The sequence below is a fragment of the Micropterus salmoides genome, unplaced genomic scaffold, assembly GCF_014851395.1.
Source record: "Micropterus salmoides isolate LMB-PRFRI ecotype aquatic unplaced genomic scaffold, ASM1485139v1 Ms_hic_scaffold_4, whole genome shotgun sequence".
Taxonomy (NCBI): Eukaryota; Metazoa; Chordata; class Actinopteri; order Centrarchiformes; family Centrarchidae; genus Micropterus; species Micropterus salmoides.
Genome location: NW_024043372.1, coordinates 19,560,724 through 19,849,081, shown reverse-complemented (window position 1 = coordinate 19,849,081; position 288,358 = coordinate 19,560,724). Strand labels below are relative to the sequence as shown.

The 288,358-nt window shown below is 39.0% G+C and overlaps 13 protein-coding genes and 1 long non-coding RNA gene across 29 annotated transcripts in view; 10 read left to right on the top strand and 4 right to left on the bottom strand.

Annotated features, from left to right (window-relative positions):
- Positions 1–8,520, top strand: part of rrp9 (ribosomal RNA processing 9, U3 small nucleolar RNA binding protein) — a 9,305-nt gene extending 785 nt beyond the window's left edge. The window contains exons 4-15 of one of the 2 annotated variants that reach the window (XM_038697087.1): positions 1–40; positions 1,227–1,268; positions 1,356–1,482; positions 1,576–1,700; positions 4,435–4,527; positions 4,628–4,728; positions 4,823–4,957; positions 6,209–6,271; positions 6,402–6,547; positions 6,803–6,882; positions 7,019–7,092; positions 8,368–8,520. The exon at positions 1–40 is cut by the window's left edge and continues 28 nt beyond it. In XM_038697087.1, coding sequence (XP_038553015.1) covers positions 1–40; positions 1,227–1,268; positions 1,356–1,482; positions 1,576–1,700; positions 4,435–4,527; positions 4,628–4,728; positions 4,823–4,957; positions 6,209–6,271; positions 6,402–6,547; positions 6,803–6,882; positions 7,019–7,092; positions 8,368–8,470 — 1,129 coding nt within the window. In that variant the 3' untranslated portion in view covers positions 8,471–8,520. Of the gene's footprint in view, positions 41–1,226; positions 1,269–1,355; positions 1,483–1,575; positions 1,701–4,434; positions 4,528–4,627; positions 4,729–4,822; positions 4,958–6,208; positions 6,272–6,401; positions 6,560–6,802; positions 6,883–7,018; positions 7,093–8,367 lie in introns of both variants that reach the window. The other variant, XM_038697086.1, reaches the window with a different exon arrangement.
- Positions 8,521–10,190: 1,670 nt separating this feature from the next.
- Positions 10,191–40,218, bottom strand: grm2b (glutamate receptor, metabotropic 2b). The gene is made up of 6 exons (XM_038695422.1): positions 39,447–40,218; positions 34,422–35,049; positions 17,184–18,021; positions 15,505–16,568; positions 12,188–12,380; positions 10,191–10,867 (listed from the first exon to the last, which is right to left on the bottom strand). The coding sequence occupies exons 2-6, from the start codon at positions 34,929–34,931 to the stop codon at positions 10,794–10,796; spliced, it is 2,679 nt and encodes an 892-aa protein (XP_038551350.1). The 5' UTR covers positions 34,932–35,049; positions 39,447–40,218; the 3' UTR covers positions 10,191–10,793.
- Positions 40,219–42,170: 1,952 nt separating this feature from the next.
- LOC119886458 (testis-expressed protein 264 homolog) lies at positions 42,171–78,974 on the bottom strand. The gene is made up of 4 exons (XM_038697219.1): positions 78,539–78,974; positions 71,413–71,634; positions 53,768–53,933; positions 42,171–45,054 (listed from the first exon to the last, which is right to left on the bottom strand). Exons 1-4 carry the CDS (start codon positions 78,791–78,793, stop codon positions 44,768–44,770), a joined length of 930 nt encoding a protein of 309 aa, XP_038553147.1. The 5' UTR covers positions 78,794–78,974; the 3' UTR covers positions 42,171–44,767.
- A 504-nt stretch (positions 78,975–79,478) lies between these two features.
- gpx1a (glutathione peroxidase 1a) lies at positions 79,479–80,782 on the top strand. The gene is made up of 2 exons (XM_038697220.1): positions 79,479–79,806; positions 80,190–80,782. Exons 1-2 carry the CDS (start codon positions 79,582–79,584, stop codon positions 80,538–80,540), a joined length of 576 nt encoding a protein of 191 aa, XP_038553148.1. The 5' UTR covers positions 79,479–79,581; the 3' UTR covers positions 80,541–80,782.
- Positions 80,783–82,918: 2,136 nt separating this feature from the next.
- On the top strand, positions 82,919–84,294 carry brk1 (BRICK1 subunit of SCAR/WAVE actin nucleating complex). Its single transcript, XM_038697218.1, has 3 exons — positions 82,919–83,079; positions 83,612–83,694; positions 83,795–84,294. Exons 1-3 carry the CDS (start codon positions 82,962–82,964, stop codon positions 83,819–83,821), a joined length of 228 nt encoding a protein of 75 aa, XP_038553146.1. The 5' UTR covers positions 82,919–82,961; the 3' UTR covers positions 83,822–84,294.
- A 783-nt stretch (positions 84,295–85,077) lies between these two features.
- rbm5 (RNA binding motif protein 5) lies at positions 85,078–93,522 on the top strand. 3 transcript variants are annotated; one of them, XM_038697216.1, is made up of 25 exons: positions 85,078–85,234; positions 85,512–85,554; positions 86,207–86,384; positions 86,478–86,639; positions 86,795–86,864; positions 87,288–87,361; positions 88,058–88,141; positions 88,438–88,498; positions 88,858–88,923; positions 89,027–89,187; positions 89,359–89,456; positions 89,581–89,668; positions 89,759–89,827; positions 89,967–90,033; positions 90,261–90,361; positions 90,460–90,613; positions 91,149–91,240; positions 91,327–91,506; positions 91,636–91,776; positions 91,868–91,951; positions 92,082–92,267; positions 92,377–92,451; positions 92,546–92,637; positions 92,748–92,877; positions 93,024–93,522. In XM_038697216.1, the coding sequence occupies exons 2-25, from the start codon at positions 85,538–85,540 to the stop codon at positions 93,147–93,149; spliced, it is 2,556 nt and encodes an 851-aa protein (XP_038553144.1). In that variant the 5' UTR covers positions 85,078–85,234; positions 85,512–85,537; the 3' UTR covers positions 93,150–93,522. The 3 variants fall into 3 exon arrangements, with proteins under 3 accessions (XP_038553144.1, XP_038553143.1, XP_038553145.1); XM_038697215.1 differs by having other exon boundaries at positions 91,865–91,951; XM_038697217.1 differs by lacking the exons at positions 85,078–85,234; positions 85,512–85,554; positions 86,207–86,384; positions 86,478–86,639; positions 86,795–86,864 and having other exon boundaries at positions 86,961–87,361; positions 91,865–91,951.
- A 6,347-nt stretch (positions 93,523–99,869) lies between these two features.
- Positions 99,870–128,705, top strand: slc38a3b (solute carrier family 38 member 3b). 2 transcript variants are annotated; one of them, XM_038697476.1, is made up of 17 exons: positions 99,872–100,286; positions 112,102–112,237; positions 112,616–112,636; positions 112,799–112,880; positions 112,983–113,098; positions 115,156–115,229; positions 115,817–115,909; positions 117,007–117,088; positions 120,446–120,528; positions 121,220–121,278; positions 121,578–121,751; positions 121,902–121,981; positions 122,070–122,170; positions 123,071–123,195; positions 123,304–123,448; positions 125,476–125,579; positions 125,703–128,705. In XM_038697476.1, exons 2-17 carry the CDS (start codon positions 112,131–112,133, stop codon positions 125,805–125,807), a joined length of 1,551 nt encoding a protein of 516 aa, XP_038553404.1. In that variant the 5' UTR covers positions 99,872–100,286; positions 112,102–112,130; the 3' UTR covers positions 125,808–128,705. The 2 variants fall into 2 exon arrangements, with proteins under 2 accessions (XP_038553405.1, XP_038553404.1); XM_038697477.1 differs by lacking the exon at positions 112,616–112,636 and having other exon boundaries at positions 99,870–100,286.
- Positions 120,452–123,405, bottom strand: LOC119886625. The gene is made up of 2 exons (XR_005441525.1): positions 123,276–123,405; positions 120,452–120,748 (listed from the first exon to the last, which is right to left on the bottom strand). It is a non-coding gene; the product is annotated as an uncharacterized LOC119886625 (long non-coding RNA).
- Positions 128,706–130,178: 1,473 nt separating the features above from the next.
- On the top strand, positions 130,179–187,325 carry gnai2b (guanine nucleotide binding protein (G protein), alpha inhibiting activity polypeptide 2b). 2 transcript variants are annotated; one of them, XM_038697479.1, is made up of 9 exons: positions 130,179–130,296; positions 169,626–169,668; positions 171,307–171,448; positions 176,446–176,606; positions 179,626–179,754; positions 181,653–181,782; positions 182,266–182,419; positions 182,577–182,769; positions 184,419–187,325. In XM_038697479.1, the coding sequence occupies exons 1-8, from the start codon at positions 130,179–130,181 to the stop codon at positions 182,765–182,767; spliced, it is 1,068 nt and encodes a 355-aa protein (XP_038553407.1). In that variant the 3' UTR covers positions 182,768–182,769; positions 184,419–187,325. The 2 variants fall into 2 exon arrangements, with proteins under 2 accessions (XP_038553407.1, XP_038553408.1); XM_038697480.1 differs by lacking the exons at positions 130,179–130,296; positions 184,419–187,325 and adding an exon at positions 151,250–151,524 and having other exon boundaries at positions 182,577–182,767.
- A 1,422-nt stretch (positions 187,326–188,747) lies between these two features.
- inka1b (inka box actin regulator 1b) lies at positions 188,748–191,257 on the top strand. Its single transcript, XM_038695767.1, has 2 exons — positions 188,748–188,858; positions 190,202–191,257. Exon 2 carries the CDS (start codon positions 190,242–190,244, stop codon positions 191,130–191,132), a length of 891 nt encoding a protein of 296 aa, XP_038551695.1. The 5' UTR covers positions 188,748–188,858; positions 190,202–190,241; the 3' UTR covers positions 191,133–191,257.
- A 756-nt stretch (positions 191,258–192,013) lies between these two features.
- On the bottom strand, positions 192,014–227,384 carry uba7 (ubiquitin-like modifier activating enzyme 7). Its single transcript, XM_038695766.1, has 24 exons — positions 227,146–227,384; positions 226,885–227,053; positions 225,267–225,401; positions 225,027–225,133; positions 224,848–224,938; positions 224,347–224,479; positions 224,049–224,146; positions 223,807–223,956; positions 223,466–223,630; positions 223,190–223,294; positions 222,997–223,077; positions 222,361–222,516; positions 221,648–221,813; positions 221,312–221,508; positions 220,507–220,571; positions 218,853–219,063; positions 216,741–216,815; positions 215,354–215,555; positions 215,171–215,262; positions 212,676–212,768; positions 210,886–211,077; positions 195,890–195,991; positions 194,428–194,510; positions 192,014–193,150 (listed from the first exon to the last, which is right to left on the bottom strand). Exons 1-24 carry the CDS (start codon positions 227,190–227,192, stop codon positions 193,018–193,020), a joined length of 3,048 nt encoding a protein of 1,015 aa, XP_038551694.1. The 5' UTR covers positions 227,193–227,384; the 3' UTR covers positions 192,014–193,017.
- A 2,971-nt stretch (positions 227,385–230,355) lies between these two features.
- LOC119885638 (macrophage-stimulating protein receptor-like) lies at positions 230,356–242,900 on the top strand. Of its 3 annotated transcripts, none has more exons than XM_038695764.1 (21): positions 230,356–230,512; positions 231,308–232,591; positions 233,974–234,150; positions 234,398–234,517; positions 234,901–235,071; positions 235,192–235,358; positions 236,192–236,324; positions 236,447–236,583; positions 236,712–236,885; positions 237,011–237,110; positions 237,362–237,589; positions 237,762–237,908; positions 238,015–238,177; positions 238,384–238,473; positions 239,094–239,279; positions 239,378–239,455; positions 239,549–239,730; positions 239,837–239,946; positions 240,792–240,957; positions 241,045–241,181; positions 241,377–242,900. In XM_038695764.1, exons 2-21 carry the CDS (start codon positions 231,392–231,394, stop codon positions 241,606–241,608), a joined length of 4,098 nt encoding a protein of 1,365 aa, XP_038551692.1. In that variant the 5' UTR covers positions 230,356–230,512; positions 231,308–231,391; the 3' UTR covers positions 241,609–242,900. The 3 variants fall into 3 exon arrangements, with proteins under 3 accessions (XP_038551692.1, XP_038551691.1, XP_038551690.1); XM_038695763.1 differs by having other exon boundaries at positions 239,073–239,279; XM_038695762.1 differs by having other exon boundaries at positions 239,070–239,279.
- A 16,338-nt stretch (positions 242,901–259,238) lies between these two features.
- LOC119885735 (caM kinase-like vesicle-associated protein) lies at positions 259,239–272,233 on the top strand. The gene is made up of 11 exons (XM_038695947.1): positions 259,239–259,650; positions 267,320–267,458; positions 267,546–267,677; positions 268,800–268,874; positions 269,041–269,179; positions 269,296–269,416; positions 269,501–269,576; positions 269,691–269,827; positions 269,913–269,991; positions 270,113–270,200; positions 270,732–272,233. The coding sequence occupies exons 2-11, from the start codon at positions 267,364–267,366 to the stop codon at positions 271,044–271,046; spliced, it is 1,257 nt and encodes a 418-aa protein (XP_038551875.1). The 5' UTR covers positions 259,239–259,650; positions 267,320–267,363; the 3' UTR covers positions 271,047–272,233.
- Positions 272,234–273,034: 801 nt separating this feature from the next.
- On the top strand, positions 273,035–287,322 carry LOC119885733 (RNA-binding protein 6). Of its 9 annotated transcripts, none has more exons than XM_038695942.1 (23): positions 273,035–273,174; positions 273,846–273,913; positions 274,224–275,760; positions 275,867–275,956; positions 276,065–276,134; positions 277,043–277,116; positions 280,714–280,788; positions 281,925–282,216; positions 282,342–282,499; positions 282,637–282,737; positions 282,832–282,895; positions 283,005–283,074; positions 283,151–283,209; positions 283,290–283,410; positions 283,827–283,924; positions 285,053–285,397; positions 285,477–285,626; positions 285,729–285,794; positions 285,939–286,166; positions 286,251–286,325; positions 286,416–286,510; positions 286,619–286,670; positions 286,758–287,322. In XM_038695942.1, exons 2-23 carry the CDS (start codon positions 273,867–273,869, stop codon positions 286,851–286,853), a joined length of 3,963 nt encoding a protein of 1,320 aa, XP_038551870.1. In that variant the 5' UTR covers positions 273,035–273,174; positions 273,846–273,866; the 3' UTR covers positions 286,854–287,322. The 9 variants fall into 9 exon arrangements, with proteins under 9 accessions (XP_038551870.1, XP_038551873.1, XP_038551869.1 ...); XM_038695945.1 differs by having other exon boundaries at positions 283,002–283,074; positions 283,193–283,209; XM_038695941.1 differs by having other exon boundaries at positions 283,002–283,074.
- The last annotated feature ends 1,036 nt before the right edge of the window (positions 287,323–288,358 follow it).

The window sequence follows — 288,358 nt, the reverse complement described above, 5'->3', positions numbered from 1 at the left end:
TGAGACTGATCTGATTGCTGGAAGACTTGAAGAAGAAGTGGTAAGAATGTCTTCTGTGTTAATGGGTTTAATTTCCCGCTGGGGACACGAGACGTTACACACTCAACCATCCCTGTACTTTTACAGATTACTTTTGTGACAGTGTAGCTTCAGTTTGATCATTAAATCACTCCTATACCTATACAATGTCTTCGTGCAGCTACAATATACCAGATGAGTGGACCTCTGAGCAGATGAAATGTTTAAATGCTCATCTGGGTTGCATTTATTTATTGGTGTTTGTTGCAGTATGTCTATGTACACCCTGCTCTGCGATTGCACATGTAAGGGCTGCCTTTCTCTCTGTGTGGTGAAGATTCAATTCAAGTCACTTCAATTTTATTTATATAGTGCCAAATCACAACAACAGTTATCTCACAGCGCTTTTCATAAAAGAGCAGGTCTAGACCATACTCTATGATGCTATTTACAGAAGCCCAACAGTTCCCACCAAGAGCAAGCACTAGGCGACAGAGGCAAGGAAAAACTTCCTTTTAAGAGGCAGAAACCTCGAGCAAGATTGGTGGGGCTATTTACAGCCTGCAGACACTACTTATGTTTGAAAAAAGTACTGCCACTTGTGATGGGGAATCTAAGCTGTCTGATGCAGTGTTGTATTTAATACAATAAAACAATGTATGTATGAGTGGATTAAATCTGATACCTTGAAGAAACGGTCAGAATAAAGCAGGATTTACTGATTTCATTATTGTTATTTGATCAGTTAAGCCTCTATTATAAAATGGATAACTTTTAAACAGTCTACAGCTCTGTTTTAAAATACTGAGGCAGATTGGCAAGGATATCCGATATTCAAAACCAATGCACAACTCCTTTTGATGCGAGTGTGATGTAACAAGGCCTCGTTCAGGTTGGTCATGGGATTTTTTTTATTTATTGTTTTGGCATGGTGAGGCGAGGTATCGCAACATTTTGCTGCAGTACTTTTCCTTTTGAAGGGCCTGTGTAGTCTGCTTCGAATGTAACATCAGTAACTGCGACCTCAGCAGGTTTTTTTTCGGCAAAAACAAAACCCATTTTAAGTTGTTTCACAGTGAATATTTTCTAACCAAACCCATGTCCTTGATCTTAGACATAGGTATTCTTTTTGGATTTAATATGCTAGATGTATTGCCATATGCTGGTCAGTGTTGTTGATCCTGCTCTGTATGTCATTTTCCCCTCAGCTTGAACAAAAAGGAAAGCTTCAGCGACTTATTGCCAAAGATGTAAGTACGGGAATTTCCGATATCCTAGGGGGGAAGCTGTTTATGAACGGACTGACTTTTATTACATTTTCAATCTGTCTTTTTTAGCTCATGCCACCGGATGCTTCAGAGATCAGAGTGTTAAAGGGACACAAACTTCCAATTACCTGTCTGGTCATCACCTTCGATGACAAGTACATCTTTTCTGCTGCCAAAGACTGCTCTATCATTAAATGTTAGTGTAAAATAAAACGCTGAAATATGGATAAATATGAAAGTAATGGTCAGACTTGGCAGACTCAGTTCAGTGTTTTTCTTATGTCTTCAGGGGATGTTGAGAGTGGCAAGAAACTGCACACAATACCTGGTGGAAGGAAAGGTACAGAGGATCGGCATATTGGACATACAGCCCATATCCTGTGCATGGCCATATCGTCAGATGGAAAATACTTGGTGAGTAGTGCACTCTAAGCATAGCCTGCTTTGGCCAAATTTGGAAAACTAGCAGATTCATATCAGATCAGCTTTATTTATATAGCACATTCAAAAATAACAGGAGTTGACCCAAAGTGCTTTCCAAGAAAACAATATACACAAAACCAAGTATAAAGGAACAAAATAACAAAGAATATATACCATTGTGTATCCAGCTACACAATAAAACACTAGTACACTTATACACATCAATAAAGAGAATACAATTTAAAATCAATTCTGTTTTACCAGTAACCAATGCAAGTGAAACAAGACCGGAGTAATGTATTGTCTTTTCTTTGTTCCAGTTAAACATGTAGCAGCTGTATTTTGAACCATTTGTAGTCAGGATAGTGTTGAATGGTTCAACCCCATATACAGGGAATTACAGTAGTCCAGCCGTGAGTAGGGCTGGGCGACATGCCCAAAAAGTCATATCCCGGTACTGTTAGGTCAGAATTCCGGTATAAAATATATATCGGTATTTTCTGCTAAGCGGGCTGTGGGGGGGGGGACGTCAGCGTTCCTCATTTCTTTTGCCGTTTTTCCAGTACCAGCTCAGCTCAGCTCAACTCGCCTCAACTCTACTCGGCTCGGTTTCGCCGTCTTCCGTTTTCCAGTAGCCTATCAAAATAAAACCAACGTGGCAGCTAACGAATAACTTCTGACTGGTGTGTTCACTGTCGGTTTACCTGGTCTGCTCTTGTAAAATATCGACAGTGTCACAACTGGTAACGTAAGCACCGTTTTTCTCTGATAAATACTACAATGTGTTGCCTAAACTGCGTGGCCTGCCAAAGTAAAGTGTATGTGTGGGGAAACACTGAATGAATATGTTTTTCTTTTTACAAGCCAGGGGTCTCATTTATAAAAGTTGCGTACGTACAAAACAGGGCTGGAAATGTGCGTACGGCACTTCCCAAGCAAAGGTTGTGATCTATAAAAAAACAAACTTGACGGGAAAATGTGTGGTCCTGTAAGTAAACTCAGAACCATGCATACGCACATAAAGGTGAGAAATGAGAAACGGCGACTCACATGGCAGAAGGATGAAACGGTTTGAAATGAATAGGCCTGCTATTGTGTAAAATAAATCAAAATATTAGGCCTACCTCTAAGTATTACAGCCTAAAAGCCTTTCTGAATAAACAAACACCCGTTTGATTGACTTTCCCTGAAGTGGGCAAATTTAAGATCATTTACAGTGCACAAAAGATCCAGATTTAGGATAATAAACACAAGAGCTATCAAGGAGATATCTGTTTCTGCAAAAGAACGTCTCATATGTTGTACAGTGTAATCAGGAATCATTAATTAATACTTGCATGCAGTGCAGTTTATTCTCATAAATAAGGTGAACAGGAGGATAAATTACATTTAAATTGATGCCGTTTTCAATGTGTCAGTCGAACAAATATGAGAGCATAGTTTCATATATTATCAGATGTTAGTTGCCTTATCGAGCCAAAAGCTGTGCGCCAGCGTGTGGATGTGATGCGCTGCTTGTAAGAACACATTATGGAAATATAACACTATTTTATGTCATTTACAACAAGTCATATTTCTCATCAGCAGCCTCGTTAAGTGAGTGGACTATTTGAACATTTATTTAGGCTACACAAACACAAGCGGAATCTCTTTTCAAACAGGGGAATCCAAATTAGTACCTGGGTCATCCCGTCTGTGTGTCCCCCTCCAGCCAGTGACGTCACTACTCAGGAGGGATGCCCCTTCCTGCAGATCGGTAATAAAGGGGTGGAGCTCCGGTGCCCCCTTTCCTTGAGTCCACAAGTGTGAACAGCCCTGTTTTGTATGTACGCACCGTTTGTAAAAGAGACCCCTGGTCTTTAAAAGTGTTGACCAACACTGTCTCCCTCCATCTTGTTAGAGACTTTGTGAGTAAACGCCTGTGACGCAGACGCAGAGGGACGGGCGGGGCTGCGCGGTGAGGGGGAGAGAGAGGAGTTAACTCTTGCGAGAATTTACAGAAACATTGATTAACTCAACATCAAACTATATCGGTATAAATGGTATTGTCTAATTTCATATCTCTTTTGAAATTATATCGGTATACCGCCCAGCCTTAGCCGTGAGGTGATAAGCGCATGTATAAGTGTTTCCAGGTCTCAATGGGATAGAATTGGCTTCAATTTGGCTATGGTTCTGAGCTGATAAAAACGTCCCTTCACGACACAACTGATTTGTTTGTTAAAATTCAAAGAAGTATCCATACAAACACCTAGATTCTTAACTACATTGTGCAAGGTTGTCGTCAGAGGACCAATTGCATAAGCTAGTTACAGAGCTCGGAGGGCCAAATAGAATTACCTCAGTTTTGTTTTTATTAAGTTGAAGGAAGCTCCTCGCCATCCAGCCTTTGATATCATTCAGACAGTTTAAGAGGTTCTTCAGAGAGTGGCTGCTGTCAGGTGCAACTTGTATGAAGAACTGTGTGTCATCCGTGAAACAATGATACAAAATATTGTACTTCTCAAAAATAATACCAAGGAAGCATGTTAAGTAAAAATAAAAGAGGGCCTAAAATCGAGCCTTGAGGGATGCCGCATTTAATAGCAGTGGGTGAAGATGAACAATATCCTCTTCTAACAGTAAAATTTATTTCTCTCAGGTAGGAGGTAAACCATTGTAACACAGTGCCCTGTAGACCAACTTTTTCACTGTAACAGAAGCCTCTTTCTCAACATCTTTTTAGGCCACTGGAGACATGAACAAACTGATCATGATCTGGGAGGCAGAAACATGTAAACATCTCTATAAATTCACAGGACACAAAGGCCCTGTGTCGGTATGTTCTCCCTCTTTCTGTCTCACTTGGATGTAATAAGAATTTACCATAGCTCTGAGGTCCTCCCCATGATTCATATCAAATGTCTCTTTCTACTTAGGGTCTTTCATTCAGGAAGGGAACTCATGATCTGTACAGTGCCTCTCATGATCGCTCAGTGAAGGTGTGGAATGTGGACGAGAATGCATATGTGGAAACTCTGTGAGTAACTAATCACAAAACAATTAATCTCCCTGCCAAACGCTTGCATTTGTCTTGAATGTATGAATTTAACTGTGATTGGGATTTGCTGTAGCTTTGGGCATCAGGACGCCATCACAGGACTGGACTGCCTGACCCGTGAGCGCTGTGTGACTGCAGGAGGAAGGGACCGCTCGGTGAGGGTGTGGAAAATAGCCGAGGAATCTCAGCTGGTGTTCCACGGCCACGAGTGAGTCTCCTTCTGTCTTTCCTCTGGCGTTTCTGTGACACTAATTAATTTAATTATTTAATTAATTAATGGGTAGGAAAAATATTGTTTTTGTTATTATTACTATTGTTAACATCATTCATTTTGGGTTGATTAAACTTTGCAAGCATGATAACTCAATCATGACTGGACCAAAATAGTCAGGTGACACGAATTTGGAAGACAATTAAATAGGTGTATCATGTAATATTAACAAGATATAGGCCTACACAACTTTAACTTGTTTTGTTTCCTACATATTTACTTGGGCGGGCAGCAAAGTATATTTGGCACCCATTTTAGCATTTTGCATAGAGATGTTATCTGGTATTATGTTGCAAGACATAATACTAGACATGACATGATGGAATTTTTTCAAGCATTGAGTGACAGTGAACACACCAGTGCAGATCTAATTCAGTGTCACGTTGGTTTCGATCCATATGCGGAGCACCTGCTCCTGTGAAAACGGAATTACAGTTGAGTTTATTAAATGCAACGTACTGCGGATGGAGAAACTCAGCAGAGCAGAGAGACAGAAAGAGGCGGGGCAAGCTGTTGTGTATGTAGTGAGAGACCAGAGGTGTGGGTGTGTGGAAATGAGAAATGAAGAGAGAGGGAGCAGATTCAAGTAGTGAATAAACACTATATTAAGGTGAAGAATATAATTGAAATAATGAGATGATCTACCAGAAATCCAAATACTTTACTGAACTGTCCATGTCCGTGGTTCTGTCCCACGGAACTGCGACACATGCCTGTGGACGATTGTGTCACATATTCGGTCTCTGTCTCAGAATTGTTGCATCCCTATATTTTATGGTAGAAATGTTACATAATGTTGCTTGAAACTTGGGTGGCAAGCTAGCCAACAAAGCTATACAGCAACTTTCAGTGTTATATAGTGCAGCACTAGGTGATCTGGACCTGGAGTGACAATGACAGAGACTGACTAACTGCCGTTATTTTAAGATAACGTTAGTACATAATGTTGCTTCAAACTGCTACAGAACTGTAACAGTAGCGGTTGTTACTAGCAACAGACTGCTCAACTGAAACTAACCAAAGATTTATAAATAATCCTACAACTTATGGATATTTTCATTTGATCCTCCAAAATTCATGGCAGAATGTGATTTTGGTAGAAAACTGTTGATTCTGTCTCTGATATTCATCTATACGTCATGCGGATTCTGTGAGCTTATAGAAAGGTTAACGTCTCTCTTCCTACAGGGGCTCAATTGATTGTATCCAGCTCATAAATGAGGAGCATATGATAACAGGAGCTGACGATGGGTAAGACAGTTGCAGCTATTACAGTCACATCGTCTCGGTCACAGTTTTTGTTCCAGGATCTAATCGTGCTAACTGATTCATTCGTGTTTCTCTTCCGTACCGTTTTCTCAATTTTTCCGAACGACCTCAGCTCCGTGTCTCTTTGGAGTGTCAACAAGAAGAAGCCTCTCAGCACGGTGAAGCAGGCTCACGGTTGCCATGGTGATGCAGGGCTGGAGCAGCCCCATTGGGTCGCTTCGGTAGCAGCGCTTCAGAACTCAGATACTGTTGCCTCAGGTGCCTCTGGCTGTGAGAGTCCTCCTTACCAGCTTTTTAATTACACACAGAGACACACACACACTTTATTATGTGCAAATTAAACAATTTCACAGTGATCTCGTATGAATGCAAATTTAATCAAAATAATTAATACACCTGACACAATCCTAGACACTCAGTGTGGTAGAACAGTTGAAGCAATTCTGTATCTAAGCTGCATTTAAGATGTTCTGTTGTGATATCAAGTTCTTTAACAATGGTTCTTCTGTACAGGTTCACACAACTCACAGGTGCAGCTGTGGAAGTGTGGCCAGTATTACCGTGGACTGCAGCCTCTATTCAGTGTACCAGTGGTAAGCTTTTACTCCCTACTGTCTTTTTAGAAAAGGTCACATTTACATAAGAATTACACACATTATTTTTTACGGATACCTGTATGGCCGTCTCAAAATATCGTGCGTTGTCTCTTCCTTCTGCTTTCTCTCCCAGTCCGGTTTTGTCAACAGTCTTAAGTTTTCGAGCTCCGGTCAGTTCTTGGTGGCAGGAGTTGGACAGGAGCACAGGTAACTGAATTAATGATCATGTTTCCATAGAAACTGTCTGTGGAGTTCATGTCACTACTAAATGTCAGTGCAGGTTCATGAATGGAGAAATGAATGTCCACTAGATGGAGGTGTTAATTCATCTGTCAGCTTTTGTCAGGTGAAAATACACTTTTCCCTTTTTTCCAGTGCAGCCTCACTTGTTTCCAGTTTTCTTGAAAGAAGTGATAGTATCATGAGATCAGTAGATTAAGAGATAAGATTATATTTTATTTTTTAATTTAGACGAATACCAGAAAAAGGACATGTAATGATGGATGTTTGTTAGTTATGGTTTACAGTAGATAATTTAAAAACCTGCCACATGCCTGAAAAATAAATTAAACTGCAGAGGCTGTTGTTGCTTTTGACTGCATCTTAAAGAAAGATCTGGATGCCTCCATATTTGAACCAACCAATAAACTTTAGCAACAAAGCGCTCCAACAGTTTATGGTAATTGGTAAGGTAATAGATTGTCGCTCACTGGAATAAAAATAATTAACTCCACTGAATTCCATATAAACAAACATTGTTCTCTAATGAAGAGACTGTACAGACCCAGACCAGTAGGTGGCGGAATAGAGAGATACACATATGGTCAGCTCACCTTACTCGGAATATAACTGTTATTTCACATTTGTTAGTGAGCTTAAGGACAGACCAGCTTGGGACACATATATAGAAAGCCGACCTTTAATTGGAGTTCAAAACACTGAAAAAAGTTGTTGGAATCTGATTTGCAGATTTCAGTAGTTCTGAGGGTTGTTCGGTTGTCTGAAGTTATTAAAAGCGCTCAATTACAATCACAGTTGACTCTGAACATAACCTAGGCCAAAGTGACTACAGTCAGCACCTTTTTGTATTTAAAAGGACTTCCAACATGTCTCATCAGGCCAGACTGGTGGCTGCATCCAAGCAACAGTTCAGTACAATTTCTGTCATTGGATCAGTTTGTAATTTTATTATCCCACACACTTTAATATTGCCTTGTATTTGCTTTGATTCTGATTTAAGATGTTAACCACCAAGGTTTAGTTAGATAAGGTTGACCATAAAACTGTTGTTGGATCAGTGTAAAACATAATTGTAATGGCATAATCTAAAAACAGAAAATAAGAATGGATCATAAAACATAATTTTTCTTTTTCTTCAGTTTCAGTTTTTATTTTATTTATTTATTTTTTAAATTCTATCAGGATGATGTAAGTGTGTTTTTTATGCATTAGCTCTGGTTCTAAGTTTGTGTTTTTCTGCAGGTTGGGCCGATGGTGGAGAATAAAAGAGGCCAAGAATGGGATCTATATTATTCCTCTTAAAAGGAAATGTCCCAATCCAGAGGAAGCCAAGATGACGGAATAGTGGATTGTTAAGTGTCTTTTCTTTTGTAAATTAAAGAGTTAAATACAGCCTGTGCATCTTGTTTTTGTTTATCATCATCTTGAGTAAAAAAAACTGCAAAATTAAAAACTGCCCGGAGTGATTTGTTTATACAAGTGTTTGCTCCAAGTGTCTTTTGTGATTTTTGTTTTTGCGGAAGCTTTAACAGCAGCTTTAGCGAAGGAATCAGCAGTGTGGGCAAGGTGGGCTGTGTCTGCATTTGGCCAGAAGTGAGAAAAGGCTGCATCGTAGGAGTCGATGCATCCTACCCAAGCTAACAACACTCTTAACCATGTTATGATCTTATGAAATTTGTGTTTCTTTAATTATTTGTACTAAATGAGGGGGGGTCTGTTGAAGGTTTCTCTGTGTCTGCTGGGAGAAGTTATCACTTTTTTTAAAATCATGCTTAAGAAGCAAGACTAAGCTTAGGCTTCACCCAGGCCCACATCGTCATGGAAACTGCTTCTATTTAGGTTATTGTCAGCCTGTCCGAGCCGAACATAACATTGCTGTTAGCTCTACAGGGGAATTGCTTAACTGTGTTGGACCTACTGGATCTTTTAAATCTTGCAAAATATCATTGACAAACGAATATTAATATTTGCATATCAGGTAGTCTACATGATTTGAATGTAGCTATCGGTAGATCAAGTTTACAGTAGTGCGAGTGTGCTGAAATCCTTTAATAACATTTCCTTAGTATTCCTGCAGGTGTCTTCTTTGGCAGAAGTGTTACTTTTCGCTGGTACATAATTGTGTTCGTTTTGTCATCCATGGAGTCATCAAACTCCCTCCCTCCTAACATTTATGAATGTCAGGAGGGAATACCATTTCTACCATATTACTACTTTTACAGTTTTATATCTTTATACATACATTCACAGGAGAAATTATGCTGATTTCTGAATGAATTGGTCATAAAATGTGATTTGATCTTCACATTCACAACAATAGACAAACACAGTCTGCTTAAACGAATACCACACAAACAATTACATGTTTTTGTTTTTATTAAACACACCGTGTAAACATTCACAGTGCAGGGTGGAAATTGTATGTGAACCCTTGGATTTACTGGTTTATCCTCCTTTGGTAGCAATAACCTCAACCAAATGTTTCCTGTCGTAGCAGAGCAGACCTGAACAACAGTCAAGAATAATTTTAGACCGTTCCTCTTCACGAAATCGTTTCAGTTCAGCAATATTCTTGGGATGTCTGGTGTGAATTATGGGCTGCATGTTTACTTACATATGCATTTAACCCATACCAACAGACCAGGCAGACAGCAAGCGGGTTGTTTATAGATGGTTATTGCAATTTAATATCAGGAAACTCCAATCAGTATAAAACATTAAAATCCAGCTTGGGTGAAAACATTTTATCGGCACTGTACATGTATAATTACACATACTCAACTAGTAGTTACAGCAATAGTTAATAGCTTAAAGATGTGAGCACCAAATACAAAACACTTGGTATTAGAGCAGAAGTGAAAATCATGCTGCACCTGTTTGTCCCTTTTTTAACTCTTTATAAAATTACAGGAAAGCAATTTAATAAGTTGATTAAACTAAAATAACAGACATTTTAAAGTAAGTTCATTTGGATTTGAGGATCAAACCCTTTGTGCAAAAAGCCCGTTGTTATGCATTTATTTTGTATTTTGTCAAGAACTGCAAGTATGAACCCAAACACGGCGGTATTTAATCTTTTAATAATAAAAAACATTTTATTTACATAAATTACAGGAAAGCACGCACTGTTATACCAGTCTACATTAACACATGTCCTTTATATTGTCTAGTTGTCTACTTTTCATTACGTTCACTATGGTTAGTCACATATTTTGTTTTAACAGAAGGGATAAATTTATTTCATAGCAGTTTTTTTTTGTCAATGTCTACAACATTTGGATATATTCACAGCACTGTAAGGACAAGATAAAAACAGCCTTTTGTTTTGTATTACACTATTGCTTCACAAGCACCCAAATGACAACAAGACTCTTAAGGACAAGGCACGGTGCATTTAATCACATCTACAGTATCTGTAAACTGAGGAGATCACAGCATATTAAATCTATACAAAAAGGCTTTACAATTGATACATACTGCTCGCTGTAGGAACATCATTTAGCTTTCACAGTTAAGAGTTACCCTTGCCACTGTCAGCCAGTCTACCCACACAGAGTTATCTCTCTGCAGCATGTTGGATGGCATGGGGGCTCCGTCACACACAGCCCTGTTTAATGGAGGGATGAGTGATGATGGGATGGTCTCTTGTGCTTAGAGAGGAACCTTTTTCACAAAGACGACGTTGTGGAGTCCACCACCTCACGGCCGTTACAAACTGCTGGCACGTAATTAGAGGCTGACCCTGGGAGAGTAAAAACAGCGATGTTAGCCAGGCAACAAGTTTTTCCACTGCTAGGAAACAAAACTGTAAACCAGAGAGAAAAGCTGGGAGCAAAACTGTGGAAATGGCAAGTCATGGGCTCTACAAGTCTGGGCTGGTTAGGGTCAGTTTCTTTCTCAGTAACAAAAATGTTGGTTTACATGTTTATGAGAAGCTCTCAGCTGTGGTGGAAAGTAACCTGTAACTACATTTACTCAAGGAATGTATTATTACACTTAAGTACAACTTTGTTACATTATACTTTTTATTACAAATTCACTGTATTGGACAGCTACTTCCCTTTTTAAGACTCCACATATAAAACACACGATCAGGTTATAACATTTGAAATTAAACTTCTCACCAGTATATAATGCAGTTACAATTAGCTCCACCTTGAATAGCTACAACAGTAAGTCTGCATAGTGAAAATAATCCAGTATAATATAAAACAATAATAACAGCTGTACTCTTTTTGGATAACAAATACTCCTGTACTTTTACTTACGTAAGATTTTAAATGCAGGACTTTTACTTGTAACTGAGCATTTTTACACTGTTGTATTTTTGACTTTTACTTAAGTAAGCGCTGTGAATACTTCCTCCACCTCCGGATCTCACTCATCACATCAAACATTCATTTCAGATGACTAAAATGTTTTATGTCCAGTTGAAGAAGTGAACAGTTAAACAAGTGTTAAGTGTCCATATGTGAGGCCCTGGGATGAGAACAGTTTGCAAATGCACAGTTGTAGTTTGGACGAAATGTTGTTTGAGCTGTCTTGGCTCTGAAAAAAAGGAACTTTACTTGTCTGTGTTCATTTGCAAAGTTTGTGCTGTGAATGAGTTGTCTGTTTATTAATGAGCTTAAGATAAGACTTGCTCTTATCCAAATGAAAAGAAACATAATGACTGGATTTTAATTGCTTAGTCACACTAATGCAAAACCAGAGAAAACAAAAAAGCTGAAAGAACTTGCAATCTTTTCTTATTTTCATTCTCAGGTTTCTCTGCCCTGGGTCATTAAATAATATGTAAAAACCTACAAAACAAGTGCAACATGTAGCAATACTGTACAGCATTTTACAAAGCTCAAAATATTGCGTCACTGCAGTTCTCTTGATTGTACTTTTATTACCTAGGATTCTTACATACGTCCTACATAGATAAGTATTGCTATGATCAAAATGTGTGATAATTCCAGTCAAAAACATTCCTTAACACAGACGTCTTTGTGCTGGTGTATGTATGTAAAGCCTACTGGACAGAGCAATGAGTACCAGATATGTTGGACACTTCTACCTTTAGAGTAGCTGGAGCTGGGAGCGGAGGCAGAAGCAGAAACTGTTGCACTGAAGCGGTTGGCTGTGACTCTGAGTGAGGCCACATTTTTCTGGGGCTGAAACAGGATGATGTGAATCTTGGGGGCGAAGAGGCAGCCGAGGACCACCGAGCCACTCAGACTGACGGAGATACACATGGTGGTGGTCTGCACCTGTGAGGAAAGGAGGAGAGAGAGAGAGAGAGAGAGTGGGACAGTGGGTGGGTCATGATGAATATATCAGTTTGCACTCCTTTTGTCTTCAAAAGGACTAATGAAGTTTGTTCAAAGGCCACCTGGCTACAGCACACCTTATACACACACCCACACAGACACCTATTACTTTACTACAGTCTTTGATCCAATCAACTCACTCACTGTTTTATTCGTTTCCTGCTCTGGTCACTCCCAAATCTTTAATCCAATCAGTGCAATTCCCTCTCGCCCCTTTATGCTGGTTTCCTCCAAATCATTGAACCAGTCTCTTCATTTCCCTCCGTTCCAAAAACTCAATCCCGAACCAATCACAACCTCGCTGTCAATACTGTATATGCAATATGCTCTTCATCGTCTTTCAGCTCACAAAACACCTCCCCTCCTCCTTCTCCTCCTCTCACCTTACCTGCCATAACAGCACCAATTATCTTCACGTTCCTTCCATCGTTCCTACCACATCCTACTCACTTAATTATAACACATAAGCATCCTTTATTACAAATACATAAATGAATAATCAGTATTATCTTGTTGGCCTCTCCTTGTGAAACGTTGTGGGATATGTCGTAGCTGTAACTTTGATTGGTTTCTTGTTTTTACATGACTGAAACTTGGTCAAAACACATTTAAAAAATGTACAATCATCAAATATTTTTAAATGTTCCTTTGTTTAATAATGAATCTGGATGATTATAGGTCAGATCATGTGATTTAACTGTATTTAGTCACAAAAACACAAACAGAAATCTCTTCGTTTAATATTCTAGTATTATTAGCCACATTTCCATTTTCAATTGTGTGTGTGTGTGTGTGTGTGTGTGTGTGTGTGTGTGTGTGTGTGTGTGTGTGTGTGTGTGTGTGTGTGTGTGTGTAAAGTTGTCAATTATGAATGTTAGCAATTCTAATTGTGCATCTGCGTGTGCATAGAGACCAGGGCAAGAAGAAGAACCTGGAATAAGCACAGCTGGCTGTCCTGGAAAGTCAGGGCCTTGTTAGTCATATTTCAGCTGCTAATGTGAGCTGACTGCTGGGGTCATCTTCATGTGCACCATCTCTTCCCACCCCACTGGTTACCCCTGCAGTCCAGGAACTTCTATTTGCAGAACCACAGCATGAAGTGAAATCCTTCCCAAACACACCGCACAACAACAACACTGCAGAAATATGAGAAGTCCTCACTCATTTAAGCTTTAGACCACAGACATAACTGGTGAAAATGCCGCCAAGACATTGGTACTAGTACTTCACTTGTCTCCAGCTACTTACCTTTTTCAGCATAAAGATGTCTTTTTAGTAGCTATTTCCAATTAATTTAGCTCTACAAATAATTATGAAGCACCAATAGGATGTGTCACTGTGTTAAACATGCTGTTCTTCTTGCTTCTTTCTTGCCTTCTTGCTTTAAAACTAACAGCAAAGAGAATGAGATTACAATTTTACAGTTTTTTTAATGCTGTCTTTTAAAATCTTTTATCATATTTATATGATTGATTATATTTATATTGATGGATATCTTTGCAGTTTGTCAACTGATATTTGTATTTTAATTTGGATATAACATTAATTTAATAATAATTTTTACTTTTATGATTCAGTATGTGAATTTATGACAATTATCTTAAAAAGATAAATGTATAATTAATCAGTGCACATTACCTCAGGCATTGACTATATCTATAGAGATAATGAGGACTTTTGATCCAATTAGAAGAATGAAATGTACAGGTGAACGTGAAATAATTCACATGTAAATGTTTCTGGAAATAAGAGAATGACCAACAGTGAAACCTTGAGTTCATCATGATTCACTGGGCAGCAAGGCTAGTCTCTCATTAGAATATTTCTGTGCTATCCAACCCTAATTTGGAATGTGGCAACTGAACCACCGGCAATTATTATTGGTGTCACAGAACCAAAGCATCAAGGTCTCTGTTGCAGTGCCAAACCACTCATTCTTTCAATTACTCTCTGTGCTGCCTCTTCAGTATAAAGCCTTATATTCTACAATGTTCAGCCGGTCTAATATATCCCACTGGGGATCACGAAAGGTAAAGGTTTTTGGTTCACGGTGCCAGAGAGGCTGATCACCACAGACATGAAAAGCCTAAGGTACATGATGATAGAAAGCTTGTGTGATCCTAGACCTCCCCCCATCTGTTTGCACAACAAAGGCCTTGTTGCACACCCTGACCAAATGCTGTAGCAGCACCCTTGAGTCTGCCCAGGGCAACAGCACTCAAAATTTACATGGCCTGTCAGTGTTATGCCTGTTATTTTGTCTTATTTGTCTTACTTCACACTGCATAGAGAAATACATGAATTTGTCCTTGCAGCTATAAATATTCTACTTGGGAAAAATAGTATGAATACTCAAATGTTTGGCCTGTTGCATCTTTCAGACAAGCCCAGTAATAGTTTTGCATATTCAGCCCATGTATTATTGTCATTTGTGTGATGCAGGGTAAATGCAGCCTTTAGCCATTTGTGTAAAGGCTAATAGCTGCAAAATGTTATCCCCTTGTGACAACTCTGCAGCAGATATGTCATATTTCCACTAATTATCAGGTAGGCGATTCCACTAAATGAGCCAGCACTCCCTGCTTACAATTATTTTTACCACAGGTCATAACACTGCCTAGTGAGTTATCTATATAGTGCCAGTTGTGATTGAGTCTTAGTATCTAATACCACTAACTGTAATAAATCTCCAGAATTCATCTTTTGCTCCTGAAATGCATCATTAAGCATTTACTAGCCCCGATTCAATAAATCAGTTTGACTGTCATTAATTATTTCTATCTGTATATTCCTGCCTGATCTGTCTCCTGAGTCTTTGTTCTTGTCTTGAAATATCCTTCAACCCACATGAAAGAAAGCTTGCTCTTTCATGGGTCTGGGTGACGGTGATCAAATGGAATCGGAAAGTGACACCTTCTTCTTTAGCAATGATGAACACACTAGGGATAGTCATTTATAGACTAAGTTTACATTATTCCACAACAGTGGACTTGAGAAGTTTCTAGAAATATAGATTATAAACACTCAACTGACTTTATAAAAAAACATTTTCATAGATAGTTACCCTGTAGTCACTGGCAGTGACATAGAAGATGGGCTGGAAAGCGAGCCAGATGATGCACGTGGTGTACATGGTGAACCCAATGAACTTGGCCTCATTGAAATTTTCAGGGCACTTTCGCGTCTTGAAAGCGTAGACAGTGCAGAGGATGATGAGGATGCAGTTGTAGGTGAGTGACATGAGCATGCTGGAGTCCCTGCTGTTGCATTTGAGGGTGACCACGTCTCTCCTCTCCGGGCTCACCTCCTTCCGAACCCCTGGCACCTCCACCAGCAGCCAGGTAAGAGCCACTAGTAGCTGGCAGGAGATAAGAGCACCGCAGATAGCTACCTGGGAGGCGGGGCTGATGAAGCGCGGCCGCTGGGCTCCATCCTTCACCCCGCTGAAGATCCGAGCGATGCGGTTGGTCTTGGTTAGAAGAGCTGAGTAACACACTGCGAACGAGGTGCCCAGACCTAGTCGGCGTAGGGTGCAAACAGCAGTGGAAGGCTTGGCAATGTAGATAAACGTCATGAGGTAGCACATTAGCACTCCCAGCAAGAGGATGTAAGAGAGTTCACGTCCACTTGCTTTAACCACAGGTGTCTCATTGTGCTTAAAGAACAGGGCAACTACTGATAGAGTACATAGTATACCAAGGCAGGAGATGGAAACAGGCCCAATAGCCCAGGCATCCTCCCACCGGATGTATTCTTCAGGCAGATCATAGCAGCCAGTCAAATTGGCCAGGGGCCACTGACCGAAGGTGCAGTCAGCACAGGTGAACTCATCCTGCAGGTACTGATAGGGCTGACAGGGAATACAGATCCAGCAGCACACGTCTCCAGGCTGCATGCTCTTCACCTCATTCTTCCTGCAGGGGTCGCTACACTGGGAGGTTGGTGGTACGTGGCCATGCCAGGGCACCAGGGTGGTGTTCAGGGTAAGGTTCTGGTCCCAGTAGCCAACCTTCCTGTAGACGAACTTCTCCTCTTCTTTGTGATAATGAAAGATGTTGTAGCGGCTGATGCTGTCACCAAAAGAGTCAAAGCGAACCATGTTTTCAGTGTCAGCAGGTCTGAACGGAGCTGGTAGGAGGCAAAAATAAAGAAATGTAGACTTAAAGCTACTGTAAAGGATTTTTAAGTCAAGGATGATAGAAAATTAAAAGACTCATTGTAACAACATAAAATTCCATGTATTACCACTGTATCCCATCCTTCACCCAGCTGAAGGATGGGAAATAGTAGTAATAACACTAATAGTACTGTGCATTCATCTAGTATTTTCATAAAAATTGATGCATACAATTAATAAAGTGCTCTTAATACTCAACACACAGTTTTTCTGCCATTTAAGCTAATCAAAATGTGAGTATTCATTCATCCAACACATATCCAGTATTCTCAGAATAGTACCTTCTAGATAGGGTCCCCTCCCACTGATTCCTCCAAGCTAATTCATGATTTATTTTTGCTAATTGAATAATTACAAATCCCTTTTTAGTGCGGCAGAGGAAATAATTTGAAGTCTTAATCCAGTGCCATGCTTATTTGCAACCCCCGTTTGCTTTACATTAAAACCTTCAGATCCCATTGTCAGCTATTTAAAAACAATTTCACATGAAAAAAGGAACATTTAACACAAGTGTTCTTGTTAGCGTGAAACATTTTGTCTGTGTTTGCTTTCATTGCTGTGCCTACCTTCAAACTTGGTCTTCAAGATAAACTCCTTGTAGAACCTTTTGCCGTTACCTGGTTTCATGGCATCACAGACTTTGGATGTATTGGAGCATACAGCTTGCCTCATGTTGTGCAGAGCATAGGCCATGGCATAGACTGCGTTTACCACAAACATGATCTTGGACTCCTGCTCAAACGTTCCATCTCGTAGGCTGTGTTCACTACAGCCAGGTTCCTGGAGACTACAGCCAAACCGGTGCTCCCAGAACTCTTTGAACCACGGGTTCCTTGTGTTGGTGTATGGGTTCAGCTTGGTGAAATAGTCTTCAAATTCTCTAATTGGGTAGGAGGCCAGCTCAATGGTGAAAGCATTGTCTGCTGCAGTTTCGCTGCCTCTCACCACACTCTCTTGAGCTCCCCATCCATCACTGGCCACCCAGATGAATGTTGCATTCATGCGAGCAGCAGCCACCAGCAGCTCACGGGCATCTTCACTGCGGGTAAACAAGACGACCACCTTGGCATTGGACTTCTGCTGCAGAGAGCGGATCACATTATCATAGCTCTGGCGGTTCATGGAGCGGCTCACCTTGGCTGAAGTGGCGATGCAGATTTGGCGAGTGCGGGCCTCCTGCTGGAAGGCATCAATGCCAGTCTCACCATAGTCGCCCTCTGATGCTACTGTAGACACGTAGGTCCAGTTGAAGAAACGCAGGATCTCAGCCATAGCCTTAGCCTGGTAGAAGTCAGGGGGCACAGTGCGGGCGAAGTAGTCATAGCGGGTCTTATCGCTGAGCTTTGAACTGGTAGAGGCATAGCTGATCTGAGGGATCTGGAACAATCGCAGAAGGTTGGCCACCTGGAAAAAGAAGGGATATATTTCATTGGGTATATTAAGCTTAATTTCATACTTGCATAATCTTTATCAATATATTTTTTAATTATTGTTTTATATATATTTATTACCCCTTTATTGGATATAGTTTCAATGGCAATGGAGTGACACGAACCATGGTGTGCATCTTAGATTGCTCAGAATGCCTGGGGAAACTTTTATTTAGTGAGGGGAAACCTTTATTTGATAAGTTATATTTTGGGAATTTATAGCAGTAGTTGCTGCGGGTTAGTTTACAACTTGCATGGGACAATGTCAGTCACAGGTAATCATTATTGGTGATAATAGTTTGCTTGTGTGGATTCTTGGCATTGGCATTTCAAAACAGCCGTATTGCTTCTCTAAAATGTGATTTTTGGCTCCTTGGGGGCAGTGGATACAAGCCGGTGAACACAAAATTAATATAGTATCTTTACCTTTTAAGTTAACATGGCAAACTTTTTCACATACAGTTGCCTATTTATACATCTAGCAGACAGAGACAACGTTAGCACTGATTCGTCATTTTTTGGCCACCTGGTAAAATCACTCTCCTTTAAGCTCACTGTTTTGGTCCCTACCAAAACAGTGAGCTAAAATACATTCTAATGTTCCGTAGAGCTGAGGGGAACTGAGTTGGGTGATTATTATCCGTGACTTTGTTACAATGAGCAACCCCAATTACATTACACATAAACGTATTATCCATTTTTATTCTAAAAATGTTGACTTTAGCCACCTTAACAGATCTAGATTGATCCATTTGCAGATTCTTGAGGAGATGGCAAACATTCAGATTGCTCACTGTTACAACATTCTTATGGTTTAAATGGCACTAGAGTGAACAAAATGCTGCAATGCTGCATTTTAAACCTCTGAAGTGTTTTTCAGCATCTTTTAACTTGTAGATATCCATGGTCTGTAGTTAAAGGGCAGAGCTGATGTCTGATGTGCTTCTGCTCTGTGGCGGAGACTGGCAGTGGAAACAACGACAATTCAATGCTCCTCTATCTTAAACTGTTTACTCTGTCAGGGATCCACATCACCAGCAGCTGGTGCCACACATCCCTTCACAGATAGTGCCAGATATCAACAGCAACAATGGCCCAGAGATAAGATTTGTATCGGTGTGTTTTGTTGCTTTCTCGAGTTAAAACCATTCTGTCAAGTCATTCAAGTCTCATGACAGATTCTGTCAGATGTTATGATGCCCACCTAACCCAGACAAATATATTGATTTCCTTGTGGAGATGATAGTTTTGTGGTGCTGAGTTGGATGATATTCTTTGACTGGGAACTTAGCAAGGCATCCATGTTGGACACAAGCCTGCTGAAATGATTGTGTCAGAGTCATAACATTTATCATGGCAATTATTTTCCCACACAGCATTACAGAGGTGAGAGCTGGTGAAAACTTGTCATTTTGCGGGATTCCTCATGAGACACAGTGGTGATTAGTAAATACCCATGAGCTTCAATATGACTACCTCCTCCCTCAGGCATCATTGTATGCCTGGAGGCTTCCCAAACAATGGCATCCCAGTGGATTCAATTGGAACCTTCCACACTCACACTAAGTCCCATTAAAAGTACTATTCTCTGTTACAGCTCACTCATTCCAACCCACGAGAACTTAAACAGAGCTATCAATCGTTATGTGCACTAGAATTCTGCATGTGGTGTAAACCCTGAACACGTTACTCAACGATCTTTTCGTAGTCCTGCTAGTGGCATAGCTCTAGGGATGGCAATGTCAACCTGACAGTCAGTTGGTCCATAACTTTGGTCCAGACTGACATAACTAAAAAACTAATTACTAGATTTTCATAAAATTTGGTACATGGATTAATGTCACAAAGTAACTTTGGTGCTGCCCTGATCCTCTTTCATCTAGTCTTACCATCAAGTCATTTTTCTTGATTTACAACCAAACTAATAATTCCGATCAGCCTCAGCTGTGTGTTAAAGCCCCCCTCCAGTGTATTTTGACATTTCTATGATATTTCATATTTTTCATATTTTCTTACAATGTTGATTACCCACATAGTTCGCCAAACATTTTTTGACAAATAGCTTAATTTTGTGCTCAAAGTTGTAAACGTTGCTTAGTTGTTAAAACGGGGTGGTGACATATGACAGTAGTGTATATGTGTACATAACACAGACTGTATATAAAAAGGTACATACACATACAGTAGTGACATGTAGTTCCATAAGTCATACGTCATTCTCCAAGCTTGCGCAGCGCACTGTCATGCCTCGTTAAGTCAGAGCATCAAACCTATAAACATCGTTGTGAGCTAGCTAACCAATTTATCATGTAATTTACTTAGAACTTACAGTAATGTCTCTCTGTGTCTGATTGTTGGTTTGTCTTTCTAGTTTAGTTAACTAAGTTGTAGTTAGCCAGGTGTAGTTAGCTAGCAGTTATTGCAGAAAGTTAGCTAACAGAGGGTCTTCATTTTATTTTCCTCCTCCTGGTTTAGTTTGCTGTTCATTGTCATTATGGCATTTGTGCGTGCGGTGTTGGAGGACAGATGACAGAAAACATGTCGCACTTTCACCTGCCACCGTCTTATATACAGTCTGCAACATGTATTTTACTGACGGCCGTTTTACCAGTGCGTCAGCGGAGGAAATGGTATCAGAAGTCTTTACATACAGTTCAACAGAGTAATAGAAATAGAAACAATTAGGCCTTCGTAATGAAAAAATAAAAAATTAAAACCTTAATCTAAGATGGTGAACATGGTAAACATAATACCTGCTAAAAATCAGCATGTTAACATTGTCATTGTGAGCATTTTAGCATGCTGAAGTTAGCATTGAGCTCAAAGAACCACTGAACCTACAATGTAAGTACAACCTCAGGAAGCCACTAGCATGACTATAAGCTCTTTTTCTAGTTTATTGTTTACTTCCATTTAAGAGTTTTCTTGCATTACACTTTCTGAGTGCACAATTCTCTCCTCCAGACACCTTTTCATTGCTATGGCCAGCCTTAATATAAAGTGAAGCTTTTGTAAACATACATTACTGGACTCAGAAAACCAGAGGAGACTACACACTGTTTGGCCTCAGAAATTACTGACATTAACCCTAATCTGCGGGTAGCCATGTGCTTAACCTCCTTTAGCTAAAACACCCCAAAGACAAGAGCCACCATAAAATACTGGCACACTATAAAGTCTTGAGGGGATGGATGGAGTAAATATGATGTATTTAGACAAGCACACTGCACTCAGCAGTAGTCCTCTCCACCGTTTGTAGCAGAATATAGGGCAGAGGTCTCAACAAATTACCCACTGAGAGACGTGATTTCCATTGCTCATGTATGGGGAAATGACTGACTGTATCCCTGCATGTTCTGATTCATTTATGTTCCCTAGGATATATATATAGTATTTTGCATGCAGCAGGCTAACATACACTCACCTAAAGGATTATTAGGAACACCTGTTCAATTTCTCATTAATGCAATTATCTAATCAACCAATCACATGGCAGTTGCTTCAATGCATTTAGGGGTGTGGTCCTGGTCAAGACAATCTCCTGAACTCCAAACTGAATGTCAGAATGGGAAAGAAAGGTGATTTAAGCAATTTCGAGCGTGGCATGGTTGTTGGTGCCAGACGGGACAGTCTGAGTATTTCACAATCTGCTCAGTTACTGGGATTTTCACGCACAACCATTTCTAGGGTTTACAAAGAATGGTGTGAAAAGGGAAAAACATCCAGTATGCGGCAGTCCTGTGGGCGAAAATGCCTTGTTGATGCTAGAGGTCAGAGGAGAATGGGCCGACTGATTCAAGCTGATAGAAGAGCAACTTTTACTGAAATAACCACTCGTTACAACCGAGGTATGCAGCAAAGCATTTGTGAAGCCGCAACACGCACAACCTTGAGGCGGATGGGCTACAACAGCAGAAGACCCCACCGGGTACCACTCATCTCCACTACAAATAGGAAAAAGAGGCTACAATTTGCAAGAGCTCACCAAAATTGGACAGTTGAAGACTGGAAAAATGTTGCCTGGTCTGATGAGTCTCGATTTCTGTTGAGACATTCAGATGGTAGAGTCAGATTTTGGCGTAAACAGAATGAGAACATGGATCCATCATGCCTTGTTACCACTGTGCAGGCTGGTGGTGGTGGTGTAATGGTGTGGGGGATGTTTTCTTGGCACACTTTAGGCCCCTTAGTGCCAATTGGGCATCGTTTAAATGCCACGGCCTACCTGAGCGTTGTTTCTGACCATGTCCATCCCTTTATGGCCACCATGTACCCATCCTCTGATGGCTACTTCCAGCAGGATAATGCACCATGTCACAAAGCTCGAGTCATTTCAAATTGGTTTCTTGAACATGACAATGAGTTCACTGTACTAAAATGGCCCCCGCAGTCACCAGATCTCAACCCAATAGAGCATCTTTGGGATGTGGTGGAACGGGAGCTTCGTGCCCTGGATGTGCATCCCACAAATCTCCATCAACTGCAAGATGCTATCCTATCAATATGGGCCAACATTTCTAAAGAATGCTTTCAGCACCTTGTTGAATCAATGCCACGTAGAATTAAGGCAGTTCTGAAGGCGAAAGGGGGTAAAACACAGTATTAGTATGGTGTTCCTAATATTCCTTTAGGTGAGTGTATAAGCAGCCACACTGAGTCAGTCAGTCACACTTGCATTGTAATAAGGTAGTTTCCTCTTGCAGGGTTTTCAGACAGGCAGTTGGCCTTCATCAGTAGATTCTTGGAGAAGCTTGACAGCGCACCTTTCAGGACGGCACTGGAGTGTGTGACAGTAACCGTCTGTTCGTCCTCATGCGGTACTTCTCACTCTCTCCATCAACAAGTCAGATAAGAACACAGCCACAGTACTGGCTCAGGGGTATCGGACTGTAAATTTTCTCCCATTGCATGAGACTCCACAAACTCCAAACTTGCATTTCATTTCTTAATTAAGTGGTAATAGATGGTACAGTTTGCAAGGAGCTTTGCCAACACCGACTAACACTAATTTATTTCGATGAACCTTAATCATGACCAATACATAGCTATAACTCTTTCCCCATCCCTAGTATAGACACAAACCACTTTAGTTTGTTTGGATCACAACTGCACTAATCTGAGGCATCAATTAGGTGCTCTTCAAAATCTAAAAGTTCCCAAATGTGATATAGCTAGGGCCACAGTCTCTAAAACATAATACGATCCACAGTTTACATAAACAGTACTCCCTACTCCCTGCTCCCTGCACAGGGAATGTCGGTTATGGGAACTTCCATCGAAAAAATTCTTCCATTCAGAACACCCTGCAACATCATCAAAGCACATGTCAGTTCCACCGTTACCGTGTTACCCTGGTAACGTAAATACCTCGGATACCCGCTGCTACTGTGGACATTTACTAAAATTAAATATTGAATATACATTTAAAAAACTGATACAATTATAAAACTTATATTTCCATAACTTCTTCTATTTATATTCTATTAAAATGTATGTTATTTGTGAATGAATGTGATTGGATTAATTTACAAGAAATGCGGCGTCATTCTTAAAAATATTCATATGAGCATTGTTGTTTTTAGGCAACCTAACCTCTGAAATTATCATATAAATAATGATAACATTAGTTACAACGAAAATAATTACAGATATACAAACTCTGTGGTCTGCTCTATTTTTTGCCGCTCCTATGAGGCGCAAAGGCTTATGGGTAATCTTTCTTGTCAACTTCCTGCGAAGTGATGAACCGTTGTTCCCTTCTTCCCTACACAGTTCACAGTACCCTTTGAAGTGAACATGTTGTGCTCCCTGCAGTTTGGAATCTTACCTAAAATGGCTGAATACCCTATGCAGTCCACTTAGCAGGGAACTACAGGACGATCGGAACGCACCCATAGTCACACCTCAGCCTCCCTGTATGAGGTGGCCTGATTAAATTTTAAGGCACCCTCTTGAATATATTTTCATATCAGCTATGTCAAGTTTTTACAATAACTACTCTTTTAAGATGTAGAAATCTGAAGTTTGCCCATTTCTTGTGTGAGGACAAACAATTGCAGCATTTGCAAATCATTGCATGAATTAGATGAATGACCTCATTAGCATTACAGGTTATTTCTAATATATCATTGTAATTATGGCAGCACATTCTGCAGTTAAGGTTTTGTTTTCATTTTATTATTTAGCAGGTTCATTAGTGAAACAGTGATTGTATTCTTTGTGTCCTTAAGTAGATATTATGGATGCCTCCTTCACTCCAGTGTTCCTTTAAACCCAAACTGTGGAGTCTACAGTCTTGTCCAGTCTCTTGGCAGTATAGCAGGCAGTAATATGCTCTGTTATACACACAGTGCAGTGGTTGTATAATTTTTTATACATAGATTAATACTACTGTACAAATCACCATATGCCAAGAAAAATAATTTTTGTCCCAAATATTCAGGTAAGTAGGTTTTTACCGACGTGTAAATGAATGGAATAGTTATAATGTATTATTTTATTTATATTGTCATATTATTCATTTTTGATATTACATTAATGTAATTTCAGACAGGCGGCAGTCATTCACAGTAGATGAAAATGAAATTGCTGTATTTCTGAATGCAAGTCCACTGCCTTTTTTAAATTCAATTTGGTACTTTTTATTCATATCTCGCACTGCACTGTAACTGCCCTGTAATTTTTATTCTCCTGTTTAATCTGTCTTTTATATTTTAAATTATATTCACCTTCAATTTTATTTTATTAGTTTGAATCCTATTTATTTTTCTTGTTATACTGACTTGCATTTCTTTTATATCTTGTATGTCTAATGGAAAGCTCTTTCAATTTCCTTGTTGTTGAAAGGTACATAAATAAACTTCCCTTGCCTGAGATCTATAGTTAAACAACCCCTCATGTCAAAAATGTGTTCTGTTTATTGTTCCTTCAATTGGATATTTGACTGTCACTATGCAGAATGATGGGAGTTTGACTCAAGAAGGCTGTTTTCATATTCACCTGATGGAGCGATAAAGTTACTCTGTCCTCACGTTAAATCTCAGTTTAAGATGTGCGAGCATGAGCATGATTTGTCACATTAGATTGAAAACCAATCATAGTCCAGTTTGTAACTGTTGTAGACTTTTCAGTGAAGTGGGAGACATCTTGTAATCCAGCAGTTTAACTCTTGAAATTAATAGAAGTTGAACATTCATAGATTCAGATTTTTCATTAAGGGAGATGAAGTAGATGTAGTTTGTTTGTGGAGAAGTCATATCAGAAACACATAATTATTCAAAGCTGAGTATTTTTAAATGTATGTCTGAAGTGGATCTTTAAATAAAGAAATCCATTTATATCAGCCAGAAAATATTTTGGAGGATATAATTTATAGGTCCATTAGCTTTCCCCCTCACTTATAGCCCCAGTTTTACTCTTCCCTATGTTCCCATTGTGACACAAGCTTAAAACAAATGTATTACGGGCCATGAACAATATATAACATACTCAATGTTTACAGCTTGCAGTGTTTACAGCTACAGCAAACAAATAAATACAGTATATTTGTGTCGCTCCTCAGATGTAGACTTATGAATCCATAAGCTCTACTGAGTTAGATGTGATGTATAAGATGTATTGAGGGACGATATGAGACAGCTGGAACACTGGCAGTCTCTTACTCATGTGTCTGTCATGATTTCTTTCAACATGAAAAGTCCATCTGTATGTCCCTAAGGTACCTACCAAGCTGAGCCCTACAGTAGATACAGTAGATGACATGAGTGCGATTTTAGGATGTATAGTGCACCAGTCCAGCCATTTACCACAGTTACAGAAACACATCTTATGTATAATGGATATAATGCACGTCTACTACTTTGGTATAATGCATTTGAATTGTATTAGTGGAATGTGACTGTTGCAATTAATAGCAAAACACTGGATATAAAAATAAATCCCATATCAGTGTGAATCATAGTGGTGTTACATCCAATGTAATGTGCACGTGTAATGACATGCAAGCTACCATTCACCAAAACTGTGAGCTAGTATGAGTTTATAGATGTTATTGATTAATCTGGTTGCTTAGGACAAATTTATTCAACACCGCTGTTAATGTCTGATGCATATACAAAGTTTAAATGATTTAATCATTTGTTTGTTATCTAAACATAATGTTTCTCCCCAGTGTAGTACTTTCAAAATGTCCTCTAACAGTAACACAGATTTTGTACAAACAGTAGCCCAAATTATTCGTGCCTAGTTTGCATCTGGTCCAGTCTGTGAATAATCTAGTTAAATTTCTAAAGATGAGAATTTATTCCTGTTGAAGGGAAATCACACAAAAACACAAGAATGGATGGGGGTGGTAGTAAAAACGCAGATAAAACGCTGGAATCAGTATGTTGTAATTCTATGACAGCATGTTGATTCCATTCATTTGAAAATGATAGCTGGCTTATCTGGAATAAGATATAAGAATATGGTTGTCAAAGGCAATAACAGATTTGCATTATTGTAATGTTTGTAACTGGCAACATTTTGATACAAACATTCACTGAGAGGAAACAGCATCAAGGCATAATCATGCCATGGGCGATGGTGGAGAGATGGCTGAAACAGCAGAATATCAGTGTGACTGAACTGACCATGCAACTTCAAAGGCATACATCTTGAACTAAAGACTTTCTGTACTCATCCACTTGCATCTAGTTTGCTCTCTTAAAGACCATTTGCGGCAAACCCAAGCACCAAGTATGAAGTTCTTCAGTATGATTGCAGTGCCTCTCTCCATCAAAGGCTGATTCTACCAAATTGGAAATTGGATCAAAAGCACACACCTCTGATGCATTTGCTCGTTTGCATTTGTTTTTGCCCACTGGTCTCTCACATCCAAGTTCACCTTAGCATTTTCTTGTTTATACAAAGAAAGTAAAGTTGAAAAGCGCTGTGAGATAACTGTTGTTGTGATTTGGCGCTATATAAATAAAACTGAATTGAATTGAATTAAAGGAAAATCATAGCAATAGCAATGTAAAGCCTGCAATAGCCCATGCCATTTCATCATATATGTGCTGGATCAGCTACCCAGCTGATAAGGATTATTTTTTATTTAAAGCAGCTTTGTTGGATCTTGCCAATCTAAGTTTTAGACAGAGTGTACAGTAAATTGATGCAATTTTATGAGAAGATAGGAAGACAAATGTTCCCCCATTCATTTTATATTAATTCATTCAACTTTTATTTTAACTTGGAAATACACTGAGGTCGACACCTCGTATACAAAATATTTATAAATCATAAATTATATACACTGTTTTATATAAACCATATGGTTTATATAAAACAGTGTATATAATTTATGATTTGTCCTCAGCTAACTCCGTCAAGTGCCCCCCTAGAGCATATGAGAGAGAGAGAATGACTACATCTCCTTGATTCTACATCGTGTTCAATTCGCATGTTGATATACCAACAGGTATCATTTTAATATACATGTAATAAAAAAAATACTGGATGTTTAAATGAATAGTTCAGCATTTTGGAAAATCCTCTTGTTTGCTTTCTTTCTGGAAATTAGAGCAGATGATCAAAAGCACTCTCATGTCTGTGTGTTAAGTCTGGAGTTAGCGCTGAGAGCTTAGCTTAGTATAAAGACTGGAACCAGGGGGAAGCAACTAGCTTGGCTCTACCCAAAACTAGTTGGGTAAGTGTTTTATTTCTTTAATCCGTACACACAATGTAACCTGACTGCGCCCAGCCAATCTAACTCAAATACTGTAGTTGTTTATTTCTCAAAATGGCAATCATCAATTGATATAAAAGTGATGCAGACTGGAGAGAGAGAACCGGGAATTAATTAACGTATCTGGCATGTCGCAAAAATGTTCACTGACTGATCTGCTAGTTGTGACTACAGCATTATTAAACTTTTTTATGATTATATTTATGCACTCACAGCACTTGGTTATGGTTAGGTAAAGAGTATGGCCTTGGTTTGATACAGAAAAGGTCTGCAGTGAACTCAACATGACACAACATGTTTATTAACATTTAAGCTAAACCACAATCTCCCCTTATTTCAACCAAAGTGCTTAGACCAAATCACAGATAGGACAACTCAAGTACATAAATGTGGTGCTTCATTGACTCAAAAAGATTTGATCACATTTGCTACCACAACACAGTACCAGAACAGGTTTACATGGTTTTATTTTCAGAAAACAGCACTTTGCTGCCACTCCTCTTTTCACCCTGTGTGTTGAAGTCTTCATTTTAGCTATGAAGTGATGCATCTTGCCACGACATGATCTTTGTTGGGAATTGCACATGCGCAGTTCCTAGTTACTATTAGCCAATCACAAGCAGAGTAGGGAGGGTCCCGAGAAGCCAGTAAACATGACTTTGGTTCAGCTGTACGTGTTCCCCTTACCAACTTAGCAACATGGACTGGAGCAAGAGTTTCAAAGTGGTGAGTTATCATTAACAAATGTATCTTTCATCCATAAAGTTTTAACTGAGCTCTGTCTCTACATCACAGTTTCAGGCAGTTCAGAGCAGAGTTTTCTGTGGGAGATGGGAACTCCTTTGGGCTGGACTTTGGGCTTTTTCACTTTGCAAACCTATTACATGCACAAAAAAGGTATATAACTAAATAAAGTGGAGGGAAAAATCATTATACCACCTCTTTAATATCTTGTAGCTGCAGCTATATAAGTGCTAAGAATGCAGCAGCAGAAAGAAATGTGTGTTGATCTGCTTGCATGCACTATTTCACTAGGAGACAACTCTTCACATTAAACTTACATATTTCCTCCCACCAGCAAAACAATGCTCACCACAAGAGCGACCTTTCGAACCACTCTCAAGTACAAGGATACATCTGTGAAAAATGTTGCTCTTTATAATCTGCTTAGCTTAAATCTTTGAAGTATCACTTCTAGCTTCTAGCACTTATGAAATAAACCTGCTAAGTCCAGTCGTTTTTACCATTATTGAGACAGGAGTGCAGCGATGCTGTCACACAGTCTTAAGCACTAATAACAGCCACAGGTTCTGAGCAAAGACTGGTAATTTATTCCTGTGATACCGTGTGAAAAAAACCCAGCTCTAAGACAGACAAGATGAAGGGAAGTGCGTCTGGAAATCGATGGGCTTGCGATATTATTGACCATGTGGGTCCTGACTCTAACCAGCCTTCCAGTCATTACAATGTTTCCCTTCACTTTGAATGACATTCTGATGTGCTAATTAGGGAGCTGAGCTGTTTTCTCTGAATGTGCTGAAACTTACAGTTCAAAAATAACATTCTCTAGGAGAGGAGAGGTGGGGGGACTCAGCTACAATATCACATGATAAACAAGACCCTTTTGAAGTTAACCAAAGCAGGATTGTTTTTTTCACCCAATGCATTCTGTGAACACGGAAACACAATAAAGACAGAGCCCTCTCCAGTTCCTCTGCACGACACATGAACAGACTTAATAAACCACTGCAAACCAAAAATATTAAACATCAATATGTGGCAGGACAGATATGAACTCTTATGACCACAAATTATTGTGGACCTTCCCGGCGGCTTCAGCAGTGGTAAGGCAGAGTTTGTCTAATGGTCCTAAAGGATTTAGAGGGTGTTTTTGGAGCTACATTGTAGGATATTGAATTTTAGGATACTCAAGAACACACTCATCACACAGAATACTTTTTCCCCCTTATTTGTGTGGCTGTGTGTTAAATTATTTAAGGATATGCAACAGTTTCAGTATGGATTTGTGCTAAAAATTATTTGCAGAAACTCAATGTTGAAGACAAAAGTTTTAGTTATGCCTGCAAGCAGATTTAATCTTTTTCCATTGTGTGACTGTGAAAGTGTAGTGGCATGTGAATTTGAAGATACAAATCTTTTTTTAATGTTATTTTTGCAGAAAACGTGTGGGAATAGTTCAGAATGATTTCATTGTTCTTACTTTCATTATGCTTCTATGTGGATAAAGCTGGGTTAAATTCACAAGTGTAAAACGTGTAGGCTGTATGAATTGAGTCACCGCTCATGGTCGATTCTATACAGCTAACATCCCAGATGGCAATAAAGACTATTTTCAAAAATGAAACAGCGAGAAGACATAACAAGGACAACAACATACACCAGGATGAGTAAGAAGATGATAAAAGCCTCCAGAATATCGTTGAGCTAATTATGAAATAATCCTTTTGAGGCTGAGGAGAAACTGGCGCGTCTCCCACCATCTTTCCCACATCTCGTCCTTGGCCCCTGTCACAGGCGTTGTCAGCCTCCTCTCCACACGCAGGTGGACACATCCCTGCCAGCCAATGGAGATGCACCCCACAGATGGGAAAAGCAGCTCCTCTCAAAGTTCCCTGGGACCGTCCCTGGCACTTGTCCTCCTCAGTTTTATAAGGCTCTTCATCTCCACAAAAGTGCTTCTCTGGGACTGTGTAAATCATTGACCTCTCAGAAAGAATCCCACCATGGGCTTCTCGGCACTCTCACGGCTTGATTCATTACAGCGCTCAGGAACTGAAGGGGCTAACAAAGAGAGTGTTGAGCATAGTGACAGTAGAGGTATGTATTCAAATTCATACAAAAACATTCAAAAGCTGTGAGTTCCTTTTTGAATCTTTGCGACTGTGTGGTCGCTGAACACTCATTCACAGGGACACACGCACACAGTCCTTTTCATGCTTCTTGAAAACATGCTGTTCTTTTGTCAAAGCATCCTCAACATTACAGGAGGAGAGGATCTATTTTATCCACTTCTTTCTAAGCGAAGACTGCCAGTGTTTAAGGGGCTTTAAATGATTCCAACATGGTAAAGTGGACATCCCAAGTCCAGTCTGTCTGACTATTTGTCTACAAATGTAATCTCCATTCAACTTTAACATTCTGACATGAGACATTCATCACTGCAGACTCCTGGCAAATTTCTCTTGGGTTGGATTGTATTCTGATCTTGTTTCAGCAGACATTAACAAGGGAATAACTCTAGACTGCAGCCCTCAACTTATTCAAGCAATCAGTGTTTCCCATATAGGTACTACTTGCTGTGTGGAGAGAAAACTGATTATGAAGTCTGTACATTCATTTAGACAAGAAACTGAAATGTATGTCGAGTTCAAAATGAATTGTTTTAATAGTATTGTGGGGGAATTCACTTATTTGTTTTCTTTCCGAGAGTTAGTTGAGAAGATCAATACCACTTTCATATATATCTGCTATAGCTACAGCCAGGAGATAGTTAGCTTATTCCAGAACATAACAACTCAACGGGTTGCTTTTACCCTTCAGCTGTTTGTATGGATTAAACAAACGAGTTAAAACATGTGAAGTAGTGACCTTTAGAGGGGCTGATAAGCATTTTTTAGACAGAGCCAGGTTTGCTGTTTACCAATCTATGGTTTTTCCAGTCTATGCTAACCAACTACAGGCTTCATATATAACGGACAGACCCGAGAGCAGTATCCGTCATCTCATCTAACTGTCTAAGAATTTCCAAAAATAAAAAGAGCAATATGATTGAATAGGATGAAAGAAATGTGAATGTTTAAGGGAAACAGGACATAGATGTTGTGGGTTTAAGTTACAGTAAATGAGGAACTAAAAAGTTATAGCACACTGCAACTTAAAAAGAACATTAGAGAACATTTCACAACAACTGATTATCGAGAATTAACTGTCTGATTAGTAACAAGTATTTCAGCGTTAGTATGACACAAGGAAATTGCAAGTAGGTTGGTAAATTTATTTTGTCACAATATAACAGGTTACAGAGTGAAATTAAGTTTGTAACTCCCTTCTGCTATGTAGCAGACAATATAAATTAATATAGAAGCAATTACACAAATGGTAAACGGAAATAAACTATATTCAATGGAGCAGTGCTGAGGATGAATTTGAGAATACACTTGTGTGGAAATTTCCACATATGTGGTATGTCATACTGTATGTGTAATTGTAGCATGCAGCACATGTGTTTATTAGCTTTGGTCTTTTCAGTACAGGGATGTCTTTCCAATTGCAGCAGTTTGCCAAAATAAACAATTTTGATGTTTTTAAAGAGGGTTATTGTGGAAGAAAGAATTGTCTAGATGTGGGGTAGACTAAGAGGTGTTATTTAAGTGCTGTTAAAACACAAAGCTGGTAATCCTCATTGCTTCACAAACATTTTGTTTTGAAAATGCACAATGTGAACAAGCCACTCTGAAATGTCCCACAATGTGACAACAGGAGAAAATAAGTTAAGCGTTACCAATCAATCACAATAGCAGTTTCATTAGAGCTGAGTGTGGAGCACTGGAAACCAAACACATTTTTGTGAAAAACCTACAGTGGAACAAAATGTCACCATTATACTTTATAAACATAACAGTTGATACCAAATCATACAAATTTGTCACAAAAATAAGAAGATACCAAAACACCTAAAACATAAAAAAATATAATATTTAGCTTTAGCTATTCATATGTTTTATGCAGAATATGGTGTTTTTGCAATATCTAGTAAATCAGCACCCTGACATCTTTTCAGTTAAGATGTAATAATGTGTTTGTGGATAGTGAATGTCCATTAATTATAATAGTAAATAACTAGTCAACCAATCACCACAGACAAGCATAAAAAACACAGTACCATTAAAATGTGACCTGCCATCATGAGGTCTCTGTGACTAAAGCATTAGGTACTGCCATGCATGACACTGCAGATAAAAGTTATCTTTATGCATAGCATAGTTTATTGTTCCTACAAATAAAAGATGGAACTTAATCTGTGTGTGTGTGTGTGTGTGTGTGTGATAAATGTTTTGTGAACTGAAGTTAATGGAATGTGTAACCAAATTATACCTACCCAACACCCAGTGCGTCATGGTAATTATGGCGTGTGAGGGCAATCAGAATTAATTAATTATGCTCAGATGCATTGCCTCTGGCAACCTTTCAAACGCGTGTGAAAGGTCAGTTTTCTTTGCAAGGAGTAAATTAAGTTGCTGACAAAGTGATGGATGTCTCTGTGAATGTTGATGCTTCAAATACAGTCTTCCCAGGTAGATTCTTATTCCAGCCAACGCAAAATCTCTCCCGCTGAAGGCTCAGTCCTCCAGCTTGGTAAAAGCGGAGAAGCCGGGCCTTTTCAGTCATTATCTGTACTTGTGGAAGTGAGTGTGAGGTGTAAGTAAGTGAGTCTTTATGCAGATTCAAGTTTGCAAGTTTATCCATCCCCAAGTATTAGAGTGACTTACTGAATGAATGAATGATTGCAATGGTTTAATGAATTAGGTGTGGGTTTGAGTATGGATGATTTAAAAGTGCTTATTGTTGCAAAATTTACACTTAAAATTAACTAACTAAATTACTTGATTACAAAAACATAACCACAAAAATGCAATTACAATGTAAGCTGAAACCAAATCAAAACATAGAAATCCCAACCTTATTGGTAGACATGAACATTGAGTATTGGACGATTCTGCCAAACCTTGGATTACATTCATTGCTCACAACATTTTAAGTCTTGCTTTCTGAAAAATCTGTGGGTCACAACTAATCAAAGGTGAGATAAAGGTTGTGGTTATGGCAACAAAAACAAGTGGGTAATGTTAGGAATTAATCATGTTTAGAGATCTACTCACCCATCCACCAACACTATTTAAAATAAAGGCCACGTAGTTTCTTAAATTAGTACTGATGTAAAATGTGAGGTGAACAATCATTAGCATTTTTTTTACTTCTTTCAATCTGTGCTGCTTGCAAAACCTGATTTCTGATTCATTGTTCCTTAGTACCATACAGTGCAGTTAAAAGATTTGGAAACGCCTGCCACAAAAGTTTGATTCAGCACAGTCAGATGATATTTTTGATATTTTTGAATGGCCTTTCATACTTTTAGTTTGCAGAAAGTCTCCTTTTTCCTTCCTTTTAGATGTTATTTTGTATGAAGGGTTTGCAAAAATGATTAGATTTTGTGCACAAAATGCTGTACTATGATTCAACAAGACTGGCAGTTGAAAGGGCAGAAAGAGACAAAGATACGTCAGAGCAACAGTTAAAAAAAATGGAAGCCTAGCATCAAAATCTGTGTAGATTTATTAGACATAGATTCCTGTTTCAGTGTCAAATGCATAATAATGCATAATTTTAAAACTTAACTCCTTATTAACCTCTGCGTAATTTGAGATCTTCCGGCAGGAGTCTTCTGTCTCTCCACAATAACCCTCTTTAAAAAAAAGACCGTGATTCCAAACTTTTGAACGAACATTAGGATGCATGTAATCTTGTATTATGTTATAGTGGTGTTGCATGTGTTGCTGTTTTCTGTAAATGCAAACTAATGCAACCAAAACACTGAGCTTGGGAGATTCATGATTTTGCTCATTTACCTGAATGGAAACATCACTATAGGATCCTCCAATGACCCCCGAGATGGCCAGTGGAACCTCGTTTTGGATAGGTCTGGAGCCGTCTGGGCAGATGAAGCCTGGATCATGCACCTTGGTGAGGGAGGCCCTGACGAAATCTAAAGACTGCTCCAGAGCGTATGTGTCCTTCGAGCAGGTGTCCAGGATGTGGGCCCCCAGCTGGAGTCCGGGAAGGATGCGATCGCTGGAGTTAATCTCATCAAGTGCCAACAGCATGGCTTCCAGTCTCTGGATCCCTCTCTCCTCATTGATCTTGCCACAGTCCTCCATCCCATCACCTTTGTGGTGCACGGGGAACAGGCCTCCAATCACCAGGTCCCCGTCCAACACGATCTCACGTTTGGTCGGCGGCGGTAATCTGGAGATGCTGGGCAGGACTCCTAGTACCAGCATCTCCAGCAGGAGCATATGGAGAATCCAATTATGGGCAGAATTGGCCAACGACCTGGGGCAGAGCACTACACTCAGCATGGCAGGATCAGGTAGCAGGGTTCAGCTGGTTGAAGTAGAAAGGGGCAGAGGTTCACAGGGCCTGGAGGCAGATCATTTTCAAGTCTTCTCTCAGTGGGTGCATCATGTTTGATATTTCCTTAGTGAATGAAAGAAAAGACCAATTATGGGAAGAAAATACAATTTAACTAATGAGAAATTAAACAGAGCTGAGTAATAACATGAACATATTCCTCAAAATGTGCATTATTGACACCCACTGGCACTGACAGCTTATATTTTTGCCGTTTTGTTACTGATTTTAATACAATTAGTCTCTTTCAGCTTTTTGCCCACAGGGTTATTCAAAGATAAGACGCAATCACATAGGCTACTGCTTTATAGCTTAGTGTGACTGTTTCATATCTAAGACAGTTTATATCTAAACTTTCTCTTGCAAGTGGTTCTTTACAGTTTTCTTATCGATTTTTGCCTGAACCTCTTTTTTCCCCCTCGCCCTAATGCGATCTATAGAAATATTACAGACAAATAATGCTATTATTGGACAGTCTAAACCCGAGACTGCACTGCCAGATGGCTGAAATCAGGCTACGAGTATTATGAGTGACTTTCTCATGTGAAACATAAGTAGAGATTGTTTCAGCGAGGCTCTGTGGGATTCCAGCGTGAAATATAATCACGGCAGTTTTATCTAAAAGACAAACCGCTGCGAGTTACGCGTTACCGTTGCAGAGTGACCACATCAAATATTTATAGATATTTAAGGCACCCTCTCAAGTGAAGTGTAAAAAGCTTACAACTGAGATATCACATAGATGGTGGTTCTCCTCAATGGCTAGGGTTGCCATGGAAACATGGTTGGGGGAAAAAATAAGGGTTGGACTGTAGGGAAGTGGGCAGCGAGACATGTATGCTAATCTAGATTCCTATCATGTTGAGGTTACAGGTTTAGGTCTCACCAGGAGTTGTTATGATGTCTGATTAGGGAGGTGGGCCGGTTCAATCAAAGCGCTGTCAGAGAGAGGGAACCAATCCTGTTTCTTTCAGTCATTCCTCACATTCATCAAACACATACACAAGATCAGCAAACAGATCGATTCAAGCAGCCTTTACATAGAGACGGTGGACTTTTAATAACTCATACCATGTCTTTACAGGTATATTATCAACGTGTCATATCAGCAGTATTAGTCAGAATATTTGAAAGTCAGAGGGATGCACAAATGGAGCATAGAATCAACAGAAATTGTCTGTGTGTCTGTTCAGATAGTTCAAGTTCAGATTTTAGAGGAGTCACGCTGGTAAACCCGCAGAGCTTGGCTGTCGTTTGGACTATTCGATGTGCTGCCGCTCCCCTCTCCATTAACAAGCCGTGGGGAGCTTATTAGTGACTTCTCCTATTCTGTGACATTCTGTTGTTAATGACATTGTAACATCACACAAAAATGTGCCACTTGTAGACCCACATGTATTATCAGTTCTAATAATAGTTGATCCCTTAACAGTCCTTTTATTCGATGTGAATGTGTCACGTTTCCTGTGCTAACAGGGGCAGAAAAGCCCGCACTGTGGAGTATGCAAGGGTAGGTTACAAAAACACCAGCTCCTGCATATACACCCAGATAAGTTGAGCGTGTGTGTAAGCATGCTTTTGCAGGGACATTTGACGAATATCCTGTGACATCCCAGGAGCAGTGTGAGCCACAAACAACCGAGAACATGAGGAGGAAAAAGTGTAATAAATTTCCCCCCAGATAAATATTACACCAGGTTGTGGGGAAACCTCATAGTACACTGATGAATTCACTACCCTCTATCCAGTGAAGAGGGGTTAAATGTAGTAATGTGTGAAGTCACAATGTAAAATCTCTCTCAGACCCGCTGTGTGTCCCGGACATTAGGTGGAGGTGTTTGGTTTTGCAGTGACACATTTGCCCTATAAGAACCAAGGTGAGAAAGTAACTTGAAGAGTTCAGCATTAAGAGGCTAATTGCTCCACTGTGCTGTCTGTTGGAGCAGATGGGGGCTTTCTAGTTGCAAAGACTGGGTCACAGTGTGAATTAATGGCGCAATAAGGAACAGCCAATTAGGCAGACCTATGCAAACTAGGCCAAAGTGAGGCTGGAGGTCCAGAAGAACCTCTCAAAACCTTTAAAAAGTGCAAATAAATGCTGAGTCTGAAGTGGACATGAAGTACAACTATCAAAAACACATTTCCTACCAATATTTGAAACACGTATTAAGCGGGAGCTGTATTACCAGCTTGCATGAGCGTTAAATCTCACCCTCAACTGAGTTGTAAAGTAGCTCCTATCAGGACTCGATCACATCATTAAAGCTATCTTGATGTAGAAACGGCTGTCACGCTCACACTCAGCAGCTGTGAGAGTCACTCGCTCCCCAGATGTCTGAGTGGAATATTCCCTCTGAAAGGCGAGTTCAAAAAGAAAAGGCAATGTGCTTTACCCTGCTTTGAACCATCAGCTAATGCATTACTGCTCCTGCCCAGGACAGAGAGGATTTCGCCAACATTAGCATAAAGATGCTTTGAGAACACCATTCTTTATTGTCTTATCCAAATATAGCTAATGCGTAATGCATGATTCACTGCAGAGTCGCTTTCAGAAATTATGGAGAATGGCATGCACAAATGTACTATGTACCTGTATCTATGGAGAAATACAATGCTATTCATGTCTGGAAAATGAGCTGAAGAGATGGGTTGGGGTTGAAGGACTAATCACCTGTTTGTTATGTTGTAAAAACTCACACTGATCATGCAAAATAAATCTATTTGATGTGTAATTTAATGATGTTATTATTCTTGATCATTTCAACATCACCTCAAGCGTTTAGACGTTGCTATCACTGCAATACTTGAGCGTACATGACATGACATTTAATTTAGTTTCTATAATCCACACGGATCATTAAGCCTGTTGAGTAATAACAGCCCAAACACAGCGCTCATCCCATGAGATTTATTTAAAATACTGCTTTCCGATGTTCACGTGACCTACACTGATAGGCTGATCACTTACCTTTTTGCAACATTTGTGCTCATAATTTTTAGAAAAAATACCCAAGCTGGATTATGGACAAAGTGTCATCCTTTTCTCAAGTGAAAGCCAGGTAAATGTTTTCTTCATTTAATATGATACAGCAGAAAAACATTTTCTCATATTATCCTGGAAAACAGAGCTGTTCAGTCAAACCACACAAGACACATGATGATCTTCTAAATGACTGCTCAAAGCAAAAGACATATATTTTACGGCTAATGCTTTTGTTTTAACCTTTATTTTACCAGGCACGTAAGTTAAGAACCAATTCTTATATACAATAACAGCCTGGGAAATACAAAAAGAAGGGGGAAAACGCAGCCGCCACAGCTCCACTAATGATTTCCATCATTATATCAACTCCAGTGAGGACAGTTTATCCCTCCACCTGGATTTGTCAGCTGAAGGAATTAGGATGCCTCTGTGGTGGCCAGCAGCCAGCTGATTGTGAATTTGAACATAGATCAAGTGCATCTTTCAAAATAGCACCGGGAAAATCTGGTTGTCAGCCTGTTTAGCTCTAAAAAACAACAACAAAAACAAAACAACAGATGATTTAATGTGCTAATACCTCACCTGGAAATTCACAATAAAACATCATCTGTCTGAATGACTGAGACTGATAGATAAATATGAGAATGAAACTCTCTACAACAGATTGTTTATTGACTGTCTAATAATAAAACGATACTGTAATAACATTCATGGAGACCTGGTAGTGGATTACAGCAACCAATCTATCGTACATTTGAGAGAAATCCCGCTGCTACATCACATCCTGTCTGATCAATTGACAACAATGTGATGACATGCGATCTGTCCAATGCCAAATTGTTTCGGGTTTTTTATGTTTTGCACCGAGCAAGCTTACTGTCGTAAATCCTGAAAACTGTAAAAAAAAAAAAAAAATATATATATATATATATATAATATAAAAGAATAATATCCACAGCAGGACGGAGTGCTCGTTCAGGGCTCTGTCTGGAAACCAAAGCTCTGATTGGTTTGAGAAAAGCAAGTGCTCTAGAAATTTTTAGTTGAGACAATTGTAACGATTCTCTCGCGTCAAGCGGTTAACAACTTTGCGTATTTATCCCATTCATGCCAGTATAGCCTACACACTCAGGTGTTAGATGGTGTAGTGACAAAGTAGACAGATCAAGTTCGGCCGCTGTTTCAATTTGCTCTGGGATCTATTCACTGGTGATGTTGTGCCACGTGAGATTTAAGTGCAATAAAGACACAGGAAATTGTTTGTATTCTACTAAACTGATCATTATGATGGATGTAGTGGTGGTTACGTTGAGGTTGTGGGATAGCCTATGATCAAACATGGCTAAAAGCAGTTGCAAAGGCACATGAAACAGAAACATGCGGAGACAAAGTAATTTCTATGACAGACTACGTGTGGGGAAAACATAGGTTATTAAACATACGTTGTTAAAATCAAAGTTATTAAGAGATCCTTTCTTACCTGGTTGTTGCAGTAGATGTATCTTGACGGATGTACCTGCAGGTCTCTTTTCCACAAGCCCGTGCGCCAATAAACAGACACCGCGAGGAGCTTCATGTGACAAGCGGAGTCCAGATGTTGCTCACTTTGTGCGCGTTTGCCAGGCAGCGGTTTGGATCTGTCCTTGGTTCTGAAGTGTTGTTCACAGGGGCAAGTGTGGCAAACTCCTATCGGTGCTCTCCAACTTGTGCCTGCCACCCACCGTGTGTGTACGCCTACAGACCGGAGCAAAATAGCCTACCGCCCAATAGTGCTCATATGTCCAGCTGCATCGACAGCAATGATGCTCGAAGGATTCTCCTATATGTTACTGCCGGCTGCACTGAGACGCAAGTGAATCTAAATTCAGTTGTAATTACACCTCTCTTTTTTTGCATCGCATTGCATTTCCTATTTATAGTCTCTTGGAAAGTTAATCGAATCGACTTCAAAATAAGAGCTGTCGAGAAATCCTGCTGTAGCACTGTCGGATCACACACATGCAGCCGCTCCGTGCTGCTCCACAGACATAATGAGTGCAACGAGTCGACGCTGCGCTCTCGCCTCTCAGAAACCTGACTGCACTTCATAAAGCGGTTGCTTGCCAGCCAGCGAAGTGAGTTACAGCACCTAAACAGGAGCGACCCAAAAATAATGAAACCTATTTTATACCTGTTTTCAACTTATCACAGGTCTATTTTTATTTATTTTACAATGACTCATCCATTGCATTTCCCGTGGAACTGAGCTGATAACCCCACCACCACCGCCACAAAAGGGGAACTCTTTCCGGAGACTGTACAAGGCGCCGCAGCTCTTCAGCTAAATTAAGAAAGATGAGAAATGAGCACCAGGTTTTTGGTTTGTTTCACTCTATGAAGGCCGGCCAGCTCCTCATTCACCTCCATCTCATTAAAACTGAATACAGAAACACTCCAGATGAGTGGCATAGCACTTCCCAAACTAAAGAGGCACATTGCACAGTTTGTTTTCCACTGAAAAGGTGACACAAACACACACACACACACACACACACACGAATGAACTCATAAATACAAAAGAGCTCATATCATTTAATCTGCAGTTTGGAGATATAACAAAGACATTAAAGTTGAATTACATAGAGAAAAGACATAATTCATCCTCTTAAGTTCTGTTGTTACAAATAACTTTGTATTTATACAAACATAATATATAGCAATTGCTTTTGAAATTCTTCAGCCAAAACAAATAACCCTTACTGTCAGCCTATTAACTATTTAAAATAAGTTTAGCCAGCAGTGGAAAATGAAGTCTCACCGGTAGTTGAGGTTAACTCTATACCTTCACACTGCTATCTACATCCTGTTCTGTAGAAAATCATTTTGCAGGGACACCATTTCATGCAATAAACTTTGCACTTTGCACTATTTTTGCACTATTTGTACTAACTTTGCACTATTTTCCCCACCCAAAACAATATTACATTTGCAACATTCCAGATTTATAATTTTTGATTAGTGCATTAAAAGGTCTGCTGCACCGGTTTGGTTTTTGTGTTTCAGTTACAATAACATCTGCAAAATATCCAGACAGCAACATAAAGTTAATTCCGTATGGATTTATTGCTCACCCATGTCTGTCACCTTCACACGCTTAAGCCCCCCCACCATCCCTCTCCTCTCACCCACACATACAAAACACATCTCACTGTTTCATTTCCGGACTAACAATAGCTACTTTGCAGTTAGGGGTTGGGAAAAGAAGAACTTTTTTTGTGTACAGTGGCAATTAAAATGACGAGCGGGTCCTGGTTGTTGCATAATTCCCTCAGCTAACACAAAGGGACCAATTTCCTCCTGAAATAGAATTTTAGTTTAGGTTACAATAGTAGGGGGCATGTGGGTGGAATGCAGAGTTTAGATAGGAACATGGCAATTAATGTCGAGTGAAATTATAGAGGACAGAAACAAAGCATTTCTAGCCAGTGGTCAGTACTTCATCAGTCTGACTGCTGCTGCTCTCTTTATGGTTTTCTGATAATTCAGTGTTAATGAATGATGAGTAAACAATCAGTCAAAAATCCACAATTTAGTTTCTGTCTGTGGTGTCTCTGTGTTTTATTGATCTTTACAAGTATGGAAACATGTGGTCTTGTGACAAAATAAATGATAACTTTAACTGAAAAGTGTCTATAGTACAGAGAGGAAATCTCTTCTGATCAGTGTGTCGCAACTTCAAGGCACCCAGCTATTAAAGGGTCAGTTCAACCAAGTCACAAAAAGCATATTTTCTCACTCACTACCTGTAAATCTATCTCAATATCTATAGCCCTGCAGAAAGTGTTTGTTTAAATTGAGGTTTGAGATATCCGTCTGTAAAAATTCTGCTGCCATTGGAATTTGGTTTGTGGTGTTCAAAACCCAGAAAGGTTTACAGCTTTTATTGGAATTATAGGGCTTTCAACCTGATAATCTCTGTTTTTAATTTCTTCTAACTGTCCACACTGAGTAAATTCATACTACTACTAGTTAATTTTTCTTGTCGTTTGTTTGTGTTAAACTGGGTGAAAGCTTAATGGCCCAAGACCATCCTGTCAGTGGAAGGTCACAGCTTCAACTTCTCATCCCAAGAATTCTGTTTTATTATTTATTTTCATACTATAGACCATTATTTTTATTGGATATGACAACATTTTACACACTTAAAAAATCCTGGGAACTGAGCTTAGTCAGAAACCACTTTATTTGGAGGTTAAACAGAAAGTGTGTGTAACACACACTGTAACACTTGTAATAGCTGTAATAACACGTCATTGCACTGGAAAGCTGATAAAGAAATAAAAAAACTAAAAATAGATGCACAATCAGTCAATTTTACCATTTGCCTTTGATGTTTTCCCCCTCTAAATAAGTTTGCCTAACCTTTAAATGCCCATAGAAATAAAATAATATCCCTACCAGCTCCAAAGGCACGGCCAGCCCTGAGTATTTATCCACCTAGCCTCTGAGATCATTACTCTGTCACACCAATTCTGCCATACTTAAGTTTGTTAGATTCCCAACCTATGTGCAATAAACAATGTAGCCTACAAATAATTCACAGATCAGCATGGAGTCAGCAGGTTAGTACCACATGTGTATAAAGAGGGGGGCACACACTGCTTCCTGAGAGGTTTTATAATTACAAACACAGAAAGCATCTCAGAGCTTCACTCTTACTCTTAAAGCTCATCCATCTCATTTAAATTTATTCTGGGATTTTAACCCCATCTTTAGAGTAGCATCAGCATTTAGATTAGAAATGTAAACACCCACTATACATCAACTTATTTGTAGAACATTTATTAGGTAAAAGCTCAGCATTGAGGTACCTCCAATTTAGAGTAAATTAATGAATGAGTGACAATGTAACAGGATCGCTTGTTTTTGTTTTTTTTTACACCCATAGAGTGTACAGTAGTTTAACGAGCGATCACCAAAGCTCTGTAATGAACTGTTAGGCAGTATGGAGATCTTCCTAAGTATCTGTAATGGCTGTGAACTTTTTTTTTTTCAACCTTGGCTAGATTAAAGGACAAGCAAAAACCTTTCTCTATAGGTATTACTAATTTCTGTCAAAGTGAAAACAGTCACCTGGAGAATCTTAAATAAACACATTTTAACTCAGAATTTTAGCTCACTGTGATCTCTTGTTTGCTGGAAGATAAAGGATATGGATATGACTGGACATACATTATAAGCTGTGGGTCATCAGGTGGTCTTCCACGCTGCAGCTGCCATATTTATATCAGAGGGAGAATAACAAAGGGAGAAAAACAGAAATTAGCCTGTGCAAAGAGACAGCAGATGGTAGAAAGGTTGAGAAACAACAGAACAGGATGGCTAAACAGAAAAGGAAGGAGCTAGGGAGTGAATGTGTGAGGATAATTTGAGGATGCTAGAAGCCAAATGTAGAATGATAGTAAATGCAAGGTAAAGTCATAGAGCTTTGCTTTCAGTAATAGAGAAATGAATATTAATAGTCAGCCCACTTGTCTTGTCATCTTTTTCCTTGACTGATCATGGCAGCAGGCTGCACACTCACCATAATTATGTCCTCAATCTCAGAGGTGATCGGGAGGACCACAGGAAGAAGGCAATTATGTTATTCACACTTTTCCTTTTGGAAATTAAGTCAATTTTACATCAAAACATGCGCATCAGCAACAATGCTATGTCATCACAATACACATAAAAGTTTTTATAAGGCACACAAATATTCAAACACAAAAAATAAACAGAAAACTTTATGACGACTTCTGTGTGTGCTTATAGTAATTTCAATGTCGTCAGTTATTAATTAATTAAATGAAGGCCCTTTGTAAACTAGTCAGTATAGGTATCTGGGAAATGAACAGAATTCTCTGTATGTTCCTCCAACAAATAAAAAAACTTGCTGGAAATGCAAGTAATGGTTATCTTAAGTACACCAAACAGGAGATATCAAATACTGGTAGACACTCAAGTAAAATGCCTTGCTAACAAATACTCAGTTCAGTCATCTTGTGTGATTTTGACAATCATCACTTCTATAAAAAAAAAAGTTTCAAGAAACTCAGGCTACCTGAATGCATTCTGCAGATTTCAAGTGGATCGTTTTCTGTCAATAAAATAAAGCAGATTTGTAATACTTTTACTAAAGAATAAGACTGGTTACATTCTAGATTTTTCATATTATCAACAGATCCAATAACCAACATTAACAGTTACCTGTGTATCCAAAGCCAATATTCTTTTGCACCATAGACCTCCTTTGTTGTCTAATAACTATAAAAATGTTCCTAAATTATGATAGGCACTGCTGTTTGTACAGGGTGGATCCTGCAAACACTGTCCCGCTGCTGTAAATACTCATTAGAGTACTAAATATGGATTAATCCATGTCTAAAAGTATTCTGCGACAAATGCCGTATGTACTCATGCTTGGATAAGAAATGCTAAAAACTACAGCCCAGCTGTTTTAGGAAATTATTTCACATTTTCTTTTAAATTACACAATATATCTATAGTTTTTAAAAACGAACATCTTCTATAAGAAAGAACTGGCTTTCAGAGTAGGGAAGTCTGAAAGTATTGAGAATCGGACTAACACATTTTTGGTTTTGGTCTTTTTATGCTGTTCACAATAACAAAAACATAGAATATCACCTGCCCTATCCTTTAATATTTCCCTTTTTGGACATGAACACACAGTAAGCCATGCTTTTAAAATCTGCACTTCCCAACCTCATCAATTTCAGTCCTTTATTCTCTCATCTTCACCTTATATGTCTCAGTGAACTTTTACTCTTCTTCCCCGACGACACCCCACCACTCCTGAGAGGGAGCCTCCAGGCTCTTCTGGTTGGAGTCTCCATGAAGCCCCTCTTCTCTCTCTGCCTGCTCTCCATCAGTCTGCTCCCAGTCCAGCTCTTTAAATGAGGTTCCCCTGGAGCTTCTCCCTCTGTAGTCTTTATCCCCTTGATCATGGATAGGCACAGAGTGGACCGAGGATGCTGCCAGGGACGTCTCTCTGCTGTCTGACAGGAGAACCCCACTACCTGAGCTGTATTCACTGTTCGAGTCTGCACCTAGAGCAGCGATAAAACAAAAGGAGGGAATGAACAGATGGTGAGAGGACTTCTATAAACAAACACCACATGAGAAAAGCTAGGCTGCCCAAAAACCCAGTGCTGGGATTCAACCAAAATCTGCATGATGGTATTTGAGCTGCACTGACTTAAGTCCAGAATAATTATTATCTCTTCCATAAATTCTGCTTAACTTTACCAGACTCATAAATTATTTAGAAATTATATGCATGGAGGAAAATGTATCTATAAAGGAAATGTTGCCAGTATACCATGCTACATATAATGTGAACTAATGTGCTTTAGAAAGATTGTAATAGTTCAAGGCCATAAAACAAGACTAGCGACAACAGCCACACTAGCAGCTAACATGCTAACATGCTGACAAAGACAACGTTACCATGCTTTTATATTTACCAGGTATAATGTTTACCATGTTCATGTTTAGTTTAGCATGTTAGCTTACAAACCGTTGAGAATTAGCTCTGAACTAATCTAAGTACAGCTGAGGCTGGATGGGAATGTCATTATGCAAGTATTAAAGTACTGAATATATTGAAATTAAGACCTGATGATGGTACTCAATGAAAAGTCAGGGGAACAACAAAATGATTACAATTCTTCCAGAGGAAGATTCCATCCATTCACTAGTGAATGGATGGAATTAATTGGTCTCAAAACCACAAATGTTAACCTCAAGTTGGCGCTAGAGGAAAATTCAGAGGATCACCAAATCCAAATTTTGTGCTAATTCATCTAGTAATTGTTGCGATATTTCACAGGAGTCAAAACTTTGACCTGTTTATGGCGCTAGATTAAAATTCACAAAATTCACAAAAACTGAGAATTCATCCTCTAGGCAACAATAATATATATACCAAAACTGATATAGTAGCAATCCATCCAACAGTGACTGTCTGTACATAATGTCATGGCAATCTATCCAATCATTGTTGACATCTTTAGATATATAGTTTGAACCCAATGTGGTGGACTGACAGACCAACAGGCTCAGACAGCCCAATGTTGCCATCCATAAATAAAGGTAGGGCAAAATAAAAATAACCATTGTCCTTAAGAGATATTAAACCTTAATGGAGACTTTTCTGTCAGTTTTGATGTATAACTTCCAGGTTATTTACTGGACTATATTTTTTAATGGTAAACAAAACCCCAAAACTATGAAACTGGAGGATTCATAAGGGAACATGGAGAGCATGTTTCTTTAAACGTAATGCAAGCCTGTGGTTTCATTTTCCTTACATTTATTAGGCTAACCCTTTTTTTTTATTCAGCCAGTTCTTTTGCATATTGCACATTCAGTTTGATTTAGGGGGATTAATAAACAAGGAACCAGAAAATCTGACATCTGAGCGGAGGTAATAAACTGTATCTTGCTTGTCACACATTTTCCTGGTTCTAAACTATGGGATGAGCAACACCTTGTCAGAATTTAAAATAGGCACTGAAATGCTGATAATTAGAAACTCCTGTAATCTAAACGTCTTCTGCTCTTTAATTGGACAGGTTCATACAAGCAGCCTAACCACTTGACTCCTCAGTGTTCTTTCAGTTTGCTCCTTGCAGGTTAATAAGATCAATTTCATACTTGTGTGTGCCAGTCTGTTGACATTTTGTCTTTGTGTGGCTGTGAGTGTTTCTAAGTAATTTCCTTTCTCTTTATACCAAGTCAGCCTTTCATTAACTGCAGACCTTACAATGATCCACACAGAAGGCAAGAACTAACCTTTCATATGAAACAAGCTGATCATCATGTAACAGGTGATAAATACATTATAATATGTGGCAAATTATCAGAGGTAACATAGGTTTGTGCAGTTAACAGAATGACAGGTTGACAACTGTAAGTGCATTTCAATTGAGGAAGAATTTTAACCAAAAAGTATGAAGCTTTCAGTAAAAACTATATCATAACATCACAAGTTATCAGTGTTCAAAGTCACCAATTATCAATCAACAAATGTCAATAAATCTGTGACATGCTCTTGAGCACGACAACATTTTTTCATTCCTCATTAAACTTCAAAGTAAGAAAACACTTTGAAAGTCACACGTTCTCAAGTTAAGAGACTTCCAATACTACAAGCAAAATACAAAAGAAGGAAATGGTGTTACATAGCAAGACGCAAATAGTACAGAACATTAATTACCCTGAAAATACTTGAGTATAAAACATGTAATCAGAAGCAACATAAAATACCTAAAGGCTCTCATGTTGTTGTGTCACACTTCTCCAAAATATGGTATTAAAACAGGAGACAGAGAGAGAGCTATATTGCAGTGTCAGTTCATGTTGACACAGAAAATGAGACTGGGGCCAGGATCGAGCACAGCAGTTTGAACAAGAAGTGAACCATGAGAATTTAAACTAATTACATATAACTTGCACAGCGGATTGAATTATTAATTATTCATTCCAGATAATAAGGTAGTATACAAAGGCCTAAGATGACTTTTTAACCTGGTGGAAAAGAAGTTGTATACAGTCCCCTCCAAAAGTATTGGAACAGTAAGGCAAATTCCTTTGTTTTTGTTGTTCACTGACGACATTTGGATTTAAGATCAAAAGATGAGTATGAGACAAGAGTTCAGAATTTCAGCTTTTATTTCCTGGTATTCACATCTAGATGTGTTAAACAACTTTGGACATATCACTGTTTGTTTTAGACCACAGCATTCTTAAGTAATGGAAAAAGTAATCTTAAAGTAAATAACATTTAATATTTGGTAGCATAACCCTTGCTTGCATTCTTCATTTGTGATGCTATTCCAGGCTTTTACTGCAGCTTCTTTCAGTTGTTGTTTGTTTCGGGGTGTTTCTCCCTTCAGTCTCCTCTTAAGGAGATGAAATGCATGCTCTACTGGGTTAAGGTCAGGTGATTGACTTGGCTAGTCTAAAACCTTCCACTTTTTCCCCCTGATGAAGTCCTTTATTTTGTTGGCAGTGTGCTTTGGGTCATTGTCCTGCTGCATGATAAACTTCCTCCTGATTAGTTTCAATGCATTTCTCCGTAAATTGGCAGACAAAATGTTTCTGTACACTTCAGAATTCATTCTGCTGCTACCATCATCAGTTACATCACCAATAAATATATTATTAAATAGAAAATTAAAAAATATTGATGAGCATGGCCAACCTATGACATTTCCTCCACCATGCTTCACAGATGAGCTTGTATGCTTCGGATCATAAGTAGTTCCTTTCTTTCTCCACACTTTGGCCTTTCCATCACTTTGGTAGAGATTAATCTTGGTCTCATTAGTCCATAAGATCGTGTTCCAGATCTTCTGCGGCTCATCTCTGTACTTACAAATTTCAATCTGGCCTTCAGATTCTTCCTGCTGATGAGTGGTTTGCATCTTGTGGTGTGGCCTCTATATTTCTGCTGTCTGAGTCTTCTTCCAACAGTGGATTGTGATACCTTCACCCCTGCACTGTGGAGGTCGTTGGTGATGTCACTTACTGATGTTTTGGGGCGTTTCTTCACAGCTCTCACAATATTTCTCAAATACTGTTGTTTTCCTTGGTCGACCTGTTTGACGTCTGTTGCTCAGTACACCAGTAGTTTCTCTCTTTTTCAGGACATTCCAAATTGTTGTGCTTGCTATAGACAATGTTTGTCCAATGGCTCTGGTCGATTTTCCTTCTTTTCTCAGCTTGACAATGGCTTGCTTTTCTCCCATAGACAGCTCTCTGGTCTTCATGTTGGTTTATCCTCTGAAATTCTGAACTCTTGTCTCATACTCATCTTTTGATCTTAAACCCAAATGTCTTCAGTGAACAACAAAAACAAAGGAATTTGCCTTACTGTTCCAATACTTTTGGAGGGGATTGTACATGAAAAAAAAAGTAAGACGTACAAATCAGCGCTAAACACAATGTAAATTATAGAATAAACTCCTATTTATCTTTATAAAAATGCATTCAAAAATCAAGTAAAAAACAACCAAATTTGAATCTAGCCACAAGCTCAAGCTGATTAATTTACACCCACCTCATGTGCGTGTGATTGATGGAGCCAAGAGGAAAAATGAAATAAAACATTTAAAATATGCATACTGAGCTGTGAAAGAGATAAGAGTTTGGTCTCATGTTGGTTTTTCTCTGCTGGTTGAACGCCTAAAGCAAGTCGTAAAATTGAATCAGTCGGTCAGAAAGAAAAATCCCATTTGGATTGGAAGATACACATTAGGCATGATATCTCAATTTTGTTTTAGCCAAAAATTGTCTCTAGATTTAATTGGAGGGTTTTAGTGGTGCCTTCAGGCGTCAGTCACTACATGCATCTGAGTGACAGTTGATCCTGTACTGGAATGAGATGCTGCTGAATTTGAGCATGTTAAGATTTAATGTGTTTACTCAAACTTACTTACTTAAGATAATTACTATATTCAGGCTTAAATTCTGTCAAGTACAAATCAGTGCCCACCAAGGTAACGTGAAATGGGTGAAAATCAGACTCCAGACTTGAGTCACAAAATGAATTGAAACATGTTAAAGTTACTGCCTGTTAAATCCTGACACAATAAAAAACAAATAAGACAGAAAGGTAAATTAAAGGTTAATTTAAAGGTCTACGCATTACAATGACTTGATCGGAGCTATGTTATAAACACTACTAACTAACACAGCTTTAAAGGAATAATTAGAAATTTTGGGAAATACACTTATTTGCTTTCTTGCCAAGACTAAGATGAGAAGATCAATACCACCACCAGCGATTAGCTTAGCTTAACATAAAGATAAAAAGCTTGGAGAAACGGTTTGCCTGACTCTGTCTAAAGTTAAAACAATCTGCCTATCAGCACTTTGAAAGGGCATTAATTAACATGTTTGTTAATCGGTTAGACTCTGCTAGTTGCCTTGCAACCTCACATTGAGGACAACACTCCAGGAAGTCACCGCACCAAACCAAGCAATAGTTACCTCACGTCACACACCAAAAAAACACAACTTGTCATTTCTACATTTAATTTTAATGGCCAACATTAGAAGACCTAAAAGACCTGCAACTGACTTGCGATTTGCTTTGTTTGTGACACGACTTGAACTTGAGATTTAACTCAAAACTTGCTTTGACAAGACTTGAGGTTTGAGGTTGACTTTCCCCAAAATACTTTAAAATAGCTGACCAATGACCAAACCCCCTGTGTAGTTCCACAGAGTGAACTATATTCAAGATTGACAGTGATTTCTAGAACGCTGTCTAGAGCCATGTGTGAGGAGGCTGGGGGTTGATCTGGTCACTGAGATGGGTCGGTATGGGGGAAGCTGGGGAGAGCAGATGGGTGGGATGGGGGTCAATAGACCAAAGAAGCCTCCAGACCGAATGGTCCACCAACCTGGCTGAGTTGATCCCAGTGTGACAGGAGCATGGCTGCCTGTCACATTATCATTCACAGTCATGGACACAAAAGTCATTACCACTCTGCACCGCACCCATGACACATGAAAAGCACTGGATTTGTCAGCGGCACTCAGTTTCACTCTGGTTTGTAACAAAAAGTAGAGATCCAAAAACACTTTGAAGATGTGGCTTTCTGCAATGTATTTGTAAAGTTTCAGTTTGTGGGTAGAAGACAAATAGAAATGTGACACTAAGTGTGAGGGGTTAGACAAAACCAGATAAATGTATTTCAGTGCAAAATCAGGAATTTTACTATAATTTTAAAGGAGATTATTGACAAAGAACAGCACACAACTACTTTTGGAAAGAGAAACATTACAGAGCATTTATATTAGGGGTGATATTTTGTTAAAGTCCACTTTGAACCCATTTTTTTGTCAATATCGTAATTCTAAAAAAATATATATTTTCCTACTAAGAAAGGATGTCCATCACTTTTGGAGAGCATCACTAAATTGGAGAAAAAAAACCCATCTGGATGCCACATTGTTTTTCTCACAGCGAGCAAACTGAGCAACTTCAGGCACCAGCTCTCACATCATCCCTGAGAAAGTCTGGAACAAATTGCTGTTGCTGCCAGAAATGTTATAACAATTCTGGCAGTTTGAGAATCAAATAAATAATTTATAATGTAGATTTTTCAAAATCAGTGTTGAGTGTGGACACGAATGCCCCCTGAATAAATTGATTACTGTACACTGTAGTCCTCAGTACATACACAACTAAACCAAAAAAGTGGAGGCTCACTTATTTTTGACTGCAGTTGGCATCTCAGACTGTTTTTTTGTACTTTCTGGAACAAGAAAATATTTGGCATTTTTGCTTGATAATGAGTTACAAAATGAATCAGCTTTATCATTCACCTAAGTGCTTTAGCTCCAATCATCTCCTGTGTGTGTATAAATTACCCATGCTATATTCCACATGTTCAAAATACATTTTTTACTCTATGTGGTTCCCTGTGTTGTCAGTTTCAGTTTTTGTTGTTATTTTTACATTTGTGTGTGTCAGCTAGGCTATAATAGGATTCATTACAAGGTCTGCTTGTACTGAACTGAACCAAATTGAACAATATGGCCTCTGACACAAAGCGGTAGTGATTAGGTGCTATGAAGCTGTTATCATCAAATAGGTTTATTTTCACACTCCATGTCAACTCACAACTAGACCCACTTCATCCAGTATTGACTCTTGAAAACACTCCTTCACAAGCTTTTATGTCTCATGAGGATAAATTAGTGTCAAGTGGAATTGTGTGAAAGCACTTGTGCATATTTTATACTGAAAGCAAGTTTTCCATATGGCGCCTGTAAAGCTGTGGACAGCCCCTTGGTGAGTGGCAGCACACTTCCACCAGAGGCTGTTGTGTCTGGGCTTTTCATTAACACCTAAGAAGGTGTCAATCACAGTTTCCTTCTGCGGGGCTGCTCATAAACAAAACAGCAGTAGAAACAAGGTCCAATTCCCCAGTGTCCCACCCACGTGTCAACTACCACAGCTAACTGCTGAAGCTAAGGCCCCATCCACACTACTCCGTTTTAGTTTACAAACGGAGAATTAAAACGAATACGATCTCCGTCCACACCAGCGTTTTAGCTGTGTTTTGGAGTTGATCTCCGTCTACATTAAAACGACTGATCATCTATTGGCCGTTCAGGTACGCTGGGCATGTGCGTGCCGGTGTAAACACGAAGCAGATGGTCTCTTCCTGGTTACAGAAGATTTGGCGAAAGAAAAAATAAATACAGACGAAGAAGTTTTTTTCTTTTTTGCATGCACCAATAAGGAGCTGGGACTGTTACTGAATTAACACAGGAGTGTGGCGGAAAACAGACTAGGAGTCGTTGCAAAGTAAATACGGCGACATGCACAGTACAAGTGTAGGCAGATACGTGTTATTTGCACGGTACATAATATTTTAATAAAAATACCATGTCAAAAACCCGGTCAGTAGCATTGTGTTTCTGCTTTGCATGACTTCTAAGACCCAATCAGAGAGCCGAGCGCGAGCGGCTGCGTCATCGTTTCTAAAGTCCTCCGTTTTGGCCCGTCTTCATTAAAACGCCCTCGGGAGTTTTGAAAGGCAAAACGGGGTCGGCAGCGTTTCTAAACTTCTCCGTTTTAGGTCTGCATTTTCGCCATTGTAGTCTGGACGGGAGGTGCAAATGTAGCAAAAGGTCTCCGTTTTAATTAGAAAACGCAGTAGTGTGGATGGAGCCTAAAACAGCTGAAGTAGCCATCTGAGAGTAGTTGACTGTATACAACTGACTGAGAAAAGCTTTTTTCCTAAAATATCAACTTTTTAAGTTCAATTGTATGTCTAATTTAATCATGTAATTAATTAAGCTAATTTTACTTCTCTGAAACATCTCTTGGTAGCTATTAAAATGCTTACAGCAGCACAAATCAATAAGAATGGGTCAAATGACTTGTAGTGTAATGTATTTTAGTATGTTTTGGCTAATTGTTTTGACTTTACAGCCTGCAAACTTACTGTTTTGTTTCACTAACCAGTAGCGAAAAGGCGCTAAAAACACTGCATACTTCTTACTCAGCAATGCAGATAGACAACGTTAAGAGTCTAGCTGGTGAACACAGAGGAACATTTAGAAGCAAAAAAGCCAGATACGTTGCTCAGGCATTAGAGAACTGAAACTGAGCTAAAAAGAGAGTGAATATTGGACTTAAATTTGTCAGGTGGTCAAAAAACATGACTCCAAATAAATTAGCATTTTAAGTTGCTCCCAATCGCCTGCATGTGTAAATAGGCAACTGTTTGCCAACAAATCATCATATCAACTGTTTACAGGTTGTTTAGTCTAAAAAAAATTTCAAATTTCAAAACACAAACCAGTGAGTGATGTTTTCCCACATACAGTAACTAAAAAATAGATTATGTAATGACTCTGAAAACTGACATAATAAAGTTTCTGCAAATATATAAAATTAACTTTTTTCTTTTATGGGTTTGTTCTTCAGTTTCTGACATCTATCACATTTTAGGTAATTTGTTAAAGAAAATCAGGATTGTATTGTATTGGCCTGATTGTGTGCTTTATTTGAATGAGGGGTTCTATTTCAATAACGGTGGTGACGAACAAAGAGACATGAATTTTAAGCTTGATTTGCAATCATCATCATCTTATAATAACTGTTAAATGACATCCATTTTCAAGCTATACGACTGGCAAGCCTGGGGTCCTATATGCAGCATAAATCTCTCATGAGGTTTACCTGTACAAAAAACATATGTGCTTCTGCAAGACAACATGAAGCACAAGTACCTGAGATGTCTGTGTCACTGTGCAATTCCTCTTGTTCTGAGAGCCTCCTCTCTACCTGGCGGACTTCAGGCACATAGAAATCTCCCTGCCGAGCCAAGGGGGCCATGAACTGGACCTGACCCTCTCTGTAGATCTCAAGGAACGGGTGTGCACACAGTCTCCTTTCCTGCAAGAGATGTTAATGTTGTTGAGAACATAATCCAAGTTCATGAATTACAACAAATGTAATACATAATATTAACATACACGTTTCCTTGTAGTAATTAATAGTAATTTAAGTGAACAATTCAAATTAAAAATAATCTACATGCTGTCCCAAAATGTTGATTGAAAAGCATGTCTGAGTAGTGTATCTTAAAACTGTCAGTGCTAATGTAACTCTGAAGGTGCAAAGTCATAATTGCCCATGTTAAAATGAGTCCCATCAACACTTATTAACATTTGCCCTACGAGGCTGAATACACACAAACATTTAATGGACAGAGGAAACACCACAGTAGGATTCAAGCGCAGACACGCCAATAATCCCACAAGTCTGCGTCCAGCCAATGATTTGATTTCATACTTGGGAACCTCACTGCTCTAACGCTGAACAAACACGAACCTTGTTCCACCACCTTCACACACCACATGCAAGACAGCTTAAGATCCCTACAATCTGTCTTTACGGATGTTCAGCTTCCACACTTTTCACGTTGCCTCTGTAACTTCTGCTACTTGTGGAAGAAGTGGGAAGTCTCACATGACAGAGATACTCCGCTTTTCCGGGCTCATTAACCTTTCCTACGCCATGTTTTGTTATTCCGCTCGTGCACAGCCTTACTTTCACCCATTTGGCACATGCAAAGTGTCTCGCAGCACTGCAGCATCTCAATATGATAAATTATTTAAAGATCATTTGTTTTAATTGGCTAAAAGCAATGTCAGTTTTCATTACTACTTGTCCATTTTACTGTGGCTAACAGATTACATTTTACAGTGTAACAGATTTGTTGCAGTTTGGTGCAATTTAACAATTAAATTAACCAGATGTTGTACATGATCTGATATTTTTACATTAAACTAAAACACAAGCATTATTATTTTCTTATGGTGAATAGGCTATGGATTCAGAGGGAGTCGTGACAGAGACTACATCATTTAGAGTAGTTTAAAATGAGGCTATTGCTTTAATCAAAAAAAAGTGTGTGGCATGGAAACATTAAATGGGGAATAAAAGCATGGCATTAGTGTAGAGTAATGAAGACCTCTGTATACATACCTTGCACTCTTCCTTCTTCCAACCATGTGTTTCATTACTGACTTGAGCTAAATTAAACTTCAGACTATAAATCATTTTTACACTATGGCAAATTCATGACATCTCTCTGAGAGTTGAACTTTTTCAGATTTTTGTTTCTTGACAGAATCTGGGAGTTCAGAGTCCTTGTGCCCCTCGCGGACGTTACAGTTTCAAGCGAAGTGTAAGTGGTGACTGGCAGGTTACTATTTAGTAGAAAAACAGGAACGTTACACACATAGGATCTGATATAGCAGGCTTGTAAGACTGAACAGACACACACGAGACAGATTCTTTATAGGAGACTTCTTTTCAAACCCTTAGCCTATCATCTCTCTCACCATATGTCTCTCAGCCCAATTATGACAGTGGTGACATTCCTCTCGCTGCTGTCTGCAGGAGCAACGTTGTCAGTTTCAGTGATTTCAGTAGCATCAATTATTGGTACATATTTCCTTCAGAAATATCTGTATATCCTCATTGGCTTGGCTCATCAGCTGGAGTCAAACAATGGACTGCTACATATTATATATGTGGATGCATGTACGCAGATATACACAAGCGAGTTTTATTTTGCAATTCAGGCATTAAATAAATGATCAAATGTGAAACTGAAGTATTGCGCAGACACACTTTCGGAACAGTAGCTACACAGAGGGGTTCAGTGTTAATATTTCACTGGTAAATTCAGATTTGTCAGAATGATCTTTGCTTTAGAGTATAATGGATGCACAAGAAATTTGATATGACTAGTTGGTGCTTCCACAACAGAGGACAGAAGACAGCACTGCAGAAAAGATGCACCAAGTAAGAGTATAACAATATACAATTGATTAATGGCACACTTAAATGTTCCAAGCACAAAAACATCATATGCCAAGGGTTTTAAAAGCACTGCATTTACCCCTAGAGCAGTGGTCGGCAATTGGCGGCCCTGGTGGTTGGTTCTGAAATAGATCTCAGTTATGACAGATACAGTTTTTCACACAATCACTTCCTCTTAAGTGATGGTGCCTCCAAAATAAAAGCGCAAGAACGTTTTCTGCGGTAATGCCATATGCTTTATTTCCAGAAATCATTTGGAGGGGGGCAGCCTACAGTTCATTAAGGGATGAAGAAAGTGAACGTCTGTTTGCTTCACAACATCCTGTGAAGAATCAATGACATTTAGGTCTGATGATTCACATCAGCTGTTTAATACTGGGATTCATAACAACAACTTTGGATTTGCTTCACAGTGTTTATGGAGTCCTGACTCACCGGGACATTATTTACATTGTGGGAATTGGAAACATCATGAGGAAACAGTGTTTACAATGGAATTTAGGGTACATCAGGTCCTGCAAAATAACCCCATAGACCTCAGCAATTATGAGAAAGTGCAGAGCAATAATGGGACCTAATGAGTCAATTCAAGATGACAAAAAAGATACTTCAAGTGAAATGTCTATGAAGATTCTCAGTCATCCAGGTCATAGTTATCCAACGAAGGTTAAAATCAAGGGCAACTGGTCTTGGTTGAAGATACTTCCAGTATCTTCAACCAAGTCCAGTTGCACTTCAAGTGAAAACATATTCTGGCTTTCTCAAAATGTAAACAAAACTGAAAGTAGGACAAAAAAAAAGGTCTATTGCTCAGCCACCCAGTGTTTTGTGCTATGTGACTAGAATATGAGCTTTTTTCCTGCCACATCATTAAAATCTCTGATGCTCTTTTTTTGTTGAAATGAAGGCATCTTTTAGTCAATGCAGTGCACCTTACATTCATCACGATTTTTGAAACTACTTTCCCAGACACATTAAATTGTTTTTGATTTTGTGACTGATGCACCTATAATTCTAGGTTTCTTGAATCTCTGACACATTAAACACATTAAAAATGCATTTTCTTGTAGAAAACTAGAAGGTTTCTTCTAAATGCTGAATGAATCACCTGTGCATCTGCCTGTGCAATTGATTATTTTGAGTTTGTCGAAATATGAGTTCTTTCCATTATTCAAATTCAAATGAATTCTTTGTAAAAACAGAAGCTTGCTTGCTTCATGAGTTGGAGGTTCTCCAGGAAGTTATATATAATATAATCAATATATAATAATATAAGAACTATGAACTACAAATAAGACAAAACCACAATTTATAATATAGCCAGAATATCATACCGGAGCTGTACAGAAAGACAGATGAAATATTAATACTATTCAAAATTACCAGAGGCTAGCCCAGCAGCAGGGCAGGACTTGGACTATTGTGTTTGAAGGACAGCAGACAGAAGTGTAACCATTTGGGCACGGGTTATTTTTTTATAATTATTTATTGTAAGACCTGAGGACACCTTTATTATTTGTACAACCAGACAAGGAGCTTATACCTGTTACTTACAGTCACTGCTAGGTGAGTAAAGCAACATCCTCAGCCAGTAAGCCTCACTATACAGTGAGGTCAGTTTCTCTGTTTCTTATAAACAGAAGATGTGGGGTGGAGGGTAGGCAAATAATTAGACCAGTAGTGGAATCACTGAGACAAACTGCGCACAGTGGGCTTTTGTAATTGGGTAGGGGGTTGTGGATGGTGTACTTTTTGATTTTGTTTCTTATTGATCTCTTCTCTTGCAGTATGAGGGTCCCGGGAGCCCAGGAGAGCAGTCCAGAGTAACAGGGTCACAGTAAGGTCATTTTTCTTCATATTCTCCATGGCACAGGAATGGCAATATTTTTTGACAGAAAGATATCTCTTATTTAGTTTTCTTTGTTATGAAAACATTATTACATTGTTGCATTATTAAGGGAATAGACATAGGGAATTACAAGGGACAACAGAACATGAGCTCACCTTGCTTTCAAAGCACTGTTTCAAAATTTGAAAAAGAAAACTGAGGCAGAGCTGGATGTATCCATCTTTGCTTCATGTTGCTTTTACGCTTTTCAAAATCCAAATATGGATGAGAACAGCAGTAACCCATCCTTATTTGTTCTCAGAAGCATCTTCGGGGGTAGATGCTGCCCTTCAATGCTTTTCAAGCACATGTCAACCTGTGCCAAAGCTGTTTCATGGCAAACCATTCAAAGGTACCACATAAGCTCAGTTGATGCGTTAAAAGGCTTAATTATTGCTGTGCTTGCTATGGACAATAAAACAATAACAATAATTATCGCAATAGATTTTTTTTCACTTTTTTCACTAACAATATAACAAATGTTCAATAAATATTAAATAAATGTTTGATGTTATTCACGTGAGTCATACACGAATAAGGACTTTTTTTTTTCTTAAGATGTTTCATTTGTTGAGGAAAAAGAACTGAAAAAAGCTTTTACTTAATTTTACTCGTGTAGATTTGTTGACAAAGATTTGATCATAATTGTTTTGAATGTTCACCTCAGATTTGCTAAATGATCCACTGTTTGGCCTCAAGTGTTGACCATAACGAAGAGTTTAAACTGCAATTAACCATCAGGTTTCTACAACTTTCACTCAGGAGCAAAAATCAGCCTTAAGAAGGAAATAACGATTTGATACTTATTGTGATAATTATCAAAATCGAAAGATATGAAACATTTTTCATAACATTTTTGGGCATATCGTCCAGCCCTAATTACTGCACTAATTCACATGTCACAGTTAAATAAACCTTGTTATTATGCTGATTAGTTATACTGAAACACTGTGTAGGAAAATCTGCATCAACAAAGGTTTAAAATGAATGAAATTAGATATGAGCAAAGCGGATTACAAAAAACATCACGCAAACACAGATATTTAATCACCTCTCATGCACTTTCTCATGCTAGCTGATTATTTGCAGACCCTCTGCAGCAGGTCCAGAGGGAACTGGTGAAGGACAGACTACACAAAGATGAGGATGTGCTAGTGTCCTCTATTTCCAGGTTCCTAGCCTGGGGGACAACATCTGCATGGGACCCCTTTACAAATGCATCACATGTGCCTTTGGATAAATAAATGAAACTGTACAAGGTATTTTTAGAGTTCTAAAATAAGATTTATGGTCCCTCCCCTTTGGTACAACACAGCTACACACTTACGCTACATTTTGCCTTGAAAGTCATGGAGGCTCTACACCAAGTCATCATATACTGTAACACTACACATAAATATTGTATACAATTCTACAAATTACATATTTATTTTATTCAAATGTTTGTAGTTGGTAGTGTACTGGTGATATTGTAGATATTTAATGCCAGATATTTACATGCACACTATAACATGATTACTTGACCACACTAAGGAAGTAATGCAGTCATGTAAGTCATGTAGATTTGACATGATTTTGATTTTAGTTTGCATGACTGCTTTGACAGTCTGGATGTGAGCTAGCCTTTGAAACAACAAAATTACTTAATTTTTCAGGAGTGCTATTTGTGTCTATAAGTCTAATTAAATTAGGAAATCAGACTAAAATATGTGAAGGCCACAGCGATTTGAAAGATTGGCAAGTTATCCAGGTCTGTTAATTGGGGTATGCTTACTGTGATTTTGATTTTAATTCATGTATAGATGTTAAGATGTTAACAAGTGCAATAAAAGGTTATGATTAAATTATTAGAGCGCATTTAAACAGCTCACAGAGAATACAGATTGCCGAATAATAATATTTTTAGATATTACTAGATAAGACACTTACACAAGCACAATAAACCAAATATCAATTTAAAACAGAGGCATAGAGGGTCAATGCATATGATTTATCTATAATTATGATTATTATAAGATATAATTAATTTAAATATTGCTTACGTTCTCAAGTACAAGACTCAAATATTGAATGTTTTTTATGATTTGGGATGGTTTTAAGATATTTCTGATGTTTTTGTTATATGTTTGACCTTTTATTTAAGTCTATTGTTAGTATGTTTATTACATTTCTACAAATAGGTTTTATACAGTAAATTGTATTATACTAACAACTTCTGAAAACAAATTATTATTGCACATGTACTGACACTGTAATGCCAGAGGTTCGTTAGGACATTTTGACATCACCGTGGAATCCCCAAGTCCTCCAAGTCTCTTTCACAGAGCACCACGTTAACACAGTCTCCTTCACATGTTGTAATGTAGCCAGTGGTGGAAATTGGCGAATTGTTGCGGGAGTACAGTCTAAAATCTATTCAATGTTTTCTTATAAGTGGAAATCGCTTATCTCTGTTTTACAGTTTTTAAAACGTGTTTAGGAAATGAAAGTGAAAAGGGGAAGCGAAGATAAATCCAAGATTACTCGAGATGACAAAAACTACGCTCATTACCGTAATTAAGTGCAATAAAACCTTCTTGAGTAAAAAGCCAAAACTTAATCAATTCACCTGTTCAACAAGCATGTAAACCTGTACAAAGCACATAGTATATATAGAGTATATAGTGAGTTTGCTGTTGTAAACACGACTGTTGCTGCTCTAGAAACAATATTTAGTTATAGTTAAAATATTCAATTCTAATCCTGTTCTAAATGTATTCTTATTTTAAATTATATATTTTAAAAGCACTTTAAGTTTTATAGAGTTCTGATAAAGAACCAAACCAATAGGAGTAGTAGCACTGATAAAATCCTAACAATCTCTATCCCTAAACATCACTACAATTTGTCTAAAAACACATTTTAATGGAGACCTGTGAGTCCTGAGGACTCATTTGTGATGGTGGTGCTTGGCTTTCTAATGTCCTCAAACACTTATGGCATCTTTGACATATCTTGTCTAGTTAATGTAACATTAATGTTGGTTATTTGACAATTCATTTGTTCACTGTTGTTGGACAGGAGAGGAGAGGAAACAGTGCAGTGGAGAGGCAACCAGAGCAGCAGAGGAGACAGCGTGAGAGCAGCAGAGCAGACACTAGTAGGAGAACATGTTTTTGAAAGCTGAATAAGCAGAGCCATCGAGTCTGTCATCAAGAAAATAATCAATATATCTCAGCAATCTTTGTAATTTTAAGTAACTTTAGTAATATATTTTTTACCTAACTGTTGTGATAATGAGTACAATGAAATTAAATTATTTATTTCATATCTTAAATACCATAATTGTGTCATGTCAAGAAACATCAACACTACAATACTTTCTGATGTGACAAAATGTCACATTAAATACTTGCATGTTTTTATGTGATAAATGAATTTTCTACAAACTGGATTAAATAAAATAGACATTATGAGCCTCTACTATTAATTGGAAGAGCGTATATATATATATATATACATATATATAAATATGGATTTTTTTCCCATTATTGCTTTTTGTTCATTTATTTAATTTTCCATTTTTTTTCCTCTTAGGAATATAATTTTAAAGTGATACATTATGTATCTTGCTGTCACAAAATGTTACTAGGTGTACATTTTCCTAATCTGTTTTACTGCAATTTCCCTTACGAGCAGCAATTTCAAAAAAAAGATGAGTCGTTTTTTCTCCAGTATGGAGCTGGAAGTGTTGGTGGAGAAGACAGCACCAAAGAGCTCTTTACCTCAGAGAAGACATATTTTTACCAGCGCACAATGAGGCAAATATTGTGAATACATTTGGGCACCAGAGAAATTATTTCAACAAGGAAATAGCTGGTACTGTAGAAGCCGGAAAAACAAAGTCATGCCTGACATAAATGAAGCCTATACCGTACGGACAAGCTACCAGAGGTGGTTCTGCATCAGAGCCATTACTCCCCAACACACAAAGAAAGAAGGCATGCTTTTCCCAGGTGGCTCTAGATGAATCACATCCACTTTTAACTCTCCCTCCCTTTACATGGCTCAGTTTAGGAATCCCCACAAATGCTCACCATATTCCTCAGACTTAACTTTTAGGTAACACACCCCCTTCTCGCGCACCCCTAGAGGCACCTCAAGCAACCCACGAGATGCGTGCATGCACCACACTTTGGGAATGCCCGCTTTAGATGCAGAATTACCATCAATCAGGCAAATCAACAGAATGTCAGCCCGTGTGTAATAAAGGTGTTGTTAATCAGTTAGGCCTGCAACTAGGCTATCTTTATTATCAATTTACTTTCCTATTATTAATCAAATTAATAATTTACTCTATTAAACGTCAGAAAACAGTATAAAACACTTGCCCAATACTTTCTTGTTTTGTCTGACAGTCTAAAACCAAAAGATATGCAACTTACAAAGGAATGAAACAGTGCAAAGCCAAACTGCAAGTGTCCACATCCCCTCTCCTCCATAGCAGCAGACATGCAACAGTCTGTCAAACAGAAAACATGCCTAGGTTGCCACTGAACCTTGCACTTCTACAGATATTGGCAAAAACACCTTAGCTGCCATGCTAACTAGGCTAATCACGGTGTGCAGCAGTTAACACAGGGAGGAATGAAGAGCCATGTATCAGCCTGAGCGGGTGGAAGAAACGCAGCTCATGTAGAATCACAAAGTAACGTCAATGTAATGAAGGAAATAGTTAAGTCTCATCTCATTGGAACTTCTGTTGAGATAATATCAAACTTTGAGAAAATGATGTTTAAAATATATTTTATGTTGTTTAAAATACATTTTAAGAACCAAATCAAACCCCATAATTACCAATAATCCTAATTCTTGGGTGAGGTTTTTACCAGCCAACGTTGAGTTATCTGCTATAGAGTTCATGCATGTGGTGAGAATAATATGTTACGAAGATATCTAAGGGAATAAATCCAGCATTTGACTGCGTCTAAAAGAAGCCAAGTTTCAGAGTGACAGTTAATAACCCAGGGGGGACTGCACTTCCTGTACCTCAGAGAGAAAGAGTCAGCCTAGATGAAACAAAGACAGTGAAAAATTGATGGAGAAAAGTGAATATCTGCTGCCCACAGGAGATAGAAGGGGAAAACTGATTTTTTTTTAGGGGAAAACAGCCAACAAATGATCAGTCTGAGTACTGAGACAGATATAAACAACAACCTCTGCCTCGACAATGGCTCCTGAGGAGAAAGGCAGAGGGGACAGAACACCACTTTCAGCAGTGAAGAGGACAGCTGATGGAACAAAGAGTCAGATAAGTGCTTCAAACCATTATGCTGGACTAATCTGCAAAAGGTTTTTATATATATTAAGTGAAATTTACCGTTTCCTGGTGAGCAACACAAACAGCAACTGTAAACCCACCACCCAAGCTATTCCTATTAAACCATCAGCATAACAAAACATAACACAAATAGTTATTTGAGGGGAGTCTGATCCAAAGTCCTTATCCGAATCAAGGGTCTAAGGACAGAGGGAGTTGTATGCTGTACCGATTTGGCAAATTTTCATATTTGTCATATTGGGCTTTGTAAATAAAATTGACACATAACCCCCAACTTAAATCAAAAAAGTAATAAATCACAGATTTGACAACAAGACACACACACCACTAATGGTAACTCTGCACCAATTGATTTGAAAGATGTATACGCAACACCATAAGCTTGATAATTCCAACCAAGAGCTAAAAAAAGTAGAGGGTAAAGGTAGAAGTTACATTTGAAAATCAATGTAAATTCTAATAATTATTATTGATAATAAAGGAAGGATAATAATGTGGGAACACCTGTCCTACAACAACAGCCAATTAATTTCTACGAGTTAGCAGAATAATGTCAGCTAATGTTGTTGTTGTTAAGTGTGTCAGATTTGCCTTCATCTTGTCAGGGCACCTTTAAGTATTATTTTTATATTTGTCTCTAATTATCACAATGCAGATTATCATACATATATATATAACATGACTTTTGCATTTGGAAAGTGGAAGAAATCTTTTTCTTTTTCTTTACAAAACTCATCTAATACTGCTGCTGGAGGTTGAGCCAGTTTGTTTTACTTAAAAGGCAGAAAATCTTGGCCTCTGGAGATCCACAAGACAAGTATACTGTATGTAAGACAGCCAGACTACCAGTATCAAATGAATGAGAGTTTTTCCTTTAAGATAACTGCACTGTGTCAGCTCTCAAACATGTTCACAACTAAATTCAAGGCTTGTCACAGATGACACAAAAAAACAATAAAATACACATCTAGAAAATATGAGTTATAAGTTCAAAAGGTGTGAGGCTTTTGTTGTACACACAAGGCAGAGGACACAAAATGTTGCAATATTTACAACTTTGTGTGTGTGTGAATAAACAATGCTATTTCTACTGTTGTTGCCTGTGAAGCTTCATATCTTGTAGGACATTCAGTGATGGTACTGATTCTGTGGAACGTGTGCTAATAGAAAAGAGTGTAGAATCATGTTTGTGTTCAGACTGCAGTCAACATGGATCAATAAATAAAGACATATATGCACCATATTTGTCTTAGATAATATTACAATACAGTATACAATACAGATGAAGAAATGTAGCAAATAGAACAGAAAAATAACATCCATCAAAGCTTGAGTATTCACTCACTTTTCAGAATTGAAAACCAAGATTGGTTCCAAATGCTGCAGGGACACTACCAAGTTAGGCTACAGTAAGTTAAAATGACTTCAAAGGTAATATTCACCTCATGGTTGATAACAACAGCAGTCCTTTAGTGGCTGCAGGGCACAGAGACTGTCTCTCCTACAGATAACATGACTATAAGACCAAGCCTTCTATCTTATCCCAAAGGACATTGCAGCTTTTCTGAACTGAAATTGGAAAACAGAATTGAACTATTACCAAAATTTTAAGTTCCACACTGGTATTAAAAGAGTAGGCCACTGAACAAAATTGCACTCACAATAGTGGACTCATCGTCTTTTTAATTCCATGCATTGTTCTTCCTTATCTTAACCCACATTACCCACAATACAATGACCAACGACAGTTTGGTCAAAAATTCAGGTGTGGATGTAAATCTATCAGATTTCGCACAGCTCTTTCTGGAGCCACAAAATCCTTTATACAATGTTTTATTCACATATGCAGCAGTACTTTCCAAGACATGTAAACAGACTTCGAAGTGTAAAATCAGTGGAGTTCCACTTTCAGAAGTCAAAAAAACTGAAACAGTGACCTTTGGTTTAAAGTTTGTCGACAATCTGTCAACCCTTTTCTTAGGTTCTTCTGTTACTACTACTACCACTTAAATGTGTGCATCAAGAGGCACTGCAAAGCCAACACTAGCACTCAATGTCAACACAGAACATGTAATTTCAGTGACAGCAACATTTGATCGTTTTCTGAAGCCTGTGTTAATGACAGTAATCTGTAAGATTATGGAGGATACCACTCTATCAGAGGCGTACGACCCTCCTCTCCCTAGTAATTTACTTTCCCTTTACTTCTCTAAACAAACCATTAAAACCCCTTAGATAAATCCTGTATATCTTCTCTTTTCTGTTTTGCAGAACTACAGTAGTGTTTCCTCAATAGTACTAGTCTTTTCAGACATGTAGTAAAAGTTCTATTGGTTGACATAAAGGAGGGGACGATGGAACCAACAGTCTACATTTCATTTCAAAGCCCTGAGGGCTCAAAGGGGCTGAGGGCATAATGAGTGACAGTAGTTGCTGCCAGTACGAACAATCCAGGTGTCACTCAAGCAACAACACTCTTTACAAAGACTTATTCAGCCCTGACAAATGAACAAGGGCTGTTTGAAAGTCACTGAGCTGACTAAAGCAGTTAAGTCTTAAGCCTCTTTTTTTTATCTTTCCCATTTCCTTTAGTTCGCTCACTGAGGTCCCAAACCTCTGCACCTTAGTTAGGTGCCCCCACCCTGAAGCTGGACTCATACTTGAATGGTTCAAAATTGCCTCTTGGATTGGTTTTCAGAAAATCCCTCAAGAGAATGCTGAAGCAAATTCATTTAATTTGCATGTCTATCTCAATAAAAGACACGACCAAATTGTTGGAGTATTTCAGCCGACAAAAGAAAATGTGTGTGCATGTTCTTTTCTTCTATATGACACAAACGCATCAAAGATATACAAACTGACGAGGTATTGAAAACAGTTTTATGAATGCAATACGTAGTCCTAACAGAGCTAAAATGTCTACAGTTTGTGTAAGACTTTTGAACTTTGTTTAGATAAACTAATTGCAAATATGTCAGCGGCAGGTTTGAAGTATGTCCAGGTTGTTTTTTAATGCAAGAAATACATTTCTATTTTTATCCCAGCCAGTTTACCATACATTTCTAAACATTTCAACATTTTCCTGGTGTGATTCCTAAGGTATTTGGGTTATTTTAATCCTACAGCAGCCAGCAGCTAATAAGACAGTTCTATAGGTGCTTTAAGTGTTCTGTATCTCATTTTAAGGGAGTTAAAAGACTACAGACACATTAGTTGTTATTTACAGGGCTACACCTGTCATTGATTTTGACACATCTTTACTGTATCTGCATTGCAAACTACAAAACAGACCAGGGAGCAAATTTAGCAATACACAATCACAGACCAATCACAGAAAAGCAGACAGCATACATCTTTTAAGCATTTGCTCGATCTCATAAGTGATTGATAAGATGGCCACCGGCACAAAACAGTTTGTCCCATATCTAAAAATAACTACCCTTCTTACATTGTAATCACACCCTACTGCTGCCTGATCTTGATTCAGAGCGACAGTGCAACAGAGGATAAAGTTTAAATCAGATCAATCATATGCAGATGTGGCATTTAACACCAACAGTAGATTCCCAGCTGCTGAAGGATGAAAGTCATGTTTGAACACTTGACAGGCAAACTCCACAGAACCTCCTGTGGGAAGAGTTGGCTTGCAGGATCGTGATGCAACACACTTGATAAATGAGGTCTAATGAGTTTGTACATTAATATAATTCATTATTTTAAAATAAAATAACATACCAAAGACACTGATTTCATTACATTTTATTAAAACTTTTTTTTCTCATAATCACAATAAATTACACCTGTCTTAAACATAGCAAATGTATTAAAATCCTAAGTGTTTAACCCCCATTTTTATTGCAAAACAAGTAATTAAGCTGTTAATTTCATTTTTAATACTCCACCAAACAGTGCAGTGTTGTCTGTGATTACAAGACATCTGAAGGAACCTAGAACAAAGGATTAGAAAGGATAACTGGGATAGAAATGATCGATAGACTGCGGGGATAAAAAAGGAAAACAGCACAAGTGTGATTTGGAGATAGAGCTTCAGCAATAACACAGGCATAATACCCATCTAGTACTACTTGTAACCACAGTACTTACTCTTGGGAGATGAATTTTTCATGATATTTTCAGTTTTCAAAACTTCACTGACCATGAGCCAAACATAAGCGTGCCGTCTTAAAAAAGTGACAGAAATTTAATTCAATATTCAGAACCATATTTATATAAGAACTAATTGGATTTTATCTAATGTGACAAAACTGGGCCTATTGAGTGAAAACAGCTATTCATCAAGCTTCAAATATGTGCAAAAGTTGGGCATGGGTTCAAATACAGAAAATGGTGGTCAATTAAAGAAAGATGCTGCAGCGACAAAAAGGTTACTGACTGAGTGGAAATGAGACAGAAATATACAGGCTGGACATTTTCAAAAGTCTCTGTCTGACAGAAGGTCATGGAAGAGTATAATTTTTTTAGATGGAAATGTAAGACTTTATAAAAGTTGACAGTTTGCTAATTAATCATCCTAACCACATGGCTTATCTCCGCACCTCATTAGTGTCATGAGTTACAATTGAAACAGAAAAAAATATGAACAAATTCTGAATACTTACAACTAAACAATTTCTGCACTGAAAGTGTCATAAGGGGTTTTGAATTCCCATATGAAGCCTAACCCTACCAATACGAATTACTTGTGTTTGAAGGCAAAGGTCCTCTTTCTTCTTGATAAGAATATCTCAAAACCCCCACAACTAAAATTGCACCAGGCTTCCCTTCTAAATCTTCCAGCATATGACACTGCCTCCCTTACTTTGTACCAGCATATAAATCCCATGACCTTTTCTGACCTTTTAGAATGTACATCACCGTTAGCTAAAAGTCTGCATGTTTAACAGGCCCTGAGGACTAGCATCTGCGCACTGCTTTGCGTCACTCTCGCCCACGTTGACTAACACTAGAATTGTGAGAGGAAGCACCTTATGCCCCAAAATGAGGCTTCATTCTCTATCGAGCTGTGGAAGACTTTATGATCACTTTACCATGTGTGTAAGTTGCTAAAAAAAGGCCATTTCTAAGGAACAAAGAAAAGCTTGCTTTATATTCATCCCAGAACCTCTGTGCTGGCAAGAAACTTAAGTGCCCTCAAGCGAACAAATGTTCCATCGTCTGCCTTTCACAAACCTTTAGATCCCTGTGAATGTCAGCAAAATTATCCTCCAACCCCAGTCCCCAATCCAGTCTGAAGGCCTGGCCACTGTGCTCGAATCAAATCTCAAGATGCCAAGGCGTCTGTGAGGTAGCCCACCACTAAAAAGCCAAGCACTGAAGAAAAACACTGGGGCCGATCGATGGACTGACTAGGCAAATATCAGACCCGACCATGGGGCAACGACTCAAAGTGTCTGACAGACAGAAATCATTCTGCCATGACAAGCCAGGCATGCTAAATGCTGATGAGCTTGTTTGAAAAGGTCTCACCACTTGGGATATTCGAAGTGTCAGCCATCAACAGCATCCTTTATTCAGTAAAAGAAACCCATTTAGAACTGTTTGTTACGCAGCTTCTGTTAAATGTGAGCTACATTTTAGTTTAAATGTGGAATTTTATGCACTAATAAACTATTATAATGAAGTGTAATGTTGTAGTGTTTCATAATTACTTTATTATGTTTACAGGGTATGTAAAACAGATTTAAAACATAGTTAAAATCATTTAAGGTCCTTCTCTTCAACTGATGCTTCAGAAACTCCTTTCAGCAATTTAATTTTAACTTAAACTGCTTTCAGCACAAATGCCTAAAACGACTTCAGCAGTTTCAAAGACACATAAAATCCAAATGAAACCTCCTTTCTGAGCTCCTCTCGGTCCTTCAACATTAACCAACGCTTAAACTCATTTTCATCCTTACATTTTAACTTCCACTGACACTTCTTCAAACTACCTTCAACTGACGTTTCAAATCCCTTTCCCGCTTCAGCTGACAACTCCTTCAACTGCTTTTAAGGTTAAGACATTTCCAAAACTCAAGATGTTAGGACATTTTAACTGGTTCAAATGATTTGACAATTTTCCCCTTCGGGCAAATTTCTTTAGAAAATTTTACCTTTTCCGGTTGCATTTTTACTTTAATTTCAGAACTAGTGTTGCTTAGTTTTCTGTTTGTGCTGCTTGAAAAAGATATAAGTGAGCATGAGATGAGGATAATGTGGCTGTTTAAAATGCATTAACAATTTCAAAATGAACAATCAGTTTAGTCAGTTTCAAGGCTAGAAAATTCCATTACAATATATTTTGGTTGTCACTGGGATAACTTTATCCCTGCTGAACGTTCAGGATCGAACAGCAGCATTTAAATAACTACACTGCTCTCTTAATAACAAAATACCACATTGCAAATGTACTGTAGAATCAGAAAAGAAAAAGTTAACAGCTGCCAACTCCACCTGCACTGAACAAGTGTCCAACCTTGTATTTTGTCTAGTGGCAGACATCCCAGATCCAGAACTAAATCCTTTTCTTTTCTTGGTCCAAGGCCTATCGATCCACTAAATTACATAAAAATAAATTCACATTTTTGAGGCATCCTACAGACAAACAGACAGACAGATGACTTGTATATACTTTTAATATATATTCTGCCTTATACGCCTGCCTTCTTCCAGAACAGAGAAATATGTACAGAGAGTTTAGGTCTAGGATTCATTTCAGTTGTTGCATATTAATAATAGCTGGAGGGGTAAGGACTAAATGCCACCCACATGAGACATTATAGCCAGAACCAAAAGTGGTTACTGCAATTAACACATTTAAGTTTCTAAACATTTCAGTTTCTAAACATTAGAAACTACAGCATCCAAAATGTCCATGAAGTTGAATCAACATCTCTCTTAAACAGTTCAACAAGCATAATCATTTTGATGTTCATGAAAGTACCTAATGAACAGGTAACTGAGTACATTTGGAGAAATCCTATATACTTTTAATCTATGTATCTATGTAAGTACAGAAAGTCGCCAGTGTGTCAAAGACCCTCAAACCCTAGCAGATATTATTCTTTTATCTGTTTCAACAAGTTTACATGGAGCTATGTAACTGCTACAGCCAGCAAGTGTTGAGACAACACAGTAAACCATACGTAGAAGGTATTGAATCAAATGTTTAATATTGCTGGTGAGAGAGACTGATGTCCAGTCCGGTGACTGTGTAAGCTGACCTCTCAGACAGGCTAAGTGACACTGGAGCGGAGCCAGAGTTAAACCGTGTCCAAGCAGATGGTAGAGCCAGCCAGACAGGACACCCAAACACATTCCTCCAGCAGAGGCAGAGTGATTGAGACAACCTGTGGTGTTGCCACCTGTTTTGAGCGCACTGCATAATTAAACCATATCCACAAAACTCTCTGCTCATCACAATGACTCACTTTCCCAGCATCCCTCAAGCGCCACTCTGTGAGGTCATTCATCATAAAGTGCTAAAAGGGTCTTGAATTGTTCTCCCTCTTTCTCCTCCTTTGTCTTCCAAGTTTACTCCATGTCTCCTTCTTCTTTCCAACCATAAATCTCTTCGTGCTTCACCACCTAACACACACACCTCCCAACCCTCCAGGGGATGCCGCAAAGAAGGTGCAAGGAAGTGTGAAGAAAAGATCTGACACGCTCGGCTTTTCACAAAACATATTTTAACTTTGTGCTGCCTAAAAATGTATGAGTCAGACGTGCATGTGACGATCGTGGGGTGAGATATTGATCATTTACTTGCTAACACTTGGCTTAACATAAGCCCCCTTTAGAGTTAGCAGTGATTCATTCTATCACACACACATTTCACATTGCATATTTAATTTTTTATTTTAATGGTTATTTTTTGCACCTTGTAAAATTTTCAATATAAAATGTCATTCAGACACAATTTTTTCAAAATGTGAAATATTTTGTAGATGGTGATGATGTGAATCAAAATAGAAACACTATGTCAATGTCACTACTCAATGCGCTGCCAAGACATTGTGAGAACACTGTGGCTCATGGGACCAGTATGCGTTGGGCTTTGGCTGTACATTTAGATTACAAAGGAATTAAGACACTTATCACATCCACACCTGGGCTTGTACACACAGATGCATAGAGCACATCTGTCCATGCATGGGTAATAGTTGTGTGTTTATGTATAAGTATACTTTATTTCCTATTTTTTGCTTACAATTAGTCTCACCACATCATATTTTCCTGAATGGGGGCATTTTCTTGTAATTTGAATAAACAAATAATTGCCTTGTAGATTATATGTAAAATTCAAGTGATTGTGAGAAAAGAATCCATAATACCTTGATGTAGTGCTCTAGCCGTGGGTAGACTCTTCTTATTCCCAAAAGGACAGAGAAGAACGTCCTGTGGGGGAACGAGGTAGTGACCACATGTGTGACTTCGGGAAAGGAAAAGACATTAAAGCCCGATGTCTCAAAGCTCTTTAGAAGCCCCTCATCGGCTTTGTTTTCTCCCTCACTAAGAATACTGCCGACAGCATAGCGGCACTGTGGTCCCGGCACCTAGAAACAAGGATCAAATGAACAAATAAATAAAGATTGAACATACAAACAAGATAGACAGTCAGATAATTGAGATAGACCAGATAGAACAGGCATACATACAGGAAAGATGGTCACACTCTGTAGTCTTACCAGCATTTGATCATTCCCTTTTTCCTCATTATAGTGATTCTAAATGTCATAATTATACAGAGCCTCTAATATGACAATAGCAGCAATAACAGATTAATGATCTCAAGCTAAAAGTGCTATCAACAATTCCTAATGTTTGCTAGTGTTTCTTTTTTGCAGGAAAACACCACAATGAACATCATCTGTGCTCATGCCAGTCAACCTCCCTGAAAAAAGAGGTACAACTCTGAAATGCTGTCATTTCCATTACATTTCTGTAGTATCTCAAGTATCTGTCTCTCTGAGGACTGGTGACTCATACTCAACACTAGGGTTCGATGTAAGGAAAAAACTTTGTTAAAAAATAATGGGATGTTCACAAAAAAAAAATAATGATATCTTTTCCAATGTCAGCCAGGTGCCAAATTTAAGAAGAAAATATGCTCATCAATTAGAGCTCTAATTGGAGAAATTTGGCAGCAGAGCAATTATGGCACTTTCCTCCATTCTAGGCACCCTGGTGCCCATTAAAAAATAAGAAAAGGGAGATAATCTTTACAAATTAACACTCCTGGGATATCCAACACTTTCTCATGCAATAAATAAGCTGGAATGGTTCAATTTGTTCATAAACCTATCAATGCTACGCACCAAGCACTGCCAGTGGGTCGGTGTCACAACCTGGCTCAAGGGCCATGACAAAAGAGGTAATGAGGCAGCATAAATTATCAAAAAGTGATTTATTTAACAAAAGAGTGATCTAAACTTAACTATTTAAATGTGCGAGGTGTGTCTCTGTAACGTAAATAAACCCAAAGCAAGATGTGGCAGTCAAGGTGATCAGGCCATGGCTGACGTCTGGATTGCAGAGAAGGGAGAAGAGAAAGCAGTTTCACCAAGTGGAGCTTTATCTCCACTGGCTCACAGGTCCCAGGTGCACCCGATCAGCAGTCACTTCAACAGAACAAAGATGGTTAACAACAGCGAGGTATCACTACCACAGAGTGGCCTCACTGGATCACACAGGGGCCGTCACAGTCGGAGAACGCCTATTTTCTCCTCTATTCCTCTAACACTTAAGGCCAGTCCTGAGCAGAAGTGCGTTGTTCACTGTGCACTGCAGACCATAGTCATTTTTCACACCACCACGCGTTCAAAGTTTTAAACACACACACAGAAATACTGCAAGGAGTGAGAAATCTGCATACATTTCTGCCTTAAGATTTGTTTTTCAGTATTATTATGTTTCAAATCATCTTAAATCTTGGCTAACAGACTGATAGTCATTTTGTGAATTTGAATTATTTGGGATGAATTCTGATAATCAGCTCTGAATCTGATTATATAGTGCCATCAATACCTTTACCAGACCTTGTGATCATATTACAGATATATCTTCAGCTTCAAGGTAGAGCTCCAACAATGAACCGATTGATCAATTAGTCGATCAACAACATTTATCAGCAATATTTTTGATAACTGATTCATTGTTTGAGCTATTTTTAATCAACAAATGCCATAAATTCTTTGTTTCCAGATCTTCAATGTGACGATTTCCTGTTTTATATGATTGTAAAGTGAATATTTGGGTTTTGGACTCTTGGTTGGACATTTAGGACTCTTGGAAAATGTGAGGACATTATTCACAACTTTCTAACATTTGTGAAAATGGTTTACATTTTAACCAATAATGATAAAAATTGTTAGTTGCAGCCCTACATCAGGATTTGGGGAACAGGATTGTACATTACTCATCTTTGTAATAAGGGAAATAGTCTACAGGCTAGATTTTGTGATTTTTAGTGTGAGTTTCCAGCTCTATTCCCAGGTAGAGAATCTTAAGTTTGAGTCAAGTTGTGGGGAAATAAACATTGCATTCAGTCTGACTTAAGACCAGTTTCCAAGCTTTTGTTACGTGCACGGTTTTCTTTCGCCATTTCGCTTTCAATGCATGAAGAGAAGCAGCTCTGTAAAAACACAAGAATGCTTACCTTCCTCCCATGTGTTGGCATTGTTGTCAAGCATGAAGCAACAAACATACATACATACAACTCCTGGTTGTACAAATGATACACTCAATATTTTAGTGACGAAAGGTAAACCACGCCTTGTTTGTCTGGTGAGGCTGCTACCATAATGCTTTGGATGCTCAGTGGAGTTTATGACGTGCAGATTTAATAAAGCCTCATAGAAAAATAGATGATCTCCGCCAAATGTCCACAATCCCTAAATCTAACTAATCTAACATCTACTCACCACTCCAAATCACAGTGGCTGTCACAACAGTCAAAACAAGAGTTTGGTTTTAAGTGGAGCTGGCCAAACTAAAGATAACATGTCACTTTGTTAAATACAAAAGATACTGATTTTTAGTATCCAGTTAATTGCTTAACTGTTACTTATTGTTTGGGGAATTATACACATGAGGATATTTTTTACTATTTGGATGTTTTGGGGGCTCACAGTGAGAAGTCTGAGCCAAGCGGATTTATTAATCATCACAGGGCGCCCATGTAGGGAGTCCAGAACAAAGAACCACTGCCACAAGCACAAGCCTCTGTCCACAATCTTTGTTTTGCTTCTCTGCACTCATCAAGACACAGAAGTGTGCTGCCTTTTGATGTTTCTTGAACACACTGACAGCTCATCTGAAGCAAAAAGTTCAGAAATTCAACTGAAGGAACCACGTCTCTTTGTCTCTACTGCACATTGACTGAATTGACTTTGGTAAGGCAACAGGGTAAGAAAAGGCAGACAATCTTCACCGGCATACAAAGTATTTTCCTCTCAGATTTAGTGAGGGTTAAATGTTTTACTATGACATTCTAAAAGGGCAAGTATTAGAGAGATGCTATACTATTTCATCATTCACCACAAAGACTAACATTTGGACTGATACACATTTCCTTACCGGCCCCTCCTGCATCACAGCTTTCATCATATTGTGACCTAAACATGGGTCCCTGACGATGGGCAGACACATGTGTCATCTCACCACTACTTGTCACTGAGCTTTTTTATTTAGACAATCTATGTCTCAAAGACCGCAAACCCTGACCCTGAACGCTTACTCAGAATATCAAGTTTGACAGAAAACTACATGACCCACCCCTCTCCCCACACCCATTACCTCCCCATGACATTTTTCGAAGTTGGACGCAGAGGAGGAGAGGAGAGCTGCAGGGTAGAGGTGAAGTGGGCACACTGGGTCAGAACCCTCCGGCTTTGAAAACTGAGAAGAGTTGAGAGAGAGAAGCTGGTGGAGGAGAATGGTCTGGTGAGTGGGGCCCAGAATATGTGTTAGCCGTTTGAATGAACAGACAGAGCTGCTCCAGCCCTGTATCCATGGCAACCATCTCAGAACCAACTTAAGCCTTTGTTGAGGTCTTTTGTTTCTCCAGTGGAAGTGATTAAAGGAGGTAAAAGTGAGAAATCCGAGAACAGAGGATGCTGACACTTATCCTCTGTCAGCTGCACTTTTGAAAATCGTTCTCACTACAAATATCAATGGACAGTGTCTTGAGTATTTAGACACCAAATACCCATCCTGAGAGCACTCTCTGGGGCTCCTGACACTGGGACAGAATGGCATCCTGAGGCTCGGATGCTAATGAGCTGAGATCATTACACCAATTATTTTAACTTAGATCAGGACTTGGCTGTGACTGCGCAGAGGAACTAGGACCCACTGCTGGCCTAATTGCCGGCTTGGGGAAAAAAGGATGAGCATAACAAAAGGGTTTTGAAGCGGAGCTGGGAAGAGGTCATCTCTGAACTCTGGTTATATTCCATCAGGTTGTTATGCATCGGGCTATGGCAGAGTTAAACAGTGCCAATTAAGTCAATACTGTTGAAAACTAGTTCTGAAAATTGTAGCTATGAGCATATTTCAGAATTGTTGTAATATTAGAATTGAGTGATGGTGACAGAGATGTCTCAACATAATTGACTCAGTAGTTGAGGTATGTAACATGGGGAAGAAGAGGAGGAGAGGCAGATGGCGCTGTTGCAAAAAAGAACTGTGGTCCCAGGACTGCAGGGGTCCTGAAACTGCAGCCTCTGGTACTGCAGCTATATAATATTGGCTCGAGCACTAACGCCACCTGTTGCTGATTGGCTGGAACAATGTTGTGTGGAAGGTCAACACCACTTTCTTTGTTTTCCTTTTACAGTGCCAGGGCTGTAAAGGAAAAACAGATTTTTTTTCAGAGCACACAAAACACGGAGAGGAAATATTTGCTGAAATTATCAAAACGCGTATTGGATTCCAATCACTTAATATCCTTTTAAGTACATCTTCCTAAAACTAATGTCCATGTCAAGCAACAGCCCTGCAATAAACCCTACCTTGATGAAAGTTATAAAGTTCAGTTTTTGTTGAAACTGTTTTGTCCTCCCCATTTATATCGATGAGGAATGCAGAAACATCTCGCTATATAATCATTTAAGATGAAAACATTCATTATATTATCGCTTTAACTAATGTTTTTTTTTCAACCGACTAACGTTCCAAAACTCAGAGATATTCAGTTTACAATGAGATTAAAATCAGCAAATCTTCCCATTTAAGAAGCTGAAACCAGATAGGCATTTTAGCTTAATAAATTGCTTAAATGGTTTATCGAGTATTAAATATTTGTTACCGGCTGATTTTCTATTGATGAACTAATCGGAAATCAACAAAAAAATGTTGCTGCTGTTTACATTATCGCAGACACAAATGCATTGCAGAATTATTTCCTGTGTGTATAAATAACTGTATAGGCCTATGATTATATGTACATACATATATATATATGTGTGTGTGTGTGTTCCCTATTCTAATTCAAATGTTATTATGTGATGTGCTCGATGTGCAGCATGAAGGGACTACAAACTTTATTTTTATTGTACAGCCTTGTGTTGTATAATGATAAAGAAATCTCCTTGATTAATCCATTCATTCTAATTAGTTTCAGCACTAATATACAAACTAAAGTCCTTTATTATTTTATCTTATTATATATATATATATATATATATATATATATATATATCTTATCTCATATGTCCTATCTCTACATTGTATTCCCAGTGCAGTGCATGTTTCTATGTCATGTAGCTCGAGGTCAGAAGTTTGCTAGGGATATGACAGCCAGCTACATGCAGTGTGCTACAGTCAGTATCATGTTTCTAAAGATCAAATCTGTCAGGCCCTTGTTTTCTACCCTTGTTAACTGAACCTTCATACCCTCCACAATGCATCAAACTGTACCACTTAACCATTTCAAGGTGCTACTCTCATTCCTTCTCGTTCTGTTTAAGCAGAGCCCATCTGAAAACAACTCATGCTGGACTCACTTTAAACTGTGGGAACAAGCACCACATGATTTTGGAGACCTCTGAGAGCGAGCAGGATGAGGTATCAGAAAATCAGACCCAGCAGATATTATCTCCTGCTGTTTATAGACACTGGGATTTTGGGATGGATGAGTTCACACAGGGAACGGTTTGGGAAAGTAGGAAAACATCTCACAGGGAAATCTAACACACTAATTGTGTTTTTGGCAACATTGGCGTGACAGCAAAGGAACCCACAAGAGCTTCACTCACATTCACATAAGTGTTATAAGCTTCCCCATTTTGACCCTTGATCTTTAAGAAAAATATTGGCCATTTATATGAAATAAATACACATTTCATCATTATTATTTTCAATCTAATCTAATCTAATAATGACACTTGCAATATATCTACTGTCACAGCTCAGCTCCTCTCGAGCAACAACAATGCCAACATAAGTCTGATTTACATAACTAGCTGTCGTGGAAACCCCAAGTAAAAAAGACAAGCTACAATTATGCACAGCTGTAGTTTAGTTACACTACCTAATGGTTCATTTGCATTATGCACCCCCCCCCCCAACATACAGCACATCACAAAACCATAACACCAAACACACATTCATATCACACCAGCAGGTGAAGAAGCTGACTGAAATGATCTCCATAAGGCTACTGCTGATTTAGCATACAAGATTGTTATTGCAAAACCTTGAAAGAACTTAGCCAGGCAGTTAGACTCAACAGATCTCATTATAACTGTGAAATTAAATCAGACTCTAAAAGAAATGTATTTCAATAATGTAGTGTGAAAATTAGATCAGGAACCTGAGATTACATTTCATGGTATTTTTTTTAAACAATTTGTTGATGTATTGTGATCACTGAGTAGGTGACCATAGTATAATGATTTGATTCAAAATTATTTTGTATCTATTGAATCACTTTATTCTGTGATTGAGTCCCACAGACTGACCTGGTTTGGGACTAACTTTACATCTCAGGGCCTTCAGTGGACAACGCCAATATGCACTTGGGATAACATTTTATGACATCTGAATCCACAAGACACACCACACCCTGGACAGATGTGTTATGATTTTGCTCAAGGGAAAACTAAAAAAAGTAAATCAAATCAATCAGTGCCAAACGTGACAAAACTAGAAAGACAGAATATCAAGACTACATGAAATGCCACTAAACCGATTATTCATTGTAAAAACAAACATTTAAACTGGAACTTGGTTAAACCATCTAGGGTTTACTATATACTGAGAAATAATGGATTCAGGTCTAGCACTTTCGTTTTAAAAGAATGGCATTATCGCCATCTGGTGGGCGACTACTGGTTTACATTGTACAAGCTGCCTGATTTTTAAGCTAAAATGTCAAGCGCAGGAAACACGGGTAAAAAAATCTGCCATTTAAAGAGTGTTGTGTAGCGGATGGTGGATGATTGTGTAATGGTTTACCTTTTTAGGGTCATCATAAAATACTGCGATACATGAAAGCTTTGGTCCAATACTGAGAGACTCCTTAAAAAGTTGTCCGCACTGTTTGTACGGTCCTTTTTTAAATTTGTAAGCGAATGTAATCTTCTTTATGGGAGCAGAGCCAGTTAGTACGATAATGTCTGAGAGGAGTCCCGAGTACAAAATGTAACCAGCTACGGTTGTAAGACATAACAACAGGCTAATGACCACACACAGACTGAGCCAGTCCGGCATGATAGCTTAGTTAAGAGGCAGAAAAGGTACCGTTATTGAACGTTAGTTAGCTTCTTCTAAACACTTAACACATGAATATTTCCTGTAACAGGCGAACATTTTCAGAAAACGTTTGGTGGTTTTCAGTTGGCAATTGTCCTTGACTGAACTTAAACCACCAGTCTCAGAGATTACACCTTAAACAGGACTTCCGGGAAAGTACCATTTATGCCGACCATAGGGGTGAATTTATTTGCAAATAAACTTGTAAAACGCTTAGAAACAAAACATATCCATGGCAAACATATTTTTATAATTCCGTTTTACTGATAGTGTGGGTCTATATGTACAGTCAATATTCGCACCTGGCCATTTGATAAATGTTCGCTAAGTGACAGCTTTTTTGATACCCCGTCATTTCCATTTTTTTAGGTTTTTAACTCATTTTGAATGTAAGTTAAAGTCGACAATTGTAGACACAACAATTCAAGGATTTTAATGTGTACAGTGATCAGAAACAGTAGACCATTAACAAACAACGGATTACCTGAAAAAATGTTATTTCTTATCCATAAGATATTATTATCTTATGGATATTCCAAAAAAGAAGGGGAAAGTTTACTAAATTTCAAATATGGTAATTGAGCCTTAACGAGTTGGAGTTGGTATAAGACCCGCCCCATGAATAAATTGAAGGCTGGACTTCACATGCTTAACCTTGTTGACGTTGGACAGCCTGAGGTAAAACTTCCCTTTTTTTCCTCTTAACCCTACAACTTCGTGTAATAATTCTTCCGGGATTCGTGAGAATGGCTGGGAATGTGAAAAGGTTTTACGACCTGACAGCTAAGCTGCTGTCTGGAGAAACCTTCAGTTTCTCTGCTCTGAAGGGGAAAGTTGTTCTCATTGAGAATGTGGCGTCTCTTTGAGGAACAACAACCAGGGACTACACTCAGATGAACGAGCTTCACAGTCGTTACACTGCCAAGGGACTCGTTATTCTGGGTGTGCCCTGCAATCAGTTTGGACATCAGGTAACGTTAGGCAATGTGAATTTAAAAGTGGCTGACATACTCTGTTTTTTTTTTTTTTTTTATGAGAGGATATTGTTTACATATTTAGAATATACTCTGTCTCTGGCTCCAAAACAGCTAAAAATCTGTGCGTCTTGCATCATCAGACTATAGAAGAAAAACCAATATTGTTTATTAATGTCATAAATTCTGGTAACTACTGTCATGAAGATAGATAAAAGGAAATACTTAAGATACCTTCAAATTAAGTACAGTACAGTAAGAAATGTACTGCCTCTTTTTGTGAGTTTGAGTGCAAAACCTCATGGCTTTTAGCCTAATCAAGGTTTATGGCATACTGCCCATTTATAATTTATTTCATGTTTCTATCTTGTTAATAACAGGAGAACTGCAAGAATGATGAAATTTTAAAGTCTCTTAAGTATGTCCGTCCAGGGAATGGCTTTGAACCAAACTTCCAGCTCCTTGAGAAGGTGGATGTGAATGGAAAGGATGCACACCCCTTGTTTGTCTATCTGAAGGACAAGCTTTCATCCCCTTGCGATGATGCCATGGCTCTCATGACTGATCCAAAGTTCATCATTTGGAGTCCCGTCTGTAGGAACGATGTCTCCTGGAACTTTGAGAAGTTCCTGGTTGGTCCTGATGGGGAGCCATTTAAGCGCTACAGCAGACATTTCCTCACCATTGACATTGAGGCAGATATTAAAGAGCTGCTTAAGAAGCTTAAGTAAAGATCTTGACAACCCATTCTAGGTAGCTGTAAAGGATATCCGTTATGACCAGCCTGTCCAAAAAGATTAATCAGTAGCCGACACACTGGTTGTTCAGTTTATTTACCCAATGAAGACACTCCTTTAAAACATTTTTGTGAGGGGAGTTTCTGATGAAGATATAAAAGGCTGACTCTGCCACTGTGTATGACCCAAATCATAAATTGCTTAATTGGGTGGAGAATTAAACATTTAATGTCATATAAACTTCTACTGTCATTTGTGTCAATTGCATACTAACACTTAAAATCCCTTCAACATTTTCTTTGTTATCTGGAAAATGTTTGAGGTATTAAATACTACTTTATGTGTCAACGTACTAGCAGTAGTAGCACTAGCTGCTTACTACTGCCAGCCTTCAAGTAGGCCTATAAGTGGCTGGCTATGTTACCAACTTAAATTAAGGCAGTCCTTTGAGTTGTTTCCATCACAAAAATACATTTTGGTGGCTGCTGTACATAAGCCCCAGGTGCTTTCAATTAGCTACCTGAATAGCAGTAGAAAGTGACTCAAGAGTACTTGACAAGTGGTTTCATTTTCTGCAACTTTGTACTTCTTCTCCACTACAATTTGGAGGCAAATATTGTTGACCTACTTTTTGCTCCACTACATTTATTTGAATACTTAAGTGACTTGTTACTTTGCTAATTCAGATTAATATTACAAAATATAATCAACAAATAAAATATAATGTAATTCACAAGCTAGCTAAGGAGTGGGCCAGTTTAAAGTAGCCACACTTTTACCAACATTTAAGTGGTGTGTTTACACATTTCACAGCTAATTATCAGAAATCAGAAATACTTTATTGATCCCTGAGGTGAAATTGTTGTTACAGTTGCTTACTTTGCTAATCAAGGCATCAAAGAAATAGAAATAATAATAAAAATAAAAAAAATGGCAAGTAGAAAATCTAAAAATATAAATTAAGAGTGTGGAAATATGTACAGTATTTTACAGTATGTGTCAGAATATATGTCTGTCAAGCTCCTGAAGTTTGCGGATGACACCACCCTCATTGAGCTCATCTCAGGTGGGGATGAGTCCGCCTACAGGTGGGAGATCGACCATCTGGTGACCTGGTGCAGCCAGAACAGTCTGGAGCTCAACGCTCTGAAGACCGTGGAGATGGTCGTGGACTTCAGAAAGAGCACAGCCCCACCCTCCCCCATCATCCTGTGTGACTCCTCAGTCACCACTGTGGACTCCTTCCACTTCCTGGGCACCATCATCTCCCAGGACCTCAAGTGGGAGCTGAACATCACCTCCAACATCAAGAAGGCCCAGCAGAGGATGTACTTCCTGCGGCAGCTGAAGAAGTTCAGCCTGCCAAAGACAATGATGTTGCACTTCTACACCGCCATCATTGAGTCCATTCTCACCTCCTCCATCACCATCTGGTACACTGCTGCCACTGCCAGGGATAGAGGCAGGCTGCAGCCTATCATTCGCTCTGCAGAGATGGTGATTGGCTGCAATCTTCCTTCTCTTCTGGACCTGTACTGGAACTGTTTCAGACTCTCCCCTCTGGCAGGAGGCTGCGGTCCATCAGGACCAAAACCTCTCGCCACAAAAACAGTTTCTTCCCGTCTGCAACTAGCCTCATCAACAAGGCCCAGGTCCCCTACTGACACTCCCCCCTTGCAAATGATACAAATGTCTCTGCACATGTAAATACTGTTTCATCTAATGTCTTGCACAGGCCTGGCACGTTGCACGTATTTGTTGTTGTTTGTTGATCTTTGTTGTTGTATATTTTTATGTTGTCAGTTTATATATTTATAGGTAGACAATATTCTCTTCCTTGCGTTACTTCTGCAGGGCACAGACCCAGAATAATGCACATGTATATATCTGTAACGCTGTTCTTCCATTCCATATTTATATATTTCTACATTTATTTATGTTGACTGTATGTTTGTCTACATATAGCACCTTATCACCACAGCAAATTCCTCGTGTGTGTAAAACACTACTTGGCAATAAAACTCCTCCTGATTCTGATAATCCAATAATATGGTAAACGTTATTCTGAAATGGGCCAGTCTGCATGATGTGTAGTTATACTTTTGGTACTTTATATTTTGATGGTGGGATGTAGGACTTTTAAAAGAGTATAGCCTATTTGTTATTGTGAACTTCCACCAGTATACTACTGCTGAATAGAAATCTGACGCTACGTAACTAATTTATGAATGTGACGTTACTTTATGGTGCATAACGGTAATACCCAACATTTATTATTTTAAAATAAGTTTGTGGTTTGTATGAAGTATAACCCATGGATTAAAAACATCCATGTTCCGTCTACGCTGTGCTTCCTGGATGAACGCAGAGAGCTATCCTTGATTGAACGCTACGCCAAGCTACGAGTTATTCAACATGGCCGGCCAGGAAGACCCAGTGCAGAGAGAGATTCACCAAGATTGGGCGAATCGAGAATATATAGAAGTTATTACGAGCAGCATCAAAAAAATCGCCGATTTTCTTAACTCATTCGGTGAGCTATTAACAATCAATTTCACCGCTAATGTGGATATGGCTAGATCAGCTAGCTGTCTTGCTATTGCTAGCGTTGATGTTGATGTTTTCTGTGGCCACTCCCAGTTAGCAATTAGCTTTGTCGTTAGCTATGAGCTTGTTTTCTCGTAGAAGTACCGTGACAGTTTGGTGTAGAGTTACCTTACACTGTGTATCGCTTGTTAACTCAAGTTAGCTGCTTAACAAGTGTCATTGCATTAAACGTTAACGTTACTTTTTTAAAGGGTTGAGACAGCTAACGTTAACAGCAGTGTTAGGACACCGCCACTGCAAACGCTACATTAGTCTGCTCGGCGGTCATTAATGTTAACGTAAACCAGCAGCAGCATTATCCCTGAAATACAATGTTTTCTCTTTAATAGTTATTAGTAACATTGACGTCGTTCACTTTTGGTGAGCAAACAAGGTTGTAATTGACAGCATCGACAAGCTACGCCCCATGAAATGTCATGGCTGTAACTTAAATGCTAAACGCAATTCATCATCCTCAGATATGTCGTGTCGATCCCGCTTGGCCACCCTCAATGAGAAGCTGACAGCCTTGGAGAGGAGGATTGAATATATTGAGGCGAGGGTAAGTCACATTGCATTGAAATTTAAACAATCAGGTGGCTCCTTATATTTGAATGTTTGAAAATGATATGGCTGTTACATAAATATGTATCTCATTACAGGTGACAAAGGGAGAAACCTTGACCTAGAACTCATCATGGAAATTCATAGCATCCCCGAGTTACCTTCCCATCCCCCACCCTGATTTTTTGGGGCAAAGTGTGATGGATTCCACCCTCCTTTTTGGGGATCATGTGGACCATTTTTATATTATATGGCTGAGTTTTGTGTTGTTTTCTCATGACACATTTGTATAGAAGATATGGGTATGTTATGGATGTCAGTGACTCAAGCATAATCAATGTTACAAAACTAACAAAAGCTCTGTAAGTATTGGTTTCAAAGAATATTGTGAAGCTCAATTATGGATCTGGTATCAGCACAACTTATTGACCATCTGTGTTCAGTGTCATTACCACATCAGCGATTTAAGAGAGGGAACATTCTTGTGTGCCAGCTTGAAAAAGTAATTGTGTAGTCATCTTTATTAAGGAGCTGCTTGTACAGTGAACTGTTTGGTGATGTTTCAGGATTTGCATACTGTAATAAAGGATAAACAGTGGCTGTGTTTCCTGTTTGTCGTGTCAAACAGTATATTATACAGGTCAAAATTGTACATACATGGTGGCAGCAGTGGCTTAAATTTTTAAAATTATATTAAAAGGTTATATATAAAGATGGATTTATGTGTATGCTGTATGGCTTGATATTAAATTGTAAGAATATGAAGTTATTGCACGATATGCATATTGCATTGCAATACAGTATTTAGTAAAACGGTACTCCCACTGGTTATTGTGGTTTTGGGACCAGGGTAAAGACAAGAACCAGGAATAAAACAACCCTGAAAACACAATGAAAAGTAAGCCTTTAATTAGCAGGGATATAGCAATCATGTAGCTTCTGTAACTTATCATTTTGCTATGTGTGCACTGCAACTTGCTGAAAGTCTGATGTAAAATTAACAAAATGTTGCTTAAGTTAAAGCATTACACGATTACATACCACTTCATGTACTGCAAATACGGCAAACTAAAAGGCTCGTGGAAAACCTAAACTCAGTAAAATGGCGGATATGTGGTTGAGGGTAAATTTTTGCTTAGTTTAGCCTTTCAGGCAGCATTTGCTCTATACACCGTGTTCCTTTCAGGTAGCATGCCTCCTCCTTGTAAGAACCTGCGATCTCAGCCGTGGTCGGTCGCGACCCAAATGTTCTGTAAATCTGTAATATCCACATAAACATAAAAAACCGCCAGAACCTGTTGGGAGACAACCAGAGAGACAAAGGAGACGGTGCTGCCTGTGAGGTAAATTCGGGGCAAAAAGATCGTACTACCCATAATGCAGCGGGTTATACAGCGGTGCATCTTGGGACAAAGAAGGTGTCGTTGTACTGTTGTGGAAAGTCCTTGGACGTGAGATGAATTTTCTTGCCCACAAATTTTCGAGTATCATTTTAAAAAACTACTAGTGGGTAATCAAATTGTTAACAAACTACACTGGTGAGTTACTGTGCATTCAGACTGGAAACTGAAACAGTGTTTTAGCCTGTCATTGGCGTAGTTGGGGGTGATATATGTTGCTAACGCTAGATCGGGTCCATGTTATAACTTAGCTTACACAAGCATTTTGTTGTAACGTCACCCTCTTGTGCTCATTGTAACGTTAATCTAAATAATTGGACTGTAGGGTACTGTTCTGTGTTTGACCATGTTAATAAAGTAAAGAAACAAAAACAGAGTGTTTCCTTAATTGGAAACTGCCATGTTTGCTTTCTAGAGGTCGTGCGTGAGCCATATCGAGAAATGGGTGCTGATAAAAGGTGAGTAGTCTAACTTCGTAACATTAAGTTAACGTTAGCGCCGTTCGCCACGGTGTAGTTGACTATGATGGCAGTGTTATTTTAGTCCTAATTAAAATACCTGTAATGAACAACGTTACGGTTAGATTAAATTGTGTTCAGATATCCTAACCTTAGCATTTCTTCTTAACCATTCTTTCTCTTTAAGCCAAATCTGAGAACTACCAAACTGAAAATGTATGTTACAACCTTTCTTCAGTGTTTTAAAAATAATGCTAGGAAACATTTTTTTACTATCATCCTACTTTATGTTAAGGGAAATAGCACCCAAAGTCGTCAATTTATAGAGCTCTTAAATAACAAGTTGGAAAGCTGTAACAGAATTAAGGTATCCTATGTGGCTTGAGAGAGAAATAGATTTTAATCCATAAATCTCAAAGAGATGTTTGCATCTGTTGCGACATTTCCTATGAAAATGAATTATTGAATCTTGGAAACTAATACTTGAAACAATGCCCCTACAATAGGGGGAAGATATCAGGCTTATTTGTTTGTACAATGTTAATCTATATCATCTTGGTGAGGTTGCTGAATCATGTTATAAAGAAAGAAGTACAGTTGCACGCTAGTTGTGCTGCTGTTTTACTTTGCCTTTCAATTTCCTCCCAAATAGGATTAGTCGCACAGAACGTAGCGGTAGGTATGGCTCTGACCAGCCCCGTGATGAATCGGACTGGCGCGTCAGACGAGAGAGGGACCAAGAGCGTGACCACAACATGCGCCGCTGGGGCGACGAGAGACGTGGTGAACGTTTCGAAGGAGAACGTCGAGGATCAAGAGACAGTCCAGAGGTAAGCGTTCTTTATAATTTAATTATAGTAACAATGCTTTGGCGTTTGATGACATCCACATTTGACTGATCCACTCATCCCGTTGCTTTAAAGCAAAGAGAAGGAAGGAAACGACGTAACAGTGATAGATCAGAAGATGGTTATCACTCCGATGGAGACTACCCAGAACAAGATTACAGAAGGGAGCCTGGGGAGGAGAAGAAGAGCAAGACCATCATGCTCTGGGGTCTGTCACCTCATGTCACTGAGGATGATGTAAGTCCATAGTTTTCTGCAGTTATATAACCCTGTCTATGTTTAGTTTGGTTTTATGTGTGCGCACCACTCCCTAAAAATTGCCCTACAAATTGTGATGGTGTGCAGGTTTTGAATCGTAATATAAAAGCTACTACCTGCATGTTGTTGTTCAGATTCGTTTTGCCATAGACCAACTGGAGGGGCCGCAGCCAGTGGATGTCAGGCTGATGAAAAAGAAAACAGGTGAGAACCAGATACATGACGGACCCCGACCTCTCCCCCAGTCTTTGACCATAGGGCCAATCTGCTTCCATTCAGACCCATTTTCCCATAGCAGCTAGTAAAGAATTGTATCAAGTTGCTTGAAAAAGGATTTAAACTGTTGATTTAAGACTTATCATTTCAGTTCATAGTGGATCTTTTTAAGGTAAGTAAGAGCAACAATAACAGTTTTGAGAATCAATTGGCAGACTCACTCTGTTGTCGAGTGTGGTTCAAACAATGGTATTCAGCAGCATTTCTTGCTATGGTAAAACTCCTAAGGAGTGGCCTATTGTGTACCAAACAGGGCCTGGGTCGTGAAGCAGTTTGTGGAAGAGTTTGAATTATATGCCCATGGACTCTTAACTAACACGCCTCCCGTCTATATTTGAATGCTGTCTCTAGGTATAAGCCGTGGTTTCGCCTTCGTGGACTTTTATCACTTGCAAGATGCTACACGATGGATGGAGACCAATCAGGTTGCTTCACAATCGCCAAGTCTAGTTTTAATCTTGGAGATATGGAAAATAACCCAAAAGGCAACCAAAGTACATTCAATAAGTAGTGTGGAAAGGTTTTGGAAAAAAAAAAAAACTCATGGATTGTATGCCACAGAGTCAAAAGATTTGGTTTGTATATTAATAGAGATGATTATATTCATGATTTATCTTAATGTTTTAACAGATATTTAGTTTGGTTAATTGTAATGGAAGTAGCATCAAAGGTGCAGATATTACTTGTATTGTCATCTCTTTAAGGAATCTGCATTTAAGACCATGAACACATTATTTACCCTGCTGATAGAGACATTATCAATGATTTTTCAGTTGAATGTAAGCTCAGACTTCTCTTTTTTAAGCCTACCCCTCAGTAGATGGGGATATCTTTTAAATCTTCGTGGGTGTTATTTTTTTTCTCTCCCAAGTCAAAAATGTCTGTTAGGGTCACATTGTACACTCTGCTCCAGCTCAGCCTGGGCACTCGGGTCCCAAACACTTAAACATCCCTCTATACATCAGGCTCACACATACATCATGTGCCTGTCTTGTCTTTAACACAAAGGCTATCTGTTGGGGGTCCCTCTCCCCCATCTCTCCCTTCCAATACTGCTTGCTCTATTGATGAGATTGATACTCGCCAGGAATGCTTGACTCATTTTTGTCGTCCTCTTTCAGAAACGTCTGACCATCCAAGGCAAAAGCGTAGACATGCACTACAGTCACCCCAGAAACAAGTATGAAGACTGGCTCTGCAACACTGTAAGTTAATGATCTGTCTTGGTTATATGGCCACATTATCCAAACAATGCTACTACAGAACACCACACATACACACAGGCCTATAAGTATAAATATCAGGCCTATAAGCTACAATTGTTGCAGTCCTTTCAGCTAATTTTGTGGTACACCTACATTTGGATAAGCGGTAATGGTTAGGTTGTGTCTCGGGGTAAGTATGGTATGCTGCACCAATATAGATTGCCTGTTTTCTGAGGCAGCACTGTTCAGGGCTTTAGTAGGTGTATAATAAAAATGATGTGAACGGTTACTTGCAGTGTGGCCTGTACAATTTCCGGAGGAGGCTGAAGTGCTTCAGGTGTGGAGCAGCCAAAGCTGGTAAGTAGTTAAATCAACAAGAGGCCACTGACTGCAGACTTCCGGGCAGCCTGGGTCAGCAGTGCTGGGATGCAACGCAAAGTTTGTGTTGTGTTGTTGTCACTCTGTCAGATGTAGGCAAAGTGCATAGATTGGGAAACAGCATGCATTTTTTTCCTTGATACCTGACAATGTGAAATGGGGACAAAATGGAATACATGATGGAGTTGATGAAATAGGCTGTGAAATAATCTGATATTGTAAACACTGACTCATTTCTAGCACAGGTTTTTACACTTATACCTAATTTCCAGTTCTTTGTGTACACAGTCCTGAAGGTTATGTTAATGCACTTCTTACTTCTGTCAATCTCTCAACAGAAAGTGAAACCAGCAATAATACTGGAGTCTCTGAAACTCAGCCTGGTGGAGATTTCTACGGCGACAGTAAAGATTTCTTTTATAGATGCAATGTCTTGCTTAGTTTGGAAAGAAATATATCCTTGTCCATGGTCGGTTGTTCTTAAATATAGACTTTTGTCTTTTACAGCAATCATCCTGAGAAATATTGCTCCTGTTACTACCGTAGAAGCCATCATGACAGCCCTGGCACCATATGCTAATCTTTCATCAAACAACATTCGCCTCATCAAGGACAAGCAGACGGGCCAGAACAGAGGCTTTGCCTTTGTACAGTTGTCCTCTCCTCTGGTAAAGCATTATTTAATATGTACAGATGAACATCGTCACTATTTACTGCTATTGAGCATGATGATGTACTACTAAAACAACAAACCACTTATTAGTGGCTTCTATTTGGCTTTCTACTAGTAATATTGCCTTCATATCACATTTTAAATTCAATATCGCCCCTTTTTACAGGAGGCCTCTCAGCTGCTAACCATCCTACAGGGACTGCAGCCTCCTCTAAAACTGGATGGAAAAACAATTGGGGTGGATTATGCTAAAAGTGCTAGAAAGTGAGTATAATAGTGTATAATGTGCCTTGGTTTTGTGATTGATGAAAAGATTTACTTACATATGTATTGTTAACCTTTAAGTATTTTGGCAAATCTCACATTTTTTGCCCTTTGCCTGTTTTAGGGACCTTTTGCTACCGGACGGGAATCGTGTCAGTGCCTTCTCTGTGGCCAGCACAGCCATTGCTGCAGCCCAGTGGTCCTCCACTCAGGTAGGCCCATTTTCAGTCAACATCCTGTTCTTTAACACCACTCTCACTGTTGATGTAACAGGCTCATAACCCCTCACTTTACCTTTTCAGCCACAGCAGAGCTCCGAGGGAATGTCGGAGTACAGCTACCTGCAAGAAGGCTATGCTCCGTTGTCACAGGTTAGCAGAACAAATGAAGCAAACGCGCTAAGTTAGCTTGAGAGCAGATAATGTCTGATGTGTTTCAATTTATTGGCCTTAATGATGTATTCAGAAAAACATTCAAATCAGTATTTCAGTGAATGGCTTTTTTCAATAGGACTACCAGATTTACTACCAACAAGGAGCAGGAGCCAGCACCTCACAGGGAAATGGTATTCTAGGAGGTATGAAATGCTTTCACACCTTTTTTATATGCCACTGCTAATGACCTCCTACTGTATATTTGTATTGGAAAAATGTAATGTTAATTAGTATTTAGTAAAATGTAGTTTTTCAGTGCTTTTTTTATTTTTAGAAGCACCAAGAACAAAACAAAAATGATCTCTGCTAGATTCAGAATAACATCACCATGATAAGTGTTTGTCACAGAGCTTTGCTTTTCCCATTTTAGCTGCCCCGGGTGTAAAAATTGTTCCCACTGCAGCTGGAGTTGTAATCTCACAGACTGCACAAGTCTACCAACCCCATATAATTGCGCAGCCTGCTGTTCAGGTAACATTAACATCTTTATTCATTCTGTAATTACACAATAGCACCATTACTGAAATGCATGGCGGAACAGCCCCTGAATAACATTACATTAATTGCAGGTATTGTCACTTGCCCAGCAATTGGAGGCAAACACCCAGACAGGACATTTTTCTGGCATTGAAGCTGCGTCTGTGCCTGTTACCTCTGTATCTGCTGCCACTGTTACCACTGCCGGTACATTAGCAGCCTCAGGACAGACGGCTGACACGGCTGGTATGAGCACACCACATTCCTTAAGACCTGTTCTGTTAAAGTGCAATGTGCATAAAGAGGAAAATCCTCTTGAGGTCACTTGTCACATACTTTATATTCCAGTGTTTCTTTGGGTACAGCTTGAAACTCAGACTTGAAGATTTGATTCTGTCTGTAGTTTAAGAGTGATATGCTGTTCTAAATCCGTTATTGAATCAGTTTTTGCACAATTTGATAGATATCAAACAATACAGCCATGACTAGTCTTTCATATGAATGACAAAATATGTGCACCATGCACCATTTCTATTACCTTTTTGTTACTGCTAATGTTTAGCTGCAAGACCTTAAAATCCATGAGATCAAAAAGTGGCTGCCTTTACAGTGACTTCAGTAGGGAAGAGACCCGCTTATTGATTTTTCAGCAATGCCATAATATTGGTAACTGAAATGGGTATATATTTATTTTTTTATGAAAACCTCTCTAGACACACTTGTATTGACATACAAAGCGGTTCTATAACTAGTTGTTAATAATATGTTTTATAATTGACAGTGATTCCCGATACATCCACATATCAGTATGATGAGTCCTCTGGCTACTATTATGATCCTCAAACTGGCCTCTACTATGACCCAAACACTCACGTAAGTAGAGGACAGCCATCATGTTACATAAAAGTTACAGGAGCTTTTATTGTTTTGATTTTGTACATTGGTGTTTGTCTTTTCAGTATTACTACAACTCTCAGACCCAGCAGTATATGTACTGGGACAGTGAGAAGCAGACATACGTACCTGCCCCAACCGACACAAACGCTGGACAAAATGATAACGCAGGTGGCTTTGCAGCAGCAGGCAGCAAAGAAGGCAAGGAGAAGAAGGAAAAGCCCAAAAGCAAAACTGCTCAGCAGGTACTGTAATAAGAATTCTACATCAGCACTTGTCTGTTCTGCATGTGGCTCCTTCTATGTAGCCATTTCTGAATATTTTTCCTTTTTAAGATTTCAACTTCATGTTCAAATCTGTTTTGACTTTTTCAGATTGCTAAAGACATGGAGCGGTGGGCTAAAACTCTCAACAAGCAGAAAGAGAACTTCAAGAGTAGCTTTCAGCCTATTAGTCAAGAAGAGAGGAAGGAGGCAGCAGCTGCTGATGCTGGTTACATACTGTTTGAAAAGAAGGTAAGCCAGTAAGATAACTGGCAAAGTTCTGAGACTGCACACGTTAGCCTTAAACCTTCTAAAGTTATTAGTTGTTTGACTTATTTAGCAGGCAGGAGGTCTAGACAGACTCATGCCAGAGTTAACAAGGGGCCCTGAGGAGGAGCCACCAACCAGCTCAGTCAACACTTCCAAGGTGAGTGTTTTCTACATCCATGGCTTTGGGAAGCTAAACTTTTCCTTTGCTGTGTTTATAGCAATTATTGTCAACCCCATTTTAAATTGCAATGCTTACATGTGCTTTTGTTTATCCATGGTGTGGTCAGTGTGGCCTTGTGGCAGCCTACAGTGGAGACAGTGACCCTGAGGAGGGGGGAGCTGAGCCTGATGGTGGAGAAGGAGGCCAGGACAAGCTGACAGACTGGACAAAGTTGGCGTGCTTGCTGTGTAGGAGACAGTTTCCGAACAAAGAGAGTTTAATTCGACATCAGCAGCTCTCCGACCTCCACAAGGTAACGTCACACACATTAATAAATATGTAAATATAGTGAAAGTCCAATGTGTCAGCCAAGAAGACCATTAAGTCATTGAGGTTTTCATCCTGCTACTGCTCTTTCCTAGAAAAACCTGGAGGTTCTCCGCAGATCCAAAATGAGCGAAGCAGAGCTGGAAGAGTTGGAGAAAAGAGAGACTGAGGTTCGATTCAATACCGAATCTCTGCTCAATATGACTATCAACTCATGGGACTGCATTATAAAATTCAAAATGTTTTTAATCTTCCGGTGAACAGATGAAATACAGAGACCGGGCAGCCGAGCGGAGAGAGAAATATGGCATTCCTGAACCTCCGGTGCCCAAAAAGAAGAAGCCAGCTCCAGTCATGTAAGCAGCTTTGTTTTGTTAAGTTACTGATTTGTGTGTAATGCTCTAGTTTTTCATTTTGTGTTGTGTTTTTAGTAATTTAATAAAAATGTCCCTTTTTTCCTGTGCAGTAACTATGAACAACCCACTAAAGACGGCCTTAACAGTGACAACATTGGGAACAAAATGCTGCAGGCTATGGGATGGAAGGAGGGTAAAGGTCTCGGTCGCAACCAGCAGGGCATCACTACACCGATTGAGGTATTCACAACAACTTCCTGGTGTTGTCGGGTGTTTCAATACCCATCAGCATTAATAAACTGTATATATATAGTGTGTGTGTGTGTGTGTGTGTGTGTGTGTGTGTGTGTATATGTCTAAAAAGTGCTTGTGGTTTTCCTCCTCAGGCCCAGTTGAGAACAAAGGGAGCCGGACTTGGCACTAAAGGCACCAACTACACCCTCTCTGCTTCAGACACGTACAAAGACGCAGTCCGCAAAGCCATGTTTGCTCGCTTCACTGAATTGGAATGAGCTGTTAGTGTCGAGCTCAAAAGGATTTATCAACAGTCTAAATGATTTGCTTCTTTTTGAGTCATGACCAGTAAATTGGCATGGAAGCAAGAGCAAGGTCTCCTTTTAATGATTTCACCTCATGTATGATACATGATGATTATGCCTCTTGCCACAATGGTGAAACCAGACAATAGAAAGAATCTGTAATGGAGGCATATTAAGATGGTGAATAATATAATTTATAAATTGTATATAGGCATAGTAAATTTACTTCCCTTGTTTACATATTTCTTCTGTGTTAATGCCATTTTTTTTTCTGTCTCAGCATGTTAGAGATTGTACAGTTTATACAAAAGGTTTGTACAGAAAATAAATAAAAAGTGACATGATGGTTTTTGTCATTTTATTACCCTTAGCAGAAATGTTAAACAAATAATGAAAGAATAAATAAGGCTGTGTATTCAAGTGGGTAAAACAGATATCGAACAGTAAAGCCTACCAAAGCCTGCATGGAGGGATCCATGAAGGCCCAAAAATGACGTCAAAACCCGTCGCACATGAGAGATGAAACCGTATTGCATAGATTATAAACTCTCGTCAATTAAAAAAAAAACTATTCGGCGATCAGTGACGGTGCGTTGGTGTTTGACAGCTGAGCCTCGTAGGTGGGCTGATTAATCAGTGACGATCCGAGTCACACAAACGCACTGAGCGATGAAACTTTGTTGGCGCAGCTACCACGGTGTTTCTGCCGTTGTTTTACGTCATTAAACCACGGTAATGCTGCCCGATCATGCGCAGTAGACGCTGGAGCCAACAGGAAGTAGCCCTGTAGTAGTATTTTATTGGTCCAAAACTGGCTTCACTCCTCTCCATTCAAATCAGCGGGGTGGCTTCGTCCAGTAATATACTGTCAGTGTGTATTCTAAATCAGTGGTTCTCAAACTTTTTCGCCTCAAGGATCCCTAAATTGACATATTAGACCACGTACCCCCGTTTGATAAGATTTTGTCTCGGGGTCCCCCATCTGATAGAAATTTTGCTTTTAGAATCAGAAACAGTTTTATTGCCAAGTAGTTTACAAGGATTTTTATGTGGTGACTTATATAAATATAAAGTAAAAACAAAATATTGACATATATATATAAAAAAAGGAATCATAAAGAATATGTTTGTGCAGTGATATGCAAAATATTGACAGTCTGTACTGAAAAGGGATGGGGGTATGAGGGAATGTCTGAAACTGTTTGTGTCCGGGATGTAGAATCTGTTAACAGTGCCATTAGTGATTAATTAAAAAGCCGTAATCGAGATATAATGCGGTCACAAAGTGCATTCTGCTTAGGTAAACCCCATTTTAATATTTCTAAATCCCACTCAGCTAATTTAGTGACGATGTAGTGTAATTTAACATTTTGCTGTAGATCACACTACTGATCTTGCAACAATGAGCCGGGGGACTGTGTGGCTGTACCACCATGTCCTGTCCTACACAGTGAGGAACCCACAGTTGGTTGTTTTAGAGCAGTGGTTCTCAAAATGTTTCTGCCAAGCCCCCCTTTAGGAGTCCAAAAAAAAACATATCCAGCCAAAGCGGACTTCATTTTTACCAATCATTAACAACACAGGCGATTGAAATAAAACAAAATATTCAGGTTAGCAAAATAGCCTTGCTTGCTTGCTTCAGAGCCCCCTTTTTTAGCAACTTTAGGTCTGCTCAACATCCATGCCCCCCTCCCCCCCTGAAGTGTCCCCCAGTTTGAGAACCACTATTTTAGAAATGCAGAAAATGAGTGTCTTACTGCCACCTTTTATTTAAGTAATGAAGTGCCACAGGGAGGCAGTGCAGGTCCTTGATATTTCTGGGATAATATTTTGTAGACCCATTTTGTGCTCTACTGTACATGTAAATTTGCATTGAAAACATTGACAGGATATGACATTAATATTGTAATATATTTCAAAAATAAAACCAATGAAACCTATTAAAACTGCATTGATGTGATTGTCGTTTTATCCTTTATGTCAAAGGAAAGTCTTTTGCTGTCTTTTTTTAATACTGATGATTAGTGCAAGACCAGTGCTCTATGTAATAATAGGGATCGGTGTATTCAGATATATGTTTAGTGTCACAGCAGAAAGTTTAAAGCATCCTTTAAATGGGGAGTGAAAGGCTGTTATTCACTGTATATTATATGTCTATACTACATCTCATACTCCGCAGAAAAGGATGTATTCATCTGGGCTTAAATTATATTGTAAACAATATTGTTCGTCCCCACAAAGAGTTGGTCAGTTCGCCTCTCTCTGTGCTGGCAGTCCTTATACAAACAAAGTGTGTTACACAATGGAACACGATACAATATATACCTTGGGTTAGTTGGACCTCATGGTGCCTCGTCTTTTGATATTTTCACCTCTTAGGGAGAAATGTTCTCAACCTCACGTCCACCTCTGTTAGATAAATATATTGTAGCAATACAGCCTGTGGTCTCAGGTGGAAACTGTTATATTTCTGCTTTCTTAGCAACATCAAATTAAACATCCATCTGCAGCTTGAGAAAGATGTGCCACATTGCGCTCTCTATAAATGGCCTCACATAATTCTTTTAAATAAACCGGAAAATTCATAAAGAACTTGACAAGTTTTGGTCATTGCTTTAGCAAATTTTGGTTGTACAATACAATATTGTGTGAGCAAGCAGGGAGCAGGAGTTCAGGGCAACATGTTCAACATTTTGGTATGGCCATCTGATTCCACTAAATGTAATTTACAGTGCATTATGAAAGTAATGTAATTTCCAATACCACCTGGGATCCCGTTAGACAGCACCAGGAAGGTCTAAACCAGAACGAGACAGAGTCGAGTTTGATTACATGTCCTCCTTTTGTTCTGAGAACCCTGTGTTTCTCTTCTTTGTAGACTGCCTGCTTGCTGCCAAACGCCACACCTAAAAACCTAGCTGCTCGATTCAGCAGAATAAGAAATAGTATATAGTGTATTTTGAAGCAAGTCTGAACTAATGTGCTCTCTCGAGCCCCAGTTTGTGCCTCTCATGAATCACCATATTAATATATAATATATTAATACATAATACATATTAACATATTTAATTTTTTTCACCATATATAAAAATCAAATTGATAAGAAATAATTTACATTTTGGTTCACATTGTTTAAGTTAAGCAAAGACAAACAGTAGGCCTATGTCATTTCCGGCTAACATCTTTGTATTAGGAAACAGAGTCGCAATTTAGAAATAGAGTAATGTGCGGCAAACTGAATATAATCTCTAAAGACTCCTTCGGAAAAGTAATAAAATATATTAAACAACGTTCTTGGTCGCCTACAGTAGGCTATGTTTTGTAAAAACAGATGCTTAGCTCTGGGATACAAATCTAATGTTAATGCGTGAGAGGCAATCTGAAGCTATGCTGGCTCTGTCAAATGAGCTAACTTCTGACATCATCATTTCTTTTGGTAGTGAAAAATTTAACTTTCTAGGAAAGTTGGAAGCTGAGCTCATTGGTGCTGATTTGAGATACACAAATGTATTTCAAAATGCAGAAACATTTTTTACTTCCATATTATGAAAATATTTTCCTTTAAACAGAATCTCAAAAGCAGAATCTTTTTAAACCAAATCAACAAGCTGAAAGTGGAAAGTCCACTCGGTGTCAAGTGTCTTCTGTTCTTCTGCGTGCAAAGAATGCATGATTGTCAGGTGTGAATGTGGGTGTGATTCGTATCTTTGCCCAGCTTGTACTATAGCACAATAGCTGAGCAAAATCTTGTTGCAGGTCAGGTAGACAATACAGCAAACTGTAAGCAAGTTAACGTGAGCAAACATACAGAGAAGAAGAAGAAGAATGAAGAAGAAAGTTAAAAGTACTTGCAGGATTACAAGAACAAAAATCCTATTCTTTAGCCACCATTACATTCCCGGTGATTATTTTACCGTTGTTATTGACCTGGAAATGCTAGTTTGCTCCTTCTTTTGTGCCTGCATGAGTGAAAGATTTGACATAGTCTATCCAGTCTAATGAGAAAAAATCACCAACATTTCACCTGTTCAGCAGGATGGGTGTGCTTCATGTGTGCTTTGCTTTCTGGCCCCATGAGTTTCAGTGTTTCCTGAAATAACTTTTCATTCACGAAGAGGCACACAGTGAAAGTATTACAGTTTTAATTTAGAAACAATTCACAAATGAAAGACCCCAACATAGCTAAAAAAAAAAGACAAACTACTGGACTTACATAACAACTCTAATAGCTAATGAATCCCGCCCAAGCAAAGAGGGGGTGCACGGCTGAGAACAAGGCCTTATAACCATATTGTATCTGTTATTACACTATGGCTGGCCCCACTGGTTTACATTATCATCTGAAAACTAGGACCTGCTCAGTTGTCTAGCTGCCATCCCTTTTATCTACATGAGTCATATAAATAGCCACTAGTTAGCAACCCCTCTGGTATCAGTGTGCTAGGTATAAATGTTCTCACAGGGATTTTGCTTCCAGTGTCAAGTTTTTAAGTTTTGTCTCTAGCTAGCACAAGCTAGTACTTCTGGTCAGTACGAGACACCCCAGAGCATCTCATAGAGACAGATCCGGAAGCATCTCATAGAGACACTGAAGGGTACCTTAGGCGTCAAATAACTATGTTTTGTCACTTTTTCTGAAAGCGTTGTTATTGGACGCCCTGAGATGAGAACGGTTGTGAGCTTCCACTACTGCACGCATTAAGCGAACTATTCTGCACAGATGACTTTGATGATGGATGTGTGAAATGTGAATGAGGATTTAAATGATGTAAACTGCTGAACATTAGTGTCCTCAAACTTCATTGAGCCAATATGGCCTCTATGGGTTGCTAGAAGGGCCACTTTTCCACTAAATGTTTTTTTCTGTCTTTTTCTTTTTGGTGAACTTGTACTAGACACTAAAGCCACGTTTCGACCAAAAGTGCCTGGACTTCTAAGTCCCTAGTTCTCTTTTCAAGGAACTAAAAGGTTCCTTCGGCCCACTGTTGTGTGCGTTTCCACCGTGGTCTAAAGAACTGCAAAGATTAGGCAAATTAAGTCGTAACTACTATGACCATCACTGTCGTTACCACAGCCAGGGGCACCAACGAATAAGCGGTATCACCGACGATCCTAGCTAACGATCCAACAGAGGTTATAGCTGAGTTTTACTACCACTCAGTCAGAACTGAAGAAGTCTCTTGGATGATGGACGAAACATCTTCTAGTTTTTTCTTTTACAAAGTCCAGTTGCCCTTGACCTCAACCTTCGTTGGATACCAACATTATGCAGTTAAAGTCAGTAGCCTCAACTTGCCCATTCAGAAATTCACAGCAAGGCAAGCCCGACCCCCCAAAGTACCGGTACTGTCGGAAAGTACTACCCCCCAAGCAGGGACTTTTTGGGGGGTAAAATAAAGACCCTAGAACTAAATTTAGACCCTGGTCCCTGCGGTGGAAACGCAGTGAGTTCCTGCAAAGGTTCCTAGTTCCAGGGTTCGGAATGGCAATGGATGACCTCCTCACCTCCGCATTAAGTGCCCAGCGATTGCTCTCTCATTAGTGAGCAGGGGGAAGCTCTCCACATTCCAGACTCTTCAACAAGTGCCCAGTCTCAGGCTGTGCCATACTGGGAGCTGCTGGATCAGAAACAACAGGCAGAGGTAGACTCAAAGAAAGAAAACGACACCATCACTGTTGGGAACTGAAGGTGTGCTGATGTGTGTTGCGCGTGTGAATGGGACAGGTTAAGATGACCCTGTTCAGACTTTTAATCTGGGGCCCGCGCACCTTTGGGGCAGATGTAACATAAATTATGTATTTATATAACTGTTTAAAAAAACATGGACAGCGGCCCTTTGGGTAATTTCTATACTGACACTGGGCCGGCCCAATCACATCTCTTACTCTGCTCTCTGTTTCTTGCGTTAAGGCCCCACCCTAAAAGAAAAACTCTTCTGACGGATGCCGCCAAATGCGCGAAAATAACCGATATGTTTGCTACCGGGGCTGTGGTAGTTTTAACATCAGTCTGTTAAAAAGCATTTGTTAAAAATATTCTGAAAAATAGCTTGCACCAAGAAATGTTAATTAACAAATAAAAAAGTATTTTTTGCTCAATAAGCCTGCTATGCAATGTAAATATAGAAGAAAACTGTTGTCCAAAAAAAGTAACTTAAGCTAAAAACATAATAAGCTACTGATTACTGCATTATTATATTTTTATATTCTGAATTGTCACCTGCTACCTGAATGTTGTGCTTCCCTGGTGCAGAAAATGTCTCCAGAATGCAGGATATTAAATGTTTCATGCTCAAAATCTTCTGGGGAGGACCCTGTCTTTTTGTCAATCTAACCCCTTAAAAGCAATGATTGTGTATTGGTGAGGGATGTCCGACCGATTTTGGTGGGCCGCCTGGGCCAAAAATGCCAGGGCAGAGTTTTTGTCCCAGTCGAGCCCTGGTTGCGGTAGTTGCATGTTTCGCATATGCAAATCATTAATTTGTTACCACTCCATACTGACCTCTCTTTGTTTTACGTGCCATGTTCTCGCGGTGTCCTGCATTACGCATCGCCAGATTGTCAACAGTGCACATGGGAGAAGTGTGCCCTCAGGGCATTCTTGGAGAAAGGACCCAAGAAAGTGGTTCTGGTGCTTAAACCTAACCAGGTAATGTTTCTAGCAGAAAGTCCTGAGAGAAACTTCTCCCACGTGCGTCTAGTGCGGTTTATGCGCAATTCCCTCATGCCAAAGACTTGTGTGAGTGCCACGGTCTCTGGGTTCCTTAGTTATTTCCCTAGCCTACTACGAGACCAAGTGGTCAAACCTACAGCGAACAGCGCAGCTAGCATTTATGGGGGGTTTGCAAAGTAGGCGGACCTAACGCGACCCCCACAGTTGAGCTACAGAAGTCTTTACAATTCCAACCATTTCTGTAGCTGCTGGTGTGAGAGAGCGCCGGTCCAAATGTGCGTAAATACCCACGAATAGGCAGGTAGGTAGATATTACCTCATTCACTGGGAAAAAGAAAGAGAAAACGCGTGAGGAGAAAGAGGTTCATCAGAGACCATCGCATTTATTCCCACTCATCAGAGGAATTACCTAGAAAGCTTCGTGACAAGAGCCTGTGGTAAGAAGACTGAACAAATCATGTTTTGCTTGCAGAGATTATGCCATTGAGTTTGACATGAAGTGTGCATTCAACTGGTTTTACTGAAAGGTTGAGGTTTGTGAAGTTGTATTTTAAAACATTAGATAGCCTATAATATGTTTTTTTCAGTCACATGGGGCTGTTGTAGTCCAGGTGGAAGGAATGAAAACAGATAGGAAAATGTGAAGCCTATATGATCACATGGCGCCCAGTAGCCTACTGGGACATAACGCTTTGTTTCCTATTGGGGGTAGAGGGGGTGATCCATAAGGAAAGAATTGCGTGTTGGTTCTCCTGCTGTGACCTCCGAGTCCAGATGACCATCACCATGTGCCTCAAGGAGCCGGTGACAGATTGTCGTCCATCTATTGTCCGTCAGACTCACGTTGCATTTAGAATCTTTCAATCTCTCAAATGTTGGATCAGGCAAAGTTAAAGTCGCCGTGCGAATCAACAGCCAGAGAAGGGCACAGCCAATGTGTGACTCACACAGCAGATAATACTTTTGTTTGGTGAAAGTGTTTTGCAAATGTCTGTAAGACATTTCAAAGGGTTTATACAGTAACTTACTGGCAACAGTGTAATTCAGATTTACAATACTATAACCGTTTTTCACTTTTACAGTAACATATATGGTCCTGTAATTATGTAATTCAGAATATAGTACTGTTGCTGTAAAAAAAAAAAACATAGTTACACTACTGTAATCCCAGTATTTTTTATATTATATTATTTATTTATTTATTCATTCATGCATGCGTTATTTTTTTAAAACCTACACAAGTACTAATGATTTAACCCAGAAAGACACAGTAATTACAAAATTTCAAATTCTTTATTTAAACATTTGTAATATTTAATGCACTTTAAAAGAAATGTTATTTTCAGAAATTCATTTTAAATAACATAAAATATATGTATATGTATAAACCTTATCTCAATTATAAGTACATTCAATGTTACTGTCAAAACACAATGCAGAAGTACTGTGCAGAACAAAGTATCTGGACGGCATACAGAACTGAACAACAACAGAAGAACACACTTTTTTGGTACAAAATACTAAACATTGTTTGAATATGAGTGAAATCTCCATCTCAAATGACTAACTCTTTAAGTACATTTAAAAGAAATATTCTCTGGGCTGTACCAATCATGTAACTCAATACAAACCACACGCTTTCACCGCTGCACATTTGGTTATCTAAACCGACTTGCAATCCACTCCTTTCCTGGCAAGAAGCTTGTTCAGGGAAGGCTCCCCTGTAGGTAAAGAAATATGGTCATAAATTAAGGTTTTACACTGATAGAGTTGATCAAATATATCAATATCTTGATGATGCAAAATGATCACATAGTGGAATCAGCTTTCCTCTAAAACTCTAAAATCAATAAAAACTGAATATTGTAGCCTTTGTGAAAGTAGGATTACTCACCTAATCCAAGTTCTTCCACTCAAACTGTTAGCTGGTGGACAAAGGATGACACTGTTGTTGATGACTGCATCTTCCTCGTCACCATTTCTCCTGTCCTACGACTTACTCCAGTTTTTGCGGTGCATTGAGTTCCATCATCTGGGTTAATCCTCATGAAGAATCTTTAGGGAAGATAAAATTTATTTTACAACAAGAAATATTTTGCATTGGATATTTGCATACAAGTTAGTATTTCCTGCAAAATTTGTCATTTTTCTGTGGGTTTTGCCTATAAACTGAGCCACTGCAACTAATGTAAGGAAAACTAGTTAAAGTTAATTTTTACATCTTGAGGATAATGAGATATTCTAATTTGTTTTATATTCTACGGTGTCATACTACAATAAAACATGAACATGTAACGTATTCACTTTTATGTTAGTTGTAAGATGAACTGCATATTTAGAATAGGCCTATGTTAGTTATAAGCTAACATATGAAATGTACAACAAATGAATGCTAAATGTACAACAAATGAATGCTAAAACTTAACTTAATTAACCGTGCTGACTTACAACTTACAGTTACAGTCTCCTTACATTAGCTAGGGCTGTCGCGATAACTGCAAAATTGAAATACCGCACAATTGGTCAAGCCTCACGCGAGGATCACTGCAACAACCGCAATGTCCAGTCTGTACACTTCAGGGCTTGTTAAATTAATAAATGAGTGCTTCAAAAGTTCCACAACCGTAACGAGCTCTGTAACGGTACAGGTCACGTACAGCCCATGTAACGTGTACGTTGCCATGTATTGTTGTTTTACTGTTACTATTTTAAAGGTGGAAAATTACTTCACCGCGACAGCCCTAACATTAGCTAGCTTAATATCGATGTGAGCTAAACATTGCTCTTAACATAACGTTAATAAATTTGATTTTAAAACTCAAAGAGTTTTCTATAAAATTAAACATCAACTCTTTTCACATTGACAGAGTTTAAGTTAAGTTACCATACATACATCTGAATTCATTTTTTTTGTTTTGTTTTTACCTTGGGTTTGTCGTCGGTAGTTCTCTGTCTTCACCACAGGTTAACTTCCACTGGTGTTGTCTCAGTTGTGTGTGCCTGAGCTTCCACCTCGGCGGTGGTGAATGAAAGACAAAACTACTGAAGCATCTGTGCCAAAACGGCAGTTAGGGAAAATACAGTATGTTACTGTAACCATATACAGTGGTTTACTGTAATTTTCAAATTTGATACATCAGATTTTTTAATTACAGTAAACCGCTGTATATGGTGTCTGACGTCACCTAAAATTCCCATAGTGCAATGGGAATTACAGTTATTTACTGGAAAGAGGATATACAGTATTATACTGGGTGATATGTGGTTAATAACTTTAGAATTTACAGAAATGTCTAACAGTGTAGTTTCAGGTGATCTCTGTGGGATCAAACCAAACTAATTGATATTTGATTTTCTTGTTGCCGTGTGTCATTTAAAAATCCAGTGTTTGTGAAACATTTCTGCTGCAGTTTACTCAATCTACACTTTAATGAGGTGGTGGTGTCCAAGACAGCATGGCATGAGACAGTTTCCTTTTCCTCCGACAGAAATTAAGTTTCCTAGTTTCTTCTAAATAATATCTACAACACAGCGATAGCATGTTCTCTCTGCGCCAAGACACAAGAGTTGTAAAACCAGTAGCTTTAACCGCCAATAGCAGCCTTTTAAAACACTTTGCCTTTGTTATTGTAGGATAAATATACCCTTGTGGAGGAAGAGCGCCCTGTGTGGGAAGCTAAAGCTGCACAGTATCACTCTGTGCTGACTGAGCCTATGCGATATTGTGTTATTATCGTGTGCCTGACAACCATGGCTTCAGGTAACAGGAAATGTAAAGTTTCCTTTATACATTTTATTTCAGAGGCAGTCCTTTTGTGATGTAAATGTTGATGTTGATGTGGGAAATGTGGATTTGCTGCCTTCTCCGAGCAGTGTAGGAGCAAAAGTATTTGTTGATTAATGGACAATCAACAGAAAAATTATGTAAAACATACAACTATTAGACATGCTTTTCAAATAAAAAATACCAAACATAGTTCCAGCTTTTCAAGTGTGAAGATTTGATTATTTTCTTTGCCATATGTGATAGTAAACTGTACATTTTGGTAATATTTAATTTGCATATGTTGCTGTGGACTTTATGGCCATTTTCTCAATTTTATAGGCATTTTATTTACAGAAAGATGAATAAATAAACAGATATAATCAAAATAAGTGTTAGTTACAGCCCATTTAATTTTTATTTATTAATGACAGCTTACATTTTTGCAATAGCTACATTATTAATAAAGAATTTACATAGAACTAGCTATTTAAAGCCAAAGTCTTACTCTACTGCAAAATATTCTGCAGTTACTCTAGGTTTCCACAGTTACGCTAATAAAAATAATCATACTTAAAGTTTCAACATTGTAAATTTTGTCTGACTCATAACCTTTCAGACTTTGCTATAGGAGTGTTCCGGATGCTGGTGGTTTTTTTTGGATTGGCATCATGTGTCCTGTTACTGTGCTGAAGGTTGGAAAAGCTTACAAGCGTGTTGCAGGTTGCTAATTTCAATCTTTGACTGACTTGGAAAGCTGTGCGTGTAAAATGTGCATATTCCTGTGCAACAACTGTTAAGATGGTGTGAGATAAGGCACAGAACCCACAGTTGCTTGGATGCAGGTGTTGAGTGTCATCAGGGAAAACTTACTAACCATATAAAGATTTAAAACTTTCAACAGGTCCGGAGAACTTCTCTCTGTGTATTCAAGGGGTTTTTTGACTTTGGCCCCTATCTAAACACTAACACCTTATATGGGTTTTCGTGCTGAGTTCATCACAGTGGAGAATGAGCAGATAAGCCTGGCTGCGGTCAGTGACCCCAGTGTGCGCAGTGATCAAATTGGCTGAGAGTGTGAGGAGGAGCTGGACAGGTGCGCTGTGTTTGGAGGCAGATGCTTTATCCAGATGGGAAGCAACCAGCTGAGCTCTTCGGTCACGCTGAGGAGAGCTGCGAATATCTATGTTTGAGTCAGCCCAAGTTTGAAGTGTCAGACACTCTAGAGGTTATTATTATCATTGTCGTGGGGCTCATAATCTGTGGGGTTGAACCTGACAACGGCATGCACTGTTGTCTATTTATATATTTCATTGGAAAGTCATCATCCTTTGTTGATATTGTGTATTCAAGTGGATAATATTGTTATTGTGGCCTAATGACCTAATTAAATTGAATGTTCCCTGAAGGAACTGACCTTAAAGATGGTTTTTGAAAATTGTTCAACAACTTGTGAATTTGTGAGGAAGTGTTTATTTTGTGTGTTTATTTTGTGGCTCTCAGTCCTCTCAAAGTACATCCTTAATGCTTTGTGGTTTTCTTTAGTTAGTTTATGTGTACAAAAGGGCACTTCCATGAGTTTGTTCACTCTGGAGCAATTACTGCCAAAAAATATGCTCTGAAGTTAATATATGCTGCCTAACCAATTCCATAGCCATATGTTATTGTATTTGAAGACACACAGGAAATAAATTACCATATGCTTGCCAAGATACAAACTCTAGGACATACTGAATGTCAACAGTTAACAGATATATATAAACCATCTTATGTAGAAGCTGATATTCAGGTATCCCAATCCTATGGGATTTTAAAGCAAAGTCTCAAGTTATGACCTGTGAAAACCAATACAAAATACATACGACAAACAGGCAGATAGCTTACTCACCTTAAATATCCGCAATAACTGAATTTTGGCTATTTGGGGTCAACAGAAACAAGTTGTAAACACATCACTAACATATGATCACCTTTTGCATTCATATGGTGAACTTCTTAGCTAACTGTTTCTCATTTACACATTCAGCAGATATAGAGCAGCATTAGTGTTCTTTTGGAGTCGTGTTTGTGTCCACCGGGTGAATAGAAGTTCAATGTCTACTCTCCTTTTAGCTCTGATTTAGTCTCCACCAACTCCTGAGGGAAACATCTGGCTCCACTATGTTCACCAGGTAGTTGCTGACATTGTCTGTCTGCTGTTTGGTGCTGAGCAGGTAGCGTTCAGTTTGTTAATCACAGCATTTTCACTGAAAACAGCTGACAGCTGAAATTGACTACCATGAACATCACTCATGTGATGTGTTTCTTTTGTAAAAGCATTCGTGTGTCATAGAGGCTCACTGACAACAAAGAAAAATACAAATGCTGACAGAACACGTCTCAGAGTTGTTTTAGGTTTTAATTTACAATAACTTTTATTGTGTTATTATTAACCACAGTAAACGGGATCATTCAACATCCATCATCTAAATCTATAAATGTAGCATTTAGGATTGTGTTGACACATTAAGACCGACCGCTGAAGTGTAAGCGCAGATTGAAATGCCTGCCTGGAGTATAATTGCCCCTGTACCTCCTGCTGCCAGCTATATTTTAGAAAAATGTCCTGCAGCTTGTCAACATGTACTCATAATTAATGAAAGTTAACTGATTCCTTATGTAACTAACAAGGATGTATTTTTAGTAAACACAGCTTTGCTTGATATTTCCGCATGCATTTCCGTTTGGTTTATTTTCAAATAACAAGGATCAAGATGACATTTGGAGACTTGCCATTGTTACACTGAATTACATTTTTAGCTCAGCTGCTCCTCAGATGCTACTTACTTCCTTACATTTTGGTTACTTTAACACATGTTGTTTGGTATTAAAGCAAAATGTTTTTGTATTCTTGTTGTGGCCATCGTTCTCATCAGCTATAACATTTTACATGTCATCTTCATTGTGGAAACTGTCCACACCAGCGCATATTGGCGTTACAATCTTAGCATTTGAAACCAGGCTCAGGCTCAGTCATTACTTTCTAAATTGTGTTTAGGAACTTCTACACATTTTGTCATTCACTAAGTTGAGGAAACAATATATGGTTCACTTGTTTCTGTTACTGTTTTATGAAAGGCAATTGTAGGGTTCCAGCTAACACCACTCCTGCCACCAGGGTGCTTGTTTCCTGGATTAATAACAACATAGGAGGATTGTCAGGCTGTTTAATGGTGCTCCGCAAATCAACATTTAAATGACAGCTGAGTTTAATATTCTCAGCTAAATCCTTGTGTAAGCACATATTGTATAGGCCTATTTGCCGCTTGTAAAACAGAGTATTAGATTATACCTTGTTTGCACTCTTGTAGTGCAGCTTTCTTTTACAATCCCTGTAACAATTCAGTCAGCCTGTGTGCTAAAAGGAGTAGGAGGAGACGGCCTGCAGAAAAATCCACATTGAAATCATTCCATTAAGAATTTATTATGTTTCATGAAATTTGCTGTTGATTTTCATTAAATTAGATATTACCTGTTTATGATATGCAACATTCTCTATCCCATATAAGATTTATTCACGGCTACAGTGACCAAATGCTTCTAAATGTCACAGTAAATGCAGCTCAGATCTTTTATTGCATTTAAAGCTGGCTCATTAAATTTTGGTTTTTGGATAGATGTGTATATTCAAAAGTCAGGGAAAACTTTGCTCACGTGAAATACATCTGAGGGCTGTGCAAACGTAATTTCAATGCAATCTGTCTGGATGTGGGTGGTGTTCCTAAATTTTACATTGCATTCTCTTTATTTGTCTTATACATTGCAGAGGGTTTTCACACACCAATACACAGTGGAGACAGACACATGTAGTTTGTAAATTGGCCAACATTTACAACATAATGCTTTAATATGTAACATTCATTAACGGTGGTAATGAGGCATGCAGATGTGTTCTGTCATGCGTCCCACTGCCTGATTACCCAGGCAGGAGGTGATGCAGAACACTAATGTCCTTGTTTCTTTCTTTTGTTGTGTATATTATTTAGAAATTTGCATTACAGGTTGAAGGAGGCATGAGCGTGCTGGCCCATGTCGATAGAGAGATTACTGAATTTTCCATATGTTTTGAATAAATTCAAAATGTATTTTTTTGTTGTTAAATCTACAATTCTGATATATCTTATTTATTTGGTCTAAGTGGTGGCAATATAAGATGTGAAGAACCCCCTTTAAAGTTTTGCATATTTTCCACTTCACAATTTTTGGTGAATGCTGATTATCTATTCAGAAAGGCTGAAAATATTAGCTCTCCGCTGTACCTACTTAATAAAACTGGCACATGTCATAACTGTTTTTTATGGTATACTACTGAGTTGTGAATTGTGAAGATAATTACTTTATCTTTCTGTCATAGATATTTAAAATGTTGTAATAAGTTGCATAGAAATTAATGGCTGGCCTTACTCATGTTTGTCCTCAGAAAGAGGACATAGAAATTACAAATGTTTATTCCAAAAAAGTGAATTCCTTCTTATTACAGACTGCCTATCCACAAGCAATAGAAACAAAAATCAGCGCCCAAGAATTTTGTACATTTAAGCAGTTTACAGTTATGTGGAGCATTAAAAATAGCAGTCCCTTTAGCCCGCTCTGCCACAGAGTAGAATATGGGATTCAGGTGCTGGCCGATCACAGGACATGAGCATGTGTTCCTCTGTCCCTAGCAGGCACGTGGCTAAGATGAGCTGGTGCTGCCAGGCGCTGTTGGCTGAACCTCGTGCCTATTCCTGATACACCACCACATGGGCATCTCCTCATCTACATGTGCTTGCTCACTGCCCCCCAAGTTGTCCCGTGCCTGCCCTGTTTTATGTCCAACTGACACAGAGAAGAGATAGGAAGTAATTGTGGAGAATAGTGCTGTATTATAACTATTTGTTTTTATAAATAGCCATTCTCTCACAGTAATGCCGAACAGATGGAAAAATCAAGCAGCTAATCATTATGCACCCTTCTCCCAACTGTTCAAACATTTCAGATGTCATGTAAGTCAAATAACTATGTCCCCTTCACGGGTGACTTGTTACAGTAGAGGGTAAGTTGACCCTCCTGGTGCTCAGTAGAAGAGGATATGCTCAGAGCATTTTCTCAGATGGACAGGGATCAGTATTCAATATCAGGAAAGAGTTGAGTTTTCTTCCATATGAGTTCATTTCATGCATTTTACCGATATAAAAACAGCATGTTACTTACAATAGCGTATAGTTATAAGTTAAGTTACCAAAAAGTTGATGCTCTTGATTAGAACATGTTAACTTTTTCATGGCTTGGCAGCTCTTGATCATTTGAAGTCAGCGGGAGAGTTACAAAGATGTGGGCTGAGAGATAGAATAGTAGAAGCAATATCAAGTATTATTTTTATCCATAACCTTTGCATCTCTTGCCACTCCCACAAACACTCAATTAATGTCCCTTCCTTTGAACCACAGTTTAGTTTGTACTAAGCGTCTGTGTTATTATTGAATTTGTGCAAATACAACCATGGTCATGCATATGTGCATAATCCATTTAGTCAGACCATTATCTGAAATATCAATAGTTAAAATGTTGCATTATGCGTGTCTTTTTGTGGTATTTTATCAACAATTACAATTACACTAATAGGATGTCCTCACTCCTCAAGATGACCCAAACAGCTTTGAAAGTACTGAAACAGTAGACACATATGGCTAAACTGTCCAGCCTGCCATTTGCCTATGACTAGATACAATTACACCACAGAAATAGTACCAGCAATGTGCCTGTTTAAAGAACTCATTTTGAATGCAGTTACCTGATCTCAGACTTGGTATCACTCACATGTTGGTATGGATGACCTTGATACTTTTACTGAGAACTGCCATAGATTGATGTGGGCTTACAGGACTTTATGGCACTTCTTAAAAGCCCAGAGAACACCTGGTAATGCTTTATTTTATGGGTCCATAATTTCCCTAATAGTTTCCAGCAGAAGTTTCCTAGAAATAATTGTTAATAATAATTATCAATTTAAATCAAAATGAAAATTAATTAATTATCAGATCATTATTGGAAAATTAATTCTCCATTTTTGTTTGCTTGTCTGTAGACAAATTTCACATTTTTACATGTTTAGCTGACCTACTGTGCACTGACTGAAAAACTCTCAACTCATTGGAATTAATTAATTCAACATAATCAATACGTCCAAATGAGCATTGTCTCTATTTTCCATATAATGTCTAACTCATATTTCTTTCCAGGAAGCTTCATGGAAATTATTTGAAAATTATTCAGAGAAGACCCTTAGACCTTTTATGTGGTGACTTTAGAATTGTGTTGAAAAATAAGAACCTGTTCTTTCTGAGGACAGCAAACAAATGAGTCAAGTAGAAACATCCATTTGCAAAGGAAATACAGACCCAGAATGAATGCAGTTTCATCTGCAAAAGATAAAGAAAGCTTTGAGTCGGTTTCTGCTTCTCAAACTGTTCAAAGGCAATTTAATATATTTTTTAACGTATAAAAAATATTTTTCAGGGTTAGATTTAGGTTTTTCTTTGATTTCCTGTGCAAAATACATGTATATCTCAGTGTTTTACTTCATTCGTCTGTCTTTAGTGACCCCTGCCTTGATAAAACTGAGGTATTCAGGATATAAAGTATAAAAAAAACATAAACATGGCATGTCATGCCAGCTAAAATTTAGTATGTAGTAGCAATCTTTCAACACCATTGACAGAAATTAAGTGTAACGGTCTCTGATATGACACATATATTGTGTGAGGATGTATTGTCAGTTTTGCAAAGTTACGGCACTACAACAAAACAGTGATCATATGGGAGGAAAAATGTCAAACCTCATGAGACTAAAGAGCCTCTTACTGTGTTTACTGTAAATGGCCGTGCTCATCTGCTGTTTTCTGGTTGTTAATTTTAAAAAGACACACTCATCACATTTTTCCCTCAGTCTCAAAATTATCATTATCAAAGCCTGTTGTTGCAACAGACAGTATTGACATTAGGGGCTTTTTTTGTTTGTGGCTGCATTGAGAGACATGTTAACTTTGGGCAACTAAAATGACTCACTAGACAAGGCAATAAAAGGTCTCACATGATTTTTAGGTTAGGTTGAAATAAAATTGCAATCTAAAATTTGATTTTAACAATTTTTTATTGGGGGAAATTGTTCATTTATTTGAAGGGCTCTGTACCTGATAAGTGTGTTTAGTGTGTTATTTTATTCTTAGCTGCAGTTGCATGGTATCAATGGCCCTTTTTAACTGTACAGTGATCATCTGGCTGTGAGGACATTGTGAACACAACTGAGCTGCTGTACAACGGAAGCAGCTAACAACACACTATTGTCTCTCTGAGTTCACGCTGTGAAATAGAGAAGATGATTCATTTGTGTCACTGGGTTCATGGGAGGCAAATGCAGGTTATTAATACTTCTTAATTAATAATGTGAATTTTCCCAAAGAGATTCCAAATAGAGATTAATAGTTTGCCAGTGATATACCACCTTTCTCCTTAAACCATGGTTACAGAAAACCCCATGCTGATTAAGGAAAAATACTGTTGAAATGTATAATTATAGTACTACCGTAATAACTGTTTGGCAAGGCGCTTTCTCTGTAATTTGAGGCCTGTTGTTGTGAGTGATTTAGCATTTTGTTTAATGACATTGTGCTTATATTCATCATAAAGACCACTGTGTCATTGCGTGGGATCTGAGCAGGAGCACTGAGAATCTGCCGGCTTGTGACATTAACTAACTACACTAAAGACAAAAGCAAACACAAGTAAAAAAAAAAAAAAAAAAAAAAAAAATCTCAAATAGTCCATGACCTTTGACCGTGTGGTCTGGACTTGTTTGCTTTGTTTGCTCAGTGCTGAAGTTCTGGAAAAGCACTAAATTTTCCCTGTTTTCCAGCATTTTATCTGAGCCTCAGATAATTTACAGCTATGTACCATTCATTGGTATAGCTGTGTATTACAGAAGTTTCAGTGAACAAATACAATGAGTGAGTAAATTAGGTCAGGTCTTGAGTTTTCAAAGTCACTGTGTCAATAGTAGAGCTGAGTCATCGCTACACAGTTGACAACATTCTGCACTGTCAGTCCGTTAACACAAGAACTATTTCTGCTTGAGACTGTAGCAATCCTCTTTGAAATGGGAAATGAATCTGAAAGAATAATATAAAGGCAATTACAGTCAACAAAACTGCTGCTTTTGCTGCATCATGTATAAAACAATTCACCAAGAAGTATACACTGAAGCTACAAATTATTATGGCTTTGTACAATACATAATTTCTTTGGCGTCAAATGTCACAGTAAACCAAAGTTATTATATCCCTACCATACTAATGTACAATGCAGTTTTTTGATCATACATTGTCCACTAAATTATTTTAAAACACCTGAAAACATGTTTTCCAAATGGCAATTCTCTATAATGCATGTGATTCTTTCTCCCTCTGCCCTAGATATTCACGATATTGAGGAATCCACTTGGATGATGGACCCTGCTGAGTCAGAGATGAACATCTTGTCCAACGGGAAAAGTCATGACCTCAGAGATGACGCGGATGTGCCAATGAAAACGTTTCTAGACGAGGATCAGTGAGTATTCTCTCTTTATTTTTAACAGAGATGAATGGCTGCCCTTTGTTGCTTACATACTGGTAATGTCATTTTAACACAGCATGTGTCAAGCACTTTTATATTGAGTCCTTTTGTCTTTCTGTATTAGTTATACTTGTGTGAAAACCACATCCTGGAAAGTAAATCAACGGACTTTTAAGCTAACTAAAAAAGTTAAAAACGGACTTTTTGACTGTTTCGTTTATCTACCATTGTCCTTGTGATAAGAGTTTCCCATTAATAATGGATGTGGTGGTGACATACAGTATGACTGACTTCCTGCATAATCTTTGCTTTTTTTCAAAATGCATGTTTACCTTGTTTTTTGCTCGCCACAACGGGTGGATCGTTATACAGAAATGGCACTCAAACAGTCAGGTATGTCTGTGGAGATTTGTATGAAGGATTTTTCAAGTGCATATTTGTTTTCATGTATATAATGATACAAAAATAAGATTTTAAGTACTGTCTACAGCAGATATAGTTTTTTATGGGAAGATAGAAAGACCATCAAGTAACAGTCATATATTTACCCCCTAGATTTGACGATCCTGATGGAGGACTGGAGAATGAGGAATTTTTGCCCACTGCAGATGGAAAGAAACCTATACGCTTCACAGATGTGAGTGTACTCAACACAACACATCACGCCAAGAGAAAGAGCATTATGTTTTGTGTTGAAATAAATTGGAGATGTATTATTGTATGCTTCACCCCCTCCCAGTTTGAAGGAAAGACCTCTTTAGGCATGTCTGTCTTCAACCTCGGTAATGCTATTATGGGCAGTGGAATCCTGGGATTGGCCTATGCCATGGCCAACACTGGCATACTCCTCTTCTTGTGAGTAAATAAGTATTATTTATCAATTGGTGGCCGTTTACAAAATATAAACGTTAATGGCTACAGTGCTGACTTGTTGTTACTTGTGTTTCTGTGGACCTATATGGAATACAGCTGTACTACTTCAATGAAGGGTGGAGTCTGTTAAATGGTAGAATGCACTTGAAAGCACTATCGTTTTGATACTCTCTAATGGTCCCTCTTGCGGGATTTCAGCTAAGGACTAGGCTGCTTTGGTGGTACAATTAGGGGCCAGGGTGGTGCTGGCTACTTATTGGAGTGATTTAGTATCTGTCATGGCATCTTGTAACATACAAGGTCTCATGATATGCCCACCTCTATTCATACCCTTTTTCTCAGGCTTCCGCTCCCCTGACCTTATTGTCATGTACAGACCCCAGTTAGGCTGTATAGCCTGGAATAACCAAACGTCCAGACCGTGTGTGAGGTATCTGGATCGCTCATTTAATTCCTGTATGTTGTAGAATGCTGCTGTCAGACCATGACCCTGGTTGTCTTGGTCATGTCAGGTCATGTCTGTGTTTGTGTTAGCTGCACTGGACTGGAAGAAAGCTGGATCATGTGTTAGCAGTGTGTGCAAGAGACGTTTTAGCTGCATTTACAAGTTTTCAAAGCAACCTGAGCGAAGTTCAGCATTTTCTAAACATTCTGAGGGATATTCACATCGGACTGTAGTTAAATGTTCGTAATTAGGAGTTAATACCAAACAGACCTCAGACTTATTGATGAACCTCTTGCAGACGTTTGTGCATTTAGAGTGGCGGTTCTTCTTTATTTGCTTCTTAACTTTTTATTTTCTATTTCCATTATACTTTATATCACTGTAGTGTTTTCTTTTATATTCTTTCTGCTTTTTAAAATATGTTTAATCCCTGATTTCTAGATTTAAAGTGGCTAACAGGAAAAGGCTATCTTAATACCTAGAAAGCAAACAAAAGCGCTTTCTTGGCACATGAACATAATTGTCATCAATCATAATGTACTGTGTATATTATTTCAAGTGTAACACTTATCTCTCCATGTGCACTTCATTAAACATGAAATAATTGAATTCATAACACTGTACCATTTTTACTTTCTAGTCACTAGTTCATTTTTAATTATAACATGTTCATATGTCATTGTTCATTTACAGGTTTGCTCTGATGTTTGGTCCTTTTGCCTCAGTGGCACCTCTTTGTACTACTAATTTATTTCCCTCATTGTGGCTTTGGTGGAGATCATAGCCTGTAAGAGAGAGAACCCTCGATCCACCGGCAGGGATACAAATAGACATCCTCATTTCTCGTCAGCATATTTCCAGTGAGACACAGAAATAGAACAGCCATGGAAAGCCTGGTGCTTTGTAACATACTTCATCAGGGTGGCAGGATCCAGTGGAGGATATGTCTTCATTCATTTTGACAAGGCACCTTATGTGATATTTCCGAAAGATACAAAGCAAACATGTAAGAGAAATGATTGTTTGTGAGTTGAGAGAGGTTGGACTTTTCAGTGTAATTTGAGGGCTCTGCCCCCTCCCCCTATTTACAGAGATAAATATTCTCACTTCAGTTGTAGCTACAAGAAATACAATGTATGCAGAAATGCTAGGGAAAGGTCTTAGAAAGGTAATGAGTGATCAACCTCTGACCCATTAGGAATGCTGACCTGAGAGCTCTGTGCTGACATCGACAGGGCTCTGTGCTTCTGAAGGAGGGCCACTGGAGCTCTTAGAGACATCCATGTGTAGGCCTGTTATGAATGGAGTATATTTATATTCTAGTATTAAAAGACTTAATATTTGATGAATATTTGATGAATGCCTCTTTGAACAGTTTTTTTAAACTGTTGGTATAGTGTCACAACAATACACTTAGCATTTGAAGCATTGTACAGTATTAATACATAATGTCAGTTCAGACAATATATTGGTGGTAACATCTAAGAACATGCGTAATATGTCATGACTTAATGCAAATGGATGAATTTGGTGTAATATAAGATGGAGATATATGAAGGTATAACATGCTGGTATATGCTGCATTGTGTCACAGGTTTCTTCTGAGTGCAGTAGCAGCCTTGTCATCCTACTCCATTCATCTGCTGCTCAAATCCTCTGGCATTGTGGGTAAGCCTTGTGTCATATTTTGGCCTTTTGTAAAGAATTAGTGTAGCTATACATTATAGTGCACAGTTTTGTTGATATGCAGACTTCCTGCTCCTTCTGGATACCAGATTAAACAAAAGTGACAAAGACATCTGGTCCATTTAGTCAAATTTAGACACCATTGCTCAACTTCTAGCAAATTAATATATAAAGGGATTAAAAGTTAAAAGAGAGTTATAGTCTGACTGCTTTAAACAGTCGCATTATAGCAGTATGTTTAAGAGAATGAAAATAGTTGTTTACTTACCAGATTGATTAGTATTATAAGAATTTGTTTTTTAGTCCACTTAACATCTCTATTGGCTTGATGATAAGAAGGAAAATTAATTATTTTGTTTATTGTTGTGTAAGTTGTGTGTTTTGTGGCAAAGTTTTTAATGACTAGACAAACATTAAAACTGTGAAAATTACAGATCATTGTTCAACCACCAAACACAGGTGTAACATTTTATTCTTTCATTTTTTTAAAAGTATTTTATTGTGTTGCTCAGCAGGACCTCTCAGTAAACACAAGTGACTGAATATTATTGTTTGTAATCCGCTTACAGGTATTCGAGCTTATGAACAGCTGGGGTACAGGGCTTTTGGCACTCCTGGAAAAATGGCTGCTGGTATAGCAATAACCCTGCAGAATATTGGAGGTGAGGGGCTAATGTGAATTAGTGATTAATGTGTTAACATGAGTTATACGCTACTGCATGGCTTAAATTTATATCCCCCATACTCTACCACACACACACACAAGTACTACTCTGGCTTTTGATTTTGGATATAGGACCCTTTATGTTTAGAATATGGGGATGTACTATGAGCAAAGATCATGAGACGAGTGGGTCAACAGCTGCGTTCCCGTTGGTGCTGGCATTAACAAATATTCCTTCCACTCACTGAACATGGCTGGCATGTAGGGCTGGCTGTTTCTGACCATAGCTTTGTGGATAGACATTAGACTATTATTAATCATTCAGCGGCACAATAGTTTAAATTTGTAATGCTCAAAGATTGAATGCAAAGGTTTTCATAAAGCTTTTTAAGCCCCAAGTAGGTACAGTAACTGCAATGTTGAGATAATCACAGCTGGTGATTGGCTCACTGCTGCCAGTAACTGATTTTCCAGGGCCATAGCCAGGATTTCAGATGCCCCCACATGCAATTTAAGAAATGTTTAATAATTTAGACTCTTTATATTATATAAATGTTTTGCTCAGTAACAATTATTTTCATTATCAATTAGCTAATTATTTCATGCTTATAACAAGTCCCTGAAATCTAAGATGATGTAATTTAATTATTTGTTTTATCTGACCAAAACTCCATAGTTGGTCAGTTTACTATCACATAACAAAACAGAGAAAACCTGTAAAATCTTTAGCTGGAACTATATAATGTATGGTATTTTTGCATGACAAATAACTAAAAAAAAGATTACTCGTTTAGCAAAATATTTATCTATGAATTCTCTGTTGACTGATTCATTTGACAAATTGTTGCAGATGGTCGGGAAATATTATCTTCTTTGTCAGCCTAAAACTTGTGACACAGCCTAACACACTACTTCCATGTGTTTTTTTTATTGTAGAAAGTAAACTCTTCAAGGTTGTGAACACACAAGTACAGTGTCCTGAGTAGTAGCCACTGCTCTGTCACTTACACTAACATAATGTGATAAGTTTACTTATGACATGGCTTAACTGATGTCTGTTTGGCCTCACATTTTCATATTTTCTGTCTGTTACAGCTATGTCCAGCTACCTGTACATCGTTAAATCTGAGTTACCACTGGTCATCCAAGCTTTCCTGAAGGAGGATCCCAACTCTGAGTGAGTATTCGCGTCAATTAAGTGCTTTTGGCACGTGACGTGACCCACAGATACTACATATAGACAGTGTTCAAGGGGCCTGGCAAACAATGAGGGCAGTGAATATATCACTTTGCACCATTCATTGATTCAGTCAGTGTGGGTGTGTGATCAGAATGGCAGCTTGTAATGTCTGAGCAACAGGGGGCCCATAGTTGGGATACTATCTGTCAGTTATGTATATATACAAAATAAACACTCAGTGCTGTCAGCTCATGGAGGCAAGCATTTTTCACATCAGAGTTATGCCGCAGACACAGACACTCTGCATAAGGCCATGGAGGACTAAAGTGGATTCCAGCTGCCTGTTTGAATCTAAAAACAAACCTCACGCTCAAAAGGGATTGCAACGACTTCAACCTCCACTCTTAAGACATGTCTTTAGAAATGTCAGCAAACCTTCTCAACCTTGTTACATATTGGAGTCAAACATCCAGACGGTCCTCTCTGGGATGTTACATTCAATGCAACACACAGCACAGTTTGTGTTAAACAACCTCAACGCTAGCTATCCATCAAAGCTTATGGCTCTGACCTGCTTCCATATTCTCCTACTGTCTAGTTTAGTGTGTTTTTCCATTTTCATGCCATATCCTTTCGAAAACTCTTAGATGTAGATCTAAGGCTTCTGAAGTTCATGCCATTTCCCTTTATCATTGATTACTGTTGGAGTGGGATAGACTAATACTTATATCTGCGTTTGTGTGTATTTATGTCAGGGTCAGAGGCTTAGCTACAAACGAAATTGACGTATGAAGATTATGACTCGCTCTGTCTGTGTCACACACGCACACACACACAAATGACAGCAGCAGGTGGTGTAACATGAGTGCAAATTCCGAGGCCGTGCATAAGGACAAGTCACTTCAGGGCCAGCACTCAACCAACTGAGGAACACACTGTTCATTTACACCGAGCGCGCCTCTTGCTGTCCAGAGCCATGGCGTTAGGAGAACAGTGGAATGGGTGGGTGGTTGGCCTGGGGGTTTGCAGAGTATTAGCATGGTCACAGAAAGAGAAGGTCAGATATTTGAACTTGAGAGACTTGACTCCATAAAGACTTGGGCATGGTGATACTGGATTTTACCAATATACCAATACCAGTATTTGAATAGGATAAAAATGATTTCAACCGAAACATTGGTAATAACTCCATGCTAATATTTCTGTAATAGTGTAATATTAACATGTAATGGTTGACAGCTTCAAATATCTGGGCCTCACACTGGACAATAAACTAACCTTCGACCAGCATACAAAGGACATTCAGAAAAGTAGTCAGCAAGGATTATCAACAGTCCGGTAAACTCAAAGGAATATGTCGCCCCCTAACTCTTTCTACTGTTCAGAGTATTATTCAACCCATCCTGCCCTATTGTTCCACCCGTTTCTTCAGCGCGCTTAATGTTACAAACCAGGTCAAACTGACAAGAATTACCAATATTGCCACCAATATAATAGGCCTGCCCACACCCAACCTCTCATAACTCAATTGTAAGGCCATCACACGCATTGCAAGCACAATAGCACAGGACATCACACACCCACTAAATCACGACTTAATTCTACTACACTCATGGTGCAGGTACAGTGCCCTCAGATGCAGAAGGTAGCTGCAGCCACAGCAGCCCTGAACAAGGTGTCTCACACCAGGAGTCTTTCACCTGTCCTGTCTGTTGTTGTTGCTGTTTGTTGTTTGTGGTGTACATACATATGTCCCTCTGGGGACAACAAATTCTAATCTAATCTAATCAATCAGAAGCTAATATCATTGAAGTGATACTGAAAAATAAAAAACATTTAAAAAAAACAGTGCTAGGCAGGTCTTTCTTAACCAACAAATATGATTAGGCTTATGTATTGCAACATGTTTAAATGCAAGACTTTAATGCAGTTATGAAGACTTGTAATGTGACCTGGACTTGTCCTCAATGACTCGAATCTTGACTTGGATTGGTCTCGATTGACTTGACCTTTGGCTTGGAACTGTCCTAAACAGCTCTGGACTCGCACCACATTTCATTTCACATGTGAAAGCTGGTCGTCTAAAATGACCTACTGACCAAAAGTACAAGGAGGACATGACCTGTGATTCATGTGACTTCCCTGGCTTTCAAGGGACTCCTCCACACACACACACACACACACACACACACACACACACACACACACACGGCTAGCATAGGTCACAGTATGCTGCAGCTTGTAGGACCGTGGCAGACAGCTGATGCCACTGGTTGTGTCTCGATCAGAGGGTTAAGAATACCAGTATTAGCAGCTTAAAAGGGGCTGTAGGACACAAAGACCACTCTATACACAGGACTTAGGAGACAGTGGTGTTTAATGGTTCGACAACCATTTCTGTAAGCATCTGGTGCTCCTCTCAGGGTTACAGCTCCTGACGTTTGAGATTTCACTGCCCCCAGATTTCTCGCTCAGTTTTCCTGAGCCTACGTGCAAAGAGACTTTGTCTTTTCTACACCAGTAAGGAAACTTGTGGTTGCCCACCTCGACGACTGAAACACATCTATTCACATGACAATAAACAAGCTGTTTAACCACATAACAGTGTTTACTGTGAACAGTCAATCAACACAGAACATCCTGACAGACACTCAGACCTCTGACTGCATCCCAGCACCAACATGTCCACATGTAGGAGATGATGATATAGCAGCAAGGTCCCCCATTGGATTGAAGGGGGAGGCAGGGCTAAGATTGGATATGTCGTTTCATCCTTACATCTTTTTTAGCCTTGATCCAAAACGCGATGTCTTTGAGATGGAAACTATTTCTGGGTGTTATGGTATAGGGTGAGTAATAGAGAAGAAAGAGAGAATGAAAAAGACAGAAATAGCAAAGGAGTGATGGAACAAGCTGACATTGGTAACAGTAACTGACTTCATCTGTGCTGTGTTGTTTAGGCTCCACTATGTCTTTCCCGTTTCTGCCACTGTAAACTGTCACATAAATCATCTGAGTTACACAACAGTCTCTTCCATTACTTCTGTGGAGGGCAACATAAGCAGACACATTTTTTCCAAGGATGTTCTCAGCAGGTTGATGTTGGTCTAGCAAAATGTGGCACATCAGTCATCTGGACGAGTAGATTTTTAACAACCTTATGTTGTTGAAACAAGTGCTCTCATACTCCGTGATTTTAGAAAAAGTAGTACCGACAGTTTCGCAAAATGTGTAAACACATCTTATCATCTAACATCTAACTCTATTTTTGTCTCTGTCTCTGTGAGTCCTGTGTCTCTGTGCCAATGTTTGAAATATTGCGCTCACCAAAGTAAACTAGATTTTTTTCTCCAGTCTGTGGTACTTGAATGGAAACTACCTGGTCATCATGGTCTCTGGCAGTATCATCTTGCCCCTGGCTTTAATGAAACAGCTCGGTGAGTAGAACTAGAACAGTCTGTTTCATCCTCCCAAGTAGTTTGAGAACTATTAGCAACTCTGAATGACGCGCATCATCTGTGTGTCTGACTGTTAACTGTTAGACTTTTGTCAGGGGTCTTGTGGATTAGTGGTTCTTTTTGCCACAGGAACTTTTTCCAGAAACCTTTTTAGGATCTTAACACCCATTCAACCACTGAGAGCTATGGAAGCCCAGTTCTGCCAAGAAAAGAAAAAAATACATTAAAAGTTATTAAGGATGTATTTAAGTATTTTACATTCACATATGAACATCCATCTAATTCTTTTTACAAAACATATTCTATCTATAGGAGTTGTCATAATTAAGATTATGTTTTCTTTTGACTTGTAAGTCAAGCTTGCTTCTTATGACTTGTAAGTCAAGCAATTAATGTGCCTTTATCCCACCAAGGGCAGTGGAAACAGCGAGTTCCTCATTAGACGTAATTTTCCCTGAGATGAGCTATTCATTATTACATGAAATAAACATGCTCTTTGGTCTCACAGTGATGTGAGGTCATTTTGATGGGTATTTTTTCTTAGCTTAACAGTTGGAAACCTTCCAACTATGTGGACTTCTTGTAGTTCCAAACAGCAGATGAAGGCCAAATGGATCAGCTTCGTCTAAGGGCTCTGTTACATTTATTGTCTCTTTCGCTTTATTTTCAGGTTACCTCGGTTATACCAGCGGATTTTCTCTCAGCTGCATGGTGTTTTTTCTCAGTGCTGTAAGTTGGTCCAACTCACATAGTGGCACATCATCACAGTGACCCTTCACAAGCAGCCTCATTTGTTTTGGCATGTAATCTTGGCAGACGTTACTCACTTTCCCACCTTCATCTCTTTCCCACCCTCGTCTCTGTTTTCAGTGGCATGTGGCTATGTTTGATAAGGCGAATATAAGAGCTGCCTAGATACATCAAAGATCGAGCGTAAAACCTAAGTACTTAGAGGCTGAGTAACAGTAATCTGCTGTGAAATGGCTTGTCTTTTCTTTCTTTATACCCCTGTTTTCTTCTCTCTGCAGGTTATCTATAAGAAGTTTCAGATTACCTGCCCATTCGAGGAGTTTTCAGCCAACAGTACTGCTGCCCACCTCAGCCTGAATGTCTCAAGCCATGGCCATGACTACAACAATGGTCTGGTTCACGAGGATGATGACTCCCGTTGCTCACCCCGCATGTTCACCATCAACTCACAAGTAGGCAGCTGAAGTTAAGATACTGTCCGCTTTTCTGTATCGTTTTCAATTATTAAGCCCACAAGCCTAGCCTGAGTTCCCACGCTTATTTTGGGAGGCTCAGTTGCCTTGCTAATCATAGAAAGTCACGTGTTTATGTGTTCTTCACAGACAGCATACACTATTCCCATCTTGGCTTTCGCCTTCGTTTGCCACCCCGAGGTCCTCCCCATCTATACTGAGCTCCGCAAGTGAGTCACCCCTCTGTCACATGCAATATTTGATAACATGTCAGTGTAGAATGTGGCATTCACATAACTTTCAACTCTCTGATTTTAGTCCAACGCAGAAGAGGATGCAGAAAGTGTCCAACATCTCCATCTTTGTCATGTACAGCATGTACTTTCTGGCAGCTCTCTTTGGCTACCTGACCTTTAAAGGTGAGAGTAGTTGTCTCTTTCTTTGGGGGTTGTGTTTACAATATCAGTGGAAAAATACAAATGTTTATGCAAAAATCAGATAGTCAGTGCATTTATTTTTTGTCAAAACATTCACAGTAAAGCAAAAGGAGTGCTGCTTTGGCTTAGAGGCAACACTGAGATGCTTTTCTGATAAAAAGTATAATTCAAGGTGAATTACAAAGCCTTTGTTTTGCTAGTTTCTTTATTTTGCAATGTTAAAGCTTCGCCATGCAAATTGTTCAATTTGGCATTGGGGAATAACTCCTTTAAAGACACCATTATCCAGAATCCATATCCATATGTGAAAAAAGAATCATATAGCACCAAATTGCTAGTGAGTGCAGGTTTATATGGATGGTGTGCTTGCTCAAAATACAGTTTGTATTTTACTCACAAACAGTTTTTACTTCCTGTCACAGAGACAATTTCCCACTGGTGACTTTATTGGAGAAATTATTTAATTTGTGATTTAAGATAATGAGACATTGCTGGTTTTCATAAGTATATTGCACTAATGTGGCTTTTAAAATGACTTGAATACGTTTTGTGGCAAAATGCAGTCGCAGCAAATAGATAAAATATAATATAACATTTTGAGCAGAGAAAGCCACCTTAGATTGTTTAAAATAAATGTTCTAATCTATGTTTTTAATTCTTTGTATGCTTTTGAGTATTTCCTTGGGATATAATGATTCATGGTTAGTATTCTCTGTATTGAAGAAAAACAGAGGCAGGTACAGTATTTACTTCCCTTCCTACAGAGCCCAGGCTCCCTCTTGGGGTGACAATGTGCTGTCCAGTGCTAGAAGGCATTATCATTGAATGATGTTCACACGAGAACACTTTATTAATAAGTTATTTGTCTTTATATTTTTTTAGACAATGTGGAGCCTGAGCTGCTGCACACTTACAGCCGGATTGACCCATATGACACTCTGATCCTGTGTGTGCGAGTGGCTGTCCTCACTGCCGTAACACTGACAGTCCCTATTGTATTGTTCCCTGTGAGTTTGTTGTTGATTTGTTCCTTGAGATGCTCAGTGTATATTATATATATTTATATATAGTTATATTATTTCCTTACTGAATCTTCTGTCTCTGTCTGTCCACAGGTACGTAGAGCCATCCAGCAGATGTTATTCCCCACCAAGTCTTTCAGCTGGTTGCGTCACATTGCCATCGCGCTCATTCTGCTCACCTTCATCAACATGCTGGTGATATTCGCTCCTAACATTCTGGGCATCTTCGGCATCATTGGTTAGTAAAGCACTGAACATAAAGCTGAAAGAGAATCAAAGGTATCATAATGATGGTCTGGTTAGTTTGTCTATGAATCCAAAAACTACAAAGATTCAGATATCACTGCTGGTCTTTTAGGTTATTGGCTCCTGCTGTTATTCCTCCTGGAACATTTCACTGCTGGAAAGATGGTATTTACATAAAACTGGTTTCTTTTACAGGATCCTGAAGTATGTCTGAAGCACTCCTTTGTCCAAATGTGGCCGAAAGCTATGGTATAACGCACAGCGATTCCATTGTTGCACTTTTACTGCAGCGGCACCATTTTTCCCTGGCATGTGTTAGCTCTTCGCTATCCTTCGCTATCTTCTCCAGCTGGCGGTACTTGACTTTCATCTGTGGCGGCCTCTTTCTCCTCCATACTCTGTAATACCTCCGCACTGGCTCAAATAAGCAGCCCTGAGTGTGATTCCAGCATACACTATTAAATTCATTTTCTTCCATATCTACAGGAATATTGCGTTCTGCCAGTGGTTGTTGTAGCCAGTTAATTCTGCAGCAGTGAGGAGCTGCCCCTCTCTCGATCCGAATGTCAGTGGAGGCGGGCATACAAAAAATGTGGAAGTACAATCTGTAGTTTAAACAACAGCATCATCCGGCGGACTTTTGCTAGCAAATGAACGGAGAACATGGAGGGAAGTTGTTCTTTTATATATACTATCCATACCCCATTGTAATGATGCTGGATGAAAATAAGCAGAGTTTCCCTTTAATGTTAAGACAATTTTTTAAGGAGGACTTCCCAAAAAGCATCATCACCATGACAAGCTTAAAAGTTGAGGACAAGTAGCAAACATAGTATGCTATATTATAACTAAATAACATTAGAAAAAACATTTAAAACAACACTTAATGTTTCCCACAGCTTATTTATCCACTTGTCTGGATTCATTTTGACTATATTCTACATATGATGTGATTATGGGTTACTCACTCTGTTTCTGTTTACAGACTGCATCCTCCTGTTTAACATGACAGCGTATGTTGTGTTTTATACTTTCCAGTTTCTGACGCAAAAAAAACAACAACAGTAAAACGCAACTGAAAAACGTGACCAGTGCATGTTTGCTCACGGACAAACTGATGACCTGAGTCAATATTATTGTCACGCTCTGTCCTCAGATTGGCAGTCATGTTTCCCAGGTTAGAGATGAAAGTTGAAAACATTCAAGTTAAAAGACCACCAAGGGCATCTTCAAATCAACAGATTCTGCTTTGACAAACTGGTGCATGCATTTAAGTACACACAGAGCTCACTTCAATACACATGAATATACAGAAGCAGAAGGAAAAAACTGGATGATGCAATATATGGAGCTGTTTGCAGCATCCTTTGTATATTTTATGGCTCTCAAAGTGAGGTAATTCTGAGTTGAAAAACGAGCTAAAATCAAATAAAAAACAATAATGCAAAATCTGAATGAAAACATAATCCGCACTTGTAAGTCTATCAGAAAACAGCTTTGGTGAAAAAAGGGAACGCCTGCAGACTTCAAACTCCATACAACAAAGGTTTAATAATGACAATGTTTCGACCTTATATAATGAACATTAGATTAGATGCAAGTTAGAGGGAAAAGAGAAGAAACCCATGAAATGTTAGCTAGATCAAGTCACAATAAAGAAACAAGCACCCCTGTTAGATTTATAAAATTTTACATTTTAACATTTGTTATTACCAAGGTCAGGTTCTAGAAAATATCCATACTGGAAGGAGACATTCGGGACTACTGTTATGTATATACATACATACATACACATGGGGGAGAGCCATCATGATACATTTTTTTATTGTACATTTTTTATTTTAGAGAAAATGTTTGGTCTCATATTATAGTGAGTCTGGAGAGTAAAAATATATAAATCGCCTGCTCCTCTTGCTGCCCCTTTTAAAAAATCTTCAGAGAAAAATATCACTGCGTTCAGTGAAATTTTGTAGTACTGTATGCTTTGTTTTAAACAGCCCTTTCTCTCTCTCATTACAGGTGCCACGTCGGCTCCCTGCCTCATTTTCATCTTCCCTGCCGTCTTTTACATCCGCATCGTTCCCAAAGACGTAGAACCCATGAACTCTACACCCAAGATAGTGGTGAGGCCTTTAAATTTTTCTCCCTTCAACCATTCATTCTGCTAATATGGTGATTATCCTGTGTGATACAGGCTTATGCATACCAGAGCTTTTGTTAATTAGGCTGTTTTTCCTTATTCTTAGGCTATCTGTTTCGCTGCTTTGGGTGTCTCTTTCATGGTGATGAGTCTGAGCTTCATTTTCGTCGACTGGACAACAGGGGGCGGCCTTGCTGCTGGAGGCCACTAGATGCTAATTAACTGTGTGTGAGAGCTTCGGAAAGCGGGGGAGGGGGGACAACTGGTTAATTTAAAGGGAGCCCTAACACCTCAGTGAGAAGACACTACAGGGCTGCCCAGCAAGCCAGGTTTTTGTAACAATACGAAATATAAAGTATAGTATGTTGGTTGGAATCATACTGGTATTGATCAAGTTAGTTTTTTGCCTGTAACTTAACACATCTCTGGTCAAAATCCTTTCATAATGATGTTCGATAATTCAATTTAATGTAGTGCAATGTTAATGCAATTTCTACAATTAATCAGGGCTGATCAGGGTCTTTTTTATTACCATCTGTTGAAATGGTCCTTTTCTTGTTGCTTCATCTTTATTTATACACAAACAACTGACGGCTGGTACTGTACAGACAAAGAAGGTGTGATTGTCTGTTAGGCTGAAGACATCAAGATATACATGAGAAAGGGCTAAATAACTCACAAGTTGTTTTCCACAGGATGCAGAACAGAGGCCAGTCAGATGATCTCACCCAGAACCAGAACTCTGAACTGTGCCATTACGGTGTAATATAACACACAAAAAAAAAATATTTAAGACCTTACAGTGCAGGTGACATTTTATTGTTATGTCATATTTCATACAGTCTAAGCTTTTGTTCCAGATCAGCTAACTTAATTCAGAAACCATGGTGCCTTTTAGCATTTGGAACACCCCACGAACTTACAGTAAAAACAGGAGTGTATATTTATTTAGCTATTATATCTGTCAAAATTTCAAATAGACTATATTTAACTACTGTATATGATGAAGTCAATGATCCAAATACATCAGTTTTTTGTTTTAGCTTACAATATATAGATGATGGAAGGTGTTCTGACTGATAATATTTTAAATGCTTTTAAAAATATAGAGCAGTATTTTAGGATTTGATACCTCCCTTTGCAAAACTTTTAGCACACATATGCTAAACTGTGACCTTCAATATAAATCAAGTACAGTTCACCCCGACAGTTGACCTTTGAGTCTAGCTCATTCATTTCTTAAATTCTTGATACCCCCTTTAAACCTCTCATTGCGTTTTTATATAAATTCAGAAAGCACTTCTTCCACACTTTATAATATCACATATTCTGCATCTACATGTTACTTAATTGAAGTTTTATGATGCATAACATTTTATGATCAATTCATATAAATTCTAACTCAAGCTGTGTTTTTTGAGGCTGCTCTGGAAACTCAAATGAAAGGAATAGTTTGACATTTTGGGAAGTACCTTCGTTCATTTTCTTGTCATCGATACCACTCATATCTGTGTGTAATATACAACAATATACAGTCAGCTTAGCTTAGCTTAGCATAAAGACTGGAAGCAGGGAGAAACAGCTAGTTGGGCTCGGCCCAAAGGTAAAACAAAATCAGCCTGCCGGCACCTCTAAAGCTCACTTATTAACACTTTATATCTGGTTTATTAAACTTGCAGTCTCATTACCAGCAGAGATTCACTTTCCTCTAGTAAGTGAGAAATATGGTATCTAGCAGGTAGTTTCTGTTTCCCAGGCTCTGACATAAACTAGACACGTAAGCAATGTACATATCTCAAAACCTATGCATATAAAACCAAACACTATTGGCTATACACCTAGCTACTTTATAAAAGGTAAGTTAGGTTTATTTTTCTATCATTTGGGTGAACCCACCCAAGCTTTATGGGTTTGATGAATACCTGGCCAAGCAACATGAATTTGTACAGATGAACCCACTGGTGGGTCTGGCAGAGTTTCACAAGTTAATTTTATTCATTTGAAAACATATTTTGCATTTTTGTTTCTGTTGCAACATCTTTGCTGTACTGATTTGTAGTATTTTGATGTGCTATTTCACCCTTGTTGATTTTTTAGACTTGATGTTAATGTTTTGCATGCTGTTACGTCCAGTCTGTCCTGTAGTTGGTTTAGTGAACTGCACAGTAACAGAGATTTTCCTGCTGACACTTGTCATACATAATTGTTATTGTAATACTGTACTTGGCATCTTATAGTGGAGCGTACCGAAGTCCTCTACTGTGCTAGTTATTATAGTGTGATATTAGTATTATGAAGCCCTTCTTAAAAGATGCTACATTAACTAATGGTTCCAACATGACTGTTGAGATGTTCTGTCAGTGATGAGGTGTTCATTTTTGAGCTTAATATAGGGATGAGGATGGATCAGTAATTCTTCAGCTGAACTTTGCGTCCCATAGTAGTAGTAGAGAACCTGCATAAAAATTCACTTCACATACTACAGGTGCATTGAATTATAATAGATCATAAATGAACACTTTTAAAAAAAAGAAAGATGGTTTTATATCTCAGGCTTCAGAAAAGTCCTGCGTATATCATTACTTCCCACTCTCATTTTATTTATATATTACTCTATTCTGTGTTTGTTTAGCAGATTTGATTTTTATGGATAGATTATGAACAACAGCAGAGGAGTCCCTTGCTTTTCTACATGCATTTGCAGTGTTGTGTTGTAAACGAAGGTTTAGTTTTGACATATACATACAACAGTTTTTCTTGACTTTAAGGGAAACATAACAAATTACTACCTAGTGCTTAACAGTTACCACAGTTTTAATCCCACACGCAGTATATCAAATTATGCAATTGCACTGATGTGCGTTATGCATAAATAAATCTATGTGATATTTTATTAGAGCTGTTGTTCAAGACATAAATCTATGGAAATGACACGACTATAAAATAACAATAAGGTATATGAATTTTGGTGAATAAGACATGGCTTTATATAAATACTGTATATAAATGTAAACCTTTTATATTTGTGATGCATATTTACTGGAGCTTGTAAAGTGTAAATAGCAGGGACAGTTTTAGTTTGGCAATAAAATAATTGTAGATGTTTTTACATTGTCTCTGTTGTAATCATTTCACCTTAACTGAAGCTAATTCTTATTTAAGCAGCATGTGTTTCTGGTTATTGTGTTGTCTGTCATTTATTGTGTTTTATACTTTTAATAGACATTTACACATTTGATCAATGTTGGAATATCTTCATCCCCAAACACACACACATGGTCAAGAAAGTTTATCTTTTCCTAGTCAGTGTTCTTATGTATCTTTCAAAACTAAGCCGTGTTTACAAAATACACTAAATCTGAACTTTAGGTCATAATGATCCCTCACTGCTGACCTTGTTATGTCTATGTTTCATTATTATTTTACTGTTACACAACACTAATTAATTTACACCTCAGGTAATATAATCTCCATTTCCTGCTACATTTAATGGAATCATGGAAGAAATCCTACTGTTGGCTACATTAAATTTAAAGTTTCAGTTGTGTGTTTTATTTCATTTTAATTTTTGTGTGTTTGCTATTACCCTATTGTAATATTTTAACTTTTAATTTTTCTTGTTAAATAGTCTGATTGTTTTTTTCCTTTTGTAAAGCACCTTGCGCCGCATTTCTTGCATGAAAGGCGCAATATATATTTTTGTAGCACCTTCATATTTTCTATTATGCCTTTTTACAGAACATATAATCCATTATCTGTCAGCTCCACCAGAGAAAATATCTGTTCATGTCCGTTTGGGGGCGCTGGCTGCCAACTCTTCTGTCAGCCTGATTATGTGCCAAGGTATGTCATAAACATGTGACAGAACCACTAGCCATTTTAACGTTCCGTTTTAAGGTCCCGTCCTGCATCCTTGCAAAGACAAACCTGTTCCTTCATAGTCACTGAGCGCAGTTCAGCCTGCTGGTTGTGTTCGTCGTCTGAGAGCCTGCATCCATGACAAATGCTGAGGACTGATGCTGGCACAGCTCCCACTGCAGTCTGCACACCGCACTCCTGAAATCACGCCTCACTGTTTTTACCCCTAATTGGTTCCACACAAGCTACCGCGGAGAGCTCACCTGTTCTAATTGGACTGTCGCGACAAGTTGTCCATGTCACTTCGATCGCGTCCAGTTGTCTAGGAATACCGGAGGATATCTGAGGAGCCCAGCTGAGGAAAGGCAAGGACTGCAGCAGTTCACCAGGCCGACGAGACAAGTGACAGACAGGATAGTCTGCAGCCGAGCAGCGAGCACATGCATGGATGCAGGACGGAGGGCTTTGAGCGCGTAGACATGGACCAGCGGTAACAGTCTAATAAACCAAATGATTTCGGTGCGTCGGCTTCATCTTTGAGCTCCTAGTTGAACAGGAGAGCAGGAACCTTGACTTTTTACGCTTGGGTAAAAACTCTGAAATCGGCTGGACGCAGGAGCTGCTCCATCGTTATTCTTGGCATCAGCCGGCGCGCTGAGATCATCAGCATCGAAGCCTCTTTTTGTTTTGCGCGAGTGGTCGGTGCGCCCCTGCGTTTGGAGCCATGGGTTGTACGGTGAGCGCCGAGGATAAGGCTGCCGCGGAGAGGTCAAAGATGATTGACAAAAACCTCCGAGAGGACGGAGAGAAGGCAGCCAGAGAAGTGAAACTGCTTTTATTAGGTAGGTGGCAGCTGGTGAATGCTCCTCGGGTTATATTCGCGAACTAAAAGGAATGTTTGTTGCTGCAGAACGTCTCCACAGGCGCAGAGTGAAATACAGTAAATCTACAGACCACTTGATTGAGAGCAATGGTCAGACCACTACGCAAGCAGCTCAGCATGATGTTGTCGTGAAAAAAGGAGTAAAACAGAAAATAATTAACATTGCAGTTGCAACTAGAAATAAAGTTTAGACTAGACCAAGCATAAAATCATATCATAAAATCCCCAGATTTCCTCCAAATATCCAGGACAAAGGCTTGTGCAAATCATTTCAGCCACAGCACAGAAAAGAGGCCATATCACTGTCCATGTTTCCAACAGTCATACTGAAACACAGTCTGTAACTGTGTTATTTATTTGCCAACAAGTGCCCATTTACTTGGAGATAAGTCAGATATCATCTTGTCAACATGCAGCACAGCTTCCCAGAGCTTTTCACTGGTATATCGCCCAGAAGGCTTAATTCAATATATTAAACATGTGGACTATGACTAAACATTAACAGGGTTACACTTCAGCACCACTCTACTAAATCGGTCTGTCCTTCAGAGAAATACAACAAACAATTCCTGTTTGTCTGCTGACAACAGTGGCAGAAAAAAGCAAAGATTCTGAAGCTGGAGACACACTCCCTTTCCTCTTCTGCCTTTCACACACACACACACACACACACACACACACACACACACACACACAAATAACAAATACACACCCTCCCACCACATTGTTGCTTCCCCTCTTATCCAATGCACTTGTCTTTATTTGCTGTCATCTTGCTCTTGATTTTTTTTTTGCTCCTTCTTTCTAGGAGCTACAGGATGATTAGTCAAGTTTTGATAACCTGAAGATGGAAAGATACAGAGGTGTTTTGGCTGCACTCAGACTCACTCTTTTATCAGCTTTAGAAAGAATAAGTGTTCTCCTTAGTTTCAGCCTTTAACCAAACGAGCTTCAGGAAGTGTTTGCTATCTGAAGACCAAAAGCTTGTAAAAGTGTAGTTTTTATGCCACATGTCCTCTTACTTAACTACAAACTTCTCTTTATTTAAGCTTTTTCTGCATCACCAAAACCCGTCTGATAAACCTGTAGAACTGATGGATGCTGTGGTTCTGTCGACCAAATTAATATGAGAAGTTTGGTCTCATGTAAAACATAACAGTAAAACTGTTATATTATTTTATAAGAATGTATTGAATTTGCCATACCATGACATATAAAAATATTAATGTAGTTAAGGTTAATGATTTCATCCGGATAACAGGATAACAAATAATATATAAAATAGCTGTTAAGATACAGTATGGTGTATAAAAATCCTAAATTTAACACCTTAGTCTACATGTTAATCTATGTGAATTCTTGCCTCACAGCAAGAAGGCTGTGTTCAAACTTGCCGGGCGGCTGGAGCCTTTCTGTGTCTAGAAGGTGACAATTATTAATGTGGTCTGACATCTTGAATTTGGTCATTGGTATGATTAAATCAGTCTAGCATGGGGAACATTGTTGTAGCCTATTTCAGAGAGCTAACAGCACACATGGTCTGATGCTTTTGTAGAAAACATTAATATTTTAAAAGATGTTAAGAGGAATTGGATCAAACAGATTAAGTATGGGCGGTTATGTGCAAGACTGTTTTTCGAACCGGCGTGGTTACTTCTGGAGTCTTGTGAGGAAACTTTAAAAGAAGGAAGAGTTATCATTATGTCACTTTGTAGGGTAGGAACACATATTGGTGCCAAATGTGTGAAAACTGGAGCTTTTCCCCACCGAACCTGGGAAAATTTAATAATATTAAGGAGGGCTAACATTTGGCAGCTCTCTCAGTAATGTTTTCTACTATCGTCAGGAGGTTGCGCCAATCGCCAAATATATGATTCTATAAATCTGGACCTTTCACACTTACTTTTACCTTTACTTTTACTTTGTTTGTCAATGAACAAAGTTTGTATTTGCACTTTGTTTAGCTAATGGTAGCCAGTAATATCTCTGCTGAGACATCCTACATTCATTTGGAGATAAAACCGAGAATGTAAGACAATCCTTGTGAAGGTGTGAAAGAAAAAGACAGGGTTTGAAGAATGTGCTTTATTTTTTCAGTCAGGGAGCTGCGGTGTTGGTGAGTGATAGCAAATGTTACAGATTCATGACTCGTGTGTGTGCAAACTAATAACATAGGCTAGAGGAATAGTACAAATGTACATCACTGAGGCAATCTGCAAGGCACTGTAGCATATGCTCATGTCCTAGTTTGACATTAATTTGCCAGGCAACCAGCGAAGAAATAAGTAAGTCACTGCTCTTGCCTGAGAAATACTATAACTTCAATTAAAGGGACTATGTGTAGTTTTTTAATGAAATGAATCAAATTTTTATTGCTTATTTATGAATGGGTTATAAACTCACATATAAATGAAGCATTCAGCTGCTTACTTGGTTGCTTGGAACAGCCGCTATGCTGAACTGTACACACAGTGACAACACTGCAGCTAACGAAATGGAGTCTGCTAACACCTAAAAAAAGACCGGCTCCCAGCACAACACAGACTCCAACCCTCCACGTAAAGATAAAAACAACGAAAAGTGCGCTTCTGAAGCCAGTCAGGCCAAATGAGAATCAGATCGACGTTGGGCGAAAACATCAGAAAGGTATTTGAGTCATGGGGAGACCTCCACTTTGTTTTGGATATAAAAACCGTCCCAGACTCGGCTTTCTCCCTATTGAACAGGTAAACTAACATTACTGCAAATCATGTCAAATATATTGTGTTTTTTGTGTTTTAGCTAACGCTGGTACCACTGTTATGTCAAAGTGTTGATTATAACCTGCAAGAAATTATGTAACGGTACAGTGGGTAGGTGAATTTTGTTACTTTTAGACAGAGCCAAGCTTTTTTCTAACTGGCTGCTGGTTGTAGCTTCAAATTTGATGTACACAACAGATAAGAATATATACATTAAATAAAAATAGAACAGAAAAATACAAGAAGAAGAATTAATATATATACCTTTTATATACAGATGTGATTGATGAGTCTTATTGTCTATCTTGGCACAAAAGCCAATAAGCGCATTTTCCAACCGGGATAAAGCATCTCAATAACATCCCTTTTGGTGATATTGTAACGTGCAATTTTTTGACACAGGAATCCAGTAGAATTTTCCCTGTTGTCTGAAGATTGTCTGAGAATCATGTTAGATATATATATAAATAACATCCTCTGTGAGAGAGAATATGCAGAAGGTTGCTGCTTGTTAGCTTTTTACATTAAAATGTAAACGACATAATGGTTGTATTTGTCTCGTTTGTGTACGAGAATATACTGACCTGCTCTGGCAAATAAAAGATGAGTCACTTGATGATAGCTGCTGAAGCATGAAAGGGGTGCACCAAAATCTTTTAATACATTTACAGATTATTTAGTTTTTTCATCATGAGTTCTTGTGGGACTAAAAAACCTATCCCCTTTTTTATTGCAGAATGAGTATTTTCTGATGCTTCCAACAATGTTGTTCAGGACATAGAGCTCATAATCAACCAGATTATTTATTAGGTGATTTATATAAAAGCTCATGGTAAGTGTCACTGAGGACTAGAGATGGACAGTCAGAAATTTTGTGGAGGAGAACAAAGTTGTTGAACATTTTGTTGAGCTGTTTCCAGACATAAAGAGCTTTCTCGTGTTCGCTAACTGGCTGGGCTGATACTTCAAGCCACATGTCACATGGCTAAAAAGAAAACTTGACAGGTCCATATGAAACTCTTCTCTCTCCACTCTGTGTTGTAAGAATAGACTGATTACATCGTGTTGCACCAGACTCCAGAGCTCTCTGTTGAACCGACTGACTAGATGACTGGTGTTTATCAGAGCTAGAACCAGGCACAAATAGTATGTTGTTTAAATGTAAGATGCAGGAAGTGAGGATCAACAATGTACACGTACAGACCTTGTAAATAGCCCATTCAAGAGTGTCTGTTTGGGCACCCATGAATTCAGAAGGTCTTTTTAAAAAAAAAAAGGGAAATCAAAACAACAGCTCAGTATCATGAAATCAATTCTCAGGCTTTCCAAAGAAATGGTAGTGTAATAACAATTAACATGTTTTAGACAGCTCATGCTTTATGATAGATAAAAATTGTATTTACATCTTCACTATGCACAGATTTTACTGCCTTATCTTTGATCTGTGTTCACTTCAAGCATCTTTTCTACAGCTATACATAAAACTATACATTAAATATATATTATATAATGTAAATGTACTATAAATGTACTGTACATTAAATGTTTTTTTTACCCAGAAAACATGCATTTTTTCAGTCCTGAGTAGTCATTTCAGCCTGAATGTAAACCTCCACCAGTCAGACGGTAATTCATCAACCGAGGGCAAAGAAAGTCCATGATGCACTCTCTGCTGCTGGTAAAGCTTCATAAGCTTGTCTCATCTGAACTGTTGTGGCTGGACAGTAAGAAAACCCATTTTACAGAGTTTATAGTGAGTAAATCAATCTGAAACTGTAAAAGTGGGGGTGACTAAAACAGAATAGGAACCCATCCATCACTAGCAGAAAATTCATCCGTAAGCCTTTTTGATTGTTTAAAGAAGTTAGAATTTGGGATCAGTAACAATTTTATGCCCGTAGAAGTGAATGTAGAAAAGTTGCATTTAAGTTATTGTTTCTCTATGTAGAAGCAAGTTTAGATAAAATATGATTGGTAATTCCATCCATCCATCGTCAACCGCTTATCCTGCGTACAGGGTCGCGGGGGGGCTGGAGCCAATCCCAGCTGACATCGGGTGCAAGGCGGGGTACACCCTGGACAGGTCGCCAGTCCATCGCAGGGCCACACATAGACGAACAACCACTCACGCTCACACTCACACCCTAAGGACAATTTAGGGTAACCAATGATTGGTAATTGTACTTCTTAAATAAAACGTATTGATAAATAATAAAATGTATTCCAACAACCAGGTTGATTTAGAATATTATTGTTGCTTACAATCACAAATCATTGTACTTCAGCACATATAGATCCTGTAGCTATTATCTGTCACATTGGTGATATCTAATTACCATCGTGTTACAGGTAGCAGATGATCACATATAGAAGTATCTTGGGCAAGATACTAACCTATCTGAGGGGTAGTTTCAATCTTACACATTTTCACCCAAAATATACTTTATTTTTTTCAAACTTAATTCCTTTTATCCCCTTTAAATCTCAAATTCCCTCCCCAGGCAGATGATAATAATAGTGCATTGCAGACATGACTCACTTCTCATGACAGAGACCAGGGCTCAGGGTGAGACTGTCCACCCAGTGACGACAACTTCACAACAACCCACACCTGAAAGAATATTCTTATGTACTGTTAGTCATCATGTCTCTGCTGAATACCACTAAGTCCTCAATAAATGGATGTGTGCTGAACTAGCAGGAAGTGAGTCCTCACTGCAGTCACACTTGGATGCTTTTTTAATATATATAATATATATTTGATTTAGATTTTGCACATATACAGAGAGTTATTGGTGAGTTCTTCTGTGTTAAGAAAATGAACATTGTCCAACAAATCCCCTGATAAAGATTATTTTTGGTCGCAGCATGAAAGAGTGCCCTCTACACAGAGACTATCTTCCAGGCCTTGTGTATGTGTGTGTGAATGAGATAATGTGTGCCTATTTAAGGCAAAGTGCACAAGTGTCTGTGCTTCATATAGTAGGAAGTGAGTTCTGAGTACTTCCTGAGGCAGGAGGGTGATTTACAGCATGACATCCTGAGTGCTAATGCATTTCACAACTCACAGACAGATTTTTATTAAAAATGCAATGAAAAAGTTGATGCACAATAGAATAATTCAGATTGATGTGTATATTAGTTATATAGGGGTCACTGCAGCTGCAGTTCTTTTTTTCTTTTTTTTTTTTTACCTAACAGCAGTAGTGCCATTATATCCAAAGTTTACTGTCAGTTTCATAGTTCATAGTTCAGTGTTAAATGTTTTCCATGTGGTTTCTACATATGCATCCACACAGTAAATCTATGTATATGAATGGATAGAGCAGTGGTTGGCAATTGGCGGCCCGTGGGCAGATTGCTTTGATAGCAAGATAAATAATAATAATAATAATATTAAGATAAATAAACTGATAATGGCTGATGCTGAAATAGATGTCAGTCATGACAGCAACAGTTACTCACACAATCACTTCCTCTTAAGTGATTGTGCCTCTAAAATAAAAGCACGAGAACGTCTTTTACAGCAATGCTTCATGTCGAGTTTATTAAGAGCTTTTACTTTGAAGAGTTCTGAAGGACATTCAAAAGATTCTCTGGCTTGCTTGACACGCCTCTGAAAAAGCCGCCAGTAAACGTGTGATCAGATTTCCCTGAATTTTCTCAGGGAAATGAAAATAAGTTGTTCATAGGTTAATGAATGCTGATCAAACGCTAGAACGTGCACACATCACTGCAGCACATGCTTTATTGTGAGCATGTGCAAAAGTGTCCTTTTATTCAATTTGTTTAACAAGGGAGAAAAAAACTATCTGCTATAATAGTGTTTCTCAATGGGGGCGTTCCGGAACGATGGGGGGCGCTGGATCAATATTTTGGAAAGGCGGGCGCTGAGATGCTTTGGGGGGTGTTTGTTGGTTGGAAATTCTAAGGGGAGATCCACAACAATACGAGTTTAAACTTTAAACTACTTGCAAAAAACTGTGGTCTGCAACATTAAAACCTGCCAGTTTAGTCCACTGCAACTGGAAGAGACTGTGTATTTTTTCTCCTTCAGCTACTTGTGGTTTGCCTTCACAGGAACGGGAGTATCATCTCTAAAAGTTTACCCACATGGCGTTTACTGTGTAAACTCTGGAAAATTGACGCTCTCTTTCTTGGTTGAAAAGTATTTATTTCTCTGAGGAATACACCGTGAACGTCTTGTTATCACAGTGGTTACACATTTACAAGAGGGATATTCCGCTGTCGGACCAACCCTGAAAGCAGCAGTGACGTGGACCCACCTCGCGCTGTGAGTCGCAGACAGTTTGTGCCAAAGCGTACATAGCCTATATTGTAGTTTCAGTAGGCTATAAAAACATTAAAAACTGAAGCCCAAACTTGCTCTGTTGGGGATTGTAAGTGGCACTTTATCAGAAGTGCTGAAGTTAACGGAGTCGGAGATTTCTGGCTGATGACAGGTGTTGTCAGTTAGTTTCGTTTTCCCCTGGCATGAGCACCTCCTCGTCTCATTCAGTTTTGTCTGTTAGACGCCGAGGGGATACTTCCAGCGAATCAGTAACATAATGCAGCATAGGGCATGTAGTAAAATATTAGGAATTCTCTTTAAATAGGCTAATGACGTTAGTCTCCCATTACAACTTTTATTCTTTACATGTCAGAGTACTCAGATATGTGGGAGAGATTCTGAATGTGCAGAAAGTTTTGAACATGAGCAGAAGTGTTTCCCACACGTTCATTTATTTGTGGCGGCCTGCCACAATATCAACGCTGACCGCCACATATTGATTTTAGATTTTTTTTCCTAGGCCTATTTAAAATCGTATTTGAGCTGCAGGCAGCGTGTATTCGCGCAGCACATCCTCTGGCTCGTCTCTCTCATCCGTCCCTCGCTCTCTCTCCCTCGTGAACAAAGCTGCACAAATCTGTGCAACACAACTGTCACACAATTGTCAGAGACCCAGCTATTAAAAGTTATTGGCAAGCATGTAAGGAGCCTAGCTAATAAGGAGAGCTAAGTTACTGTTAGAATACAGCTGGGTTTTTGAGGCTAGCACGCTGTATATAGGCCCTAGCTGCGCCACAGTTACACTGTCATTCTGTGGGAAACACTGAGTTATAAGTTATTAACAGATGAGCTAATAAAAGTCCAGTCAATAACTGAATTAAAATGGATTAATTTATTACTGAGATGAAAAGGGGCCACAATCACATTTTCCATGTTTTAATAACAATAGTAACAATAAAAACAACAATATTCTGGGCAAATAGCAAACATCTTTGTTGATGGGAGGCAGTAAGGGACCTGGATAATGGATAGGGGGGCGCTGGCCCAAAAAAGGTTGAGAACCACTGTACTATAAGATGGAAGTGATCCTACATTCAACTTAACGGGAGTCCCGCACAGTACCGACTGAGCTAAACATACACGTGGTTTGAAATAATTTGATTTTGTCAATGGCCCGTCATATAACAGCTTGAAAAAAAATTGGCCCTATGCCAGACTTATTTGCTAACCTCTGGGATAGAGAGTGACAAGTGTTTTACAAATATATGAATCCTGTTGATAGGACATATAAAATATATATTTTAAAAATTGTTGAGTTTTTCATTTTTGTACCTTCTCGATTCCTCTCCTCTCGAGGAGAGAGGAGTCGAAGCGATTTGCATTTAATTGAATGAGATGTTCTTGCTTCAGAGCTGTCATTTTAAAGTGACGCCAAAAAATATGACGTGTGGCACAGCTGCATCAAATGTCCGAGATTTTGTTAGAGCCTAGTGCTATGATCAGGTGAGCAGACCAACTTTCAGCACCAATACTTAAAGGCTACAGATCTTCATAAATGTCTGGCAACATTATGACATGTAGAAGAATTTCGAGGTTGCAATAAACATAGCCTATTTTGAAAGCATTAACAGTCACAGATTACAGTATCAAGGAGAAATTCAGTAACTCACTCCCAAGCTTTTCTTTTTGGCTGTATGCCTTTTGACTGTAAACAGGAGATCATTTCCAGACGTCATCTTGATGAGGGTGAACGTTTCATCATCCGTCCTTTATCTCAAATGTAGCCTACAGCCCCAATTGCAACTGTTGTCACAGGACTATACTTTTGGAATGAGATCTGCAGACTACATAATGGGCAATATTATTACTATGACAACATGAAATACAGCGAATTAGTGCTGAAGGCAAGAGGATGTTTTTGTAGATACAGCCTAATAATTTGACGTCAGCAGCTGTTTGCACTCATCAGGTCACGACTATAGCAGTTAAATTGGTGGGATGCGCAGATCGGCTCTGACATTATCGGAATCCGCATGTAGGCCTACGCATAAATCATCCACATGCCACCCACCCGACCTAATTATTTTCTCAGATTTATCTCCCACATGGAAATTTCTCTCCACCTCTCCTGGACCCTATAGCTTTCTAGGTGATTTCTTTATGTATGGGTGTTTTCATTAACAATTTACTTTAATGATTAATGAGACGCTGCTGTCAGTAATTTCAAACATTTCTATGTGCGCAGTAATGTCACAACAGATATTAAGCAGCAAAACTAAAAACTGTAGTTATACACTTGACAGGACAAAAAGACAGTACGGACATTCACTGGCAAATTGGCACCATTAAAAGTATCCCAAATAAGTTATTAGTAGTTTATGTTTATAATGTGCACATGGTATTTCTAACTATTACTGAAGGAAACTTAATAATGGTATGATTCTCAGGCCAACTTTATTTCTGTGATTTCTTAGCAGATTTATGATGTGTATTTATGATATACAGTACATCAGCTATAATGATATTGAAAATATGTGTATCATCTGTGTGTTTAGATTTCACCCCAAAAGAAGAATTTTTCAAAAGTTCCATAATGGCTAATGTCAAATCACCAGCCAACTACAAGAGTTTTACAGCACCAAAATCCACCTGCCCCTTTGACCTCATGCAGCATCTTTTCCCCCTTTAATTTTAGTATATGGCGGGTATGTGTGCTTGCTCCAAAACTATACACTGTATCGCATTAACTCACTAATAAATCACCCTTATGACTATATCTAAGCCTTTGGCTCGCTAGATGGTTGACTTTCTTCGATATAGCTAACTTTGTCTGCCATGTGATGGTGGTGATCAACCATACATACAGCACAGAACATAAAACCAAAACAACACAAAAAGAAGCTGAAAGGGCAGAAAAGAGCAATCATTTGATTCAGTGTTGATATTAGAAATATTGATACAAATGTAAAAGTTGGAAGAGAAGATGTGACAGGTAGATAAAGAGTGATGGAAACAGATTTGTCAAATGACCTACATGGTATTATAATGGCAAAATCTCTGTTCCTGGGTGGTTTGCAGTTTGCAATAACATAATAAAACAAAACGCACAGATGGTGTCCTATCAGATGTGATTTATCTCATTTATCACATAGAATTACTGCTGTATAATCCCTTAGTGTTAGAGCATTGTGTCTTGTCTTTCTTAAATATATTGTGAATTTTATATATGTTGGTAATGATAATCCCACCTTTCTGTGACACAATTTGAAATGTTGCTTTTGGTAGTTGCTGCCGAGGTGCCTGTTTTCTGCCCTTTCATTGCATTCCTCTGTTGACTTTGTGATACCTGCAGTTTTTATGCTGCAGTTTTCTGCAGTCTTTGAAGTCATAATGGAAGTTTTAGAGGAAAGCTATGTTTAATTAACTGACATATTTATCACAGCTCACAAATACATGCAAAACAATACTTATGAAGTCCATTCTCAATCCTCATCGTCCGTACGGTGCAGATGACAAACCTGATCGTTCCCCATCCTTCATTTTCCAATCACATTTCCATTACCAGCCACATTTTTAATTTAGGACACATCTCTTATCTCTTTCCCTTCTCGTCTTTCATTATTCCAACTTCTCTCATACGGTAGGTAAGTGAAAAACTGAATCAGCAAGAGGTATAGTCTTGTTAGGACCAAGACTCATCAAGATGTTACCTGTGTCAAAATCAAACTGCTAACATTAGCTACACTGTACATCAAAGCCAGTTGATCTAGGAGATGCTGGATGTATCTTGGTATGAACTTGACCTCTTAATTGTTTTTGGAAAAACCTTTGATGCAGGGTTGAGAGTGATGATGAGACAAAGGATGAGAGGTATATGGTGGCCGAGAATATGGCCATATGGGCTTTGCTCAAGATATTTATAAATCCACGCAATTACCTCAGAAACAAATCAGGCCAAATTAAATGGAAACATTTAAGATTCTCTATAATAGCTTAGACTCAGAAAATACATTGAGCTGAAAAGGTAACCATCATGTAATAATGTTTGTTAAGTCAAAGCATAATCCTGACCACATTCACACAGAGATATGCAGCACAAACATCTCATAATTAAATGAAGACTATAGATGCAACTAATGATTACCTTCCTGATCGATGAAGCTGTTTTAATCTAATCTATTAATTGTTTATAGTCAAAACCTTAGAATATAGTGAAAATGGACAGCAGATGTGTTTCCTTGGTGACGTCTTCAAATTGTCACCATTAGAAAACATCGAGTAATAGAATAAGCATTTCAGCAAGTTTGACATTATCAAAGCTAAATATAAAAAATGTTTAATAATTTTTTACACTATGTGCACTAACTGACCTTTTTATTTTGATGCTTCTTTGCACTATAATATAAAAACTATAGGTCATGGGCTGTAAACAACATGATGAAAGAGGAGCTTTCCAGTTTTTTTTTTAATAATCCCTCTTGAGATGATTATGTGTTCACTCTGAAAATATGCACTAGTAAGTAATTGCAGTTGGAGAAGATGATGAAGACTTTACAGGGCAGTGGGCCACATGAAATGTCAGTGTGATCAGATGTGATTTACGAACCTCTCCACTAATACATCTGTAGTCATTGTTAGCTGAATTTGTCCTGTGGTACAATCAAAACCTTCCAAGGAGGAGAACAAAAATGTTCTCTTTCTGTCACCTCACATGTCCTTTGGCTGTCTGTGCATGCTTTCCTAATAGTCAGGTTGGTCTATAGGGAGACAGGTGACTGGGCAGCTATATTACAGTGATCTAGTCACACGCTCCGAAATGTGCCAGATGATGTAAAGATTAACGTAAAACCATAATATTTCAGCAGACGTTCTAGACTCAAATTAAATGCTGTTGATCATAGACTGTTTTTAGTAGCAGGAAAGACACAGATGGAACTAACTTTGTTAACGAGGTATCAGTTCCTTTAGATGTCCCAGTGAGCCCAGGGTCCTGAAACCGGGTTACCTAAATGTAAAGCAGTCATCATTAATGTAATTTATTACACGTGTGCTTTTACTGGCATAACATACAGGGTCTTCTGACAAAGACCAGTGGCCTGTACTACGAAGGGAGTTCAACCTACTCAGAGTTAACTTGGGGTTAACAGGCAAACTCAGGGTTAACAAACTCTGACCGTCTACACTGGAGTTAAACGGTACTACGACGGTGGATAAGACGTTTGTTAGTTGAGTCCATGTTAACCCGGTGTTAACTTAATTGGATTTTTTGCGCGTTCGCATAAAAGGGGTGTGTTCGGCCATGCAGGCAGAGTTTTTTCGCAACAGCGCATGCTCCGTATTTCTCCAGAGGAATGCACATTTGTAGTGTCAGGAAATTATGAATGTAAAGACAAGTTAATGGCTAAATCTAATATCGTGGCGGTCAACAAAGCCAGGGAGGCTTGTTGGCATCGCACGGAGTAAATTTGTAGCCTAATTATCTTCACAGTGTTCTTATTGTAGTTCAAATCTCGATTATGTATTTTATGGGCTCTTCTTTTATGTGTAATATGATTAAGATGTAAAGGTACAACTGCACATGAGGTCCGGAGCCAGCGGAGAGGGGTAATAATCTGAGACAGAATTTAATTTCCAATATTAATCTACAAGAAAAAACTTGAATATTCTCTGACATTATAGTCACACATTTATGAGAAAAACTTCACTTTGCAAGGCTGCAACATCACACACACACACACATCTGCCGTGTAGTAAGCATGCATTGGAAAGTTATATTAAACTTTGCAATCGGATTTAGCAGTGAGGAAATACTCTTGAGTTTAGCCAACAATCACTATCACGCACCTTAGAGACTTTGCCTTGGATTCAGCGTATTCAGAAGAAAACACCAGAGTGATTTTTGATTCTTTATGACATGAATTTCGGGGAAATTCCGATTTTTCTTCTTGTAAATTTCACACTTTCATCTAGGTTTTTTTTTTCTCGGTTATCAACCCCAACCCTGGCTCCCTATTTTTTAGACATGTAAAATAGTCAATCTAAATATGTGAAAACACTTAGGAGAATTCAGTTAGGCTATAGACTACTGATGGGCTACAAGAAACTATCCCGTTAATTAATTAAGATTCCTCTCTAAAATCCCTGAGGCTGCAGAGCTCGCTGTCTAAATGTAGCTAATACTGTTGTGGTCAGAACTTCATTTCAACCGCAGTGGAACAAATCAGGATGAAATCTAAACATATTTTATGAAGTGGTGTGTATTAATATCCTACTTCTCATCATTAACACTGAGTACAGATGTGGTGTGTAGTCCATGTGCAGGGTAACTTCGAGTTAACCACAAACAAAACCTGCTCGGAGAAGTTTAGAGATGCAGTGTAAATTGCCATGGCAAAAGACCTCGTTTAACACCTATCTACCTTTCATAGTATGGGTTAATCAAGAAGTTACACTCAACATCACGAAGTTACTCCTTAAGTTACCTGGATAAGCCAGTTACCCCGCTTCGTAGTACATGCCACAGGAGTCATTTTTTCCAATAGAGGGTAAATTAGGAACAGTAACAGACTAACACCCCCTTTTGGCCATCAGTCCGATTTGTTAATGTTAGATTTTCCAAAACAATAAGAGAAAATTGTGTCATCAGAACAGGTGAGAGCAACAACAACAAGACCTTTGCTGTCCTTGCACCCATGAACATGGATAATTCTGTCCAAAGAATGCACAACCAAGCTGGAGGTACTGCTGCTGGAAATGAAATACCTGGTTCTCTGCAGTGATGGGCAAGGACACAGCTGCACCATGCACACTAAATGAAAGATTTACAAAGTAAACCAGACCTAAACCTTTCAACTGTTTATGGAAAACTCTCATAAACCCTTCAGTGATTAGAAATTTTAACAAATCTCTGCCATAGAAAGAATCACCTTCCACAGCTTTGGATGAAAATGTATTTGTAAATTGGTTTATTGTATTTGTGTGAATATATCGGTCCCTCCAGGATTTCACTGACCTACCTCTAGCCCTAACCATGCATATTTAAACCAGCTTACCGTGATTCTTTCAGTGCTTGCAACTGACCAGGATGCCACAGCCTGTGTCACAGTGATTTGTCTCATCTAACGTCCTCCATGCATTTCTGACGTTCTTCATGTTATGTTTTGTGGTGGGAAAGTGTCAGTAGACAATTTCCTTTTATGTTCGACCACAATACTGCTTTGGTAAATAAGATATGAATACTGTTTTGTCACAGTCCTTTGATGATGTTTTTGTAGGCAAATGTGAGATGTTGGTATCACATGTCTGCTGCGACTTGAAACAAGGAGGAGAGCCGGCTGACGTATGACAACATTTTGTGGGAAATGGCGATGATAGGTCAAATTTGCGGTGATTGGTCAAAATTGCAAGTCTTGCTTAATTCACAGGGATTTGTTGAATGTGTGTTAATAGCTGCGATTGCGACATTGCAAAATCCTGGAGGGACTGATATATAGTTGTAGATGTGTTAATTGTATTTTTGACCTTTCTCATGCTTGCTTGTTTTGTGTTTTGTAACTGTAATTTTATTTATGTAAACCACTGGTACTGCAAACCTACAAATTCCCATCAGGGATGAAAAAAGTCCCTATGTATAAATCTATATATCAGTTTAATTGGTTCCATGTAGGCCAATGAAAATGCAAAACAATGAACCAGTTAAACAGTGCAGGTACAGTAATACAATTGTATTACCAGAAGGAGCACTGTGTTGGCGATGGGATTAAGTTAGTGTCATCTGCATAAACACAGCACCTGCATCACAGAGGCCCTATCCTGGTGTTACAAATAATATGTCAAAGGGTAATTTTGGCTTCAGCCGGCAGCTGCAGTGGCTGCAACGTATTCGTCAATATAATGTCCATAAAAAGTGCTTATTTTGACACTGATCTCATGAAAGGTTGTTGCGTTTCCAACGGCATTTCTTTCAACAATTCACCTCTCATGAGATTTTAGAGCGTGAACTGTCCTTGAACAAGACTTACAAAACAAAGGGTGCCAACAGGAGTCACTCATGGGGATACTTTCCATGATGTTGTTAGGCACCTTGTTTAACAGTCTGACCCTGAGTCAGTGGCAAAAAGAAACACTTTTGGTGGACGTAATTTTGACGGGTTTGCGGCTGCCAGCCATTTACTGCACAGATTCCAAAACTTTTTGTACCTACTAGTCATTTAGACACAAAAATATGTGAAAACACATCTACATTTATGATGTAGAAGCCTTTCTCTCAAATTGTGTATTTGCATTGGAAGTTCCTCAGACAGGGGAAGTGTCATTACGGGTACATTGAGTACATTATTGAATTTTGGTGAATGAAGTTCAAATACTTTATAAAAGCTAAGTGATTCTAGTTTGCAAAGATGAACCAGTCTCATCTCCGTTCCTCTCTGCCTGGTTGCCATGGTTATATTCATACTGAATGATACCCTGAATACATTTTTTATCATCTATCATTCTACAAAAACAACAGGCACGAAAATGCTTTAAGTGACTTTTTTAAACCATCATATTTGAATATTACTGCTAGATGTTGATATGAACAAAAAGTTAACAGAGAGGTAACAGATGGCGAGCGATGTTTAGCCAAGCAGAGGTTGGCTTTTGAACAGCTTAAGATGAAGGTTTCAGGAGATGTATCATTCTTCCTGTTTACCCCATTGTGAAAAATAAATAATTTTTTCCAGTCATACTCTCAAATGAACTGCTTTTATCCTCTGTATTTTGCAGATGACAAACCTGATCCTTCCCCATCTTATAAATACAATTTTACAGAGTTTTCCAAGTGATTGAAAGTTGTATCTTACTGCTAAGAGAACACTAATCTTACAGCATTAATACCTTTGATTAATTCTCTTTGAAGTTTATGAAGATAAAAATCAGTAAACTACACCTGATTGGGACGTGAATGTTTCTTTCCATCACAGGGAATCATTCATTTCTTTAGAGTAAAGCTCAGATTTATTTTTTTCAGAGATTTTAGAAATGTTTGAAGTATTTTCTTAATTATTGCTTTCACAATAAAGCCATACTGTCGCTGAGCTCCTCATAATTTAACATGATACCTGTCCAAACAAGTGACCGTACAAAGCCAATTCCTTAAAAATGACTGTAATTGTTCAAAACTTAATAGAGGGACTGCATTTCTAACAGTCACAAATTGTAATTCAGTATGAAATGCCAAATGTGTTGCTTTTGGCTTACATTACAGTAAGTGCATCCTGACTTATTTGTTTGCAGGAACTACACACGCCTTTAACAGGCAGTTTCCTGTTGCTGTTTGGGTGATTCTCAATTTCCATGTCAAATTAGTTAATGAAACCCCCAGGTTTCCTTCCTGGCTGCTGAAAGGCTGTATTTTTTTTATTAACTATGGATCAAATGACTAGGTGTAGTTTGAAAGGTGTCGCTCCTAGTGATGAACTCGCAGAGAATTATCAAATGACTTTGCAGTTCCCTTCTGTACGGAGCTTTATTGCTTCTTTCAGCTCACTGTTTTTGTTTTTGGGTCATAACTGTTTTTGTTCACGCTCACTGTTCTCATCAGTGTCATTTTCGACTGTAGCAGACAGTTGTTTTCAGCCAAAAAAGCTCTGATAAACACACTGTACCTGTCCAGCACCAAACAGCAGTTAGCGACTAGCTGGTGAACATTGAGCATTTAGAAACTAAACTGCCACATATTTCCCACAAGAGTTGGTGGAGACCAAAAACAGTTCTAAAGGAGAGTTAATAGGAGAGTTAATATTGGACTTGCATTCATCAGGTGGCAAGAAATACGACTCCAAATGAACTGTTGCTTTGTTTCTGCTGGATGTGGAAATAACAACTTTAAAGGGAAATAATAAGTACAGTTAGTTGTGTTGCCCCAAGTAGCCATAAAAATCATTTAGGTTTAAATCATAAAGGTATTGTGTATCACATGTCTAAAAACATCAGTATTGGCAGCATTTGTAGCTCAGGTTAGGGTTGAGAGAGATGGCCATGATGCTTATCTGTTAGTAGTAGTATAGATGGATGTTTTTTCATTGCTCTAGTTTATTTAAAAGTTTTTGTGTGGGACCTTATTTAGTTGGCTCCAGACTGAATTAATGTGCCATTAATTTGACAGTAATTCATAAAAGTCCAGTGCAGGAGTCAAGCTGCAAAAGATGTGAATGCCATTAGCAAGACGTTATGCCTCTAGATTTTGAACTACATTCAGCTTGAGACAGAAATGTAGGTTTAGAAATAGATATTATATATATACTTATCATAACAGCAAAGCACTTCTTTACTCATTCATTCGTTAATTTTTTAAAGTATCTATCATCTATATAGCTGCCTGTATGTAGGTTTAGCTTGATACTTAATCTTAAAATCATAATTTTTGCCTTATTTCTCTCATTGTCTTATTTTTCTCATATTGTCATATCCAGGCACAACATGTTTTTCTTTGTTTCTGCAGTTAATTATGCTTAAGAGCTATACTGTTGTTTAGGGTTGCATTTATACGCTGTGTTTCATTGTCTTGTGCTGATTTAACATACAGATACCATTCCACCCATGTTAGAGTTAATTTGTTAAATAGTCCAGTGTTTGTTTTCATCTCACAGTTCAGATAGCCATTGTCAGTCATAACTAGCTACAATGGTTTTGACTTGTGTCTGGAGTTGTTAAAGGCCTCAGCCAGCGCCAACCACATCTGACTTTTGTCCGTGTTTTGCTTGTATGTAAAGTATGCATGGTCTCCTGTGTAAGATTGGTCTCAATGGGAAGAACTTCACTTCCTGGCTGCTGTTCTGAAGACCCTTATTGGAGAGTCATTAAACCTACTGCACCTTCACGTATTGTGATGTATATCCCTTCATTTTTCACAGCATGAGAAAAATATGAATTTTGTGTTTTACAGTGAGATGACATAATACGTTAATTGAACAAGATGATGTGATCATGTTATGGTGACAGTTTGGTTTTTATATCACCGTAAAAGGAATATTTACTTTCTTGCCCATGTTGATACCAGCTCATGTCTGTAAGGTAAATATGAAGCTACAGCTGGTTAACTTAGCTTAGCTTAAAGACTGGAAACGGGAAAGAGCTTAACAAATCACTAGTTGTTGTTTTTACACTTAGGTGGAACAAAAGTAAAATAATGTCTAAATTGTTGAGCTTAAGAGATGCTGGTAGGATTTTGTTAGCTGGTCACTGTGTTAAGCTAAGCTAACATATTTAAAGCATCTTCTCACCCAACTCTCTGCATTTAAAGAAATGTATGAAATTACTTGTTCTTTTGTAATTTATTTGTAGCTTTGGCAATATTGTTGTTTTAAATTCATATTCAATAAAGCTGAATTGAAATGACAGCGAATAAACTTGTTTTTCAAAATGTAAACTGTTCCTTTTAAAACATTTACTAATACTTGACTGCCGAGCTGAAGTGAGTAATCCATTAATCATTAATGGATAACTGTCGACTATTTTAATCATTCATTTTTATTTGTATAGTAATTAAGTCACAAATGTGAGGATTTCCTGCTTTTCCTGCGGTTTCACATATAAATTTTACTGCCAAGTCAAAAACCAGTGGGGGTGTCTGGTGGCCTTTAATAGTGTGACTGTCACTTTCAAATAAAGCCCAAAATGCCAAACGTATTGTTAAAAAATCAGCCTGAAGAGATCATTAGAGGAATTTGTGAGTGGGAAAGTTGTGAATAGGGAGTCGTCATAAGTCATTTCGAAAGCATGCTGGGGTTCACTCTAGGGCTGAAACGATTCATCGCGATAAAATCGATAAATAAAATCCATCAACACAAATTCCTTGCATCGATACTTCGTTTAATACAGGTAACTTTTCAGCACAGTGTTTCGCAGGGACATTTATTACTGTTGCACATCGCGCTTACACTGTGAACACGACGTGATTATAATGGCGCTGTTTGCAAAGTGGAGGAAGACAGAGAAAATAGAGAGAGACAAAGAAGAAAGTGTCCAAAGTATGGGATTATTTCAAGCTAAATAAAACAACAACTCTGTAATGTTACCGTCCATCCACCGTAAAACGAATCAGAAAGCAGCCGGTGTTCTGCCAGCGGACCACAGACAAGGTAACAGTAACTGCAACTTTAGCAATTAACTGAAATCGTGATTGATTGTTGAGTTGAAGGCTAGCCAAAATAAGCCGCAGACCTCAGCTGACAATGTATACACGTATATTGTTCTCCTTTTTGGGCCGTGAGTTGTAACCTCACAGTCATGAGTTAAATGGCTGTCGGGGAGCTGCACCTTTTAACTCACCTCCAGCTCTCTCTGTAGCTCAGACAATCCCTGCTAGCTGCGTGTGCTAATCCATCCTTTCACCCAGATTCTTTGTCTTTATAATTGCCATCTTGATAATAACAAACAACAGCTGTTTCGTGTGCAGGATCGCTCATTTCCCATTTCACTTGTGTTTCTTCACAAAACGTGGTTTGGAGACCAGCGTCTCGTCAAGCAGAAACTTCTTAAACAACGCATCGATGAATCGTTGAAAAGCTGCAGCCCTAGTTCAATCTGTATATCTATTCAGCATTCAAAATCTTATGACTTATTTCAGAGAAAGCTGATAAACAAACAAGTACATGAATACTATCAATGTTTGTCTCAATCCCTTCACAAACTGAGGTTAAAAACAGAGCACAGAAAAAAAGCTGTTACTGAATGAGACTGTGGTCTAAGAGTATAGTTTTTCTACAGTCGTCCCACACAAATGTGTAAATGTGTTGATATTCGTAATTTTCTTTTGGTGAGGCAATGTGCTGTAACCAAGGCAACGAATCCAGTGCATGCACACGCAAAGGCCCTCATTTCACTACCAGTTCTGCCAGGGCCGACCTTCATATGCCAACATGCAGACATGTTTTCCAGGTGGAAGTGGCACAATATCCCATTTCTCTCCCAGAATATCAACCATCAGGTCAGCAGTAATGAAACAGCTGCTACAGTACACAGCAAGCACCTCATGGCCACATGGGAAAATGAAAAAAATTATGCTTTAAGTTAACAGATGAAATTTCAGCCGTGTTGCAAACACAAGAGAGTTCATTATTTTACTGCATGGATGTCATTTCCATTTCCTGTGATGCATCTTTCAATTTGAAATGGTTTTCTGGTTTTCACACATACAGAGAAATGTGAAAGTTGTTATGGGGGTTGTGTGGTGTGGGGACAGAGAGGACCCAAATGCAATGTTCGGAGGGAAGGAGGTTTATTGAGGGAGAAAGGGGTAGAGGGACTGGAGGGGAGGAAGAGGTGGATGTCGGGAAAGCACAGGCACGGGGAACCAAGGAGACAGGGGGCCAGGGAGCCGGGGAACACTGGGGCCGAGGAAGCGAGGAGAGGCGGGGGAACAGGGAGGACGCCGTGAGGGAAGTACGAGGAGGAGAGGGCCGGTGGATGAGTGTACCTGGGAGGGAAACAGACAGGGTTAGGGATGATGGCAACAAGGCACAGGGAAAATGTGGAAAAAAAAAAAAAACAAGAAACATGAAAGCCTGAACACAGAGATGGCACCGGGTATGGAGCAACGACGATCAAGCGAGGATGGTGTGGAGAACCGGGGTTGAAATACAGGCAGTCATGAGGTGATTACTGGCAGGTGTGGCAGGCTGACGAGGTGGCTGATGAGATGCAGGTGCAGGTAGTTGGCTGGGCTCAGCAGAGGGAGAGAGAGAGAGAGAGAGAGAGAACACAGGGGAGAAAACACAGGGAGGCAGGTAGGGAACAGAAAACCAAGGAAAAAAGCAGAATAACTGATAAAAAGGAGAAAAAACCAGGACACTCACCGTCAGCCGGGCTGCCACCACAACAGTTGTGAAGTCTTACCACATAGCAAGCATAACACAGCAAAACACAGCACAAGATTCTGTGTTCCTTGGCTATCCAAAGTTATCGAAATATTGCATACGTATGGAGTCTGAGCACATATAACCATAAGCACAACTGCACTCCTTGCCATGTGCCTGGGCAAACATAGCCCTTACTCACCACCCTGGCAATATGGTGTGCCAACAGAAAGCAGGATGGTTTTATTGGTACCCTCTAGCACTGCAGTTACCCCCCCAACACTCCTGATGTCTCATCTGTTTGCTGATACGTGTGTGTGAGTATAAGCTGACCTGACGGTATGCAGAAACATGGGGAGGTGGGAGAGTAAGCAGTATGACTGCAGGCAAACACCAGCTGTGATGGTTGTGTGAGGAATCACTTACCAGGCTCAGTGGATTGATTATGATTAGAGGGAAGAAAAAGTCTCATACTCTTTGTCATAAAGTCTGTATACAGGTTGTCATATAGGCTGTAGTTATGTTGTTAATGTTTTAATTTCCTAGCAGTGCTGAGGAACAGAAGACCATCATGTGGGAAGCTTCTGTTTCCACACAGTGAATAACCAGTCTCAGTTTTGCCAAATTTAAAGAGGTGGTATTATCCTTTTTGGCTTTTCCCCTCTCCTTTATTGAGTTATATATCTTTTTTGTGCATGTAAGAGGTTTGCAAAGTGAAAAAGCCCAAAGTCCAGCCCAAAGGGAGTTCCCATCTCCCACAGAAAGCTCTGCTCTGAACTGCTTGAAAACAGCTCGTTTGTAGTCCAGCCCTTCACTTCCTTTACTTGTGACGTCACAATGAAAGCGTCATAAAGCTTGCCAAGCGGCTAGCGGGGTCAGGCACGCCCTCAAACCAAGCTAGTCTGAGTGGAGGCCCACAGAAAGTTTTCGTATGGAATTTCATCACTAAATCAGCTGTATAGATTTCGAATATTGACAGTTTTACGAGAAGTGATGGCAGAACGGAGTTGAGGAGTTCCGCATGTGGCTGTCTTTACATTCTGAGGAATGTTGAAACGTTTTAACTTAAAAAAGAGAAAGCTGTGTGGATCGCTGGTGTGTGTGTCGCATTGAACATTACGTCGTGGCAGTTGTGTGTGGCGTCGCTATGACGACAAGCTACATACTATCTCTGGGTACTATCTGCAATGGAAAACAGAGCAGGGCCGAGTAGAGTCGAGTCTATCGATTTGCGCTATGGTAGCATTTTTCAGCAAGGCAGCATAGATCGATGCAACTCCGACTCTGTTTGGGCCTGGAAATTCACAATCACAACCTGTAACTATGCTTTATTGGTTGTGAATTATATTTAAAATAAACACGGCAATGTAACTTCACAGACTGTTCAAGTGCGGAGTTGTTGTAAACGTTGGCTAACACAGCTAAAGTTATAACTATAATGCTAACGTTACACCCGATGTGAAAGCTACTGAGCAAACGTTCAAATTGTTTGGCCAATTTTTATGTAAAATTGAGTTGAAATATGGTGAGTTTTGTAGTGGTTTATGGTAAGATGTGGAACATTGATGTTGTGTGGTTGTGGACTTGTGAGTAACTTATAGCATCTGCTAGGTTACGGTCGCAGTCTGAAGCGGCTTTGATTTGGATCACACTACCTTGTTTCTTACGATCCGCCCGTCTCTGCTTCTGATTGGCTAGTAGTCCTTACCTGGGAACTGTGCATGTGCAACCCCCAGCAAAGATTTTTTACAAGTAAGATGCATCACTCTGTAGCTCAAGAGTGGAGCGTACAACACATAGGGTGAAAAGAGGAGCTGCAGCAATGTGCAGTATGAGAAAAATATGGTGTTTTTTGAAAAATAAACCATGTAAACCTGTTCTGGTACAACCCCTAATTAAGATTTTGAACCTGTATACAGTTTAAAAAATATATGTGTCGGTGCTCTTTGGTGGACAAACTCTGTAATGGAGACACTTTTTATAAATTAACTTATTCATTGGTATTTTTGTGCAGTAATTTCTGGTTGCTTTTGGGGCAACATACTGTATTTGTCAGAAGTTGTCAGTAAGCTACTAGTGGCCAATTTGTTGACCCTATCGATTTCTGCTGGCTCTAGTCTGGTCTGACTTTTATCTGCTTTGCCGGGTCTAAGGTAAATTTACTATCTTTGTGAAACCTGTTCTACCTGGATTTCATACTACATTAAATACTGTATCTTGAATTTTCATCAGAAACCTTCTGAACAGTGGCTCTGATGAAGTTTCTTTGCTACAAATCAAACACCACCATATTTCTTTTTGATTAGTTGCTTACTCCTCTACAGTATATTGAACTGTGCAGGCATGTGGAGCGTTATCGGAGATCAATATGCATTCACTTTATTAGTGTAATTAAAAGGGACTCTAGCAAGGCTGAGTACATATTGATTTCATTCCAAATGGCCCAGGTGATTGGTGTATGTCCTGTATGATATCTGATACTTCCGACAACCTGTCACATGTAGCAAAGAGTGGAATCAGCTCTAATGGGAGATGTTTTACATGCTTAGTAAGCCAGAATTATTATTCTTTTGATGCAATGCTGTCATGATCTCTGTTTTGATCGGCAGCCATCGTATAATCATTAATCCTTCAATTACAGGGTTTATTAAGAAGTCTTACATGTTTATAGCCATCAGAATGTCTTAAAATCATGTTGATCCACAGAATTTACTCATTTGTCAAGGTCTTAAAAAGGAAATAAAAACGTTTAAAGTGTGCAGAAACCCAGAATAATTACTTTAACTTTATCATTATGTCCTCCCAGGGCTTAGTGTCACCACACGGGCTAGTGGTGGAATACATTTAATGAAATATGTCGGAAAATAAAAAGAAGGAACCTGCAAGCTATAAAGGAATGTGGTATATAATGAAAAGCAAAACAATATTGCTTACTTGTGAAAGTGTCAAGTATGTGGGAAAACAATTCGTATTATCTGACTTTGCAATATGAATTTGATAATATGTAAATTTATGTATTTACCTTGTTACCTAATTAATACTTACAATAAAAAACTAAATATGCCAAATATTTTTAGAGCTGCTTGTTAAAGAACAAATCAACAAGAAAATAATTATGTTTCTCTAACCCTTGATTCAAAAGAACCAAGTACTTATTATTAACTATTATTAATTATTGTTATTACTATTATTAATTATTATAAGAGTCTGAATTTGTGCATAAGCTTGTCTTGAAGGTAATATGAGCACAACATTTTGCTCTGTGACAGTGTGTCTGAGCCAAGGATTTTGATAATGACTAAATCTAAGTCAGAAAGCTGTCCAAGTAGATATCCCTTCAACTATTTCCATGTCAAGTTATCTTTGTAGCTCACTGTTTTTTCTCCAGCATAATATGCAGGGTAATTCCTAAGGGATTAGAGGGTTGATATCTGTGGCTCATCACAGGGAACTGACAACTCAAAAATGTCATACCAAATACAAATGAATTTAGCCACCGTTATTATATTATATTATTATACTATAACTATTAGTAATAATCAGCAGTCTGTAGAGATGAGAGTAGGGCTGGCTTTTAAGGCTAAATACTTTTTTGGCACAGACCAAATAAACTGTCAAATACCAAAAGTTAGCATCACAGTTGTACTTATTATTATTATTATTAATATTATTATTCTTTAATCAGATAGATCTGGATTAAATTATGATTTTGCCAATTTTATACTTTATTTTATTTCAGCAAATGTCTTATGTGGCGGCTTGTGTTTAGACAACATTTAGCATTTGAGTTTGACTTATTTTTTAAATGAAACAAGGATTTTGTCAGGCAAAGAGCTAGAGATCGGAACAGCCAAACATCTAGTGAGCCGGTAAGAGCCAGATACTCTCCTTTGTAGCTAATGGCCAAAACAAAGTCTTACTGACTAGCAAATAGCAAGAAAGATAGCCGTAAGGTGAGTCATTTGATAGCGTGTGCATGCATGTGAGCATAAGAAGTTGAAAGCTCAAGTAGTGTTTCAAAGCTCAGTGCATGTGGGTTCTCCTAGTACTCCATTAATGCAAAGACACGTGCCACGTGGTTCAATTTCTGCTGAAGACTTTCAGCATTGTCTGCCCATTTCACTCTGAAACTGCTACACATGCTAGAGAATATAAGCAGAAATGTTAGTAATTCAGCCTGATACCATACCTTCCTAAGCTTAAAATGTAATAAAATCTTACTAGCAGTTCTAAAGCTGAGTTGAATCAGTGCAGGAGAGATAAACTTTGAGTGAGTAGGTCCTCTTGTGCAGCACTGGCAGCATTGCTCCAGTCTGGTAGAAGCTGAAGATGGTTGAGAAAAGAAGCTTTTGATATATTCCCAAATGTAAGATTCAGGGCAGTGCTGCATTCATAATCTCATCCTGAATAGTCAGATCCCTGTGAAGAACCACCCACAAATGATCTGATGTTGGCAGATAGACTTCTTTGCTGGAATTGGCAAAGTCACACTTTATATTGCTGAGATGTAATATGTTTTAAGACACCCAGCGCTTAATATCAACTTTCTTAAAATGTCAAGAGTGGTTGGATCATTGACTTTTTAAGAGGAGACATAGTCAGGCCTCGCTGACATAGCAATGAAATGTTGCATTTGCCTTTTCTTTTTTTTTTTCACCACCGTGGGCAAGCATGTAGAAAGAAATGAATTACACAAAGAATGGCACCTTGTGGATCAGCACGTGTGGTGTTTGCTGAGGAGGAGGATGAGTTGCCAATGGTGACGAAGAAGACTGTATTGGAAATGTGTAGCAGTCAAGAGCAGTGCCGGTGACACCTACCCGCTGCTTACAGGCATTCATTTACAACTGGATGGTTGATGATGCTGAAGTCTGAAGTCTAAAAGGATTGAAAGTAAAGCATTTGCATCTGTTTTTAAGAGACAGCAATGAAGTGTATCTCTGCTATACTCTTCTTATACTCCTCTGGCAGCAGTGCTTGTATTGCATACATGATTGCATGTCATGTTACAGCTACTCTTTTGTTTGTCTGGTGCTCTCAGTGTGCTATTGTTAATTTGAATGCATCAGAATGAGCTCCCACTTGTCTTTCTGTTTTTCTCCCTGATCCAACATCTGTTTCTTTTTCATCTGCTTTGCTAAAACTGGTGCATGCTGTAGCTGCAGAAGTGGATCAGATAATTTAGGCAACATTTATATTAAACGGTGTTTACTTACAGTCTGTTAAACTGCTGTCACTTTCTTTGTTTTTTCAGTGCCTGGCACATAATATTCAGCTTGATGTGCTGCATTGTTTTTTTAAGGAATACTGCAGAAGCTTTAAGATGCATGTTAGCATGTTTTGAATGTAGAATTGTGGGGTAAATATTAAGCATCCAGGTCACATAAATGTGGTGATGCTACATACGCAGACACATAACACAGGATTAAACATTGTTAACATTGGTTGTGCAGTCAGATTGCAGTGAGCATCCTGCTCTGCAGAGCAAAGCAGTGAAGCTCCCTGTGAGGCTGATGACCTACTTTTCCACTCTAGGCGATAACATACTGTACTGTATCCAGCCATGTAAAATTCCTCTCTTGCTTGCCACTCTGCATGTGAAAATGATTTGCGGGGTGGTCTGTGCAGAACCTGCATATAGTGATAAGTAAGTTAATCTAGGTCTTTGTTCGCCCTGGCATCCTGAAGGCGTGAAGTAGAGTCTGCATGAAATGATTCAAAGACTGACGCTATCTGCAGGTCAATAAAAGGAGAATACAGAAAGGCTTGATTGAATGAAAAAGAGAAGGCTGTTAATAAAAGCCTGCTGATCGAGGGCAATGTACTAGAACCAAGTGCATTGTTAAAAACAACAGCTCCACTTGTAAATGAGTGTCTTGGATTAAATTGCTCTCTCATAGACGCTGAGCCTGATCAATGTAAAAATGTAAACATTTTTTACCCCACCAGTGGGGTGGGGTAATAATCGAAGAACCCCCCCCCCCATCGAACAATTTTTGTTTTCTGGTGAATAATGAGCATTACATCCTCCATTACATCCTTACATGGCATGTAGTCTTGTCAGGTTGATTTCATGAGCCTTATTCAAATAATGAATGTATTTCCAATGTTCACTGTCATTTTAGCTCAGTTTTTGTCACCACTAATATGTGGCTGTTTAACTGCTTAATGCTCCACTGTGTTCACCAGCTAGTTGCTACTTTGTCTGGATTCCATTTGGTGCAGAGCAGGTGGGGTACAGTGGCTTTTTAGAGCTTTTCTATGCTCAAAACAGCTGCCTGCTTTGCTGGAAACAACACTAATAAGAGAGGTGAGAATGGACCAAAACACTTTCTTTAAAACTGAAAGAATGAGATAAAATATGTTAAAATGCTCCTGAGAGCTGAGGGCTTATTGAAGATCATCTGTAGGGGTGTGACAATACACTTAGCTCATGGGACGAGATGATACTCAATTTTTAAGAAATCTTCAATGACAAAATGCAAAACAATGCAGATACATTTTGAAATGTTGCTTACATATTGTTTGTGTTTTATCTAACACTCTGTTGCTGTTTATTGTTTACCCACAATGCTGTCACACAAACGATTTAAAAGTAGCAGGGGCATCTTCTATCCTAATTTCACCTCACCCTCTGCTATGAGACAGCTTCTCACCCCGATGAGAAATATCATCACGTTTTAATATCGCGAGAGCTTGATTTTTGTTAGTAGGTAATTAGATTCAACACTGGATTCAGATTTAATACAGTATATTGCTATTACACCTCAGCCCCTCAAACACAGTAATTTTTCTAATACATCAGATGCAGATTAACTTCATTATGGGTCAGGAAGAAAACTGTACTTACAAATGTATTTGCTTAGAAAGTAACATCCCTGTGTCTGCTTGTGTCAGTCAGCTCCCTCAGTACACTGCGACAGGGCTTTAAATAGCAATAGCATCATTGTCGTGTATTCTGCTCAGTGTCATCAACACCCAGAGGAGATTAACCTTTAAATGGCTATAAAAGCTAGTTGGATGTGAGCAGTCGTGACACCAATGGGTGGGGGCAGCTGGGTAGGATGAGAACAAAGAAGGAATCATGTCACAGTCGAGCCAGTGACTCATTGTCCCATGGCAGTCACTCAGACAATAGATGGCCTATGACGCTGGCATATGCTGAGGTGTGTTACATGTCTCCACAGAAAAAATGCCATGGTAGTGGACTTTGTGACACAAAGATGTGAAACACAGTGTTTGTGACTATAGGCCTCCCAAGGATGCCGTGATATCGTGTTGAAATGGTAGAATGGATTTATGGTGTTGCCTCTTTCTAGAGAACGTAGAACGTGTACTGTACTGAACCCCTGCAAAACAGCTGGGACTCTGTCTCTCCATCCACCCCTGAAGCACTGTCATCAGGTGTCTCTGGTCAGCACGACAACTTTAACACCTCACTAAGACATGCCATGTGCCAGCCTGCTTCAAACCCTCCATCACCCTTGTCTCCAAAAAAACAGGAAACACAGGACTTGATGAATACAGATCCGTTGCCCTGATCTCTGTGGTAATTAAGCCATTTGAGCGACATGTGTTGTACCACCTCAAATCCATCCACAGACCCACTCCTGGATCCCCCGCTGTTCGCCTACAAAGCCAACATGTCTGTAGACGATGCAGTAAATATGGCCCTTCACTTCATCCTCCAGCCCCTGGACAAACAGGATGCTGCCGTAGGTTCCTGTTTGTGGACTTGAGCTCTGCTTTTAACACCATCATCCCAGCTCTGCTGCAGGACAAGCTCTCCCAGCTGAATGTGCTTGACTCCACCTGCAGGTAGACTTCATAGACAGGATCCAGCACTTGAAAATGGAAAAACATGTCTTTTACTCCTGGACCATCAGCACTGGTTCCCCATCAAGGCTGCGTTCTTTCCCCTCTGCTCTTTTCCTGTACACCTTCAGCTGCAACTCCATAGGTCCACCAGACCGTCAAGTTCCTGAAGTTGGGCTCATCTCTGGTGGCGATGAGTCAGCCTACAGGTGTTAGATTGACCATCTGGTGCAGCCAGACCAGCATGGAGCTCAACGCTCTGACGACAGTGGAGATGGTTGTGGATTTCATTTAGAGCCCAGCCCCGCCCTCCTCCATCACCCTTTGCAACTTCGACACTAAACATCAGCTACCTCACCAAGAAAATGCAGTTGAGGACATTCTTCCTGCGGCAGCTGAGGTAGTTCAACCTGCCAAAGACAATAATGGTGGACTTCTACACCATTATCGAGTCCAATCTTTCTAGAAAGATTGTAGCAGATCCCTCCCATGCTGTACACAAACCGTTTCAGACACTCCCCTCCGGCAAGAGGCTGCGGTCCATCAGGATCAAAACCTTATGCCACAAGAACAATTTTTTTCTATCTGCAGCTGGTTGGTTACTTACCAAGGCAACAAAGCAAATTCCTTTTATGTGTAAACCTACCTGTCAATAAAGCTGATTCTGATTTTGGTTTGAGTGCCATCATTAGAGAAGGTTCTTCTAAAGGTTTGCAAGAGCAGACTGCACTGGGAGGGAGCAGTTTTAGAGTTCTCTATTATATAGTCTGCCACCCTGTGATTTGCTCATATTTGCATTTGCTTGTTGTAAAAAAAAAAACACTAATCTGCTAGATGAGACCCATTCCAACATCTCCCATTTCATTCTGCTCATAGTTGATAAACTTTTAGGTTAACTATGTTTTTATCTGCAAACTGGCAAATAACATGTTATGAATATTCATGAATTTACCAGGCACTCTTTTGAGTCCTCATCCCACTACTTTTTCTCTAAACCAGTGGCCTCTATGCTGAGTCCTCTCACACGCTCCCAGTGTCTCTGCATCATCATCCTCCCACCACCGTCTCTTGCTCATTTGTCACTCTTGTCCATGTTGTCCACCTTTAGTGCCAATGACTCCTGTGTCCTATTCTTTAACGTCCTTTTAATTACAGTGCTTTCTCTTCTCAAGCTTTCATTTTAGTGTTTGCTGGATAGACGTTGGTTTGTCTCTACTCAGGAATTCCACACCTTATAGGGTTATGGTGGTACTTTGTCAGCTTTTCTAAAGGGAATCTGTTACCTCCTCCCTGTTGTATGCAGCTATTCTCAGAAAGAGAATGATTATGATGATTAAAGCAAATGGGTCAAATACAGGCTACGGGAAGTCAGTGTCACTGTATTATTCAAAAAAATCCTTTTTCCCCCAATTTGGACAGGCCCACCCCCCCCACACTGCAGCCCTTGTCACTGCTGGTCAGAGGAGGATGTAGACAACCTTGTGTCTCCTCTGAAAAACAAAGAGTCATGCCGTCACTTCTTTTACCGGAAGACAAGTAGCCTCACTAGGAGATGGTAACGTGTGGAGGTTCACACTATTTCCTACACTTCTTTTTGTGAGTGTTCAAAAGACATGATCCCTCACAGGCTTCCCACTCACAAACAATGCCAAATTGAATAAGGACTCATGCTAAATCAGAAACATAGATTAGTGTTATTAGTTTGATGAGTATCAGGATAATAGAGTAGGGCTGCAATTTATGATTATTTTAATCAGATTTTTTCCAATGAATCATTTAGCCAATAAAATGTCCATCACGATTTCCCAGAGCCCAAGTTCAACTTCTTTAAAACTGCTTGTTCTCGACCAAAAGTCCAAACCCCAAAAATATTCAAATTACAATGATATAAAACAAAGAAAAACAGAAAATCTCACATTTGAGAAGCTAAAATCAGCAAATATTTGTCATTTTTGCCTGATGAATAACATAAGCCGGCAATCACAATTGTGGCTATGAATTTTCTATCAATTTACCAATCAATTAATCAACTAATTATTTCAGTACTATAACAGAGAAACAACCAGCTGGATTCGCTTCCCTTGTTAATAGCTCAGATGTAGATTGATATGGGTGGGCCAGTTGACAGGTGATTGACCTTATCTGCTCTGAAATTAGTTGTGGGTGTTGTGTGTTTGCCAAGACTGGGATATCTCATCAGTCCATGAATGGAGACTTTGTGTCATCAGCAGTGGGTGAATGTGACTGTGGCCATGTTGTCACTGATGTCATTGGGCCTTTGAGAGTTTTGGAAGCGTTAAGAGAGATTGTTCTGTTTACTTGAAAAGCCTGGGCACTTGTGATCTTCATGCTGCAAATCATGTACTTTGTTGTGTGTCCTGGCATTCACTGAAAACCAACATAGGAACTGTGAATAGTTGGGTTAAAGAAGCAGAAAGAAGAGATGACACTGTCTCCCAGAAAACGATTCTGGGTCTGTTGTAACAGGAAAAATGAAGAGCTTGTTGTAACACTAAAAAGGAAGAGCTTGTCCCCTCTGCCAGCACATCACACAGAGGGGTCTTTGAAATACTAATCAGTCCTTATTGCAGCTCCAGCTCTGTGGACGCACAGGGCTTCATGTATGGTGTGTACATCTGTTCAGTTTTTTGCAGATTTAACCATATAGCTAGAACAATGCTCACTGATATACTCATGTAAATAATGAAGCTCCACATTTTTTAATATTATTATGCATCTAGTCATTTTGTTCTCACAAAACTGTTAATATCTTGCTCAGTGTCAATTGATTAATGATGTGCTGCAGCTAGTTGTCCCCTGATAATTAGCATTGTTTTGACTGTCAGCAATGTCTGTATCTGAATTAATGATGAGATTGTAGTTTGGTGGTGTCCCATCAGGATAAATTAATGTCCTTCATGTTTGTTATCATGAATAATTTGCTAAGTAACACCCCAATGTGTTCAGAAGACTACAAGTAGGTGTAACATTTTCTCTGTATCACTCAGCTAGTTACTTACACTAGTGTGTAGTAGGTACACTACACTACACTAGTGTTTAGTAGGTACACACCCCAATAATCCTTTTTATGGCTCCACTCATGCTGCCACATTGTTTATGGTCAGACCGTCAGACCTTTAATGTGAATGTAGCTCTTTCTCAGTATCATCTAGCATGAGATACAGCGCCCTGGGTTTTTTTCAGTAATCTGCACCCTATAATAGCCTATCAGTTGCTGCTTTTAACAACTTTCTACTTTAGGAACACTTTATCAAAACTATATCAACTTTACATAAGATGTGTTGTTTTTAACCTTTTAAACTGAAAATCCACTGCTCCAAATGTGTATAGTTATAACAGTGACAAAGAGGTAAATCTTATGAAATGGCAGTATTTATTTACTAAAGTTTTTAAAATAAAGATAAAAAATAATGAAATTAAATAAAATCACCTTTAGGGTTAAGAGAGACGTCCCTTAAAATACCTTAACAAATCCAAACATACAACAGTCCGCTTGTTTCCCAGAAACTGTAAAACCGATAGGTCAGGCTGTACCTTTAGAATTACTGATGGAAACTTAAACTTCTCTGCACTAAACACTTACTGCAAATATCCGAGCGTAACTTTTCACATTCAAACTGCAAATGAACATTCAGCAGCAGATAACTTCAGATAAAACAACTAGATAAATATTAATAACCCCAGCAATCTACTCAGTTATTCTAATGGGCCCAAAAAAATAAAAGCCGGCATTAAGTGAAAATCAACAACCCCCGTTGCAGGCCTGAATGCAGCTTGAGCGCACTGAATGACCATTTACAGTGGAGCGGATGGTCCCTTCACTCCCTGAGCAGGGTACCACTGAGTTACTCACCAATGGTGAACAGTTCAAACGTCCCCTTACTGTTTCAGGCAGGCGACAGTCTACTCCCAGTCCCAGTGATGATGAGGGAGAAGAAGAGAACACTCCTTAGGCAGTCCCAGTGATGATGATGAAGAAGAGGAGAAAACTCCCAACTCAGTCCCAGTGATGATGATGATGATGAAGAAGACGGCTTGTCTCCCTCGGAGCCAGAGGTGCACCCGTGTTTTTCTGGTCACACGGGGCGCTATCTGTTTTTCTGTAATGATGGGAAAAGTCACTCTTTTGAAAGACTCGAGTCACCAAATCTCGTTCATTAAAATGAACGAATCTTTTTTTGTGTCATTTCGTTAATTTTAACTTGGCATGTTATTGCGGTGCTGCAGCCCCTCTAGTGGACGATTTTTAAAAAACAGCGCAGTTCTCAAACACAGAAGGCTGCCTGGCTTGCTCTAATTGACGTGAAGTATAATGCACAAATTCACCTCTTGATCTTCTCTATCATGGTTCTATAAAGCCCCATGGAGCCACAACCAAATTCAAACCATGTAAAAACCACAGAAATACTGTATGTTGTCAATATTTGATTAAGCCACTACTCCGGCTAAATCCGTCCATTTTCACAATCTTTCCTGAGTATACTACCAGACCAGCCATATATATATATATATATATATATATATATATATATAATTATAATTACTATCACTATATCTCTAAAGTGCTCATTCATACAGTAGCCTAACGCCTATCCATGAGTAAAATCTATATATTAACATCAGATTTACAGGGAATATTTTGAAGTATTAAGCCTGACACACTAGATAAATAAAACACACTCTTATTAAAATTTAACAAATTTAATAATAATCTCAAACACTGCAGGTTGTTCACCAGTGAGGACCGGTGAAACAACAGCACGGCTCTGTCGATAAATAAAAAGTAAAAGTTAAGATGCATTCTCTGGCGGACTGGATCAGCTGTTAGCTGTAAACAAACCACAGGGCTAACGCTAACGTTGCTATGTGGCTGTGTTTTAATGGTTTAATATCCGGTCCGTTTGTTTTGGAGAGGAGACGACCTCTGTGGGAATTCAGCTCCCGGTAGTACTCTGTCAGGACTCTGAAGTGGACCCAGAACAACTCTCATGAGCTGTTGAGTGGAAACACTAGCAGGAATAAAGTTACGGTGCGGCTGTGTTAAAACTATAACTTAGCACAACATAACTGCACTGTAAAAACTTTATGCTTCATTAAATGTCACAAAATTATCAAAATAGATATTAGATATATGTCAGTCCAGTGACTGTTACCTGACAACAAACTTGCCTCTCATTCCCCGGTGCTGGCAGTAAGTCAGCCTGCCGAGTGAAGACAGACTCCGAGGAGGACCCATGTGAGCGCTGAATGATTAGTTCATTCCTGCTCCACAGTAACCGAGATGTCACGTGAAAAATGAACGATTCAAACCCAGAGAACCACAGTTGAGAGTCGTGAACTAATGAATTCTGTTTCCTGTGCTGATGGAGACCTTGCAGCTGCTGTGTAATGAGTGAACATAAGAGACTATTCACGCATGCGTGAAAATGAACGAATTACTCACTTACATACAAGATTAGGTCAAATGAACGAAATGTTCTTTGAACGACACAACACTAGTGGTCTGTCCAGGCGTCAATGTCCACACATACACACAACAAGCACGCCGTGAGATACTATGCTAATTAGCCTACCGGCCGAAGTTAGCTCAATGATATACAGTAATGTCCACAAAACTTCTCATAAATGAGTCAGGCTAACACTGGGGTCTCTATGCTCTGTTATTCGTCTTGTTTCGTAGCTATTCGCCACTCAAAATACAGTCGCACACTCACACTGTAGAGTCTAGTTCTCTCGCATGTCTCCCTCGTTTTTCTGCTCCTCCAGCTCCTCTGACTGCTAGTCCCACCTCTAACCAATCGTACCTTTTAGAAACTGGATGTCTCTGTCAATGGACTAATCAGAGGCACATAAATAAAAACAACAGGTTAATATGTCTCACCTTAAAGGAACAGCGCCTACATAGCTAGTGTTGACGGCCCCCCGAAACCCCTTACCCTTACCATAACCATCAGAAATGTTATCATGAATAAGTCACTGACTTTATGCATGTCGACCGGCTAACCCTACCTGCTACCGATGTGTTAGCAGGTAGTTAGCCTCCTTTGTGTTGCTTCAACTTAGCAAATGGTGGCGTTTCATACGGACGCTGAAGGGTACCTTTAGCGTAAAATAATTACGCTTTGTCACGCTGTCTGAAAGCGTCGGTAATGACTTACTGAGATGAGAACACGTTGTTATGGTACATCAGTTGCCTTACATCAGAAGCCTGTCCATGTGTCCTGCATGGAAACAAAAGGACTGCAAAGAAAAATATAGAGCCAAAATCCTTTTTCCGTATATTTGCACTTAGGTGTGACTTTTAATTTGAAACCAAACACTGGATTTCCATTGAAGGAGCCCTCACGGAAGTGGAGGGAATCCCCGGAGGTGCAAGTCCAGTAACACGGTGGCTGAATGCAAGTTTTCTACCAGTCGCTGTGTGATAGAGTGGCCGTTATTGTTTTACCACAGTAGTTAAGACTTGTATTGTTTGTGCTAACTCCTGCTAATGCGTGCAGAGACAATAGCGACACTATCAAGTCCATTACCCGCCGACCGAATGCAAAATTCACTGCTGGTTGCTGTATGATAGAGTGTAGAACTGTATATTGTATCTAGCCATGGCAACCAGGATCTTGTATAGGTGTAAAATCTTTCTATATTTGGTTCACAGGAGTTTGAACATCACCATGAATAATATGGCTCTATTCTACAATAGGCCTACCATGAACAGTGTTCATTCAGCAGTATTTTTTTTTTCCTGTGCTTTGAATGCTGGCCGACTGGGGCGATGCTTGGTGTGCGAGAAAAACGTTATTGTGGAAGATGTGAACTCTAGTGATGCACACAACATCCTAGGGAGAAAGAGGTGCTTAGATATCACATGATTTGTGATATTTTGGGGGGTCTCTAAAATATTGACAGCTTGCTTTATTGCCATTAATCTCTATATTTCTTTATCATTAAACTAACATTCGAATCATATCTCTATTTTGGTTCGAGCAGACCAAAATGCTAATGAAAATTATACTAATGAGTCAGAAAAGACTAAAATGATGATTAATGACTAAAACTAGACTAAAATACTTTTTAGGATGAGTACAGAAAGAGGGCCATTTTGGCCCAGACCTGCCCGCCATTTTGGATCAGCCATTTTCCGCACTCACATGTCTACACACAAACATGCACCTACACCCACTTTAGCCCATGGAATTACTTTATCTCTCAAATATCAATATGTTCCACAGAAACCCACTATCGTTTAGGCTCTACTATATAATTTTTATGTTTTTCAGAGAAATAGAGATAAATAATTATTTATTTTGATCATAATTCAAAGGTTCCCCTCAAGCAGAATGACTACATTGCCTCCTAAAACACCTTGACCACGAAGAATGAGGGTGCTCTTCTTTTTCACTGCTGTTAACAAGTGTTAACCTCCCATTGGACTTGAAATATTAATGGCTTTTTATTCTGGAGTCAGAAAGGTGACCTTCATGCATGTGTGTGTCCACAGAGAGACCAATATTCTGCTTTCCACCACCCACATTTATTTTTAATTTAAATACAAAGGGCTATAACTCTGATTCTGTATTTATATTATTTGTTCATATTTAATGCATAAAAGGAAACCTTGATGTTCCAGATGGAAATAGATGGCAGTCTAAAAGAAGAAACTTAATAAGCCCTGTGAGAAAACATCGTGTTCCTAGATAGCATGGCGAATGAATAAAAGCAGCAGCCTAGTTACATAATTTTATCATGATTAGCTTGAAGTAGGATTAAAACGTTTCAACTTCAGGATTCACTCAGGTCTAAGTTAGAACCACAAACGGATTAAAGAGAAAGGTGAAAATTAATCTCACAATTTGAGGAGAAATATAAGATAACCATACCATGGTGCTGGGTTGCTGTTTATTTTTTGTCACAGAGAGAATCACCTAGAGATCCATCCAAGCTACCTCCCTGCCTTTCGAGCATGTATTGCAGCAATTCATGAGAAACAGTTAATATGACAGCAAATACAGCCCTAACATGGCTTTTACACCCCTCCCTTTGCCCTGTCTTCCTCCCTCTCTCTCAGAAAAGTGCTGGATGTGTATGAGTGTGATGAGGGTTGACATGAGGGGTGATCATGGCTGGTCCCGGTTGCTCCATCAGCACATGCCTGGGCTAATGGATTTTGGCAGGTCTTGGTCAGGTGGTGTAATGGGACAGTGCATGGTGGCATGGTCCTGACAGCACAAGTGAAGTGCCAAAGAATCTGGATTATTCATTTCAACAAGATAACTATGGTTCTGAAGCACGGCTCAAGATATTCTTAATTCAGACCAGTAGGTTTATTTACTAAGAAACAAAACTTATTGCTGACTTGTGAATTGTGTGTATATGACCTCTGTGTGGCACAGACATTTTTTTCTTGGCTTTTTCAGCACTAATGCTCTTAATTTTAATTCTTAATGGATCTTTAATTCTTTATTTTAATCCACAGGACTAGGAATTTTCTTGCCCAGCGTGTCTTACATTTACAGCTACAGTCATGGCCAAAAGTGTTGGCACCCCTGAAATTTTTTCAGAAAATCAAGTATTTCTCACAGAAAGGTATTGCATTAACACATGTTTTGCTATACACATGTTTATTCCCCTTGTGTGTATTGGAACAAAAAAAAAAGAAGGTAAAAAAGCACATTGGACATAATTGCACACAAAACTCCAAAAATGTGCTGGACAAAATTATTGGCACCCTTAACTTAATATTTGGTTGCACACCCTTTGGAAAAAATAACTGAAATCAATCGCTTCCTATAACCATCACTAAGCTTCTTACACCTCTCACCTGGTATTTTGGACCACTCTTTCTTTGCAAACTGCTCCAGGTCTCTCATATTGGAAGGGCGCCTTTTCCCAACAGCAATTTTAAGATCTCTCCACAGGTGTTCAATGGGATTTAGATCTGGCCACTTCAGCACTCTCTAGCGTTTTATTGCCATCCATTTCTGTGTGCTTTTTAAAGTATGTTTGGGGTCATTGTCCTGCTGGAAGACCCACGATCTCAGACGCAAACCCAGCTTTTTGACAGTGGGCCCTACATTGCAACCCAAAATCCTTTGGTAATCCTCAGATTTCATGATGCCTCGCACACAGTCAAGGCACCCAGTGCCAGAGGCAGCAAAACAACCCCAAAACATCTTTGAACCTCCACCATATTTGACTGTGGGTACTGTGTTCTTTTCTTTGTAGGCCTCATTCCGTTTTCAGTAAACAGTAGAATGATGTGCTTTACCAAAAAGCTCTATCTTGGTCTCATCTGTCCACAAGACGTTTTCCCAGAAGGATTTTGGCTTACTCAAGTGCATTTTGGCAAACTGTAGTCTTGCTTTTTTATGTCTCTGTGTCAGCAGTGGGGTCCTCCTGGGTCTCCTGCCATAGCGTTTCATTTCATTCAAATGTCGACGGATAGTTCGTGCTGACACTGATGCACCCTGAGCCTGCAGGACAGCTTGAATTTCTTTGGAACTTGTTTGTGGCTGCTTATCCACCATCCGGACTATCCTGCGTTGCAACCTTTCCTCAAGTTTTCTCTTCCGTCCACGTGCAGGGAGATTAGCTACAGTGCCATGGGTTGCAAACTTCTTGATAATGCTGCGCACTGTGGACAAAGGAACATCTAGATCTCTGGAGATGGACTTGTAACCCCTGAGATTGTTGATATTTTTCCACAATTTTGGTTCTCAAGTCCTCAGACAGTTCACTTCTCCTCTTTCTGTTGTCCATGCTTAGTGTGGTACACACAGACACACAATACACAGTCAACTTCTCTCCTTTTTATCTGATTTCAGGTGTGATTTATATATTGCTCACACCTGTTACTTGCCCCAGGTGAGTTTAAAGGAGCATCACATGCTTGAAACAATCTTATTTGTCCACAATTTTGAAAGGGTGCCAATAATTTTGTCCAGTCCATTTTTGGGGTTTTGTGTGCAATTATGTCCAATTTGCTTTTTTTTGTTTTGTTCCAATACACACAAGGGGAATAAACATGTGTATAGCAAAACATGTGTTAATGCAATACTTTTCTGTGAGAAATACTTGATTTTCTGGAAAAATTTCAGGGGTGCCAACACTTTTGGCCATGACTGTAACAATCTATACTACTGGTTTCAGTTCATTGACTAAACAGCACATATATATTATATAAAATGTTTTGTGCCATAGTACCACAACTAGCAGAGACCTTTATAAAATAATATATAAAGCTATGATATGCTTTGAAAAATACATGCAATTTGTAGTTGATATATTAAAGCCACCTTTACATTTTTCTTTCATCATGTACTCAGCAGTTGGAAAAAAGTATGCAGAAGCATAAGAGCCGTGAAACCCTCTCTCTTCCCTGCATCATTCTTCTATCAGAGAGAAAAATAAACATAACAATGAACAAGGGAATTCTTCATGCATACATATGTACATAATAACCTCAAAAATGGAAACATAAATAAACCATGCAACACAAAGGACAAAATGTGATGCACAACACAAACACAATAGCAACAGGAGCTTGATATTCCTTTGCCACTCTAATCTTTTAATGTTCCAACAGGTGCTGGGGAGTCTGGGAAGAGCACCATTGTAAAGCAGATGAAGTAAGTTACATAAGCAATTTTTATTTTTCTTGTTGTAGTTGTTGGTCTTTTCTGTTAAACCCAAAGATGGATTGCCCATCTCAAAATGAGTGTTTCCACTTTGAAACTTGACTTGTGTGTCGGGTGAGCCCATTATATTTCATAACCTAGCCAATCCAGACCAAATCTGGCCAAGGGCTTATGGTTTCTTGATAATATAATAATAATACTTGTTTCACAAAAGAAGCCAAGGGGAGAACAATAATGAATCTGTAAACTTGTGTTTCTGTTGTTGCTGGAAGGAAATGTTTCACCTGCAGATGATGTGCTCATTTTAAAATCCTGATGTGTTTTGGCAAGCCAGCTAATCAGCAGAGATGCAAACAGGAAAATACATTCCCACACATACACCCGACTAATCTCTGCTCATTTTTTAAGTTGCCAATACCTCACAGATCTCATCTTCTTTGTTTAGCTCAGTCACTCAGTCACTGACCATGAGCCATATTAAATTAATTAAGTTATAGCTCAGTAATTTCCAGTAACCATGTTATTTTTGGACAAAATAAAACTGACTTTCTTCTATGTGGTTTCCAGGGGACATTGTAGCCTCCCCTGTTTGTTATTGTCTTTTATTGCTCATAGCACAAGAGGAATGAGCATTAAAAGACAATATTGTAATGCCTATGCACCAATCAGTACGCACACATACACACACACACACACACACACACACACACACACACACACACACACACACACACACACACACACACACACACACACACACACACACACACACACACACAGGACCATAAATGGCTTAATTATTCACATTCCCCTGGGCTAGCCAGGCATTGAATACATTTTTTATGAGCTTGGAGCAGGAACAGTCGCTTTTTGAAGCCAGGTTATTAACAGGCATATAGATAAACCAGCCTGCAAGACAAAAACACTTATAACACTAGGCTATTATGTAACATTACACATCGATGTATCCTTTGTAAATACAGCATTACAGAGAAAGTTAGGGAAATATAACCGTTTTCATAAAACAGCTTAAAAATTAGGCAAATCTGTTTGCTTAACTGTTACTGTTTGTTAGCATTTGCATCAATGCAACAATTAAAAGCAATAGGCAGTTTTACTTTAGAATTAATGTGGCATCCTCTCAGTTTGCTCTCACTGCACTTCCCTTTGCAGCCTGACGAAGTCTGGATGATTGCATCTCACGATAGGATGCACACATAGTTCCCTCACTCTCAGGTACAGACTAATACTAATGCAAGAGGTAAACTCAGGATACTTCATCAGCTGGATGCTGCAGAGTTGAGGCAGTTTCACTGTGTGTTAACCGCACATATACACAGTATGCTTCTTGATAGACAGGGTAGTAATTGTAAGCAGACAAAGACCTTTCAGCTTCAAAATGTTTTGCATTTCAACACCCATTAGTGTTACTAATAAACATACCATTTAACTTATTAATGTTCATTACTTAATTATAACAGAAGGAATGGGAATGATTACAGCAAGAAAAACCTTGTTTCAGTGTTCACATGGGAACTTGTCTATTGTTTTAAGACAGTACGGAAAAAATGGTGTACCTATCCTTTAATGTACACTTTAGTAAATGTTGCATGTTTTTGGCATTCTTAGGATCATCCATGAAGATGGCTACTCAGAAGATGAGTGTAAGCAGTACCGAGCAGTGGTTTATAGTAACACCATCCAGTCTATTATGGCAATTGTTAAAGCCATGGCCAGTCTCAAGGTAGACTACAGCAACCCTTCCAGAGTGGTAAGACTCACTCGCACACAAACAAGATGTATTTTTGTATAGCTTGGCTTTTCTGCATATATCATTTCATTAGTATTCATTATTTTTGTCCAAAAATATTACATTTGATTGCATAAGCATGGTTAGACTAGACAAAACTGGATACAGAGTATAAGCAGGCATAATCCTGTACCTATGCATACAAGCTAATGTAAATGTGCCAAGTTAATTGTTGAAAATCAGTGGTGTTATAAGAGTGAAAGCAGAAAGCCATCACCGTTGTGTGAGAAAAGTCAGTTGGTCTTACTAACCATAGACAGATGAGGATCTCCCTCAGGCCACAACAAAACAATGCCTGTTTTATAAACAGCATCTTGCAGTTGTTGTGAAGTCCTCAAGACTTATGCTTTCCCAAAAGGGAAATCCCAAGAGCTTGCCTTTGTTTCTACAACCCACTATGCCCCTTTCACTTTTCTTTCTGTCTCAGAATAAAAGAGATGAAAAACTCTGATATCTTTGAAACAAACATTTCATTCTCTCACTTCCAGCATCCAGCATAGCCCAAAGTGAGCAATTTTCAAGGCTTTGATGCCTCTGGGAAAACAGGTTTGTTTCTCAAATCATGCCTCCTCTCTGCCATTCTTGTCCAGTCAGTAACACTGGTAAGCTGGGCCAGTGTTTTAAGCAAATGTGGGATCATGTGATTTCCAACATTCACCTGTTCACAGCAGCCCTTTTTTAGCAGTGAAACTGATGTTGATACTAGAAACTAGAACAATGCGTTATACTTCTCTGATCCTTCTCTGAACCTGTGGGGATACAGCCCTTGTCTTACAGACTTCACTTCCTTCATCTTTGATCAACTGTCTACTCAAAGTTCTAATAACAGAGAAGAGGCTGACAAATACGAGCAGCTGCTGCAGCAGCAAACATGCCGCTGAGGGCGGTTTTGGGGATTGGATGTATTCAAAAGTGCTGGCAGGACACATTTTAACTGCACTTTTACTTTGCCAGGTGCTTTCTGCAGCCTCAGCAATGACACAAATTAATTATTTGTTTTGAAGGTTACTATCTGTAAATGGAAGACCTTACAGGTGGCCTAGAATTGTCTGGTTTCTGTTTTTAAACAACTGCGATTCTTCATGTCATTCATCTTTCAGGTAATCTCCCAAAAAGCTCCAATCATAGCTTACCAACTCTAACTAGGCAAAACAGGCATGTCAAGCTTTGGATTTGTCCACATATTACGGCAGTGTTCATTGGACTACTCAATGTCGCACTAGAGCACCCGCATCTCAGACCAAAACAAATGGCTGCTACCACCCACCAGACTCCACTTAAAGATTTTACTCCGCAGGATCATCGTAAACCACACTTCATTCAAACTGGTCAGAAACTAAATAAAACTCACCAAAAATGTCATTGTTAGTCTTTTCACTGTTCTGACAATCACCAACTCTGATTTGGTCGAAAGAAAAAGTTGAGAAAAGAAACTCTCTTTTCTCGCTCTCCTCAACAGTTTCACATGGAGGGACTCACGGGCACTAACATGCACACACAGTCAGAGCGGCTGTATAAACAAGGCACAGAGAGGCTGGGATCACAACACAGGCTGAGCTAGTGTGTCATTCTCTGCTTAGGACGCCATTACTCCACTACATCTTTACATAATTGTATGCTGCAATATTAATGTTCAGAATCTCAAATGCCGTTAATAAGTTCAACACTCTACATTTAAAGATTTTGGATTGTGGTGTTTTTTTTCAGCCTGCCCAAAACAAAAATTAAGTTAAAAGTTAAAATGTAAATAATATAGACACCGTTTTTATTTGCAACTTACTAGGTTAGTTTGTGGGCTTAAGGTTTCAGTTACAAAAAGCCTCATTAGAAACTAGCACATTCGCTGTTTAGTAATCATAGTTTAGGCTAACATTAGCAGCTCTATTGTGTTTCGGGAAGTTTACACTTTAGCAACCACAGCCAGTGTTACCTGAGAAAGTGTGATTTTGCCAACTGATCCTGAAAGTCCTTTCTCTTGTGACAGTGAAGACAATGTAAAAGTGAAAAGATAGTTTGAAAATATATGCTACGCAGTCAAAGGTAGAACAACATGTGAGTCCAGTTTGATCTTACATGTTTCCATATCAAGTCTTTTAGCATTATATCATAGCCATCCAGCATGTGCATATTAACGGACCTTCTACACCTCTAAACACTTCTAAAACAAGTCTGCTGGAAACAGCCGGAGAGTGTGTTTTTTTCCATAGACTGTATATAAGAAGTGGACATAGTCATTGTGACGTCACCTGTGGACAGCCATTTTGAAGCCTCCAGTTTGGCCGATAGGTCGCCGCCATGTGGATTTTTTGCAACCAGCAGCACTGGATATGACCATATTTGGACGAGACGGTGGAGCTAATGGCCGTGTGTGGAGCTAGCTAGCTTGCTTAGCTAGGTGCAACTGTAATTCACGTTAACTGTCATTTTAACAGGGCTGACAATTTTGTCTAGTGAACAACCCTTAACCCTTAAAATTTATGTACTCACCAAAAAAAGTGAACAGGCAACTCCTAATAAGCTTTTTCAACAGCGCTGGTTAAATTTACACAGTGCTGTAGGTACGAGTCACACCAGCCTGATTGACAATTCGCCATGGTAACGTCTTGTCTATCATAGATAATCATAAAGCATACTGTGCTTTATAGTCTATTTTCCTCTAAATAGGACCATTAGTAAATGAACATCATTGTATTGAAGAATACATGAAACTAGCGATTGAGACCATAAACTCATTAGGAAAGTGTTTACTGAGGTAATTATTCAGCTGAGAAGTAGGGTCATTTTACCATTGTTTCTAAGGAGCCAGACTTTTTTTTCAACCAGAAGAGTTGCCCCCTGCTGGTCATTTGATAGAATGCAGGTTTCAGGAACCTCGGACATTCTTAGTCAAACCAATCTGATTAATCGAGCATAGCCCTAATTAACACGCATCCACAGAACCTCATCAGTGCATTCATTAAACTCTTGTACAGAAACACGCATAGAGACACTTCACCAACATCAACAACAAGTCCCAGCTTCAGTCAGAGATCTAGTCTGCTGCAGCCTGTGAATACTTATCAACCTGTGAAGGAGCTGTCAGTGAGGTCTAGCAGTGGCTGAACTCATTCCTGTGAAGGAGAGTGTTTTTACAGCGATGCCAGCATATGTGTGATGTAACTGAAACTGTAATTGGAGGATTGAGGTCTCTGCTGTGGTCATTAGAGCAAGATAGATAGCCTCTTTTTCTGTCTGTGACAGATCTGTCAAATGGTTGTATGTACGTGACGATACTCAGACTCCCACACTAGCAATTAGTGTGCTAGCCTGCTCATACTTACAAAGCAGCACTGGAAACACACACACACACACACACACACACACACATTATCCACGCTATTTGCTGTTGCAATTTGGTTGAGGGAACAGGAAGAGTTCAAATATCACATTCTCAGAAATTGTATAAATCACTTATAATCCAAAAGGTGGTTCTGCCATTGGTGGTGTGTAATCTTGCTGCAACCAAATACTGCAAGAATAAAACAAATTATTAAACAGCAATTAATTATTAATAACAGAACTAAACTTATATTTCTATTTCAAACATTGGAATACAGACACAAACACTCGATAAAATGAATCGTTATTATCCTCAGAATAAAGAATTGTAAGTGGTGATTGATTCTCCCTAAGAACAAGGTAAATAAAAATCAATCAGCTGAAGAAAATCCATTAGAAATAAAACAACATGACTACCCACGAAGGAGAGTAGATGTATACACACACACACACACACACACACACAGACACTCAGTAAAGATATTGTTTTCAGCCAGAATTGTTAAAAGTATTCTTAATTGTGAATCATTCCTTTATTTTAATGATGACTATACACATATTCAGATATTCTGCAGAATCACTGCTACGCTGATACACGCACATGCACAGAGAAGATCTGCAATTAATTATTGCTTTTTGGAGTTTATTTTATCACTCATTGTGAATAAAGCTTAGAGAAGATTGTTAATTTTGCGGTAACAGGAAGACTGAGGAAATTTAGAAAAACAAGCAAGATGGAAAACAGCAGGAAGTCAAGCCACACTGTGATAAATGCTGTTAGCTTGAGTCACACTAACTTATCTCATCTAGTGCTCGGTCCAGATTGGATGGCATCTTTTTATCACAGGTTTCACTGACGGCACCATTTCGTAATATTGCTACTATAATTAGGCATTAGTTCAGAGACTCAGCCCTTTGTGAGTACACAATATTTTGCATTATGTATCCAAATACTTTACTAATGCCTGAGAAGATGTTATCACCTCAACAGTGCCAAGTCTTCATAGGAGTTGAAGAATACTTAACTACTAGAACTGACTTTATTGTGTCCTTAAAGGATACATGCACATTGTTTCAAGTCTAATATGTCTATAAGTACATTAAAAGAGTTATTGGTCGCTGTACTTCTTCCTGTCCATGCTAGCTCATTCTTATATTCATTTTAATATAAGAGAGACAGTAAAAAATAATTTTTTACTGCAACAAAGCATTTTAAAGTCCAGCCAAAGCTAATATGAGGCTTCAGCAGCTTGTGTTGGACAAATTAAAGCAGGTTTCTTCCAAAGTTACTCAGCAAGCAAACAGTCTCTGTTGAAGCTCAAAGAGGAATGTTTGTACTAAAAAACACATCAAAACAAAAGAGCTTTCTCTAAGACTGCTGTACAACTCATTTTAACTTCAGCGGAATTTGAAACTGGCTTTTTCACAGATATAGGACTGTGGCTAACTCTTTTGTTGTACAAAAGATCATATGTGTGAATAAAGATAGACCAATCCTTTAATTATAAATTATTATCGTTGTAATCAATACACAAATATATACACTAAATAGAGAGGATATAATTTTATCTTGTGTCAAGGATAACAGTTTTTAAAAACGTTTTGGCATTGATGCCCTGTGTCCATTTCGCCCCCTGCAGGATGATGCCCAGCAGCTCTTTGCCCTGTCTGCAGCTGCTGAAGAACAGGGCATCCTTCCCGATGACCTGGCCAACGTGATTCGGCGATTGTGGGGTGACAGCGGGATACAGAATTGCTTTGCGCGGTCACGAGAGTACCAACTCAACGACTCTGCAGCATAGTGAGTGTGAATTTGTTTCTGCATTTTATACCGCGATCCACCTAGCAATCAAATATACGTTAATGCTTTCTTCTAAAAACCCTTTCTCTAATTCAACAAAGTATTACCTTCAAGCCATGTGCCACCTTGCTTAAATCTATCATTTTTAATATTCTACTCTCTTTTGTTAAATTCAGGCTGCCATTATCAAAGTTATTACTACATATCTTCTTCTACTTGTACATCAATCAATTTCCATTCTGCCCCTGCATACACCGGACTCTGTTTCACCAATATAAATATAAATTTGGCCAAGTGGGAAACCTCACAGCCACCTGTCAAATGTGGGTTTTTTTTTCTCATCCTGCATACCTTTGTCATTCCTATTAGAAATGAGTTTTGCAGCTGAAGCACTGGAGTAATACTATAACGATTATAAAACAGCTAAAGAAAGTGACAGTGGGACTGTTCTGGGTGTTTGTATTTGGTTGATGTTTATGCTGATCCATTTTATGTTGATATCATATAAAGGGTGCAATAATGGTGCAGCCCTTTCAGCTTCTCTCATATGAAACCTGTCTTTAACTTCTCTAGGGAGCTATAGAGACTCGGAAGGATGGTCCAATAACTTCCAGTTAGTGATTTTTTCTACCTCTCTGGGTTTGATTCTTTAATATTGTAACCTGATAAGCAGAGTCATGAGGGATGTATAAATGAGACTCAAGAAATTGCGTTAACTTCAAGCAAAATTGTCCAAATAACTCTGAGAATTGATAGTTGTGATAATGAAACCCCAGTGGCAGTGCTACATAAAAGTCAGAAATGTTGCTTTGTGTGATGTCTTTCATCCCATTTGGAAATATTTTGTAATAGCTGCAATGATGAGACAGAAGGGTGTTTGTTTAATAATGTATTATGTATTTAATCACTCTCGTCAGTCTACTGCCTCATTCATTTGTATTATTTTGTATACATGACATGCATGAATGGTAAATTCTGTCCAACTGCAATGCTCGATATCTCTTTCTGTCTGTGATCTTGCCATAGAAATAATCCCACTAAGGATAGTACATACTACTAGTGGGTCTAGTGGTAATCCCTTAGTAGTCTCATAGACATTTCAGTCCTCCATTTCCACAGGAATTTCTTTTGTGAATACAGAATATGTGCACAGTTGATATTTGGCATCCACTCACTGACCTCATCTCACTCTCCACAAGCGTACACTAAGCAAGCAAGGTAGAGATTGGAGTGACAATAAAACATTTACCCTCAGAAAACCTCATCCCATTATTGCATGTTACTAACACAACTTCTCCCCTTTCCGGTAGTCTTGTGCTTTCTCGTCCCTCTCCTCTCTCCTCCTATCACTTCCTGCAGGTTTTCTGGCTCTGGAGCTGTGGAGTCTGGATCTGTGGCTGCGGGTCACCTGCTGCCCCCGTGTTCCTGCTCGACACCCTCTGCTGCAACGACTATTGTTACTAGTCCTATTGTTATTATTGTTATTATAATCATTAACATTACGACTGTTATCATTAACACTACTATACATATCTATACCATTTTTCATTTAGTCTATAGCAACATCGCCTTTACTGTCTGTACCTCTATGTGTGTATATTGTGTAGGCTGCCTCCCTCCCCTCTCTCTCCTTCCATCCCTCTCTTTTTCTCTCTGTTCCTCTCTTGCCCTCTCTCTCTCTCTCTCTCTCTTGCCGGCTCTCTCGCTTGCTCTCTCGCTCTCTCCCTCTCTGTCCTTCACCCCCAACCGGTCAAGGCAGATGGCCGCCCACCCTGAGCCATGGTTCTGCTCGAGGTTTCTGCCTCTTAAAAGGAAGTTTTTCCTTGCCTCTGTCGCCTAGTTCTTGCTCTGGGTGGGAATTGTTGGGCTTCTGTAAATAACATCATAGAGTATGGTCTAGACCTGCTCTTTTATGAAAAGCGCTGTGAGATAACTGTTGTTGTGATTTGGCGCTATATAAATAAAGTTGAATTGAATTGAATTGAAAACTGTGTTAGATACAGAGCCTTATGCTAGGTATTACGTGTAATCTATTTTGTGAACTGAGATCGATAAATCGAAACCCAGTAAAACAACCAGACATACAGCAGCAGGTTAGGACATCAACTACCCAGCAGATAATATTCAACTTCAGAAAATCAAACTTGTATGGTTAGCTTGTGCAGACAAATGAAGGCAAGCAGCTGAGCATGTCAAATCTGTAAACAATATCAACAATATATATATATACTGTATTATGATTCAGTGAATAGTAAAGCGATGTTGATGTGTGGATGATACCTGCAGTGTCTTGTTTGTGTGCCACAAGCCACAGTTTTAACTGAGGCCTCTTCTGCAGGGAAATAATGTGAATGGGCTACGTGCAAGACAACAGTCATGTTTATATCCCCAGACATAAAAAACAATATTAAACTCTCTTCCTGAACTCCAAGTCTGCAATGAGCCAAATACTAGCATCCCAGCAGGTAACCAAAGGCACTGTGCATTATATGCCACTAATCAATGTCGCTAGAGTAACAAATGTGTCAAATGACGATATGAAAACAATGTGACAATGTGAGAGTGGTCGGTCATAGAGATTCACCTAAAGAGAAGTATCCCCTGAATCTGCAGCTAGCTCCACTTGGCTTTCAAGTTCGCCATATCCACTTAAAAGGCATTATATGTTATTTGTTTCACAACAACAAAACAATCTGTTGTTTAAGGTTGAATTAACCCTGATTTCTCCCAACGACCGTTTGGAGCTGCAGTTCTGGGAGGATAAAACCTGATGTATTGGACTCCAACCTGCGTAATAACTTAATTATTACTGCTACTTACGATTTCTTTCATTGTCATTTAATCTGTAGATTATTTTCTCAATTAATCGTTTAGTTGTTTGGTCTACAAAATGGTTAAAAATGTGGATGAATGTTTCCCTAAGCCCTGTTTGTCTTGTTTTGTCCACAACCCAAAAATATTCAGTTTCCTTACCCCTACATGTGTTGTATGTCTCTCTCTCTCTCTCTCTCTCTCTTAGTTACCTGAATGAAATGGAGAGGATAGGTAAAGCAGATTACATCCCCTCCCAGCAGGATGTGCTGCGAACTCGGGTCAAGACCACTGGCATTGTAGAGACTCACTTCACTTTCAAGGAATTGCACTTCAAGTAAGGCCATATAGCACTGACCTGATGTTAGTAGACTTAAGATATTTTGGAAATAAATACATACATGAAAATAGCACACTGCCATATCCACTTTCACCCAGTCACCCTTTTATCAAAACAAACACTTTAGGCATTTTCGACCAACGTGAGAGTCTAGGGAACTCTCGCCTAGCAACTCACCCACAGTGAGAGGGTGTATTTGACATTTAGTAACACAAGTGGTAATATGACCCCATAGTGTTCACTCATCTCTGATGCTTGGTTGCAAAAAAACTGCCGGTTGTCACACAGGATCAATACTGAATAAAATTTAACTGTTTGCGTTATTTTGGGAAAGCAGTAAGGCAAAAACCTGACTTGGATATTAAAGTAACTGGGTAAATGTGAGTGTGCCATCACAAGTGTTTTCATTGAATTAGGCTCTATCAGTATCAGCAGTGACACCACCGTACCAGCCGCCTCCACAATTGCTCTAAACAATTTGCTAGACTTCATTTTGGTCTAAACCTTAATAGCATAGAGGGTCATCTGACCCTCCTGGCTTGAAATGTACAACTCAGCTATTCAGAAGCCAAATTATACCAACAATTAAATGCTTCACTATCAGTATTGTACTGAGAGCTGAGTAAATTAATTTGATCCTGTGCACCGTGCTCTCTATAAAACAAGAGCTTTATATAGTGCTAACATTTGAGCGTGTCCTCCATGCAGTATTGTAGGTCTTACATAAAATATGCTCTGACCCAGCCTGAACACTTGTGTGGGACAGTAATGGATGTATAGATACATCTCTTAATAGAGGATGTGCGAGAGATACAGTTACAGGACCTATAGTGAAGGAGAATTCCTGTACAGTGTATAGGTGAATATATAAAATATGTTATATGAAAGAGCAAGGAGTATAGATATGTGTGTATGAAATTATACCAAGAGATGATCTTATTCTAACAGAACTCAGTTGTTTGGTTTGTGAAATACCCTAGACTTTGTAAATCAGCTAAACAGATCTGTACTATATACATATATATACACACATACATATATATATATATATATACATATATACACACATACACATATATACACACACACAAACACACACACACACACACACACACACACATATATATATATATATATATATATATACACACACACACATACACACAGAAGCAGCTACATGGCTCTGGTGTGACCTGTTTCCTGATACTCTCTGATATTTACCTTCTGGCACAGCCTCAATATTTGGCCTGAATAATACATGGAGGCAAACAATAAGAAGAAAGTCACGTTTTCACAATTCTCCCCTGTTTGCCATACTAAGTGCGGAAAGGAAATACTTACAGAGACGGAGAAATGTCATCTTTTGACAATGGCTTAATTTAGATTTATCAAAATGGTGCTTTTTGGGCGCATGCTAACATAAACAGATTGTGGGATCGCTGAAAGCTCATATTCGCCCTCTGCATCATCAAAATATGGCAGCTGTCCTGGATGTGGTGGACTGTTGTTGCCTTTGCTGTCTGTAGGGTTTTGCTCACAGCATCGATCACAGTTCTCAGCTTCCCCATTAGTCAGTGCTGTGCTCTGAATATAGAGGCTTGCCTGCCTGCCTCTCGTAGCCCGCATTGACCCTGCAGTCTTTTATCAGATATCTGACGGACACCTCCCCGACACTTTTTGTTCTCAAAGCAGCCTCATGAAAACTTAATGTACATCCAAGGATGGAATATCACCCTAACTTTCTCCTCCCTTCCTTTTTCAGGATCACTCTTCCTGAAATGCCCCCTTTAATGCCATATTTGGTATCAGCTTCACCTTACTGTCTTTCATTGTGACCTCCTTCCCCAACTAGTGGAAACACACAATGAATCTCCTTTGCTTCACCCCCTTTGCAGAATGTTTGATGTGGGAGGCCAACGCTCAGAGAGAAAGAAGTGGATCCACTGTTTTGAAGGAGTCACAGCCATTATTTTTTGTGTTGCACTGAGTGCTTATGACCTGGTGCTGGCTGAGGATGAGGAGATGGTAAGGAAATATTCACCTTCTGACATGTTTGTGTCTTAATCTGCACAGAAATATAACTGGCTTCATAAATCTGCTCTTTGGCTCATTTTCAGCATGAGGTATGGGGTATGAGGTATGAATGAGGTTTAGATTGTAAGACATTACAAGGTATTTGACAGCACCCATCCCTCCTTCACTATAGCTTAACAATAGAGAGCACAAGGTGGTAAAATTGGCTTAATGGACTTTAACGATCCATTTACAGTTGAACCAATGGAGTGTAATTATGTAACAAAAGCTAATTTTTCAAGTGACTTGAACCATTTGATCCAATTTCTTGAACTGCTTATGAATTTAAAGACGTGCTCAGGAGACTTGGTGAAAAGATGCTTTCAAGAACCTTCATTGCTCTTTAAAATATGAAACAACATCTTCCCCAGGTGGCAGCTCTGATGTGTTGTTGTGCCTTAGCGGAGGTCCATGATCTATTTTGCTTCTCTTTAGAATCGAATGCACGAGAGCATGAAGCTATTTGACTCCATCTGCAACAACAAGTGGTTCACCGAGACCTCCATCATCCTCTTCCTCAACAAGAAGGACCTCTTTGAGGAGAAGATTACTCGCAGCCCCCTCACCATCTGCTTCCCAGAATACACAGGTACACAGTGGAATATCAGGGGCCTTGCTGCACCTGAGAGCAGGGCTTTGATAGTTAACATCTGTAGCGCAACCACATACACAGTGCAGGCTTACTAACAAATCAAAGCATAAGAAAGTACAATCTTCATAACAAATCACTTCCTCGTCTTCCCCAGGGGCCAACAAGTTTGATGAAGCAGCCAGTTACATTCAGACCAAGTTTGAGGACCTGAACAAGAAAAGGGACACAAAGGAGATCTACACCCACTTCACCTGTGCCACTGACACCAAGAACGTGCAGTTTGTCTTTGACGCCGTCACCGACGTCATTATTAAGAATAACCTGAAAGACTGTGGTCTTTTCTAAAGGTAGGAAATATGACACCATGGTGGAAATGGAGCTGAACCATTCATCAATTAGTCACTTAATCGATCGACAGAAGATTTACTGGCAACAATTTGATAACTGATTCATTGTTTAGGTAATTTATTAAGCAAAAAACACCAAAAACCCTCTGGCTCTGGCTTCTCGAAAGTAAATATTTGTTGGTTTTTTTACCCTTCTATAATAGTAAACTGATAGAACACAGCTTTACATTTTATAGACTGAACAAATAATTGATTCATCACGAAAGCAATTGGCAGCATTATCAATAATGAAAGTAATTGTTAGACTAGTTGCTAGTCTAAATCACATTTATTACACCACCTATTTTCTATAATAAACGACTGGAAAGGTATTTTGAACATATTGAAACAAATTTGGGATTTTGGGTTATATAATTAAATTGATGTGACTTTACAAGTATAATGAGGTCTGTGGTAAAGTAAATGTAAATGCTCCGTACTTGTATAGCGCCTTTCTAGTCTTTTCGACCACTCAAAGCGCTTTTACACTACATCTGCATTCACCAGTCATACACATTCATACACTTAGCCTAAGTGCTCAAACAGAAACTAGCATTCACACTCATTCATACACTGGCGGAACAGCCGCCAGGAGCAAATCGGGGTTCAGTATCTTGCCCAAGGACACTTCGACACGCAAGCAGGGGGAGCCAGGGATTGAACCTCCGACCTTCCGATTAACGGCCAACCCGCTCTACTCCTACTACTCCTGAGCCACAGCCGCCCACAAAGGCTGTTGACTTTTTAAGAGCACCACAGACAAATATATATACACTGAACAAAATTATAAACACAACACTTTTGTTTTTGCCCCCATTCATCATGGGCTGAATTCAAAGATCTAAGACTTTCTCTATGTACACAAAAGGCCTATTTCTCTCAACTATTATTTACAAATCTGTCAAAATGTGTGAAATAAAAGGCCACTCGAAAATGTGCCGTTTCATTGTATTGAGGGGGTCCAAGGGGGTCTGGAAACCAGTCACTACCTGGTGTGACCACCACAGTTGATGAGGATGTTGATTGTGGCCTTTGAAATGTTGGTCCACTCCTCTTGAATGACTGTGTGAAGTTGGCTGGTCTCAGACAATCTTGGAGGTGAAGATGCTGGATGTGGAGGTCCTGAGCTGGTGTATTTACAGGTGGTCTGCGGTTGTGAGGCTGGTTGGATGTACTGCCAAATTCTTTGAAACGACTTTGGAGACGGCTTATGGTAGAGAAATGAAGATTCAATTCACGGGCAAGAGCTCCGGCGGACGTTCCTGCAGTCAGCTTGCCAGTTGCACGCTTCTCAAAACTTGCGAAATCTGTGGCATTGTGCTGTGTGATGGAACTGCACATTTTCGAGTGGTCTTTTTTTGTGGCCAGCCTAAGGCACACCTGTGCAATACCCATGCTGTCTGATCAGCCTCTTGACATGCCACACCTGTGAGGTGGATGGATTATCTCGGCAAAGGACAAGTGCTCACTAACACAGATTTTTAAACAGGATAAATTAGTAAACATAAATTCAAGACCTTGTACATTAAAACAGTGAAATAATAGCTCTTATCTCCACATTTTTCTGTCTGTCTAAAGGTGCTTTTTTTGTCATCTTTCTGTTCTTGCAGGATAATACCCGATGTGCACAGACTGCATGAGAGACTGCAACAGCCATGTGACGATTACTGCTTTTCATAATGAAAACCATAACAGACTTGATTCATAGAGGAGAAACCTTCAATAACTCCAACAATCACTGATTTGCAACGATCACATTCTCTGTCAATTTTGTCATTTTTAATTTTTGATATATTTCTTACTGCTCTCGCTCAGAGGTGCTCATACTATTCACAGTGAGCTCCTGTAAACAGATATTTGACCAAGGACACCCCTTATTGGATGAGAGTCACTAAAAATCAAGGGCACTGTCTTGAGAAGTGCTGTTTTAAAATTAGATATATAACAAAGTGTATTAATCGACTGGCTTAAGTGGAAAATAATTGTTGAAAATTGTTGTAAAGCTTATCATAAAAATGACCCTTATCTCATTATCACATGGCAAATGAAAAAAAATAATTTAAAGGATCCTTAATAGGCCTTCAAGAACCAGTTTGAGAACCACTTGTTTAAATGGTAGTTGTTTGAGTTGATGAGTCTTGTTATGTATTCAGATCTCTTTTTGAGTATTTTAAGTTTTCATTTTACTTTCCCTTTTTGCATTTGAAGTTTAAGTTTAATAAGAGAATACAGAATACATACAGAAACAACTTTTTATAAAAATCACATTAACTTATGTTAACTAATGTTGGCATTTTATGAACCTTTTGACTGCACAGAGCTTATTTTTAGAAGAAAACAAACAAGCATGGAGAATGAAAAAATGGATGAAGGGGAAATGTTTTTCGTACAATGTTTACACAGAATCAATATTCACAGTTGTATTAGTGTGTTGTTCTGCATGACTGTCTATTGATTAGCTTGTATCTGCCACAGACTGAATAACATTCCTTAAGTAACTTCTTTAAAGAAACAAAACAGAAACGGTTAAATGTCACTTTTAAGATTCCTGCAAGATTTTTAAGTAGTTATGTCTGTTCATAACATGGATTGTTCTGTGCTATTTGTTTCATTACATTTTTTTTTTATATATGTTTGTGCCTTGACATCTGTTTGCACTTGTTCTTTAGAGACATGCCATATTCATTGTGTGAATTAGGGCTATTTCTACTTTCACTTCAGTTCACATAACCCATCATTTAAGATGCACCACAACACAGAGACAAATGGATGATATTCGTTCATAATATTAAGATAAAAGTCATTCACTTGTTAAATGTAAATAAAAGTTTGGTGACATGATATTTTATTCTGCATTGTGATGTGTCAAAAGAAAATGCCCAAAAAGGATATAATTCGGTTTCTCCATGTTTGACCAGGGCTGGTATTTATCAGGCTTCTCAAAGTGCTATTTTAGTCTTAAGTGCTGAGAATCCATGAAACTTACTCCTACTTTTAAACTTAGGAATAAAAGCGAGTTATCAAATTTCTTAAAGCTAAGAATCACTCTTACTCTCCCAGTTATTTAAGACAGCTCGAGAGGTCTCTCGCGTGGTTAGGAGTTGCCAGTAGGTCTTGTGATGGCACTGTGAACTGAATTATTTGATGACGCGCAGTTAATAAGATGGGGTCGGACAGCGCAGGCATCAGCGAGTTGGTGAGGGACGCCATCTCACCACTGACCTTACGCACTAATGCCTTTTCAGCCAAACTGAAGGTGATGATGAAGCTTTTGTTTATTTGCCACAGAACAAACGCAGCAATGCTGATGATTTTGGCCCGTCACAACCATCAATAAGCCGAATAGTCATGGAAACAATTATGGCACTTCAGCTTCAGAGCTCCACACATTTAAAGTTTAATCGACTTCCCAACAACACCCCCGTAATCCGACAGAAGCAAACACAACTCATGCAAATAACTTCACAGGAGTAGTAGGCGCAATTTATGGCGCTCATATGAAGATAAACTTTTTTTAAAATCTTTCATTTATTAAAGTGTAGGCCCATATCATAATGTATTATCTTGAAAAATGTGTATTGAATATAAACTCCTCTTAGGAATTTCACCATTCAACGTGAATTTATCTGAGAATATTCTTAAATAAGGAAATCTATCATGTCATTGGTCCTTGGCTACATCGTCAATCAAAATCTAAGTGTCGTGAATCAGCACTAAAACTGACACTTAGATGGTTAATAGATGGTTTAGTCCTACACTTCACTCAAATTAGGACTATGATGCTTGATAACTAACTTTTAAGCACAGCTTTGAGCCAAGAATTATTTTACTCTTAAGTCAGTACTTAGCACTGTTCTTATGAGTAATTATGAGAAGCTTGATAAATACAGGCCCAGAAGTCTACTCAAAGTAAACTACTTTTTTTTTGTCAAACATAGACTTAAAGACCATGAACCAGAGCACAGTTATGGAATATTGCGTAAGAGAGGTTTTGCACCTGCATTGCACTGTAAAACAGAGTGGGTACAAATTGTGATTTGTGTTTAATTCCTCTCACCTGTCACTGAAAAACGTCAGAGGTCTGCTGTTTGAAAGGTGACATTGGTGAAAACTAACTTTGTACATATACAAGTACTGTATTTAAGTATAATTATTGGGTGTTTTATGCAAGGCATTTCCTTTATGTGGTGCTAATTAGCAGTATGGCGAGTGGATATAGCAGAGTTTCAGGAGCGGGACCACACATCAAACACGTCATCGCCAACATTTCCATAAATACCCACACGTCCTAACTCCTACCCTTCGCTGTCGTATCTTGCATCCCTCACCCCTACGCCTTTCTCTGTCCTGCCTCCTGATCTTCTTCCTCTCCATAGGGTTATAAGGGGGTCGGTCGTGCCAGGGTGCTACGGCGGATTTCCCTATCGTAGCTTCCCCACAACGCTTTCGAATGTCTCTTCGGCAACCGCAAGCCTCATACATCTTCTGTTCGATCATCAATAAATCATTTAATCATACCTGTTGATTGTGTGGTCCTTGCTAGTGAAATGCCACTATATTTCAATGGGAAATATTGTATTTTCTACTCTATATTTTTTTCGGCAAATATAGTTGCTGAATACTTTTGACTTTCAGATATTACATATAATACAATGCAGCCTTTTCTAAAGATTAAACCAGTGGTTCCCAACCTTTTTCAACTGTCTAATTGGCCCCATATTATTGTGCAGATGTGTATAAATTAGATGGTTTGATTTACAAAACTGCCCAGAGAGGTAAAAATATCCAACATTTAACAAAAAAGGTTATGGAAAAGTCTGAAAAATGGGTAGAAATTTGTGTAGCATAACTTTGTTTTTTTCTCCTTTCCTACATCATTATTCATTGACCCCTCAGATTTATCTTGTGACCTTTTGGAGGGGCCCAACCCCAAGGTTAAGTCTGGACTAACAGCAAGCCTAGTGAACCTCAACCCTTTAACTGGGAAACAGTAATAATAATATATAATCAGCCTTTTTTTTTTTTTTTTTTACAGACTCTGTACTTCTACTCTTGATCCTTTAATTTATCTCATAATACTTTTGTACTTTTACTTTGATAGCCCTCTGAATGCATGATTCTTGTTTGTAATTGAGCATTTGTACCTCTTTGTATTGGTATTTTTACCAAAGTAAAGGCTCTGAGCTTGTCTCCCACCACTGTATTACAATACAGAGAGTTGTCAACATCCAAAGAGGCGAGGAGGTGTAGATGCGGATGGTTTGCTCATTTGCAAATGAAATGTGAACTTCACTTAATCCCAATACCTTGTTTGCATTTCTATAAACCAATTAAGAGAAGAATGGTGAATGGAGGTAGGCCTATATGTTGCTCAGACCTTAACATATGGTGTGAAAAGGTTTATATGCAGAGACAATAGATAATGGTAATATGGGAGGTCCCGTTTACAAAGAACCACAAGGTGGCGACATGTAGATTTAAGTAAATCAGTGTGCAGAAGTTTTTCAGTCACAGCATTTGTTCAAAACAACTTTTACAAACGTGTAAACCGTATTAATGTACACATCGTCGAGAAACTAGAAGTTTTGATCTTAAAAATATACTAATTAAAACATTAAATTATTAATAATTATAATTAAACAATTATTAAATACAATAATCAGTGTAAGTGATTTGCGATATTTAACAGTATATGGATAAATGGAAGAGTTTTAAAAGGTTTTGTGATCAGTGAGTCAATGTATTAATTAAAAATGATCCAACTCCAGATGTAGGATCTCAATACTGTAGTACAACCACAGCACAATTACAGTGGGACACGCTGCAATTACACAGGGAGGTATCTTGTTTCAGGCGACTTCCTATTGGCTGATTTTGGATTGCCCTCCGCTGATTCGCTGCAGCAAAAAGCTCTGCATCGTCAAAGTCCGCTGACAGACCCTCATCTGGCTCAGAGGAGAGAATGTACAGGGAGACACTTAACGTCTGATCAGCTGTAAATATTTGGACTTGTTGATTGTGCTCGGATTCGATTTGAACCAAATGCAGAGGTGAGTGTTATTACTGAAAAATGACCATATGTCTCAAAAAGGGTAAAGGAGTGAGAGAGACGCCCATCATTTATTTAATGAATTGTTGTTGTTTTGTTGCAGAAACAATTAACGGGATTTTAAACTCAGGCCACAGATATTAACTCACAAGTATGCACGTGCTTTGATATATTTGGACAGCTGCACTGCAGTGGCTTGGTTGTGATTGCAAAGGATCATCAAGGAATTATGTATTTTTTGTAGTGATAAAGTCTTCCCTTCAAATTCTGTTCTTTTTGGAGTTTTTAGAAAGCTGGACTGTTTTAATCCCGCAAGTCACAGTTATTTCAACCAAACTGTTTTTTTTGCCAATTGCACACAACTGGCTGAATCACTTCTCCTCGTTGTGTGAAGGCAGCCAAGGGGAACAGGGCATTTTAAGAGGGGCAGACTGACCACAGTGCCCCACTGAGGATGTCTCTGTGGAAGTCTCCCCCAGGGGCCAAATGGTTCAGCACCCACAGCTGTGATAACATCATGTGTGGTGTCCTTACTGCTCCGAGCCAAATACTAGCAGGACAGGGAGGCTCAGCAAACTAAATATTATAAAAACTTGAAAAACATATTATATGATAAAAAGTTGAACTACTTATTTGTGGGCATCTGCTTTCTGCCACAGGGAAGCTTGGTTAAATTGTAATTATTTTTTTAAATTGTTGTATGGGTTAGGTTTAGATGGAACTACACAAAGCTATGTTGCATCAGCTGGATTGCAATGATTCCACTTTATCTGCAGGCTGGAAGATAATGTGATTCATAATTAATACATAGTCGTTCTGTAATTCCAAAATGTTGCTGTCATTTCCTGCTTTATAATACAGACTTGGCAACATCCTGTGAGTTAGCGGAGTCCAGAGAGGATATCTGCCTCTGGACTCTATGATTCAGCTCTGCTTTGTTCAAACTTCCCCTCTAGCTTTAGGAGGCAGGGAGAGTTTCTTCTCAGTATAAAATGTGCATCCTGTTCATAAAGACATTAACTCTTTTATTTTCTGGGATCATACTGCATGGGGTGGTCTCCATAAAGCTCCTCCGAGGTTTGTCAGGAATGCTTTTCTTGTTATATGGTCATAGAGCAGAGTGATCTCAGCTGGTAAAAATCTTATTGGCCCCGTTCTGGAAATAAAACAGGAAACTGTGTCTCAGCTAGACGGCCAGGGCATGATGGGATATTTTTGGAAGCCAGCTCTGTAGATGGCTGCAAAAGTCGACCATAACATTTTGGTTAGAAGCGCTGTTTTAAAATAGACTTTATTTAAATTCTGACTGCACCACTAACTCTTTGTGTCTTTTTCTTTGTGTAGCTGTGTTTAGGAGACTCTACTGACTGCCACCGGTAAGCAAATGCAGTACATGATGAGATCCTTGCAGGACCTGAAGCAGATAAGCAGGCCAAGGCCACTGAGTGAACCATGTGCTCAGTCCTTCGCTGTAACACGGCTCTGCAAACAGAGGGCACAGCAAGAGCGACTCACTCGTCTATGTGTTTCTGATGCCAGTGAAGCCAGCACATATGACTCTGCATGCTGCCTGGCCAGCACACTGGAAGAAGACGAAGAGCAGCAGGAACATGAGCGGTTGACACAAGGCTCCCCAAGCAGTGAAAAGAGTCTGGACTTTGACTCGGGTTACTCTGAGGCTTCCTGGCAGGATGAAGGTGTGGTGCTGAGGAGGACCAGAAATGTGCGAGTCTCCTCTTCTGCCTGCCTCCGCACAAACAGAGGACCTTCTGGCCGAATCAGGCCAAAATCAACGTCGGACGCCTGTCTGGAGCGCTGGACGTCATTTGAGGCCGGTGACCCAGAGGACTGGACAACATCGCTGCTGAGCCGCAGCAGGAACAGACAGCCCCTGGTTCTCGGGGACAACAGCTTTGCTGACCTAATAAAGAACTGGATGGACCTACCAGAGAGTCCTGAGCCAGCAGAACTAAAGCCCAGTGCGGGTCGGCGCCTTGCCAAAGATATTTTGGTCAACATGCGCCGCAAACTGGCAGGGATGTCTAAAAGTGTGGAAGTGAGGCCAAGGCCAGCAGACTCCACAAGGGTCAGTAGGGCTGCTGAGGCTCCCAAACGGATGTCTTGTCCTGTGGGACGCCAGGCTCTCAAACCTTTCTTTCACCAGTCCCACACAGGCCTGCATCAACTGGACACTGACTTTTACCAGTTTACCGCACTCATGAAGACAGGCAGCCGACAGCCCATCATATGCAATGACATTATTGGATACATTTAAGCGAGGCTGTAACTGCGGACTGACTCTTTAACACAAATTAAAACAAGATGGTTCTATTTTCATCACAGCATTTTGTCCATAATGTTGATAAATCTGGAATAAAAGTTTTTGGGATTTAATGAAAATGTGTTCTGTTCTTACCTGAGTTTGAGCTGTGCTAAATGTAAAAATCTTATTATTGTAGCCATCTGTCATTGTGCTTGACAGATTTTAAGCTTCTTCTTAATCCGTGATTGACATGAGACGTGATGTAGAACGGGGCGATATGGCCAAAACTGTTATGACGATAATCAGTCGATATTGATAATTTTAATGTTCAAATAATTATTTCTTTCAAGTTTAAAGGTAGATTTTTGCTGTCAAAGCTCTATGAAACCAGATGGTTAATTGTTGGTCTTGCCAAACAGTGAATCATTTCACAAATCTGAGGTAGAACATTCAAAACGACAATGCATGAGTACAATTATGTAAAATCTTTCAGGGCTTTTTCCTCACCAAAACAAATATCTTAATAGAACAAATAAATGCTAATTTGTTCGTGATTCAAATGAACTGAATCAAACAATTGTTATAATGTAATTAAGGAAAATGATATCACGATAGTTATCATTATTGTTTTATTGCCCAGCTCTAACGTGATGTTATTAGGGTGAAGGTGAGGTGCCATTGCAGACATTGTTAAAGAAAATACACATTCTATCAACATCTCAGCTCAACAGTTTGAAGAAACACACACAATAGATGCTCTAAAGCTTTGTAAATTCAAAAGGGCACTTTTCTGGTTAAAAATAAAGGATTGGGTGTGGTGCGGTTATTGTAGTAATATATGTGCGTGAACTGAAGGTAAGGGAACTGAAGTCTATTAGTGAAGTACACAGATATAACATGGTTCCCCATAGACATTTTTATTGTATTGTTCAAACTGAATTTAAATACAAACAGTCACAGACAAACGTATGCAGTGATTCAACTACACCCATCCATAGTTGCAGTGATCATGTTAGAGAGGATTCTTCATTAAAAATATTCAAACAGCCAGTTGGGGGAGCAGAATGTTGTATAGATGACACCATGTCAATGTGAGGGTGTGGAAAAGGGTAAGGATAGGACAGATGAAGGCCTTGTAGATGAGTCCAGCTTCTCCACTCTGACCAGCTCTGAGAATCTTCTGGTAGTGCAGGGCTGCACGTGTGCTTGGGAGCAGGATTTACACAACACAGCTGTGTCCAGATGGCAAGAGAACCCCAAATCGTCAAAGCACTGTACCTACTGTGCCAGCTGCCTGTTCTGACTGCACCCCTTCAACATTGTGCTCAGTCTGACCTGAATTAAACCTTGAAACAGAGCCAGCACTGCCCCAGAAGTGCCAGATGATCTAATCCATATGCCTTGGCAAGCATCTTCACAACCTCTTATCCTGACCTCTCAAAAGGCACATTTTACATGTAAATGAAAACCAAAAGCTAACACAACTTTCTGGTATTAAGGAAATTACAGTTTGTTAAGTTTCCTCATTTGCCATATAATTAAAAGGATGAGGAAATGGATATGAATCTTTGTACATCTTGTTGTATTTTTTGGGGCATGATTAAGAGACAGTACACTACATTATACAGTGTGATTATAGAATCACTCACTTTACATGATCAAAATGTGAACACTAAAATAACATGCCAGTGCAATGATAGACGCAAAAATATTGATGGAATGACATGAAAGAAATAGATAGACAGATTATGGAAAAAAACATTTGGATATTAATCTTTGTAAACAACAGCTGAAGCAACAAAATAGGGTGTTTTCAACGGACATGATTTCACAGGAGTGTTGTGTTTGCTTTGTCACATTTTCACTAGAACCTTGTGGAAACTTGGTGTTGATGGCATCACAAGAGCAGGTATCTGATAGTTGGGACTAACTCACACTCCTCATCTTCAGCAAATGAGGGGATCAACTCTAGCATCTTCTTGTGTGGAGGGATATGTGTCTTGGTGACCATCCTCACCACATCAGACACACTGCAAAAATAGACAATATATGTAACCTTAGTCTGGGGTTTTATCATACATTTACATTAATTTAGCTTTTGGGGCATGCATATTGTTCTTTCACCATTTGCTTTTTCTTATCTTATCTTTATCAACAAACCCTATAAAAAGACCAAAACCAACAGTGAATTCATCCTAGTATTGGCTATGTCTCCAAAGCCTGATATAGCATGTAGTGTGAGACAACAGATATGCCTTTACCATCCTGCTGCTGGAACTAGCACACCAAATGTGTATTAATGCGTGGCTGAAAATAGTTCTCAACAAATACACGATTAACTCGTGTTTATGAGAAGTTTGCTAAAAACTACAGTGCCTGGAAACTATTTAATATCTTTTTAAAAGTAGGAATGTAGGAATGAATGGGCATGGGGCCACCAAGAGGGTAAAGGAAGTCACAAAGTATTAAGAAACTGACCATTTCATCTCAAATGTTGACAATAACAAAAATACAGAATAATATCAGCCATACAAGTAAATAATACATGATATTCATGTTATCTGTATGTTCTGCATTCCCCTTTCACAACACAGGAAGCTTGAGGCAGGGCAACTGCACAGGAAGTGGCTACTGGAGAGGGGATTTGTCATGTATGGCCTGCTGTCCACATACCCAGCACAGCCCCTCTCCCCCCTGTAGCTTAATCTAACCATAACACCAGCTCTCCAGAGACTTGAGTGTCAAAAACAGGGACATGCATGCAGTCTGTTTCAGAAGACCTCACAGCAAAATTGAAGCAAAGAATGTTTAGAATCAAATATTTCAATCTGCCCAGTGAATTATTGCCTGTATACTTTCAAGGTTAAACCTGATTTATTACTTTTTTTGCCCTCCTCCTGGATTCAAAACATCCCTGAAGGCGCATATTCCGCTGTGACTGATTCATTTAAAACACCCTGGGGCGTAGAGACGTGGCTTTAATGTGCTGTAGCGCTGAACAGGCCTGAACAGCGTGGAATCTCAGAAGCAAAAAAGTTCACACTATTTTAACTGTTTAGCTCTCCCTCAACAAACAGAAGGACACCTGAGTAGGAGCAGTCTCAATCATCAGCGTTCAGTGATGCATGTGAGTGTGTCAACAGGCTCTCTCCTCACGGGCACAGAGGAAACACCTCATCCTGCCATTAGCCTCTAAACAAACAAAGGGAGGCTGCATATTGTGATTGTTTATGTTTGCAAGGTTACGTGCCATGTGTATTCATGCATATGCAAAACTGCACTGCATCTTAGTCTTAACTTGACATACCTCAGCTTGAGCCTATCTTTTTGTCCGTTGTATAAGATAGCTGTTCCATGGAAGAGCATGCTGATGTTCAAGCTATGTTTTTCCTGCACAAAGACAAATAATTAAATTCACAGTACAATATAATAAACATAACAAGGCATAAGAAGATAAAAGATATGAGAGTTGTGGATCGACTGCATGCACTTTGTAATTTCTGTAAAGACAGCAGTTTGTACAGCTAAAGGTCTGACGATGACCTGTGGCCTTAAACAAATTCAGCAGTTCAGGAAGCTCTTCAGTGTCTCCACAAACAAGCCAGGGGGAACCCAGCCAGTCAAAGGTTAAAGAAAACCTGGAGCAAATGAGATCACTTGCCAAATCATTTTCCCTTCACCTCCTCAGAACAAACGCCAGCAGAATCAGTAAACGTCAGCTCAAGGCAAGAAGGTGTGTGCATAAAAAACAGGAGGAGATGTGTTCAGACATTTCTGTTGCAAGTGTCCTGAATATGTAAGAGCAGTGGGACAGGTTATACACACACACACACACACACATATATATATATATATATATATATATATATGAATGATTGATCTATGGGATGGTGGAAGTGACAGCTTGACATCAGTCAGTAGTAGTATCCCTTGTTGCTCTTATCTTCCATTAATGGTGATAAGGTAAGAAACTAAGTCCATAAGCCATTTAAAACGCAATAATGCCAACAGTGCTGATCATTGGAACAGTCCTGACATGTTTTGAACAGGACAGCGTTTTAGTTATTAAAGAAATAAGATTTTATCCAGTTGTTTCAAATGATTAGGGTCTAGATTGCATAAAGATAAGTAAGAGGAATACACTTATTAGTTAGATTACCACTCTTGTGTCTGTCTGCTAAATATGAAGCTAGCAAGAGCAGCTGGCTAACTAAATTCAGCACTAAGAAACTTGAAACAGGGTGAAACAGCTAGCCTGGCTCTGTCCAAAGGTAATCTGCCTTCCAGCACCTTTAAAACTCACAAATTAATACGTAGTATCTCAAAAATTTTATTTTACGGGGTGTGTGTGCTGGACTATTTCATGGTCGGGACCAGTAACTTTCTGGAGCCTAAAGTGTTTTTTAGGCATATCTATCATTCTTTGTCAGTAGTACAAGAGCATAGACTTTATCTGAGGTCTTTTCTCAGCATGATCAGCATGCATGAATAGTACACATGTGAATTGGGCAAAGGGTTCCAAACATTCTTCAGCCATTGAAGGAAAGTTGATGGTTCAGCATGACCTTCCTTTAGGATGGCAGAATAGAGTCCCGAAGCTGTGAATGGTAGGTGTAAAGTGGCCAGTCATTTCAAACAATGGCCATTGTGTGCACTGAAGGAAGGTGAACAGGTTTAGAAAAAAAACATGCATTAAATTTGCACTCAGTATAGCACTGGGTGTGAAGAAAGTGTGTGTTTCCTTGCTGAGAGGAATAAGGAGGCCGCACCTTGATATACTGGAGCAGATCTCCCAAGGTCATTTCCTGCTGACCGCTACTTCTGCCCTCAACAAGGAAGTCATCCCACAGGGTGTATTTCTTTCCTGCGACCTGCCGAAAGACATGTTACATACACACACACACACACACACACACACACACACACGCACACACATGCACACACATGCACACAGATACAGATGACAGATGAAGTACTGCTTGCTGTGAGGGATGTGCAGAAAAAGTCTGAGAACATGAGTCCACAAGAGTCCTGGACACTCACAGACAGAGAGACTGCATATTTCACCACTGTGTTATAAAGCAGCTGAGAACGATCAGCAGCCCTCTGGAAGCTGCAGTAACACCTCAAACAGGCCGTGATGAGGTCAAAAGGGTGTTTCCTTATAAATGATGAAATGACTCTCTTCTCAAGTTTCCATTTACAAGACTTACTTAATTTTCACACTATTAAAAAATACATGTCAGTGTAGTTTGGAGCAGATGATATTAGTGCAACTTGAGAACAAGAATGTTGCTTATAAAACCTGCATCTGTGTGAATATAATTGTGTTGCTCTAGGCAGTGAAATAACAACATAGGAATTTTTCCAGACACCTTGTTGTCTGTAAGTCTTCTTTGTTAAAGAGACACACTTGAAATCTGGCATAAACTGTTGAATCAAAACAGGCAATGATAGCCTGTCTATAATAGGTGTATTTAGTTGTACTTGATTAACTGTAATTAAGTTAATAAGCAGAAAATTAATCTATAGCTTTTTTGACAATAGTCATAGATTAAGTTTCTCTGTGCACTTGCTCAAGAGTATCAAAACCCAGTACTGGAAGCAGGCAGCAAATGTCTTGTTAGATGTGGGATCTTGTTGACTTATTCAGATTCTTGATTCAAATCAACTTGTATTAAATAAATCTTGTGAATGGGGGTTTTGTAGAGAAATTTGTTTAATAAAAAATAAAGGTATCATTTTAATATTATTACTAAAACTCAGCTAACATATCACTAGCACTAGTATCAAAACCTTTTGAGTTTAATATCAGTTTAAAGACATGGTTTGGGCTCTCGGGATGTATATTTCTACAGTTTCTTTTATTGACCAAAATTCATGTATTCATATAATGTACAATGAAAGATTAACCCATAATGAAAATAATCATTGTAGTTCTACATTTATGTATGAACAAATGAGTGGACTGTTGCTCAGTGTTGTTTTACATTAAAGGGTAACACAGATTAAGAAAAAAAGATTATGGTTTTCAGTTTGACCACATGACAAGAGAATCGTGATGAGAAGAGTCTTGTGAGTCTAAATTAAGTTTAACAAACACATTCATTCATTGAGACTTCACAAACAATTAAAACACATTTCTTTCTTTTTCCTCTGGCTCCACTGTCACCCTACAGCACTGCAGTCACACCCCTCACATCTCGTGAGACCAGATCTTAGGACAGATTACTCAAGAGCAACTCTGCGTCCTTTAAGTCACTATTCCTAAAGGATCAACTTTTGACTTCTAAACAAACACAGACTAAAAAGTCCTGACACCCGAACAGATCACTTCATACCCCGGCAACTATAAACACTGCTGTTTCAACTGTCAGTGGACACATATTGGTTATCACATGACACCATGTGTTTAGCATGAAGAATATGTTTGTGTAGGACCGAAAGAAAAACCATCACCTAACCTGGAAGGGGTCAGGATTCCTCACTTGCCGAAAATATGTCAAACTATATCACGTAGTCAGACGACCCTGCTTCCACAGGCGCTGTCTGGTGAGAGGAGTTGTGAAGATCAAAACTTGGCTCGAGATGTGAATACCAAAACTCCGGCTAAACCTGGGTCCAATTATCTCTGCTTCAGCAGCCAAGGGGAACTTTTCGACTAGCCCTCACAACTCCCACCACTTATGGGGTTTGGGTTTATGGAGACACACTCAAGGCATACTTCTGCTCAAGTCTGACAGGGTGTCTAGGTCCTTTGTCCCATTTACAGACAAAGCCCGTTTTGTTTGCAAGATGGACATCTTACCCCTGGTCATGTTAGCTTCTTTAATGTCGATGCAGAGTGAATTATCAGTACAACCTCAAACTTTCCATTGGCAGAACAGAACCTAGGCCTGAAATGCACATGTAATACAAAAAAGATCATTTGAATGATCTTGCAAATGCAAAGTCAGTGTTGGACTATAAAATGGACCTCCTTCGTTCACTGGTGAGTGTTTTTGTGTGCAGATGCTGATTTTACACAATGCAAAGCAGGCATGCAGGTTATTTTTACACTCTCCCCTCCCTTCCTCTCTCTCATATCTGTCACACAACTGTGGTAGGAACCTGAAGCTAATCAACTACCCCATCAGTCCGTGTGTAGAGTGACGTCAACTATTCAACACTAAAGCAGGGGAGAAAAAATAAGCAAGAATGCTGGAACCAAACTGCTGGAAACAATTACAAATGGTTTCACACGCACAACTACAGTATCTTTTTGTCATGGAGCCTCTAAAACTAAAATGCCCAAAAGAAAGTTATCTCTCAGGGAAAGAGCAGAAATGTGAAACAGAGAATTATTGTTTTCCAAGTATCACTGAACCAAAATACCAGTGTGGAAAATACCACAAAATCTGCCAACTGTTTTTGATAGAATACTTATATAAACCAACTGCGCTCATGGTGAACGCTGCAGTCATAAAAAAAGACCAATCAGAAGGAAGAGCCACTTTACGATAAACCACAGCAATGAAGAGACACAGGATAGTCACGTACTTGACACGCTGTTCAATCACAGGAAAGCCTTATTTTAAGTTTTCCTTATTTGACTTTAGCTAAAAGTAGAGCTGGGCAATAATACGATAATAATTACTGCGATATAATTTTCCTCAATATAAATATAATAAATGGCCAATGCACCTTTGATTTAATTCTTTCGAGTCACAAACAAATCATGGCTTAATTTTTATATTAAAATATTTATTTTGTTGAGGAAGAAGGAGTGAAAAAAGATTTTACCTAATTTTTCATGCATATTGGCGTGGAAATTTATATATTGCTGGTGGACTAAGTAAAAACAGCCAACTGTTGTCTTTGAAGAATTTATTAATTAAAAAAGATATATATATATACACACACACACACACACACACACACACAATATATATACTATATGTATATATACACAAAATATATATAAACACACAACAATTTTCTGCCATAACACATATTTGTTGAAAAAATATTTTATCATAATTGTTTTGAATGTTCTACCTCATTTATGTGAAGTGATCCACTGTTTGGTAAATGTTCATCATGTTCTGGCCATAAAGAATAGATAACCAAAATAAACCATCTGGTTTCTTCAACTTTCACTCAGGAGCAAAAATCTGCCTTTAAACTTGAAAGAAAAAAGAATTTGACATTTATCGTGAAAATTGTCGATATTGACTGATAAGACATTTTTTATTGAGATAGCATTTTTGGCCATGTCACCCAGCCCTAGCTACAAGTGTGCTGTCTTCAAGTGCTGTCTTATCTCACTGGGAGCCTGCGGATCCAGAACTGTTTGGACATTAAAGCAGAGCTGGCAGGCAGTATTCTGGGTGCTTGAACTACAATGAGTTCGACTTCAGAGGACGAGGACTAGACAAACAGCCACCTCACGGGCCGGAGTGGAATAGAGCCACAGTGCTTGACATTTAAGTTTATATTATAGTCTGCTCTGTTGTTGGAGGATGGCTAAATCTTTCATCTGCTGTCCACAAATTGTAGTCTGTATTATAAATGGAGCATTAAACTTCCCCCTAAAACACGACACAGCGGGTTTACCAAAAAAAATAAAGGAACACAATGGCTATAAGTTTTTAACTGCCTCTCACTTCATCACTACACCTGTCATAGTTTCACTTACACTATGGATAACCACAGACTATATAATTTTCATGTAAACTGTCCGAGGCAAATTTTGTCTTTTGTCCCTTTTTTTCTAATTCTCTAGTCCTGTGACAAAAGGTAAGATTCAAATTGCTCCATTGTCCTGGACAGAATATACATTTGCATTTTTTAAATACAAACCAACCAAATCAGTGTTTCTGACTCCTGCATTGTTATAAATTCTCTCCCTCTACGTGGCCTGTTCAAATATGAAGTTCCCCAACATCTGACATGCCCAAAATTCAGGCTGCTTCCTCTTGTTGACAGGAAGCCTGGCGAGCTGCCCTACTCTTGCTGAAAAATCACAGTAACAGCTACCAGGAATTAAAAAATAAATTAATTAATTAAACTCATCATAAAACATAGCACATGTCAAATACACATACACACTGTCACCTTTCAAATTGCTTAGTGCTAAAACTATAAAAAACAAATCATATGTGATGTTTTAACAGCTGACTTTAACACACACGCATGTCTGCTTCGCAAATTCAGAAGTTTTACTGTACTTGATGAGGTGATATGTGAAAATGCCATCAATAACAGAATGGCTTACTTTTTTATTTATTTTGATTAGAGGATTATAAAAAACATATGATGTGTTTTAGAATATGTTATATCTAAAAACTGCAGTATGCTTAAGAATATCTCAGTTTATTTCATTATTCTGTTTGCAGTATTACACAGATTTATAGTGAACTGCCTCTGGCCCAAATAACTTTAAGTCAAAAATGACCTTTTAGCAGCAGATATAAGCCATGGTTCAATAAAAAGTCATCTTAAATTCAATACAACCAGAACATGTGAGCCATTCTCCCGTGCCTACACTTCAACTTTACAGAATTACATGATCAAAAGGATCTGTCTTCATCACAAAGTGTTACATCCAATAAATCACAGCTAGAGCAGTCTGTGAATCTCTGAGAAGGCCTGAAACAAAAGTCTGCTGTCTGCACCCACAATCAAACAACTTATCAAAGGATAGGGAATACAAATCAGTATGGCCTTGTAGTTGAACTGAATGCTAGAGCCTTCTTTAAATGTATTGTTTGGCACCACAGTGTTGTTTTTGCCACATTTTGAATTCCTAGCAGCATATTCAAAGGTTTTCCACTTTTCTTTTACAGTTAAGGATTTAGCATTATTAGATTTATGTTCTGGATCCCCTCCAATTAAGAGACCTCACTAAGGACCTGATCCACAATAAAATCTCTTATGATAACAAGGACTACTGATTGATGGATCCCAAAAATAGACGCCTCTGACTGCAGATATACGTGAGGGCATGGGAATGTATTGCAGCCAGAGGAAGTTCAGCCAAGAGAACCTGATAAAGAGTTATACATGTCTGATTGCGATCCCCTTCAGGGAACACAATCATGCCGGTCACTTTGCACAGGTCACTGCATGTGGAGTGTGATCATAATGTAAGTTTTCAATCTTGCCCTTTGAGACAATGCAACATTTTTGGAGACAGGAAGCTGAGATCAGAAGGCAAAACTCACTAAGTCCTCCTCCCTGCAGTCTGACACAAGAATTAGTAATGCAGAGGCACGCTCCTGCCTCAGCTTCATTATCTGGCCAGAATCCCAACAGTGGAAACATTTTACAACCCGCTGTGGCTACAGGCATGTTACTTCAAAGGCAACTCTTATCCTTTGGAGGGCTTCAAAGTGGGCTTTGGTAGAGACAGGATATGTGTGGTCGTTTTTAGATCATATTTTCACCTTAATCTCTTCAAGTTTAATTTAGTTTTCATTTTGTATTAAACCTGGTAACTTTTCACTAAGACCTCACGTGCTAGATTAGTCCTAGACTGAGCTTCAAAGTCAAGCTGCATTTCACTTCTAAACATAAGGTAGTGATGCTGCTGACTACTGTATATGCTGTATACTGCTGTACAAGCAAGTGTGCACCAAGGTTATTTTAGGAAAAAAACACAAAATTGTGTATAGTCAGTCTTTTTTAAAGCAGATGGAGTTGAGTTTTTCTGAAAGTAATCAAAGACTCCTCTTATTTTACATAATATCACACTACTGCATTTAAAGATGAGCTGCAGTGCATGAAGTGATGCACCAAGCAGCTACTTTTGTAAGAGATGTTGCAACTGACTTCAATCAAATAAATAATCAGATGCCTATGCTTTATATAGAGTGTTTAGTTTGAGCTAGTGTTTCAGTAAATGTGATTTTGTATCAATGTCCGCATGTAATTGCTCATGAAGTTACTGGGTTTTTTTGTATACAAATTGATTCCACCAACACTTTTACTTAATACGCCTTTTTTTGGGATGATGTCTCAGAAATCAGTAGACTGAGCTTCTAGACTGGAAAATAAACCTTTTGTGCTTTATTGAAAGGGAAAGTCCACCAATTTTACACATCAGAGTCTGTTTACAGGTTTGGGGGAGTACTTCTGCATATGTGAAATAAGTAGTGTAAAGACTTTTGTGGCTCCACGATGGACTTTCTGAAGTCTGATCCATTTTAAGAGCAGTTAAGCTACATCTACAGGAACATGTTAGTTTATGTTTTCCTGTATGGCTTTTGTTATTTTTTTACAAAGATATAATGTTAACATATGCAGGTTACTGTCATGTAAAATGTGCCCTTTGTCTGATCGGGAGTCATCTGTTACCTGATCACTATTGATCACCACTCTCTTTGGACTGCAATGAAAAACCAGATGGCTAGGACCTCCAACTGCTCACTCCAGCCCACTATTTGCAATTTCCCCAGAGAATGAACAGGATACCAGCCCTACACGCTGCCCAAAGACATTTAAATACATTAAAATGATACAACTAACAAAATACATAAATATCCATCCATCCATTGTCATCCACTTATCCTACGTACAGGGTCATGGGGGATACATAAATATAATCTGTGTTAAAAATTATTTATAATGTAAACTGCATGTTTTGAAGGATGACTGGGGGTGGGAGAGTCAGCTCAGCAGCACGCAGACACTTCTCATGAGAGTGAAAAGTAGCCAGTTGCTTTTGAAAGGCTTCTATTGACGTGTAAAACAGCAAACAGATTCTCAATGTGATTGTCTTTCAAATGAGAAGATAACAGCACTCTTCTTGACTGAAAATGGCCTGGGACAGAAGGACTGAGTCAATAATATGCTCCTCTTACAAATGGGCCCCTGACATGTTGGAGCCTGCAGAGACACTCAAACAGCAGTGGAACCACAGTTATAAAGCAATAAATGATAATCCAAATGCTTCATAGTGATGCATCCGATGGTCCCAATACAAGACTATGAATTATGTCTGCTAGTACCTCTGAATAAATAAAAAGTATTGGGCATAAATTAAGATGGGACGAAATTGTCATTTGAAGTCTTGTATCAGTGCACTTCTATTGGCGCCTATTGGCCTATTACCTGTACAAAACGGTAAAGAACATTGGTTTCTTTCTTGTATGGTATACAAATGAACTATGACTACTATGATTACTATAGTAAGAGTACTATAGCTGTATGGAACTGGGCCACTTTTATCTCTGCAAATATGTAATTTACATGGATCTAAACAACAACAACAACAACGCACAGCTCTGAACATAATCATGATCATTGTGCCCTCTGTTGTGTGGTATGGAATGATGCAACTCTTACATGTAATCGTTACTGGAGAAAGTTATTGATATTTGCGAGTCAATATGATGTCCAATTCTTGTCAGACAGTTAATAGGCTACACACACACAAGCATCAGGAGATAACATGGGGTGTGAATGGTTAATTGAGAAAGTGGAATTGGCTGATTTCTACAATGTTTAATAAAGTCTTCATCAAAAAGCTGACAAGAGGCAACTTTTTATTTTCATTAATCTGCCTACAGCTACAGCTTCCAATATTTCTGGCTATGAGCAGAAGCAATCGCTATAAAGCTTGTTAATGAACTGGTTGTAATATACACTGGGGTTGAGTCTTTTTTTGATATCAAAGTTAATATGACAAATATGTATCTTGTGTTAACAGAACAAAGGAGTAGGCTACAGAGTCTACTATGTGGAACATTTCTAGCTATGCTAGCAACATGGCTCTAGGGATGGCAAATGTCTGTCGGTCAGTCCACCACTTTGGTCCACCACTTATCCAGTGAAGTATTTCAACATGTAAGAGGGTAAATACAAACATTCATGGAACCCAGAGGAGGGATTCTAACAAGTATGAAATCTCCTGACATTTCCTCTAGCGCCAACAGCAGGGAGTGAAATGTCGCAACAACACTTAATGGTTTTCCATTAAATTTGGCTCAGACATTCATGTCCCCCTCAGTGTGAACTGTAATCACTTTGGCGATCCCTTGATAAGGGCTTCTTTTGGCTGTAAACATGAAATATAATATAGCCAATTTTGATTTCAATAGCTGGTCTAAACGTGACTGAGCCTTCACTGCCTGAGCGACTCAGCTTTCCCAAAAATACTGATGATAATTGTTGCAAATTCCTGTCTCATTCACTACAAAGGAGGATGAGGTAACATTAATAAGGAACTTTAGTAAGTAGTGGTAAGTAATTAATAATCCTGCAGCTACAGTCTGTAGTACAAACTGTTCCAATTCCTTTATGAACATATGTGGCTTTTAAGACCAGTAAAAAAGTTATTATATTTCTAATTCCATGCCAGAACCCTGGACATGTGTATGTTGTTAGTCGGTGTCTCATGTGCCCTGCATACATAAAGCAGAACAACATCATACATACAGACAGACAGCAGACAGACTCTCCTGCTGTGCCTCACAAAGCAGAGGGCACCATCTATGGGTGTTATGTACCACCTGTGACATTATTATTACATACAGTGACCCAAGCTGTGAGGTTTTGTGCGTATGAAGTAACGGTTTCCGTGTGTGTTAGAGAAAGAAGAAAAAAAAGAAGAAAGACAAGACAGAATGTCTATACAATTCAGAGTTAATGGGTAAATTTGCAAACTCATGACATCAGGAACAGCCTAGAAATGCACATTTAATGCCACTAATGAGAAACCTGCAGCCCATCTCCTGCCAGCATTGGTAGAATTAGAAAATAATGAAAGAGGACCTTTAATAATTTCCACATGGTGCCTCCCCTGAGTCCAACAGGCTTGAAAAATAGGAAATGTGAAAAACGACCTGGGGGCTAACAATGGGGAGAAAGGGTCAAAATTCTCTTTTCAGACAAGACAAGTTTAGAAACTGGTGTTTATGATCATGATCATGCATAATTTTGAAACAATGGACCCTGAGGCCCCATCCGCACTAGTACTTTTGCTACGTTTGCACCTCCCGTCCTGACTAAAATGGTGAAAACGAAGACCTAAAACGGAGAAGTTTAAAAATGCTGCCGACCCCATTTTTGATTTTGAGACTCCTGAGAACGTTTTAGTGCAGACGGGCAAAAACGGAGGATTTTAGAAACGATGACGCAGATGCTCACGTTTGGCTCTCTGATTGGGTTTTATCAGTCATGCAAAGCAGAAACACTATGCTACTGACAGAGTTTTTTTATTTGGCATTTTTATTAAAATATTCTGTACCGTGCAAATAACACTTATAGCCTACACTTGTACTGTGTCCCAGTCTGTTTTCCGCTGCCACAGCCGCTTTTAACCCCCGTTTTACATTCAGTAACAGTCCCAGCTCGTTATTTGTCCATGCAAAATAAAATCTGGTGTTCTTCATATGTCTTTATTCTGCCAAATCTTCTGTAACTACGGAATAGACCATCTGCTTCATGTTTACACTGGCATGCGCATGTCCAGTGTACGTGAACGGCCACTAGATGTGAGTTTTCAGTCATTTTAATATAGATGGAGATCAACTCTGACACACAGCTAAAATGCTGGTGTGGACGGAGATCGCATTCGTTTTAAAACTCTGTTTTTAAACAAAAACGGAGTAGTGTAGATGGGGCCTGAAGCAGGTTGGGATTCACTGTCTTGCTCGAGGACCCTTTTGAAAAGTTAATGCAGCCTCGGCGTTGACAACCCTGAGGCAGCTATTTGAATGGTGGTCGTTTTAACCAAAATACGATCCTGTTATTGTGTTTCTCATTTAAGACTGGCCTGTGACTTAAATATGTATGAGATGAGGAGATATGATTGAGAATGATTTGAAAGAGCTGCTAACTACCGAACGCCTCTGGCTTTTTAATTTGGCTAAATGGGGAGCATGCATGCTGAGTTTATGAGCCATCTTGCTTATGCTACTAAATAAATTATCTAGATAGCTATTTTTATGGGGGCTTTTATTGAAATGATTTCCTATAGTCTGTGTTTAACTGACTCATTTGATCTAACATGTCTGTCAGTGTACGTCTGTTGTTACAAAAATCAACAGCCCTTGTACAGACATAATATTGTTTTTGGTGACACAAATGGGAAGGTAATTATCTGTAGGGAACTAAAGAACAGTAGTGATGGAACAATGCGACGTAAAACAACTGAGGACTTAAAAACATAAGGTCAAACCAACAATAACACCAACAACAAAAAAAACCTGGAAAACAACAGAAGGCACAAGCCGTCTATGTTGATCACAGGTTACTCATTATCCCGTGAGCACTATTCATGTCTGGGGCTTGAGTTACAAACTGCACAATGCAGCTCCATGCTGCAGCTCCCGGAGGAGTACTTAGGGCGGTGGATCATGTTCACCCTTTTTCTTTACTAGCACAGTCCGAAGAGGCACACACAGATTTAACCACATGTGAGGTAAATCTCCCCCTTGGTTGTTCTCATTCTCTCTTTAAGCCAGTCCCTGTTATTTGTGTGACAGATGTGCGACCATCAATTATATAAGTGCTTGAATCACAAATCAAGAAGCTGCAAGTTTTGCTTTCTACACGTTAAACAGCATACAGCGACCCTGGATTGGACAACAAAAGTGCAAACATCCTTGAGATGACATGACACAAGATTATGAGTACTAGGCTTTTTTGTTGAGCAGGCTGTGAACGAAAAGTTATTAGAAACAGAGACTGGAGCAAATGAACACAAAATTCCTGCCTCCAAGATCAAGCACTGCTCTCTGGAAAATCTGGTTTCAATACATTGCTTCCTGTGAAGGCAGGAAATAGCCGTCATTTTTGCAGGTAATTAACAAAGAACCAGAGTGAGCATTGGCCTTGGAGTGGCTTTCTTGAGCCTTGCCTCCAACACTGCTAATTCAGTTACTGACCGAAAGGGCAAACTGGGGAAGAAGGGCACAAAGGGAGCGTGAAAGGGCACCAAGTTAAGATTAGGGTGTGGTGGATGTGTGCAGAGACCAGTGGCTGCCTTAAGCATCTGGGAGCCCCTTTCAAGAGCAAATGTAGGGCCCTACCTAACCCCCACAACAGAGCTGCTTGGTACAAATGCAGAACATGACTTAAACCCCGAATAAACTATTTTATAAAACATTTGCGTATATTACACATGTTTATTATTTATAGCTGGGACCTTAACCTTTAATTTGCTGCTGGTTAGAATAAATTAATTATGGCAGAAAATATGGCAAAGAGTGAAAAGTGTGCCAACTAACCCCCATCTCCCCTACACAGGGACCATCAATCAATAATCAGTTGTACTCTTTGTAATAATATTAACAGAGACCCAAAAGTTACCACCATGAGCAAGCAGTTGGCGACACAGGCAAGGAAGAACTCCCTTTCAGCAAGTAGAAGCTTTGAGCAGAACCATGACTGGGTGGCCATCTGTCTCGACTGGTAGGGGGGTGGGGGGGACAGAGACAGAGAGAGAGAGAAAGAGAGAAGCAGCCCAAAGCAATATCAACACAGAAAAGCAAAACAACAGTAAAGATAGTATTGGTACAAACATCAATAAAAATGAATAAGGAGCATTTCCATGGTACACAACCAGCAGCAAGTAAAAACAGCATACACTGGTATGGAGAGTTGGGCAAGCTGCTGGAGGAGTTCAGGATGGACCTGGTTATAACCAGCTGAGTAATACCTAGCGTAAACACGTCCTGCTCTGTTCTGGCATCCGCCAATGTTTCTGTGTTTTACGGAGGCTGCCGCAATAACAGTACTCACCCATCCTTGTTGCTCTTGAAATATCCTTTAATGTCTTGTGAGGTTTTGTTTTCTGCAGTAACAAGGTAAGCACTGTCTGCACTGTCTATGATATGAAGTGAACTTATTCTCCTTTCAGCTAAGTTGTGTCATACAACTAGCAAAAAGAGTGCATTTAAAGCAGTATTAATTTCTCTGTGTTTTGGCCACTTGGGGCCACGCTGCACTGACTATAATATCACCTGATATATTATCTCTAACCTTGTCTGTCTGCTATACACAGAAAACAGCTGCCTGCTACAGATCCATTGTTGATATAAAAATATTATAATAAGCGCATCTTTTAGTAAAGAAATAAGATGCAGACAAGACTGCAGCTCAAAAACTGTGACAACATCAAGTAACAATCCTTTCATGGATTTATCTTGATGTCCATAAACAGATTTTGTGTAAACATTTCTAGCAATTGTAAAGATTTTCATCTCTGTGACCTTGCCAGACATGCTACTCCTTTAATGGCCTGTGCCTTGGCCCCCTGACTAAAAAACATAAACATGAGGAGAAAAACGATACTAAAGAATCGCAGCGTTGAGCAGACAAGGACAGCCCTCCATTTGTTTACATATTTCTGCCTCCATACAGAAGATAGCAGCAGTGAGAGAAAGCCAGGGGAACTTCCTATTTTGGTAAACAGCTGCTTTAAAGCAACAATTCTGGAAAAGGGTTACCATGGTGGGAGAATGAGCAGTAATTACTTTTAGTTATGTGAGTAAAATGGACAGAGTGGTACACAGCCACATGTAAAACACCTTTTTCAAAAGCCTTCAATCACAATAAACGTCTCACCCACATATTCTTTCCTCTTCAGAGTTGGGATAATGCAGGTTACATTACAATGAGTGCCAAACATCTGGTAATGCTGTGATGTGGTTGGTGGTTAAAATACACCCCGCTTTGGATGGACACCGGGTGGGCCACCAGCACCACCAGTGAGTGTTGTTACTTGATATTAATGAACTGAGACTGATCTCACGAGGGGAGAGGTCTAAGTCACTGCAAAAGTAAGATGAGCTCTTGATATTGCATGTCTGATCAGTGATATTTAACAGCTGCACGTCTGTAGTTGCTTCAAAGCTGCCTAATAAAACCTTCTTTATTCACAGACAGATTAGAGAGATAAGAGAATTTGGCTTGTTGCTCTTGCTTCTGCTTTCGTTCCTGTCGACTAATTTCTGCAATGTTTTCTAAAATTTAATTTACAGATTTAAGTAGAGTACAGAAACGTAGTAGTGGGACTCAAAGAATCACAAGCAGGGCTTCTTTTGTCTTCAACATTATGTTATTGTATCATATCCAAGATATGTTTTTTACAGTTAAAAATGAACTAGTTATTGCTATGTGGTGGGAAAACAATGTAATGTTGACACCATCTCTAAATAACGTAATTTTGGTATTTCTGCACTGCAATTTCTTGTTACTTATTGGCCAACATATATGCAGATGCCAACATACCTGTGGTAAGCTAATATCAACCGATAATATTGGCCTGGCATTTGTGGGTGAGGATATTTAGTGTAATACACAAGTTATATTTAAGGTGATTGTATAAACGGTAAGAACAGAAGCCATTTGATTCTTAACTCTGTCATTCCATATTTTTGCTATGAGTTTTCAGTTACCTATATGGATCTAAAGCTACATAGAATAAAGGGAATATGTCTGAAAAAAGACTCTCAACCACAGAGCTGAACTGCATTTACTAAGATTTGTCCCTAACCCTCAAAACACTGACCATGAACCATGGCTGAGCCTTCTTCCCCTGGTGGTGTCCTGTCTCTGCTCTGGCTCCTCTGCTGAATTGAGCTGAGCTTAAAAGCTAATGCTGCAACACTAACCACCTCTGAAAAAGCCTGGGTCTGGAAAATCTAACGTCTGCCCATCCCTCTGACTAAATGATTCAACACTTGAGTATATAACCTCTGGTTGGGATGATGTAAGGTACTCTTTCTGTGTGACTGCAATAATTTATTGAATGTATCCATTCCATGCTGCTTGGGCAATGTTGTGTTTCAGCCAGTAAATTTTCAGAAGGCAGAAAAAAAGCGCAAAAAAGTATGTGCAAACATACTTTAACTGACCAAGTTTACAGACAACAACTGTGGTAACACTTTGTATGCAAGGAAAAGGGCATGCCTGGAACTTCAGAACTGCACAGAAAGTCAGCTGCCTCTGTCATCACAGCAGCCTTTAATGCAGCTGCAGCATTTTTGCCTGTAACCAAAGCTGAAACCAGACCTACACTGTCTCAGAGCTCACTGTCAGTGCACCCTCACGTCCCACAGGACACAGTTACCCCGTTTGCTGACCCCCAATGACCCCTGTCTGTCAGGGGTTTCAATGCTCTCAGTGAGAAAGCTGCAAAGGGCAGGTCCAATATCTGATTCCCTCCAGAGGTGAGATATTGAGGGAAAAGCACCCGGGCCTGTGAGGGGCAGGAAAATGATTTGATATCCTCCCAGACCTAAAATGTGACTCTAAGAGTTGGTGTTTGAATCTGGCTGGTAGCCATTTTGTGTTTGTGTTTCTTAAAGCTTGGCCGACACAGTATAAACAACCTAGTATGACCTCAAACATTAGGGTGGATTTGATCCTAAAAGGACTCTGTTTTAAGAGAACATGCTCCTGTCTTTTTGCTTTGAATTACAGTGGACTTGAATTCACTTAATTTGTGCACAGAAGCAGGCATGGGTGTGTTTGTGCTTTACCTGCCCTGAAATACTCTGAGGATTATACTGAGCTAGCTAAAGGCTTGGTTTATATGCAAGAGATTGACAGCTAGCCATAGTGTCTTACTCTGAGAGCACCCATTCATGGCTTAATGCTCTCCAGCCAGAGAGGAAGGACGTAAATCTACAAAAGACCAAAGAGATTTATCCCCAAAGTAGACAGGCTTAAATTCTAAATGAATGTACAGTAAGGGCCTGTCAGGTTGTATAAAGCGCCTTACTCAGGTCTTATATATGACTGACTGCTGTGGGTGTATAGAGCTGTTACTCACTTCGAAGGGCTGGGGCCGGCTAGGCTGGGACATCACAAAGTACTGGACAGCCAGGTTGATATAAGCTGTGCGGTAAGAGCTGATCTTCTGGTGACCCTGCACCAGTTTATACAGCTCCAGGCACATCAGGCCTGCCACTGCGGCTGTGGTGGTAGCTATGGCTGGGATGATCCTTCCGGCAATGCCCTTACTCTGTGAAGGAGACAGAGGAACGTTCACTTTTCAAATGTACTGCAGATAATGTACAGCTGGACAAGAACTAAATATTATTTATCGACTTTCAGTAGAATCCTACTGTGACACTATGAGATTATTGTGTTGTTTTACAAAATTCCGGTGGCGGAAAATAAATATATATATATATATATTTACTAATGTTCTGGCATTAAAACTCTCTGACTTCTGGCATCTTTCGAAATTGTTTCAAACACGCTATCATATCAATTTCCCAATAAATGTCTTTTATGAATAATAATATAAAAAAATAGAACTTTTGTTTTTTAAAATGGCTGTTCATCCGTTGCTCATTTGTTCCTCAAATGTCCATTTTTGGGCCTGTTGTATTCAATATACATGGTTCCTCTCTGCCGGATCATTCAAAACCACAGTGTTTCCCACTATGTAGCTGCTGCCTGAATTTTAACAGGCACAAAGATATATGAACACATGACTCCTACGTTAGCTGACTTACGCTGGCTTTTTTTTCTTTATTGAATAAACTTTTACTGATCACGTTTAAAGCGGTCCTTGGCCTTGCTCCAAAGATAAAGGATTTACCGACACCCTATGTGCCTGGGCATTCTCTGAGACCAGTGGATGCAGCTCTAATGGTCTTTCCTAGTTCCCAGTTTTATGACTAAAAGCCCATAGTCTGTGCAACACTCTACCTATTGAAATCAGTCAGGCTACATCATCAGCATCTTTTATATCCCTTCTTTAAACTTTCTTTTGTAGCAAAGCATTTATAAGTACTTAATACATAGCTAGATTTTATCCTCCCATTCCTACTCCTATTCCCCAGTGTGTTTGACCTTTCTGTTGTTTTAAATTGTTGTTTTTATTTTATACTGCAGTTTTCTCCCACAACTTTGTAACCTTTCTAACCTGTCTTACAGTAAAACTATCAATGCCTGATTTTAACTTGTATATTTTACCTTCAGGTATTAGTACTTATACTGATTCCCACTGGAAACTGTAATAAAAAACATCAAAATGTCATTTATTTTTGTATATACAGTATCCCAATTATATTCTGTCTAACTGACACTGACATGTCGCCTAACCCTTATGTAAGGTTTGCAGTGTAGATATACTGTATGTTTTGAACAGATATTTGTGAAAAAACATTAAATGGTGAGTGAAAGTAAAGTTATTCCCAAACAAGATGCAACATGTGGAAAAACATGTATGATTACACAAGCGTAACCCTCTTTTGTCTCCCCTCACTCAGCAGTACCCCTCCCCCCATCCTCCATCTGTCTTGGCTGTGTGCGTCTGCAGCAGTGGCTGGTACAAGGCCTGGCTCAGGTGTCACCTCCCAGGCGACAGGTAAAGTGCTGTGATTAGTTCTGCTCAGGGAACAATAGGTGAGGAGGTGGTTTCTGTGGCTTGAGGGCAGGTGTGTGCAGCACCAACTAAAAACATAACCCTGAGGGAGGGGGAATTGTCTGCTGTATTTTCCTGCTTTTTCTAAATTGTACTCAATTCAGTTTCATCATTAAAATTTCCCTCTATATTTTTTACTCTTCACAGAGACTTGATGAGCCGATGTACATAGTGAAAAGGCTGACCTGGTGTCGATTAGCTGCCGGGATGTCGTAGTTCTCTGCCCTCAGGTTAGAAGCAGCCACAATGTAGTCCATGTGGAAGTTACTGTCGTCATCCTGTGCCAGATGGGATGTTAAACATACAGTATATCAGCCTTTCATATAATAAACTCCAAAGCTTGATACACAACAACAAAATATATCTACAGTATGTGTGTGTATGCTTGTCCATGACATCTCCAGCGATGTGGTGCTCAGTTTTCCTGCTTTGAACTTTGAAGTCTTTGTTGTTGTGTCACTTAAATCACTAATACGTGACTGGGTCACCTCATCAGAATGCAGTGGAAATCAGATTTCTGTTGTGATCGACATGGCTAGTGAGGTCATGCTTCTGCTACTGCGGCTCTACAAAGGCTAGGAAGGCGACTGTCACTCTGTGATGGCTTTAGGGGTTGTGAGGAAGCGCCTAGCTGGCAACCTGATGCATTTGAAACCCTCCTACACACATTCCATCTATCCACAGAATGACCCAGGCACGTAGGGATAAGAATGAAGGGGGAGCATGGCAGTTTGGGGACCTTATTCTTATTCAAGATGACACTCGATACGTACCTGACTTACCTCATCTACCTTCATTACTGCTCCTCCTGAGTCACTGAATGCTTAACCAGGAGCTCATTTAGGGTGCCTGAGAGTCATTTAGCATAGCCTCTCCAAATTCCTCTAATGCTCACCTCTACAGCCAAAGCAACTGCACCCTGTCTGGCCTGCTTATAGCTCTTTCTTGAGCCTGGAGTACCTCGTGCCTGAAGTAAAGTTTTTGTTGCCTTTTTGTAACCACTTCCATTTCATAGATTTCATCTCAACTCCACAATATCATCTTATCTAAAGAAGTTAAAGATAAAAGCTTGTGAAGAGGAGAGAATTGTAATTATAACACTCCTTTTCAAAAGGTTTCCAAGGAAACCCAGGAACTCACTGGATGGTCATTAAGTCAACAGGTAAACAGGTCAGATGCAGTGGACAATTTAAGTATAACTTATATTTGGGGAGGGATATCCACAATTGCTCAAAACATTTACTGGAATTCTGCATTTGTTTAATGTTACCACTGATAAATGATCCTTTTTGACACAGATTCTGTTTCTGTTTTATTAGGTCAGAAATATATAGTTTCATGATGATCCCCTCTGTTGAAATGTGGTTGGCACAAAAACAGGACTAACTTTTGACTTTTGCTACTTTTTCTTGCAGATATGTGTCACGAATCTTCTAGTCTCATGCATTTTGTGGCCATGTTCTGTAAAGTGTCAAATGCAAACATAGTGTTGGTGGCAAGACACATCGCAGGCAACTTTCTTGCTAGTAAATCAGTCTTGTCTAAGGTATGACTGACTGTGTCAAAACAACTGGTTAGGAGATACCTTTGGTAATTTGTTGGGAAGAAGTATGTCTAGTCTGACCTCCGCACCTAGCCACAGACACTTCAAGTTGTCAGCCTGGTGCTAATCATGATTTAATGTCCAGACAGAGAGTGATGTTGAGAGGTGGTGTGAAAGAGTGTGAGAAGTAACTGTGACTGTGGCTAGATGCACAATGGATGTGGTGTTAAGGGGAATCTACCTTCAGGGCTCAGGCCCCGTCCACACTACTGCGTTTTCGAATTAAAATGGAGACCTTTTGCTACGTTTGCACCTCCCGTCCAGACTACAACGATGAAAACGAAGACCACACTCCCGTGTTACATTCAGTAACATTCAGTATAAGAGTGTGGCGGCAGAAAACAGACTGGGAGTTGTTGCAAAGTAAATGGCAACATGCACAGTACGTTATTTGCACGGTACAGAATATTTTAATAAAAATATGATGTCAAAAACCCGGTCAGCAGCATTGTGTTTCTGCTTTGCAAGACCCAATCAGAGAGCCGAGCGTGAGCGGCTGCGTCATCGTTTCTAAAGTCCTCCGTTTTGGGCCGTCTTCACTGAAACGCCCTTTTGAAAGCGTTGGCAGTGTTTCCAAATGTCTCCGTTTTAGGTCTTCGTTTTCATCGTTGTAGTCTGGACGGGAGGTGCAAACGTAGTAGTGTGGATGGGGCCTCAGTGTGCCACTTCAATAACGCAGTTGACACGTTTACAGACAGTAATCTCTTTCCTGAGTTGTGGAATACACTGCATTTCACCAAAAGTATGCTAACGCAGCTCTCACATAGACCCATGTAGAAATAATCTATTCCATGTGAGCTGCCTGACTAAATGTTTTCCAGGATGTAAACCTCTAAAATATATGTCTTAGCCACTAGGTCTCATAACAGTGAACACAGAATACAAGCAAGCTCTGTTTCGTGAATGCATGAGGATCAGCACAGATTCGGGTCACTTAGAACCCAAAGATGAGGGGAAAAAAGACTTTCTGAAAGCTCCTATAGATTTGAGTGCAGCTCCCTGCTAACACTGAGCCGCCAGTCTGTCTGTGGCTTCTGCAGAGTGTGCAGCAGAGGTCTCACTGCACTTTTGCCCTACCTTCTCAAAGTCGATGGGGTACATCTGCATGGCTGAGCTTTTCAGAGATGGCGAGGCCAACTTTCCTTTCAGCTCCTCAAGTCGGGATTTTTCTGGTGCATAGACACAGACAGAGTAAAGAAAAGCATCCCTGGAAGAAACTGAGGTAATTACATGTAATATCAGCAATTTTAAATTAATCACCAGCTTCATCACTGTCCTTTTTTTGGTCCTCCTCCATCTCCTTGTCAGTGAGATGAATCTTCACGGAGGACTTGGGAGTAAAAGATGGCACACGGACTTTCTCTAAGGTTCTTCTGATAGAGGAGCAGTCTCTTGTCCCTCTGATTCCATAGATCTGCCCGTACAGATTAGCGGCTGCCACCACATAATCCATATGGGTAGTCTAAAACACAGAATGAAAATATAAACTATTCATTATATTGAAACCTTTACTGTCATATTTTAACAGCGAACACAGTGTCCATATAAATACTATACTATCATGTCATTGGGCATTTCTTTTAAATATATAAATATAGTAAAGACAAAGCTACAGGCAATGCAGTACTGCTAAATTGCTGCCCTGAACAAAACAGGTAGCTGTAACAATAGGTCCCTCAATAACTTTCTCTCTCTCAACACACACATGCAGTGTATCTTGTAAGTATTTTCTTTCTTATCTGTAACAGTATACACTTTTTTGAGTTCACTGATTAGTAGAATTACAGGCCGGTGCTGAAGCAGCAAACTGAAACTCACAATGCATGAATGCAATCTTAGACATTTATAATAGAAGAGCTGGGAATTACTTTTGATTTTAAAAAGTGCACAGATGATAGATACATAGAATTTTTTATTTAACTGTTTTTTAGTTGGGTATTAATATCCTACTACATTTCTTAATCTGACAGTTCCCAAGCAAACCACTTTCAAAGCAAAACAAATAGATTTTTAAAAATGCAATTAATACCAACATCACACAGGTGCAATAATGAAATCACTCAGTGTTATACTCACTTGACCTTTCTAGATAAGTGAAAATTGGCACTGAATCTGGCATTTACAATTGTATCATTGTCTGGCAAAGGTTGGATCTTAGGAAAGATAAGATTTCAAAAAACATTTTACAAAGATGAAAATTGTTTAAGCAGATAAAAGTCAGATGGGAGGTGATGGAATAAAATGTAAATAAAATGACAGTAAAATGACAGTAGAGAGATGACAGAAGAGGTCAAATGATTGAGGGAGAGGAAAGAAAATCTTCTTTGAGAGACAATAGGACATTGTGAAGCTTCCAAGTTACAGTATTTTCAGCTTAATATCAGCTTATTATTACCTGGCTATTAAGGATGTGAATGTGTGTGGAGAGCAGATTATTATCTACCTCTTATTGTCCATACGTAGGTAGAGTGGCATTCACACCTTAGATAAGAGTCCAGTATATGGTCAAAGTAACAGAGGGTCACTATCAGACCAGATAAAGAAGGAATGCGAGCGGTCATCAGCGCTTTCACTAATTCCTGCCTACTGTTTTAGGGTGCATGTCAGGATTATTACTGCATGATGCACTGGACCAGACACTACTCACACTGTTGGGGTCAAAGGTCAGTGAGTGAGGGCACCTCTTGGATCCAGACCAGAAGGGTAGACCAGTAGCAGTCTCCTAAAGAGAAACAGTGAAAACTCTATTTATCACAATGATCAACAGCTGAAAATATCATAGGAGGAACATCATTTATTCAGCTTCTGTATATTGTTTTATAGCCCGGCATAGCTCACTGCAGTTCTTCATTAATACATCAGTGACAAGAAGATTGATTTCTATATACCAAACGTAAAAAAAAAAAATTTCCCCAGAAGAATCAATACAATTATTCAAAAAAACTCCTAGTCTTTTAGTTTTCTGACACAGCAGGAGGCCTACAACCTTTCTGTGGCACAGCTAGACATTTATTGTTATCAGTGGTGTGTTGACAGTACAATTTGTATGTCTGATAAAGGAACAAAGGGGCTGAGAGCTTTGATGCTGCCAAATGGTCCATATGCTGGGAAAGAGAAAGTGTCCTACTGGTGGTGCCAGTTTTCACTGCAGGGGTGCTCTCTATAGAAGCCAAAAGGCATCAACAACATTCTCCTTTTCACAATCAGGATGCAGATGGCTTGAGGCCAGAAATGGGGCATCAACAACGATTATTCTTAAAAAGGTTGAGGCCACTCAGTTTAAGATTTCATGTGGTGTTCTTGTGGCCCAAAGCAGACTAAATGAAAAACATAACAACAAGAGTGAATTTGAGCTGAATAAATAGAACTGACCTGACTTTTATCAATTATTGTTATTGTATTCCATAAAATCTAAAAAAAAAAAATCTGAAAAATGTCATGTCATTTTCTCTTACCATTACAAAAAAACAACTTCTCAAATTTGCACTTGTAAGAAACAGAGAACAGTAGCAAATCATCATCAACTTGAATGATTGATCAATGATAATGATCATTGCTTTCAATTATCAATTAATTTTCTGTCCATCAAGTAGTCTTAACTGCAGTTATTACATTAGCAGACAATGAGCCACTCAATACAATGAACAGGCTAGAAGACAAATACAGCAGTTACACTGTATGTAGAAACATTATTTGTTTGCATTTACAGCCTTTAATCTCTAATGTAATTTTAGCTACATCCATATAGATGTGTATGTCTATGGATCAAATCCATCCATTGTCCCATGAATCAAAGTTTTCACACACACAGAACCATGCATATAGTAACATAGAAGTGACTATGTGGAGGCTCGCACCCAACAATGTAGCTGTTCTGGTAAATGTAAGGTCATCTGTCATGGTTGTGTACTCGTATTTGTCAGGTCGGTTTGAGACCGTTAACTGACGTTAGTTTCCTTATCATGGTTCCTCAGAAAGTTTGTGGTCGAAAGTGACCTTTCAAGAGGACAATGCTCCCCGCTAAACTCTCGTACAGGTAACTTGTACAAAGAGAACTGTGGAAGAAAAATGAGAAGCAAAAAATTATAACCCTAACTTACAGAGTTTCTCTATGGATTGTTGTGATAATAGGGATAAACTTGATTTGTTTAAATGTTAATTCGACTGGCTCATTTTATCAGCATGAGGTATATTAATACAGAGGGGCGTACAGGGAATTTAGTGCCCTTGAATATTTACGTGAATGGAATGAAGACATGAATGGAAGAAAATCATTCTTGGTCGGATGAATTTCTATAACCCTGCAGGGACATAATAAGGGAAGAAGCAACCAGTTGCTGGACTGGGACCTGGGGGATTAGTGAGGGTTTGTTTGGGTTGATACTGATCCGTGCCCCCCCAGGTGTGACAGCAATATATGACATCATTCTGTCTGCATGCTTCGCTAGATTACAATCCCTCAGAGCCACTCAGAGATATTTATCAGTGGTGGCTTTCACTGGTTCAGGTTTCAGACAAGGTTAATGGTGGCCTCTAAGCCTGGGGAGATTATGCTGCATTATTCCATTAAAAGAAATAGAAAAATTAAACATTGATTGGCATTGTTTTGGTGCTAATACCACATTGCAATGGTTAATTGATTGTCATGCCAGGACCTTACATATACAACAGTGCCCCTCTGTGTCTATAAACATAAATTACAGCTTTGTTATACTTGGCTTTGGGGAAAGCTATTATTTTTCCTCTGGTGTGATTTTACCTGTTCAGGAGGGAAACAGTGCAGAAGCTGACAGATATCGTTGTTATAGAGAGACTCCCACTTGCAACGTGCCCAGCTCACGCAGTCTTCCCAACTCGTTGGACGTTGTCCTCCAGCTTTCATGTCCTCAAGGCTGCTCCACACCCCGCCAAGAACCTCCAGGGCCTCAGCATCTCCATGGCCAAGAGTCCGCTCTACAAACCCTGCATCTCTGCAGGAAACAGTGCAGTTATTCCTTTTGATTTAATGACAGACATGCAGTATACAGAAGGTAATAATCACTAGATGTGGGACAATTATTAGTGTCTCATTGTATAATTACATTACATTCTCAAGGTCTACCTTCCAAAATAAAAGCTTTGACTTGCTGGGCTTGTTTATTGTGGGAAGAAGATATGACAGTGTACAGTGAAAAAAGGTAAAGTCCTCATGGAAAAATCTATGAAGCACAGAATGACGAAAGAGATCTTTGGAAATTAGGGTGTAGTCTTTTTAGTGACACAGAAGGGATTACTTTGACGTTTACCTGTGGACTAATAGGAAGTGGTTAGTGAGCTTGTACTATACTACATGCCTAGACAGCTCTTGCGCCAACAACAAAGGGGATCTGCGTCTATGTGCAGTCCTACCTAAACTGCTCTAAACAGGAACATTTTGAGTCATAGGTCTGCATAGCGCTGCTGTTCCTTTCCATAACCTCATTAACCAAGATTTAAAATTTACTGAGTTATGACATTTCCAGAAAGGTTCTCCATGACTGCCCAACAAAGAGGCCTCTGAAGAAAGTGGTTTTTAGAGTATTGCTAAATTACTAATACATGTTCTTATTTCTAAACATCAGGGTAACACGAGAAACGGCTGCGTGAACCAGCTCCAGTCATGATTTTTGCTTTTATTTACAGACAGTGTGTAAGTATTTTACAATTCAGGGGGATTATATCAAATCTCACCAAAGCAAACAAAGAGACTTCTCAAAACATGGCTGGATTAGCAGGGCTCCGAGTCTCAAAGCTCAGATAAAGTTTGGGCTTGGAGGCTCAATTCTGTCACTGACATGATGTTACATTAAAATTAGGTCAATGCTTTATGGTAAGCTCATTGTTTTCAGTTTCCCCAAACTATTTGAGGTGTTTTTCATAAAATAGCAAACTCAAAGATATAAAAAACATGTCAAATCTCAAATAAATATAAGTATTACCAGTACAGTCACTGACAAAGCCTTTTGACATGGTACTTATTCCTGCATTAATCTGATCTCTTGTTCCATTCAGTAAATGTTTCTAAATCAGAAAGTCTCTAATAAGTTATCTGTTATTTACAGAAAATACTGTTGGAGCTGCTGTGGAAGATACATTGCAGAGAACAGCCTTGGCAAGAGAGACTGTTTATAGAATTTTACTAGGGGTTTACTGCTAAAAGCCAACCGCATGTTTTCCTGTTTATAAAACAAAATAATGAGCTTGAGGCACTTTATTAGCCTTTGTAGGTTGACTGGAATGCTTTGTGAGAGAGCAGAAAAGCACTGTAAAATGAGCAAGTACTGGTCTTTAAGTGCCAGCAGACTGGCAGCAGATTGGTTAATACAATTTCTCATGTTTGTTGGAGGCAACACTTGGAAAACAGTAAATCACATGAGTGTGGCATCATATCTTACCTCAGGAAGACATTCACGTTTTCAGGTGTTTGTTTAAACAGTCCTTCAAACTGGTCTCTGGCCCACTAAAAGAATTGTTAACGCCGAATTAGTGCAAAGAAACCCACTTAACATGTGTTTGCATAGATAATCAGCAAACTGCAGGACTGCATTAGAATACAGAATACAGTCCTGTAATAAATGTGTAATTTTTGATTGTTTTGGACAGTGGTGATACCCTGACTTTTCCTCTAGTGCCACCATGAGGTTGACACTTTTTGTTAAATGTTGGGGAACTAGTGGCTGCATTATAACAAAATTTGGTACAGGTACTCCTCGCGGTGTTCATGTCCTCTTAAGGATGAATTCTGATAACTTTGGTGATCCCTCAACCTTTCAGCTAGCGCCATCACCTGGTCAAATTTATAACTTGTCTAGTACTTTGGTTTATGACCAGATACCTGCAAAACTAATTCATTTTTCATCATCCTTAACAATACTCTAATGGTAATTAGCAAATGCTAGCATTCTTACATGCTCAACTAAAATGAATACTGGATGGTAAACATCAGCATGATAGCATAGTCATGATGAGCAGGGTAGCTAGCACAGTTTTGCATTACGCTCAAAGCACCACTGTGCCTAATTAAGATGAGTTTCTAGCATATTGCATTCATATTAAAATATAAGAATACAGTTCAGTAAAATGCAGTCCAAAGTAACACCACCATAACGTACTAGAATTCCAATGCAACAACTAGATAAATCAATCTGTATAATTCATACTTAAAGATTAACTAGACTTAATTAGAAGTCTGCATCATACCTGCAGGGTGTGCTCAATGCGGTGAGGGAAGTTCTTGAGAGTGCACAGTGGGATGGCATTATTAGAACTTTTTATGCCCGGCCCATAAGACTCTGTCAGGTGAGGCACCACCACCAGAGTATGACCCTTGCTTCCTAGAGTTCCTCCCTCCAACATGGGCTTCTGGTGTTGAACGCAGCATTTATCAAGATAGACCCCTAGGCAGCAAAAAGAGGGTTTTAATGTACAATATTCTTTTGGTTTTGTAGTCAAATACGTACTGTAAATACTCTGGTATAATCACTGTCGTAATGAGAAAGTAGTGTAATAATGGTAATGAAGAGTAAGTGCCCTCACTGGCTTCCACATTGTCGAGGGCTGCAGCCACTCCATCGAGACCCATGAAGAAGTTGTAATCATACAGTCCTTCGCTGTCAGGGTCCAGACGATTTTGGTGAGCGGTGATTTTGATCATTGGGTTCATCTCTCGCACTGCTTTGGCTGCAACTTCCGATTTTGGTTTCTGTTTACGGACAAGCAAATGGACAGTGTGTCTGGGAGATAATGTATGTGAACAATGTAGGTAATGACAGTTTTAGAGAGAGTAAAATAAAATGTTATCTTTTATCCAGATATGTTATTTGACTATTCCAACAAATCACTAAAATCTAACGCCTAAAGCAGACATACTTGGTCTTCAATAATTCATCCTGTATGTTTAGAGTCTCGTCAAGATACTGTATTCTCTCTGCTCATCAGCAGAATCAGCACATTTCTCTCCAGAATTGCAGCAGATTTTCTATCAACATTCCCTCTAACTGCACTAAACTATGTGTTGCGTAAGTTGTTTACACAGACATGAGAGATCATTTGTCTGATATACTCCTAAAGTAAACTGCAGAACCAAACAGCCACAAATGATGGAACATGGCAGCTATGTGTAATCTGACACACACTACTTCAGACTGTAACAGTACCTTCACCCTGTAATTTAGGAAAGACCTCTGACCCTATGCTATGATGGCATGTGAAAGAGGAGGTTATTATTCGCTGTACTGTGCGTTTCTCACCCCAATGTCCTGAGACCTGAACAGGAACTGTCGATTCAAGTTGGATCGTTCTATAAAGTCCATGTCTGTTATAGTGATGTGCCCTTTTTCTCCAGCACCAAGTCCAATGAGGGCAAAGTTTTTAAGAAGCTCACAGCCAATAGCGCCAGCTCCAACCTTGAAAAAAGAGACTGTGTGAGACTAAATGTATTACCTTATGCAATGCAAGTGAGTGTCATCACATAAAAGCTACATTTTAGAGATAAGGGCAATTTTGTCTTTTAAAATGTAGCAAAAAAATTGTATCTATTGTTACATATCGCCTCTTTCACTTTCACTCACATACTTTGCATGCAGTATTTTACTGTGGTAAAAGAAACATGCATGCACTTTCTAAATCTCTCTCTAAAACACACACGTAAACAACAGTAAAAATAACACTTTTAAAGGAAACAGAAAAAGGGCATGGCACTGTTAAACGGCCCCTGCATACCAAGAAGTCAAAACTGGCAGGAAATGCCACCTGGATCCCAGCCGTTTCCTGCATGTGCCATCATGCATCAACACCAGACAAAATCAAAGGCAAACACAGATGGAGCTCTGGGTTTCCAGAGCAGAGTGTTCCCCCTGCTGGACAAATCTCAAACCTGCCCTCACCAGGAAATACTTCTGCTTCTCAAGCTGCTCCTGGAACGCTGACCCAAACACAGCGACCTGTCCATCGTGCCTCGTGCCCCTCTGTCAGAGAGGAGAACAAAAACATGGAATTGACATCAGAAGTCTGATATTACAGATTGATATGTGTGCTTTATTGTTGTAAATGTTTTAATCTAGAAATCTCTTAATATACTGCTGAAAAGGAGCCCTCTGCCAGTCGTTCCGCCTCTTCAGGGAGGCACTCCAGTGCATCAAAATATAGCCACTGCCGAAGAGGCAGAAATTTCCCACTGCAGGCCTGCAGGGACGTTACAGAGTGCACAGAGAAAAATCCATTCAGCTTTGTACACCACGCAGTAAGTGCTAAGTTATGTATAATTCATATACACAGTGTAACAATAGCGGTGTTATACGCCATCAAAAACTCACAGATGAAACTTATGTTACACGCATCATAGTTTGAACTCACCTTGATAACTTCTTGAGCAGCAAGGCCTCCAATGAAAGCAGTGATAGGAGCCAAGTCACCCTGGGCTGTGTAGGACAGTTTTTGCACCGCAGCTTCATCCAGCTGTTCCAGCTGTGCGGCTGTATTCAGCTCTCTCACCATGACAAGCAGGGAATCTGCATCTGACTGTACGGGAAGAACCATGTCAAGATGTGAGTGGACTCAATCCTGTAAACTGCTTTAATGATTACACTTCAACACCATATCCTGATTAGCTTGTTTTACCTGTTAAATTTTTTAAATGATCAAACAACTTGTTTTGTAAAATTAACTGCCTGTAGTAACCTGTAACCCTCACTGACCTGGGACCGAGGACGAGGGAGTCGCTGTTCTTTCTTCATAAAGCTATGGAGGGCTTGGAAAGCCAAGTGCAGGGTGTTGTGCCTCGATTCTTTCCCAAAATCATTCATCACAATCAGCTGATGATCCAGTAGAGCCTCACTCAGTTGTTTCTGCAATATATGTTGTGGTTATCTTATTAACAAAGGGTACACTATTTCAAAAGCAAAAATTATACAAGTTCAAACTAAATGTTGATACTTACAAAATTTAGCGTGCAGGGCTGTTTAACTTCAGTCACTACTCCACCCTTTTCATACTTAGAAAAGGCTGACGTGTCACCAATACTGAAGGAGAACTGGCCTGGGGATAGTGGTGACAGTGAGACAAAGATGAATTCTCATAACAACAATTAAGTTCTTCTGGGATGCTACTTGGAAAAGTTGAAAATGCTGAGTGCCATGTAGAGGGCTGCCGCGTGAAAGCATGGCTCCACTGTGTGTTACACTGTGTCTAAACAGCAGAGGTAAGAAACAAAGTAATTATGGCAATGTAACACTAACCACGGACTTTGATCTCCACAGGTCCGATGCTGTTGAGCTCCGTCATGCCTTGGACTTCAGAGAAGGAAACTTTGGAGCCATCTGAAAATCCATGATTCTGGTCATCTGCGCAAAGCACCACTCCAGGATTGTCCTAGAATAAAGACATATTGACAACCTTTAAATCTGAAAGAAATATTCCGGTAGTAATGTTCAAGTAAGCTTATTTTTTTACACTTTTAGAAATCCTGTAAAAGACATTTGGATTGTAAATTATATAATTTTTTATCAGACAGGTCAGAGAGGTCTTCTATGTGGAGTTCATATGTTCTTCCTGTGCATATTTGGAGTTCCTTTCACAGTCCAAAGATATGCAGGTTAGCTGAACTAGTAACTCTTCTTTCCCATAGTTGTGAATGTTACACATCTCTTAGCAGGACAAGCAGGTTTTAAAATGGATGGCTTGATGTGTTAGAGAGACTTTTAATATGCCAGCAGCACAGAGCAAATGGAGAGTCTTACCTTGGTGATACTTTGTATCATCGCTGATGCAGGCATCTCTCCATCCTGGTCCAAGACCTCAAACTCCTCCCCAAAGTCACAGAACAACTGACTGCAAATGAAAAGATTTTTACGTCTTCCCTTCATGCATTATTAATTATATAAAATACTGATGGTCTCAGTTTGTGTTGCCCACTTACCCACAGAGTCCTTTGGTGTCTGCTACGATGAACTTGATACTATGCAAATGACAGAGCTCACCAAAATGCTTCTGATCATCCAGTGAGGAGTCAGTGAGGACCACCACCTGAAAAATGTGGACCATATCAGACAGAAATTAGTGACAGACAGAAAAGCTAATCATTTGGTTTTGTCATCTCAACTTTAAAAGGATATCAATATGAAGCCTGTCTGCACCGTTAGATACTACAGCAAAGTACCTGGAATTGCAGAAGCAGTTCGTCATCCAGTGGTTCGGTGTGGGCTGACACGTGCACATGTGGGTTTAAGACAGACAGCTGTTGAAGGGAGCACGTGGCTCGGTTCTGACCAAGATGGGACTCCTTCAGGAAAAACTGGTATAACAATGAAATTACAGGTTGACTCAAGGTTCACCTCTACTGACTTGTTCTGGAGCTTTTGACTGTATCACACAGGTTTCAACAGCAAGTTGAGTTTCCTCGGTTCTCATGAAACGGTAAATGTTCCCAATTTACATGTTTCCAAGGTCAAGAAAGAACCATCAAACTCAAAATTACATGTTGTTAGATAAAGTCTTTTAAAGCCTTTAAATCTTAGCAGTCACTGGTGGTGGATTTCAGATGCAGCAAGAGGCCACACACCCCTGTCATAATAAGGGGTGAGGGAGTAGAGATGGTGGACACCTACAAGTTCCTGGGGGTTCAACTAAACAACAAATTGGACTGGACAGACACAACAGCAAGAACCTCTACAGGAAAGGACAGAGCCGGCTGTTCTTTCTGAGATGGCTCAGGCCATTCAACTTGTGCGCCAGACTGCTACGGATGTTCTACCAGGTGGCATCGGGACTTGTGGCGCCAACAAACTGGGCAAGTGAGGAAGGCCAGCTCAGAGGTGGGGATGGAACTGGACATTGTGGAGGCAGTGACTGAGAGGAGGATGAGAGGGAAGCTGAAAACCATCATGAACAACCTCTCTATGCTGAGCTGAGGCAGCTCAGGAACTCCTTCAGCCACAAACTCATCAAGCCCCGAGCCTCAAAGCGCTTTGGAGGCTCATTTGTGCCATCAGCCATCAGGCTCCACAACACCACAGCACCAAACTGACGGAACTCAATTCCTGATTATCTCTCAGTGACATTTATCTGGTTGTAAATAATTATCGTATATCGCATATTAATTGTATAAAGTGTGTAAACAATGTGTTAATATTTAAACATCTACATAGAATGCTATTTGTATACCGATCATATATAGTGAGTATACAGTGTATACATCTATATTTATACATCTGGTTGAATGTCACTGATTCTACATTATTGCATCTGTTCTTTTACTTTTCTCGGTGCTGCTATGTGAACCTAAATTTCCCGTATGGGGGATTAATTAAGTTACATCTTATCTTATCTTACTAATAATCCTTTTATGGTAATAACTTATTGTAGGAGGGGGAGGGGAGTATATGTGCTTAACAGTGAAAGTAAACTGACTGCATTTGAAAAAGCTATTTACAATTACCAACACACTCACCCTTTTGCTTTTCAATTTCTACAATTATTTTATTACTTGTGAAGTAGCTGAAGTAAGATTTATTAAGTTAAAACATTGGCCTTTTAATGATGCAAGAATGTTTTATTATTGCCATTATATAATCTCATCCCATCTGTCATTTAAATACACAAGAAAGAGTTTAAAAAAGAATCACTTTAACAGGATAGAAGTTGGTGTTGCTCTAACAGGAAGTTGTTTACTTTAACCATAGTCTTTGAGTTAGGCCTACATCTGCCACTTATCTCTCCTAAAAGCGTTTTGTATTTATACATTTATTTTAACAAAGAGGCACCACATGGTTAAGTACCTGGGAGGACAGGTCGCTCCACACTGTCTGGCCTTCATCCTGGACGGTGACAGACTTCACTCCGGACAGGATCACATTCTTGGCTATTTCTACTCCAAGACCACGCATACCTGCTATGAGGACGTTGGCTGTGCCCATCCGGTGCATCGCCTCATGACCCAGAACATACCTGTGCAGGTAAAAGTATAAGTGGATCTGACGGCCTGCGGTCTATACAGTTAAACTCATCCCTCATCAGAGTGTGGTGCCGGTGGTACTTACAGCTGTCTGGAGTAGAATCCTTCATCGATTTCACCGATTACTGACATGGTGCGCTTAAACTGACAGTATCCAATATGAGATGACCAGTTTGAACGGATCAGTTGAACTGACACCTCACTACAACAACCAAACAGGTCTCATCAGGAACAGAAAGTAAATCGGTGTGACAAATGATCACTTTCGTTTCAGATCTTAGTTTCAGTTTCCAGAAGGACTTCCGGCTTTGGCCACTAGAGGGCGACTAATGACTGTTTGTCGATTGTGGTTTGGAAGCTAGAAATGGAGGATCTGAGTGGGACGCATACACATAAGTTTATGTAGGCTATTCGTTAGTTCGGGAACTCCTGAGATTATCAGATATTTTGAAGGATTTTTCTTGCCTATATAAAGTCCTACTCAACTCAAAACTGTTTTCTGTTCATTGTGACTTCACTTGAATGTTTGATCTTACAGTGTTTTACAAGTTTTTTTTCAGTGAGGGAAAAGGAGTAGATGTGATTTTTAGGACAATTTTAACCAGTTAACTGACGTTTTTTTGTGGAAAAACCATATCAGATAAAACTTATTATTCAAATGAGTATTAGTATTTTCATTTGTCTTAAAACATGTCTGAAGGGCACCTTTAACATTTCCATGGGAACAATAACAGTGATACACCCTAATATTGCTTAATGTGTCTATCATTCAGTTCAGCAAGCTTAGTCTGGAGAAGAGTAAAATACCCTTACAGAAGAAAGTATTGCAGTGACCAGACATTATTCATCATTACATATCAAGTTGAGGCAGTAAGATGACAAACCATGTTATGAATGAAGAACAGACAACTTTAAAATAAGATTTAAAAAGTAGCCTGCAATTACATTTAATATGATGACTCAATTGCATTACTTCATAAAACAGATATCATTTTGTGTGGTACAATTTCAAAAAAAAGGATCATATTGTCACTGTAAGGATTTTGAAAGGAAAATGAATAGTTCATGAAATACGTTTAGTTGCCAAAGTTTTATTTCCAGAAAACACATCTTTTTTTTTTTTTTTACATGTATGCGCACTATACAAGAAGCGTTTATGAACCATCAAATTCATTTATTTATTCCTAATAACCACTGAATATAGTATATAGATCACTGTCAATCACTGTCAAAGATGTTCCTCTGGCAGAAATTACAGTAATCATTTTTATTTGTATATGCTTTTTCAGACTAATCAACATATTACAGTATTTTGTGTGGATCAGATGGTTTATTGACAGTATCACTTTTTTTATATACATACCCTATCCAATAGACAGTGTTTGGTAAACCATAATAAATTGACACATTTAAAATCATCCTTAAACACAAAACTTGAGCTTATGGTACAATTAGACACTGATGTAAACAACATAAATATGGTTATTTGTTTTACTGTAATTATAATCAGAATGAATAGTAGGATAAAATTACTGTACAGCTAAACCTATAAACAATAAAGCTAAACTATCTGAAACAACAAAGCCTAACATCAAGTAAAAGTTGGCTTTGTCACTCACAAATAACCATTTTATGGAAATTTACTTTAAAACCTTCTCTGTGAATTTGATCTTAGAAATACATTTTGGAGATGATCCCGCAACACAAAATATTTCTTACGCGAACATTATTCATCATTACGTATCAAGTTGAGGCTAATGTAATCTAATTTAATCTAAATTTCATAGCTCAGTTTACTGCAGGTATGTTTGTTTAGTCCTACATACTCTTAAGTGAATTCTCCTTTGGAAGAATATGGTAACGCAAACTTTTCACAGTCACATTACAACATTATATGAGGTGGTGTTACTAGAGAGTGAATACATTCTTCTCATAACTTCCTGGCTGGAGTTGCCTGTATGTGAGGAGTAACTTCATTCCTCATCTGCAAGCAATGCATTTTTGGCAAAAATCCTACAGGCATCAAGATAGGACACACTGTTTACAAATGGTGATAACGTTTTTCCATTACTTTTGACACTATGACGCCTGTGTGGAAAAAGGAGTTGCAGTTGGTGATATGATATGACTCTTGGGAAGGAAACGATGAGGATATTTTTGAAGTGGTCAGATTTCGCAAGTATTTTATACTTCCTTGTTGCGGGCGCGGCTTGAGAGGACAGCACCAGCACCTACTTGAGGAATATCGGAGTCAAGCAAGTCAGATTGACTACAGGATTTCCAGTCTTCAACTTTCAAAATAAATCTTAAATCTCTCTCTCAGAACATGTTGCAACATATGGGGACAATTTAATATAGGGTACTTATTTAAAACCTTTGGTGGAGGAAATAGTAGGCTATATTCAGATTATTTGGCCTACCCAAGGAAAAGTACTAATACCACACTGTAAAAATAACCTGTTACAAGTAAGACTAACTGATTAATTGACTAATCACTTCAGCTGCACTTCTAGTTTGATTAATAATATCATATGTTTTGAATGCAAAAGTCTTAATTTGTAAAGTAACTAGTACTAAAGCTGTCAGATGATATATCAAAAGTGCAATATTTCCTTCTGAAATGTAATGAAGTATTAGTATAAAGTAGCATGAAAAGAAAACACTAATGTATAGTAAATCAAATGTGTACTTAAAAAGGCTACAGTTCTTGAGTAAACGTACGTTCCCCCACTGTTTTAAATAAAGTGCATGGTTCTGCTCAAATGCAAGGATGTTTACAAATATCATTCTGAACTGTAAAGTGTTATAGTATAATCTGTGGCTAATGGTTATATTGTGACTATTGTTAGAGTATGTATAGTAGCTTATGTATACCTTATTGTACAGCTCTTATTACTTACGGACATACATCATATGACTGCACAATGCTCAAATCATGTTTTCAAATCAGCATATAAAAGGCTTTTGAACATAATTTCCATTATTTCTGATTTTAAAAAGGCTCATTTGTTACTGTTTCCTCCCTCTTTAGATGATTTCATTAAACTGCTGCAGCGTTGTTAAAGTTTTGTCTGATCTTCCTATTATTATTGAATAAAAGAAAATTAGCAGTTAACCATTAGTCAAAAAAGCAAATACATATTTGGTATGCACCGAATTCTTGCTGAAAACATCAACAACGATAATCATCACAGTCCAGCATGAGGGCTGTGTGTGTGTCCGGCGCGCTTTTATTTTGAAGCTAGGTGTAAGATCCTGTTTTCATCTATAGACTGTAGGCTATCTAAATGACACGATGCAGTTCAGTATCATTGTAAACTCCGTGCCAGTGGATCTTCGGCGCTGTCAGGTGAGTTCTCTGCTGCAGGTCAGTGAGTGGAGCTTCACTAACACAGGACATTTCACTCGTAAGGAATTCACATTTTTGAGACAGCTGAACAAATTACATCCAGGTAAGATGATTTTTCTTTTAAATTTGACCATATTATTAATGGAGGATGTCTAGAGTAGCTGTTGGTCCATGTTAATGAATTAATGGAAACACGCCTTTGTTATAACTCACAGCTCATCAGCTTAGTTGCGAGAAGATGTTATTTTACCGTAAATAGCCTACCAATTATAGGCTACTATTTATAGTTCTCTTGACTTAAATGCTCTCACCCCATAGAGCCGTGAAAGTTATTCTATGTTGTGAAACTTTTAAAATAGTTGTCCGTTGCAAAGTGGTGTTAATTAATAAGAATATATGATAACTACTGAAGCATTTGTAAGCTACCCATTAATTTAGGTATTTTAACGTTTAACTCAGTTATTGCTCGATGTTTAATCTCGGTAGGCCACTCTGGAGGCCTGGACATTTTCAAAGTTACTTTACAGGTTGAAGCAAGTCATGACTTGCCTATAGCAGATTATATCTTGATTCTGAGAACTTTTTATTTTTCCACGGCCATTATCAGCTATAAGTTAAAAGTGTCACAATCTTGCTTCTCTCAACTTGTTGATGCCTCAATTAGAAAAAGCAGCAACTACTTAATCACGGGGACTGGAGAGAGAACAGCAGCTGATACTTTTTCCTCTTTCCTCAGTTCCTCTTGGTGTATTTAACAGTTTATACATTATGTTACCATGGATGTGGATAGCTTACAGCCTACACCAAAAGCAGTGAATCTCTGTTGAATGTGAGAATCGAATGTTGCTGCTCTCTTGTCTGTTAAATCTCAGCATTCCTTCTCTGTTTTCCCTCGCAGAGCTCCTGCTGGTTCTCCAGAATGTTCTATTTGAGGAAAGTATCTTATAGGTAGCACTCAATCACGGTGGACTGTGACGTGGAGATGGTCACTTGGGCTGCCTTACTGACAGTGTGCATGTGTATACAAACGCAAACTGCCTCAGGACAGCAAACATGTGCTTCTACACCACCCAGGGTGGCGGATTTTACTGTAAAATACTCCCTCCCCTACTTCCAAACAGACAAACCTATACAGAACATAGCAGTGAACTTAGAGGGGCATCAGCCAGATGTGTATGTTGCATGCCAGAATGTAATAGAGGCGGTAAGCTATTCTATGGAAAAAATATGGGAGCTGAAAACTGGGCCTGTTGGCAGTCCTGAATGTAAAACATGTCAGGTGTGTGCCATAAAAACAGACCCAGGGGATCCAGTGGATACAGACAATGAAGTTCTACTATTGGATTCTGATGGATCTCCCAATCCCTACTTGTACATTTGTGGGAGTACACAGCATGGGATCTGTTACTTCATTGACATTGGAGAACTACAGCCTAAGTGTTTATATAGAAAGGAGCAAAACTCTCCAACCAACTGTCCAGACTGTCTGGCCAGCCCACTTGGCACCAAAGTCACCATTGTTCAACAGGCAGCCACATCGCTCTTTTTTGTAGCAGCCTCTGTCAATGACAAAGTGGCACAGAGGTACCCAAGGAGGTCGATATCAGTGATGAGGCCGCTTTCAACTGAAGATGGCTTTCATATGGTCATGAATGGGCTGACAGTACTCCCTGGTCTACGGGACTCTTACAAGATTGACTACATCTACAGCTTCTCCACAGAGGAGTATGTGTACTTCCTGTCCCTGCAGAGAGAAAATCCATCAAAGAGCAATTCGCCTTTTCAGACTCGTCTAGGACGACTGCCAATATTGATCCCAGAGGTGTGGATGTACAGAGAGGTGGTCCTGGAGTGCCGGTATGAGCCAAAGCGCAGGAGGAGAAGGAGAGATGGCTTCAGGAGCATTGTGTATAACGGGCTACAGGCAGCATACTTTGGACGAGCGGGGAAGGACTTGGCAGATGAGCTGAGATTGGACGAGAGAGATGACATTCTGTATGGGGTGTTTTCAGAGGTGGATGTGCGTGGTCACCCTAAAAAAAACTCAGCCCTGTGTGCCTTCTCTTTGACTAAAGTAAACCATGACATTGATAAGGGTGTGGAAGCTTGCTGCACGTCAGGTCCAGAGCAGCTGTCTAGGGGTCTCTGTCACTTCCAGCCGTGCGAGAGCTGCCCACATGAGGTGAGGAACAGTACAAAGGTCCCCCTATGATGAGACAGGAAATGACCTATCCCGACAAACACTGTGTAATTAAGTCACCTGTGACTGGAACAGTGTAGTTTATCATTAAGCATACAGTTTTATATTGTCTTGAGCAATAGAGGGATAGTATGAGACACCGCAGCAAGTAGATCTTGACTGCTGGAATACTGTACACCTGTGGCAACTCTGACGAAGGTGTGTGTGAGAGAGCAGGGCCAGATGAGAGAACTGGGAGGGGTGGATGAGTCAGTAGTGTGACCTGGACATGGCCAAACAGTTTTTCTGCTCTGTTAAGTTTCTTTCTTTCTCAGTGAAAGAGTGCCAACTGTTTACAGTACAGAGGTTTGATATGTAAACTGTTTTATCAGATGTGTGTTTCATTTTTAAACTTTTGTCCTGCTCGGACCTCTTAATTCATAAGCCACCAGAGTAGAAAGGTATTGGAAGGTAAAGAGAGCTTGTAGGCATGAATTCACTCTCAAACCTCTCAACGAAATAATTAAGGCGTGGTTTGTTTCCTTTTATGGAGTTCAAACTGTGTCCTTTGAGCTCTCAAATCCATGTGAACACCTACGGGAATGTGTGCCAACAAACACAAGCTATAAATCCTGCTGATAAAAAGGTGGAATTTCAAGGGGAGGCTTTTACACAGGAAATAGGTATAATATGGAAGAAATAAGGGGTAGGGATGGAAGAATCACCCTCTTACGCAATCAGTAACAGTCATGAAGCTGTTGTAAAACTGTTCCAAGGGCTCCCTGAGTTCAAGTTGAGTACTTCTAGAATTGGCTGCGTACAATAAAATAACTTGGAAACCATATGTATTAAAGCTTGAAATGCGGGAATACAAAGTGCCTGGAAAGATCAGATGACTTGATTGTAAGGCATTCATATAGTGGGAAGCAAAGGAAGGCATGCTGGGACAGGTCAGCTAAATTGCTTTGCAGTAGAATGTTTACACTATGTTTAACATATCCTCCTTTTTTTGTTTAGGAATGATTACATTTTATGAACAAAAGTAGCTCGATGATCTGCCAACCTTCCTTACACATCTGCCATCTACTGTTTTACGTGCGTGAAAGTATGGAAAGTCCAGTTTCAGTAGCTGACAAGAAGGAACAGCCTCAACACACGAGGCTGGAGTAGCTGCTGTTTTATGACCTTGTTCCTCTCACAGCCTGTTACTTTGACTGGCGGCTAGAGCACTTCCTCCCTAAAGGGATGAATTAAGATTCTCCCTCTTTCAAGAAACAAGAATATACAAGCATGTGTGTATGTGCTGATGCCGTCAGAGGCAGATACTTCCCATTCCAGACTCAAAACTAACCTTTGTTCTGTATGTGTTTTGCTCTCTTGTACAGAGCTCTGAAGGTAATGACACATGCAGTGCCAAACCCACTCTGGCGGCAATGCCATACTACAGACTAGACCTCTTCAACAGGCAGATGCAAGATGTCCTTTTCACTGCTGTCCTGGTTACCACTATTGGGAATCACACGCTGGGCCACTTTGGTACCTCAGATGGACGGATACTGCAGGTAGCAATATGCCTGTAGATATAATAGTACAATCTTTATGTGGTATGCCTCTGCAGTTTGAATGTATTATACAAAATATAGAAGTCTCTCTGATTTTTTGTTCAATATTAATAAATAACATTATTTCAAAAGTCTGAACTAAACATTTGTGTATTGTTACTGTCTGTCAGCCATAAGCATGTGTATATTAAGACTCCCAAAAACAAAACAAAAACTTGTGATTACCTCTCTGTTTTGTCGGGTTTAGATGATTCTTACTAGGGACAGGCTTATTGTTTTTGCCAACTATTCTCTGGAAGGGGCCGAAGTGTCCAGGACAGCCGCTGTGTACTCAGAGGATTCGCTTCTCTTTGTTGTTGGAAATAAGGTAGGATTTGTAATATCTACTACTGTGTGTCTACTCTACTGTTTATCTTTTAGAGGACAAAAAGGGACTGGGGCACAGACTAACGTTTTGACACAACTGTGTCTTCATCAGAGTCAAAATGGACAAAGAAATCAGGAAAATGTGTGTGCAGTCAACCTAGAATAGGTACACACACACAATTGTCATTGAATAATTGGTTGACAGGATTCGCATTAAAGGGTGGGAGTTCCACCAATTGGCACACCCTATGCACTATAATCAGATCAGTAACACAAGAACACAGATCCTAAAGTTACGAAAATAAAGTGCAAAAAGTAAAAGTACTGCATCAATCAAATGTAATGAATTAAAGAATTACCCCAACCCCCTCTTCCCTTTCCAAGATGTTCAGGGTGCCCTCTGCAGGACCGGGATGTGCACATCTTACGACGTGCTCCATGTGTTTGATGGCTCCACCCTTCATGAAGTGTGGCTGGTGTTCGGGAATCTGCTCGAGGCAGCATGAGTGTGTGTCGCAGTGGAGCAAAGACTCTTGCACACCTATCATAACAGAGGTAGATTGGAAGCCAGGTGTAACTGATTAGCCAACGCATGAAGTTTAAACACCATGAGTCATAAAGTGATTGTACAGAGATGCTGATTGCTGTTCTGCTTGATAACCCTTTTCTCTGCAGTTTTTCCCTAAAACGGCACCTGCTGGAGGTGAGACAGAAATGACAGTGTGTGGCAGGGAGTTTCAGTCTCCTCAGCGATCGGCTATTATCAGCGGCAAAACCCACATCATCACAGTGGGCTCCAGGACCTCGTGTACTGTCCTACCTGAAAAGAGCAGTAGTGAAATGTGAGTAGCACACATGCACACAATGCCACACACTGTTCATTGTCTTTGCATTTATGTTGGTACTGGGCACTGCGAGCCAAAAACCAACTCTGGAAGAGTAATTTGTTTAAATAAATAAAAATAGAGAGGATCCAAAGCTTTTCCTCCAACATGAGATGTTTTGGATCTATTTTCTTAATACTTTGTCTCCCAATGGTCTTATGATCTTGATATAAAGCTGTTCTTGTAAACCTAAACCTTATTTATTAGATTTGGAATGATTTTCTCTTCGTTAAAATGTTTTATAATTGTGTGGCTGGCTAGTGTTTTTAAAAAGTTAAGTAAACGTATTAAATTAGCAAATGACTATACATAGATCTACCATAATATGCATAGTCTCATGTATAGTCTTATCTTGTTATGCTGTAATTATCTTTTCCAAGAATACATTTTTTGAAACAAATAACAAAAAATCTCTTCTTTCGATATACTTCACTATGACATATATATGTTTTTTTTTGTGATTTCAGGCACTGAATGTATTTTATCTTGTTTATGTATTTTTGGTGGGCTACAATCTAGTGTGCACTTTTTTCCCTCATGAGCGAAATCAATAACAGCAAATGTGTTTTTTAAATAAAAAAAAACCTGATAGGAGAATCAATCACTGGCCATACACCGAAGATGTTGCATTATCCTTTGTATGGTTAAAACATTTTTTGAATTCTGTGCAAAATTTTCTGTCACATTGCCACATCTGCTGTTGTTCATTTCTTTCTGACAAGCTGGCTGGCTCCCTGGAATATTTTCATCTACATAATTCATAGACATCATTCCCTGTGTCCCTAACACAGGATAGTATGCAAGATTCAGGGAAAAACCATACCAAACCCGGACCTCAACATCACTCTGAAAGTGCAAGAAGGGCAAGTGGAGGGCCGCTACGCTATTAGAGGCACTGCTCAGATGCCTGGCTTTTCTTTTGTGGTGAGAATGCTAACTTTTAGATTACTTGAATTAATATATAGACATACACATTTATACATACATATATAAAAACAAAATTTGATATTGTTATGTGATCAAATATTTCACCTTTGTCTAATCAGGAGCCTAGCATAAGCGAAATCAGGCCTGACTATGGACCAGTATTTGGAGGAACAACAGTTACACTTGTAGGCAGATATCTTAATTCTGGGATACAAAGAGATGTCTTTTTTGCTGACAAAAAGTGCAACATTCTCAGGTGAGCAACACAGAAGACTACTTTGTTAGCACATGACCATGGTCTATAATACACCCATATCACTGTGTTCAGAAATTAAATTTAAAGTATTTAACACATTTGGTTATTGTGATCTCTGTTATTTTCAGTGCTCCTGAAGGAAATAAGACTTCAATCGTCTGCAACACTGCAGCTGCTGCAGTTGTCGGGAAGGTACCTGTGAAAGTCCTCATTGACAACTTTCAAGTGACGACCACTGAGATGTTCTTCTACAAGGAAAACCCTGTTATAACCTCTATACAACCTCACTGCAGTTTCCAAAAGTAGGACACAGACCCCAGCTCTGGTCTTATAAATGGATCCATACTTTAAATTAAGTGATATTACATTGCCTCACATAAAACAATTAAATGTTATTATTAACATGCTCATTTATACTGTCAAACAGTGGCTCTAAGCTGGTGATAGAAGGTCAGAATCTTGACTCTGCCCACAAAACTGTGGTTCAATATATTCCCAAAGATAAAAACCTCCACTCTCATCAACAAGTAAGTTAACTCTTTGAATTTCAATGAAACCAGGTCATTAAACTTGTGCAGAGAAATACAATAAAATAACATCCCTTTGCATTAATATATAAACTGAACTGCAGTTTGTGGACTTCTCTGTCTGGATTCCAGCAATGGATGGCCAGCCATTCTCATTCTTTAGTTGAACATGCTACATCACGACATGACATGCTTTCCTATTATGCCAAACTATTAAAGTAGCTGTGATTTCAAACATTATTCCACTTAAGGTCTGCGAAGGCACAACGAATGCCACACATATGGAGTGCTTGGCCCCTGCGTTTCCTGAAATGTCAGAAGACAAGTCTGAGACGGGAGATATTTTAATTCACATGGATGGAAAAAGTAACCTCTGGAAAAGACGTTTTGACTACTACTCTGATGTCAAAATCATTCCCTTTGAAAATGATGACAGCGTATTGCTTCTAAAACCAGGAGAGACGGAAGTTTCACTGCATGTATGTTTACACACTCTTACACTGAATTTGTCTATTTACGCAACACAGTTTTTGTATCAAAAATCTCAATGACGTTACTTGCACAGCACAGTTTGCAATATGTGTGCATTCTTCAGTATATTACAACCAATTACTACTTGTCTTTTAACGTTTGTTTTCACATATGTTACAGCATAGCAAACTGAATATAGTGAGCACATGTATGAAGATCATAATGACTGTTGGGGGTGTGAACTGCAATGCAAAGGTTCTAGTAAATGAGCTGACATGCAGGATTCCCAAAGGCCTGGAAATCCCCAGCGAAGGATTGCCAGTTAGGGTGAGAGAGTATGCTTTTAAATCATCAACCTTAACCTAAATTTACAAAAATGTATACAAAAGTAAATGTATTTAACAAGAGTAAATCATTTGTTCCAATACTATAGGTGTATGTGAATGGGGAAATTCATAATGTGGGTACAGTAGTCAACGATGACAACAACAACAACACTGTGATTGCGGGCATTGTGCTGGGCATCATTGCTGCATTGGTAGTAGGTGCTGGCCTTGCATTAATTGTGATGATCCATTTGAGGAAGAAAAAGAGAGGTGAGAAATGTCTTGATACATTTTACCAACCCAGAATACTTGCAATTGTAATAATCATTTGTAAACAGGTGCTCCTAATCTATGCTAATTCTGCACTATGGTCTGTATGTTATTGACCTGACCAACTGTGAGTTTCGCCACTCACTGTACTGTATATGTTCATAGTTCATTGTTTAGTCATCTTCATTTATTATGTTTCCTTTAAGCCATCATAGAGAATCGTTTATCAACAATGCTTTCACGGAACCACATAAGCAATGGCCCAGATCTCTCCCTGACCGGTGACTACAGACAAGGTGAGACATCCAAATTCATTCTTTCATTCATAAATCCATATTTACTGTTAATCAGTTCTTCCAGTTGTTTATTCCCTTCTCTTTTCTTCTTCCTGTAAACCCAACCCTCTAGCAGCCCTAGAAAGTACAACCTTTTAAAAAAATATATATTTTATAAATCATTGTAGTATTGTACAGACTGATAAATGTAAAACATCATGGCAGAAATAGATTTAATGTCTCAATATTCTTCAAAGTTAATATTCAACAAAGTCAAGGGTAAGGGGATAAAGAACAACCTGACCAATGAAGGTTAAAATATTCATAGATTCTTCTGTAATTCTTTCAGACTAGAATAATTGGTTTCCAGTTGAGTATTTGATGTTCTACACCTATTGTCCCATTCAACCAAATTCTTTCTCTGTACACATAGAAACACATTTTTTAGATTTGTCCATTAGTGAAGATTATATGAAATTAACAACCAACTTAAATTAAATAAAATGCTTATCACATATTCTGTTTAGTAAGGGTGGTACCAAAAAATGCAATGGCCTTTTAAAAGCACACAACCTTATCATTAGTTTCAATTGTGTGTTGTCCCTTCTGTGTAACAGTAGATCTGTCCAATCAAACATCAGGCTCTGGAGGAATGGCGTTCCAAGGTTTGTTGTATGCTGCCAGCTATGATCATCTGGCCGTTCCTTTAATGCCACGGGACGACATCTCAATGGTCAGTCTAAGTTCTGATCTTCTCGAAGAAGTCAAAGGTGTCCTGATCCCTGCCGAGATGCTCCGAATTGAGGAAAACCAGATTATCGGCAAAGGTGTGCCTCTTGTCTTTTATAATGTTTGTTTGTTTTGATCTTTCCTTCAACTATTGTGGTGCAAAACATTTATAACAACACATTCTCTTCTTATGCAGGCCACTTTGGGACAGTCTATCATGGTTACCTGATAGACAGCAAGCAAGAGATCCACTGTGCTGTTAAATCATTGAACAGTAAGTGAATACCCATTTTATAATTAAAATCAACATTTTATGAGCTTGTGGCTGTTGGATTAGTCTGTATAAAAGTATGTGTTGTATTAACAGGGATCACAGATTCGGGGGAGGTGGATCAGTTTCTCAGAGAGGGCATCATTATGAAAGGTTTCCACCACCCTAACATACTGTCTCTGCTCGGCATCATGCTGCCCAAAGAAGGGCTCCCTCTGGTGGTTCTACCATATATGAAGCACGGGGATGTGCGTCATTTCATCCGCTCTGAGAAAAGGGTAAGTTACACAATGAAACTTTGGGTCATGAATATTTGCTCTGTTAACTTGTCTACTACTTCAGTTATCTGATCAGCTCTGTCTAATACTTCTTTGTCTTCCTCAGAACCCAACAGTGAAAGACCTGATTGGCTTTGGGCTTCAGGTTGCCAAAGGGATGGAGTATTTAGCCCAGAAAAAATTTGTCCACAGAGACCTAGCTGCACGTAACTGCATGTGAGTGTGAATTATACACTTATTACTGGCCCATGACTTGTCAGTGGAGAAGCTTTCTCACGCCTAAAGAGGCCGTTTCGCTGCCCTATCATGTGGGTGCTATATTATAAAGATGTATTTAAGTTATTCAGTATCTTTTTAACACTTTGTAACAATTTTAAAGGTACTTTACATATAAGTGAATGTCAGTTACATTCACACAATGCTGATTAAGCATATTACAGAGCTGAAAGGGGGAAGCAACCTGCGAGTGCAGCAAGTATGGCAGAGCCTATAGGTCATACGTGCCTGTTGACAATGTTGTGTTTTTACTCTCGCTGTTAGGAAAGGGGGGGGGGGGGGACAAAAGTTCTGCACTGCAGGTTTAAAGAAGCAACAAACACTACAATGTTGGTTGGTATTGTTCTACAGTCAACTACAATCCTTATAGCTCAGAGACATTTATTAATCCTGAAAAATAATTTGGGGTTCTTCACAAAGTTAGCAACACCCCCAAAAATGTACCTGATTACCGTTACTCTTGTATTTTTCTTATTCATAACTAAACATGTAATTTAAAAAAAAAGAAGAAAGGAAAGCTCACCATGATCCCACCAAATAAAAATACAAGAATATTTGGGAAAATTTTAGACTGGCCAGTCCATCTGAAGGCTTCTTGGGAGGATAAATATTATAAATTGCACAACATTTTGGGAAAAAACGCTTTTGGCAAACCCGACCGCCACTGCTCATCAATGCTGACTTTCCAAACTTGTGTAGATTAAAGTTCACTTGACCATTTTGAGCACACCTTAAGTCTTGAGATGCGTTACCTGAACAGGAGAAACTGGCTGGTCTCTTCTCAGGCTGGATGAAACCTTCACAGTAAAGGTGGCTGACTTCGGCATGGCAAGGGACATATATGACAAGGAGTACTACAGCATTCAAGATCAGAAACGGGCAAAGCTTCCAGTGAAGTGGATGGCAATCGAAAGCCTGCAAACACAAAAGTTCACTATCAAGTCTGATGTGGTGAGTGTACTTTATCCAGCCCACTGAAATATGCTTGTTAAAACTTTCATGCATATATCTACACTATAATGCTTATGTGTTTCCCAGTGGTCATATGGGATCTTATTGTGGGAGCTGTTGACCAGAGGTGCTAGCCCATATCCAGGTGTGGACCCCTATGACATCACACACTACTTGTTGAAGGGACGTCGGCTTCCCCAGCCACAGTTTTGCCCTGATACTCTGTAAGAACCATACCTGCACCCTATAAATATCTCATATCATGATGACATTCTTATCATTTGCATTTTCTTCAGGAAACTCAATTCTCTGGGAATATTTATCCATGTTATGTAAATTTTATTTATTATTTACCTGCTTTACATGTTTACCCATGTGCTCACTCATTCACAAATTTAACAATTTTTTTCACTCCACAGCTATTCCATCATGCTGACATGTTGGGACCCAGAGCCCGAGTGCAGGCCTAGCTTCAGTAGCCTGGTTACAGAAGTACAACACGTCCTGTCCTGTCTGGAAGGAGAGCACTACATGAGTCTGAAGGTTAACTATGTCAACTTAGACCAGCCAAGGCCCTACCCGTCCCTGACTGGATCTGCCGATGAGGCTGAGGCCTCGGACTTGGAGGCAGACAATAATGTTGCCGGGTGAGGGTGCAAATCCATAAGACTCTCTGATACGAACACAGGATCTGGATCAAAGTTGGAAAAATAAAAAGGGACTACTTAACCTGGATCCATTTATGCCTGACCTAAATTGCTGATCATCTACAAATCTGAGCACATGGGAGGTTTGGCTACTGATTCAAAAGACACTGTAGGCTATAAACTGTTAATGGAGCTGAGACAAATTCATGCTGGAAGCTCCCCATTCTTGTTAGTACATTTTATTTGTAGCAAAATACAGACAAGTACATGCGGGTAAAAACTTTTTTTTTCAAAACATTTGAAGCACAATGATGGTGAATGAGACAAGATGAATGTAAAATGTGCTTTTGTTCTCAGATATGTAGAATAGGATGTGGGGTTACATGACACTATGTAGACTGTATATAAATGCTGACATGTGCTCAGGGGTTGACATTTTTTTAGTTTTTGGACAGATTTTTAGTTTTTTGGCGATTTGATAGATTATATCCCTTCAAATAGGCTATAGAATGTAGACTTAATACGAGGCTGTGTACATGTGAAATCATCATACTGAATTTACTCGACAAGATTTAGGACCATGGATACTATGTCAAAAGCTCTGCACCTATTGAATTATACAGTGAGCTGTCTGTGCTGTTCAGACATCAGTTGAGGCTTAGAAACACATCTAGTACTTGTCATCATCACTAGAGGGCAATCAACACTTCTTTCTGAGGCATACTTTTGTTGCTGCTGCAGTGATGCTCTGCGCTACAGCAGACAGCTCAACACAAAGGTGTTACACAAACAGCACAACTATATTCATCTGAACCTTAGAACAAACTCAGTCTTGCAGCTCAATCAACACAGCATATTGTGTAGCATTCTGTCCTTGCTGCACAATTTCGGGAGTTTCCTTGTTCCATGCGTGTAATTAAAATGATTTCCACAGCAAATTAGACAATCCAAGGGGTTTTAGAATAAATGTTTTCAACTTTTAGACAATGTATGGTTTAACCAAAAACAAATATGTTGACCAACAAGCTTTTTACCAGATGTAATAGATTTGGTTCTGGTATTCTTGATTTTGTTATTGCTGTTTTTTTTCTTCCTTCCACCCAAGATTGAACTTATGTTATTATTTCTTTGCTCTAGGTTGCACTGTAAAGAGTGTTTTTATACAGACAAATGGTTGATTACAAATGGCGCATACCTGTCTCTAAAGCGTGTCAACGAATTAAATGTCTCCCTTATGCTTGTTTTTCCTAGCATTATCTTGAATTAATACAAAGAAAAAATCTTGATGGACAAAAACGAAAGTATTACCTCATTCTTAACTGTTTTCTGGTAAAAACGTAGATCACTGCAGCAAGAGAAGGCACGCAAGTTCTTCATCAAAGCGGGTCATCAAAGCGGCTGAAGAAAAAATGACACAGCTCTTGTTCACTGCCAGGTGGTGAAGTGGAAACACACACACACACACACACACTGTTAGTCTGAATTATGTCAGGGAAAACTGCATGCTTCTGCTTAATCTGTGTATCTAGCATTTGTAATACTGTATGAATTATTTATGGATCTAAAAAAAGCTTTTTTTATCCCTTGCCTTCAGGTGCAGAAAAGGTGGCAGTAAATATGATAAGCTCTGGTTGTGTTAAGGTGGAGGCTAAGAATTTGAAAATGAAGTGATGTTTGCATCTAAAGACTGAACAGAAAGCCAAAATGATGGATAGTTTTTGCTCTTAACAACCATTGCATTTGATTTTTGCTTTTATTCAAGTCATGGAGAGGCAAACATAGGATGTACTTGTGTTTAAATGGTTACTGGTTCCAAACAAAAAAAAGAAAGAAAACATGACCGCAAATGATAAAGAGGAGGCGAGGGGTAGAAAACAAAGTTAGACATTAAATAAGCATTAATGAGCTGCACATGAACCCCCAGTGGAGAAAAGATACAACTTCCTGTACATCAGCCCGGGCCACCCAAAGAGTTGAAGCTTCTCTGCCCTGTGCTACAAAGTCTCCCAGATGTCATGAAATAACCTAAAGTTTTTAAAGCAAGTCTCCGACTACAGTTCTGCACAGATTTGGCTTCTGACTCTTCATAATGTCAACTTGCAGAGTCATCGTGTAAGAAACTTGCCAGTGCAGCTTCTTGGATTACATGAAGCAGTTGGCATTTAAAATAAAATTTGGCATGAAACAAAGACACTGACATTGAAATCAAAACTTGAAAAAAATAAAATAAAATTGGCGTCAGCCAAGTGAGAGTGAGAAAGAATTTTTTCAATGTTAACGTTTCCTCTTTTGCAGAGGACAAATGCATTACTGTAATTCTGTAAATATGAAGTAGGTTGTTAAGGGAGAAAGTAAGTCCTTTCAGCCAACTATGTGTGTCTAAACAAGTGTGTTGGCAGACTTCAGGAGAAACATTATTGACTATATATACACACACACACACATTACCCCATCCAAACCCAGTAGCACAGCGTGGGGGAATAGCTGCACTGAACAAGCTGAGTCTGGTCTAAAAATTCTTTTTGTTGTCTTCAAGTGTATATATTTATAAATATTTTACACTTTTATTTCACACTGCTCTGGTTTTGAAGCAGGATTTGGATGAAATCTGCGAAACTGCAAATATCATACCGCAGCTGTTGTGTGATCCATGGCAAACTGGACAAGGGAAAAGAAACTGTGGCTATCTATCTCCTGTCAACACTTATTATGCAAATTTGTCCTCCACTAAAGACAAAAGACTAAACGGGAGACCACGAGAAAAGCATGATTATGACAACCAATTAGCAGTCCTGGTGTAGCTGCCAAAATTTTAATCATAACTATAGATGATTGGTGTTAGAAAAATGGAGTGGGGTCCAAAGTCAGCTTCTGCGCATGCATGTCATTTTTTCTCACCAGGAACTGCAGTGATGAATAAGGAGCCAATATGATCCAAACACGACTGTTGCTAATTTGGATTAGCTGATAATGGGCTTTGTGAGTTTTAGCTTTCTGAATGTGCATGTTTAGCCTGATGTAAGCTAAATATGTATGGAACTAAATAATTCAACATTTAGTTTTAGAGATGTGATCTCTCGCTTCCTTTCTGTTGACTAATCAGAGACACTGCTGGGAGTTCATTGCTCTACAGAGACACAATTGGTAACAAAATATAAATCTGGATGAAACAGACATGGTTTTATGCCAGAGAGCAGTGGGGCAATGCCCCCCTCACACCAAGGCAGTGACAAAGCTCTGCCAACATGTTTGTATGGGATTTATCTGTATAACTCGACAAGAACGATCTGGTCCTTTTTGTTAGCTTTTGGCCTAAGTGGTAGTACCTGGTATTTATCTGTTTATTTGTCAGGGACAATGCAAAAAAAACACATTGTAACAGGTTCCAATAACTTGAACAGATGTGTTGCATATAGGGTTTCTAGCTGAAACTAATTTGCATCAGATGTTCTGCACTGCACCACTTGGTATAAAGTAGCTTGAGGAGTAGGGGAAAAAAAGTTGCCTGATTCACTGTTGTTGAGCCTTTTTCTTGCAGATGTTTTGAGCTGGGTGGTGTGCATTCAGCTTCTGGCGTTTTTCAACATTGCTCAAGGTCTCTCAGTTTTTTTCTAGATGTTTGTGACAAAAAGTCTGCAGAGGAAGATGGGAAAGAGAATATGAGAATGCATATTTAATTTATCACAAACAAATATACACATTGTTTGGCTGTCTGGTTTCTCCATTTGTATATTTGAAGGAACACTAACATTTGAAAGTACACTTTTAAATTCTTCAGTGTTTCTATACTTTTATCAATAATAAAGACACAGTTCTAATAAAAATGCATATAAAACATCTTCAAAATTACTTTAATCACTACTAAATGATAACATTAAGCATTCTGCGTGAAATCAAATGTGTACCATGGTATGTCATTTTGTATACTCATAATATCATACTTTTTAATCAACTTTTTTCTTAAGTAATTGACTGAATCGTTTCCATCTTAAAAGCCTAACTTCTTGTGCAAATATCTTGCAAGTGGGTTTGCAGCCTTTCTCACACTTTTGTTCTCTGAATTGAATCTGCTATCCTTGAGCTTGTGTACCATCAGTAGATACCTGAATAGCAAAGCAATCTTCCTCCCTCTCCCTTGCTCTTCTCTATTGTTGCATTGCATTCAGAGGGAGGATGAAGAGCTGGGAGGTCACAGATGGAGAGAAGTGTTATGTTTGTTCCTGTCTCTGCTCTCTGAGTGAATGTCTCCACAGATGGGATTACATTGAAAGGCGAACACAAATTTGCAGAGCACTGAAAGCGCTTTAGAGGCACAAGGCCATACCAGGCACATAGCTTACTGTACTTGTTAAAGAGTTTTTCATCATCCATCTTGTTATCAATATGCCATGGTATTTTGTATCATAAAAATGCTCACTCTGTTGCCACAAATTCTTGGTATACTGAATATGTTCTACATACTGAATGTGTTGTTAGGATGACTACATAAATGTACATACAGTGCTGTGTAAGGAAGAACGTGTTCAAGAATACACATTTTAATATATTCATCAATTAACAAAATACAAAGTGAGTGACCAGAAGAAAAATCTAATCAATATTTGTTCTGACCACCTTTTGCCTACACTTACGCTTGCACAAAGTCAAGGATTTTGTAGGCATATCATCGGGTGTATTATTAAACAATTTTACATACAAATGTAGGAGGAACACAACTGGGTGAGGAAAAGCCAAACTCAGCTAAGAAGGTGAGGTTACTGAAGACAGTTTACTCTCAAAAGTCATACACCACGACAAGACTGAGCACAGCAACAAGACAGAAGAAGTGGTTTGATCCCCATCAAGATAGCAAAAGTGTGTCAATATTTGTGTTTCTATATGTGTGTGAGACAGAGGTAAAGTTCAATTGTAAATTAAGGATTAGGATTTGAAGATATCTTCCAAACTGCTCTGATTGGTTAATATCACCTGTGTGTAACTGTAGTTACTGAAAGTGTCCTGTCATTAATGCGGAAAGAATGTCAGTCAACATGCAGCATTTGCTCATTCACCGTGAAAAAAAAAAGACAGTGACTTGTTTCACAACAGAGTGCCACACTTGGTCCAGCATGCCAGCTGTAGCTTTTTTGACACAGACATCGTTCTGGCTATGTTATGTTACTACCAACATTCCCAGGGCAGAGGCGGATCAAATCTGATCCCCCTTTCCAGCTCCATACCTTTCATAAAGTGCAGAGAGCTGGCATATTGGTGTAATAACCCCGGAAATTAAGGCAATGTGAAACTGCCAAATTGAGACATAGCCCTCTAAAAGTTCCTGTAGAAGAAGACACAAAAAAAAGCTTAAACTGTGAATTTGTCTGTGAAATTACCTCACAGTCAGTACCATATGGCATTTCTGAACATGTAGATATGTAATTTGTGTGGATAAAGGAAGATGTAACACATTTTGACTCTCAGCCTACATCCACACTACTACGTTTTTGTTAAAAAACAGAGTTTTAAAATGAAAATGATCTCCGTCCACACCAGCGTTTCAGTTGCATTTCCAGGTTGATCTACGTCTATATTAAAATGCCTGAAAACACACATCAAGTGGCCATTCACGTTGTCACATACTGGCTCAGGGAATGTGACAAAGAGGGAGTCCACGCAAGGTACTTAGTTAAAACAAGGGTAATTTATTAAACTAGGTGCGACAAAGATGCCACAGCATAGATGGAACCTGCAAGAAGGGAGAGACCAAACTGAATACATGGGCCAGCTTTTGTAGCCCATGGGCCCAAGTGAGCGCAGTCACCTGAAATCTTTCCCATTTCAGCCAATTACCTGCTAAGGTACCTTCAAACAGTGAGAGGGTTGTCAAAGCGTACACTGGGCATGTCCGTGCCGGTGTAGACAGGAAGCAGATTGTCTCTGCAACTGCAGAAGATTTGCCGAAAGAAGAAAGCACTACTACAGACGAATAACTATGCATGGACTGAAAGTACTATGGGAGTCCAATATGGCGGAAAACAGACTGAGAGTTGTAAATATGGCGACATGCACAGTACAAGTGTATACGCGTATTACAAAATATTTTTATAAAAATACCGAAACCAAAACACTGTCAGTAGCATCATGTTTTTGCTTTGCATGACTGATAAGACCCAATCAGGAAGCCAAATGTCAGTGTTTGTGTCATTGTTTTTAAAAGTCCTTAGTTTTCATCTGTCCACACTCAAACGCTACCCTGGAGTTTTAAAATGAAAACAGCAGAGTTTCAGACTTCTCCATTTTAGGTCTTCGGATTCGCCATTTTATTCTGGATGGGAGGTGCAAACATAGCAAAAGGTATGCATTTTAAAACTAAAACGTAGTAGTAGTAGTGTGGATGTAGCCTCAGATGACAATGGAGCTCTTGTCACCTGGGAGCTCACCAAGCCAAATGTATGAGTCTGTTTGGTTCCATAGTTACTTGAACCAGCACAATGTTGTATAAACAGTGAAATGAGGAAATGAGAGCAAGTTTAGGATAATTTTTTTAACGCTTTCACAAATCCTCCACACTTTAGCGATGTCACCCACTTCAACTGAACATTCAGTCCAATACACACCCATTATAAATGGAGAAAAGGAATGAAAAATCATAAAACTTAAATTTAGATATTGTAAAAACCTAAAGATATCAAAAAGTTGAGTTCAAGTTTAGTAGTTGTTACAACAGGTAACAACAACAGGGTAGCATTAGGGAAAGGATCCAAATGCAGACGGAGGAGGCAGCACTATGACAAGTGATTTATGCGGTGATTCATCTTTCAGGCAGGTACAGACATACAAGTAACTGTTAACAGAAACTAGAATGCAAACCCCAACAGGGCTACTAACTAGGAATGAACTAGCAAGGAACAAAGGAAGTAGCTTAAAGTATTGTCTCGTACAGACGGTCTGTACGAGACAATACTTTAAGCTACTTCCTTTGTTCCCCCCTAACCCCTACGCGAAAAGTACAATTTAGCGTCACGCCCTTTTAACAAGTTCTTAATGTTGTGAAACAGTTGATGTTTGGTTAGCGTTAGGTATCAAAACTACTCAGAAAACGTTTAGTTTAAATACTGTAAGTGAGTTGATGTTATGTTACTTAAAACTTTAAATAAGTGTTGACTCATGGTTTCACACTATACACAGACCCCACTCTCCTGGGTGAAAGTCCTGTCTGTGTTTAATTATTGGCTCATATATATCATATATTAGATCATATAGTGGTTGGTTGGCATTGTAACTGCTGATGAATGATTTTGTTCAAATGATCCACGCTGCTGTGCTAGCTATGCTTTCTCCTCACCCATTTAGTTTGGTTGTTCATGGATACTGCTTCACACGTCATACTCATGTCACATTCACAGCTTGTCCTTGCTATCAAGTTCCAGAAAATGAAGTTGGTTTGTTAAATAAGGCAATATTTGGCATTCATTGTCTGCAAGAGACTGCAAGATAACCTACCCTAAAACAACCAGAAGACGCCAGCACCAGTATCTCATTACTGTTGCTCATCAAGGTTGCACAACTAAACACATGGCTGCCATTTGACAAATCAGCAACCGTTAATATGTAGCTCCCACAATCCTGTGTTGTTGCAGTTACGTTTACTGACATAAGTCTCTTCTTATTTCATGTACTGCATGCTAATTTTAACTCCCCTATGCCATTTAGCATGCTCTTTAGCATACTCTTCTGAGGCTGGTCTATCAAAATATACAATAAGCAAACACTATGTGCTATTTCTGTGTCTGCAGCTATGCATTTTCTTCTTTGCTTCGGCATGAATCTGCCCAATAAATCATTATTTAGACACCTGTAGGGTAGGTAGGGGTTAGATGTGATGTCTAGGCAAAACAGATTCCTCAGTGAAGGACTGCATCACCCCTCCTGCAAAATTTTGTCTCTGAGGGTTTTCTTGTAAAACATCCTGCAGTGGATGTAAAAAAAATGCATTAACTTAAGTAATAACTAATAAGAATAATTAATAGTGGAGAAAAATGTAAATTTTTAGTTTAATGGCATCAGATGTTGGACTCTCAGATATCTAACTTTTAACAAACACACCTGCAAGTTAACAAACCATGCTTGCTTCCTCACCTACATTTAATTTTTTGGATGATCAAGAAAGTAAAGTAAACCACAATTAAAAATGTTAAACACATAATAAATGTATGGATACCTACAGTATCGCAGCAAGTTGCAGTGAAACCGCCAAAGATGTCTTGTTACAGCTAGTTGATCACTGGCCTCAAAAAAAGACTTTTAACTGGCTTATCTGTAAACTTCATCAACAAACTGTACTGTCTATGTCTTATATGTCTCATTGATAAGTTTAATATTTTTTACTTGTCATATTTAAAGCAGTGACGAGTGGATTATCCCGGTGAAATAAAGTAAAATAAATAACAAGTTTCCTGCCTTAGAAATATAAGATGTGACCATTCTGGCCATAATTCTGACTGCGTAAAAATAAGCACATTACAGTAGTAACAATGAATGATAATTATCTGATCCACTCAGCGCTAAGAGATCTCAAACACACAGAGAAGTTAATCAGGAGCAGGTGTACCTCCTTGGCCAACGCACACCAACACAGCTGCTAACAAGTGCTCCAGTGATTCCTTGTTTATCAGTATCCTCCTCAGTTACAATGTTCTCTGGTTTTGGCTCCTTGAAATTGTAAAAATCACACTTCAGTATTTGCTGAGACTGTGTCAAGTTTTTATTTCACACTAGGGCCCAGCTTTGGAAGCAGCTCGACAGTATGTGATGGTTTTCAGTGCCGGGTGTGTACTGTAATGGACTGACAAAACATTCAGCCATTGCCTGTCAGTGCCATACCATGCAGCTTCAGACACATTTAACAAATACGTGTAACTGTGGCAAAAAACACTTTTAGATAGGTGCTTAACAGAAGAAACATAAATCATGTTCAATCATGTTTGAGTTTAATGGTTTAATAAATTCCTTATGAATCGATCACCAGTTTAAATAGTCAACATTTTCACATTACACTACTTGTACAACATGCACAAATTGCATTTAGCGTTAGGTTATTCCTACTACAGCTATGAAATATTATACAAAAATAACAATATTGATCAAATGAAAATGACAGCATGGATATTTTACAGTAAAGTTTTTCTTGTAAAGACACATGAGTGCCTCCAGTGATTTAACGTTTTGCTTGGTAGTGTCAGGAATGAGAGGCTGTCTGACAAAATCATTGCTATACACACTAGACCTTTAAGATGCTTACCGGCATGGACTAAAATATGAGCACCCCTGCATGTCTGTCACGTAATGCACTATTTATTTAACTTGTCGCAATTACAAATGCTTTGGTATTCTCATGTTTGTTTCTTTTGTTTTTATTGGAGCCGCACATAAAAGCAGAAAAAAGCCAAATCTGAGACATTCCACAAAGAACTCCAAAAAATAGACAGAACAAAATTCTTGGCACCTTTTCAAAATGTCCAGAAATAATTGTATTTCAATCATGTTATCCTACTTTTTATATTTATATTTTTCTTTGCCTACCAACTTCTATTACTATTTCTATTCATTCCTTTCCTTTATGCCTTAATGTGCAATGTGTGCAACTGTGACACAAGATCCCCTCTGGGATCAATGAAGTATTTCTGATTAATATGTAATCAAACTCACCGGTAACAATTCACAGATACTGGCAATATAGAAATACCACTTACTACCGGTTGTAATGGATAAATATTGACTCAACCTTTGTGTTGTGTGTCTGTGTGTACCACACTGAGCATGGACAAAAGGAAGAAGACCATATAGTTGTCTGAGGATTTGAGAACCAACATTTTGGAAAAGCATGAACAATTGGACAAGTTTTCGGGCGAAGTAGTGCATTATGTGACAGATAAGCAGGGGTGCCCATATTTCAGGTCATGACTGTTTTTGAGAACCATGTCTGGGATAAATCACTCAATAATTTAAAAAATTATATTTTCATTAAAAAACTCAGTAACTGTGTAAATGACAATACTCTTTACTTATTAGTGGGCTACAGTATATGATTAATATGAACTTTGCTTTCAATAAAAGAAGTTAACATCAGTAAAACTTGGATACTTTGGCCTACCTTACAATGCTTGATGGACAGTCAAGTTCTGTGTCCTGGGGGACACCACAGCACCCATAGGGTGCCCATGCAGACACAGAGAGAACATGCCAACTCCACAGAGAAAGGCCACAGATTTCCAGATTGGGTTCGAACACACAGGCCTTGCTATGTCCCTGTAATGCCACATGAAACTAGCCTATACTATTAGTGTATGTTATTCAGTGACAACATGTGATGAAGTTACCTGTGTTAGCAGTCATGTATCTTATTGTGTCTTGTAAATGAGAGAAGCAAAAATCAATCATGTTAGCTGTCCTTAGTGGGGTTTAGATGGGTTTGTAGACAGAAAATGTGGATGAGAGAGATTTTCTGTTATGCTGATCTGTATTTGTCTTCCAAAAGCCCTGTTGTGGCTTGTGAGCCTGTTGCTATGACAACCACCGTTTGATACTAGTGGTGTGTAGGAAGGCAGAGAGATATGGCTGAAAAATTAGCAAATGGCTTTATGCATGTTTTATAATCTATTCATAATCTCCATGTATGCGTGTTTGGAAGAGGAATACACATACTCCAGAAAATCACATTCATTCAAGTTTTGAGTAACACTGCGTCATATTCCTTCCCATGATTTCTTCCCAAAGATTATTATACTGTAGGCCTAAATGCCCTTAAAGTGAATACTTTACTTTGAGTATGATGAATACATAGTTTTCCTTCATTAGCTCACTGTATTGCATCTTTTGCTCATCTCCCATGGAGATAAAGTAGTGACCCACACCTCTCGTGAGAATCAGTACCACCCCAGTCCCTGCAAGTAACATATTTCCAATTTGCTAAAAGGTCAGCCTACATGTAATCAAATGGTGTTATTCCACATGGGTATGCATAAACAACTGACATTCAGATTTTGACTTTTAGAAATACCTTATTGATTAAAGACAAAAAAAGTAACAAGTACAAAGTATAATGAATAGTGCCCATTAAACCATGTCAGTATAGTCAAATGTCGAATCACATTGTTAGGATCACCACAGTACATGAGTACAGTAGGTCTATTATTTAAACATGGTTAAGAATTACATTCATGGATGAGAAGCTACATTGAATGTTATATGTATAATGTATAATGTCACTGTGATGACATCTTGCTATGCATTTATTTTTGCTACTGTCTAATAAATCAAATCAAAAAAATATATCTAAGATGATGTTTACATTTTCCATCCATCCATTCATCGTCAACCGCTTATCCTTTGTACAGGGTCGCGGGGGGCTGGAGCCTATCCCAGCTGACATTGGGCGAAAGGTGGGGTACACCCCAGGTCGATGTTCACATTTTGTCATTTGCAATTTTCAATGTTTCAGAAAAAAATACATCACCATTTCTGCATAGATCTAATGTGCTATTTTAAATTACTGTGGATAGAACAGTGTTTATCAGCAGTAGCCTGCAGCAATTAGGAGAAAGAGTCCCACTGTTTATGAAAGTAGTTAAGTACCGGTGCAGACCCAAAGGCAGCCCTCATAAAGATAACTCAGAGATATTGCCTTTCCACATGAGCAGAGAGAATACAGTAATTAAAAGGATATAAAACCTTTAAAAGATGTTAATTTATTTATTTATTATTTGTCCCAAGAGCATAAACTAACATAAAAATGTACAAAGTTGGTCAGTGTCACTGAACTGTACTCTTTCCACTGTGTTAAAACTTTAAATTAAAAGTTGGGGACTCAGTTACACAAGCTATGTCACAACTTAGCACATTTCTCCTGAGTGATGTTCACAATTAAATGGATTGTTTGCTTGGACTGTTTGCTTTTGACATAGAAATCACAGATGCACCACCAGCTACAAGCTGATCAAGATTATGGACATCCGGCCTTGCAGTGTTGTGGTAGCTATGGTAACCTCAAAGAGCACCAAATGTTCTACTTGAAGTGTGAGGGTATCATCTGTGACACTGTGCCTCCATCCCTGTACGGAGGCAAAAACTGTCAAAAATTCACATGAATGCTCCAAGTGTCTACATGATTTCCTGTTAAGGGGCCTGTCCTCGCATCTCTGAGATTTTGGCCACAATTCCAATAACGGCAATGAATAAAATGTTGTTTATTATGCTTACACAAGTTCATCAGCAACATATCTTTTCAGAGGCAGTGTGACATTTATCAGTCTGTATGATTCACAGAACACATTGTTAACAGTTCAAAAGGACTATTGCTTTAGTAGAAAGTAGTCCACATCAAGGACATGGGTTATGTCATTGGTTATGCTTTGAGCAGAACGAGCCTTCACCTCCATTGTTGTAGATAAACTTTTTTTGTAATTTAGGTAAACTAACCCTTTATTTAACTGTAAATTACAAAACAAAAGTAAATAGATGTACAGACGCCAAATTACAGAAGCTTATGCATTTGCATGAGAGAAAAGAATTCTGCTCTGTTTATCTGAATTCACATAATTAATTAACAAGATATTTAAAAAACCCAAGAGAATAGGTCATTTAGCTCAATGTCATGGAAGCAAAAATGTACTGCCTGTTTAGTTTAATCCAATTTTTTTAAATTTGGGTTTGAGATGTTGGAAAATACTCCTGTCTCTAAATAATATAGATTGTATTGTTGTTAGTTTATTGACCCCGTTCTTGAAATTATATAGGCCAAGCACTGTTGTTATTGGAAGGGCAAGCTCGTTAGCATCAGCAACCGTAGCCTACACCGTGCAGGTGAGAACTTCTTGCAGGATTTTGAGGTATCTCATTAACTCAGAAAAACAGAACAGAATTTTTTTTCTCAAGTGGATATATTAAACTTCCGTAATGCTTCTGTATATTTCTGATAATGTGATGAAAAAAAGATCCTGCAAAGATATATATGTAACTTTTTCCTCAATAAAATGTCAAAAATGACTAGCACTATCTTTGTTGAGTTGTGTACTAAAATTATTCCAAATGTTTCCAACAATTTTCAATCCCAGAGACATTTGTAATTTTAATCATGGTGCGTTTTATTTGGTTGCCTGTCAGTAGCGTCATATCCCCTTTTCACCAGATGAAATAAGGTGAGCAAACATTACCTGCAGAAAAATATTGAGAAACTAAGTCATTATTTTGAGATGCAGAGTCATTGTTTCGGGAACTTTTTTCATTATTTTGAGATACTAAGTCATTATACTGAGAAAGTTTCTCATTATTTTGAGATACTAAGTCATTATACTGAGAATGTTTCTGATTATTTTGAGATACTAAGTCATTGTTTCGAGAATGTTTGTCATCATTTTGAGATACTAAGTCATTATACTGAGAAAGTTTCTCATTATTTTGAGATACTAAGTCATTATACTGAGAAAGTTTCTCATTATTTTGAGATACTAAGTCATTATTTTGAGAAAGTTTCTCATTATAATTTTTAAGACTAACAGGATCTTTTTTTTCATCACATTGGCATAAATAGGCTTCCATAAAAACTGTATGCATTATTTTCTGAGAAAACCTTTTTGAATGTCTTCAGAAAGTGCTGTAATAGCCCCACAGCTGTAATAGCTCCTCTGATGCTTGAGAGAAGTATGCCTTCAGACCGTCAAAGGTTTCCATCACAGGCCCCATGACTATTGGTTTTGGTTTCTATGACAACTAAGTTGAACTATAAGTTGACTCATCTTTCACAAGAGTACAGGATTGTGGAGAAAAATATTTTGGTCATAAAATTATTTCAGAGACAATCATGCAGTGTCAAGGAAAAAGGGAAAGAAATACCTTTTTCTTAAAACAATGACGAGAATGTGCAGATGGAACAACATTGTTTGATCTGTTGATGTATTAGGCATTTTTCTGCAGTGTTTTTTTTTCACAGCCCTAATTGTGCTGTATGCCTTATCTGTAAATCTCTATCTGTTGCTCAAGTGGGTTTTGCCTATTGAGTTTCCATTAGAGAGGCCTTATTTACACCTTTGAGGTACATACTTAAAAAAAAAAAACTTAATGACAAAATGTGATCTACACCTTAAATAGAGCTTGTAAGTCAATACATGAGCCAGCTACTGTATGTTAAGCTTGATATTTTTGTCACTTTATGTTCTAAATATAAATCCGAGACACAGCAACGGCATATGATGTGACAGAAACATAGCCCACATTCTCTATTTAATATTCCTCCATGAAGAGACTGCAAGGGATTTCAGATGTGAGCGAGAAGACAGACATGTTGAAACAGTGAAGCAGGGGAGTCACTCGAGTCCATTCATAGACTTACAAATGCTGGATTAACTAGATGCAGCCATGGTAACATGAGGATGAGCAGAGCATAGAGTAGTTTCAGAGAAGCAGTGAGGTACTGCCTGCGAGCTTTGTGACGCAGATTCCACTTTTGCTTATGCTTCTACTTTATGACAAACAAAAAAAGCCTTCTCGTGGATAATTACAACTAATCTAAGTCACATTAGATAAATATACTGCATGCGGAAAAGGATATGTTGTTTTTGTTGGGAGGAACCAAGAAAGGGCTTTAACTTTTATGATATTTTAACCTTCACTGAAATACATAAGGCAAGAAATAACTTGGGCGATTGCTAACATTATAGGAATTCTGCATATTGCTTAGAGCAACAATGACTGTTGAAGGTCAAATTCCCTGTTGAATGTAATGCAATTTCAAATGACTGGCAGTGCAAGTGACAATTTAAACTGATTTCATGCCAGAGCTTCAAAAATTGAGATAAACAGAGTAACAGAATTAGAACTGTGCCTAATAAATTGCAACAGAAGACCTCCTAAACTAATAGTAAAGGCAACGTGTACTATGAGTCAAAGGTCAGAGAAAGACCTAACAAGATAGTCTACAGGACCACCAGAGTCAGTAAATCTAGTCATATGATTGTGCAGACTTTTCAGCCAACCAAACTTATAGCACTTTTACTTAAATTCAACATTACTCCGCATATTGCAAGTACCCCTGTCGTCTCAGAAAGTTGAAAATGATCCTCAAGGTTGCTTTGAGGATCCTCGCTATGAGATTTGTGCGAAATGACTTTTAGTGTCGCTTCTTCTTTCAAATGGCACCAAACACTGCAACATCCATGTCCCTTTAGAGGCTGTTGCTATGGTGACAGCGTACCAAAATCAATGCCAATTTAGCTGTTGTGTCAAGCACATAGACATAATTATTAGAACATAAGCACATAAATAGGGAGTTAAACCATATTTTACAGAAGCTGCTCTGAGAAGACACTGGAAAGTGAAGTCAAGTCTTAATGCTGTCATGTTGTGTCTATCATTTATGACTTGTTCTGGAAATAGTTGTGACTCAGGCACTCTGGGCTGTCCCTGAAATGGAGATACCTTTTATTTAAGAATATCTCAATCTACCGTGTACCTGAGCTCGATTTTTTAATGAACTCCCCACCTCCTACCTAATGCTTTTGTTCTACTTTTGCTACTGTTTCACAGGGGTTATATTTATATTTTAAAGTGTGCTTTTACTTTATACAATTTCAAATGTGTCTTTCCCCATTAAAATTCCGGTTTTGTATCTCAGGTTGAAGTCTCAAAGACTTAAACTTAGACAGCTGACGCAGTGATTGACTCCCTCCTGCAGTGGAGGATTGGAGGAGGATTATAAACCCCCTCTCTAAAATGATGACAGTGATATAAGGGATTCTAGGACTCAGATTGGTGATACTGCACAACTTGTACTGCTTAGACAACCACAGTTCTGGAGAGCCATGTTATACCGGGAGTCAGAAAAGAGAGTAGGTGGTTTTGTGGGTAGGTGGGGAGCAGGTTAAAGATGCTCTATCACTCGCTCTCCTGTTATCCCAATGGCCTTATAGCGGCATTACTCATTTTAGGAAAGAGACACTCCTGTTACATAAGCCAATGCTACAGAGTCTGCCTACCATCTAAAATCCTGCAGATCCTCTGTATACCTGTACATAATTGCAATGTGCTACCAATGTTCAGATCAGTTTCCTCTTAAAAATGCTCAGCTGCCACATGCACACAGTGGTCTCTGCAAAGATATACAATTTCAGTTTTAGCCGGGCAACTTTGGAGATTTTAAAGGCAAATGTTTACATCATAAAATCAATGTTTCCAGTATTTCCTGCTTCCAAAAGGTACATTTCACACATAAATGATAGGTGATCTTGAGTGATTATTATTGTTGTTATTTAACAGTAGTCTTAACCAACAGAATGCATTCAGGCTCGTGAAACATGGGCATTGTGGTCTCCTCCATGACACATAGAATTTTCTCACACACCTGGTCTGTGAAGAGGCTGAGCGTGATACCTCCAGGAGTGTATTAACAATTAGGCTGTTAAAGTTGTTTCTACCTTGATTCATCACCTCTCTAGGGGCTTGAGTCCTGTACTGACCATACCCGATGAGAAGAGTCAAAACGTTTCTTAGTTTTTCCCCCCACACTTTACTTTGTATGTCGTGCTTCAACTCTGAAGAAGGGGAAACAGTCCATGTACTATTAATCTGGTATTGCTTACATTACTGCCAGTCATTTTTCAAAGCGGCTTTGGAAATACATTTTCATACCCCCCAAGCAACACTAGGTGCAACTCATTTTAGTGCTCTTTGACAGTCACTTTGCAGATACTTGAACTTAAATTCATGACAGATGTTAAAATGCAGGAGACAGCTTAGGAAAAGAACCCTTGACTCATGCTCTCTATGATCAATTCAAGCCCATCATGAAGATCTCCCTTGTCTCTAAACATAGCATTTTTGTTGGCACTGACCCAGTGAAGCGGATGTGTGATTTTGAGATCTCTCGGTTTACTGTAGCTTTGTCTCCATCGTACCCTGTGGGACTTTTTGCCTCTCCATGGGTTGGCGGTTCATATCTTGAAAAGGCCTTCATCAGTTGAGAGCAGAGCTGGATCTTACTGTGCAGAGAAATCAGCAGAGTAGTCTACCATCAGCTGCTTGCGTGGGTTGTGACGGCTATTGAACATTCTGGGATGGTGTGTCTTGTGTATCAAAGTATGTTGGTTGTCCCGCCAACATTTTGTTGCAAAGTCAGGCTGTGTTTGAGCAGTGTTTTCTACCTTCCCATCTCAAGTGGGTCTTAATACAACTGTATCTGTTCATCTTTTCTGATTCAGCTTGTATTGTATGCAATCATTTGGTCTTGCATTACTGTAAGTTCACAAAAAATCAAGGTGTGTGCCATTCTGCCTCTCTCTCTCTCTCTCTCTCTCTCTCATTCTCTCACAAAAAATATATTTTGGAATAAAACAGTACTATTTAAGGGAAAGAAATTCTGCACATAATTTCAGATCGTTACTTCTGATATTGCAAACCAGTTAGCAAACCCATGACCACATAATGATATCTTCTTTGGGGGGGGGGGGGCACAGAAGAACATGTGAGTCCAGTGTTTTTTATTTTTTTGTGGAGACATGGGAGAATTGTTCTTGCTCTGGGGAGATGGTCTTGTTGAATGACTTCAATGGCACCAACTTCCGGAGGGACTTTGAGGAGAAAAATCTTTTGACCCTGCTGTTCCTTTTTGTTGCAGGATGGCTAACGTGCAGAAGCAACGTCACCCCAGCTGAGCGGTGGGAACATCACCAGCGTCACTGTGAAAAAGTCCTAAAGATGATGATAGTATTACATTACATATTGCTGCAATGATGCACGCGCACATAGACACACACATACACCGTTAAACACCGTGCATCGCTCTAACGCGCGCGCACACACCTCCCCTCCTTCCTGCATCACTGCCCGCTGTTACCATCACACATTCACGTAATACTCCCTGACTTGTTGGAAATGCTGGAGGATCATAAATCTCTCTGATAGCACACTGACTGTAAAAATTCTGTGGAAGGAAAAAAGTGAAGCCAGCACCACGAATATTCTCAACTATCATACAGAGGATTGGATTATTGATTATTACCAGTTTGCCTCATTGAAGGTAAGTGAAGGCAATTTGCATAATCTCTGTTTTACCATAACAAGACTGCAAACCTCTGCTGTTAAAAACACGATAAGTGAAAAGATGCTGAGGAATGTTCTCCGTGTTTATTCATTACTGTCATCTTGACCTCCTCTACTAAAACTTTTGCCCCATAAAACATTTACTTTGAAATATCAAGCCGTGCTCACGTGATTTATGAAGCCTGCAGGATGCGATCTGTTCAACTGCAACAACAGTCTAACCTGGGTGATGCGCAAATACTGTTTATTTAAAGTGTCAGTGCTGCTTAAACAGTGAGGTTGTCAGTAGTCTACATTTCCAGGTTATAATAATCGATAAAACCTGCTGTTAAAGTGCACAGCTAATTCTACTCATTACAAACCGCTCAACAAGTTAATTAACAATGTGAGCTTTACAGTTGATAAAGAATTGCTCAGTTTTACATAAGGCATGCTCTTGATGCACAAAGATTGCAGCACGCTTTGAGTTCACATTTCCAGTCTCACAGTCTCGCGGTGTCCCGGTGTCCTTGTCATAATTTGTCATCATTTCACACGCAAAAGTGCTTGTGATTGCAATACCCACTTAATATCCCGATGCTAAGCCACCACTTACACATAGGCTACACCCCAGAAGAGGGAAACTGCTCTGACAAGTCAGAGTGCCTTTCCGCCACTGAATAAACCATAAAAGAAAGACATATAGGTGTGTGTGTGTGTGTGTGTGTGCGCGCGCGCGCGTGTGTGTAAACCTTCAGAGGTCTTTGCAAGGGATTCAGTGTTGTGTGGATTTAATTTCAGCACTGGGTTAAATTCACTTGGATCAGTCCTAGGGTGTTAGATCAGTAGCATATTATGTAAATTGTGCAAAAAAGTTCAGTGTCAAGTTGTTGCAGAACTAATGGATGTTCACATGAAAAGGGATCTTGTGTTGGAGCACACTAAGAGCAGAAAACACCATGTGGGGATTTTATAGACACAGATGGTAGCCTACTATTGGAAATATTCATGGATTATTTATGAATGGCTGACATTTAAAGATTAAACAAAATCTGAGGTTTAGAAAGGAAAATTGTTGAAAAACACATTGAGATAGCCCCCGTGATGCTGCTGCATGTACCACTGCTTTTCAGATTTTTAAGAATTTTTTTTACAGGTGTCTGTTATCATTGAATGTAATGTATAATGTTAAGCTTATTTGAATAGAGCTACAGTCAAGCTTCACACTGAATTGAATGTGTTGCCTGGGTCATGGTGTTTGTCACTGGACATTCAGTGACAGTTAATTAAGTTGAAGACACTGTCAGATAGCTGGGGCACACACTCTTTTCAGACCAACAAATGTAAATACAAATTTATTTGTTATTATTAGTGTGGCTAATGTTCCGTAGGATTTTCTTTTGTAAACTCTGTTTGTATTCTGATCATTAAGTGGAGTTTCAGTGAAGTGGCCGCATCAGTAATGTCGATGAGTGTGCAGGGAACTATTCCGCACAGACAGTGCCATGGTGCATACTGTAGCACCTGGTGACCATGGCAACAAAACAACATCAGAAGAAACTGGACAGATGAGCCAGTGATGCCGGTAGAAAAGATAAATGGTGGACTCAAACCATTGCAGAGCCCAAGCACAAAAAAAGACTGATTCGTGCTCATCAAAATGTTCCTCCTCTCTCCAGACTTTGGGAAAAACAAACATATTTCTCTGCTTTTGTTCATGTGTGATGTAATGTCCATGAAAATTAAAAGTGTAAATGTGTTCTTTGTGTTCACAGCTACCGAGAGTGACATTTACACCATAAATGAGGCATTACAGGCTTTAAGATTTGGCTCAAACATCATCACCACCATCTGCCCCCTGTCACCAAGCCTTTCCCTTTGAAGAGGCTCGCCTGCAGCCAAATCCACAGCTCTCTCTGGCCTGCTGCCACTGTCTGACATGACTTTGACATAATAATAATAATAATAATAATAATAATAATAATAATAATAACATAATCATTATTTAGTCAAACAAAAGGCCCCAAACCACTTGTCAGTCGTCATTCAGTGATGGAACAACATTTTAATTGAGATGGACCGTGTGACCCTTTTACACTTCAATATGTTGAACATGAATTAAATTATTTAACAAGTGGATTAAAAAATGGCAGTCGATTCATGTCACCCAGCTTCAAATGAAGACATTTTAAGATTTAGCACTTCTGTTAGGCCAATTGCTATTTTATTAAATGCCACAACACTAAAATGTATCATCTCTTCTGCAAAGTTGGAATATGAGCATCTGGCATATTTTATTTATTATTACTTTAGTTGTAATGTTCCCCTTTGGCCCATCAGTGTAATTCTTCCAACAGCTGGAACACTGTTTATCTGCACATTTTTACCTCAAATGATATCCTCATGATATCATTTAATGTAATTTCCACAGTTAGTTGTGCATGTGTAACAAGTTAAAGATGTAGGAGACCAATTACTGTTATTAACTGCCAGAATACTCTCGCCAAGTGAATCATTTTTCCTAATGTTGTCAAAGTCAGGCCAACATGTGTAGTATATAATCCCTCCAACTTGTGTCAAAGCAGAAGCAACATTGTCTGAAAGGTGTTACAGTGAAACATGTTTTATTTTAAATTATAACATTTCCCCTCAGGCTGCAACACAGAGTGAAGATGCATCATCCATCCTTTGTTTTTATTCTTCAAAATTAGACCTGTGGTGGGTGTCTATGTCACCTGAGATATCACACTTTACAGGTGGATAGATAAAAGAATGCATGAATTATAGAGTGACATAATTTCTCAGCAGTGTAAATAGATTATTAATGCCCATAATCTTAATCTTCTCACATCTTACAAAACATCATAACATAATATCATATATTTTTTGTGGTTGAGTCCAGATGTATGTAGTTTATTTCTAGGAGACAGGAAGAGCATGATGAGATGGCAGCTTTATGATCCCAGTATTTAAAACAATCACGTCAGTCAATTTCATTTCTTCAACCCAAAATTGCATGTTGTCTTTTTTGCATTTCTCTTGCTTTTCTCCCTGATTCACAGAAGTTGCCATTTTCCAGTGTGTATTATTGGTCCTGTCACTGATAGCCTGGGGGCAGTGATTCGTTTGCTCAAAGTAGATTCTGAAACACCTACAAACGTGTCCTGAAGAAAAACCTTGAGATGCCCTAGTCTCGATCTGTTTGAGACATGGTTGCCATTGTTCTCATAATAACAAAGGATGGATGTTCTTCTTCATTTAAGTTGCCAATTTTTGCAATACGGCTCTAGGTCTTATAGTGTGCATATTATGGCCGTTATTTCTGGAAAGCAAAATAATGTAAAATGGAGAGGTTTTACCTTTACCTACGCTGTTGGAACTTTAATTGGACACAATGCACCAGCTCTGCCTTTGTCATAATCCCGCAAGGGTGTCCACAGTTAAGTTTCTAACTATTGCTGAGTTCTGCGACAATCTGTAAAAAAAAAAAAAAAAGCATTTACATTCCCATTAATTAAGAACATTTCATTCAGATCTTTCAAAAGGCAAAGATAAAAGATTCCTGATTCAGCAGTTGTGAAGTGCCTTCTATCGTTTTCTTCTTCTGGCGAAGGAGAACAGCCTATTATCTCCAAGACTGGTTTGAAAGGAGGAAAAACACGTGCTCACAAAATTCTATCTTAGTAATCATACTTACTGTTTAGTGATTGGTGCACTGTGGTGCTGCGAGTCAATGCTTCTGGGAACAGGTGTAGGGATCTATGATTCATTGTGTGATCTAATGATTGCATTAAATGGTCTCACATCAGCCTCGCCCCTTAACTCTGCGTGGCGGGCGCGGTATTGTTTGTCTTTGTGAGGTGGCTGTTGGTGATGTGGTTATTTTGAGAGACAGAGGCCACCGAAGTGTACCAGAGAGGCCCATTCAGGATGCTAAGAGGCTTAGTTTCTAAATAATAGCTTGAATGGAAGATTTGGTTTGAGCAATTTCTCATTGACCACGAATCTGATGACGTCTGTGGATTGAATACACCACATAATGAAAGAGTAGGCATGACAAAAAGAAAATAAGTTCATTTTGTACATCATATGTGCTTCTATTGGTTTGAATGAGCATCATGGCACAGGAGTGAGGCATATATTGTGAAAATAAATTATTCTGATACCCAGGCAACGCAGCTGTTTGAATCTAGGTGAGACCCAGAAAACACTAATGGTGAATCTGGGTATTGTTCTTGCAGGATCCATGCAGAAGATAGGATTTAGCTGGAGCATATCACCCAAATGCTTATCAAACTCCAGACTAATGTTGTACTGACAGCCCTCCTCTTTAGGACAGACGGGCATGCTATTGTATGCCTCATGTTGATCAGGCAAACGGTGTACTGAAATGCATCACTGTTTGGGCTAGAGTGTCACAGTAAGAGATAGACTCTTTATTTGAGTAGTTTGCAACATTCTCCAACCCTCTTTACTCACCCCCAGGAACCTTGTTCTTTACATGTGTATGCTTCTGGATAAAATACAGCCCTTAGTAAAACTCCTTGTCTGGGATGAAACAATAAAAATAATGGCTAAATAAAAGAGACATCCCTTTTGGGTACTTGGAGTAGACCTCCAAATGCACTTTTACAACATTAGAGCAAGTCAGTACAGTTAATAAATCAGCATCATGAAAATACTACACGTTGTTGGGTCAGCTAGAACCAATTTGGATCATGGGATGTCAGCTTTAAGATCGACAAACATTAGAAATGTTATGGTCAGGCAAAATTGGAGCTTATACTATAGCCGAATTTTTAAAAATCAATAGAATGTTGTATTAATAAAGTATTTTCCTGAGCATTTGTTTGATATTGACAGAGCACCACTTCCATAAATATTGTGGGAACTTTCCATATACAGCTAAAAGTACTTCGGTTGTCACTTCTAATAACTTTTTCTCTGGCAGTAACCAAAGAGCATTAACTGCAGTAAAGATCAGTCCATCAGTCCATCTTAGAAGCTTAGGTAATATCAGAGGCAGGTCATCTTTTTAAAGCTGGCATGAGCAAAAAACTGAAATAAAGATAGAAAAACAAAAGTATTTTGACTGGCAGATTTAACGACTTCCCATGTAAAGAACAAGTCATACAATCTTTCTGTGGAAGAAATAATACAAAATAACAGAAGGAACTTGCAGCACTGGAGCATAGCTACTTTAAAACCCTCTAAATGTATAGGACTGTATTCAAATGAATCAAAAACTTAATGGATTATCTTTTTTCACCCTGCAGCGCAGCATATGGATCAAATCAGATAAGCTATCAGTATGAACAAAGAAGCTTTAATGAGGAGCATCAGCGGAGAAAGACTTTTTAAAATTATAACAACCAAGCAATTTACATAAGGTTACACTTTTTATATCAGCTCCACAGCAGAGATCTGCAAAGAACAGAGTACTGAGTCCCCTTGTGGACAGTAGCACAATACACAGCTTACTCTCTTCAATTAAAGGACTCTCTTGATTCACAAACACAAGAGCTTCTGCATGAGACCTTCTGCTTGTAATACAGTAATAAATCACATTCGTAAACCATCCCCTTAACTCTCCAAATTTCTTTTTATATTTATTAGACCACTCTTTGTTGTACTACAGATATTACAGGATGCTAAAGCTGGGAGAAATCTCTGCCTCTGATAGGGTCTTGACTGAGGCTCCAGACAGAACCTCAGTCAGAATCTCTCTACTCCCACTCTTCTGTTCTGGCTGCCATTTCTACTGAAATGCCTGCCAAAAAAACTGGGTCTGTTTTCCACAAGCATCCTATTTCACCAGTAATATTTAGCTGCTAGTGGTGGACCGGCATAGTATTCTGCTGTGCAACTGCAATGATTCAAGTCACCCTAATTAAAAGTATGTAATTTCCCTTCTGCAGTAACAAAGGTACCAGTGGGAAGAACTTTTTCTATTAGTGCATTTTATACCAAAAAAACAGAAAGTTACTAATGAAATAGACATTGAATTGAAAACACTAAATGCACCACCAAAATTCTTGTTGCTCAAGCAACATCAGAAAAACATGTTATAGCAAATCAGCCAGTGTTACATCACCGTGTCCTTGGTAGTTCTCAAGTTTTCATGGTGTAAAAAAGCATATATATATATATATATATATGTATGTACATATACAAATAGGTTGTGAAATTGGCATAGATATGTGTAAAAGTAAGGACTTTGTGTGGGTGAAATTCATTTATTGGGCTTTTAGTTGTCTAGTTAAAGTATGTAGATTGCAATCATTTATCCTGCAGAGTGACCACTGACTTTGACTAAGAGTTTGTTTTTTGGGTTTTTTTTTAAAGCTACTCCATTAAGTACTGTAAGATGATATGAAAATACATACTGGGAGAAATTTGTCTACCATCAGGATTTTTCCATATCATTATGGTATCTATCCATTAACATATCTCAGTGTGTGAGGCCATTGTATACAGTACTGCAAATAAATGAGCAGTTCTGGATTTGTATTTGATTTTTGCATCAATGTGATGATGTACCTTATTTAAGGCATTTAATTCACTGGTTTAGCCAAAAACAGACATTCCTGTCTGATATATTATCCATAAAGTTCTCAAGAGATTAAGAGATTAGGTAAACTATATCTAAACTTAACGATATCAGAAATGTCATCCACTGTGATATAATGTTTTATCCATCCTCACACCTACCATTAAGGCAGGTGACTCCAAATTGTAGCATTTGTTTTACTTGTTTCAGCAAAACTATCTAGCGTGTTTGTTCTGTTCATTATCACAGCAAATATGTTATCATGCATATATAGAGTATATTGTATCTCATATTGTGATGCTGATTCAGTGTTCAAACATTTCCCTCCCAGATCTACTTAATTGATGTAAAGCTCTTGCTAACCATTGATTGTGAAGATGTACCTCAGTGAATATGAATACTGTGAATAAGTGCAGTGTGCATGTCATTATAACTGTGGGCAATGTCATCTTTCAACAGCTAGCAGAAATTAAAGAACAAAACTTTTCAACACTTATTCCTCCAGAGCTTGCAAGTTAACAGCTTTCTCAGCTTACAAGAGTCTTTCAAATGAGAGAGAACAAAAGTTACTGCCACAGTGCAGGGTCAAGTCCATCTGACTATTCTTCAGTGTAGAAAGCAGACACATGAATAATGCTCATGCTGCTGCTGCAGTACAGAGCTGACTCACTGCAGAGTGGAAAGAAACAAGCCTGGCAGTCTGACAGAGCTCACAGAAGATGCTATTGGAAAATAAAAATTTTATTTTGCTTTGCTCATGTGGTAATTAAAAATAATTTGCTACCACTAGCTCATTTACACTTACCTATTCTCAGATGACCCAGAAGGTTTCGGAGAAAGAAATAATCATGCGACCAAATAGCTCCCTATAAATGTGTGCATTGATTTACTGCATTAATTTGTGTTAAGTGTCAACGCCGAGCAGCATTGTCTTCCATTTCCATTACGGTCATTAAATTAAAATGTTTTTTCAACAAATACGACTACAGCTCCAGATGTAGGCTTTTCTGATTCAGGTGCTCGCGCTTCAAATCCACTTTGTACTGTGGAGATGCATGTCTGACGAAATGTTGCTGTACTATACAGGTAAATCTAACATGTTGCACATTGCCGGCAGGTTGTGTTGTGGAAGGATAGTCCCTGGCTAGGGCACGAGCTGCCATGCCATTTGGTTGTCTGACACTCGGGGAAAAGAAGGATTACAACAATCCCTCAGAGGTGACCGACAAATATGACCTCGGACAAATTGTTAAATCGTGAGTACATCTTTGCTTCGTTGATAAATGCATAAAGACGTTTTGGGAATTTGCTCAAAATACATCTCCTTTTGTCTTTTTTAACAGAGAGGAGTTTTGTGAGATATTCCGGGCGAAGGATAGGAACACCTTGAAAATGTACACCTGTAAAAAGTTTCACAAAAAGGATGGAAGGAAAGTGAGGAAAGCTGCCAAGAATGAGATAATGATCTTAAAGATGTAAGTGAAGTTTTACACTCCTTATTATAAAGCTTACATGTCTGTCTGAAGCAGGTCCTGGCACTGAGACAAAGTGTAATCACAAATGATCAGCAAAATTCTTTCTTCATGTCGAACCAAAGACATAGTAAAGTGTCAAAAAAACAACGTCCTGAAGTTTTGCCTTTGTGCACTCTAAGAGTAATACACAATGGCAGTACACTACTGTTCTTACACTCCCATGCAGGTTTTACTGTACAAATTTCACACTCCCTAAAGTCTGGTGATGGACTTTTCTTACTATCAACAAATCCGATGAAAAGACCAAAACCAACAATGAACTCACTTTTCTAACAACTATTGATTATCCTTTAACACTTTATTTTGAGGTGCCATAGTAGGACAATATTTGGTATTTTGTTATAGTAATTGTTGCTGCAATGTAGTCACACTTGCACCATGAACAATACACAATAAATGCCAACAGAACAAGTGATGATCATTTATAATTATAATAATTACATACTATTATTGTGATTTGTTATTACTGGTTAATTGAAGTTTGGGTCCAATCAACTGGTGTTTTAAAATAATAATATGATTGTATTCTTGAAATTATCAGTAAATCACTTTCCATGGGCTCTGAACCTAGCTTTAAAGACAGCCATCATTAAACCGCTGTCTAAATAACATCTGACATTTTGAACAATTATAGACCAAATTTCCAATCTTCCTTCTATGTCGAAATTACTTGAGGGGGTGGTCGCTGCTCTAAAACTGCCTTGACCAGAGTAGTCATTGACATAATAATTGCTGCTGATTCTGACTGAAGTTCAGCTTTTGAAACCATGGACCACAGCATACTATATATATATATATATATATATATATATATATATATATATACTAACCTGCATCAGAACTTAGTCAGGTCCATTCCCTGTTTAACATTACTTTAACATTGATGTTTTAATGTGTTTGTTTCCTTTTAAATTGTATTGTAACACTGGTTTTCAAAGCTTGTTTTTATCCATTTTACCTCAGCTGTCCTGAACGTTTGGCATGAGACTGTATAGCTTGTTAGTTTATACTACTCATTGACTGTTTTTATTGCTCCCCCCCCCCCCCCCCCCCCCCCAAAAGGGTAAAACATCATAACATCCTCCAGCTGGTTGACGCTTTTGAAACTAAGAAAGAGTACTTCCTATTTCTGGAGCTGTGAGTATTATTAGAGGCACTTGAGAGGAATGTTGGCTCAGGCTGGTGTGTACTGTACTTCCTCAACTCGTCTAAATCTGGTGTTTTATTCAACATGTGAAAATTGTTCTGCATTCCTGTCATTGAAATGTGACATGCATTTAATTTGGATGTCCCATCTCTTCAGCGCTACCGGCAGAGAGGTGTTTGACTGGATCTTAGATCAAGGATACTACTCTGAGAGGGACACCAGCAATGTTATGAGACAGGTGTTGGAAGCGATAGCTTACCTGCACTCTCTGAAAATTGTCCACCGAAATCTTAAGGTATATTGCAGTGCTGACACCTAGTGAATAATAGTAGCATTTCACCACAGGCCAAATAAGATGTGTATGATAAATGTTATCCAGCCTGATAAACCTTTATTTGTCTACTCATACAGCTGGAGAACTTGGTGTACTTTAATCGTTTGAAGCACTCCAAAATTGTTATCAGCGACTTCCAGTTGGCAAAACTGGAAAATGGATTCATTAAGGACCCATGTGGGACTCCAGAATATCTTGGTAAGTGACTGTAGAAAAATAAAAAAGTTTTAACCAAGTCAATTACCTATCATCAGAATGTTTAAAGCTTATGTTTGCTTTCAGCTCCTGAGGTGGTCGGGAGGCAGAGATACGGAAGACCTGTGGACTGTTGGGCCATAGGTGTCATTATGTATATACTGTAAGTACCCAGTAACATGCTCACAAATATACTACAGTAATGTTCTGAAGTATATTTAAGTGACTTTATAAAAAAGTTTGTTGTAATAATGTTTTTACTCTGCCAACTCAATAGTTTGTCTGGAAACCCTCCTTTCTATGATGACGCTGACGAAGATGACTCTGACAATCGTGATAAGAACCTTTTCTTAAAGATTTTGTCAGGGGACTACGAATTTGATTCACCATATTGGGATGACATTTCAGATTCTGGTAAGAGATAATCCGTTTATTAAAATGCACGTCATCATTTGGGGAAGCAATTTCACTGTTGTTATTATATTTATTTGTTTTTAAGCCAAAAACTTAGTGGCATCTTTGATGGAAGTGGACCAAGATCAGCGATTGACTGCACAGGAAGCCATTGCTCATGAATGGTAAAAAAAAAAAAAAAAATTAAAGTTAATGTTCACACCAACAAAACTGCAGTTGTGAATTTTGTTATACCACAAATATGGTAACATGCCAAAAAATGTTTCCTCTTGTTGCTTTTTTCAGGATTTCTGGAAATGCTGCCTCAGACAAGAACATCAAGGATGGTGTTTGTGCACAAATAGAAAAGAACTTTGCCAAAGCCAAGTGGAAGGTACTTTTCATATATCTCATACATCAATATATTTTTGCACATCCTCATATTGTAAGTTTTAGACAAATGATTATGTTCGTAATCATGACTCTACTAGGAGGACTTTAATGCAGTGTGTATTTGAAATATTTTGGAATTGCTATACTCAAACTTCAAACTCAAACTTCTTTGACTACTTCAAAATTAATTTTTTTCATAATATTACCACCATTTTAAACTGAATAAACATTCATAGACAGTACAAAAAATATTTGCAGCTTACCTTTTATTTTCATAATCATCTTCTCATGTCTAAATTGTCAAAACATGTTCATGTATCCCTACAATTGCTCCAGTTTGATTTAACTGATCTTTAAAACTATTTCCAAAGTTTATTTTAGTTGTTTGTGTGCTATTGGAGATTTTTCCTTGCTGAAGCCTGTTATTTTTCTTATCAAAAAAGACAGTGTGCATTCCAGAGGGTGAGACTGGATGTCCAGCATAAAAAATAACACTTAATTTAAACTCACTGTCTCTTTTCATTACTCACAGAAAGCTGTTAGAGTGACCACGCTCATGAAGAGACTTCGAGCATCTGATCAGGCTGATTCTGGGGCCTCCACTCTTGCTGCAGGGGCTGCAGCTGACCCCAACACACCCAGCGACGGTCCTGCTCCTCCAGCTGGCAGCGGCGATAGCGTTGCTGCCAGCATAAAGGCTGCTCTTAGCGACAAGGCTCCTGATACACAGACTGCCACCATGTCTGCACTCTCTCTGCCCTGTGCAACCAGACAGGAAGTGCCGCAGCCACAGGCACGGTGCAATGGCGATGTTCCCCAAATGTTGCCACAAAGAAAGGGAGACTAGGCATTAAACAAACACAAAAAAAGAGGACCCTTGCCAACCAACAAGCACATGTGCAGTAGAGCCAATCAATTTGGCATGATGATACTATGTATATGCTGTTCGACTATTCCCCGGTTTGCAGAATTATTTCACAACACCACGCGTTTCATCATTTTTGCCATCTGTACTGATTGGTCTATTGAATAGTTATCTCAACTCTCCCTTGTTATTTTGTGTACAAGTCCCTTTAAAGCTAGTTGCAAAGTAGCTCTTCTGTTGTTTCCTTTTCCTTAAAAACTGTAAAAGGTCATAGTGTTATTTAGTGAAATCAATCTTCGATCTTTATTCATTAGCTCATTGTGTAGAGGTGTATTTGTCTGTTTTAACAAATTGCTAGTTTTCAGCTTCAGAACGTACAATCCTGAGTTCATGTCTTGTGACTTAAAATTTTGAGTTGAAAGATTTGGTAAATTGATCATATACAGTAAAAATTTCAAAATATGTAAATGTATTAGAATAATTTCCTGCATGCACGTTTGAGTAAACTCTCCAGAAACCATGCTTCTAATTGGAATATATTCACAGTTACATATATTCCCAACATAGCTTAAAACTTCAAGATTAAACATTTCAAAAAGATATTACACCAACTGTATGACATACTGATGACTGTCAGTTTATTAGGTAAAAATCAGATACATAACATCACTTAGTGCACACAAATTAGATATCTGCAGGTTTATCTTCAGTTCAGTACAACTTCAGTCAACTTACAATTTTACAGCAGAAAGAAAGCATATTTTTTAAGTTTAAGTGCCTTAATATTTGTTGCAGTAAAGTACTGAAATGTTTCAAAAGAAACAACTTGATTATTATTGCTTACTGATTTCCTTGAAATGGTTTAGCTGTTTGCTTTTATGTTTAGTTATCACTGCTGTATTGATACTTGTGTTTGTTTTCTTTTGAACTTAAATTAAAAGACAGAAAACTCAATGTAGAGCACTGTATGTGAAGTGATGTTTTAGCTGTAGTGTCGTCACTTGTAATTAGTGAATTTCTAGTCTATAACTGAGTCCATATACTGTACCACTATGTACATTTGCATTGTATACATGTGTATTTTTTTATTTATGTGTGTATTTGGCAACATTTAGCTGAGCTAATAGGTTGCTACAACGCTTGTGGATGAATAAAATGAGCAATACTAATATTGCTGAAACTGTGACATTTCTGTTCCTCACTGACAATATTAATATTTGACAAGACAAGCTTTCACCAATCATCATTTCACTTCCACACATTTTTTATTGCAAAAAATGCAAGCAATCCTGGTCATCCTGGCATTAGAGAATATATTTGTGCACATACTTTGTCAGTACTGTAGCTAGTTAAAGTTAGTATAATTTATATATAAAAGAGTGCTCATATCAGAATGAAATGAACCCGCTTAATCATTTTTAGGGGATGCAAACCAAGATTTCTGTAATTAATGTCAATTAATACAGAGAATGAATAACGAATCTGACACTGATATATATAGTTTCCATTAAATAAATTGTTGTAGCCAAGGTTAATCTTTGATATAGCTTCAAGTGACTAATATGTTTTTTGCCAAAGATCATGTTAACCAAAATTAGGCAAATTACACAGTGGTAAATTAGATAGCAGAGGAATTGTTTTTTTGTTTTTTGTTCTTAAATAAAATCAAAATGGATCTGGACTTCAATCAAAAATTAGACAAGTTATACAGTGGTAAATTAGATAGCAGAGAAATAGTGTTTAACAGATAGTGGTTTGACGAATGATAAATCAAGTTCTTGCACTGATTTGGCCAAAGACATTCGTTTATTTAAAAATACAGATCATATCGTGTTATCTGTATGGTTCCTGGCATATCATAGCCTGGGTTCCTAAAATCGAATTTGACAGTGGTTGTATTTATTAACCGCTAGATGGCAGCAACGTACCTGACAGCGTGTAGTTTAAGTGTGTGCCGAGGAAACAACGAAGAAAAAGTCGCTCCGTGTCCGCAGTAGCAACAGAAGAAGAACGTCCGTCTCAGTTTGTCACCAGTTCATTGGAGCAGTCGACGGCCTGGGCGAAAATCCACAGAAATATCGAAACTGAGCTCGAATAACAAGTAGGCAAGGTGGGTCCTAAAGAAATAATATCAATGGAGAAATATATAGTTAGTAAAATGTTTTGTATTTCAAAGGATGCTACCCAACTGCAAGCTAACGCAAAGAAATCGGCTTTTAACGTTAAGTCAGTGTTAGCCACGTTAGCTCTGATTCACCCTGTGAATGGTCTTTTGCAAGGGGCTAACGTTGGTTGTAATTTAATAGTCTTTAGCTCGCTAATTTAATCACGCCTTCGTTGGCATTACAATGCGACTGTTCCCCTGAATTATTTTGTTTATTGCAATAAAATCATTTTCAGTACCAACGTCGCTTGTTTATGTTGTGGCGTAGTTGTGAAGGCCCAGTGATGGCTATAATTAGCGGGCCACTCGTCTGTCTGTCGGCCAGCATTAGCAATCACACCACCCAGTGTTACTGGCCCCAGGTTTGTCATATTAAGCCATCTTTTAAGTATCTTCACTGTAGCACCGAAATAACTCTTCAACATATAACGTTAAACAATCACGTTTATGTGGCCATGCGCTCATAGATTTCTGATGGGATTTAGGGTTGTGCAGTCCAAGTCCAATTCTTATGAGTTGTGTTATGATGGATAACGTTATACCTGCCATTGTGAAGTCACAATTGGTGCATTCATGGACCGTCAAAAAATTATGCAAACCTTCAACTTTGCTTCCAGATAAGATTCTGACTTACAAACATGTGGGATGGACCAGGGCAAGGACCACGGGGAGGACCACCCTTTCGGTAAACGAGCATCATTCAGTCATAGGCATAGATTTAAGACAAATTTCAACTGTAGTAAGAAAATAATCTAGTTTTTCTAGTAACTGCACTTCTGTGTGTGCCTGTATTGCTGTTTGCTAGAGTTGGGCTATATGGTTAAATTCTAGTATCACACTGCATTTAACTTTATAATGCAGCACTGATGTGGGCTATTTGGTAATAATAATGAACTTAATGTTTCCCACTAGTGATATTTTGTTGTAAGCTTTGGTTATGTGAATATCAAACAAATCAGTAGACTAATATATTCATATAAATATATATGTTCCAGTGGTGATCATCGTGGAGAAATGTTTCGTGGCAGAGATCGTCCCATGCCTGATTATAGAGGCAGAGATGGGATGAACATGGGTCCCATGGGTCATATGGCCCTAAGGCCTCTAGATCTGCCACCTATGGACATGAGGAGGATGGATGGGCCACCAATGAGGGGGCGAGATATGGACCCACGTGATATGCGAGGTAGAGAGCCAAACAGAGATTTTTTCAGACCTGGAGAAGAGCCGGACTTCAGTCTCAGAAGGAACTATGAAATTTCCATCAGAGACAAACTGATGAATTCCTCTGATTTCCCGGGACCAGGCAGGAACTCAGACATGGGAGGCAGGGGTATGCCACCACGGGAGCCAAACAACAGATTTATGAACATGAGAGACAGAGAGTCTTTTAATTACAACATGCCACAGTTCAACAATCCCAACATTGATGGAAGAAGAGGGTTTCCTATGGACCGAACAGAACAAAATGATGGATTTAGGGACATGCGTGACCGGCCCCCAATGGGCATTGGTGATACTGATCGCTTTGATATGGACTTACTGCCAAGAGAAAGGAGGATGATGGACACTGACAGAAGAGGGGGCCCACCTTTCAATCCAAGAGGTGGGTTTGATTCTGATATGGATTTCAGAAATCGTCTTGGACCATCAGCTGAATTTAGAGGTAGGGATCGGTCTCCCTTAAGATTTGGAAACAGTGATGTCGCTCCAGTGGACAGGGCAAGACCAGACATGCCTTCCGATGTTGCTGGACCTCAAAGATCAGAGATTATGGCTGCAGAAGTCAGAGAGGGAGAATATCCGGATTCAAGTGGCAGTCCCCTCATGGATTATCGCAGTGGTGAAGAGATGACTCTTGCAGAAGAATGGAAGAACCGTCGAAAGGAAAAGAGCCCTTTCTTAAACATGGATAAAGGGATGGCAGGTGTCCCAGAACCCAGCTTCCCTGTAGGTTTTGGCAGAGACGTGAATGTTGGAGATCCACCACCATTTCAGGAAAGGAATCGACCACCTGTTGAATTCCCAGGGAAAGATGTTGGCTTTCCTCATGGTGACCACTTTCCTGCAATGGATCTACCATCAATTGGCAGAAAAGCTCCACAAGACCATCCACTCCCTGAGAGAAGTCCCCTTACTGGCCCTCTTGGGAGACAAAATGAGAGTAAACATTGGCTTGGAGAAAGGGACCCAAAGCATAGTCAGAATAAATCAAATCGTGATGAAAGACCCCCTTACCATAAAGACAAGATTCAGCCCTCACATGAGATTCAGGTGCCAAGTGATTGTTTTAAAGGGCTGAAAGATATCCCACACAATCAGGGACCTGCCAGAGGTAAGATGGGGGCAGAATGTGATTTCCAAAGCAGCAGCGCTGTACAGGCAAGGGACCAAGACTACAGGGACATCGATTACAGGACAGGGTCCGGGAGGGATTTTGATTACAAACACGAGGCGCTTCAAGCAACAGAGAAACTCATCAAAGAGTCTAAACCAATCGCACCCTCAAAATTTAGTGAGTCTGGTTCTCAGGTAGGTGTATTTTTATTTTGTTGCAAGTATTTGTTTATCAGTAACAATTGCAGTTATTATATTTTGATGTGTCATAACCAGAATTTGAATAAAATTTATATTAAAGGATCAAGATTACAGGAATGCGTCAGTGGAGGACAAAGTTTCCAATACAATATCCATAATTGGTATTCCAAAGACTGCCACGATGGAGCAGGTAATCATCAAACAGAAAAACAACTTTATATGTTAATTATTATGTTTACTAGAGTGTTGGTATTAGTTGGCATGGACTTAATTCACTCATTTTGATGTTCTCTTGCAGATTCTTGGTGCCTTTGCAGTCCGTGATGGTGTGCCAATGCAGGGGATGAAAATCAGAAATGTCGTGCCAGGTAAGAATGAAGTTTCTTTGTGGAACTGTAAGGGGCAGTCGATTGCTAACATGTCCCTCGACATTTCGCTTTTACAACATTCGAAACGCCGCATTCTATCTTTTTGTTTTTTTATGTTCTTGGTTGCTTTTGTTGGTGGTGGTCTGTGTGAACTTGCTCAGTAAAGAAGGAAGGGGGGTTCTGTTATGCCATCCTTTTTGATGTCTGAGGATGTGGGTTCATTGTCAGCAATTAGAGGTTTTTACCAAGGAATCAATATTAGGAGCTTTTGGAGAGTGATCGTTCCCAGATGATTTGTGACAAGTGACTCACTGAATATGTCCTTCAGGGACACTTTATCTTAGTGAAAAAAGAATTTCAACAAACCTGAAATGGAGAAACTGCCTTGCTAGTGCTTTGTTCATCCTTCTGAACTAAACATCTGCTTTAGAGTGAAAGATTTCCGCAGTGGATCGCTGTAGGCATGGTTATAGATGATGCTGTGCCTTTTTGTGAAGATTATGTCTCAAAGGCCGCTCATTTTGCCAAAATATCAATGTCTTATAACAGAAAGGGATATTACCTGCTTTTTTTTTATTTGACATAAACACGAGTAGCAAATCTTTGTGGTGGTGCGCACCACGCAGTTGTTCACTGCCACTGGTCTGGAATATGTCTGTTTAGGCTTGGCTTTATCAAAGCCTTTGCTGGCAAAGTCTGATTTGACATCAGTCTTGAGAAGACTGAATAGAAAAAAAACAAACAAAATGTGTGTTTTCCTGAAAAGGTATGTATGTCAGTAAAGGTGTAAAAATTCGCTCACACTGATCCCGATGTATTTACGAACTGTCTTTAATGTTTTAGTGGGTGACTGTCATTACTGGCATTGACTAACAAAAACCCATCTGTATTTCAAATGCTGTCCCCAGGTTACAGCTACGATACGGCCTATGTGGAGTTTTTAAACCTCGAGGATGCAGTCCACTTCATGGAGTCCAACAAGGTGGCCCATCCTCGTCACTCTACGAAGGCCATCTCTCCCATCAGGATTATGAGGGGTTGAGAGGGCATTTAGTAGATGGGGGAGGGAGAGAACGTGGGAAGGGGTTGCTATAACTTCTAGTGAACTTATTTTGGTTGAGGACATGAAGATGTCAGTTGTTGACATTTTTAGATGATAAGATGTTAAACAGTTGTTCCTAATTTTACACAAATTAAATTGTAAGTACATATCCATAAAGCCATGATAGTATTTTAAATTACTTGTTTGGCACTTAAGAGTTAAACTGTGTGTGTGCACAGATATACAATAAGTTTCTATCCCATTGTTCACTTGCCTTATTCATCTTAAATTTTCAAATTTCAACCCCACACTGCCTAACCCTGGAAAGGATTTCACCAGAAAATGCAGATATTTGAATAAAAAAAAATCTGCCCTCATGTGGGATTGTCTAAACGGTTAAAGGTGGGGTATGTGATTCTGGAGAAATACAATACCATAAGAAATTACCACGATATAGAGCGAAGAACGACCTTAGCTAAGTTGTGGGTTAGCAGACCGTCGCTACAGTTGCTACTGCGAAGCTAATGTTCAGAGAGGACCAGATGTTTCAGATCCAGCACACCAGCCTCAGACAGCGAAACACACAACTCTCCTGCTACTACAGTTAACGTTACAACAGCATATCTTGAACTAGAAAATAAGCTGAATGTCTTTGGGCAAGTAATTTAACTTTGCAGACACACAAATCATGGCTGGAAGAGGGTTTACTTCATATTTACAGAGCCATGGTTGTGTTCAAAAAGCTGATTTTCTTTATTTATTTTTTAAATTTTTTTTTAAAGCAAACACACAATGGACAGCTAGCGGGCCATGAGGAAATTTTAATGAAAAATATATCTATTGGATAAAAATTGCATACCCCACATTTAAGGTTTCATAATATTAGGACAATTGGACTGTAGGTATCCGCCATTTCCTGGGTTGTGATTTAGCCTTTGTAATGAAGACGATAAAATTAACGCTTGCAGCACTTTTGAGTGTTAGAAAATATTGGTTTCCTTTTTGCGACTTGCGCAGAAGGTTCTGTTGTCAAGGAAGCAACTGCAGTTTTGAAAATCTTGCCTTACCAATAATGGGGGGGGGGGGTGTTACGATACAGGTGAGAAATGAAATAGGATCCGGAATTCCAGTTTGAGTAACAGATCCGTCAGATTGAGCACGCATCAGATTTCTTTACTCGCGACGATTGTGATGTCAACAGTAGACGCAGTAGTATTGCGTTCCAAATAATCTACCAGGATGTGTATAGAATTGATTGGTCACCACAGCACTTTGTTGGCAGGATGTCTCATTGTGGTCGGGAAAAAGTTGACCAAGATTCTACTTTTTTGCCTGAAAACCCTGCATTTATTGGTGGAGCCCTTGCATTGGCACCCCTGCTGCGTTGCCGGACTAGCCCTGGTCAAATTAATGAGATGGCTATGTTTTTGGGTTTTTTTTCACAAAGGGCTAAAGTTGGTCTGAATGCAACCTTATTACTCAGAATGAGGGTGCAAAAATATTGTTGTTGTCCACCAGCTAGTGAATACTCAAAGTGTACCAACCACTCAGTAGATTACCATGGTTTTTTGGCTGGCGAGAGAAGTAGATCTACCAGTCATTTGCATATTTTACCAGCATTTTGGCTGGTGCTAATTTTGAACACTGCTCAGAACCCTGTGTTTACAGTGTAATTGTTTAATATAAGGTACCTGTTGTGTTAGCTTACCTTGCAAGAGAAAATAACTTTTTTAATTTATTTTTTTTTCCAGAACAAGCTTTGAAAAACAAAATTTTTTCAAAAGTAATGTTAAGACAGGTAAAATTGTAGTGATCTGAACTTTGGTAATTTTCACAGCCATTAACGGGTCTACATTGTTTCTGGGAGGTTTTAGTTGTGCTAGCGGCGTAACTTTATGGAAGACATGGTCTGTCGGTTGGTCCTCTTGTTAACTTTGGTACAGGTGTTCATGGTGCCTGGAGGATGAATCCTGATGCCTTTCGGGATCCACCACCATGAGACCAAATTTGTGGTTTAGTGTGAAATTTCTCAGCAACTGTTCGTTGGAAGATTGCATTTTGGTGCAGTCATTTGTGGTCTTAATGCACATTGGCGGTCCCCTGACTTTCTGTCTAGCGCCATCATCAAGTCAAAATCTTAATTTGTCTAATACTTCGGTTTATTTACTTAAGTTTCTTCAAGAGTTTGATTTTTCTTCTCACTGAGCATTACAGCCTCACAAAACTGCTAGTGTGGCTGCAGACTCCTTATCTTGTTGTCTTTAGGTCTCTGCGGCAGATCTTCTTGGCAAAATTCTTTCATCAGTTCAAGGCATTTTCAATCTTTCAATCTTTGACCTTCTTGAGTGCACGTCCTCTTGATGGTATTCTCGTCGTTAGTAGATTTTGGACTCCAGGATTTCTTCTTTCTTTCTTTCTTTGAATTGCTCTAAGCAATTTGTGAACAAAGTTCACATCTCGACTTATTAACCAAATCTCCAACACTTGCCAGGATTGTTGTGCTTTGATCATGTCTGTAAAATGATGGAGTTGCTTGGTGTCGTTTGAATTGCTGCTGAATTGTGCAGCAGTTTGTTTGGCTCTGCTATTTCTATTGGTAGAGCATTTGGTTTCACACAGCTTTATTTTCACTTTTTTCCAATATTCTGCAGCTTGTGATAGCTCAGGATAAAGATGATGCAGTGTGGTCAGTAATTTAATATCATCAAAGATTCAAATACGCTGTCACGAGTGGTAAAGGATGGCTTCTGCTTTGTGCTTTATGGTATTGCTTTATGTATAGTTTTAATGGTTATTTTTGTTCTGTGTAAATGAAACACTGGATTTAAATCCACCTTTTGAGATGCACAACCCTCATCAGAATTATGGATGTTAAAGACCGATTTGCAAGAACATTTAGATGTGCCATGAGCTTCCTTTTGAAACAGCTAATGCAGTCTTGTCTTGATATTGGATTATTTACAACAGCATAGTTTGGTTTGTAGACCTTATCTAATGAGAGTATGGTTCACATTTGGCACCAGAAAGTTCTGTTTTCTCCTGGATTAAGCTATCAGCAACTTGCATTTTGATAACAAATTGATTTAAGTCATTTTCAAGCAAAACTTGCTAACATTTCCTAGTTCCAGCTTTTAAGGTGTGAGGATTTTCTAGTATTTTGTGGTAGTAAACTGAATGTCTTTGGATTTTGGTCAGACAAAACAAGCAATTTGAAATTGTTACCATGGGTTATAGAAAGTTTTGGTCCAAACAGTCACTCGATTCGTTGATAGAATAATTGACAGATTAGTCGATACTGAAAATAATTGTTAGTCACAGCCCTAATTCAGAGTTCCCTTATAAACTATTTAGCCTAGTATATGAAGCATGATCCTTGATCTGGGCTTTGCACACCACCATAAGTGTTCGCCCGTTTGATCCTCAGCAGTGAAGAGGAGGGCTAAACCTGCCACAGTGCATGTTGGGTGTCATTGGTATTATTGATATAAGTCACCTAGGTTGTATGATGCTGATTGATCATTTCTGTTCTTCTTTCAGGGATCCCTAAAGGTTGGCACTAGAACAACGTCCATGAAGTACATCCAGCCAGACGAGTATGAAAGAAGTGTTAATGTGAGTGCAGTGACAGGAAATGTATACGTATCTCAATTGTCAACCCAAACAAAAGCCAGTATTTTAAATATGGTTGGTGCATGAATAAAGGCACTATAAAATCAGAATTTATTGTACCTGTATATTAAACTTTCACGTTATATATTTGGCCTAATTGACACAGTATTTTTTCAGTATAGAAACATAGCCATACTATAATAACCAGTTTCTCTCTTTAACAGAAATACTGTTATTAGTCATTGATTCTTCTAAAGCCTAGTTCACACTACACGATTTTTAGCCCGAATTGCCGCTCGGCGAGCTCGGAGACCGTCAGGCTGTAATCGAGAGTAAATCAGCAGTTGATCGGTGGTCACCAGTTGTTATGTGTGAACTACTCAACAACGCATCAAAACAGCTCGCTGACACATTTCTGTCCCATCGCCAACGTCTGCCAGATATCTAGCATGCCAAATATCTGGAGGACTCAGCCGACTCGACATCCACATCCAGCCAATGAGAGCAGGCAGCTGGCGGAGCAGCAGCTACTTTTTCACCGTAATACTTTACTCACCTCCAGCTCTCTCTGTAGCTCAGACAATCCTTGCTACCTGCATCTGCTAATCCATTCGTCAGGTGCCACAGCTGCTGTCAGCTCGTGTAGTGTGTGACCCCCTGTCACCGATCAGCCACATAGTGTGAACGCCACAGCGACTTCAAGACGGCAAGTTGTGTACTGTGAACAGCACGGCCATCGGCCGATGCTGAAAGTCGTGTAGTCTGCCGAGCCTTTAGCCATTATTTCTGGGGGTGGAAAAAGAAAACTATAAACATTTCCTGCAGTTGTTTTGCAGTAAAGACCTTGGATTATACTCTGGCTTGAGTCATTGTTGTGTGTTAACAGTAACTGCAAATAACAGGGACACATTAGAGCAGAGCAGAAAACGGGAAAGCTGAAATTAAGACTGGTGGCTTCTAATAGCTATTCTGAGATGGCTTGGGGGAAATAAAACATTAAGAAGGCCCAGTCACTATTTGAACATTTATGGTCTCCATTGTATGTATGATCTCCATGTAAAGTATCACTTCGCTATATTGTTTACCATACCACAGTTTAAGATCAATGTATTCATTCCTTCCATGTCTCTATGAATTAGGAGTCGGATCACAAAGTACCTCAAATCCAGATGCCCCAATTACCCAGACCAGATGAACCTGTAGAAGACTTGAAGACCAACCTGAATGGGTCAAAACACAAGGACCCTATTGAGTCGTTGTCCCACAGCCAGTGGCAGCGCAGCTCTGACTTGACTCCTGAGGCCTGGCAGCAGCAGGTGGACCAACAGCTCCAACTGCAAGAAACTGAGCAGCAGGCAGAGTCTTGGGGCAACCGCAACCCTCCTCATCACACTTCACACCAATCTGACTCCGTCTTTAGAGATAGCAAAAGTATGTTTACTTCATCTTTTGGGTGTCCGCTAAAGCTTATATCCATAAACACCATGGAACTATTTATGTGATATTGTGATTCATAAACAAGTCAGATAAACAACGTTTTTCTCGTCACCATACAGCCATGATAATAAAAAATGTGAAGCCCACCACGACAGTAGAGACTATCCTGAAAGCCTTGGATCCATTTGCATATCTGGATGAAAGAAATGTTCGCTTAGTGAAGGCCAAACCACCAGGAGCCAAGTGCTTTTGCTTTGTTGACATGGACTCCCATGAGGTACCACAAAATACGAATGCACACAGTTTGCTATTGATTTTTCATTTCATGTTCTTTCAAAGTTTGTGATTACCGTCTTTGTCCAGTGTTTCCCTGTGATTTCCCAGCACATAGCATTGTCATTTCTTTTTTTGTAGCAAGTGACACGTCTGGTTGAGCTCCTCACTAAACCCAGACCCCTTTATATTGATGGAGTCAGAGTTTATGCCGAGGTTGCAAAACCCCTGAAGAACCAAAAGTAAGGCACACATTTTGCAAAGATTTTATCAGCTTTTTCTAGTAGAGGAATCTTACCTCATTTGTCCCTGATGATGATTATCTGTCTGTTTCAGTTTCAGAAGAGACTTTGATAAACCGAGCACTTCCATCCTTGGGTATCCACCTGAGGCCAGCATGGTGGGGGTAAATTGTTATTTTATTGTATTGTGTGAAAGTTATTTAAAAGAAAAAGATGGTGAGAGGTGTCAGATGACCTGTGACTTCTGTGCCCCTGGAATTTCAGCAGCAGTACCCGCAACCTCCACAGTACTTGCAACCTCTACAGCCACCTGCTGGTGCCTCCGCTGTAATGCAAGGTGAGACCTGCTCACACTGTTTATTATCACTAAATGTAACCTAAAACTGTTTTAAGTATTCTTACATTTTCACCAGGTGATTTGATGATTCCGAGCACTAATCCAGCTCTGTCTTCAGACCCCAGCATTGGACAGGTAGGTTAAACAAAAAGTAGATAAGAGATCTTGTCTCAAAGCTGGGCAGTAAACTTTACATATCCTTTAACACCTCGTAGGGAGTTGGATACGGTGAGGCTCCACCTATGGATCCATTGTACCAGGCTGGTGGACCCCATGTGCCCACAGAATCAGCTGGTATTACAGGCGCCGTAGACGGATCACAGACCTACGTCTTTGGTAAAAAGCAAATTCACTGTTTAAATTCAGAAAAGGGTTAATCAGCTGTGAGCATTGTTATGCCACTGTAGTAAACTAATCCAGTTTGCACTGTATTGTGATATTACCAGTAGTAAATGGTGACAAACCTGAGGCTTTCTGCACTGCAATTTAAAGGCAGAATGATTTTCCTAAAAAAAAAAATAAATGTCTGGACTTACCTCAGGGTTGTGTGATGGTGTGAAACTATCAGAAAATAAAGGTTTTCAGTTCTTTGACTTTCATCAAAGATTCACAGGAACTGAGTGGTGTGGCACTTCTTTTCGAAGACTTCTCCTTGATCTATTGTGGCTTGAATTGTATCTCATTTGTATGCTTTGGACAGAAGTGTCTGCCGAATGAATGAATGTGAAATCTATTTGTCCTAATTCCTCCAGGCTCTGAGACTCCAGACATGACCAACTACTTGTATGATACCACGTCGGGCTTCTACTACGATCCAGAGACTACGCTGTACTACGACCCTGGCTCTAGGGTGAGATCACAAGACAGCACAGTGATCCAGCCCTTCCTCTGGCCTATAAATGGACAACAGTAGTTAGGGAGAAGCTAGGGCTGCTCAATTTTGGCAAAAATCATCATCACAATTATTTTGGTCACAATTGAAATCATGATTATTAACACAATTATTGATTGTCTTAGGAAACATCATGCATTTATGGAAGTTTTAAAAATAAATTATAAAATTTTTTAAATGATTATGCATTGTCCAAAATAGACCATAAAATAGGAAATAGTAGCTTAATCAACAGCATCTTAGATCCAAGAGAACGACAGCAATGCTGTATGTCTGTGTGTTTGCACACGCACACGGATTGTAGCAGAGCAGGTGACAGGTGAAGTACTCAAGTTGACGACAACCCGTCATGTTACATAATGCCGAAATTTAACAGTGGTGTTCCGTTGGGAGATGCAGTTACTTGAACTAACAGTGAGGAAGATGTAGGCAAAAATTGAATTGTTTACAAGCACAGACCCAGTAAAGCAACGCTTAACACCTGGTTTGAGCATAAATAAAATGTAAATTGTTAAACTTAGTAGAGGAAGAATCCGCTGGCCGCTAGGCTAATGCAGCGTAGATAGGCGGAAGCTAATAACAGTGACTAGCAGGTTGTAGCAATTATAACCCCATCATGTTGGCTCGCGCTGAAGTATACATCAGTTGCTGAGAGTGAGTTGGGCTTTTAAGGAAGGGTGAGGGGCACCGTTTTGGAGGAAAGGGTGCGCTGGATTCATAACACAAAACAGCATGGGCACACTAATCGTTTTAACTTGATTAACTTGTTTTTATGATCATTGGAATCCAAAATTAAAATCGTAATTAAATTTTGATTAATTGCACAGCCTTAGTGTGCTGTAGTCAGTAACCTACCATAGACTAAAATTCTGTATAGCTACTACAGACGAATGAATGTATACCTATAATCCTAACCTAATCAACTATCCACTGTGTGATATTGAAACAGAGGGCAAAGACTACAGCTTAAGCTTACATTATGCAAGTTTTCAGCCTGTAGCCACTATAAATGTGTCTTAAATAATTAGTTTTGGTTGTTTATGTTGTAATTTTGTAATGTTTTTTTTCCTCCATTTTTGTGTATAGTATTTCTATAATGCTCAAACCCAGGAGTACTTGTACTGGGATGCTGCGTCAAAGACTTACATCCCAGTTCCAGGAGGACACTCTGCAGAGCCACAACCTGTGACCATGACTGTTGAAGACCAGGCCATTCTTTCCAACCCAGCAGCAGATGCTCCTCTGGAAATGAAGAAACCATCGCTGCCTCCCCTCACTGCAGCCCCTCCGCCTCCAGTTCCCGTTTCTGCCGCCAGCTCTGATCCGGAGCCCGTCCCGACTTCTTCTACAGCAGCGCTTGAGAAGAAAGATGATGACGATTCCACTAAGAAGGACAAAGACGAGAAGCCGAGAAGTCTTGCTGCTGTCAAGGTAGCACTTAAGTTACAATGCCAGTGCACAAAATGTGAAATACAGAGCAGATGGTTAAGAAATGCATGGCTGTTTTCAGATCATGAAAGATATGGAGCGCTGGGCAAAGATCCAGAATCGTCAAAAGGACACTGTCCGGGCAGCATCGCCATTGCTGAAGACTGGAATGGACGATGATAGGAGGCAGTCCAAGTCAGCAGACGCTGGTTTTGCCATCTTTGAGAGGAAGGTTAGGCACGCACCTCCAACAACCACACATAATCTATTCTGTGCATTAATTGTAGCTATAAGAAGTATTTACTTATATTTTGTTCTTTGTTTACATCCTTAGATCTCAGGTGGAGATGATCTTTTTAAGAAGCCACTTGCTCCTCCTAAAAAAGATGAAAAGTCAAAGGTGAGAACCTGCATGGTGTTGACTCTACTGTCATACCTGACTCACTTTGATTACTTTCCTCAGAGTGCTATTTTTAAAATTTTTTTTTACATGATTTAGAAAATGTGACTGTTTTTGTGATATTTGTCTGATTTACTTTCCCAGCGTCCAATGGGCTCCCTTGGTCTGCTGGCATCCGACTATGCAGCTGGAAGTGATGAAGAGGTGGAGGAAGACAAGGAGGAGGCAGCTAAAGGCGGTCAGGGCAGCCAGTCTGAAGACAAGGACAACAAGCTGACAGACTGGAAGAAGATGGCCTGCCTGCTGTGTAGGAGACAGTTTCCCAACAAGGACGCTCTGCTCCGCCACCAGCAGCTTTCTGACCTGCACAAAGTACTGCCTATTTACTTCTGCATGAACAGTAGTTGACAGTGAACCCTATAAACACAGCCTCTAATACTCGTATTGTCTCAACAGCAAAATATGGAGATCCACCTTAAGATCAAAAGGTCAAAGAAGGAACTAGAGGCACTGGAGAACCAGGAAAAAGAGGTAAGTGAAAATGAATGATGTAGGTAAAATATGCTGAGGAGAGTATCGGGTTTTGAGTTGATTACTAAAGGTGGAATTTGCCCTTCATAGCTCAATGCCAGAGAAACCTCCAGGTCACCAGAACCGAAAAAAAGAAAACACCATCACCAGCAGCAGCATCATAATACCTGGGCTGGAAGCTCCAGGTAGGTACGCCTTAACCAACAGTTTTTTCAAAATGGGGATACGAAGATTTAAGTGTTTTTATTAGAACATTTAACTGTTAACCGGAAGTGTTTGTTGCCTGTGTTTAGGGAGATGAATAAAGTCAGTGACAGACCTGGTTTAGGAGCTGAGCCTGTCCCGGTAGGTGTAAAGCTTTATTTCTCTGCTTAAATTCATGTGGTGTTTCTTGAAATTTTATTAAACATTACATTGCACTTCTCTGTTTAGCAGAAGAAAAAGAAAGAGTTTGTAGTTTGGGACAATACCACCTACAAACAAGCAGTACGCAAGGCCATGTTTGCGCGGTTCAAGGAACTTGAGTGATCTCATCTGAACACATCGTCCTCACTTTGATATGTGAACTGTTGTAATATGACACGCTTGCCTACCTTGGCATGAGTAATCCCTTTGACTGTCTTTACTGTTTCTCTGCCTCGGACATTGTCACACTATAGATCCACAGTATGCGACGCTGAAAGGAACAATTATGTGGTCTGTAAATCACATTACCAGGCTACTGTGGAGCTAAGAAGAATTTCTGACATCCTCAACAGTGGGTGTTGTATAGAAAATGTTTATTCATGCTGTTAATTTGAGTATTTTTGCCCCTGTCTTCATATGTAGATTTGTGAAATGTGTCCAGGTTGTCTTTTTTTAAAAGGATGTTACACTGGCCACTATACATTTTGTTTTAAAACTGAGCAATTTTTACATTATCATTTTCAAGGGTCAGAATTGCTATTGTATGTACACATTTTGAAGTAAAAAGAAAATGTACTAACCTGTTTCAAAAGTGTTTGTTTTAAGTGTTTTAATTGTGTGAATGTGTTTTGCAAGAGCCCATGTTTAAAGGCTGCGATACATACACTAGGTGGCAGCAACAGACCATTTTTTTGTTTTGTCTGTGAAATAACCAAGCAAGAATGCTGAATCAAATCAGTATCTGCCAAGTTAAAGAAAAAATGATAAACATCATGCATACCTGCAGTTACGAATTTGTGCCATGGATTCCAGTAAAGAGTTGTTTCGCCAACGCTCTTTATGCATTTTATGCCTTTTGACATGGTTTCTGTTCTTAGTAGTTTAATGTTCCCTGATTGAGCACTGCAGGAGTTAAAACATGAAGCCTCACCTCTGACCTTTACTGATATGCCCTCACCCTCCCCATAGCGGTGGTTTAATGAATGGAGAGGATTGCATGGGTTTAGTGTGCTCACAAACTAGCTCTTCTGAGTGCAGTAACAAGAACACAGGGGAGCCTGAGGAGCTGCAGTCAATGACAAACGGCAGAAACACTCCTTAAACACTGGAGATTGGGAGGCTAACACTTTTTCATCTCTGCAAGAGCAATCAGGTCAATCACTGTGTGCTTGCTTCTGAACCTAATGAGGAAAGTTAGGCCTGGAAAATTAATCATGCGGATGTCACCCAACAGGTATAGCTTGCGTTTTTGCATTCATATCTCCTGACGGCCCAGGTCTCTCTCCAACCAGCAGTGGGTAAAATCACAAATGTGAACATGCATGATTGACAGTATATGGAGTCTGTCTGTCTGAGGATACAGGGAAACATGGTTACAAAGCTTGACAGTGTAAACCTTGTTTTGTGGCTTGGCAGTGAAACAGAGGAAAGCCCAATAAACAAAACCACAGTGATTATCTCAGGTTCAGATGTTTTTGCAGTAAAATCCTGGCACATAAATTTTATGTAGCTTTTCAGCTGTAAAATTGACTTTTGAAACAATTAAAATGCACTGTTTTAATCTTAACTCTTGACTAGCAGGGAACAGAAACAACTACAGCATTGTGAATAAGTAGAACACCATTAGA

Bases quoted from the DNA above. Each gene is read 5' to 3' on its own strand.
- grm2b (XM_038695422.1), bottom strand. From the start codon at position 34,931: ATGCTGAGTGTAGTGCTCTGCCCCAGGTCGTTGGCCAATTCTGCCCAT. The intron at 18,022-34,421 runs GTAAATGAGCAA...TTCTTTTTCCAG, and splicing joins ATAGTGATGTTTCCATTCAG to GTGGCCAACCTTCTGCGATT. The intron at 16,569-17,183 runs GTAGGCACAGCA...GCCTCCTACCAG, and splicing joins CTTGAAGACCAAGTTTGAAG to CTCCGTTCAGACCTGCTGAC.
- LOC119886458 (XM_038697219.1), bottom strand. From the start codon at position 78,793: ATGCCGGACTGGCTCAGTCTGTGTGTGGTCATTAGCCTGTTGTTATGT. The intron at 71,635-78,538 runs GTAAACCATTAC...CCTTGTTTCTAG, and splicing joins TTTATGATGACCCTAAAAAG to GTGCCGGGACCACAGTGCCG. The intron at 45,055-53,767 runs GTACTTGTGCTT...TCGCTGCTCTAG, and splicing joins CAGTGACACAGACATCTCAG to GTGCAGACTCGAACAGTGAA.
- brk1 (XM_038697218.1), top strand. From the start codon at position 82,962: ATGGCCGGCCAGGAAGACCCAGTGCAGAGAGAGATTCACCAAGATTGG. The intron at 83,080-83,611 runs GTGAGCTATTAA...CATCATCCTCAG, and splicing joins CGATTTTCTTAACTCATTCG to ATATGTCGTGTCGATCCCGC. The intron at 83,695-83,794 runs GTAAGTCACATT...ATCTCATTACAG, and splicing joins TTGAATATATTGAGGCGAGG to GTGACAAAGGGAGAAACCTT.
- rbm5 (XM_038697215.1), top strand. The intron at 86,385-86,477 runs GTAAGCGTTCTT...GTTGCTTTAAAG, and splicing joins GATCAAGAGACAGTCCAGAG to CAAAGAGAAGGAAGGAAACG. The intron at 89,457-89,580 runs GTGAGTATAATA...TGCCTGTTTTAG, and splicing joins TATGCTAAAAGTGCTAGAAA to GGACCTTTTGCTACCGGACG.
- slc38a3b (XM_038697476.1), top strand. From the start codon at position 112,131: ATGATGGACCCTGCTGAGTCAGAGATGAACATCTTGTCCAACGGGAAA. The intron at 112,238-112,615 runs GTGAGTATTCTC...ATCGTTATACAG, and splicing joins ACGTTTCTAGACGAGGATCA to AAATGGCACTCAAACAGTCA. The intron at 123,449-125,475 runs GTTAGTAAAGCA...CTCTCATTACAG, and splicing joins GGGCATCTTCGGCATCATTG to GTGCCACGTCGGCTCCCTGC.
- gnai2b (XM_038697479.1), top strand. From the start codon at position 130,179: ATGGGTTGTACGGTGAGCGCCGAGGATAAGGCTGCCGCGGAGAGGTCA. The intron at 130,297-169,625 runs GTAGGTGGCAGC...ATGTTCCAACAG, and splicing joins AGTGAAACTGCTTTTATTAG to GTGCTGGGGAGTCTGGGAAG. The intron at 182,420-182,576 runs GTACACAGTGGA...CGTCTTCCCCAG, and splicing joins CTGCTTCCCAGAATACACAG to GGGCCAACAAGTTTGATGAA.
- inka1b (XM_038695767.1), top strand. From the start codon at position 190,242: ATGCAGTACATGATGAGATCCTTGCAGGACCTGAAGCAGATAAGCAGG.
- uba7 (XM_038695766.1), bottom strand. From the start codon at position 227,192: ATGTCAGTAATCGGTGAAATCGATGAAGGATTCTACTCCAGACAGCT. The intron at 225,402-226,884 runs GTACTTAACCAT...TTGTTATACCAG, and splicing joins GGAGCGACCTGTCCTCCCAG to TTTTTCCTGAAGGAGTCCCA. The intron at 211,078-212,675 runs GTCAGCCTTTTC...TCTCCTTCACAG, and splicing joins CGGCAGCTAATCGACACCAG to AGTAAGGGCATTGCCGGAAG.
- LOC119885638 (XM_038695762.1), top strand. From the start codon at position 231,392: ATGGTCACTTGGGCTGCCTTACTGACAGTGTGCATGTGTATACAAACG. The intron at 236,886-237,010 runs GTAGGACACAGA...ACTGTCAAACAG, and splicing joins CCTCACTGCAGTTTCCAAAA to TGGCTCTAAGCTGGTGATAG. The intron at 237,111-237,361 runs GTAAGTTAACTC...ATTCCACTTAAG, and splicing joins ACCTCCACTCTCATCAACAA to GTCTGCGAAGGCACAACGAA.
- LOC119885735 (XM_038695947.1), top strand. From the start codon at position 267,364: ATGCCATTTGGTTGTCTGACACTCGGGGAAAAGAAGGATTACAACAAT. The intron at 269,180-269,295 runs GTATATTGCAGT...CTACTCATACAG, and splicing joins TTGTCCACCGAAATCTTAAG to CTGGAGAACTTGGTGTACTT. The intron at 269,992-270,112 runs GTAAAAAAAAAA...TGCTTTTTTCAG, and splicing joins GAAGCCATTGCTCATGAATG to GATTTCTGGAAATGCTGCCT.
- LOC119885733 (XM_038695937.1), top strand. From the start codon at position 273,867: ATGTGGGATGGACCAGGGCAAGGACCACGGGGAGGACCACCCTTTCG. The intron at 282,500-282,636 runs GTACCACAAAAT...CTTTTTTTGTAG, and splicing joins TTGACATGGACTCCCATGAG to CAAGTGACACGTCTGGTTGA. The intron at 282,738-282,831 runs GTAAGGCACACA...TGTCTGTTTCAG, and splicing joins AAACCCCTGAAGAACCAAAA to TTTCAGAAGAGACTTTGATA.